Below are 285,774 nucleotides of genomic sequence, written 5' to 3' on the forward strand. Positions count from 1 at the left end.
TTCATCTGAACAATAGACTGGACTGGACTCATAACTCAGACGCCCTCTACAGGAAAGGGCAGAGCAGGCTGTACCTGCTGCGGAGACTCAGGTCGTTTGGAGTGGAGGGCCCACTCCTGAAGAAATTCTATGACTCTGTTGTGGCTTCTGCTATCTTTTATGGCGTGGTCTGCTGGGGCGGCAGCATCTCTGCTGGGGACAGGAAGAGACTGAACAGGGTGATCCGAAGGGCCAGCTCTGTTCTAGGATGCCCTCTGGACCCAGTGGAGGTGGTGAGTGACAGGAGAACGGCGGCTAAGCTGTCATCCCTGATGGACAACATCTCCCACCCCATGCAGCAGACTGTGACAGCACTGAGCAGCTCCTTCAGTGGGAGACTGCGGCACCCACGGTGTGGGACGGAGAGATTTCGCAGGTCTTTCCTCCCCACTGCTGTCAGACTCCATAATAAAGACTTTAACTGATCAAGCACACACATCCATACATATGCAATAATACTAAGTGCAATAATCCTTTCTGTCATCGTTGTATTTTTACTCAGTTGTATATAGTATTTGTATTCTATTTTTATCTTATTGTATATTTATTTTATTTTATTCTACTGTATATAGTATTTTATTTTATTCTATTCTGTACAGTTGTGTACTGTATTTATTCTTATTGTATTCTAATTTTTGCCTCATAACTTTTGCACTGTCCACTTCCTGCTGTGACAAAACAAATTTCCCACGTGTGGGACTAATAAAGGTTATCTTATCTTATCTTATCTTATCTTATCTTATCTTATCTTATCTTATCTTATCTTATCTTATCTTAAGTTATGTTGTAGGAATAACTTGGGGGCCCATGACCCTCTTACGGGACACGCCCATCTGGGACTTTACACCAGTTGCACCTAAGAACTGAAGAAGCTTCTGGGATGAGAGATGAAACGTCTTCAAGAAACTTAAAGAAGTGCAGACGCTTTTCTTTCCAAGCTCCTTAGTCTAATAGTTTACAGATTAAAATGAGAGAGAAGAAAATAACTTACAGATGCTAAATTACAACACAGTTCCTCAAAATTATTGCATGAATCAACGTTTTGATTCTGCAAGGTTTTTTTTGTTTTTTTGTATTTTATTTTATTTTTTTTTTACAAATAAATTAGTTATTCATTGTACTAAAACATTTTGAGATAAAGAAATAACAAATAAGAGCTGTTGAATGTAAAATCCTAAAATAACAGCTTTTTAAATGTACACACATCTAAACGCTGGAAACTATGGTGGAGGGTAGCTCACAGACTCAGCTCTGCTGTCAAAAGGAAGCTTACAGGAAATAACAGCTTAATGTCTGCAGAGTCCACACGTTAGTTTGTTACACTGAGACATTTGAATGTTTTCTGGCATTTGCCTTATTTTAGTAAAACATTTTTATTTAGTTTTATTTAGCTTTAATTCACATGTTGAGCTATTTTTGTACGATTTTTAAAATATTTTGCTCACATTTTCACTTGTTTTATTAATTTTCTTTATTATTTTATTATTTTTATTCTACCCTATGTATATTTTCATTTATGTTTATGCTTATTTAAAACATTGCATGTTAATTAATGTGAGCACTTAAACATAAGCAACATTTTAACTTTTTATTTTATTTTGTCGACATTTTTGTTTACATCCGTTTCCTTCAGTTTTTTGTTGTTGTTTCTTTCTTTTTCAAATTCAGGGTCATATTTTGGCTGCTCTAACGGGAAGCTTGGGACAAATAAAGTGTATTAATAAGCGAACAGACTCTAGTAATTAATGACTACGTATGTACTGACGTCAAACGTATGCTGTAGGAGCTTGTTGCGATGGTAACGGACAACACACCGGACAAGAGCCGCTAAACAGGGTCGAGATGACCATGTCGCAGCTGGATGTCGACGGTTTTCCAATTTCGTGGAAAGATCCACAGGATGCAGACACAGTATCCATGTTTGATGTGATTTACGGCAAAGTGAGAGAGGTTTGTGTTTTTAACGGACACGTGGGTGATGTGTGAGTGAAAATGAAGCTGAAAGACCCCAAAACATAAGCAGCAGTATATATACACGCGTTGTGTTATGAAATGTCATTTAAATGACATCACACAGATGAGTGAAGAGTTAGCTGGACAAGATTTAGGATCGAAAACGAAAACAAAGATTTAAATAAAGACATTTTACTATTTCAGGAAAAATATGATCTAATGGCAGCAACAGGTCTCAAAAAGGGAAGGGGGAAAACAAAAGACTGGATAAGTAAATGGGACTAAAAAGAAACAGCTGGAGGAACATTTTACAAGTAATTAGGTTCATCAGTAACGTTATTGGGTATAAAAAGAGCAACTCCGAGAGGCACAGGCTCTCAGAAGTAAAGGTGGGCAGAAAACTACATCTACAAATTGTGGAACAGTTATAGAATATTCTTCCTCAGTGATGGAGTCAAAATGAAAGAGTAAGTTACAAGGAAAGAGTATGAATATCTCATCATCTACAAATAATACCATCAAAGAAATCTCTGTGCATGAGGGACAAGGCTGAAAATCAACTTTAGCACCAAGGGAAATGGCAGCTTGCACATCTGGAAAAGCAGTGCTGGAATACGTATACAGGTTTTAGTGCAACATTTACACCCATTCAGAATATTGCAGTATGACAATGCATCATCAGCATCATCATAGTATAGACAGTAAGAGTGTGTGTGCAAATCACCATGTAGACACCTGCCATCCCTACATGCACTGTCCTTCTTCCTGTTGGGGTTGAAGCACCCTGATTATGAGGCTGTGGTGCTCTGCGATTGGCTGCTGTGTTAATCGCACCAGTGTGTTTTGCAGCAGGCTTTGTTTAATAGGACCTGCAGAACAATAGGTTTCTAGGATATGCGCTTTTATAAACAGTGAAGGCGGGCAGCTCGCTTAGCCCTCACTCAGTCAGTGCTTCAATCGGACGGCGAAAGAAGTCAGACGGAGATTAAAGCAAAGAGATGGAGAAAAAGGGTTTTGAGGAAAAGGAGGAGGAAGAAACTAGGACTAGTTTATTTCACCACTTAGTGACACGGAGGAAGAATCTGGGGGATGATGTGGTTTGTATTTAGCTTAATATGGAAAGGAGCTCAGGTTGTAAATATTGGCACACGGCCTTAAATTTTAAATGCGCACCTGACAATGATCCTCCTTTTGTGCCTGGATTGCATGTCAGAGCTTATTCTGTTGTCACTCTGCAGGCTTTCTAAGTCCCCCCCACCTTCTCCCCACAGAAGATCATCCTGCAGCGGCTGATAATGATTTCTCGGCTCCCCCACGACCTTGCTGATAGGACAGACCTGGGAGGTCAGCCAGCAATTACCTTAGAGCTACAGAGACTGAGGGACTAATCACCTGATGCCAACTGAACCCAGTTTTTCTTTAGGGGAATGATCCTGTTATACTGGCAGGACAAATTAATACTCCTACTTAATTTGCTGCCCTGAAATACCGAGGCTTCTTGTTGAATCTTAACAAAAGCAGTGAAAGACTGTCTCGCTTCCTGTGTTTGGTGCTTTTATAGCTTTCACACCTCCATGTGTGAGTGAGTCTGCAGGCCTTACCTGTAAAAAAGAAATAAATTCTTTGACTAAAGTTAGAATAGAAAGCCCACAGAAGCCCCCAGGAAAAGCTGTGCCTGTGTGTCGAAAACAGAAGGAAGCCTGAATACAGAGTTTTTAAAAACTGTGATACTTTAAAAAAAATAAGGTCTTCATTTTTTTAATGATTTTCCAGTAATGAAACAAATAAATTATAGCAAATAAGATTCTTTTTGAAAATTATTTTTTTTAAATTAACCTCTTAACCCTCACCAGAAGTGTGTGCTATGAAACAAGATGAATGGGTTTGTTGGATTTGTTATGTTGCGATTAAAGTCAGACTTCTGTGCCGTGAAGGTGGCTCTCTTATTTACCTGGCTAGATCACCATGGCAACTGATTCTGAACACATAATTTGGTTCAGAGCAGGTCGTGTTCAGAGTTTAAAATAATCTGAAAGCGCCATATTTTCTACTACACTTCTGGAATCGCAGCTAAGAGAACACAGATAAGAAGTTTAATTAGTCTGTCTGATGGATATTTATCTGAGAGAATATTAATCAGTAAAATCAATTTCACTTTGATTTGGCCAAAGACTCACCCCAGATCAAAGGGACTTCTTGAATCTCTGTTCAGTGGCCTAAAAACTGAAGAAATATGCCATGTTCGGTCTTATGCTTAGCTAGTAGTTGTGGCTCGTTTGTAAAAGGCTGAATATAATACACAATTCTGCAATTATTAGGTCTTGAAAAGACTTTAAAGGCATTCATTTTGCTTTTTAAAATGATGAACACTAAAACAAGAGGGTTTTGTCTTCTGTTGTTTCCACGCAGCTCATTATGAAAATCTCAACTTTCAGCTGAACAAACAGTACATATGGGATCACATAACAGGCCTGCTGCTGATTTATCCATCCTACCTGCTGCACATCATTGAAGTAAGTTCTCCTGCACAGAAACAACAAATGTATGGCTGAAGTTTGTGAAAGTGTGTGCTCAAAGTTTGCTGTGCCTCTCTCTTCCAGTCGTCCAGGGATATTCTGACTTCTGTTTTGAGAGACGTCAAAGTCATGCAACAACAGCCACACCGGTAATCTTTCTCATACTGCGGGTGACTTCTATATATATATTATACGCTGAGATACGGTGCATCCCATTTCACTCATATTTATTGCTTGTCTGCTGTCTGTTAAGAAATTCATGCCACAGAGCCCACAGAGAGGGCAAATATAATCCCGTGGTTGCCTTGCATCAGTTCAGATTCACAAAAGCTTATGATGATGTCTGAGCAGTCGACTCCTTGCAGTGTGTTTTAGCATAAAGACGCAAAGCTGTTGCATCTCTGCTGCCGTCATCTCGCTCAGAGTGTCTGACCATTCCATACTTTTGTGCTTCCTACTGTTCTAACATGTCAAAACTAAGCTTTTGGTATGAAAAACAGCATTTGAACCTTAACTATCATAAATACATGTCTGGCATCTGTAATAATTCAAGCTGCATGGCAATTAGTAAAAAAAAAATTAGAAAGTTCTGGACTGAAATGATGAGGCGCTGTTGCCTCGCTCCAAAACGGCCACCACATTGACACATCTTTCCAGTCAACAGCAGTGGACCATTGTGGCATTTTTGTGTATATTTCTATGAAGCAGCTCTAGCTGGTCGGCTGTTGCCAGTGTGGCAAACCCCCACAGTGCTTTTGTTGCTTTAGACCAACAGCTGCTCGTTCTGGCTGCAGGCAAATAAATATTTAAGCTTTCACACACAACCTGCTGTTGTGTGTTGTGTGAGCCATAATAATTATTAGCACATCCTTTTTAGCACCTTGCTGGAAGTAAAGATTGTGTTTTTGGATCACAACCCTCAAAGAAGGCTGTTCCAGCAGTGGAGCTACAAGGTTAGCTGTCTTTTATCTTTGCACTTGATTGCTTGAAGTACTTTAATGCATGAGAGGATTATGAGAATACAAACGTTTTAGTACATAAATGAGACATAATAAATACCTTCAGTTGTAGCCAATCTCATGTTTTTAAAGTTCAAGACATTGGATTCTCTGATTGTCTCCTGTGTGTATGTATTGCTGTGTGACTGAAGGTGCTGGGTGCAGATCAGGTGATCAGGGATCCCGCAGTTAAGGTACTGGAGGATGAAGATGTCAGCATAGAGACCCTTGTATGCAGCGTCCTGTCAACGCTGCAAAATCTGAGCAAAAAGCTTGAAAAATCTAAGGTGTGTTTCTTTGCAGATGATCTTTTTCTGTTTTGAAAACCAAAACTTTCTCAGAGTTTTTCTATGACTTCATGATTGCAATCTAAGGCTCTTCCTGGGTCAGTGTTGGATGAGACACCGCAGCTGATCGTCCATCAGAAAATTCTGGAAAGGCTTTTGGGTCGAGAGGAACTCCTGAGCCTGCAGCAGTACCTAGATATGTACAAATCCACCTTAAACATCAGTATTGAGTTTGGTAAGTGACAGCTTCCAGTTGGTGTAAAGATTTATAAGAACATTTCCAATATGAAAATATTGGAACTTAGTAAATACGCACTGATCCTTGTGTTGGATCAGATACATATGAATGGAGATATGATACATACGTAACTCTGTCAATTTTCTGATGGTTTAACAGGACAGCTGAATCCAAGAAACCTTTTCTCCGCTGTTTAACCCCTGAACAAAATGTCAAAGGCCAACTGTTTCCTGACTGACTGTTTCCCTGTAGTGATTTTGGTTCCTACACTGAAAATATTTGCTGCACTTACTGTTCACTTATTCTAGTGATACTTGTGGTCGTCAGACATCCTCTGCCTTTCCTGTCTTTTATGATAAATAGTACGTGTCCAAAAGATCCATTCACTCTTTGCTTCCCCTTTATTGTCTGTGTACCTAGCCATGTATTGCAATCTAATAGTGTGGCATTGTTTTCCCATTCTAAAATAAAGACATATTCAAAAAATACATCACTTATGTCTTCCAACAGGTTTTTGTATTATAACAAGTCACGTGCAAATTGTCATCTGTCACAGTACAGTGGTCCACTACATCCTCAGTTAATAAATGCCAATAAATGAATAAATGCTAGCATTCTGCTACTGCTAACACATACTTGTGCTCAGTTAAAGATTTATAAGGGCACTTCCTTGAATCTGGATTAGTTAAAACAGATTAGAAGCTTTCATGTGTGTATAAGAAGCTGGTGGTTATGCAGGTTAACAAGGACAGTTAAGGCTTGATTATACTTTCCGCCGCTGTGTCTGCCTTGGTTTGAATGACATTGTGAAACTGATCACATGGGTTCGTCTGGACTTCTATGTGCCGCCCATCAGAGAATTTACTTTAAAACACAGCAGCTGCAGGTGGTGGAGTTCATGCTCGGCTGTGGTGTCTGCAGCTGTCCACGTTCCTTAAATCAAAATGACAGATGCTGTAAAGAGGCTCCTGATGCTGTGGTGTCCCGAACACTCACAGGAAGCTGTTTTACTACAGTCAAAGGGGTCTTCATGTTTTGTCTTGAGCTCTTCTAATAAAAACATGAAGAAAAAGTTTACCTACAAAGTTTTCAGTTTTTGTTCTATAGTTCAGTATCTTACAGGCTCCCTAAAACCGAACATCGGTGAGCGGAAGTGATATTAGAAGTTCTCTGAAATACCCCGTGAGGATTTAAATGTCCTTTTTCACTGTTGTACTTGCCGGAAATATTTTTTGCACTCCTGATATTCCAGAAGCCTTTCTGTCATCAGTTACACCGATTTAAATGACATTTATTTGGAACAAAAAGCACAGAACATCCGAGTAATATAAAAAAAAACATTTTTAATAGTTTCAACATTCGGATGAGGATTAATTTAATTTTTTTCTCATTTTATCTTACACTGTGTTCCACTTGGTGACTGAGAGAAAGCAAGTCCAAGAAAAGGCATTTCATCTGTACTCCAAACTTTAAAGAGTCCACAGCATCACTACAGTTTGACACAAAGAACTTTTTAAAAAAAGATTCCTTGATCGATCACGTTTTCCCTTTTTGTTTTGGCCCCCGTTACTTGGAACTTAAAGTTATGCAAAGAAAAGGATGAATGGAGATGGCTGCATGCACCACAGTGTAATCTACAGACTGCGCGGGTCCACGTGACCCTACACGTCACAGTTTTTTTCTCATTTGTAGTTGATTTTAGCAGATGTTCAGTCCTCTGAAAGTGAATTATTCTGTCTTATCCTCCATGTTGTTTCGTTGTTGGTCTGTTTGGAGTCTGATGTGCTTTTCTTGATTTGCTATAGATAAAACCGGTGGAACATATGAGGATACGTGGTGAAAGCAAACAGGAAATCATGAATGATTTAAATAAACTCTTAGCAGAACTGACGGGGGAGCTTGACTCAAAAAGGTCAAAGGGCAGCACTGAATTTTCTTCTTTTCTTGCAAAGGTCGATCTATTCACTTATAAAAAATAAATACAAGCACATTTAAATAGGACCAAAGATGAGACGCATTTCATAGGCATGGTTAAAAAGCATGCTTCCGACTTCCACACAGCACAATGTCGATATTTGATACCCCTGCACACTCTTACTCTTGAAACTATGTCACAACACACACAATCCGCCTTTATCACAACCTATGTGGTGGACATTGTCTATCAGTACATTCCACCGATGTAAAAAAAGGCCTTTGAAGTTTAGTGCTCAAAGGGCATGCTTGCAAAAGCTGCAATACTGAAAACTGTCTCTGGAATCTCTTGCCGGCTGTCTTTGCTCGACTGGGTTATTGTTAATAAAGTCGTGTTTGACGTGTTCTGTATGTACAGGCTTTGATCTGAGACCCTTTAGTACAAAAACGAAGAGCAGCACATTGTAACACAGAAACAAAGACAGGACAGACCATTCACCTCAGCACAGCCTAACTGCAACAGCAAATTTGAAAAAGAAACTTTTTTCTAAATATTAAATTTATATTGTAAAACCATGCTGCATTGATTCAAAATCAGCATTTCTTTTATGGCAAAAAATAAGAAGTTGGTAGATTCAAAGATCATTTGAGTACCAGGAAATAATCTGAAACTGTTTTTATCAGTAATTAAATGGATTTTCCAAACATAACAGAGAAATCTGCTCAGATTTGACAACTTTTCTTGGTGCTAAGTGATAGAAAGCTTTCTTTTTCTACAGTTTTTGGAGGAAGCTTAATTTATAGTCCTGTGCTGAATCTGCCTATGCTAAAAAAAAAAATCAAGGCCCTGAAAATTTAAAATCCGGGCCACACATTTAAACAGGTTCTTAATGTTCGGCCTGGCCAGTGTTCTTTGTGGTCTGCACAGCAACAAGCGTCCCATCAAAATGACATAGACAGGCAGACATCCACAGCACCTGCAAGCTAACAAGCTAGCCAACGAGGAAAGCAAGAAAGGGCTCGGTCTCGTAGTAATAGAGCTGCTTCATTCACTGTTATGTGCATCCAGAAAGGCTCAGCTATGGTACAGGGAAACAACACGATCAAAGATCATGATCAATCTACGTCTCATGACGGCTTTATGTCCACAAAGTGAGGAGGCTATATGAGTGATACATTATTAATTAAAACTACAAATTAAAAATGTCTGGATCCTCGTGTGATTTCTCTTTCCTATCATGGTCCTTTAGTGACTCCCACGCCATAATGAGTGGCGTGGTTTTACAATCATACTTGTGCGCTGTTGTGTCTGCAGTGCTCTGCTGTGTTGGACTTGGAGCTGATAAATGCGGAACAACGGGAAAGAGAGAAAAACACCACACGATTACGGTGGTAAATCAGACCCAGCGTTGCTTAATCTTACTGCTCTCATCAGCGTTGGTTCAGACTAGATCTCAGGACCAGTCATTATGAGATCACAGTGGAGCATTTAGTATCTTGACAGCCAGACATTCCTCTGAGGAGGTGGTGGAAAGCGAAAACACAGGTAAATAGAGAGCAAATAGATAAAAAGGAGCCAGAAACACCTGCCCAGCTGAATGGCAATGTGGCTCCGCAGCTACTGGATGTGTAAAAACCAACTGTTTAAAATGTCCTTGTTGGAATTACAGTCGTAATATAAAAAAAATAAACATGAATGGAGTCATTTCCCCAATATTCAATTCTATTAACTGTCAAAATGAGTTGTTTTTCAGTGTTACATTAACACTGGGTAATGAATTAGCACTGTGAGCACACTAAATGCAACTAGAGCCTATTACACGTTGGTTCACAGAGGCATTATCCTTGTAATAATCAATATACATTTTTGAGCATATTACCGCCACTGTAGGCTGCGTTGCCACAGCAGCAAGGTGGATGCCAGACTATGCCAGAGGATATAGGGTCTCTACAGGTTAATGCAGCACTATAAATTAAGCTTTAGTCAGATAAAAGAAGCATCTTGATGGTTTGGATGACCTCTGATATTTCTTTTTTGTACCAATTTAAAATTTTCTGCTTGTAAAAAAATCTGTTCTATGCAAACTGTTGTTTAACGTCTGTTTTCTCTTAAACATATAACCTCTGTTGCATTGCTGTCTGGTTCTGCTGTCTAAAAGACAGTAATGCAGCAGTTTTCATGCAGAGTCTGTTTAAACCTTTCAAACTGTGATCGATGTGTCACTGCAATTGCAGCACCCCACAGACACTTATTTTTATTTCTAAAGAACACACAATCACATTTCCACGAATCTCAAATATACCAGGAAATGTGTTCAAAGCTGCACGAGATGTCTTGAATTTTCACGTAGCTGCAGTGATGTGTTGTTGTTTTTTTGTTGTCTAAAATCAAATCTAAAAGTTCAAGAGGTTCATTCTGAGGTCAGAAACTGCAAAACAAGCACTAGATTTGACCTTTCAGTCTGCTGTACCATGTTAGGCTTGTGCTAGTTCCAGCAACATTATAATATTATACATATAGTATGGATGTTCATCATCATTTATCCTTTTCAATACAGTATTTGTATATATCTATATATTTATATATATATATGAATTTCTCCCTTCAGTATATACAGAACAAACTGTATAGAGGCTTCGGTATTTACAAGAGTCCTGTGAGTGATATCGCGCTTTAAAGAAAGACACAGGTAGAGCAGCACAGTGACTTTGAGGCCATGTGTAGTGGATGTTTTCAGGACAAAAGGAAAGTCGTATAAATCTGGATAGGTCACAACAAAAACCCACCGCAAGGCAAATAGCAAACTACTGCTGTCGTACACAAACCTTGTTACTCCAGTTTAACTGATTTTCAAGTTTCCTCTTAAACTGAACCTGCGATTCCTGAAAAGGTTTTGATGCGGCAGCAGAGCAATTCTGGTCCCACGTTTGAATACTTGAAAAAAAATTCCTCGGATTCATGTGCAGCGGAAACGACCACAGCTCCTCATACCTAGTAAAAAGTATTCAGAAATATATCTGTATAAATACTCTCATCAAAATAAACACATATACACACATATCTTTGCACTTGCCTCTGGTTCACTAAAATAGACCAAAAATATCAGCATCATCAGGCAGGGTTCCTATAAACTGTAATGTGAATGTGGCTGAAAATGACAGAAAAACTGTGCTTATTTATAAGAGACCAAGCACCTTTTTTCTGAAAGTGTCTCTAGACTGTTTTCTGGCTTTGCTACGATATGATAGGATGTTAAATGTGTCAGGGCTGTTGCTCTTTCCCAAGAATGGTTCAATATGTCAATACAAGTTTGCACTGTATGAATCCTGGAGTGTGATACAGCAGGTTCATAATCTCTAAAATCTTTGTTTTTTAGCATCTTTCCACCTGTTGTTTGCGTTCTGTGTCAGTCTTACTGGTTTCATCAGTGTTGTTTCAAACAACATCTGCTAAGCTAACAGGAAACACAAAGTTAGCAGCTGGCCGGTGCATTTAATGGAGTGTTGGGCACCTAAAGAGCCAGATATGTCTCTCTCATCAAGTGGTGGAGACCAAAAACTGAGCTAAAAAGAGAAAAAGTATAAAGAAAAGCAGATGAATTGAATGATATTGCTTGCTAAGGGTGTACGGCAATCACACATGCCTAAATATGACTGCCTAGCAACCACTGATCGCTAAGGAAAAAGTTATATTGGCCGAATCGTTGGAGGTGAGTGACGGGTGAAATTGGTCACAAAGAGGGTGTTGCACCAAGAACCTCTGATCTAAATTATTATTGCATGGCACAAGCATGCAATTGGGTTTCAGAGTGCAGTGAAGCGCATGCTACTTCCTATGTGGAAAGGAAACTAAGACTGTTCACCATCAAAGTAAAAGTCGTGCCTTACAACTGCATCCAACACCTTTCAAAACATGAAACTTTTTTACTTCAACTGTTTTTAAGGCGAATGATCTCCATTTCCACTTTGCATCCCACTTTCCACAGTTTCATTACTGCTCAGCAACTGTGGCAATCTGCAAGCAACCAAAGCAATCACAAGGTGGTCTTTGGTGCATTACCGTATACCGCTTTCTGACCAATTTCACCTAGAGACTGCCAGCAATTTCTAGCAACCATTTGGCAACCAGTTGGGGAATACAAATTTTCCCTAGTGACCGGTGGGTACCATGGGATCACTGACAGGTCTTTAGGCCTGTGCGACTGGGACCTTAATCTACAGAGTCAGGATGAGGAGGTTAACCATTTAGGAGTTCAGAGTAGATCTGCCAACTCAGGTGGTTTGATTATGATGCCTCCTAAGTGAAGTGTTGTCGGCATGTCTTACTGGGAGGCGACCTTAGCCCAAAGCCAGCAGACGCTATTCAGATTTGAGCTCTCGGCTGGCTGCAGAATTCCCCGGTTTCCCACCAGAAAACCTGGAAATTGGGAGATCTGGGCATCTCTGCCTACCATGGCCTGAACCCAGGTAGGCAGCAGAGAAATAATGGATGGGTGGATAGCAGGTCCAAAAGTGATACAATATAAATTAATTAGGTTTGCCAAATTATTTGGCATAGTGTTTGAGGACAAGCATCGAATCGCTATCGAGCTAATGCGCTGACCAACAGTGGGAACAGCACAGCAATGAGCCCAGCAAAAGTAAAGAGAGGACAACTACCTGCCAGCAAACTGCCAAGTAAACAATGCAAAATGTTTAATATTTAATAGGTTTCTGTCTAATGTCTCGTGACAAAGGAAACACACAAGAAAACCCCACAGGGCACCCCACCCACAGAGCTGGCCATTCAGAGCCTCCGCTACTGCTATGTGGATGAAGTTTATTTTATTTTTAAAAAATAAACGATGTGGTTATGCACTCCAGGCTTCACAGTTACAAACTTGTACATCCTTGAAACTGAAATGACGCCTAACTCGACAAAGAAAAATGAAAGATCTCATTCGGCTTTGCGTCCTGCCAAAAAATATTTCTGAGTAAACACAATTGAGTTTTTCATTTTTCATACTGGTGGACGTTTCATAAACTACAGCATGTATCTCATATACTTTATAGCTCCCTGACAGCATCAACTATATAGCTCTCCCGTGGATACAAAATATGATCTGGGTTAGATTGTTAATCGTATCATACACTCTGAAAATGTACAGTATAAACAATAAATATCCAGTGACTGATATCCTGACTGAATGCCTTGTTATAAAGAGAAAGGAGTGATTGGGCGTTTAACCGCTTCCCAACCTGCTTAGTTAACTTCTAAACATCTAAAACATTCCTTCCTGTTTTTGCTCCACGACACCGACAGTGCAACATCATATAATACAATTACCACTTCACTTAACACGTCACACACACTAGCAAAACACACACGCGCGCGCTTTCCAAAACGACACACTGGCACACTCACAGTGAACGCTCAAGTGGGACTGAAATTCGGGGCCAGAGGCGTTTCAAGCCAAGAGGAGATGAACGGTGAGAGAAGGAAGTTAACAGGACAGATATACAGCACTGTGTTAGTTTGTTCTGAAATTCACTCATGAAAAGCAGCAGCAGCAGCAAAGAGCACTCATCCTCCCAGCAGCCTGTTTCCAGTCTCGTGTGAGTGAGGTTAAAGGCAATATTGCAAGTGAATCAAATAAGGCAGAAAGAAAAAGAAAACATTAAGTTAAATTAAAAAAAACAAACATCCAGCCAATGCAAAATGTCAAATCTTCCCCTGACAACACTGTCGCCAAAACCGTGTGTATGTGTGTTCACCAGATTTTTTTGTTTTACTGTATAGAAGTGCTTTTTTCTTTTGTACGCGCTGGCCCCTCTGGATCGAGCACAGGTGAGGCGTGATGAGGAGGTCCAGAGGTGGCCGCTGAGGCCGAAGTTAATGCAGCTGGAGAGGTGAAAGGTCAATGAATGATCGAGACAGCACAGCAGTAGCTTGACGGAGAGGGTGGGGGAACTCGGTGGCGTCATAGCACTGTGCTCTCAGACTCTTCCTCCGAGTCCTCTTTGCTGTTGGCCGACTCCAGCTGTGCCACTGAGTTCCTGAAGGGGGAGATGTGGGTCAAGTCAAAAATACTGTCCAGTTCCATGTTAATGACGGGGATGTCCAAGTTGCAGAGGGAATCTGGCAGAGCAGAGAGAACAAGCAGAGGATAAGCAGACAGATAAAAACCGTGCAAACAGAGAAAAAGATCCTTCCAGATGTGATTCATCAGCGCTGAATGATGTCACACACAGCAGACGTCCAAACCAAGGTTGGAAGCGTGAAGAAATAAATTAAAAATGCATGACAGGGATTCACAGTGTAAAAAGTGTATGTGTCTGTTGAACATCACCATTCCCTAATGGTGGGCAGGGGTGTCAAACATGAGGCCCAGGGGCCAGAATTGGCCCAGAGAAGACTCCAATCTGGCCCGTTGGATGACTTTGAAAAATGTGAGAGCTTGTGTCTGTGTGGAGCTAGCTCTGTGTAGAGGGGACAATGACACAACAAACACTAACTATCGATAAAGTTAGATCATTTTGACCAAACTAGCATTTTATGCAACACAATTAAGATTTCCTGTCACTGAAGGCTATTTGTCAAAATCAAAATCCTGCTGATGTACCACATGGACTTAATATATGCAGGCAAAACAAAATCCAAACAATATCTGTGCAGTTTACAAGCTCTTTTTATCCACTGCAAGCAAGCAGGCAACAAAGGGTCATGGCTTCTGAGGCAAGGCAAGTTCAGCGTACCCAGGATCTCTTTCTGTTATCTGGATTCACCCTAACGTCAACAATCAGGCTAAACCCCGGCATGCATCAGTCTAACTATGAGAATCTGACCAGACACTTTTATCAGTAAGACTGGAAAACAATTGCTAAAAAAACAAGGTTTAGTCTATATTAACCCACAAAAGAAAACTAAAAACTCAGACTGTAAGGCTGACAGTAAAAATTTGATGGTTTACAATCAAGAGGCTCAAGGAAACATGATGCTATTTTACAGAGAACTGATTGGTCAGTAGGTGGTGACTTCATAACTGTTAATGTCTAATTTTAAACATTTTCTGCTTCGATCCAGGTTAAGTCTACGCCATGTTACCATGGTAATATACCTAGTAAAGGCAAACAACCTACATAATACTGAAAACCCCAGGTTAGACCTGAAGTTACCTGGATAAGCTGAGCTCTCCCTTCATATATTACAGACCTTTGGTGCTTGTGCTTACCTACCTATATAGAAATTTGGCTAGTATGCCATGCAGTACATGTGTACTTATATAATATATTACTATAATATTGACAGTGAAGACATCTAGTGTACAACATGTGATGGAAAACTGGTGCAGACAGGAAGTGCGCTGACTGAGGGGCAGAGGTGGAGTCGGTGGGAAGCGTGAGGGGTGTGTGGGTGGGGTGACAGATGAAGCCAGGGAGAGGAGGGGCAGCTGGAGCAGGGCATTATGGGTGGGAATCCTAAGCGCAGGAGAGGTTGGATCGGTGGACAGTCCGGTATGCACGCCCATGTAAGCCATGCATCAGTCTCAGCCACCATGCAAAGGCCAACAAAATGAGTAAAAGGTGGACTGAACACAGCGCCTGTATGGTCATATGAGTGAGGCTGCCGTAGAGCAGCGGATAATCTTAAACCTGCATCTACTGGCAGCTTCACTGTGTTGTGAGCATGTCAGCGGGCGGCTCCATGTTTGGGGTTTGAGGGTACCGAAGAGGAGGGGAAGGGAGGCTTTAGCACAGAAACTCCTGCTTACCCTAAAAGTCCCTCTCACACACAGAATCACACTGAACCTCTCGCCTCATACCGCTGCAGGTGAGACGATAAGAGGGGAAGAAATTACATGAAAATCATGATTAGAACCTGCAGGTGATGGAGAGGCAAACAAATGCATAATACACGACTCCTCTCCTGATGGAGAAGGACACCAAAGGATAGTCTGCTGTTATCCTACATCTATCATTATTGCCAATAAATGTCATGAATAGACCAAAAACAGTGCATATACATCCAAGTACATGAACTTAAATAATAAGAATTCATAATATTTGTCAAACTATGGCATATTATTTATCAAATCTACATATAGCAAAAAGAATTACGAACACAAAGTGCTTTAAAAAAAACGGTCAAGTTTAGCATTACCAGTGGACATGCTTTCCCCAGGAGAAAGGCCGTCCAGGAGCCCAGATGAGTGCTCCAGAGGCTGGGGACTAGTGCCAGGTGTGGATGGAGGCTGAGGAGGAGGCAGGCTGGGTCTCTGCCGGGGCGGCTTGGGGGTCGGTCTGGCCTTGGTGAGAGTCCCAGCCAACGAGGGCGGAGAGGACAGAGACGGGGTGGTGACCATCTGCAACTGACCCGGGGAGCTGATGGTGGCATATCCCTGCGGGTAGCTGAAGCCATATGGGGAGGGGGTGCTGGGAGGAGTGGGAGACAGGCTGACTGGAGACGGTTGACCTGTGGACTGGTCGGACATGGCTCCCGTTGGGCAGTAAGGGCCTTTAGGCGGGATCGGAGCCAGCTTCTTTGCTGTAGAGAGACCACCAAGAAAGAACACAAGATGATCGGGGTCTGCAATATTTCCAAAATAAAAGGCATTTAGGAGTCTGCTAGCATGTCTGTTTGTCAAATTAAAAGTGTTCAATTTTTATAGAAATCTGCGGTGATGCTTTAAAGTACCAGATTTTCAACATAAAAGAAAAAAAAAAACTTTGACATGCCCATTTTTCCAAAGTAAAAGAAATTTGCTTTAATTTGCCAGATCTTCAATATAAAAGCTGACAGTTATAAAAAAAAAAGTTACCATGATAACAAATGTCTCTATATTTCTGAAATAAAAGCAACCAGTGTTCTTTAAGAATAAACAAATGTTTTGACATGCTATTTCAAAGTAAAAATCACTTTTTAGTCATCAAAGTTTAAGTGTAAAAGAGATGCTTGTCTCGTCTTCAGTCTAATAAACTCTGAAGTTCCCCAGACAAATTTACCCATCAAATTGCTCATTAATTATAATATCTGCCTTAATTAAACCCTTCAATCATACAGCATCAAGTCAAGTTTATTTCTTCAAACTAAACATCGCCCTCTTATCCTTCGAGTCTGAGGATATTTTAGCAGATAAAACTCTACTGCAGCCGTCAGTCAGTTATTATGTGGTTTTCCAAGGACCTTTTCCCCTCTTTTGTGCAGCAACCAGAGTGGAAACAATGAATGAAAACACACTTTTGCAGATTTACATCCTCTCCACACGAGAGGTTCCACTGTAACTTAAAATGACCTCATTCACAGCACTGACTAATAGATTAGACAGATTCTATTAGAGCCTGAGAGACAGCTAAATGAACACAGCGTGCTGCATCTTTTTTTGCTGTCACAGTACTGGGCAAGGTGCAGAGTTTTTAAATCCCCAAAAGTAATTACTTTTACTATTTTTACCATGTTTTTGAGACAAGCTGAGATCCCTGTCATACACGCCCAGTTAGTTGTATTACCTCTCCTCAAGGTGTGCGGACTGTGGTCAGAGAGCTGCGACTGTCCACTAGAGGTCACTGCTCCCTGGAGCCCCTTCTGTCCAATCACTGGAGACAGCTCCTTGTTCTTCAGAGTACTGAGGAGAGAGTGAAGGACAAAACACACAAACACACACATTACGATATACTTTCTTCTGTAATTTACTAACCCTGCCTCCATAAATCTCTTTGTTTTATAAAAAAAAAGGAAAATATATGAGAGCAGCCATAATTCCCGGTGACCACTGTTGCAGATGGACATGTAGCTTATACAGTTGAGCAAAAAAAGAAGGAAAGAAAATTCAAACATATCCTGACAGCTTAATACATTTTCCTTACTCCTACAGCACAGTGTAGCCAGAATGCCAATGGGAAGAAGGTCTTAAGGTCAAAACATAACCAGTTTACTCTCTGATCGACTGACTCTCCTCAGCTACGCCTCAACACACTCTCACTCTTCAGCAAACGAGACATGGAAGGCGACTGAAGCAGCCAGCATTCAAAGGGAAGCTATTATGCTGATACGATATCTGGATTTTCATATTAAACATGGCTGAAGTTTCAAATTAATGAGGTCAGCATATGTAAAAGTAATATCTGTGATACTACTACTACTTACCTTCTGCCCTATTTCAGCCAGTTTTTCCTGCTCTTAGCTCTGAATGATGTCAGAGAGAGTGGACAGACCACCTGCTGTTCAAATCTGTTTATAAGCGGCAGAAGATAGCAATGTTTTCTGATATTTACTAAGATGTATTTGACTGTTCAACACCTCCAAACATCTCTTACAGGACTGTGACCTCATCTTTTTTTAAAGGACGCTTTATGAGACTGTGGTTGTCTTTGGTTTTGTCTGACATGTGGTAGTTAGCAGTGTGTACTTCCTCCCTCTTTTAATGGTTGCTGGTAATCAGCTTGTAGATGGGTAATGCAACCTTACATAAGGGGAAACTATTTATTCTCTATCAGTGCAAATATGTATAAAAAAAGCAAAATAGGTCCCCTTTAAACTCATATGAACATGTTGCTGTAAACCAAAGCAGATGCTTTTTGGGGTTTCCTTAAATATCAAACAGTGCTGTTTTGCTCCTGCATACATCATTGCCTTCGCATTCAAAATCTCACTGACTCATTAACGCTGACTTTTATAATCATTGACTGAAAGCTTTGGATTTCCTTTGTTGCCTGGCAACAGGCTCCTGAATACCCTGCTCACATGGAAAGTTATGGATTGCATACATGGCAGCAAAATTAAAGATGGATGTGATAATGGAATCCTTAAAGCGCTTTGATTTCTATAAGTGACAGCTGCAAACCAAGCGAGTTAATAGGACACAGAGTAGGGTGGCACTGAAGGGAGTTTCTTTTTTTCTTTTTTTTAAAAAATCACCCCTCTCTTGTGCTTCCTTGTCCCTGCGGGGGCCTCTCCTTATTTGTGTGTGATTTGTGTTAGTGGGAGCGGGTTGAGCAGGGCTCTGTATTTACCTCGTCAGCTTGGCTCCTCTCTCCCGGCTACAGGCACAGGCTGCCCATGGAGGTGGAGCAGGGAGAGGGGTGCTGGGGGTTTTCGGGGAGCCAAGGAAGAGATCGTGACGAGTGAGAACGAGCGGGGGTTTGATGTAAAGGGAGGAGCCATTCGTTTCGGACGGGGGCCCATGCGGAGCAATAGACGGGGAGGCCGGTTTGGGCAGATGCAGGGAGTTAGGTTTGGGGTTGGAGTTGACGTCAAGCTGCTGAGGGGACGGGCACAGGGAGTGAGGGAGCGGGGGCGGGCTGTACCCAGTGCGGCGGGGTGGAGGGGACGGGCCAGGGGGCACAGATTCGGGGCTGGGGGCAACGGGACGCATACCCGGAGGTGTTCGGGTGCGGAAATGGTGGTGAGGGAGCGAGTAGGAAGAGCAAGAGGAGGAGGAAGAGGAGGAAGAAGAGGAAGAGGGGTAAGGGGGAGGCGGCCTCTCCTCCTCTGGGGAGGGGTAGGCGTAACAGGAGTCCGACCAATTGGAGGATGCATCGTCTGAACTGCAATGATAGAAATATCAGTGATTCAAGCGGATGAATTCATTAGTTCTAGGACGAGGGATGTGTGGATTTGAAACTTTACGTTTGGTCCATAACGAGGGAAAAATCAGGGGAAAAATCAGGTGAGGAGTAATCGTTGTTGGGACAGTGAAGTGAAGGCTCCAGGAGGGGAAGAGCACAAAGAAAACAAAATAATAAAACAGAAAATCAGCCACCTCATCCATTGCAGGCTCCTGCGACAATGGACCGTTATGCTGCTAATGATGCTCGGACTGATGGCAAAAGAAAAATAGAGATGTGATCCATGCACATGCAGCAATAAATAGTTTTCTACTGAACTGTGGATGAACCTTTCAACACATTTTGGTTAAACCCAGCCCTAAGTAGAAGTGAAATCTTCACATGATATGCAGTATCACCACTCAGGCAGAAAATTAACTCCACGCGTGACTCAGGAAATTCAGGGGGTGAGGAGATGTTGAAATGAAAAGAAGTTCTAAATGACATGCCTCATCAGGGTGGGTTCACACAGAGGTGAGGATGAACGACAGACAAGAAAACAAGGGGTGGAGGTGGGGTGGGTGGGGGTTGGAAGGGGCAGACAGCGCAGTTCGGGTGTCATTTGCAGGGCGCGGCAGCAGACGCGGTGACGAGCGAGCAGCGGCAGCAGGTGTGTGTGCGGGCGTGGAGCAGGAGTAAAGGAGGGGTGGGGAGGTGAAACAGGAGGACGGGTGGGGCCACAACTGCCTTACCTGGCTCGGTCGCTGCTAGTGGGAGGAGGGGTGGGGGAGGGGGAGGCTGAGAATTCCCCAGGCTGCTCGGGGATGAGCGCGTCAATGGGTGGGGTGGGGGGGTGCACACTCGGTGGCGTGGACAAGGATTTACGCGTAGACGACGATCCCCTGCGCGACACCCAAGAAGTGTCCATCACCCTGACACCCATGCTGCAGTGGGACAGAGATGCACAGCCAATCAAGTCAAAGGGCGTGTTTGTCTGTGTGTAGTTCAGGGGTCAGGTTTCCACACCCAAAACACATCATCCGGGGGGTAAAAGGGATCGGCTTTCCTGTCTCTCATTTATATCAGTGCATTTAAAAAAGGCCGACCCCAGACGAGCAGGTAGGGTCGCTCAGCTTCACTCACACGATTCCCAGCATGCAACAACACACATTCTCCTGCAACATGATGGAAAATAACTAATATATATTTTAAATAACTCAACAAACAAAAATTAGTTTGGATGAAACAGGATGTGCGTTTCCGTCCTTTTCATTTTAAGTGCAAATCAGCAGAATTAATTGATGGCTGCATGCAAGTGGAAACATCCAGGACTAAGGAAATGAGGCCAGAGCAGGACTTCGCGAAGCAGTGTGTGACATCACAGTTGCTACATCCATCTTTTCCACTGTCTCCTGATGAGAACGGTATGTTGTTTCAGGGCTTCAACTTATATATAATTCAGACGGCTGGTGCTAATCCAGTGAATTTTGCAGGGTTTTTAATGTATTTATCCCACTGTGGGCTTGATTCTGCTAACTGAAGAAAACAGTCATTGTCAAACTAATTAATTACACATGTACTTTCCTGTGTCATTAAAACAGAATTGATCAATCTCATATAGGTCTCTTGGCTGTCTAGAGTTTGAGGAAGATTGATGCCACACTTAAGGTTTGTCAATTCTTCTTAGGGTTTGAGGTAGTTTAACTTAATATGGCACAAAGTCTGTTGAAACAGCAGGCCCAAGGTAACTAAATCCACCCACCACTCCCTTCTTAGCTGCTCTTCTTCTGTATAAAACCAAATGTGGTTTTATGTATTTTATATCTAAGGTGACCCTTGCCTGGAAACAAATGCCTATAGAAAAAAAAAGAAAAAAATGTAATTGAATTCAAAAAATGAAAGAAATCTACACAAGCCAAGCCAATACAAACAAACAAAATAAATAAATAAAAATAAAAAGATGGATATGAAAAGATATGAAAGTGAAGCCAATGCATCAGACCTGCATTCTTTCAAATGGCCAGCAGGAGGCAACTCTTCTGGATCCAAACAGAAGTCAGATTCTATAAAAGTAAAACCTTTCCTCGCAAGTTTATGCTTTGAATCACTTTGTTTCTTAGCAAATACAGCATTATGTTGTAAATGTTGGCCCTATTTAAAGTAAACTAGAGGAAAACCTTGGTACATTACCTACTGTACTACGTGTGATGTCAAGGTGGCTACTTTAAAGTCAATAACTGTCTCAAGTTGGATACTTTGTCTATACACTTACCATAAGCACACAAGTATACTACTACTAGTGTAGTAGTAGTGTTGTCTTAAATCAAACACAAAAGTAAACTTTTCAGGGCGATGCTGCAGGTCATAAATCACTAAACCTCCTGAGTTTTCCTTTGTTTAAAAGAAGTATCCTCTAATGAGTCTAAAATGCGTTTTGGACAAATGAATATTAGAAAGAAAAATTCCATCACATGTAGACAGCTGACTCCGGCTGATGGAGCAGAGCTGTGCTGGAGGGCTGATCTAATTCGAAAAGCTTTTTATTTAATTACTGAAAGGCTGCACACTGTATAGATGGTTGACCACAAGCAGCAGACATCCCCCTACACAATCTGCACTTAGACAATAACACAGATAATGCAAGGTCAGTAAAAAGTATAGTGTTTTACCCCAGCTAAACTAACTGGCTTCCATTTCAAACAGATTACCACAAAAACCCCTCAATTAGTACGATAAGACAAAAACAGTAACTGTAACTATGCAGTCAGGTGAGATAAGCAACAAGAGACTATTGTATCCACAGGCTGAACGAGTCAGTTCAGTATCAGAAACTGCAAAGATGCCTCTTACTTATGTAAACAGAGAGAAACAGGCCTGTTTATTCATGTCCCCCCACTCTGCTGAGACACTGAACTACAGGAGTCCAAATATATAATTTCACACACACCCCTATGAAGCAATACACACTCAGACACATGACAAATGAGAGACAGCTCCTTTCAACGTGCAGCTGAGACGAACAGATGATGAACAGAGTGACATGAGGATGAGTGGAGGAAAAGGAGCTATACCGTACCTTTGTATCTTCCTAATGCTGCAGTGTTAAAACAGAGACAAGCACAGTGAGGACACGAGCAGAGACCACGAAAGACTCATACGCTTGGACTCGATAATAGCATTGTTATCAAAGAAGTGAAACAGGATAACGCTTTAAGAGAGGAGAACAGTGAAATATTGAGGCCATGTCGAAAACTAAGGAGGAATTTAGCTATAATCAGGTCAATGTTTCCCTGCTGGATACAGTAAAATCCCCCAAAACATGCGAGAGGTTTCCTGCAGCTGCAGTGAGTCTTTAGTAAGTGTGGTTTCTCTGCAGTGGTAGAAACACAAAGTAAAAATGACTGGCACTTTGTCTTGACATTCCTTTTTGTTGGTCTCTGATTGAGCAATAACAAGCATTTCTACTGATATTACCAAGCGTGTACACACAGCCTGGGAAGAAACAGGTTTTATGAAGGATCTTTCAGTGAGTTTTGCACAGACTTTCACTCCCAGTCACAACCAGCAGTGATTTAGTGTAGTTCACGATAAAGGACGTGTTTCAACAGGCAGCATTTCTGAACTCTCAACATCTGTTTTCTATAGAAATCCAGCCTATAGTCAGACCCTTTGGCAAGTCTTTGAATATCAATTCTTTCATCAAAATCAAGAAGTGAACAAGATTTATATTACCAACATTAAATATAAGGGTGGCAGAGAAAACCTTACCAAAGATGGTTTTGTAACCCATAGCAATGATTTGCTATAGGTTACAGAGATTCTAATGAGGCATCAGTCTTTCTTATCGGTTTACACGAAATACAGATGTTATTCTGAGATTTTTGTAACAGTTTTCCTAAAAATGAACAACTTTCCCAAAAGATCCCAACAAGTCATCAAACATCAGTAGGGGTTAAAGTGGGATTTGGCAGGTGGAGGAGTCCTAAGATCTGCTGTAATAGGGCAGCAGGAGACTTAAAAAGGCATAAAATCTCTATGGATTTAACCAGCTTCGTCATACATTATATATAAGCAGATGTTAGAAGAGCCATCATGGCTGCTCTCCAACCCCTGGCCAGTATGAAGCCAGTATAAAGGTGGAATGTGGAAATGTTGCTAAAGAGCATCACCAGCTTAAAGGACTTCAAGTAGTTCTTCTGGGAGCAAATCCTGCAACTTGGCAGATAGCATGAAGTACCTCTATTTAGACCTCAGGAGAGTGAATGAGTCCTAAAACCTGGAATGAGTTAGCATTTTGCACTTCAAGTTCCCTGAACTCGCAGGCAGTGGGTTCTAAAAATGTTCATTTTTTTTAATTCTTTAATACATTCTGTAGTAGTTTTTGTAGCTCTGAACATGTTTTTGTTCTATTGCAAAAGATTACGTAGTAAATACCTGACTCATGAAATTTGAAGCTTTTACTTCAGGAGATAAACGGCTAAACAAGCAAAATTAACATTCAGGATAATTGCGGTGCACATAGAAGCTTAGTGGTGGTGATTTAGCATTAGCGTTGCACTTCTTGTGATTGATTCAGTGATTGAGTGCTATCAATCAGGTTGTGTTGTGTAACAAAACATAAGTATCATAAGTCTAACTAGTCTAATGGAAGCCCCACCCACCTGCTGTTCAGACCTTCTGTTTGTGTGGCTCAGCCAATCAGAAGAAAATGGGTGGAGCTCAAACTGTGAGTTTCAGACAGAGGATGAAGAGAAGGGCTGTAGCAAGGCTGAGGTAAGACATACTAGGATTGTTTTGAACTGTGAATCATGGAAAGCTACTCCAGGAGAATCCAAAAATAAGATTACAGGGCTGGAAATGGCCGTAATAAGTGCCCTTTAAACTTACACTTTTAACATTAAGTGAATATAATGATTGTTGCTTTTTAATCCAAGCTGGGATCTAATCTGTGCTATCAGTGTCAAAGAAGAAGAAGAATGTTGGGCTATTTGTCTAATCATCACCTGCTCTCCCAGAGTTGCAGAGAAGTGCCGCAAGTTTAGTATCTAAATATTAATTAACTTATTAGACTGACATAAATTAAGTAAGAAATTAAAGAGGACTCATGTAAAAGCAGACTTTCTTTTGGTGGAGCAACAGCCTTTGGTTCTAAGGACTGTTTCTACTGAAAGTTGAGCTCTATTGATCCGACCCACACAGTCCAGGTTTAATTAGTCGGGCTACTTGTGGCCCCTGGGCTGCAGAGCTCAGGCTCCCCCCAGGCCCTGATAAGACCATGGGTGTATTAAAGCATTAGAGAAAGACACTCAGATTCAGACAGTGAAAGAGAAAGAAAGCGACTGACTGGTTTTCAGCTAATCCCTCTTCACAGTTTGAGGATTGTCGGATTGCTCATTTCACAGACTAAATGTCAGCTCACCCTCAGTCTTTTTCTTTCTCACTTCCAGATGTCTCAGTGAGCTGCAGAGAAAAGTTATGAGGGCAGGTCCTGTAGATAAAGAGTGAAACTGTATCGTTTTCTGTCCACCTCAGAGTGAAACTGAGCTTCTCACTGAGGTCACTTCTCACGGCAAACTTGTGTAATCGTTGGGGAATTTTCCTTCTCTTACTTCACACGTCCAACCCTGTCAGGAAGCAGTCGTGTGGAAAGTTTATGAGCCTCAATGTGGCCTTGTGTAGAAAAAATGTCTCTAGCTGTCAGTCAGCTGGATGACAGTGTACGCAGAGAAGACTGCTAATTAATTCAGAGACAGGTTTAAACAGGTGGAATCAGTGGAAGTTTTAGATGAGAAAGTTTTATTTAGGGAGTCAGTCTGTGCACATATAAACCGTTTATATTTGCATATTAAATTCATGCTGCAACAGACACCCACCAGCCACTTTATCAGGCACACCTGTTTAACTGCTCATTAATGCAAATTATCTCATCAGCCAATCATATGGCAGTAACTCAATCTATGCAGACATGGTCAAGATAATCTGCTGAAGTTCAAACCAAGTATCAAGAAGAAAGAACAAAATTGTGACTGGCTGACAGAGAAGCTGGTCAGAGTATTTCAGAAACTGATGATCTTCTGGGATTTTTCCACACAACCATCTCTGGGATTTACAGAAAAAGACCAAAGACAAAAAATATCCAGTGAGCGGCAGTTCTCTGGGCAAAAATGCCTCGTTGATGCAAGAGGTCAGAGGAAATCGGCTAAGTTAGCCTGAGCTTATAGAGAGGCAACCATGAGAGACACAGAAGAACATCTCTGAACTCACAAAAGGTCAAAGCAGACTGACTCTAGCAGCAGACCACACCAAGAACAGGAAACTGAGGCTACAATTTACATCAGCTCATCAAAATTGGCCAATAGAAGAGCAGAAAGATGTGGTCTGGTCTGAAAAGTCTTGATTTCTGTTGCAACTTTGCAGTAAACAGCACAAAAGTACGGCTCCATCCTGCAGGTCAGGCTGCTGGTGGTGTAATAGCGTGGGGATATTTTATTGGCACACTTTAATTCCCTTAGGACCAATGGAGTGTCATTTAAACGCCACATCATACCTGAGTATTGTTAATGATCATGTCCATCCCTTAATAATAGATGTCAGGTCACAAAGCTCAAATAATCTCAAACTGGTTTCTTGAACATGACAGTGAGTTGATTGTACTTAAACGGCCTCCACAGTCACCAGATCTCAATCCAGTAGAGGACCTTTGGTGTGCGGTGGAACGGGAGATTCACATATTGGATCAGCAGGAACTGTGTGACTCTATCACGTCAGTATGGACCAAAATCTGAGGAATGGTTCCAGCACTTGGCTAAATCTATGCCTTTAAAAATGAAGACAGTGTTGCAAGAAAAAACAGGGTCCAACCGAGTAGTAGCAAGGTGTACTTAATAATGTGGCTGGTGAGTGTATATTCTGTACTAACCTACACTTTCATAACTTGCCCAAGCCAATCTTTCCAGATCTGCAGTGACTAAAAGTACACTGTAACCCTTCTCTCGCTTGTTTCTAAGATTATGTGCATTCTTACTTTAAAAACAGTATTGGGATTAGGCCTAATGTACTGATACTTGATTTTAAGGCCGATATCAATATTTGGCGATTTAAAAATCTAATATATTTGTTATGTGCAGTTATCTATGAATCTATGACAGTACAGCTTAAAAGTAATCTTGTTCTGTGAATTATTTGTTTACGTTCTGCTTGGATCTGCTGATTGTTGTGTTTCAAACATATATGCTGCCAGTGGGAAGTTGCAGAGAGCTTTCTGAAACAAATCATACAAGATCAACTCTCATAATTTTCAGCCGTCATAAATGCCAGTACCAATATCCGCAAATAGCTAATATCTGCCAACATATCGGTCGGGCTCTGAAATGCATCGCTAAGAGACACAGAAGAGTCATACCCGTCCTTCTTATAAAACTCCAGCATCATGTTGTCTGTGGCGACGCTGAGCGGCCGCCGGCTCTGGTCGTTCTGCTTGCGATCCATCTGATCCATATCTGGAGACGGCATCGAGCTGTAGTTGGCGTTGTGGTTGGTGTGGACGGGGCTGCCGTAGTTTCCTGTGACATTGAACTCGATCTCTAACGAAGACAGAAGAAAACAGGAACAACTCAGTATTTTATTTTCTAAAATGCCATTTTAAGACTTCAAGAACAAACAAAGCAGGGCTGTTTCCTCTTCTTTTTCCCTCCTCACCTCCTGGGAAGAACCAGTCGGCGTGCTGGATGATGGGCTCGATGATGCCGACGATCTGTAGGGAAACTGTCGTCATCATCTCCGTGATGTTCCTGGAGCAAACGGAGAAGACACACTTTTTTTTAATTGGGGGGGGAGAAGTGTCTGTCTGTCTGTAAGAATTTCACACAGAGGGTGATTAGCACATTTTCATGATATTACCAAAGCATTAAAATGAGAAAATTAAAATCATTTCAGAACTGTGGGCTATTAAAGTACTAATTAAAAGTTAAGGGGGATGACGAGTTTGTAAGATTTACACAGAGATATAAAAGGAGACGTCCTTCACCCTTCACCCTATTCAAAACTGCCAAGTCATCATCTTTCTCCTAAATATATACGGTATAATAACAGCAGTCTCCTATGGATGAAGTTGTGTGTCTGCAGGCCTTTTTGTTAGTAGCAGCCCATGTTTTTTGATTAAGGAAAAAGAGGAAGAGAAACTGAGCTGCAATGAGAGAATCCCTTTGAGTCCCTCCATTCGTTGTCTGCCACCTTTAATCATCAAGTTACTGCATGAAAAAGTGATTTTAAGGGCCGAGCAGGAGGCAGTGCATGATAGAACCTGCTGCAATTACAATAAAACTAAAATGACTTCACTCGCTTGCCTCTAATTAAATCTGGCCCTTGCTTTTGTTTGTTTAACTTCATAATTAAATTGTAACTGCAAGTCATGGTATAGAAGGTATCTCAGCACATGCATAATTCATGATGTGAAAATATTAGGATGAGATAGCAGGATGAAATAAGTGCACAATAATAATCAAATCAAACACACGGCACAACTCTTCCTCTCATCATGAGCTGATTTGTTTCCATGGTTCACTGGTACCAAGATCCAGCATTTTGTGTTCAGTTATGATCACACAGAAGAGGATAAGGTAACAAGCCACATGTATATGCATCTGCTATAACTTACCCATCATTCTGAGTCCACAGCAGGTTGGGTCCGAGGACAATAGCAATGTTTCCAGGCGTCATCTTGTTCACATCCTGGTAGTCAGTCAGTTTGGACAGGAATTTGATTAAATACCTGTTAATTAAGGTGCAGAAAACAGATTATTCAATAAAAACAGAATTTAAATGTACATTCAACCTCTCTATCTAAACATTTAGACCATGAAACTGTTACTACTATAAATATTCTGATAGCTGTCATAGGGCGAGAGGCGAGGTAAACCCTGGACAGGTTGCCAGTCTGTTGCAGGGCTAACACACAGAGACAGACAACCATTCACGCTGGCATTCATACATATGGGCAATTTGGATTAATCAATTAACCAATCCCCACAAGCTGCATGTCTTTGGACGGTGGGAGGAAGCCAGAGTACCTGGAGGCAACCCACGCAAACACAGGGAGAACAAACTCCACAGAGAAAGACCCCAGCCTGATGGCGGAATTGAACTCAGGACCTTCTTGCTGTGCGGCAACAGTGCTAACCACCGTGCCGCACGCATTTGGAAAAAATGTAAAACAAAAATTAAACATTACTAAAGCAAAATTATTATTTAATCGTTTAATTTAAAATAAAAACACCATTTATAAATCAACATTTTAAAATGAATTATTAATCCATTAATAAATACTTCAAAAATGAATTTCACAAAAAAGTATTAAACTCTCAATAAAAACCTCATTTCAAATTCCAAATTTAAAAACTGATTTTCACAATCTTTTTCCAAAATCTCAAGCAATCCAAATTAGCCACGAGGTGTGACTTAAGGAGCTCACTGATTGGCTGGCTGTCTCGATTTTTCTACACTGCTGTTTTGGGCTCATAGCCTTGCAGTGCTAAGAAGTGTGTGTGCTTGTATAAAGGCCATTCAGCCTCAGTATTTACACTCTACCCAACACGGATATATGATGAACGAAGGGTGTGCGCCTGTGGACTCACCCTGACCACCTGTTTCAGGTAACGTGCTAACACGGCTAACGCTAGCGTCACCGCATGTTAGTGAAGAGTTAGGGGCGTGGCTGTTTTGACTGATTGGTGCTACTTGGTTGTAGTGATGGGATTTCCGACTCTTTTTAGAGAACCGATTCTTTCGGCTCGACTCACTAAAAAGAGCCGGCCCTTCAGGTTGTTTTGCTGCTTTAATTAATTTATATATGTTTATATATAAATATATACGGTGGCCCCTAGAGACAAAGCACGTACAAACGCCAAAACACATTTCTAGCGTTAACTGAACTTCCAAAACAGAGCTACCTAGAGCACTTAAATTACACAATTGAAAGCATACGTGTATTGTTTGTGTATTTATGCACAAGCATTCATATATACTCAAATAATTAAAAAAAAAAAAATGTTCATTTACCTGTTACTACCAAACACCAAATCCGGTAGTTGGTACTTCCTGGCTTGTGTAGCCACTAGGTAACAAAAGCTCAACACTGCCCCTAGCATCCTGGAGCACTTCTGTTGTGTTTGTACATGTTTTGGAGTTTGTACGTGCTTTGTCTGTAGGGGCCACCGTAAATATTTATTCACTCCACATGAAATGTAAAATGTAATAAATAAATCATATAATACAAAAACCAATTATTTACATTTCAACTTTTAACTATTTAAATTTTCAGCTTTTTCCTTTTAAACAAATTTAAACACTAAACACTGCAAACCACAACACAATTAAATATAAATATGAAAAAATATAAAAACAAAAAGAAGATGCACATTCTCTTTCATATGGGCCTGCATCAATAAACTTTCTGAATCCTTTATCATCTGTAACTGAAAATAGTTGTGGATGATTACTATACCTTTTTAATATGACGTTGTTGTCCCTGGCTCCCTCCCGCTCTGTTCCTGTGCTACTGAGTGTAACTATTGCCCCTCCCCCCTCTTCCCAGCGCAAAGCACAAGGCTCGCGTGCGGAGTGAAGCGGAAAAAAAGTGCGAGAGAGAGGGCGAGAGAAAGAAAGGAAAAAAAACAAAACACGACTCCCAATAAGGAGCCGGCTCGCGTCGTTCACTTCAAAGAGTGGGCTTTAAGAGCCGTTTCATTTGCGACTGACACATCACTACCTGGTTGTGATACAGGCAGCTGGAGCCAACTGAGATGTGCTAACCCCACCTCTCCTTCAACTTTGTAAGCTGGACCTCGTTTTGATGCCTTTTGGAGCACCTTAAAGAGTTTCTGTGCGGGTTTCAGTTTTGGTGTATTAGCATTATATTAGCCTATATACATGTTTCTGCGCATTTATGGATACAGCTGTATCCTGCATGCTGGCATTTGCTGATAAGTTAGCAGTCCACGCTCTCTTCCAAAATATGATCACTTCTGGCTCAAAAAAACATAATGATGGCTACATCCATCCCAATATGTTCCGGTCAGTTTCAAACAGCAGATACTGTAGTGTTACAGCTGCAGTCTGAATGATAACTGCGTGCCTGCTGAATGCACGAACCACACTGAGTCAAAGCTTATTATTGCAGCCAACCATTTCTGTGTCTGATGTTTTCAGAAATGGATGGGCTGGTGGATGTCTGTAGCTGAGCTGAATGACTCATCCAGAGCTGAACATCAGGCCGCTCATCACGGCAAACAGCAATCATCTGGACAGGCCTGACAGGTCTCTTCAGAGGAGCACCGTCTAAAAATACGACGCATTTGTGCGATTCGATGATGATGCTGACAAGTGCCGCTGCACCTCGCTCTCCTCATTTCTGTACCATCACTTCCTCTCTTCCCTTTCTCTGTCAGGCCTTTCCACTTTCTTCTTTTGATCAGGAGACAAGCCTTTCAGCATTCTGCATTTAATCCAGCAGCCAACACCTGGGATGCAACGCCTCTTTCTCCACACTGTTTCATAAAGGTCAGAGTTTCTCTTTTCTGGCAGGTGGTGATAAGTAGCGCACAATGAATCAGCCTCCTGAAAGCTGGAAATCATTTTTCAGCTTTCAGGAAGCAAACAGATACCAAGAAGTGACTGAAAATGAAAGAAGAAAAATCCTCGAGAATCAATAGAGGTAAAGCGATATAGCTACGAGTTATTATCTCCCGACTCCACAGCTACCCTCTGATCTAAAGAATGGTATTATCTGTATTGTTTTTGGTTCACGCTCAAGTTTCTGAGGAACATTATTCCAGTGTCAAAATAAATAAATATTGTTGCCAATAGTGAAGTGATAGAAGGAGGCCTAATCACAGATTGTTGGTTTAATAGTCTGGCTGCCACCATCTCGGCTTTCATTAATCTGAACCTGACCTTATTTGAACCAGTACTAAAGCTGGCTAGTTCAGGTAGACAGTGATATTAAAATAGATGCTAATCACGGCTAAAAAACAGGTGTGAAACAAAAACCTTTGCATCTCCTCTGAACAGTTGACTCCTGTCAGTGTTATTTAGAAGAGAAATAAGCATATTTCACAGCCTGCTACAAAAATATATTTGGTTTTGCCTCTTTTGCCACAAGCGTACTGAGGATGTATGTCATATATCTCTAGTTTAGAAACTACAGTGCCCCCACTTCACACACTCGCGCTACGTTCCCATATCACGTTTTTTCGATTTCTCTGTAATCTAACAATAAAGTTTGTTAAATCTTATCACTGTGTCCACTTGAGTCTGCTTGTGGGTTCACTCCCATTTACTGGCCACTGTGACAGTAAACTAGGTCTGGTCAAAGAAGAGTATAGTCTAGTGTACTCTAGTTTAGTCTAAACAAAATGCTCCCAACCTGTTATCCTCAATAGTGCATAACTTAAAGCCTTAAAACAGCAGTAAAAGAAATGTGTTACTGGCGGCAAAGACACTTATTTCTGCTCTAAATTTGGGCATTTTGAGGGGATTGATCTTAGACTGTACCAAAAAGATGGGCTTAGCCTCTGTGATAAATTGTGGAAGTGTTTGGTCACCATGATGGTGATTTGGAGCCAGATGTGACCATATTTAGACAATAAGTTGCACTTCTAAATTATCAATAACTAGCTTTTTTATGCAAACTGCAATCATACTCATAAAATCTACATAAATATGTGCAACACATAAACACACATACCTGCTAATTAGCCTAAATCACATACTGGAATTTCAGTAACTATATGTGAGTCACAAATGTCTTGGATGGTCTATTCTTCACAACAAGTCAAACAGTTTGTTGGATAATAAAAAAAGGCATAAACCAACTGTAAAAGTCCAGTTCATTGACTAATTAGCAGCCATGAGGCTAAGGAGAAAACAACTGGCAACAACTCCTCACCAATTAAAACCACTGAGCTGCCCTCATACAGTTTTTATAACTGAGGGAAACTGTGCCCTGAGACCACAGCTGATTGTAAACATATTCCTGCTTTAAAGTTGGGCATTTTAACATGAGAGTCTGTGGGGACTGACTGCCTTTTGGCATTTGCCTCAAGTGGCCATTAGAGGAACTGCAGTTGTTGGTGCTGGCTTATTTTGCAAAGCAATTTTGATTTAGGTTTTTCTAAAGATTTCTCTTTGAACTTATTTTACACACTACAGATGCAACAGAAACACTCAGGGACAGTCAGCAAAGATACAGGTGACAGACTGGGGGACTCAATGATATGAACATTTTGGCCCAGCTATTTCTGACCATCAGGTCACTTTGTCATGTCTTTGGTGGTTTCCTTCAGTTAAATGAACTCCTCTTTATAGGCAGAGCCAGCCAGTCTTATATGCAGTTATATAAGGAGGTAAGGCGGAAAATAGACCTGATTCCTTCGATATGCAGTTAAAAAAACCAAAATGAGACTGACTGGGATGTTTCAGCTGGTTAACCAGATTATTTGGCCAATATATGAAAAAAGAGAGAACCAGGAGGGGAGTGAAACATGGAAACGCTGACTCACTTAAAGTTGGTGTTGTTGGCTGAAGGGAGTTTCTCACACGCATTGAACAGAGCCTGCAGGCGCTTGTCTTGATCTTGAATGCTGCAGGACAACATGAAAGATTGGTTGTAAAACAACAGTAGGTCGAAGAAATGTCTTTAACACGAAGATGGCAACATTGGTCTGAGATGATACACACTTTGAGGCTTGGATCCAGTCATTGTAGAGTTCAAAGGTCATTAATGGTTCAGGGAGCTCGCGCAGGTAGGACTTCAAAGCACCTGGAGAGAGCACAGCAAGAACCATGGTAAATACATGTCTGCACCCGTGTATTTCAGCACATAGAAGCAACCGTAGAAGGAAAGAAAGAAAGGGAGAAAGATGGAAACAAAACAAGAAAATAGAGAAGCAAAGAGAAAAAGCGGGAAAGAAAGTAAAAGGAAGCAAGTAAGGAAAGAAGATTGCAAACAGGCAAGGAAGGAAATGAAGAAAGTAAAGACGTTTATCAAGAAATAAACAAACCACCAAACAAAGAAATAGAAACAAAGATGATAAACGTTTTGAAGCAACCATCTGCTCCATGATTAGTGCTTCAGCGTGAACTCTGTCTGATCCAGCCGAGCCCAGATCTGATCGTATGTACTGCATGAGAGTGAGTGTAATTTCCTGCAGCTCACTGCACAATGGCATTAGATTTCAGATTAAATCACTTTATATAGGAGCACATCTTATGTGATGTGTATATATTCAAATTCCAGGCTGAAAGGCCTTCCTTGCCAGCAGTCTCCATTACTCTGGTCCCCATGACAAAAAGCCAGAGGGATTTTCCATAATTACAAACACAAGTATGTTTATTCAGAACAGAAAATCAAAATCAAATGATTGTTTTCATGACTAGAAAAAGTTTATGTGCCTGTGAAAAGTCTGTCTGTGCACGGTTTGTCCCATCAAGTGCTCAGAAATGAGTCCCACTGGTCTACGCAGCTATCCTGTAAAACTACACAAATCCACATCGAGCTTCCGTCTGACCAGAACTGAGTTTTCCTTTACTGATGAGGAAGGACACAGCTGACCGGGTTTCACTGCGACGTGTCGTCTTCTCTCTTTGGCCTGCCGCTTCCATTCCCCAGAGGGATGGACGACAAACAGCTGTGTATACATATGCATATACATATAGGTGGTGCACTGATGGTGCAAAATAAATACCTGCAGTTCCACTGAACCAGGGCTTCCACCTCCTCCTCCACAGTGGGACGAATTAAATTTGCTGGTGGAGCTGACCCAGTTTAATATGGGACCATTAAAGGGGAATAGAGCGCAGAATAGGACATTTTCTCCACATGCTCCGGTGAGCTGTGAGTTAAATTGAGATTTAATGCTGCATTATTCTGCACTGGTTGAAAATGACTCTTTTTTTCTGACTTTCATACTCGGCTGAGAAATTAAAATCTTCACTGTGCATCAGAGAGGTTTTCAGTTTGTTTGTAAAAGCAAAGATTTAATAGTTTGGTCATGAAACAATTAAGACACATTTTTCCAACAGTAGTACGACAGCTAGGCGAACAAACACAGGACTTAAATGATCTGGCTTATATACAAAAAATAAAAAACTGCGTTTTTGCTACAATATTCTGTTGCAAAAAAACAACCCAAAAACACAAGGACATCCGTAAAGTACGGCGGTTTCCTCAGCAAAGAAAACCAAAGAAGCCACTGAACATAAAACAAATGTTTTTGAAAACACACTGACAAATAATTTACTACAAATGCTGCAGATGATTATAACTGAGAGCCTCGTCATTTTAGAAATAAAAGAAAGATTACTAGCGAGACACCTCTCTGTGCTGAAAGGATGCTTACCATTAAGTTTTATTTTTCGATAGAAAAACAGCCGGTGTGATAATTTTAAGAAAAATGCACTTGTTTTTAAGATAAAAATATTTTCCACAGCTTGTAAAAAGCTTTTCATTTGGAGATGTATGGTTTTCATCTGACAACAGCAATATGCTGCTGCAGTAAAAAAAAAAAAGATCAATAACAGCATCATAAAAGCTTGAAAGCTTTTCTTTCTTTTGTAGTTTGTCACAGTGCAGCTTTAAAAGCGAATACGTGACAGAAACAAAAAGACGTTTTTTGTTTCATCCTCTCCAGAAGATGAAGAATCTGTCTGACACTAATCCCAGTTATATTTGGAATTTATCACTGGGCATTTCTTGGATAGTTTATTGAAAGTGGAAGAAAAACACTTTGCTTTGTCTGCAGACACGCGTTCCTCTGTCACACCAGCAAAATAACCTTTAAGAGGAAATTTACTGCAAACAGCAGCAGGAGAAACAAAGACAGGCAGCAGAAGGGATTAAAAATGTTTCTTTGATGCGAGCAGCCTGATTATGATTATATTCATTCATTGACAACAGGAGGGTAGCTCAGCATAAGGAAAATAACAGAAATGTACAGAAACTAGACTCGAACAAGCCAACGGGGGCCAACTCATAAATCTACCCCTGTGAGGCAAATTTCAATGGATTATCAGTTGTCATGGGAACACATGATGTACAACCAGGAGGCAGGGAGGAGGTCTAGGTATGTGGCAGTGTTGTTGATAGCTCACCTGCGATGGCGTGTGGGTCTGCGGAGTATTCTTGCACGTCTAAAACCCCGCAGTCCAGAGACGCCTTCAGCTTTTTGAGTTTGGAGGCCGAGGGAGCGATTCTGAACAAACCCTGAGACATAGAAACGAAGCCAAGGTCACTTAACTCCAACAGCAGGAGAATTACACAGGCTGAATTTATTTTGTGTTACAAATGCCTGATTCTCTTAGTAGCAGAAGAGTGTAAAATGCTACATTAAAAGTCCAGCTTTCAGAATTAAAGGTGTCATTTCCCATTTCATCCATCCATCTATGCTCTACTTCTTATCTGAGTCACAGGGCAGCACTCTGAGCAGTAAAGGCTTCTTCCATTTGATACTGACACCCTCCTAAAACACCCTGGTGTGGGGTGGTTGACCCATAGTTTTGAGTTTTGGGCTTCTAAGTTCTGTTCTGTAGTCACTTCATGTTGTTTCTTAGTTGTCGTGTTTTTCTGTTTTGTTCCAGTTATCTATGTTAGTCCTCCGTTCAGTTTACTCTGCCTCCCTGCTGTTCCTCGTGTATTGTTAAGTATTCGTCTGTTCCTCTGTTTAGTTATTTCCTGTTTTATTTTGGTAGCCTTTGTCTTGTGCATTGGTATTTTGTTGTGCTTTTCCTGTCTAGTTTACCTGATTTGTTGCAGCTGGGCTCCCTGGTATTTCCCATCTCCCTAATTACCTGGTGTGTTTTTAATGTTACCCTCTCTGATGGTTGTGTCTCCTTGCCTTGTGTTCACTGAGTTTTTGCGTGGTTTGAATTTCCTGCTCTGCATGTAATTTGGCTTTCCCTGTATTGTAAAACACCAGGATTAAGGATGCATTTTGAATTCATTTCTGGATTTGTGAGTGCATTTGGGTCCAAATCCTGGCTGCTACACAACCAAACCTTGTGCTGGGGCTGCTGCGAGGTCTTCTGAAGCTTAGACATGTTTGAAAGACCTTGTCGAGAAGGTGTCCAGGAGGCATATTAGGAAGTTACCTGAATCATCTCAGCTGGTTCCTTTCAATGCTCCTGACCCTAATCTCTAAGGCAGGTTTGAAATGTATGTGTACACACAGGCTTTACCCCTAACACCTGATATGTAATTAATGGGTTACCTGTAGAATTTTTGAGTCACGTTTTCACTTTGTTTCTAGTAGTTTTAATGAAAAGTTAAACTTTTCAACCAAATCACGTCATGTCATAGTCAGGAAGTGACGTGGTTGCTTGTGCAGTTTGCCATCAAAACGAAGGAGAAATTGATCGTAGTGATATGTGATCACCTCGCTGTACAGGAACAAATATCGTAACCTGCAGCTAGCATGGCTCAGTTAGTTTGTCTTGTGAGTGAGTGATTGTCTGTATCACTTTATTCTCACTTTACTCTTTTCTTTCACCCTCACCATCCAGCAGGTCACAGCACATATTTAACCCTCCATGAGCCTGGTACTGCTGGAGGTCTCTTCCAGTTAAAAGTGGGTTCTTCCTTCCCACTTTTGCCAAGTGCTGCTCATTAGGGGATAATTTGATCCTTGGGATTCTCTCTGTAATACTCTATTTACCTTACTATAACAAACACCTTGAGGCAGCTATTGTTGTTAGTTAAATAGCCCTAATCATCTGGCATGTGTGAGTACTGCCCAAGTGAGAGCCCAGACATCCTTATCACCCTTACAAAGCCAGCCTCTGCAGTTTCTCTTGTTTTTTTGAGTCACCCACCCACAGTTTATGGTCATAGATGAGAACAGGAATGGATATTGACCGGTAAATCCACAGTTTTGCTTTCATGCTCAGCTCGTTGTTCACAACAGCAGATGGATACAATTTCTGCTGCACCAATCCATCTGTCAGTCTCCTGCTCCACTCTCCCTCACAAGACACTGAGATCCACTTGGTGCAGCAGCACTCGGAGTGGGTGCTACATCCTTTTCCAGCTGAGAGAACCATATACTTGGACTTGGCGGCGTTAAACCTTGTTCCAGCTGCTTCATGTTGGGTTTCATAAAGCCAACAGCAACACAAATTCTGCAAAAAGCCGATCCTGTAACCACTGAATCAGTTGCTTTTCAGACATATGACATTACTCAATTATACCTATGGATGTATTAATGTGTGAGCATTAGTTTAATGTTCCAGCTGATTATTCGTTTCAGGCTTGGCCCCCGATTAGATTTCCCTCTGGTAATTAAGACTGACTTCATCTCTGCGGTGACCTCTGCAACATTTCACACCCATAAATGTGTTTCTTGTGTGTCGTGTGAAAAGCGACCGGTTTGTTTACCTCCTCCTGCATGCCACACTCCAGCAGCATGGTCACACAGGCCTCAATGGGAAAGGCAATATCTCTCCCGCTGAGCGCTAAGTGCTCCTCTAATGGCTTCCCGTAACACGGTTTCTCCACCCAGGTCTCTGTGAAAACACACACACACACACACACACACACTTAGAGTTATTCACACACAAATGCCCAGATCATTCTGCAGCAGCTCTGCTTTTATGATCTTATGACTGCAGCGATTCAGAGTTTATCAAATAATTTTTTTCCAGACTGCAAAGCGATGCCAAAACAAATGCAAGGTTTTCACTATATGCAATAGTTTCCAACCATACCATACAGAGTTATACTGTGAATGCCGTAGTTAACAGAGACAACAGTTATTTGACATATTTTACTGGTAAAATGACAAACTGCGCTAACAAAAACACATTCATGGATAACATGACTCAATCACTCGGTCATCCACTCTATCAATATATAAAGATTTAATATGATGTTGCAGAAAACAACACAGAGTTTCACACACAATTACTGTAATCACATTACATTTTCCTGTTATGTAGTAATCAAGTGCATTACAGTACTAATTTAAGTTATTAAACTACACCTGATAGTCACAATTATGTTGTTGCTTGAGTTTTACAAGTTCTTTTCCCTCCATTGAGTCGTTTAAAACCAGACTTATTTTACCTTTGATTCTCTCTGATTTGCTCATTTCGTCTCCTGTGACTTTTCAGCCACGACTGTATATGTTTAGCACCTACTAACACGTAGTTGACTTATTTCTTATCTGTTCTGTGTTTTGTGGAGCAAATTTAACAACAGAAACTACTCTGCTCAAAATAAGTTAGGGAACACTTCATCATCGCATTACAACACAAAGCCAGTTACACTTCAGGGACACCAATCTGTCCACTTAGGAAGAATAAACCACTGTGGACCCATTTCCGCTGCTTTGGTGCAAATCAAAGTGACAGCAGGAAAATTTTCCCTCTTTATCCCTCCTGGCTGATTTTTGTCTAGTTTTTGCTTTTTGTTAGTTTCTTGTCTCTATGTCTAGGGCTTTTATTGTGAAAGGAAACACATGCATATCATCAAATCAGGTTTCTGCTCCAGATTGGACATTTTGGTTTCTATTAAAGCAAAACACTGTAAAGTGTATCATCAGAAATGTAACAATTAACAATTAAATGTAACAATTTAAAAAAATTTAAATTCTTCATGTTTAGTGGTATATGTGAAGTGAATGGGGCGACACTACAACTTCCATCAGGCATGAAATAACTTCAGTTAATGTTATAAAGAAATTCTCAGCAGCGTCAAACCAGAAAACACAATGTAGGTAAATGGGTGATAAAAGCACTTGAAAGGATAAAGCACCACTTTCATTTGTACAGCCCGACACATTGTGTTTACCCATTGTCGCTGTAATATGGACTACAGCAGAGGCAAATGTAAGCAGTTAGAGAGAAAGAATAACAAAATAAGACTGCAGCATGTTGGTCTGAGACTCACCCTGATGAGCTTTGATCTGAGGCAGAACACTCTGAAGCAGCTCTAATGACTTCCTGTGGTACTCTGCCTGGACTTCTATCAGCTAGACAGAGACAGACAGAAAAAGGCAATCTGTAGAGTGTGTTTCTTTTTCTTTTTTGTCTGTTTTAGAGACGTGAGTGCACTTACTGTCTGGAAGTAGCTTGCATAGTCAATTTCTTTGGCCACAAAACTGTACATGTCTGCTGATAACTGATCCTGAAAACACATTTTGAAACATAGAACGCATGAAAAACAAAAAGAGACACAAGGCATGTAACAGTCTGAAAAATGTGTTTTTGTAGTTCAAACTTTTGTCTATTTAGAGCAGGTGTATTATTATTATTATCATTTGATATACTGTCACATTAAAGAGTCCTTAGAAAGCATGGCAACTCAATTAATGTAGCTGAGAAAGAGCCATTATTAATGCCATTAGATACACTGATACAAATCAAAATATATGCTTCAAAAAGTGTTTAAAATAATTATTAATATAATCAAAGTACTCTCATATTTTTGGGAATACCTAAACCCAGAACTTCACACTAATTTATGGCTACTTGAAGCCAGCTAATAGCTAAAAGTGCTCATATCTGTATGTATAGAAGTTAGGTTAAAAAAAATCTCTCCTCTTTCTTCTATTTGCTCAAAGTTTGAAAAATTTTGTTCTATATTCTTCTGCTGAAAGTGGAAAGTTTGTCTGTTCTCACCTCATATCAGATTCAGTTACACACATTTGTGCAGCGTTAGAATACCAATCAGGTAAAGCGCCAAACTGTGCTGAGCCAAAAAAGCCCAAAAACTCTATTTTGGTTTTGTAATTTCATAAATGACAAATTTCACAAAACTTTTGCCTTTCTTGTCTACGAGAGATAACATATCATGGCTGACTAGGATGCCTATAATGACGCGAGTCATTGCTTATTGTAGTAATTACACATGATTTCCTTGTTTCCTGTATATTGTGCACATAATAGGTCAAACGGTCCGTTAAAAGGATGTATATGCACATGCAGGATGTGGAAGCTTGAACACTCTTGGAAGCAAGAATGGGCTATTTCAGGACATTTATAAATATCCTTGTAGGTTCACTTTACAAAAACATCAACAAAAAAAAGATGACAACAATCTACTTGATACATATAACAACAGCCTAGATAGATAGATAGATAGATAGATAGATAGATAGATAGATAGATAGATAGATAGATAGATAGATAGATAGATAGATAGATAGATAGATAGATAGATAGATAGATAGATAGATAGATAGATAGATAGATAGATAGATAGATAGATAGATAGATAGATAGACTATGACTGGCGCTATGTTAGTTAGTTTATTGGGATAAAAAGTGATCACTGACTCGACAGATCTCCATGCGGTTGGCTGCCTCCTCCATCTCTTCCCTGAGGTGGTCGGCCTTGGCTCCTGTTGGCTGCAGGTTGCTGGACAGTCCAGAAGATTTGGTAGACTGAGTGTACCTGTGAGCAGAAGGTAGGTTTCAGTAAGAAGTGAATTTGAGTCACAAAAGTATTCAGGATTTTTTTAGGGCAGCATGTTAAACTGTTAGAAGGCATTTTTCTTTGCCTTTAGCAGATCTAGACTTTTGTTCCCGAGTGAGAAAAGCGTTGACAGCGAGACCTGACAGCTACTTTAACAAAGTGACTCACATAAACAAATCAAACTGTTGAAGGCAATGGATTAAGTCTGTGGCTGACAAAATACTAACACTTGTCTTTCTATATACCCTCATTTATTCAGCTTAAGCTGTTTTGTCTTTTAAGTATTGCTCTCAGACTCTCCTCTTCCCCCTCCATCCATCTGTCTGTCAGTGTAGATAATGTGTAGAACTGCCAGAGGAGCTCAGCACACGGCAGCATAATGGGAAAAATTGCTTTAGATTTGGGTCACTAAAGAACTGGCTGGCTGGACCGCAGTGAGGAAAACAACATTTCTGCATGTCACTGCTCAAAATGGCAGTGAATCAGCTGAAAGAAACTGTGGCAATTGCACGTTTCAAACAGGATCAGGCACTACTGACTTTATTCTGCATCAGCTAGACACCATTAAAAGTTAAATTTACCTGAAAGTTAACTGAAGTTAAGAAATAGCTGCATAAAAACCCTCAAAGTTACAAAGCCAGTGCAGCTGTGAGACATCAGACCGATCCTCTGCAGAGTAAAACGGATTATGTGGTGAGTTATTAATGCATGTGTATATATTAAAGCTGGATGCAATTGATTGGTTTAAGAGGCCACATTTGCGAAGCCTCGAACAGCTGCCACCTTAGCTTTTTGAAACCAAACATCACGCGCAAGAAACCGCGGGACAGTCCATGCTCATATCGTGGACATACCTTGCTTTACTGCCTTTCTGGACACTAATGGGGACCATAATTTAAAAACTGAAAATGATGTTGTTCTTATTAAGACAGTAGTGTCAAAATGCATCAAGAGCCCAGAAGATCATCGAAGTACATGGAGGACATTTACAACACACGCCGCCTCAGCAAAGCCACCAGTATCTGTGTGAACCCCACACGTGCATCACACATCTGAACCCCTCCTCGCGAACACCCAGAGACATACGAGCGCTTAATGAGCCCATCATGTTTGGACTATCTCACTGCAGCCGATAAAGCTCACAATCACAGCCTCATCTTCAACAATTTACACTAATGAGCTATATTGGCAGATATTTTATATTTTTTTAAAATTTTAATTAGTTTACCAAGTTTCTAAGGAGAAGTTGCTTTTGTATCTCATTGGACTGTAAATAAAGGAATTATTTAAATCCATAAACTAATCAGGAAAACAATTCCTGAGTCACAGATCAAGGGAGTCTATGGTTGCTTTCCCGTAGACTTCTATACAACAAATGTCTTTTTGTGACCAGGGGAGTCGCCCCCTGCTGACTATTAGAAAGACTGCAGGAAGCTACATCCGTTCTCTAATTTTATAATCTGATATAAAGCACTCCTATGTCAACACAGCCATAAAATCAGGCTTAGAAAGCCTCTATCCAATTTTGTCCTCTAGCATTTAGTTCTAGTCAAAAATAATAAACAGCACCCTCAAAATAAAAGTCCGCTTCTACAGCAGCTCAGGAAGTAAAGGTTTCATTTCAGTGTTTGAGCCTATTGCTCTAAACACCTTCACACTGATACACAATCTGTTTAGCAGGAAGTGTGAGGAGGAATCAGCCAGTGGTCTGTGGTATTTGAAGCACGAGTGTAACAGCTACAGACATCAGTATGAAGGTCCACACTGAGTGTGTTCGTTACAGAAAAAAAGGACAGTCTGGTTTAAAGTGAGGTTTTCACACACGGGCAGCAGTCTGCGGTGTGAGACAGACGGCGGCGTCACGGTGTGCAACAAAATCCCAGTGACATTCAGTGGGAAGCTGCACAGCCAGTCCATTCACAGCTGATGGAGTTTCTCCGATAACAGCCAAGCCTCTCTCTCACACACACTCACACACAGAGAAACACACTCACCGTGTGCGTGCAGAATCCATGTCCAGGACCAGCTTCGCTAAATGTTTCCTTTGTTTCTGGATATTTGGGATTTCCACCTGAGAGGACAGAGCAGAGATTTTCCTTCAGTCTGCTGTGTCAGTGTGAAAGAGGACAACAAACAGCCTCAGTATTGTGAGGCTTTGCACCTGTAGCAGCAGAATCAGTCTGGGCAGCACTTTCTCATTCTCATGGAGATTAGCTTACTGGCTAATTTGCAGAGCAATAAGTAGAGTTCATCAGAGAAGTCCCGTGTTTGGGGACTGGAGGCAGGAAGCTCCAATCTTCTTGCTATCAGTTTCTAACTTTTTATCACTTCAAAGTATTTTATTCATAGATACAGGGCACCTTAATGAGCAAAACTACACAACAGTCCTGTCATGCTGAAACAGCTCATACCTCGTGTGAATTACTTGTCGCCCCCTTTCCTTCTTTTCTATTTTTCTATTAAAAAAATAATGAAAAATAAACCATTTTTATAATGTTTTTCTGCCCTGTTGAATTTCAGATGCTCTATAATCATATCACAATTATATTTCCACTTTTTCTTACCAGGACGCATTTTGGACTCCTTTTCTAATCAGATGCTTGCTGTTACTGCTGTTAATGTGACTGGAGCTCATTTATTAAACAGTTAGTTGCACGGCATTGTTTCTGTACCTCTGCGAGCTCGTACAAGGGTTCGGTCACGTCCCTCTCGATGGTGAGCTCGAACAAGATGAGCTCCTGAGCGAGCTTTTCCTGCGTGTCGCCGCAGAGCTTCAGCATCTTTCTGCAACAGGAAATATCACAGCGGATTCACCGAGTGCAACATACGCAGGTCAGTCAGTGTTACAGCTCGCTTCCTGGTTTGTAATATTGAGGTTTCTCTTGAATCACTGTGAAAAACTCATTTCTTTATAGTTTGCTTCTATAATATCTGTAGTTGGACACTGGCTGCTTTTTCACTCATGCTCAGTACAGTTCTTGTACCTAACCATTTTCAAATTGTTGTTTTAAGTCACTTAAAGTGACTCATGACTCAATCAAGCAATAAAAATGCAACTCAGACATTAAACCAGTGTTGTATCTGCACATAATAAACAATTATTAACTAGCAAAGAACCTTGTTTGTTGCAAAAGCACATAATTTCTTCCCATTTCTTTAGTTGAAGCCGTCTGACAGGCATAAAATACTATTTTTGCACCAACGAGGTGACTTCTAAAGAATGTCATTATATATCATTACAGATATTATTATTATACTCGGGATGTGAAAAGCAAATCAGTTCTGGGTCATAAAAATGTTCCTCTCTGCATCAGCCTTTCCAAAGAAAATGTTTCCAATCTCATCGATGATCAACAATAATGTAAATTACTGTCTGTGTGTGTGTGTGTGTGTGTGTGTGTGTGTGTTTACCCTAGCAGAGACTCGTCTCCGAGCACAGCTGCCCCCTCCACCATACATTGTGCTAGCGTTGCGAGCGGAAGCTTTTTCTGCACAGAAACACAAACAGTCGATGAATCAGCTGCAGTTCATAAATAAAACCACAAACACAGAGAAAACATCATAAAAGCATACGAAGATTATAAATTATCTTTAATATAAGTACCAGAAGTTAAAACACGTGCTCATGTCACATCAGTTCATCACTTTTTCAAACTTTTATTTTATTTTTAATTAATGAATTTTAAAAAAGCTTATTTTTCTCTCTTTTTTTCCTTGGCCTTCTCACGAGTTACTGTCTTGGTTCCATCTTAAAACATCTTCATCTCAGGCTCCTCTAAGCTTTAGGATGAAAACATTTTTAATCCAGTGAAGGATTAAAAAGATTAACTTTCCACAACACAAATGGCACATTATTGTGCAGCACTTGAATATTTTGTCACTCAGTCTCTTGGTTTGCAGGAAAATATTTTCTCTGTTTGTTTTTTTAAACATTTACTGGAGGATGAAACATGCTTTCCAATATCGTTGCTAATCACCTGTCAGTGTCCTTCTGTCCTCTCTGAAAGTCTTAAAATTTAATTTGTCATTAGGAAAACTTTTAGTCTGAGTTGTTATGAAATTACTGAGAGCACAATGAAGAAAAACTGGATAGGTAGAAAATGATTCATTTTCATTCTATTCCATTAAAATATAACAATAAATATTAAGTTGTGGCTGCTGCTGATTAGCATGCAATGTTTTTAAAACAAATCAATAAGACAAATGAAGAGCAGCAGCATGCTCTGACTGTAGAAATAAAGCGTAAAACATGCCCAGAGGGCAGATAAGTCTGCTGTTTACACCAATCCTGGAACATTTTACTTTGTATACTAAGATTTAACCGCATAAACTTCACTGCAGTATAACAACTATTGATCGATTTATTCAATTCATTTGAGCGTACACACAGGCCTCGATTTGCTTTTCTTGTGTTACTAACCATCGGTCACTAGTGGACATTCCAGACCCCCGGTTGCCTAGGTAACCCTCTAACGCATTTACCAACTTGTCATATGTCCGTCAACAGTGTTCTTTGCTGTCACTGGTCAGTGATACCCAAATTCTTACCACCTCTCTGCCCTTTCATATACATAAATGTAAAGCCAGAGGCAGAGAGACCAGCAGCAAGACCACGACACAGAACAGAGCAGGCATGAATGACAGCAGATGTGCCACTGAATTAACCAGCATGAAAGGATGAGCTAGGTAGAAGGTGGAAGTGGGTTGCAAAGTGGCCTGCAGATAACCATTAAATGTATGCAGACTAAAGCTGCCTACAGAAGCTGCCCTACGTGAGATTCGTCAGTAGGATATGAAGAAAGGTGTCAAATGAGCAATCAGTTTCTTCTTCACGTTTCTTCTAAGTCCCGTCGTTGTTGGACTTTTGGATGAGTTATAAAAAGATTCACGTCTTCTCTGAGGATTGGACCTCCCAGTGATCGTTTATTGGTTAGGCAAATGTGTAAACCTACCCCATCATATTTATGGCTCCAACCTAACATGGCCAAAATACTAAGGCTGTAAAAAAAAATGTATATGGTTGTAGATCATGTGATTTGTACCTTGATCAGCACACAAGCCCACACTGGTACGGTACAGCTCAGCTAAAATACCAGATGACAGAAAAGGTTTTATCAGATTTGTAGTGTTTATTTTCTCTCACCGAGGGTGACCTGACAGACTTCTTGTCCACGTCCACGCCCTGCTGGCCCTGCAGACAGGCGGTCAGCTTCTTGTGTGTGCTGTGGGAAACCTGCTTCACCAGCTCCAGACGTTTCTCCACCTGAAACACACACAGAAGGGAAGGAAGACAGAAAAGTCAGGGCACAGGCCTCAGCCAGAACCATGCACACACTGTGAGCTCCTTCCACTAATGCACAGCTTGTGTCAGCTTCAGTTACAGACATGCACTCAAACCTCAACCCAGAACAGGGTTAGATTTAAAAATAGAAACTCCATTTTTCCATCAGAGCTTTTCCCCCAATAAAACAACATCATTCTCAGTTGGTGTGAATGACGCCGCACCATTACCTGTTGGGCTTCAATGCGTCTCATTTCATTATTAAACCAGCTGAGTGGAAGCGATGTGTCTGCCACTCAGAGCATCATTAATCTGATCAATTACAATATCGCACCCCAAATCAATCAGCGAGGACGTTTCGCTTTTTGTCTCGCAAAGAGGTTCAATTTCAGCGTTCGTTAATGTTGCCCGAAGGCAGTTCAGAAAGCCATTAAAAATAACAAAATATATAAAAAAAAAATTCATGCATGCTGAATATTTTGCTCCACTAATGATTTTTCTTGTGAGATTTTTCTTGTGAGAAGCAGTGACTATCGAGCCAAAGAGGAAAAGCATTCGCACAAACACACAGATTCGATGAAGACTCATTAGTACCTGCAGCAGATCTTCACTCAGCACTTCTGTTTTTTCAGCCCTGGAAGAAAAGAGAAGAGCGGCTGTTAGGATGACAGAGAGAGGGAAACGTTAAAATTACAGAACTTGTTATTGTGGGAACTTGGCAAGTAGCGCACAAACCACTCAATCACTGTAATTGCATCATTTGCTCGACTTCTGTGCAAGAAATATAAAATGCTGCAGCTGCCTGGAGCTAATCGTGTAAGAGGAATGTTTATTTTCACAGTTGCACAGGACTCACGCTGGTCTGGTTTAATTACAAAGTCTCAAGTTGGCAATGTGACAGAAAACAGAGACTGACTGACACTTACAACATTTTTAAACTCTTTGACTTATCTTCCAATTATTTTATGGGTTGGGAATTTTTCTATCCTAATAACTAAATAAACAAATCTAAAAACTATCAGAATCATCTGAAAACACACAAAAAAGCTTCTTTTAGTTCATGGAAAACATCCAAAAACTCTGCTCCAAAAATGAGTCAGTCTCCATAGACTCTCCCAACTTTACAGCCAAATAAACATGTTTATAGCCCGCTGCAAAGAAACGTTTTGGTCTCTATAGCTAAAGCTCCAGTCAGATAGTTAGCAACCAGTTGGCAACTGCCGGGCAACCACTGGTAGCTGTGAAAACCTCATCCACACGGGCCTAAAGACCAGTCAGTCCCCTGATGATAAGCAGCTGCTAGGAAAAAATGTGTGTCCCCCCAACCAGTTGGTGAGAGCTTGTTTGCTGTCAGTAGGTGAGATTAGTTCCCAAGAGGTTCTGCCCCAAAAGCCTCTTTAGAGTTGCTTTGGTTGCAACTGGTTGCCACCGTCCCCTGTAGTTTGTATGGAAGACACCAACTTATCTCCAACTAAAAAAAAAAAAGTGCAACAAATTCATCCTCAAAGTAAAACTGGCATCTTTTGCAGCACGTTGCTCTCTGAGATAAGACACAGCTTTTATTTTGCAGGTGAGCAGTCTCGCCTTCCGGTCTGTAGCAACCAAAGCAATAACAAGGAGATATTTGATGCAGCAACCTTTTTTGTGACTGATCTCATTTACAGTAGCAACAGCCAGCAACCTCCATCAACCGCTCGCCAGCAGTTTCACTTTCGTGTAACTCCACAGGGTGACATTATTTAACTCACAATTTCAGCGTGTATTTAGTTCCAAAACTATATTTTTTAGCGGGGCTTCTGCTTTGACTGATAAGTGGATGCTGAGTCAGGTAACCAGAGCCTATAGCTGTCTGCTAGGCCTCACCTCTGTCAGTTTAAACCACTGAATGTGACCTTTCAACCACATTTGCGCTGTTTGTTATTATTATTTAATACGTTTCTGTCTTGGTGATGCACCCATACAGCTTTTCGATTCAGCTTGCTTGCGTTAGCTGATAACTTAGCACTCCTCTATCTGGATCAACAAATATGCAATAAAATATTATAAAGACACTACGGTGGTGACTCAACAGAAGAAACTACCGGGAACTTCTAGTGACAACAAGAGAAATAACCCTTTACAGAGGCAAAGTGGGCAGTTCCTGATATTCTCAACCGTAGAGTGCAGGACTGAAGTGACTGATATTTGAAGGGGATCTAGACAACTGCACACCTGGCATGGCCATCAGCCACCAGCCAGCTATGAAGCAACAATTACAGTGTATGTGTGCCAGGGCTTAAGAGTCAAGTCACAAACCGAAATGCCAATGTTACCATAGAAACATGCTCCCAGTGGCAATGCAGTGTTACTGATATTAACTTTGTGTACTGTTGATTATGTTCAGTGAAGATGAAAGGATGTAAGGAGCAGAGGTAGTGAAGGTGGATGAGTTTAAATACCTGGTGTCAACCATTCAAAACAGTTCAAAGAAGAGATGAAGAAGAGAGTGTAGGCTGACAAAGACAGGATACTGGATTAATTTTACATTTCCAGAACTAAGTATGAAAGTATTACCCCAATAAAAATTTATTAAAAAATGTTAATGTTGCCTCTTTCAGAGTCAGACTTTCAGTTAGTGTGCATCAAAGTAGTAAACATATGTATACATATAAGAATGTTTCTTATTTATCTTTTCTTATTGTCAATAAATCCCACATTGACAAGAAGAAAGAATCGCCTCCTCAAGCTGACAATGGTTCATACTGAAGACGCAAGCCTTTAAAAACAACCCACAAATATATCATTTCATTTTCCAGAAAAAAAAGAGCTTAGTAGCCCTAAAACAGCTGCTCTCCGCAGGTTTCAGCAAATGTTTCTCAAACAAGAAGAAATGGAGCTTTTGTTGGAGACTATTATCTGCATCGCATTAATGTACACATGGTACTCTAGTGAGTTTTTCAGGCAGCAGGATGGTGTGTTTGTGAGATTGAACCATTATAAACCAGTGTATGTGTTCATGATAATGAAGAAACATGTCACCCAGTGCAACACTGATGTGTTTTTAATAGTTTCTGCACAACAATGAAGCTCGATAGCACGCAGGAATAAAAACTCTCAAGCTTTAAATGTGCAGACAACACATGGGTGTTGTTGTTATTCATGGGTGTTGTTGATATCAGGCTTTAACTAATGATGAATGATTTTAATCATACCAACGATGTAGCATTTAGAAAAACATATTCTACTCCATTATTTGATCACCAGTTCCTTCAGGAAGCCAAAGCGCCATGCACTGAAATAACACTAACAGACTGCAGCACTGCCTTCAGCAGCAGTTGAACAGCTGATGGAGATCAGTGTGGATATTTCGGATGCTAAGATGACCTGTAGGTTAATAACAAAGACAGCCTCTGGAGGAAAACGTTGCCTGGAGTGTCAGAAAGCCTTTAGACAATAGATCTGATAAGATGCATAACAACAAGCTGCAAATTTAAAATAAGGCAAAACCTGCAATTACTGGTCTTATTTCACCTGGCTAACGTTTGCAGAGATATTTATCTATTGGCATCTTCTTTTAACGCTAATAAGGAAGTTTTATGCATTTTTTAATTGTCCATTTCTTGAAAGTCTCTTAACATTTATGTCTATCTGCTGGTTTAGCATTGCTTACTCCTGCTTTAAAATCACGGGGGTCAGACAAAGACATCTGTGTCCAGTAAAGATGCACAAACCTACCCGTTTGAATTTCAAAATCAATCCAAACACCTGCTAAAACCAAATTTTTGCTCTTTCAAAGTTGACATGAATGCACGACAATTTATAAAGTTTCAAACATCAATCCTGAGATGAAAGACATGAAGGTTACAGTAAGTTTTTTCCCCCCACATAAGTATTTCATTATTTTTTGACAGTTCGAATGCGTTACTGTTAAATTTCCTCTGATGGCTGTTGCAGTATTCCTCTATTGTTGTTCATAAGCAAACACAAAAAGTCCGAGTGTATAAATAGCCAAAATGCTCATTTTTTGTTGCTTGTAAAACTAAACAATGATGAGAAATAGATCCAGCAGTTAAAGATGAACCACAGCATCCTCACCGCCGTACAGGTTCTTTCTTGGGTTACCTTTCCTTCTCTCGCTCTCTCTTGCACATTTCCCCCTGACAACCAGTTAGTTTAACAAAGTTCAGAGAACAGTTAAAACAAATCACAATGCAGATACTCGGAGCTGTAAATAGAACAGATGCAGGCAGACGAGTGGATATAAAAACAGAACCAACAGCATTGAAACTACACACACACAGCTACAGCAGACATTTCTTCTCTCTGTCTGCTGCGATTCAGCCTCACTCACACGTCGATTATACATCAGGCATCAGTTTCCTAAAAGCATCTTAAGACGGTCTTTAGAGCGCCGTAATGCTCAGAGAGAAAATATGTTTGGGAGCTCTGGTTTCAGACTGAACTGCTGCAGACAGAAATGATTGTAACTTGAGGAAAAAATCAGAGTACAGCAATGAACCGAGGAACGACTGAGTGGCTTATCTGTCACTTATGAGTAGCAAAGTGCAATTTGGTGGGACCAGCTTAGCAAGTGGTTTCAGGTATCAGATCACCATGTGTCTTAATGGATATTTTCACGTGTATTTAACACTGTGCACTTGTGATCTGATAACCACGGATGCACTTGAAAACCAACTGTAAACCGGGCCAAGATAAAAAGACTAACTCTGTACCTTGTTAAAGTTTTTGTTCTGCTGAATTTTATCAGCCCTGATGTTACGCTCTGCTCTGAACAGCCTTTAGCAACTGTTTCAGTTTGTATTCAAAATATCAGTAGCAACACTGATAAACAGGTAAGTGTGAATCACCTGCGGTGCACTTCCTTCACCCTCGCAGACAGAGAAACCTGTTATTAAACAGGCAGATTAGGTTTTACAAGGTCACCTCCAGAGCCTGGAGTCTTAACTACAAGACTAATTCATTTATTTTACAAGGTCATTACCTTAATGCCTGATGTATCATATTTGACAAGTTGAGTTTTGTGAATTTGACATCAGTGTCACAAAAATTAAAATTCAATGTACTGAATGTAAATAGTTGGAACGTACTTACAGACCAGATTTGTGTGACTAAGGTCTTAAATAAAAATATTATTTACAGTTTTCCTTCACAGCAGATTAAAACTGTGTCAAAAGCATCCGTGAATAAAATTTTAAATAAAGCCAACTCTGTCTAAATGCTGGATTAGCAGAAATTCTTTGATGAATAGATGAAAATATGTTATTTTCAGTGTAACTAATATAATATATAAGTTAACACATTCAGCAGCCCTTTGCTTTCTGACCGAGAACACGCACCAGACCAGTCACACCTACCTTACCTGCCTTTCTGAGCAGCACAGACACATGTTCCCCTCTAAATGTACCTACTGCCACATACAGCTATACATTTCACTCAAATTTAGCTCAAATTCAAAATAAAAAATAAAACACAGAGTGAGCCTGCTGTGGCCCAGTGGACTTACACAACAATTCTTTTTCTGCTCGACCTCTTAGTCTTGCCAGAAATCTGCAGCTTTCTCCTCCACATCCCCCCTGCTCACAGAAAGGAGATCACCTGTTTTCAAGCAGGAGTTCTGTGACCACAAAGAGCAGAGAGGAGGTGGCGAAAGTGGGAGGAAGAGAGGGAGGGGAAGGGCGGCGTAAAGAATGAGACCTGACTATCTGGTCCTTTTACTCACTCATCGTCACCAGCCTCTGCTTTATGTTCCCCTCTGTGAACAGATTGGACTTTCAAATATGTACACATTATGTGTTTATGACTGAACAGACACACATCTCTTTCTCCCCAAAAGCCAACATTTTACATTTTGTAATATATTTAAATTCCAAGGGTGTCCTAATAGTTTTTCAGCCCTCAGTACTGAGTAAAAAGACCCATGCTCTGCTTGTATAAGCTGCGCTCTCAGATTCGTACCAGTGGAAACAAATTTATTTTTTCAAAGAATGGGCCATGGAATTTTCCATTGCCAATAAAGTCCAGTTTATCTAGCCTTAAGTGTTAGATTTAATCCTAAAATGTGAGTTGTAGCTTTCACTGTGAGGTGTTATCATGTTGCTTTTTTCACTCTAAAACTAAACATTCAGTTTGAGTCCAGATGAAATATTAAATTAAGTACTTCACTTTTCAATTCAGCACATGGAAACTCGTTATTCTTGTGAAAACATGAATAAAGTTTTCTGTTCTGAAGATTATTCAGACCGTGTGGAGTGTTAGAGGAGATCCCAAATGCAGAGATGTGAAAGCAGACTGAGTGGAACTGAAAGTAAACCCTTTATTGACTGGTTTCAAATTCTACAAGAGGCAAAACATAAAGTCCAACAAGGAAATACTGAAAACTACAAACATCTGAAATATAAAGCAAGAAACTACACAGGGGCAAGTCGGAGCAGCCACTCTCACAAAAGACAAGGGGAGGCAGTGACTATATATACACTGAAGGGCAATCAGAGAGACAGCTAGGGAGACTGAGACGGCTGAACTAAATCACAGAAGATGAGACCAGGGAAGAAAAACTTAAAACAAAGCACAAAGAACACTACGTTTCAAAATAAAGCAGGAAGTGTGATAAGTAAACTGGGAAAATACAGACACATGAATGAATTTGACACAAGAGGATGAAACAGTGAGGAAATAATTTAAGAGGAATAAACACCAAGAGTCAAGACTATGACAAGAGCAGTTCTGTGAGGCTGTACTTAAATAAAGTAGCACTATTAAGCCTACCCTTATCATGCTAACATGCTCACAGTGACAGTGCTAATATATCTTATGTTTAGCAGGTATAATATTTATCTTGTTCCATCAATTACTATGTTAGGATGCTAACATTTGAGCCACAAGATGTAATCTCTCCAGCGTGTCCTGGGTGCACCCTGGGACCTCGTCCCAGCAGAACATGCCCAGACACAGGAGGACACAGGATGTCTGAATGTTTCACCTCAGCTGGCTGCTTTTTATGCAGAGGAGTAGCGACTCCACTTTGAGGTGATTGACAGAATTCATCACCCGTCTCTAACGGAAAGCTAATTTCTGCTGCTTATATTGGTGATCTTATTCTTTCAGTCATTACTCAGACTCGTGACCACCGGTGAGAATAAGGGCATAGATCAAACCGGCAAATTGACACCTTTGCTTTTATGCACAGCTCTCTCTTCAACCCATCGCCCTAAACTCCCACTCCCCTAATGCTCCCCTGTGACTCATCACCTCAGTGTGGTGGAAAGGTTTGTGTGTTTCTGTCATTCCATGGGCTTTTATGTTGGTCCCCGTGAAAGCTAAAATAACAAGGGACCAGTTTACCCTGCCAAGGAGAGGATGCCCCCACACTGGAACAAGACCTGGGTAGGAAGCTTGAGGGAGAGTGCTTGGTGGTCTTAGCCCATGGGGCCTGGCTAAGCACAGCCCAAATGTGTATCGGACAGCAGTCAAGACCGGAGGCCCTGATGGTCCAGTCCCCGGCTGCTGATGCTGGCTACTGAGGTTTACAGTTGGGATTTAATGATGTCTCCATGACATTGTGGTGCTGAATGACAGTGTTTCTGTTTGCAGTCACAGTTTCCTGCTTCAGTAACAAAACTGAACTTATTTCTGACACAATATGTACAAACCGCTGCTCTTTCTCTCCCTGAATTCGTCTTCTCTCTGGCACTAAAGAAGTCTAAGCAAGATTCACAGTCTCTGGATTTAACAACGAGATAATGATCCTTATGCAAACACAGAGATACACGCACGCACACTAATGATGAGGTTAGCAATTGCTCACCCGTCCTGGAAAGCCAGTTGCTGCAGAGAGATGGAGATTAATGCACGCGCACACATTGAATCCAAGCATGCTCAAATTCAATGCACATTGTCTCGTTCCCTTTCCTCAGTGACAGTTTTGTAGATTTCACCCAGGTACACACACAAACGTACACATCCACTTTGTCTCTTTCCAGGTGTGACATAATTAATGTGAAGGCTAACACAAGCAAAACAAACTGCTGTCTGCTGTCACGGTGAGTTTTCACACCCAGGAGATAAAAATTCAGACTGTGTGCATTATGTTTGCAAAAGCACCTGCATAACTGAGAATAACAATGTCTAACGGACAGTTGAATAAGTCTTCAGTTTGAACTGTCCTGTCCTCAATTACCAGAAGGAGGCAAGATTCCATAATACTTTGACCACACTTATCCCAGATGGAAAAGGATGTATTATTAACTGTATATTAAAGCTATAATGTGCCTGCAGTACGACTGGACACATGAATTTGAAGGTAGATTTCTATAATGTGGGTTTGGTAACTACAGCAGCAGCAGAGCAAGCATATGGACATACACCAGTCACCTTTCTGCAAATATAGGGGAAAAAGAGACATGTTTGCACACAGTTCATACCACTGTGATCAGAAATGCCCTTTGAAGCATCTCCATCTAAAGGTTTAATTCTCCAGTTAAAATGTTGTAATTCCCAGGAAACGTGTGCTGCTAGCAGTTCCTGATGCTTGGCTGCGACTCTGCATATCTGCACGTGTAAGGAGAAGGTCAGCTGTTTATGTTGTGCTGACGTTTCCACTCGGGGGATTTGGGCCTCGTAACGCAGCATGACTGGGGTCACAGCTGAGGAAGGGAGAGGCTAACAAACACATGGTTCATATTTTGGAAATGCCTGACTCAATGAAATAAGCAGCTACATGTTGTTGACGGCCGTGTTTGCTCCAGGAAAAAAAAAGTGGGCAAACAGGAGAAAGAGAGCCACGTGTGATGAGTCTAAACCGCACTCGTGATTCAGCTTGCTCTTCTACCCTTCTCACTGCAGGTTTTTTTTTGTTAATTGTTTGACACATCAAGGGCACTACAGCATCCTGAATCAAAGCCTCAGCAACAGAGTCGGTGCTTTACTGCGGCATCAGCTTCTGGCGTCACAGCCGGGATTCCCACCGGCACAGAGAGGCAAAGAGGGGGAGGCAGCGAGAGGTGATGAAGAATACAGAAGCAGAAGAAGATAACAGATGTGTAAAAGGGATTTTTCAGTCATAAATCTTGTGAGGGGGAGCTGAAGTGACAGAGGTTGGGAATACAGAGCGTTCTCTAAAATGACTCAATTCTGTTTCCCCCCATCTCGACAAAAAAAGTCTGTCTGAAAACTTTTTGCACAGGTAGTGCAGTAAAAAGAGTTTCTCTGAACAGCACTTGAGTTAAGTTATATCGCTAATAAAGTGCAATAACAGAAAAAGGGGTTTTTGGTATGAAGCAAAATGCTGATTTGTTTGAGGGAGTGAAAATAGAAGCATGTGGAGAATTCTGCACAATCCACATTTTTCGAGTTATAAGCAAAACATTTGCAATGTGACATTTTTTCTCGCTTTCCTGGAGTTGTCTTTAACTGCCTGAAAAATGTGAAAGCCCAATCCATCAGAGTCATTCAGAACATTAAAACTGTAATGAAACAACATAAGCCTTGTTTCTTCCTCGATTTTTCTCCAGTAAATGCTTCCACGGGAGCTTTTTTATTTAAAGCCATTGTTTCTCTTACTGAAATATCTGTCAACACGCCACAGCAGCAGTTATGTGTCAGTGCTGCTCTTAAGTTCTTCAATCAACTTTACACAGCTTAACACTTGATGTGTTTTCACTGGTGCCGATCTAAACCTGCTCAGCAAACCAAAGACCTTTTTATAAACAGCCTCAGTGTTGACATATTAAACAGTAATGCATGTTGAAAGAGAAGAGAAAAAAAGGAATTCAAGGTCACATTCAGTGGCTTTGACTCATAATGCCAAGCCACACCATGTTTTCATCACTGGATTATTAAATTTTATTAAGGTTAATGTTTAAGCTACTCAGATCTTAATTATACCTGTTACAATAAATAAATACATTTAAGATTTAAAAAAGCGATGTAACGGAGTAGAAGTCTTAGGCTACATCCACACTAGCGCGGTTCTGTTATCCATTTGAAAATTTAAGATTGATTATTTTGTGTGATTATTTTCAAGATGCTTTTTAAGGCAAAGTCAATCAGACTTACATTTTTTCGTCAATTAATCAAGTGCATATGATTTCCTTCACTTTAAATTCCTATAGAAGCAGTAAGGCTATACTTAGTTTTTCACAGGACTGCGCAGAGTCCTGTGAGGACTATAGAGTGGAAAACATAAAATTATCAGGATCTAGAGTCTATCCCAGCTACCACTGGGTGAGGAGCAGGGCACACCCTGGACAGATCATCAGTCTGCTGCATTGCGAACACAGAGAGATAGACAACCATTCACACTCATAGGCAATTTATCATTACTAATTAACCTAACCCCACTAATAGCATGTCTTTGTACTGTGAGAGGACACACAACATGATGCTAACGCCACAAGGAAAAGCCAGATGATGAAGTCCACCTTACTGTGAGTCAGCATTGCTGACCACTGCACTGCTTCCTCGTTTGCTGTGGACAAGTGCTCTGCTGCTTGTGTTTAGACCCACAGACCCACAGCTAAAAGTTAGAAGCTGCTTATTTGTGTGGATTAGTTTATAAGTGTAGCTTATAATTATTAAATGTTTTCCCAATAGAAAACAGAAAAATACTACACTAACCTTTGTTGTGTTCTTATTGAAAATCAAGAAACTATTGCTGTGGTGATTTTGTGCTTTCAGATCAGTGATTCAGAATGAGACGATTTTATTCAAAATACATCAGCAGAATTTTCTCTGTAACCACCAGCGAGTGTTAACGAGTAAACAGGTGAACTGAGCTGAGAAATTCAAAGATTAGATTTATAAACTGAGAAAACACATCAGCGATGTTTTGACAGTTTGTGTCCTCAAAGGTGCTTTTTTTGTTTTGCTTCTCGCTCTTCTGCTGCCGGGGAGTTTCCATCAGTGACACAGAGATCCGACACTCAGAAGCTTCAAAGAAGAAACTGAACAAGTCATCAACAGAGATTATTGTCCAAACTTTGCCTGTAAATAATTCACTTTGCGAATGTTATAAGACAAAGGAAGTGCATTTGGTAGGCCTTGAGGATGTACACGGTACTTTGTGAAAAGAAAACTGAACGTGGAAAATATAAATACTTGTAGTTCCTCGACTCTTATTGTAAAGGTGTTTCTAACACAGTGTTCAAATTCAGGCTCTACAATACACACAGTGAATACTATCAGCTAAACTACACTTCATATTCTAGACAACTCTATCAAATAAACCACATTCATCATTGCAATTAGACCTCAAAAGGCTACTAGGCAGAGACAAGCCATGTTTCTCTACTTTTTTGTCTATTATGAATAACAGCCATATATATGGTCATATGCTTTATCAAAAATGAAAGTTTTAAGCCTAATCTTAAAAATAGAGAGAGTGTCTGTCTCTCAAATCCAAACTGGGAGCTGGTTTCACAGAAGAGGGCCATTTTTACCTTGCTCAGTTTTTATATTTGCTTTTATACTTTTATGACTGTTTATGTCTAAATTTTATCTTACTATGTTTGCTATATATACATTTTTCTTATGTTTTTATGGTATGTTTACGTGTTACTGTAAGGTGACCTTGAGGGTCTGAAAGGTGCCTATAAATAAAATGTAATTATTATTATTATTATTATTATTATTATTATTAAAAAAGCTGAAGGCTCTGCCTCCCATTCTACTTTTAAATGGTCTAGGAACCATAAGTAAGCTTGCATGGGGCCAGATTCTTCAAGACCTTTCATGTGAGGCGAAGGATTTTAAATTTGATCCTATATTTAAGAAACATACGATGAAGAGAAGCCAATATTGGAGAACTATGCTCCCAGTCTGCATCGTGGCTCAAGAGTTGGCAGTTTGCCTTGTAATCGGAAGGTTGCCGGTTCGAGCCCCGGCTGCAACAGTCTCGGTCGTTGTGTCCTTGGGCAAGACACTTCACTCGTTGCCTACTGGTGGTGGTCAGAGGGCCCGGTGGCGCCAGTGTCCGGCAGCCTCGTCTCTGTCAATGCGCCCCAGGGCAATGTAGCTTCCTATCCCCAGTGTGTGTGAATGGGTGGATGACTGAATGTGTAAAGTGCTTTGGGGTCCTTAGGAACTAAGTAAAGCGGCATACAAATACAGGCCATTTACCATAATATCTCCTATATGTGTATACAAAGCCCCTTTTATACATAATACCATGAATAGTAACTTTCCAGCTTTTTATTTAATATCACTGCAAATCATAACTGTACAAATATACTTATTCAAAACCGCAGACTGCATATAAAACACGGATGGGGCTTTGAGGTCAGGAATGGAAGTCCTTAAAAGTGCATTCATTCTAATGGCCAGTAGGGGGCGACTCCTCTAATCCGCTGCTTTCTTAATCTTTAATCTTGAATTTTTACCTTAGCTCAAATGGGAGGATAAAGCAAGTTGTGATTTAAAAGGTTTAAATTGAGTCTTCGCCAACTATCTTTTATACACAGTTTAAATTTAAACATATTCTTTAGTCCATTCCCTGAAAGCATCACATAGTAAATATGCACAAATGTCTGAAATTTAACAAACTTTACGTCTGTAGATATGGGATCTTTTAACACGGTCCAAACAGATGAGCTTATATTTGAAAACGTCTTATATGCTAAATACTTAATTCAGTCCACCTCGGGCAGGAAAATTGGTGCATGATGAAGGAAAAATGGTTCAAGGACAGAAAAGTCCCCGAGGAGAAACGTTTTAGGTGAAGTCAAATTACCCAGCATGCTTCTCTCTCACTGCTAACCAGGGTGGGGGTGGTTTTGGGGTTACTATGGAAACGGCAGAAGGATCAAGCGTGGAAGTGAAGAAGGAGGGTGAAGATGAATGAATAGCTGGAGTAAAGCGGAATCATTCCTCCACCGGCAGCCCGAGGTGCAGTGCCGGCGGTCGAGCTGTCGTTTGTCACAATGGCAGAACCAGCCGAGATGAGATCTGTATCTTTATGTCTATCACACACACACGCTCACATCTTCTTTTGGCTTCAAGGTCATTGCCTCTACTCTTTTGGTGACTGTGGAGTGGGGGTGGAATAATAAACCTTTGAACGACGAGTTCCTGGTGAGCTGACGTCTCACGAAGATGCAAATCTGTGAATAAAATGCGGGCACATGTGCCGTACGTGTGTGTGTGTGTGGATGAATAATAAACTTGTCAGAGAGATTCTCTCTCTGCAGATGAAAGCAATAAAAAGATCTTTTTCGACCATATTTTATTTATAGATGGCTCTATTTTCAGCTATTTGATCCACACTCAATATAAAACACTACGCGAGACAGATATTTCAAATTCAGCAGTCTTCAGAGCACAGTCAGTCTCTGAGCATTAAACATGCTGAACGTTATCCTCTGATTATTCACCGCTCCTTACTGCACGTTCATTAAACACAGAACTGCATATGTCAGCCCAGTCAGGCATGAACTGCAACAGTACTGCTGGTAAAAACAAACAGTTTGTTTTTTCATGATGAATTTTAACATTTTAATTTGAAATTTAATCCTCTTGAAAACTCTAATGTCAGCTAAACCCCGTTAGGACTTTGTGAAGTTTGAAAACTGAAAAGTTGTCTTCTCAGACTGTGGATATGACATCCCTTTACATCTAAGAGGCAGAATTACTAAACGGGGTGTGACTGCAATCCCCAAATGAAGCCTGTGTGCAAGTTCACTAAGGAAGATCTGCATTCACTCATCTGTCTTCTTGTCCAGGTGTTTGGCTGCTAGTATGTTAATTACATCACTTCCACTTTCCCACACTGTAAAACTCAACGACGACATCATTTCTGTATCTTCAATCAGTCTCCACGCTATAATCCTGCTCCTCATCTTTCATTCTCCCTTGCAGTGTGCTTTGTGCAACCCACCTGCTCACTCCATCTTATCTTCATCACCACTGGCATCTAGACTACAGGGGGGTCTTGCAATTCCCATCACCGCTGGGATTTCATTCTGCTGCGATGGGCCATCCGAGTCTAATCGCCAAATAGCATAACTGAATTCTGTATATCAATAAATGACAGTCAGCTCCTTCTAATGATCTCTCCGTATTGAGACAGCACTCATAGGTGTGGTTAGTTTTACAGGATTTTACAAAAGTTGTTTAACTGTTGGATGAATCCCTCTGGGTAGCTCATCATGATGAAGATCAGGTAATCCTGATTCACATATACTGGGATCACTGGTTTTGGGGATAATTATTACCAGGGACAAGAGATTTTTTTAGATTAAAATGATGTGACTATAGTGCACAGATACAAAACAAGACAACATGGGTAGTATTGCAATTTATGCTGCAAAATCTTTTAAAACCTAAAACATTTTCGGGCTAACTGAGTAATAAAATTTAATTCTTAGTGGAAAACAAAACAAAACACATGATGATATTCAGCCTTGTGCTGTCTACACAGACCACCTTGATTCAGATGTCCAAGCAGTGTTGCATAGTAATCAGCGGCCACACAGCACAGGATAACAACACATAACCGAAGGGGAGGAAAAGCCTGTTCCTAAGAGCACAACCCATCAAAATGCTGCTCACAGCCAAAAGTTTCGAACGCCCAGGTCCAGCTCTCCGGAGAGCTTTCTATTTTTCTCAAGGAGCACTAAATCCCTCCAGCTTCTCTCCGATGAATACAATGAAATGGCCTGACTCATTCCAGATTCACCCGGAGTACCTCGGCCTTGTTGGCCCTCACAATTGACAAGCCAACAAAACAGAGCAAAGCCTGGAAAAATAAAATCCACCGCAGGAGGTTGTGAACTGCTTTAAAGCTGCCAGAGATTCACTTTTCACCTCCTCTTACTAAATGTTTTTGCTTTTAAGTAGCACAGAGCGTACACACCTCTACTTTTAGGGGTGAAGGAGCCGAAAGCCTCTTATACACAGCACACAAAGATGGATTAATGTGGCCTGGAAAGTGAAGGTAAACAGAAAACGTATTGTGAGTGAACAGGAAGGAGGCTGAAATTAACATAAAAACCTATTATTAAACTAAAGGATGTGTTTGTGAAGGATTTCATTCTTATTTCCTATTTCTTGCATTCTTGTATGTTCAAATTAACTGTGTAAAGAACAAATAATTAAAAATAAATGTTGGCAGAATAACAAAGAACAGAAATATACTGTAAATCACTGCATTGTAATCCTTATTTCATCCTTATTTTGGCATTTGTGATTATACTTTTGCATAGAAGGACCTGGTCCACTGTTTATCACTGATTAATGTTAAATTCAGCCTTATTTTTATGGTAATACAGGACAATTTAAACCTTTTTTTCAGACCAAAGTAATATCTGCACACAGCTCCAGCAATAAGTCTGTATAAGAGGACAAATTCAGGGGCAAAATAAACCGCACTGACTAGAGCTTGTAATAACTTAGATGCTCATTTTTAAATTATAAAAGTTGAGAAGAAGTAGGTTTGTGGAAACTGAAGGGGAATTTTAAACTCTCATCCACCCTTCCTACCTGAGATTTAAAGGTCTTTATAATATGATCTTTTTAAAAATGATTTTTTTAAAGAGCAGGAATCGCTCAGGCAGAGCAGACTGAAACTTTAATGCTCCATACTTTAATGATATCAATATTGCAGTACAGCTAAAAATACAGTCATTTTAACATAGAAGTAAAAGGCTGGGAGCTGTAAGGATAAACCTCTGATAAATTGCTTTCTCATTAACTTACCTATTTATATATAAAATGGCAGAAAAAAAATCTCCAAAGCCCAAAAATAATTCATTAAGGTATAAAATAGAAGCGGGAAGAAGCATAAATATGTTTGCTGATGATTACTGATTACGCTTTTCAGCTCTACACATGAATCACAAGCTTTAATCGCAGATAAGTTTAGGTTACTTTTGTAACCCTGGTTCTCCGAGTTGCATAATTGAGACGTCTCATCAGACAGCTCTTCTTGCTGGAGCAAAGTGATCAAAGGAGTTTATTTTGATTAATAGTAACACAAGTAACACTATGTTACTATTGTGTTAGTAACATAGTTACTAACACTAGTCATGCTTTCCAGCTAAGTCCGTTTCAAAGAAAAGGAGCAGAAAATAAACTCGATGGCTCTGTGGATCTCTGCCAAGGACCAACAGTCCACTCTTCTATGAAAGTCAACAAACAAATCATTGGAAACATCAAAGCTTTTTTTTTCTTACTTAATATTATAGTAAATTCCCCCCAAAATGTGAATGATTGGGTGATCGCATTTCCTGTTTTTTGACTCTTTGCCACTGATCAACTTTTGAAAAGGAAAAATCCACATACTCTAATATTGCTCAGGAAGCTTTGTCTGACGATCATCCGAAGCCAAATTTGGTGACGTCTGGAAAAACCTTTGGTATGAAAAAAATAGATATATGTCGTCCTAAAACGCATTTGTGCCAGAACACTGTGATTGAACTTGTTTTGATGCGAGAAATGCAAAAATAACTTAGTTCAAACATTTTTAGCATAACCCCACCTAAATTAGTCCTACTTGCTCAAGGCAGATAAGCCAAAATTTTAATGAAAAATGAAAAATGTTATGTTGTGTTTACTTGATGTTAATTGGCAGCTCAGTGGTTCACAGCAAGAGAGTGTGAACCTGCCCAGAGCACGTCTGTGTGAAGTTTGTGAGCTTCGGGTTCCTCCTTGGTGGAGGTGACAACAGTAGTAGATAAAAGACAAATAAAATAATTAGTATATTATTAGAAAAAAGTGTTCTTTTTCACATTTCCAGCTGTTCTCAGTAAGATTTCAGCAATTCCTGACACAACAAATCAACCTACAGCCTTGACTGCAGTTGACACACCATCTCCTCACACACGCATGAATGTGATGTGCGAACCTTGCTGTCACTGCGGCCACCCTGCTTGAACTCTCCCACACTCTGCATCTCCTGAGCTGTGAAGAGCTGATGCACACACAGAGACAGCGAGCCCTCCGACCCCATGGTTTTATTTTCATGTCTTTACACAGCTGGTCTGAACAAGACCGGTGGTTCTTCCTGTCACCAGAGACCCTGAAATATGTTGAAATGAACAGGCTGAGGACACTGACTACAGACTGACTGACTGGACATCTGTGTAGTGACGTTCTCAAAGCTTTTTCTAAAACACAGAAATCCTGTCTATTGCTAAGAGTTCCCAATGTGTAGATTTCAGGATGTTTTTTTTTATTTTGGCTGAATGTGTAGCACTGTTTTATCTCTCTATCGCCTTTCTTTGCTAGTAACTTACAAGAAGTTTTTATTATGTATCTACTGACAGTGTTGCAGACTAACAAGAGTGTTTGGTGGCATGCAATGTTGGGGTGTTTAGACACACGTGTGCGAGGTTTAAGCCAATATCATACATGTAGCCCAGGACTTATCTAGACACCAAGTGTATAATAATACTGGTTTATCAAATCTGCCAGGTCAAGGTTGAGTTTTTGAACTCAAACCCACAATCTTTTCATAAACCTCAATCAAGAGATTTTTAATGATTCAACCAAATAAAACCAAATGGGATGTGAACCACTGGCTCTTAGCATATAAACCTACTACAACGGGACCGCTCCAACCAAACGCAGGCCAGTATTGCTTCTGCCAATGCAGCTAATTATGCTTACTGTTATTATTATTAATACTATTAAACTCGTTTTTAAAACGGTAGAACCATTGAGGTCAACTATGTAACAGGCTTATGATCAGCTCAGTTCAAGAAAATTGGGAGATCCAACCAAAGACTTAAGTATCTTCAGCTTTATAACCATGTAGGGTTTGAATATAGACCATGAGTTGGATACTTTTAGGTGACCTTGTGAGAGATTTCTGAAATCTAGTGGAGACTTTACCTGAACTCTTTACACTCTACTGTCTAAGGCCTGCCAAGTAAATATGAAATCAATTAAACAACTGATGATCTGAACTGATTGCTAATGCCGAAAGACAAACTGATTATTTGACAGCCCGAATTGAGAACATGTTTTTCTGTAATTCAGGTGCAAAAAATACGTTTCATTAGAGGCCCTTTGATTCGTTGGCCCCTTGCTGAGAGGTGCTGCTTCAGAGAAGCAAAAGCAAACCTTTAAAATGTAAGACTAAAACACTTTGTATCTGATCAGGTGAAACCCCACTGAGCTATTAGTCTGCAGCTTAATTTGATGTTAACAGATCCTCCAGGGCCTTTCCTGGATAAAACTGAACATCTGGCGAAGTGGCTGTTCTTCAGAGAGCTACAGACATGTTTTGTTTATCCTGCCCCCCTCCAGCCACCAAGTCCAAAAGGAGTTGGGTCACAGCCAGCGATGGGTTCCACAAGAGCCTTGCATATTTTGGCAAGCAGGTCAACGCTCTGCTCTGTTCACTTGTCCTCTTTCGCTCTCATTTTTTTAAATTTTGTTTGTTTAGTTTTTTGTCAGCTCAGTCCCTCCCTCCATAAAATCAAGCCATTTCTCTCTGAGCCTCTCGTCCCTCGTTGTAGCTCAGGAAACACACAGCCGGGTCTGGCAGCCGGGCTGAGGACAGCCCATTGGACTGGTCTCTGCAGGAGTGCTGATTGAGCAGGGGAGGCCTCTCTCCTGCCAAGTTCTCATCATACTCAGCACTTACAGGGAATGACTAATAGCTGTGAGAAGAGGACTGAAGAGGGAGGAGAAAGACAAGACAAGCACCCAAAAAGTTAGAAAATGCACTAAGGGTGAGAAATTCCTTGCTTGCAAACACGCCTTTGTATTAATGCTGCCATTGCCAAAGCTGTGAAATAACTCAAGCAGGTGACAGGCGGGACGAGACAATATGCTGCAGGGGCCTGGAGCAGGAGCAGCATTGTCAAGCTGACGCGAGGTTTACAGTTTTAAATGGAGTGTTTTGTCGTTCATCCCACTGACGGCTAACAATAACGATGATCTGCGAGAGAGCAGGGATGAAAGGAGTCGGACGCTCCCTGAGCTTCCCTCCCTCCCCTCTCATATCTTCAGACTTTCTGTCTCTGTGAGGTTAGGCCGTCGCTGTGGATACCATTGACCTCGCTCATCCTCGGTCAGGCTCAGCCTTTTGCGATTTCACATTTCTCGCAGTGACATTTTATGATGAAAATCACTTCTGAGGACAGCAAGCTCTCGTGCAGGACCACAGTCCTAGTTTTCTGCATGCAAGCTGTGAGATCACTTCCTGTCACTGACAGCTCTGATACTTGTGAGCCAAGCATGAGCATACAAGGGTGTTGCATGGCTGGCAAATGTATCTGAAATGTTGCATCTGAAATGTTGCCAGCACTTGTAATCTGAGCGTGAGCTCACAAAAGGCTTTTGGCAAATTGGCATCTCACAGCATCCAGACTCATGAGTTCAGAAAAATAAGAAAGAGACTGGTGGAAATCTATAAACCTGTGCTGTGATAGGATTCCCCAGCGGCTCTCTCTGATTTTTAAACACATTAAAATCACCACAGAGGATAAATCACAGTCACTGCAGTCAGATACTCTCTGAGTAACAGCTTTTTCTATTTTCACAGTCAGCTTCTGGGACTTTATCATCACTCACACATTTTAGTTTTTAATGTTATCAAAATCGAGCAGTGCAATAAAAAATCTGTACCATGTTATTTGTAACATATTAAAATAAATCTCTCAATCTATTTGTGTCATTTCATCTTTTCATAGTAAAACAATAATTGCTGGCAATGGTTAAGCATCCTTTATCTGTAAGCCTACTAACTCAAGGAGTGGCAACGCTGTGGGGTCTAAAAGTGTGAGAGCACATCAAAAATATGAAATATTTTCATCTAAACTTAGAAATTATCTGAAACTTGTGAGAATTAAGAAACATAAGCTCTGACATGTGGAAAATGGAGGACTGTGGCTCACATCAACGAGGCTCTGGGTTCAAACCCAAGCAGGTTCACCTGTGTGAGGTTTGCATGTTTATCAATGGAAAATGCACTTACTTAAACCATTCCTTGCCCAGGTCCCATCATTGCTCAATTCCAGCTCAATATTTTTGTCCTTGGACTCAAATAGAGCAGATTTTATGATTCATAGCTTAAAATATGTATTTTTGTTTTGTTTTGTCTTTTCTTCGACCTTGGTGCAGCCCTGAGTTCATGCTTTTTCTGAAACATCAGCCCGATCTCATGTGGATGAACAACAAAACACTCCATTTTAAAAAACTCTGTTTCTTTGTGTTCATGAACACAAATCTCTGCAGTGTGTAAGTAACGTATTTAGAAATGAGGCATTTTTTATTATTTTGTCCAGACAAAGTGGGGACGTGTTACCACAGCAACCAATAAACCCATACAATAAACCAAAGAAGTGGCTACCATTGTATTATAACAAAAAACATGAGATTTTTCTAACCTTATCCAGTGATTTTAATGCTTAAACTTAACCGAGCAACAGTTTTTTAAAATAAAATAATGTATTTTAAAAGGTATTATACAAATGAAGTGTTAAAATCTTTGACGTGTATACATGAAATGTGGGTCTCTGGTGTGAGCTTTCAAATGATTTGGCCTGACACCATCCCCTCCAGCCTCCAACCGAACACCTTTGCACCTTTAAGAAGTGGAAAATATAGGGACACACAAGAAAGGTGTAACTTGAGTCCACAATCATGGATCAACAGACCAGAGATCGTGTCTAAACTATGAAGCAGCCAGGCAGGAAGAAAAGAGGAAGACCACAGCAAAGGTTCATGGATGAGGAAGAGATGCGGATGAGAAGCAGGATACAAGGGAGAGATGGAGGCTTTGGTAACCCCTAAAGGGAACAGCTGGAAGAGACGGAGGTGAAAGGTGAAAAAGAAGAAGGATGAAGAAGAACAGTGACAAAGAAGGAAGAAGAAGAATGAAGAAGATTTTTGCCACGAGAAAGAAGATATTTAAACTCCTTCCTCTCAAACAGAAGGGGTGGAAGCAGGTGGGTGGAGCTTCACAGCCAGACCTGTGTGCCTGAGATGCCACATTAGGGAATATTCACTCTCTGACATCACAAAGAGCCAAGAGCAGAAAAAACGATCCGAAAAAAGGAGTACAAAACGATGTGTTTTGTGGTCAAAGGTATGTGGACACTTGAACATCACAGTTAAAACTCTGCTGCTCTAACAGCCTCTGCTCTTCTGCCTGCAGACTTTCGAGCAGATGTTGAACCTGCTGCAGGGATTTCATCCACAGGAGCTTTAGCGAGGTCCAACACTGATGCTGGGTGATAAGCACCGACTGGCTCACAGTTGGCGTTCCACTTCATCCCAGAGCTGTTGGACAGAGTTCAGGTCAGGGCTCAAGTTCATCAGCACTCCAATATTATCAAACTGAAACAGGAAACTACTACACAAAACAGCATCATGAGCACTTGAGCCAAAAGCTCAATGAACTGATTAATCATCAGAGATAAAATCAATGTGCAACCATTTTAATTAATGTTGAAATATGTCAAACTCTTGCAGATTTCAGCTTATTGCACGCCATAATTTTCTGTTTTCTTTGATATTTATGTAGGATGCATATGTCATAAAACATATATGTGGGAAAAAGCTGAAAATCTTTGGGATTTGGGGGAAACAAATGACTTAGAGATGTCAGATTGGACATTTACCACTGAGAAAATAGCTTACATGCATAGCTTACAGTGAAAGCAGCTCCTGGCTGTGACCCTAACTTTGTGCTGCAGCATGTAGATTTCCCTTAAATTCAATTTAGCCTCAGGCAGCCTCAGACTAACAAAAGCTTTTTGTACAATACAACTGTAGCAGGAAATCAGCTCTGGCATATTTTACTCTGGTCTATTTTGAGGACACAATATAAAACATATAGAAATAAAATGTAATTCAATTCAGTATTAAGTGAGAAATGTAACTGCTATCTTCTCATTTTTCCTCCATATATGATGTCAAGCCTGTTACTGAGCAGAAATAGATCTGAAGGCAGGGATCAGGAGACACAGATGCACATTTAGAAAAACTAACACACACACACACACACACACACACACACACACACACACACACACACACATATATAAATTATGTTTAGTATGCAGTCTCTGAAATGTCCTTGTGTGCATCGGACTAATAGCCGCCTTGGGAAATCCTCCACTCTCACAAAACATGAATCTGTGCCAGCAGCTTTGTTAGCACTTAACCAGCCCCTCAGTAACAGCTATGCAGACATCTATACATATGCATGTATACACACAGGCTCAGAGTCACACACACTTCACACTCATGCACACCCAAGCAGCAGAAAGCTGCTGGGGATGAAACTTAATGGATTTACAAGGCTCTTCACAGGAATGAGCAGTTTGGCCAGTTTGTATAAATACAGATCAACGTATGTTAGCAACAAAATAATATTTGTAGAGCACAAAACAAGTCTGCTCTCTCAGCTTTTTCCAGCTGTTTTGGCAGCTTCTGAACACCTGAGACTGCAAGCTTGACTGTTTCTAATAGGACCCGCCCACACCTGGAGGCAGAATCTGTATAAAGGACAGCATGCGATTTACAGGTGACAGGATGTCTCTTAGTTTAGCTTCAGTTGTTATGGATCTGCACTGTCCACCAGCATACATATAAACAATCATCAATAACACTGGTTTCAATCAGCTGTGTAATCCGCTCTTCATCAAATTAAAAACACTCACATTTAAAGCCCACAGAGTCTTTGAATTTGTTTCAAGCGTCCACCGAGAGAAAACTATGTGTTTAATACCAAATCTATGAATATGAGGACAATTTGATTTGAATTTGGCTTTTCTGTTCTGCTGAGTTCTCACTCTGCTCATCTGGATATGACTATTGTCCATTATTATTGATGTGCGCAAATATTCTGTGTTTTTAAATTTATTATTATTGTATTTATTAATTTTGTATTTAATTTTATTTATCTAAATATCTAAAAGCAGTATTCAATTCAGATGTAACTGGGTAAACTGTTTTCACTTTATAAAGACAAAAACTTTGATTTTATTGGATGTCAGACATTCTCCACCATCTTGAAGCGGAGTACCGGCTGTAGTCCTCCTGTCACCAGCTGTAGTCAAACATATGGAGCTGTAGAGCATCCTCAGGCTGAGAGACTCACTGCTCAGTTATTCCTCACAAATTAATTGGTAAATAATGTCATTTGGAGGGGAGAGACTTGTAACTATAAGAAGAATTAACCCACCCCACTATCGTTGCACATGAAAAAAAAACGACACTCAGTGCACACGTAATGATACATGAAGAAGAAGAAATGCCCGTGTATTTGCTGCTTTGGTGCCACATCCCTCCTTAAACTGTCATCTTCCTCAATGCAATAAATTCCACCACGGTGAATCATGAAGCTGCTAATTTTGACTTTTTGAAGTGTTAAACACCTGCGTGTGTAAATAAAAACACCGATATCCAACTGCATTGTATCGATGATTGCTCAATCACAAGAGAAAGTAATAGGAAGTATTGCAATAAGCAGTACTTCAACCAGGATCTTTGAACATGTTTTTAATCTCATGCTATTCATTCCTCTCTTACTGCTCTGTCTAAATTATGTTATTAAGTATTAAAATGTTTCTGTTTGAATTTTGCCAGGTGTCATTATACCTTCCCCTCATCTTCATATTTCAAATAACACAAGTAAACATCCGACTAATTGAAATATTGAGTCCACAGGCTTCTTGAAAACAGCCATTAGTCCTCTCAAATCTTCTCTGCCACAGTAATTACTGTAGAGAGAATTTAATCTCTTTCCATTACTGCCACCCTGACCAATGGAGACACGATCTCACGGCATAACCAAACTGAATTGGTTTGTCCTGAGAAACGGGAGACTTATAACGGTGGTGTGTTTTGTTTGTTTGTGTTATGAAGATAAGGGGGAGGCTTTGCCAGGGCCTCGATTTACTATGTGCAAATCAGAAATGTGCCAGCAGGTGAGCGCGACACATTGTGTGAGATATGGCAACCACGCAGGTAATATTCCTGCAGGAAGCATGCGGTTATACATCCCGCTGATGGAGCCAGAGATGTGTGCGTGCGGGTGTCGCTCGTCCATCCAAAGATTTAAATCAGCCGTCACAACAAACACAAAACAGTGGGTGGAGCTTAACAGCAAGCTCTTTAATAATCGTTTCATCTGTGGCTGTAGTCCTTTAAAAATGTGGAAAATGGGCTTTTTGATTAGTCAGAAGTACAAACCAACGTGGCTATAATATCATTTTGACTGTTATAAATAATAATTACATGTGTCTATATATGTATATAGCCTCTGTAGAAACTATCCACACCCTCACTTATCTTAACTGCACTACTGTATAGCTCTGTGTAAATAATCATTCTGTACATTCGATAATTTTTAATCCTACAACTGTTTACAACTTGCATAGTTCCCATTTCTGTATAGCTGTATATCTCAGATTTCTGTAAAGTTATTTATTTCATATTCTGTGTAGTTTTTCATATTTATATCCTGTTCATAGCCTGTACATAGCTTGTACTCACTACAGCCTGTACATACTTAGTTATAGAATATTCACAACATACTTCATACCGTGTACATTGTAACATACCATAATAGACCCATTTCTGTAATATACTTACATATCTATATTATTGCTAATATATATTGTAATATATCTACCGGTATATCACTAAAGCACTTCTGGATGGATGCAAACTGCATTTCGTTGCCCTGTACCTGTGCATGTGCAATGACAATAAAGTTGAATTCTATTCTATTCTATTCTACGACTTCAGAAATCTAACTGTTGCAGATTTCCCTTCCTGATACAACCCCAAAGGTATTTGCGCCTGGGATCAAACCAGAGATTTTTTTCCTCTTTGAGCTTACATGTAAACCACTACACTATAGAGCCAATTACTCTAGTCTAGTTGAAAAACTGATCCCAAACCTTTAAGTGGGATTTAAAGTTGCACAATTGTGTGTAGAGGCATTTTCACCCAACCTAGACGCACTCCTGTGCAGTCCTTCAAAATCCTAACCGCGCATTGATGTCAGCAGATGATGTAAGCATCTTCCAAATGCTGATTGGTTGACTAGTGTGCCAGAATAGAGCAGTGAGCAACAACGGAGTTCACTGGGAACGAACAAACTGTGAAAAAAAACTTCAAAGATCAAAAAATATAGAATGAAAACAGAGACGTGACTGCAGTGGACGCTTTTCATTGGCTTTCACACTCAGTTTGTAACCCAGACCGCCTTCACCACGTCATTTGTACACTGCCTCCATCTGACATCAGCGCTCACTTCATCCCCGGAGCAGAGCGGACAGCAAACGTACCATCTCCGCTGGACCATAAGTCCCACTTTACTCACTCTGACGGACACAAACAAGAAAATGAAGCTTTTATTTTTTAAAATTTCTTTCCATCTTCTGATGATTCACTCGTTCAATGTGATTCCCCATCAACAGCTTTGCTTTCTAAAATCAAGTTATTTCCAAATAATCATGAGATATAAGTTCAGGATCAAAAATAGCTCAGAAAAGGAAGAACAATAAAAAGAAAATAATTTCTAAAACAACACAGATTTGTTTCATTAGTTCAGTTTCTTAAAGGTGAATAATTGTAAACTTTAATCCAAAAGGATTTTCTCCTATAAAATCTGAAGAAAGCTGTGTCTAAAAAAAGAGACACAGACACACACAAACACACACACAAAAGGACATGAATTAAGATTTAGAGTTAAAAAATAGGCCTGTTAAATGTACATTTAAGAAGATGCAATTCTTTATAATTATAAGCAACACGTACCATCGTATGTGTCGTAGTGCACAAAGCACCAAAGACATTTTCTCGAGGTGCAGAAGTGGATTAATGAGCTCGCCACACACTGGCACAGCTGGGGTCTCCGACTGCGGGTGCGGAATAAATTCGACACATTTGCTTTAAAGTTGGCCTCAAACCTGATGAATGACCTCTTTTTACGTCCATGGAGACACGTGGGGAACTTCCCAAAGTCTGGCTTTCACAACCTTACACGCTCCCAAATCAGCGTTGCCCTGAGTTGTGCTGCAGGTGCACTAACCTGTTGTTACCTGAATAAGTAACGCAAGCTTGGTTGTTACTGCAGTTACTTATCAGCAATGTGGGTGTTCAGCTTTGTCATTACTCATGTATTTACTTATAGTTGTATGTCAATGTATGTCAAACTCAGCTGAGGCCAAACCTTTTTGGATTGGCCTGCATCCCCGGGGCACGCCAATAACACTGACGCCGATTAAACTAGAGGTCATCCATGATATCGATACCAAAGCTGGTATTGTTACTAGCGCAATAGGATTGATACTTTATTTCTATCTTCAAAGTTCAGTATGTAGCTTAGTTGAACTGTGTTTTTTTAAATGTCTGAACCTTTTTGTGTTAAAATAGCACGTCTATTTTATTTATAAATCACACTTAAACATCAGAACTTGATCCAAAGTGCTTCAGAGACAGAAACATTTACATTCCAGGTATCCAAAAAACAAAACAGCTTAAAAATACATGAAAAGCTGAAAGGTGTTTTTTTGTTGTATTAAAGTGAAAAATGTGATTTAGTGGTCATTAAAATGTGTTCAGAATTTGATAATTAATGATTATTCATCCCATGAATCATGGCAGACTGCTCTCAACATAAGCTGCCTTTGTAGCTGAAAATATCAGTGTTGTTATCGGCCCTGTATTAAAATTTACAGTATCGCACAGCACTAGATTAAAACCAGATTGATTAGGATTATAAGTACATCTTATCTGGTATGTTTAGCCTAAAGATTAACCCATATAAAACTTTAAAATATGATATATTTCTAAGTGAAATTAAGAATCGTTTTTTAATAAATTTTTGTAAATAACCTTTTGTAGCCCAAATTCTTGCTGTAACCGAGTTAAAACTAGTTACTACCAAAAATGAGTGACCACCAGAGGTCATTGTGTCTGTTCATGTTCATCTATTCATATTACGATTTATAAATACATATATATGTAAACATATATATAAACATAAAATAAACACATATAAAAATGGACGCAGCTTTCAGGTCTGAGAAATTAAGCTGAAAATGAAAATGTTCATGATGACTAGCAGAGGGCGACTCGTTGCAAATAGAAATTGTATTGAAGTTTGACCTACGACCTCAGTAAACACTTTCCTGATGGGTTTTTGGTCTCAGTTACTAGTTTCATGTTTTATTGAATGAAGCGTAGATTTATTTTTGTGAAATATTGTTACATTTAGACAGAAACAAACAAAAAAGCAGGGCTTGCTTTGAGGCATGGGGTTGCAAATCCCCTCTGTTTCTCTGTCACAGCCTCCCCTCACTTCAACAAACAACTTCACTAATAAATGACACCCATCTTTTCTATGCAGGCTATTGTTTCACCTGGACTCACCTTTATAAAAGAAAGAGACATGACTAAACCACTTTCAGCTCTCCGCAGGCAGCACTATCAAAGGAGTCATGTGTGCCTTTTACACAAGAACAGCACAGCACGAGTCTTCCCCCTTTATATTTTCCTCCCTTTCTCTCTTTGTATTTTTTTGACACAAAGGTTTTTTTTGCTTCTTTCTCATTTTAAGGAACTCCACAATGCCTGGTGAAACAAAAACAAGAGATTCTCTGCAGATGAAGTAACTCCTCGCCTCGGGCTCCTCAGAGCTCCTCTGGGTTTCCTTGGACCTTTTTACTTGTGAGCTGCACAGCCCTAATAAAGCACAACCATTAAAAACCAGAGAGAGGGAGATATTTATGGCGCTCCCCGCAAGGCCTCGCTTCCTCGCTGCGACCCACATTCTGTAACGGTGAAATATTCATCGGCGTTATCGCTGCCGATCAGGATGGAAGCCTTGAACAGCAGCGTATGTTGTGTTTGGCGAAGCCGCATCAGGCAACACTGAATATTTTAACAGATAGCGACCAATGTGTTTGTTCCTCTGGATTACGCTCTCACGTCAACGTGATAAATTTTCAGCACGATCTGCGAGAGACGTGAACGTTGTTAGAAATCCATTTACGAGGCAGAAAAGGTCGCTGAAGAAGTGGAAACAACAGCGTGGAGGAAAGAAAGAGGCAACGATGGAAGGAAAGGGTGAGAAAATTCAGGGCAAACATAATCCTTCAGTTTACTTTATGCTTCCTTTGCAGGGCGTGGGGCTTTTTTTTTTTCTATATGTCAGCTGTGATTAGATCAGACGCCGCGAGGCAGCAGATGCCTTCTGAGGAGAGGCCCTCAGGCCGCACACACAGACTCCATCTTCATTCAACACTGCAACAACATGAGCCAAAAAGGTGAGGCTGCTGCTGTTCTGCAACCCAGTGCCAATGCAGAGCTTATTATGGGTGGAGGCATGAAAAAGAAAAAAAGACAGACTGCATTACAGTCTTGGGAGGAAGACTTTGAAGAGTAACACACCACAGAAAGCCTGCTTCTTTGCATGAACAGAGAAGATCACCTGCTGTGTCATTCGGGAACATATGCTGCCGTTCTCAGCTATAAGTCAGTCAGGGAGCGTCGCTGCAGGATGATTTGACAACAAGTGTTTCAAGCCAGAGGAAGCCTTCAATCACTATAAAAAAGAAAGTTGTATGTTCGAAAGTGCTGCGTGAATACAGACATTTAAGGTGTGCACAACCAAACCATCTGCCTGTTTTTGAAATGCTGAGCAGATTTATAAATTTGAGGACTGTTTGATTCAAAAAAAGAATTGGAGGTCAAATAAAAAGCAGCTTTAAAGAATCCTGTTTGTAGGTCTCACATCACCTTAAACTTGCCCTGTTTTCCTGCTTCCTCTTCTCATCCAATGGCAGTGCAGAGAAATAACCATGAGCCGCTTTTTAATGACTGAAGCGAGGCAACACTTAATATCTGATCAACTGATAAGGACCCAACAAACAAGCCTGCAAGTGTGTCGCTGCTGCAGAACAGCAAAGAGTGCCGGGAAATCCTTTACATCGGAGCTCAGAGTCATGATACTAGATAAGATTCTATGAAGAACCACTAGTACAACGCTTTCTGCTGAAGTTATGTTTGATTGCCTTAGATGCAAAGAATATCCCACAATTTGTTTAGGAGACATTTCTACAGCTCTAATATACATTTACATACATAAACTCAAAGGAAAATAGGTTTGGCCTAAGTGCAAAGGCTTAAATCACATACTGGGATCACAACATTTTAGGTTTCCTCTCTGTCTACACCGACTAATGAAGGCAAAAAGCTGTTAAAACATCAAAAGTAACAAACTTAGACACAGTGTTGAGTATGTGGACAACTTAGAATCACTAATTAACCTAACATGCATGTGTCTGGACTGTGGGAAGCCACAGAACCCACAGAGAACCCAAGCAGGCACAGGGAGAACCGGGACAAAAGGAAAGAGGACCAGTGAAGTTCCTAAGTATCATCCCGAGGAGAAAATGAATGTCTGCACCAAACATTATCCTAAGCTGGGAATCCATCAGCTCATCTCATGGTTTAGCATCGAGGGCAGCAGCCAATATTTTGGGGTTTCAGGACCAGCAAAAACACATGGTTCACACTTCCTATTCTGGTCATTCCTCTGTTCCAGTCACTGGTTACCTCATCCTTTCTTTTTTTTAAAACACCAGTTCCCCACCTGAAATAGGGCGAAAGGCTGAGTAACGCCAAACAGGTCACCCTGCCACCATCACAGGGTGCATTTCAGCCAGACTGCATTTCCTTTTGCTATACATACACACTGTTACCTGGTGCTCAAACATGATTAATCAATACTCCTCAGATTTCTGTGAGCTGAAAGCTGAAAGCTTTTGATACCTGCCTACAGATGCTGCATCTGTAGAGATTACAGCATATGGCATCATTGATGTTTTAGTGTGAAATATGAACAGAAAGGCGAGCTGGTTTAGCTCAGCCGTTAGCCCACACCGAAGCCCTTTTTTCACAGGATCAGTTTTACAAGGAGACCTCAGGTTATTTGAAAATGTCCCCATAACATTCATGTTTCATGCAGAGCATTCACACTGCTTCAGTGAAGTCTGTGTTTTACTGACTTCTGCAGTCAGCAGTTACAAATCAGATCTTATTACTAAGAGGCTGCAACATAAAAACTGTGGAGACAGCAGCATGCTGCTTACCAAATGCTGCCATGCGTGTCATCCATCTCATCTCAGCATCCTTTGAGATTTCACTGTGCTGATACATTTCACTTTATTCTTCCTCAATATAAATTCATGCCCTCCTAAATGTTAGTCAAACCTTCTTTTATGATTTCCAGTAAAAAAGCTGAAATCACCAAGATGCCTTTATCACAAGACCTGTGTTTCTGGCAAAATATGGTGGGTAATGTTTAACTATACATATATTATGATCACAGGTGACCTCTGCAGTTATCGCATGGGTGGATTTCTCTGAGTTTTAAAAGTAACACGGAGGAGAGGATGCAAATGCAGGACACTCAGAGATTAAATAAAACTCCAAAATGCAATTCTTTAATCAGAAATAAGCAGTGAGGCAAACAATCAGCAAGAAGTTAGGTCATTAAAAGGTCATGCACAAGAAGACAATACTGGAAAAACAGTAGTGAGGGTCAGATACACATGGAAGGAGACACAGGTGAAGCTAAAGAAGGTGTGTCAGACAACACAAACTTGTCCCTTGCACACTTAAAATGCAAGCAAGTTTCTCTTTTTGAAAACAGGAAAAAGCTAAATGAGGCAAATAATTGATCATCTAACACGGACATGCGGCGCTTCGAATAATAACTCAATTTCTTCTGCAAGAAATCTCACATTGTTTTAAAAGCCTAGATGCGCACGTAAGCGTGCGACAACAAAAACACACACAAGCCGAAGCCTTTTCTGTCCTTTTAATCAAAGGAATTCCTGATGATTATGAGGAGGCAGATAAAAGGGAAGTGCTCCTCTTATCTGCCAGATAATCAATTTACACTTTCCAAATGTTCGCCTCTGTCACTGGCCACCTCACAGAATGGATGTCATTTAAATCATTTTTAAAAACTGAACCGTGCCAGTATCTGAGAGCAAGCCTCCACCAAATCCCCAGCATTCAGCTCATTTATGTAACTTCGATGCAAACAGGATACTGTCATTTACCTGCATACTGTAAATACCAGCCGTGTGTGTAAGTGATGTGCTCCAACGTGAACTCTAATTTTAGCTTCGATGCAGGAGAGAAACCTGCGGCGAATGTGCAGGAACCTTTCTTCTCCGGAGCGATGGAACTAATTGCTATTTACTGTGTTACATAAATGACATTTTCCATTATGTGTGTACGCCACTGCTTGAGCCAGCTGCGTGGGACGATGCAGCTCGAAACACGCTGCAGAAATCCATCCTGAGATGTTAAACCGAGGCAAGATGTAACGGGAAAGGGGGGGGGGGGAGCGGGGAAGCCTGGCCGGGTGAGTCATCACCTGCATCATTTACCTGCAGGCGGCACCGACACTGAGACAGTCTGAGACTTAAAGACACCGTCCAGGAATCCTTTCAGGTCTGATTACGTGCATAAATAAATGCTAAATGTAAGATATTAGGAGGTAAATGGACATTATATGAATTTAGGTGAAGGCAGTTTAATAATGTATCACTGAAACAACAATCATGGTGTTCAGTGAAAGTGAAATAACAAATGATGATACTCAAGATCATGTGTGATTCAGAGGTTACATTACAGTAAAGTACCAACATACAGCGCGCAAGACAGACGGGTGGAGACGGGTGGAGACGGGTGGAGACGAGTCTCAGGGGATTTGTGGCAGAAAGTGAAAGGGAAGGTTTACGAGACGACTGTGAGACCTGCGATGATGTACGATTTGGAGACGGTGGCTGTGACAAGCGAACGACAGGAAGCTGAGGTTTTCATTGAGAGTAGAGACGATTAGAAATGAGGACATCAGCGAGACAAAGTTGGAGAGGCAAGGTTGAGATGACTTGGACATGTGCAGAGGAGGGACAGAGGACTCCCTGGACAAAGGAAGACGGAGCTGTCAGGCAGGCAGAAAAGAGGAAGACCTCAGAGGTTTGTGGATGTAATGAATATTAATTGCACATAAGCGTGTGTGAGCAGCTCTGTAAAAGCAGGATTTTACCAGTGTGCTGGTCTGGAGCGTTCAGGTGTGTGTTAACACAATGCCACAATCTTCTCAGCAAATTCACCCAGAGGTCAGACCACGCTGTCAAAGCCTAAGTTAGAATGTTAAAGGTTAAAGTTCATCACACTACAGTGGAAAAAGAGTTGCTGGGAGAAAAAAAATCTCTTAAAAAGACAATCAAACACAGGATATCAGCGTGAACACCTCGCACTAACTGTCAGCACAGGGGTGATGATCTGAGCACTTTACAGTCACTGAGTTGACCATGAACTCCTCCTCCTCTACACCAAAGTACAAGTGAAAAGTGAGGCCGATAGATAAAGCTTTCCACAAACTGGATCCTACAACAGGACAATGATCCCAAGAACAGCAGCAAATGTACAACAGCGTTACTGAAAAAGAAGTGACTGATAGGCCGCAATGAGTCCGCAACTCCAGAGAGCAGTATGTAAACAAATGCCTGCAAACTTCAATGAAATGAAGCAACATAATTCAAAAGAGTCATGAAACAATTGCTGCACAACAATGCGAGAGTCCGATAAAGTAAAACAGAAAGACATCACTTTAATGCTGCTAGAGGTGGTTCTGCAAGCTGCTAAATCATGGGGTGACGCCTGTGAGACGTTCTTATAGATTATTTTTAATATTTGCTGATCATTTTTTTTAATTTGCCAAGTTTTTTCAGATGCATACAGGATGTGATCTACATCAGTCACGCAGTAATGGCATAAGCATTTCCCCCCTAAAAAGTGCTTCCCATCTCTGTTGGTGCACTTTAAAGTACTTAATCTGGAGTTCTTCAGGGATCTGTTCGAGTGAAGAGCTGCGAAGGCTGAGTACATGTGTGAAAAGCTGGAAACCAAAAACAGAGAAACCCACTTAGCCGCTCATCAAAGTGGGTCAGAGTTTTGTTGATTGTGACAAAGAAGCTGCCTCGAACCCGCACAGGGACGCTTTGCGTAGACAAGAACAAGGTGAAACAGAAAGTGAGCAAACTTGTGATTAACACCATTTCCAACTTGATGACTTATGCTTCAGAGATGAAGCCGTCACGTATACAGAAAGACCTTGAAGCCAACTTCTGACGACAGACAGAGACAGTAAATCAACAGCTGCTGTCACAGTTACAAAGGGTAGACAAAGAGCAGGATGGAGTGACATGAAACCTCTACGCATGATAAACAGACTAGCCCAGCAGCTACACTGGCATCAATGAACCAGAGATTTGTCACTCCTGAAAGGAAGAGGAGAGCCTTTTACTGCGAATAATGAGGGCTGAGACTCATTACACAGCGGGGTGTCTTTAACAGCCGAAATACACTCTTTGTTTTGTTATCTTCAACTCAAAGCAAAGCCGGCGCTGCAGCACAACCAAGGACAAAACTCACAGCGGCTGTCGGCTGAACGGGCAGGTTTGAAAGTTGGAAGTTTTAAGGTTTAAAAGCACATTAAGAGGCACATTTGGTGTGGACTTTCGTGGTTTATTATCAGGCTAATTATATGATGTTTTAATATTTGCACCATGTGACAAGTGGTGTGTGATTTAAGGTGGCGCGCATAAGCGTTACCATCTGATAAAGAGCAGGTGTGCTTGAGATGTTGTGTTCTTTGTTGTGCCCGGTAAAGGTAAACCTGGTGGCTGCAGTGTGAGAGTCACTGGTCTGTTTCTTTTGTTGTGTTTTGTTTAAGTTTGCCTGGAAAAAACAAGGAAACGTGAACATTTGAGCTACAAGAAGAGGCCTAATGGAGAAGCTTAGGTGCTGGTTTGAGCTTGTTTGAGCAGAGTCCTGCACCACAGAGCAGGATTTAGGTTTATGGCTCACTTTGTCTGAGCATACATCACCATGGTAACCTACCTGCTCTAGAGCAGGTTATGTTCAACATCAGAGATCAGCAGGTATGAAATCAGCACCTGAGCACTGAAGTCTTTCACTGATGAGAAATATGTATTCATAGATTCAGTGTTTTTGTTCTATCAACCTCATTGTATGATCCTAAGACGAGTCAGTTATTCTGTTTTTATAGTCAGTCTGTGCTTGCTCTCACACTGGTTAACACCACCAGGCCTGCAGCTGAAAGAATAAAAACTAAAACTGCCTGACACACATTTAAATATTGAACTTAATTATGTTTAAATAGCTTCAAATAGGCTAAAATTTATCCTTCGGAGCTTTTTTACTGTCTCACTGACCAAAGCACTTAAAGCAAACACACATTCATGCAGCACTTTTAATACTTTAACTCTCACGCTGCTGATGTTTCTGCAGTAGCTGTTGCTTTCCGTTTTTATTATTTCACAACATTAAAGCTTCATCTTTATTTCCTGTAAAATCAGCTGCTCCGCTGCTAGTCAAATACTGCATGTCTGTGATTGGTCAGATAACACTCATAGCTAGAGGGAGAAATCCTGCTTTGACTATGAACTACAATGCTACAGCTCAGGTTTCCTACAAAAATGACCTGCACACACAAAATTGTTGGTCGACTGTCTATGCAAATCAGCTTTATCTCTCTGATTTCCACAGTAATATAACTGAACCAAGCGATGTAGAAGAGCCAAAGAAACACGTTCAGAAACTCTTAAAGTGATAATAGATTACTGTTAATTTGGTGTTTCCAGAGAGAAGTTTGAAGTTTTCCTTTTCCTCTCTTCAGCAGGGCTGGGGTGTTTCCCAGTGATGGCCAAGTATTATAGGAATTCCCTTTTATGACTCATCTACTGAGTCATAGAGTACCTGCCAAACCACCTGCTCGAGGTTTATTTTTATCCTTTCATGGATTTAAATCGCACAGAAGACTATGCATCCATGTAAATGCTCTGTTTATCAACATTCTCTGCATTAGTGATAATGCTAATATAATAGTGTTGAGCACTCTGGGCAAACTGTGGACTAGAGCAGCAGGTAAAGGCTTTTACTCATTTATAGGGAAGTCTTTCAGGGGGTTAAATGCAGTTTTAAGATTCAGGTTCAAGTAAAACTGAAATCATTACTTAAATTGTTTAATAATCTATATTTTTTATTACCAGAAATTCACCGCTGCGTTTTCTTAACATGTTACCTCACGTTCTCCACTCGTGTCTTTTTGCGCTGTATGAATAATCTTGCCTATAAATAATTTTGTAGATACATCAATAATCAATAAATATGACAAAAAAGCTCATTAGAGTCAGTCCCATGTTAAATTGTCTGACTGTACAAACCTACTACAAACAAACAGTGCTGGTCTCTGGACCAGTTTTGCCGATACTGTTAATACAAGTAAAGATTTTAAGATATTTCTGTTGTTTAAATGTGCTGTGGGCTTTAAAAAATAGATGTGACAGTAAACACAGAAAGGTTCAGAAACTGCGTGGGCCAAATACTGAACTGAAAGATAGAAATAAGTATTGGTCCTATTGTCCGAGTATGAGTCTGATACTGATACCAGCATTGGTATCGATACTATGGATATTTGGATTTATCCGCCCGCCTCTACTTTCAACCAGAATATGGTGACTTCTGGGAAAACCAAACTTCAAAATGCAGGATGGGGATTCATCTCGTACTGGCTCCGAACTTTAGGCCAGTATAATTAAAACGTGAAAATGTTAAAAACCCCAGCTCCCATATTAAATTAACTACAGCCCCCCCCACTCCAAACCATTCTTTGTAGCCCCTTATAACCATGTTTAATGTTGCTGTTGGAGATTTTACATGTCCTGTCTTTTGGAGCCAGCCTCAGTTCAGCTGTTAAAGAAACTGCAGCTTTTGGCTTATTTGTCATCTCAGGAGGTTAAACTTACCAGCAGACTAAAAAAAGCTTCTTTATTTTTCTCAAAAAATCATTATTATATTTAATCTACGCCTTAATATATCTGATAATCTTTAGCCTTATTATCTACCATGTATTATAATACAGACATGTTTTTTTTTCTCCATCTGATCTCAGCCGCTGCTAAGAAAAAGCTGGCCACCATGTGAAACTAAATGGCAGCAACATGGAGGCACATTAATTTCTGAGGCTCAAGAAGCGCTAACATGGGGGCTTACCGCACCCCTGTAGTGTGACAGCTTGTTTCAGAGGCATCGCGCTATCAGCAGTGACATCTTCATGCATCTTATCACGGAGCTTCTCTGCTGATTGCTCTCAGATAAAAATTGGTCTTTGAAGAGAGGGCACGCAGAGTGCATCGAGCTAAAATAAGAGGTTAGCTGTCAGCGAGGGGAACGCTCACGCAGAGGGGAGTCCATGATGGGTGTTGCACAGCCTCTAGTGCTATCTAAGGTTCCCCTGTGTGTAAAAACACCCTCCTGTGGGGAGCAGTGTCTCATCAGCTGTGTGATGATACACCTGAATCACTCTTGAAGTGCTCGCGTGTTCTGGTTTGAAACTGTATTTGACTCCCTGCAGCAGTCTGGGTCTGGAACCTGCAAATGTGTGATTCACGTATTTCATAGTTCAGTCACATGGAAACAACCAAAGATGCAATGCATTTAACACACGCAGCAAATTTCGGACAAAAAAACACTCATTTTAGTTATTTATTTACAGCAACACAAGTCTGTGTAAACTAAAATAGGAAAAGTAGTTGGACAAAAGCTAGAAGGTCAAATAATTTTTAATTAAGGTGGTTTCAGCTAAGTCAGGAAAATTAATGTCTTAGTAGTAGAAAGGTGATTTTATTTGTAAGAGACACATTAGAAATTCATTTAATGGGGCTAAATATGGGCAAAGCTTCAAATAAGGGCAGTGTACATGTGTAAGTAAAGTATAAAGTATAAGGATGTCAGTGAGAGGGGAAGTCCTTATATGTTCAGAACAGAAGCCCCACCCACCAGTTGCTCAAACCTGTTGTGTCTGTGAGGGGCAGCCAATCAGAAGAAAGCTGGCTTAAAATAAAGCTAATATTTTAGGGTTAAGGAGCTTTGACAGCTTGTTTCAGATATTCAACATAATGATATAAATAAGGATCATTTTAAACTATGAGTAGATATGGAGCTGGAAATGAGAGTTTAAAGGGGAATGTCAGGAGCATCCTTCCAGGATACACAGATAGGCAACATAATAGTTTCACATTAACATGACAACATTTTTCATCTTTGTTCCTCAAAATCTTAAAATGTCTGGCAGTTTGTGGTTGAAATCAGTCGCAATGAGGTATACAGTATGATGCTGCAGAGGCAAACTTGTCTGCTAACACTCAAACTGCTTGCAGCATATCTGCACCCTAATCCTCATCTGTTCCTAAACAAAACCAGCAGTGTTTGGTGCCTAAACATAACCAACAAGTGAAAATAAAAGTAAAGAATAAAGTGGGTGAAAATAAAGCTAAACAAATCTGTCTCCTGACAGGCAAACCCGTGACTCATGAAGCTGTTTCGCATTGCTTTCATGTCATCAGTGTTCGTATAACAATACGAATAACAGCAAAAATGTGAAGCACATTGTCAACATTGCCATCCTTAAAAAGAAAATCTTAATTGTACTGTGGGTCCGTGCAAGGATGCCAAATCCAGTCCTGCATGAAAGCCTGTTGTGCTGCTTGTGTTTGTCCTCTGGATGTTTATCTGCACAGGTTTGTGCAGCTTGTCAGCTTTATATAAAAACAATGTTCAAGCTTACAACACGGGCCATTAAAGACACATCACTGGGTAAATAGCTTCAAAACAGTTAAGCTGTGATATGAAATTAAGTAATTATATCTTGCACTACAGTAATGGCTTACTCATTACACAGAAATTATTTAACAATGAAAAATGCACTTATTTTTAGACTGAGTGGGGCTAATTTAACAAAAGGGGAATGGCTCAATGATAACTGTGTCCCTCTTGTTTGCTTTAACAGTAATAAAGTTCCATAAAAGCTGCAGAATACATTTGCATTTTGTGTGAGGGAAATCAGCTCCATTCACCTGCCTCTGGCCCATAATCACGGTTACGGACAGCTGCTGTGGTTTGGCGTGAAAAGCTCGGCTAGCACATTAGCAGCTTTGGTGTTTAAGAGGTGAGCAGAGAGGACCCCTGCAGTGTGGAGGGAAAAAAATTGATTAACTGCAGCTGGTGCTCCTGAATAACTGCACAATGAAAGCCTCAGAGCCTTAATAAGCAATCAGCATCGGGTCCAACTGGCGTTATTATTTTATTTCAGGAGCGTGATAACACGAGGAAGGACAAAAGGCAGGAGCTCAGGTGTATGAAAAGCTGTGCCACAGATAAAGCCGAGGGCAGTTTACCCCAGACGCCTCAGCCTCCGTTATCACTACACTCACTGAAGTTGCCTACGCTCTCAGTGTGTTTACATCATCACCCCAGCAGCTCCTCGAGTAAATGACTCAACTGTTGCCATGGGATTCCTGCGTGGAAACGAGGTCGAGTGGGCGGCGGCCTGTTAGAGTGATCTATAGCTGATGAGGCTAATGTGAGGCAGAGGAACAGATGCTGGAAATGAAGGTGAGAAAATGAAGAAAAAGAGAGAGCAGATGCTTCTGTAGATCATCACTCCTCTGTTCCCCTCAGGCAGACACAAACCATGTCACCCTTCATCCACAGTGCTGTGGAGACCATCGTGTGCCATCAGCACAGCTCTAATCCATCATAAAAGTAGACAAAACATAACTTGAGCAAACACAAAACAGTTCATTATAACAGAACATGCAACTTTTTTAGCTCAAAAAAGCTTTAATCCAAAACGTGCCTCTTTAATGTGGAGTATTTCAAAATAAAACACTTCCTGGTGCTGCTGCTGTGCATAGGGAGGAATGTGCATGCTTCCCAGCTGACACACAACATCCTTGTTCCACCTGTAATGAACAAATAACAGGATTACGTCCTGCGACAGCATCCTGCTGCTGTATGTGGATATCAGCAATGTGATATATATGTGGATAAATAGCATCAAATTTGCATTTCAACAGGATTTTTTACATGATAATATTGTTTTATTGAAAAACCAATCAGCAACATCTGTCACAGTCAGCAAAAAACAGGTCACGTGTGTATAATATTACATTTTTTGCAGTTTTTCTTTTAAGTTGGGACTATTTTCAGCTGTGGATTAATACAGCTGTGGTACTCTGCTGTGTACCTGGAGAGAAACTGTGCATCTCTCGGTGTTTTAAACAGTTTTTGCATAAAGCAGAGCCCTCCATCAGCCTTGTAATTGGATTTGCTGAAGGTGAGAAAAGAAACTAAATATAGCCAGACATGAAAACGCACGCAGGTGAAAATTTCCTGCTCTTTGTGTCCTCTTCACCCCTGCCCCTTGTCTCACACCACCGTCAGCGAGGCAGCGACAGTGACACCTGAGCTCCGAGGGTTTGACTTCCCATTAAAGTTTAACAGACATAGATAGGAGTGGTGGTAACAAGGCAACAGGTACAGTGGGAGGAGGCAGCACGGCTGCTTGTCTGACCACACCTTCAAACAGTGTTAATCTGTTGATTCCACGTGGATCAAATGGTCAGGCGGACTTTACTTATGAACGCCGAGGAGCCTTATGGAATCACACAGGAGCCAGTTATCCCACCAGACTGCATGGAGATGATCCTTGCTGACTGGCAGGTGACACAGCAATTTCTCCACCTTTCTACCCACTGATTCAGGGTATTTGTTTCATGTTCCACAAGCACATTTTATCCAGAATAAAGGAAAATCACCAGAACTGTAATTAAAAACAATTTTAACCACTTTAATTAGACTGAAATGGTTTCAGACAACAAGAAAATGTGGAGATTTGTTGGGAATGCAAACTCATTGCTTTCATTATACGATCATACAACTGGAGTCCCTCCTGTTCCTGTTCTTAAGTTCAAGATTAAAGAACTATTCCCAGTACACCAACTTGCAAGACAAACAGTGTGATATTTGTGTAAATATTGCAGGGATTACCATCTCAGTTTGCATTAGGTCAAGCAAGACACAAAGTGCAGCACAGCCATAAGCCCGACAGAGTTGAATGCCAGCCTACATCCACCAATGGCTGCAGATCTTCAAGCCATTCCAGATCCTTCTTTCCATTCTGCATTTCTCTCCACATCTGCAGTTTACATGAACGTGCAGGGAAGGGTGGGGAGGTCGCAGAACACGAGCTGCACGGCCTGAAGCTCAGCCACAGTCCGAGCGGCTCCACTGATCTCAGCGTCAGCACACATCAGCTGATGGCTCAGCTAATACTGTTTTACAAAATTTCATACAAGACGTGTTATTTAAGATACGTCATGTGGACACAAGCATTTAGCCACACTTTAATCTTTGAATTTAGGTGTTTTCATTCTGCCTCTCCAAAGTTCTAACCAGCATCTACTAATTGTCCCACACTGAGGTTAAAACCAGAAGCAATCGTGCTTTTGAGGTTGTGGTGCCCAAACTTCAGGTTGGCTGATTCTGCTTTCCCTTAATCTTTTCCCTTTATTTTGGGCCGCAGTCTTCACCTAAATTATTTGCACACATGGAAGTGTGTATGTTGGGATTAATATCTGACCGTATGGTTGATTATGTGTTGGAACATTTATACTAATCTTTAATGTGTGGCTTTAATTCAAACTGTGAGACGATGTCAACAGCTGTTCATCTGCGGTGACCAGATTCGACCATGATGTCGCAGATAGCTGGGAACGCGCAGATACTCTTTAAATACTGTCGTTTTAACTGAAATCTATTTTGAATGAGTAAATAAAATCATGGCCGCTGTGTCTCTCATATGAGGCCAAAACCCTCTCCCTGCAGGGAGGGGAAAAATCTCTCTGACAGCAGGGCGAGGTGCAAAAACCTCTCCCCATTAGACACAGAAATGAATGAATGAGTCTGGCTCTTTCTGGGAGAGCCGGCTACACAAGATAATGTGTAAATAATGAGGAGGGTTTCTCTACTCCATCAGCCCGACTGGTCTTTTGAGATGGTCGGCTCTGAGGTCCATTGTTTGATGTGAGCACGGCTGAGAGGGAATGTGCTTGACAACAGAGGAGAGCTCAAACAGAGCCGAGGTTCCAGACAGATCCACACAGATTTGTTTACATTTCTGTGCCGAATAAAGCATGTCAAATTAGCTACTGGCAGTTTTTCGGTTTTCTTCTGCAATGCACCCAAATGTATACAGACAGCCTTTGTTGGATTAGGCTGATACTGATGAAATATAAAATAATTTGAATATTCTGAGGCAAATTCTGGGGTTAAACAGCGTGAATGAATACTGTCTGCGTGTTCAGCTCATGGATGTTTGTAGAGAGTTAGTTAGTCAGTTATGTTACCTTCAGCCTTTCTTGAAATGTCCCTGACCCTTCCAACTTCTGAAACATTTCGCCTTTATAAAAGAAACTTGTCATCCCAGAGGGTTTTATCAAAAGCTGCTGAGGGTCTCAAAAGGTGCTGTGATGCTTATAGTACAGCAAAATTGGAGAGCAATAATCTCTCCAGTAAGAAATGATAAGATTACAGAGAAATCAAGACAAAGGAAAAGTTATACAGGCCATATCACAGTCCATCAGGCTCTGATCCTCTTTTACATAGTTACAAACTTCTGAGGTTAACTGAATGTAACATTTTCATAATGTGTGTATGATGTATAGTGCAGGACGTGAGGATTTGTGAGATTATCCTCCCGCACCTACAACACAGGAAAGAAAAACTACTTTTCAGGTGAAAGAAACAAAATTAAAGCTAAAGTTTTAGAGTGACCTGTAGAGGTCCACGAACTTGGAATCAGCTTCAAAGCACTTAAAAATGTTAATCTCTTTTTCTGTCTTCAATCAGACTTAAAGTAACATTTGGAACTAAAATATGTTTGATTTTGAACACTGAATGGTGAGCATCTTGCAAAAGCTCTCTATATGAGATTCATACTATTAGTTTCTCTGCTACTGTCTTATTTATGTGTTAGGATCCTTGGGATAATTTTAACTAGTATGATGATGTGTGTTGGGAATTATATGTGTCTTTGGTGCACATCATCTGATGTTTGGGCAGCTATTCATATGCTTTGAGTATCTTTTCCACAAATAATTATTTTATATATTCACCAGTTGGGGCCAGGCCCTCATTTTAGGGTTGACAGTGTTTTAGTAGGTAAAGGTGAAAAGCTCGGACATGAATTGAGCTGTGGTTTGGGGAAGGCCTCGAAGGGGACTGGGCCTGGCAGATCCCCATGTACTAAACAGAAGTTAAGAAGGGGAGGAAGGGTGGGGCACGTAAACGAGAATAAACAGGTTGTAGAACTGGGGGAACCTATATAGATGAGAATATGAATTTGTATTTTAACTGATTTGTGAATGAACTAAAACCGAAGGAGGGTTTGGAGGCGTGGCACCGGTGTGAATCATTCTTAATGACCACATTATCTTCTGATAGCGGCTTCTAGCAGGATAAACCGCCACGTCACAAAGATGAAATCGTCTCAAACTGGTTTCTTGAACATGACAATGAATTCACTTTGCTCAAACATCACCAGATGTGGTGGAACAGGAGGTGACATGGCAGTCGACAAATCTGCAGCAACTGTGCGATGCTCTCGTGTGAATACGGATAAAAGTCTCAGAGGAATGTTTCCAGCAACGTGTTGAATCTGTGCCACAAAGAATTAAAGCAGGAGGGAAGGAAAAAGGGAGTTCAGCCTGGTACTGGCAAGGTGTCCCATGAAGTGCTTGGTAAGTATCGCTGAGCTGCTAATAAGGGGGAATTAGTGCATATGTTGAGACTATGTCTGTGTTTGTGTAATATTGCATGTTCTGAACTTATTATATCTCTCATTTGATGAATTAAAAAACTAAAAATCTAGATACACACTGGAAAACTTGAGCTCAGAACAATAAAAACTTGTGTAAACTATAATAATGATGTTAATCATGCTGCAGTGTTTGAAGGCCTGTGAATAAAAACTCTAAAGCCTTTTAATCTGTGACTGTGGCCTATTTATAAAACGTTCCCACGGCCTAGAAAAGCGAATTTCATCATCATGATGTCACTTCCATGTAGATTAAATTGGCTCAGTGGGAACTCGTAGCTGGGGCCGGAGGGGAAAGTGCTATTCTGCACTTACAGTGGGCTCCAAAGGGCTGAGGCAAACCTCGAAGCTACAAAACTTTTTAGGCTCGTGCTCGAAGCAAAGTGCTTCTGTCCCGGTCGTTGACTTCGAGTGCAATTTTTGATCTAAATTGCAGAAATCGAGCACCGAGGGGAACCGCTGCAGATGCAACTGACTTCTTGTCCCATTCACCTCATGCTGAGTCAATGCATCACAGGTCGTGGCACAGAGAAAAAGACAACCTATCTTCATGCTGCACTCTATCACAGTTCAGAAATGTTTACTTGTGGGCCCCCTCAGACCGTCCCTGATCCACATGAGCCCTCCTGTTTGCATCAGCGGGTGACAGGATGTTGACGTGATGTATTTTCTCCAGGACGCTGCTTGGCAGCTCGGCTACGCTCAGCTGCAGAGCTGTGAAAGAGACATCAGCGTGCCTCCACCTCCTGCAGCCACTTCAGCGGATTTCATCTCACAATTAGGTTCAATTACAACTGTGAAAATATTTGAGGAGCTCTGGGAGTACCCGCTCCGTGGTGACGTCGTTTCCTGTTGTGTTGAGGCTCCTCTTGGTGTGGATGCCCGTCTCTGGTTTCAGCTGAGAGTGTCTAATAGTCCGCAGAGGCTGCAGGCTGTTTTTAAGAGCGGTGGAAACCGGTGTCAGCTGAGCTAATGTTTCCAGGATGAGTCAGCTGTGCCGGGTGCTCGTCATCACACAGGATAGGTGGAGTATGGTCGGAGCTGGGTGGATAACATCGGTGTCGACAGAGCTGAGGCACCCCAGCTGTTTAGGCAACATGGGTGTGTCACAGAACGCCGTTTGGGCGCTTGCACCCAGGAGTTGTGGGGAATTGGTTTCTGTGCTGCCAACTGAAATTATGTGAAAACCCATCCTGTTGTTTCTGATGCTTTTAGGACCCTTCAGTTCTTTTGAAAACACTTTTCCAACATGACGAGAAAGACAGCCCGCACAGAGCCCCGACATCAACCTCATCAAACCTCTTTGGACTGACTGGAACACCAACTGTGAGCTTTATCAGCCGACATCAGGGTTAGACCTCGCTAATGCCCCGGCGGCTGATAAGGGAGGAAAAATCCCTGCAGCATCTGGTGGAAAGACTGAAACCAGAAGAGCGGAGCGGCAGATTAACACCCGCGGTTTTTCAATAAGATATTGAACACAAATCTCTCTATGGGTTCAGGTGTGTATGCACAGATAGTCCCAGAGCCTGAGATGACGGCTTAAGCTGTCAGGTTTTGTTCAACCAACAGTGCCACCCTGAATATATTCTATCCAGTCTGATAGAAAGCATGAGAAAATCATTTTTACCTTTGCTTTTTCCATGTTTACTGGACGAATTAGGGAAGTAAATATGAAATTAAATATCCACTGAGAACTACTGGACTATTCATCAAAGATCACCCTAACTCTTATAAAAGACTTCTGACTATCTGTCTTGGTGAGGTGGACACCTTTTTCTAAATTCTCACCATCTCCCGTATCCACAGAGCCAAAAGATGTTCAGATTAGTCAAGCATCAGCATTATGGAGGGCCTCAGGGGTCCAGCCCACCCAATAAAGACACCTCAGCTACAAGTTACAGCTATTAATGCAATCTGGTAATGAATCAGAATCAGAATCAGAATGGGTTTATTGCCAGATGTTGAGGTTTACAACATTAGGAAATTGCTGCGGTGCTTCAGTGCAGACAATAAGAATTAAAGTGCTATGTAGAAAGAAAGATATGTGCATGAGATATACATGAGATATATACATGAGAATAAGAATTATGAGTGCTACGTAGAAAGATATATACATGAGTGCAGGTGGTGATCAGTGCCAGACATGAAATGATGCAGTGACACAGCGTAGGGTCATGTGTTAGTGGCGGGGACAATCATGTGGTTATTGTTCATGTGTCCAACAGCAGAGGGGAAGAAACTGTTCTTGTGGCGAGAGGTTCTGGTGCGAATGGACCAGAGCCTCCTGCCTGAGGGGAGCAGGTCAAACAGACTGTGTCCAGGGTGAGAAGGGTCAGCTGAGATCCGGGCTGCACGCCGCAATGTCCTGGAGGTGTACAGGTCCTGCAAAGATGGGAGTCTGCAGCCAATCACCTTCTCAGCAGAGCGCACAACACGCTGCAGTCTCTGTTTGTCCCTGATAGTGGCTCCAGCGTACCACACGGTGATGGAGGAGGTGAGGATGGACTCGATGATTGCAGTGTAGAATTGCATCATCGTCCGTGTTGGCAGGTTGAATTTCTTCAGCTGCCTCAGGAAGTACATCCTCTGCTGGGCTTTCTTGATGACGGAGGTGATGGTGGGCTCCCACTTCAGGTCCTGGGTGATGGTGGTACCCAGGAAGCGGAATGAGTCCACAGAGGTGATGGGGGTGTCAGTCAGGATGATGGGGGGGAGTGGGGCTGTGTGCTTCCTGAAGTCCACAATAATCTCCACTGTCTTCTGGGCATTCAGCACCAGGTTGTTGTGGCTGCACCAGGACACCAGACGTTCAACCTCCCTCCTGTAGGCAGACTCATCCCCGTCAGAGATGAGCCCAATGACGGTGGTGTCATCTGCGAACTTGATTAGCTTGACAGACTGGTGGGTGGAGGTGCAGCAGTTGGTGTACAGGGAGAAGAGCAGAGGAGAAAGAACACAGCCCTGAGGGGAGCCGGTGCTGATGGTCCGGGAGTCCGAGACATTCTTTCCCAGCCTCACGTGCTGCTTCCTGTCCATCAGGAAGTCAGTGATCCACCGGCAGATGGGATCAGGCACATTCATCTGGGAAAGCTTGCCTCGGAGATGGTCTGGAAGGATGGTGTTGAAGGCAGAGCTGAAGTCCACAAACAGGATCCTGGCGTAGGTTCCTGGGGAGTCCAGATGCTGCACACACCCATATTACTGAATTCAGAGCAGCTAATGTTTCTCGCAACTGTTGTCAAAACAAACCGCTGCCATGGTGTGCTGTCATCCTAAGGTGTCAAGTACTGTCACTGTGCCAGAGTCTGACCAAAACACAGAAGGGCCCTTTGGTAGCGTTCACTGACCCACCGACCACGACAATTATTGGACACAAAGAGATACTGGAATATTTTTAAATGCTAAATACTCCACAATGCACCAGCGTTACGGTTTCCACACAAAGATGAATGTGGATGTCTTCATGGCTGTCCATTAGTTATCACCACTGCAGTATTCTCCTTAACGATAAGTATCACCACTCAAAGTCTCCACATCCGCACTGGTACAGGAGAAGAAGAAGTCAAACCCTGAAGCCAGGAAATCGCAGAGTTTTTTTCCAAAGTCAAAAATGTCTCATCTTTTCAAATATGTGAATCTCTGACCTCCTGTTCGTGTCATAAAAGAAACCAACACCATGATTGTACACTCTTGTCTTCAACTAGGGTGCGGCGCCAACGTCAAAACGTGCAGGTAAAGAAATTGAGGGCTGCATAACCCTTTTCCCACACACACATTCATACAAGCACTTTTTTCTAAATCTAAATGTGTGCTCACATTCCAATGACATTTGGTATCATTAACTTTAATTTTAACAAGCGAGGTCATTGTTGTAAAGCAGTGTAAACAGAAATCAGGATCCTCATTCAGTTTTGATGCCTGAACTTAAATTCAGTTTCATTTGTATTGCACGAAATCACAACAAAAGTCACCAAGAGGCACTTTATTTTGAAAGGTAAAGACCCTACAACGATACAGAGAACAGCCCGACAATCGGACCTCCTCCTATGATCAAGCATTTGGCAACAGTGGGAAGGAAAAACTCCCTTTTAAGAGGTAGATCCCTCCTCAAGGAGGTGCAGCCATCTGCTGTAACTGGTTGAGGGATTAATAATGACTAATAATTAAAAGAAATGTATGAACATTTAGAGGGTGAAAAGAAACAGCAAAGAGACAAGACATGTCATCACTGCCTCACCCTGCGTGTCCTTACGCCCTCGCCGCACTCTACTGCTGAAGGACAGCTTGTGCATTTCTGTGAGGCTCCGACAGATGTGACACAACAGCAGTATCCGACGTTCTGGGAATGAGAACTGCTATGAATAAAGAAAACACCACAGCAGCAGTGTCATCTGCAGTCTTCTCCTATCTGTCACCTCTCAGATATCTAATAAATATCCAAATGAAAACAGCAACTGTTCTCAGTCAAACCTCCCTGAAGGTAAAAAAGATGTAAAACCTCCTCCCTGCTAAGCTATTCGAATAACTAAGCTGGCATCTAAGCAGCATGCTGGTTGATTTCCAAACTTTGTAAATAAGAAAAACAATTTTCTAAATGCCAGCTTGTGTTCAGCAGCAGAAGGAGCAGAGCTGAGGAGGTTGGGCATCTGTTTGTCGGCTCCTCGGTGGCTCAGCAACAACCCAGAGCAGCGTCTCCATCAACACACTCCAGTGATTTCAATAACGCTCCACTGGCAATGACATCTCCCCAAGTAACTCCGTCAAATTCACCCAAGTACCTGGCGTCTCAGAGGAGCATTGACAGACAGGACCAGAGAACGTGTCTGTGGTTCTTTTTTTTAACTCATATTTGAACCTAAAATCTTCACTTTTTTTTTAAATCGCAAGTAATTAAAACTGATACACGATCCAGTTCTGTGAGCTGGAGGAGAATATCTAATCAGCCGTCGTGTCAGACGAGGCTATTTTTGTCAACAGTCCCACCATATCATCTTCTCTCTCTCTCTATGCTAATTACCTTCAGGGCAGAACTGTCAAAGCAACATTTCAGAAGGTGCTGCGCTTTCACAAACTAAAGTTTAGGCTAGAGGACTGAGGGGCTGCAAAGGATGTCAAACTAACAAGATGGTGAAGACAGAAAGAGACGGGGCAGGCATGGAAATGAGCATGAGAGGCAAGCAGAGGAAAAATACAGTCAAGGTAAGGAAAACCAGGAGGGCTGGGAATGCTTCTGTATCCTGACGTTAACCACCTCTTTATTAATAAAGGTTTAGTTGTGTTGAAGTCAAAGCAAATTTTTCTAAAACTTTAATAATAAAATAATCCTGAAATAGTAATGTTTCAGTTTGAAGCATTTTTGCATTTCATGTAGAGAAATAAAGCATACTACTTAGAATACTGTCTATAAATGACAGCTGTAGCTTCCAGGTTTGAATGTGAATGCAGTTACTCAGCCCCCCCCCCCCCCCCCCCAATAATTCGAAGGGCTCGATTGGTAGTTTCAGGTCACTTTGAACATGCATGCCTTTTGTAAATTTAGTTCATACGCTGTTCGTACGCTTTTTAGCCAATGAGGATGCAGTCCTCGGTTTCACAGTCAGAACCACCACCTCGCTCGTAAGGTAGTGACGGCGAGGACTTTGGTACATAGACTGTATATAAAGGATAGACTGTCTCAAATAGTTTCACCACGAACGGAGGTGGAGTCATCATGTTAGCCCAGTTAAACAGAACAGATAAAAGAACCATGAGAAAACCGCTAGCCTGGCTCACCTGAGTTTAAAAAATACAGACTCCAGCACTATCACAGTGAGTTACGACCTTACTGACCTAGATAGGCAGCAATAGCGTTAGCTGATAGCTACCCATCTCTACCGTCTTATCTGAAAAAGGTCGCGTTTGGTTTCACAAAACTCAGATGGCCCAATGATGCCAAACTCTTTAAATTGGCAGGCAATTTCAAGGTGGCTACATCCATCTTTTATATAGAGCTGGTATATGGTAGCATCACAGTAAGATAACAGAATCACCCAAACACGCTCCCTGAGCCCCTGAGTATAAAAATATATATATTAGATAACCACTTTTCCTTAACTAGGTTTTCATCCAAATGTAGATCAATTTTAACTGAATTTTCAGAAAGCTGAAAAAAATAAATGTACATTAGGTTAAAGGTGCTGACAAACCCAGCTGTAAGAGTCTCACCTCACTCCCAAAACAAAACAAAACAAAAAAAATCTGTGCATTTCCCAAACTGCTCCTTTAACTGTGTTCTGTTCCCTCTGCAGTGTCACAGCTGCTACTGTGTCTCACAAATTTGTAAGCACTGTGAAGGTAGCAAAACGGGTCAGTTTCCAACTATTTGTAGGAAGCCCTCATTAATAGACTTTCATCATGATCAGTGAGGAAGACTTGGACAGGTACATGAGCCCACACACACAGATTTTTACGTATATGCACACACACACACAAATGAGCCCACACATGAGTGTGCACTGGTAGACAGAAATGCCTCTAATGATGCTCATAACAAACCTCTCCGAGTGCCAACACCTCAGAGGAGCCTGGAGAGATGCAGCGCTTCACGCTGTAAACATAATGCCACCCATGTCCGTTCCTCTTTACGCCTTCAGCTCGTAGCTACCATCAGCGCTAACCTTAATTATTTCATTTTGCTTTCAGGTCAGCATATTTCCACTGTACACACTCTGCAAAGCAGCCTGAAAACTTAATTCTGTTCAAATTAAGGGCGATCAATTATCAAATCCAGAGGATGATACAGCTCCGTGTTTGACAAATGGGCTCATTAACTTTCAACTGGATGATCTGGCATGTGAATGGGATGGGAGGGAGGCATTAGCATAATTTATGTTCAGCTCTATGGAGACATTTGTACAAACCCAACATACACATGCAAGATAGGAACGCTCTATTTGCACAAACAACAAAACACAAACTGTAAAACACGTTTTAGAAAGTGGCCAATAAAACACGGAAGTGTACACAGCTGGATTTAGCAGCCACAAGGAATCCTGCAGCCGCTTACAGACACATGGAAGTCCAAATAGACAAATAATCAATTGTTGGGGCTTCACTGAGCTCCTCGCAAGTTTCCCAGACATTGCAAAATAGATCTGACAAGATTCTGTATATTAAGAAACGCAAAACAAGAAGCAAGCCTTTCACTGGCTGATGGCAAAAACATGAACAGAGCACAAAAATTCCAAAACAACTCACAGAGCAAAGGTTTCAATTAAGAAAATTGCCTTAATGCAGCTGTTTTGCTGATTTCGGTGCTAGATAAAATTCTGGAGAACAGACCAACTGTTTGAGGAGAAATGAAACAAAGATGATGGCGGGATGAAGAAATGATACAAAAGCAACAAAAAATAATTATTGAAAATGAAAAAGGACAGCAACGTAAAGACACAGAAAAAACAAAGGTATTCAAGGACACGTGATCCACCGGTTTATTTGCAGGAACAATGTGCTGTATATCTATATATTTATATCTTATACCTGCATCTACCTGCAACAAGTGCACAGATATACATGAATGGATTTTGAATGGATTTATTTCATAAATGCATTTGTTGTGTGTTGCACTGAATTACTATGCAACTATGAAACAGCCTCGTGTGTGTTAACACCACAGGGTGACAGCAGTATTTGCTGAAGCACACTTCATTACAGTCACAGCATGCTGTCTTTAACAGACTCTGCTCATGTGTTGATCATAATTATTGATAGCTTGGTATAATAAGTTGCCTCGTTTGCAGTTGCAATGTTGTCTGCGTCACTGTTTAGATTTCTCAAGGTGTGACAACAACAAAAGTGGCCAGTAGGTGTCCCTGTGGAGAAAACACCTAGGTCACATGAGCATGGCTAACTGATGTTTAGCAAGTGAAACAATCATGTTAAAACCAGATCAGTTAAAATCAGTTTTGTTTATATAATGCTGAAACAGAACAACATTAAGGTTTGTTTTGCTTGTGCAATACTTGTCCGTAAAATAGCATTATCAAAGTATGATGACAGCAAGAGTGGCCAGTAGGTGTCACTGTGGAGACGACTGTCAGATTGTTTTAAAACCTCGATAAAATTCATTTCAGATTTTCACAAAGCTGCTGAGGCACTAACAAGTGATGTAACAGCATGAGGCGGGAAAAGGGTGTGTTTCTATTTTATATTCTGTTTTATTTTATTGTAACTTCCCCTCATTCAGTTTATAATGGTTTGATCCACTCGTATATCGATTGCTCTGATTTGGTTTGGTCAGTTTTGAAGTATGGAGGCTTGTTTCTCCCACTTGGGAAGAATGTTTTTTTACCATCAACAGGTGGAAATTTCAGGTTAGAGATCTCAAAAAGTTGACCTGGCGATGATTCAATTATGGTTCAAGCTTTACAGTGTTAAATAGAAATTTTGAGATAATAGCCCAAAATTTTTGACTTATGGAAGGCAGAAGATTTTTTTTTGGTTTCGGCTTTTTAAGTAGTATTTTTTGATTTGCAGGCTTATTTGTTTCTTAGAAATATCCCGTTTTTGAATTGCTCTGTACCTGCAGTAACATTACACCTGAACCTGTGTTACAACCTCATAAATATTTTGATTGTGGCTTTGTCTGCAATCGTTAATATAAAAGATCTAGTTTCACACTGATGACAGTGCAGAGATCTAAAACAGACGGGAGTATCAGAGGACAGCACATAGATGAAGGGAGAAGAAAATGACTCGCTTCTTTGATGAATCTCAGCGTCAGGCTGTTCAGCTTCTTGCTCCGACAGATCAAACCGTGTCACGGGCAGCAGCAGAGGTCTGCGAGCCCGTCAGCATCACCACGGGGCGGCACATCGCGCCATCCTCCCTCCTGCCGTCGAATAAAACCTAACAAGCGTGGCCGGGTACTTTCTCAGGTTTCATCAAAGGGAGAACAACAAAGCACAGACATCAACAGCGTGCATGCAGTCCACAGAGAACAACAAGAATCACTGGTCACACAGGTTCACCCATCAATCACAAACTCACTATTGTGTCCTGCAGCTCAGAATATGTCAGGGAAAATAACAATGCATGAAATGAATAACCAAAATAATAAAGGCATTAAGGGCATGCCTGTTTTTTATTTTGGGGTTTTTTTGTGCTGTGAAAGAAACATATAATTTACCTGGGCTGACGGGAGGTGATGGTTTGGGGACAAAAAAATAAATAAAATGGAACAAATACAAACAGCAGTTTCTGAGGTTTGGTGACCTGAAGCCTGAACATTACACAGTGACCAAAGGAAACAATTTCCCTGCCTGTCGATGAAGATTACGAATCCATTTTTCCACAAGTCTTTAATAGATTTTTTGCGGTTTTTAGTCTTATCTCGCCGTGACATTCTTCAGCCTCCTCTGCAACGCCTCAACTGAATACATTTCTTTTTCTGAATACTATAGGGACAAATGTTTTTACAGAGTGACCCCACAAGGCAAATAACCAGTCGGATTCATTTATCACCGACACAAAAATGTGAATGAGTAGATGAGTTAAAAATACTCTGCAGAAGAAGTGACGGCGCCAAAAGAGGATTAAGCCCATCGCCTTCCTGCCATAACCTCGCTGTGCTCACAGAGAGTCACACATTTTCATTCAGGCACACAGTTTACGCAGCATTACGCAGGATTAATGGTGCAGACTGACTGTTTTAGAGATGATTTTAACTGTGTCTGAACCTCTCTTGACCTATATCCTTAACTGGAGCAATGCAGCAATGTCATCCTGGAGGGAGATGCTTCATTAGTTCGAAGATGCCAGTGTGCCTGTTTCCTGTGGTTTTTTTGGAAGCTGCAAATACCACTCTAATGCTGAAGACAAGCAGAAAGGAAAAAGATAAACTACATATTCCATACATAAGCTTAAATTGCACTACAAAGCAGATACATACTTAAATAAAATGCAAAGATATATGAATAATACATACAAAACACATTAGCCAAGCTTGTGAGAGGCTCACTGTATTGTGAAGTAAGTCTATAGACACAAAATTGACAAATAAACATGTTAGAAGTGAATTAATACTAATAAATAATACATGGTATGAGCTTAATCTTTCTCGTGGTTACTTATGTTGCACCTTACTGAACTGTAAAGGATGAAAAATTAAATTCAAATGCTTTACGGGGTAAAATATGCATTCATATCCAGACTGAGTACAAACACAAATGAGCGTGCTATGTGTAAACAAAGTCTGGGATCAGATTTCCAGTAAAATGTTAACATAGAGAGACAACAAGGCACTTTCACTTCTGTTTACATGAGGTGGGAAAGACTGAGTTTAGGATTATAGACTCTGCATAAAAGATGGAAGCAGAGACGTCATTGTGGCAGGGGCTTAAACCTGCATTTTTTTCTGATGGCCAGCAGGGGGAGAAAACAGCTCTCCACTCCCTACTGCCTGAATAAACCCAAAGCAGACACATTGGAGTTTAATCTGGGTTACTGATGGCTTTCTTAGGCAAAAGTTAAGGTCAAATTTGGCCCAAAGAAACCACAAACATGGGCCAAACAATTATTTTGTGGGAAAACCTTCCAGTTGACGTCTCAGTCGCTTCAAGTCCCACTGCGTACAAAATGTTTGCTTTATAAATGATGGTCACTACTGCAGCTAAACGAAGATTAAAGCAGAGAATGCAAGCCTACCGTGTAACTAACAGTACCCCCAGTTTCACAGTGACATCCAGCCCTGCTCATGACACCAAGAAAAGCTTGTAGCCTCAAAGTAGCAGTTTTCACTTACTCAGAACCAAACATCTTTTCTAATTGGAGGTAGCTTATCTGTCATTTGTTGTGTCTGCACTGCAGGAACTGGGGCCTGTTGTAGTTCTTACAAATCTGTATTCGGGGTGTTAAGCAGCTCCTGCTATTGAGTAGGTCATAATAGCGTCTTGGAGTGACGCGGGTAAACTGTGATTGTTCAAACACACTTGACGCAGCACAAGCAAAAAGCCACCTTCAAAAAATATTAGTGTAAGATTAAGCAAGAGCTCTTTACGTTACGTTATTGAGCCTCTATGCAGCAGAGTAAATACACAACACAATGCAAAAATCTTTGCTAGCTATTCTCCTCAACTTGCTAAACATTCACAACGAAGAGAGAATTATAGCGCTGACTGCATTACTCCACCAAGGATGAAAAGTCCCTCCATGCATCCACAAAGACATCTGAATCCAAATCAGCCTGCGATATTTTCATGTCAAGAAAATGTCTCCCAATTTCTACATCATTTCAGTGTAATATTTGTCAAAATGGGATTAGAAATGTCCAGATTTTTTTAGCATTTAAACAAGAAAGCTAAACAAAAAACAAGCAGGAGCGACATGATAAATGTAGATAAATAAATAGATATGTGACAGTTGACCAGAACTGAGCAGCGTAATCTTCATCAACAGACAAAAAACAAACAAACAGATAAATACAACCAATGAAATGAATTACCAACCTCTCGCTGGCTATGATTGCGCTTCAGATTTCTTATGCAGCATTCCATTTGAAGTCGGAATTGGAATTTCCAAAGTTGGAGCTGCCCAACTAACCCTGATTTAACAATCCCATGTGGCGGCAGATAAAACTGAGAAACTAAATAAGCCGTAAGCAGCGCACTGACCAGGCTCTATCCATGAACGTGCTGCAAAAAAACAAGCACTGCTCTGTATTTCTGGCGATGCATTGATGGCTCTACCTTACTAATTAGCAAAAAAAAAAATGCAACTTTACTACTGGAGTGCACTGACCTTGGGAGTGACATCACTCCCAGCTCCATTGGAACGCAGTATTATCAGCAATGCCAATGCAAACAGAAAACAAAGCTTTGAATTATTTATTACCTCTGCAGTTTGTACTCACCCCCAGCTGGTCCCCAGAACTTCTAAAACCAGCGTAACTGCTGTTGTATATTGATTGTTGAATACTGAATTGTTTCAAATGGAGTTAAACTGAATATTAAAGGATCTGGAAAGCAGTATTGGTCATACTTTCCCTTCCTAACTGTCTTTTTACTTTCTCTTAGTTAGTTTCGGAAGCTCATACCTGGTTATGAATGCTAACAAGATGTTATTTAGACCCTCAAGCAGCATGTGAAAAAAGCTGGCCTCAAATCTGCAATTTCACAGCTGAAGAATGTAAAAAAATGACTTGTCAACATTAGTGCACGTTTAGGGGATTTTAGAAGCACTAATTGTGAAATGATAATTATGAAGCGGACAAATTGTCCGTGTAGTTTATGGTCACTGAGGTCAGCAGCAGCTGATGTCTGCAGCCGTCAACACAAACCGGGTGATGCAGGCTGCCAAGGTCAAGGAGAAGATCTCAGCAATTACCTGTGTGGCCAGCCGTCGGGCAGCGTGTTGAGTCTCTACCCTCTAAATATGACTAATTGCCCCTGCTGTTCTGCTTCTTATGATACAGGTTAGAACTCATTACCAGGATGTTCCGCCTCACTGGGCTCTAGAGAAGAAGAAGAAGGGGAAATAAACAAGCAACTAACCTACCACACAGGCCTTTTTGTGTCTGTAATACTTACCAATAATTGTTTGGTTTTATTTGGTGAAGTGCATTAAAGCTTTTGTCCCCTCAGGCCCAAGTAGGGCATAATTCCCGTAATTTTTTCGTAATGGGAAAATGTCCTCCGGGGATTTCTGATACCTCTACCAAGCTCACTTTGCTTGGCATTAGCTGCAGTAATACCTTTTTCATTGATTTGTATCAGCGCCTCTGCCTGCACTCTGCGTGTAGCCGAGTAAGATGCTGCATAAAAACGTTTTAGCCTCCAAAAGTAAATTGAGGATGCTCATAACAATTTGCCTTAAACCGGCTGCAGCTTAGTGCAGTTTTTCAAGGCACGTAGCACTTGGTCCCAGAATCTAGGGGAACTTTTTGTAAGTTTATAGGGATTTAAGTTTTTCTTCATGAAATCATTTATGATCAGGTGGTTTGGGGCAGATTTCAGATCTCTGGTGTCTTCTGTCACTTTAGGGAACCTCAGACTCACTGCATGATGCTAAGCTGGGGATTCTGGTTTTAGACAACTTTCAGGCTCTACTGGTTTTGGACTGAATAAGGAGCTGGGTTGAAGACTGATTTTGAGGTTAATCTCGGTCATCATTGGTGGCTGGTTTGGACCTGTTTTGGCTTTGGTTAATTTTGGACTTGGTTTTAGAAGGTCTCTTCACGTAACCCTGTAATATTCAGATCTGGTTTCTGTGGGGAAAAACTCATCTGCTGGGGGACTGTATATTTTGGTACTCTGCACTGCTAGAGAAGAAATTTAGGATGATGAGACAAATGTATTACTGTATAATCTGAAGTACTAATCTACAGTAAAAGTTTTGCATGCCATGAAACCTTGTCTGCATGCCAGCACTGTCAGTTAGTGCTGTCAGCCAAGCAAAACAAACAGGTTTTACAGTACTTACATCACCTCAGCAGTGCATACCATAATGCTTTATAATAAACCTGGTGGAGCTGCAGTTAACAACAGGCTACAAATCACTCCATGTCCTTATTAGACAGGTCCTGTTTGCATATACGACAGTGTTTCTGTTGTAAGGTTATGTAATAATTTTAATGGGTTAAACAACACGTCAGAACACAAGACAAACTGCCAAGGGTGCAGTATTGACATATGACATTTATTTTCAGTTCAGCTATGGGTGTGGTGGGAAAACAGAAGCAGAGACAAAGTCTTCACAACACCTATTTACAGAAAAGCTTTAGCTACACCTATCTTAACTGGAATTTAAATATGATTCCTTCCTCTCTAGGCTTGGCCCAAAGGCTTAAAGAGGCTACGACACCCGTGTCCTCCTACATGGATCAAATAGCACTTTACACTTGATTGAGGAAGCATATTGAGCATGTTTTCAAACAATGAAAGCTAAAATGAGCTATATACTTTCAACAAGACTCAATCTTGACTGAGAGCTTAACAAACTCCAGAGTTATCTGCAGCATCAGGCCTGGCAGGAAGAAAACAGATGCACTGATAACAAATAAATCACATAAACCTAAACACATTAATCCTAAGTATTTTCACATTTGCGTACTATCTGATGCAAATTTGTGCAGTCAGGATTTACTATGGATTAATCACTTCTGCATTCTTCCACTGGGTTTGAATGGTGAGGCACTTCCAGGATTAAAAAAAAAAAAAAAGCTCTTCCTGAAGCTTGACACCAAAACACTGAAAAGTAATTTAGACAATAGGGACCTACTCTGGGATTTCACCATGAATTGGATATATAGGTGAAAAAGGTGGAGTTACAAGTTATAAGCTTTTGCACAAAAAGGCCAACCTGCCCCACCTCAACAAGGACAAAAAATAGAAATGGAGCAAACACTTGAACTCTGAAAGACTCAAATGTTGTTTGAGATATTAATCAAAGACGAAACAGCAAGAAATTTTCCCAATTTCTAATGATTTCTCCCATTCTTAACTGAAATATGCCATTTAAAAGCAATAATTAGCCAAAAAACATTCCAATACAGTTAGTGAAAATACTGTATTTTACACACCTGTTACAGACACTTGTAAAGTAACATATACAAAAGGTTCTATAATCATGTATTAACTTAGTTACTGAGTTGTATTAGTATTGGAGTTCCTCAGGGCTCAATATTTGGTCCTCTTTTTTATTTTTATTTTTTTTTAGCATCGATATGTTTCATTAGACCAAACTACGTAAAACAGTCCCACATTGACTACAAACCCTCGGGTTCTGTTTCCAATCTTTATGGTAAGCTAAATGACCTGTTTTTGTTTTATCAGCTGTTTTGGAACCATTATATTGTATTCAGGAACTTTTCAAGATGCCAAATCTTTCTTAACTCGTGAAAACACAGATGATGAACTCGATTTCAGGATACTGCAAGACAAAACAACATAATGCAAGACTGAAGAAAATGTAAGGTGAATTCTTGCCTTGTCTGACCAATAAAGACCAATCCAGGCACCAGAGATAAACATCTGATCAAATCATCTGTTGGTCCAGCTATCGCACCACTGGGGCAAATGGGCTGTGTGGGTAGGTAGAGCAACTTGGTGAGATTATGTGAGGCAGCACTGGTTGCCATTGTGATAATATTGTGTAGTCCGAATGACTCACTGGGAATTCCCATCTCGAATTCTTCCTACTCAGCCCATCTATCCTAGAACTTCTTTTGAAGCTCAATAGACACAGCTGCAGTTTTAAAAATATAACTGTAAAATGTTGGGATAAAATACTCAAACGATTAACATCACTGCAAACCCCACCCCAAAACTTCCTGCACTTTTATATAATATTACTACGCCCTAAGCAGGGACTTGGACCCGGTTACATCAGGGTTTTAAGATTGGTCTTTGAATGCCTCGTCAAACATAAAAAAAAACATATTTCACCAGTTTACATCCCACAGATCACCCGCTATGCCACACTAATTTGATTAAAAGGCGCCTTGAGCATCTTCATAGAGGCTGTATGTTGACTCCCCTCCAGCAGCAGGATGCCTTGAAGCTGCCCTCTGCTTTGATTTCATTGGTCAGTGGGCAGTAGCCCAGCTTCTTGGGTACCATGTCAGTTCCCCGCTCGTCTGCGTGCGGGTACGCTCCTTCCTGCTGAGCTCAATCAATCACACCCCGTTCAAGCTGCAACTGTGACCTACACTGACAGTTAATGCTTTGTCCAAATCAAACCAGCTGAGCAGCAAAAGCCCGACGCGTGAATGACTGAATACTGTACACACATACACACACACAACCGACGAATTCCTGCTTTGGCCGCTTGACCCAGAGCCAATTAAAGCGGGACGCATGCAGCTCGGTGTGGCCAATCTAACGCGCCGTTTCACGCTTACCTGCCCACTGTTTGGTTGGCGAGCTGTCTCATTCGGTTGAACTGCTTCTTCATCTTGTGTTTTTCTGCGTTACCACCGAGCGGTAGAGCCACTCTACATATCTCATTGATGGGATAAAGTCAGATGTCCGCGCTGGTCTACAGCAGGCGAGGAGGCTTTAAACATCCACGGCGTGCATCGCGGTGGGAAACACACGGGAGACAGTCGGCGCGTTAATTCCTCCTCATTTTGCTGATGAGGACTGCGCGTCTCTGTATCCGCTCCGCTCCGCCGCTCCGGAGATGCTGGACCAGTTTCTCTCTCCCCCTCTATCTCGGCCGTGTCAGCTCGACGTTTCCAACCAGTGCATCCTGGGAAATGTAGTTTACCTACATTCCTCCTACTGGAGAGCGCCATACTAGTGCTAAACCATCACATTTATAATCCTGATTCAGGAAATGTCCTTGCACTGTGAAAGGGGGACAACAGGGACTTAATTTTTGCCTATAAATAAAATCCTTCATATTAAATGAAAGTGTTCTACCTAAAACTTCTCCTCAACAGCCTTGATTGAAACAATGTTTCCCTTCATGTCATATATACACTGACCTGATACACGTGCTCCTTTTTACAAATATCCAATCAGCCAATCACATGGCAGTAAACTCAGTGCCTTGTTGAGAAGACTCGCTGAAGTTCAAACCGAGATGTTGGTGCCAGGTCTGAGTTTTCCAGAACTGGTGTTCTACTGGGATTTTCCCACGCAACCATCTCTAGGGTTTACAGAGAAACATTCAAAAGAAGGAAAATATCAGGCGAGCTAATACAACAACATGACCATCATAACCACTCATTACAATCGAATCATGTAGAAGAGCATCTCTGAACGCACAACACGTTGAACCTTGAAGCAGACGGGCTACAACAGCAGAAGACGACACCAGGTGCCACTCCTGCCAGCTAAAACCCAGAACATTTCAATTTCGTTTTAACTGTGAGTACTTTTTCATTTTTTTCAGCAGTGGTGGTTTGAGGGGAACATGTGTATAAGTAATCCTCATGAGGAAAAACTTCAGGCTTCAGTCTTTTAATGCTCATTTTTTTCTAGCTTACGCTTTGTATCATGTTAGAGAGAGCAGTTATCACTAACATGACGATCCCAGGGATCCAGCACCAGCTCTGAACTCAGAAGCCCAACCCACCTGCTATTGAAACCTTCTGTTTGTGATGGACAGGTTAGGGGTTATAAACAATATTTAATAGAAGATCTGATAAATATTTACCTGTGTGGTTCTGATTTGGTTCTGATGGGAGGCTTAGGGAAAGGCATGACCTCAGAGATATGTGTGAGTGAAAGAAAGACGATAAGAGAGATAAAACTGTATCAGTTGTAGCAGCTCTGGGGAGCTCATTAATGTTTTAGTTTCAGCATTTGATGTGTTCAAATCAAGATAAGAGTCTTAAATAAGGATGTTGTTGAGAGTCCTGTAAGCATACATTTCCCCACTCTTTATGTGGAAATGATCTCATCTCTGCCTTTGCTGTGTGTCTGTGAACAATAATACAGCAAATGTTTTTATTTCTACAGTCACATTTTCGGTGCAAGTATCAGGAATGGACAACTTTACTAAAATTCAAGGGACAAAGATAATGTTAATGTTGGATAGTTCATTGACTGAGTGTTTTTCAAGCCTGACACACACTGATATGGGATGACAAAAATATGGCTAGGGGGACTTTACAGAGTGCAATGAGTTCCAGAGGACTGATGAATAAGTAATCCCAGAGCCAGATCCCAGGCTGCTCTAAGCACTAGACATATTTTTCTTTTTCTCTTGTGGTTCTCAAACTTTTGTCTGAGTCTGAGAAAAAATAATTTCTTGAAAATAAAAGTCATATTCATTCAGCTTAGCTTCATCTCATGGACCTGTGTCCATGTTCCACCTGTAAGTTTCTCCACACACCAAAATTAGAGATCCACTGGCTTAAAGGAAGGAGGCAAAAGGCTAGTTTTAACTTGCATCGTGCTCTAAAATAAGATCTGTTAATCAAGCAGAGTTACTTTAGCAGAGCAGTCAGAAATAAGCATAATAGGACACCCTTAAAGACATACAATGCTAAATTGGGTTCATTCTAAGGTGTAATATCAGAGCCACTTATTTCTTATCTGAACTGAATTGAACTGAATCTAATTTTTGCATCTAAAGCTGCAGTATATTGATTTCTTTTATATTTAAGGTAATAAGGATCTAGACAGCAGAGCTTTGCAGAGTGCTTTAGCCCTTTTACCAGGAAGGACTGAGTTGCAAGACATCGAGACTGAAACGTGCTGACAGAGGATGTCCAAAGAACCATGACAAGCATCTATAGGTTTCTTGGATTTGCCAAAGATACATATATTTCTAATGATTATTGATCATTGTGGCTACTGTTCTCGCCATTTTTAAGAAAGATAGACCTATCATTATATTTTTTTAAATTAATGAACGGTTCCTTGGGTAGCAGCTGATGTATGTCTGACTTAGATTCAAACGCTGACACTACTTTTCCAAAGTCGTTAATGTCGTCAATACACTATCCAGCACAAGCTTGACAACAATGTTGTACCAGGGGCTGAAGGAACATCTGGAGTAGAAGGAAGGTAAAGTACAAAGTGGTCCCAGCGGTAATCGGAGCATTAGGAGTTGTAACCCCAAAACTGGGAGGGCAGCTCCAGCAGATTTCAGGCACCATATCAGAGGTATTCAGAAGAGTGCAGTCTTACATATACCTCAGATGCTGTGCAGAACCTTCAAACTCCTAGAGGGTCCTACAGTACCTTAGCCCAGTTCTTCTCGATCACCAATGGTGGTGTCTCCTAACGGTACATATGCAGCACAGATGTTCTATCCCAGTCATTCGTTTGTGCCTGTCTGTGTACGCCAGAGGTGGACAACTTCAGGCCTCAAGGGTCAGTGTCCTGCAGGTTTTAGATCTCACCCTGCATCAACACACCTGAATCAAATGATTAGTTCATTACCAGGCCTCTGGAGAACTTCAAGACATGTTGAGGAGGTCATTTAGCCATTTAAATCAGCTGTGTTGGATCAAGGACACATCTAAAATCTGCAGGACACCGGCCCTTGAGACCTGGAGTTGCCCATCCCTGGTGTACGCAGTCCAATAGTCTAGAGGGCACCTTTGGACCTCCTGCAACTTTGGTCCTGTCAGCCACCTCTGGTCTCTTCCATCATTATGTCCATTCTGCTCACCATTGTTCCCAGTGTGCTGTAACCTCTGGATCTCCAGCTTCAACAGTAACCATCTTCTGCTGATGTTATTGCACTGAGCTGCCAGGTCCTTCTAGCTCATTGTGGATGTTGGTTTTCTACTGATCCCACATGTGCTGCACATAACCTTTTTTTGTGTGCAGCTGGCATAGTAGCATTCCACCAATTCCAATTTTTTCAGTCCTTCTCCATGTTTGCATTGTTCCAATAGGCAATGATATTTAAAGGTGGGCTTGAGGCGCTGTACTAAAGCTTTCCTGTATGAGTAACATTTGTGTTTAGGTTAGGAGATTGTGCCACCCTGTGGACAACCAGCAGTCATGCAGCTCAAAGAACCAGCTGCTGCAAGTTATTTTACTCATTCAGCTTATCAACCATATCTTAACAATGCATCTGCATGATAACAGTTGGTTTATTGATATAGCAATGTTTACTTTTATGAGTTGTTTTAAGATTTTATGATAAATTAATGTGAAAGCAGTGCTCTACAATTTGACTTAACATAAACAAGTTTCATTGTTGAGGCGGAGGTCAAGTTAAGGCAATCATTTATGCCCTTTTAAAAATCCAGCAGAATTTTTTTCCTGATTATTTTTTTGATTACTGAGATTTCATTACTCTGTTCATCAAATCACGAGTCAGTCACTCACTTTCTGCTTCAAGGTTCCTACAAATGCCGCCCTCGTCCTGATCAGTGCACAGCTATGAGCCTGTCCTTCTCCCACAGGGATCTTTGTTCTTGAAGGTTTCTTTGGTGTTGGGTGTCGTAGAATTTTGTAACTAAAGTCTGCAACATGGAAAGAGCTGTGATCAAGCTATTTATTACTGTACGCAGGAGAGCCAACACACATCAAACTTCATAGTTCACAGTCATGCCAGCTCTACCCTTGGGATGTCTCTACCCCCCGCACACAACTCTGATTGTCTTTTAGTTACAACAGGTTTCTGTCCCATGGGCTGTGGCTGGACAGAGGACAACTCCCACTATCTTTTCATGGGAAGCTCCTGGCACTGGAGTTTCATCCTTCTGAGCAAAACAGTTAGCAGATAACATAGTGAAACATCGTTAAGCAAAGCTAAGCAGTTTTCACAAGGTCACGCTGACATATACACATACTTCATCTGAGCATGCAAAGGTTATACAAAATCATACAGTGAAGTTCTAACCACCTAACTCTACACATGAGGATAAACTAGAATTTTTCCATAAAATTGGGCCAGCTCTGCCTGGAGTTTGGTAGTTTCCTCTTAGCGCTAAGAAGTTCTCAGTATTATTTTTCTTTTCTCTTTAAATGCTGAGACCTGTTTTTAGTTCATCCAATTTTTGGGAAACATTTGTGTGCAACTTCCCCTTTCTTATAAATTTCTACTTGAAGAAATACCCTTGCTTTTTCTGCCTCATCTCTTTGAGTATTACGCAGTCCTTTTCCACTGCTCTATCTCCAAGATTAAGGCAGCATGCTTTTCCTCTAGGGCTGTTATCTGTTCTGCCTCATTGCCCAATGTCTGACTGAATTCAAAGTTCTCAGAAACATCCTGTAAAATTCACTGCTCGTGTTTAGTCTGTATAGCACCCTGTGGTTCTTTCACTGTGGTGTCACTCAGCTCAGGGTGAAGAGTTGGACCAGTTTGGAGAATGTGTGGTGTTTCTGCAGGCAGTGGGCTTCAGTGTTGGTGCCACAGGCTGTGTAGATATTTCCAGCAGTTAGTTTAAGAACTGCTGCAGACTCTTGGAGGATCACTGTATACTGTGGTCATGGAGCTGCAGCAGACTTCAGTTTTGATGCTCTTGCAGGCTGTTCCATAATTTCAGTTCTTGATTTTCAGCAGATATTAGAGCTGTGACCTAAACTGAAATGTTTGAACTCTTCACTTTCAGCAAGGATCAGGTGTTTCAAACTGTCTTTCGGGATTTGTAAAGCAAACCTTTCTTGTTCTAGTGCAGTTACCTCCACATAATTTGGATCTGAATGAAAGCACTCTTCAGATTCAGAGGCTGCACTTTTCACACCAACTCAGGAGACAGCTGATTTTACAGGGTTTTACTTTCAACTTGTTTGGACTGCACAAGTAAATTCATCACTTATAGCGAAATCTGATTTTTTTTAGGCATTAAAACAAGCAAACCATGGACTGAATTGTTTCTGCCTCTGTGTGTAGTTTCTTTTTTTATAGAAAAAGATTTTGATTCCTGAGGTAACAGCTGTTCTCCAGTCGGTAGAAACTATTAAACAGCAGTTACAGGCCGACTGAAACAAATCAATGTTTTTAAAATTAATTTAGTCACATTGTTTATAATGCTGCCACAATATGACCCACATGTAACTTTTGGTGCCTAGGTGGCACAGAACAATGAAAATAACATTAGATCTTAAGTCGACATATCAACAGCATCTGCAAGTACGAGAGTAAGAGCAATATTACTGACCATATAAAACTGGCATAATTTTAAAATTTGTAATAAGTTCTGAGGTCTGAGGTCTACAATTGCATTTTATTACATTACAACACCCATGACCAAAATATTGTTGTTAGTCTTTGTTTGCTTTTCCTGTTTATTTTTTTCCTCTTTTCCTTTACTTGTCCACTAAATTATCTGTTCTCTTTTTCTGTGCCTCCTTAATCTTAATATCCTAAAGTCACGACCTTTATATCTCCACTGTATCTACACAATATGTGTTTATTTATCTATATAAATATTCGCACATATTTTTTATTTATCTTTATATGCCTAGATTATTCTACGTAGTGAGTATTTGGGAAGAAAGCCTACGATTAGAGCCTTTCAGCAGTTCCTCCTGCTATGACAGGGGCGCCAGTGAGTCGATGAGTTGAGTGGGCCGCAGAAGAAGACGCGCTGCCGCTGGAGTTTACTAGTTGAATGACAGCGGCGGCGTGAACTTTGCGGAGATTACGCTTTGGGAGCGGCTCGCTTTATTTCAGTGCAGCGTTTTTTACTTTTGATTTCTTCTCTTCGCTTTTGGAAAAATGAGGGACCGGACCAAAGAATTAGGAAATGTGAGTTTCAAAGTAAAGTGCTAACATTAGCTCTAGCTCCGCTAGCGTGGCTAAGTTAGCCCAGTTCACTACTTTACCCGAGTTAACCTAAGAGTCTCCAGGGACAACTTAGACGAGCAGAGGGAATCAAAAAGTGGTTAAGTGGGATTTTTTTGCAGATATTTCTCTTTATAAAAGTTGACTTTATTGATGTTTTACTTCCAACTTCCGTTTCAGTCCTTTCTCCTTAAAGGATAGGGCAGGCCGGGACAGGGCAGGGCTCATGATTCACATCCTCGGACAGCGAGAAAGCACTCACTGTTTTTCTTCTGTTTATGTTATTTAAAATCAATGTGACTTCAGACCGCAGAGGCTTCGGATGACGACGAGGAGGGCAAAGCGCTGATCAGATCTGGAGGCTCAGAGAAGGAAAATGAAACCTTTTTCAGAAAGGTGAGGCAGAAACATCACGCACTTCTCTCTGGAAAATCCCCCAAAATCAAATGATCTGCACTGTCCTCCTGTTACTCATTCACTTTGGTAGTTTGCACACACTTCTGAATTTTACATTTGTGCAAAAGAGAGACAAAAATGCACTACAGAGGCTTAAATATCACAGACTGCTGCTGATGCGTTCTTAACCTGTTTTGTCAACAAATCGTAGTCTGCTAACTCCCAGTCTCCTTGTACCCGAACTGTCACGAGTAAGGAACCAGAGTTATTCACCTAATATCACAAAATGTGACTATTCTCTGCGCTGATCTTAGGCCTCTATAGTAATGTGTTTGAATATCTTTTGGTTTTGATTTAAAATGGTTTGAAGAAACTTATCAATTTATGCATATCCACATTTTTGTCCTTGGAGTCTTATTCTTGGTATGGAAAACTCCCTCTAGAAAGTATTTTAAAGGTCCAAAAAGTGTGACTAATATTTCAGGAATGCCTTAGATATTCTCATATTTCAAGATTCAAGACGTTTACAAGCAAAACACAGTTTACAGGTTAATATAAATGCACAAAATTGCAAATGTACAATTATGAATAATTAAAGTTCGACAGTTCATCAGTGATCCAGCCTGATGGCCCGTGGATAGAAATTGGTTTGTTCTTTGTTTTTATTGGTCCAAAGCAAAAACATGGAAAATATGAGGCCTGATCCACTTGACCTTCTTGCCACTATAAATTTTTAGAAAGACGTTTATGTTTGTGACACCATTCACCAACAGGAGGAGAGAAGCTGGAGGATAAGGACCAAGGTTATCTGGGGAGAGGACACAAGGACGTAAGGGCAGGGAGCCATAGAGGCTGGACATCCAGTGTCAGGTTAAATAGATGAGGAGTCAGAGCAGTTTAAACTGTCCTGCATAAATAAGTGGGTTAACGGTGCTGTATGCAAGTGTTTTATTTTTAAAAAATCAGTAGTTGTTCAACCAGCGTGAATAGTCTAGTTATAAGGCAGATTAATTGGTTAGTGAGCCATACTGAGCCTGAAGTCAGTTTCAACTGTCATGAAGGTGGCTTTTTACTTGGCTGGATCACTATGGCAACTTAGACTGAACACATGACCTGGTCTGCAGAAGGTTATGTTCAGTGTTTTGGTTAAAAATCATCTGGAAATGTGCTTTCACTGATTGAGAATATGTTGTAAGTATGCTTATATTTTTCATGCTGAGGAAAGCTGAGCAGCAGTGTAAACAGGGTTTAATCATGGAAGCTCGCTCACTAAAGAACTTTTTTCTTTTTCCATCCATAAGTCAAAATTTGTAGCCGGCATCTTAAAATTTTGACTTTAATTTGGCCACAGACTGAAGTGGTTTCCACACCTTTGTCATCGAGCCATGGTCCATTGAATATTATGATGAATCAAGTTAAACATTTCACAGCTTTAACTTGCAGCTGTCTCATCAAAAACCTTTGTTGCTTCGGCAGGAAATAAGAGGGCAAGTAGCAGCCAGGTGTTCCTAATCAAATGCGTAGGAAAGCTGCGTCATAACTGACAAAACTGGAACCTCCTCTTAACCCTACGCCATAACCTTCCACATGTTGTGTGCTGCATCGACCCAGCATGTAGTTATATTTCTTAGGAGGTGCACGTCAGGTTACGGCGTAGGGTTAAGAGGGGATGTGGTTACGCTGCAGACTTACTACTTCTTACAGAACTGCAGAGAGTCCAGTGGAAACTTTCTTTTTTCATGTGATGGTATATTAATATATGAATTCACAAAACAAACACTTTTCTGCAGCACTGCTTCTCTGAATTATTTGCTGCACCAGTAGTGCCTTGTTTTTGTAAGTGCAGTCAGAGCCTGGAGCAGAAAGCCTGTGTGATACCCGTTATTGTCTCTGATGGGGGACTTTAGGTGTTGTTGAGCCAGCTAACACAAAGAAAGCTTACATATGTTGGCATTGCTTCATAGATATCAGAGGGAGCTGCACCCATTTTAGCTATAAGGACTGATAGAGGGAATAGGATGAGATTTGCTTGATATATGAGATAAATTGAGCTAACAAAATAGTTCTTTTGTTCCCTAAAATTCTTTCCTTGTTATCGTCAGACCCAAGAAATTCACCAGGGGCTCCAGCAGCTCAAAAGGATGGTGTCTGACCTCGAGAACAAACAGAAAACTGTGCTGGGCGAGGCGCTACCGAAGGAAGGTGCGTAATATATCGTCATATATAAGGTGTAGTGGTTCACCGAAAGTTGCAGACAGAAGCATGTTAGTAAACTGTCAGAGGAGAGGGGGCGATCAGGTTGTCCTATTCAAGGGTTTTGTTTGCTAAATTTACTGTTTTTGATCTTTTGCACAGATATGAAGAAAGAGCTCCAAACTCTTCGAGACGAGATCAAAACGCTGGCTGGTCAAATCCAGAGAAAGCTGAAGAGTGAGTATCTTTGAGCTGCAGGGGGAAAAGATTTATTATTTTGTTCAGCATGGCTTGACTTATGGCCATCTTTCCACAGGTATTGAGCCCAAGAAGGGAGAGGATGATGGGAAATACATACCCATAAATACTCGAATGCAGCGCACACAGGTAGCACCCGAGACTTTTTGTAATCAGCTAAAAACATAACGCCCCTCTCTTTCTATTTTCTCTGTAAACAGCATGCCATCGAGGTCATGTGACTGGCGTATGATCAGTTTTAATGCTCTTTATAGCCTTAAAGTGGAAATGAATGGTGTGCTGATAGTTTAGACTGCGGTTATTGATAACCATTTTAAAAGCAGCTAAATCGTAGGTGTTATCTGTAATGGCCACTCATTGTGAAAATGACAGCTGGTTTTGGGGAAATTTTGAGGGAAATTACGACTACATTTGTTTTTTCACTCTGCTTCCTTTTTCTTTCGCTCTCCTTTTGCCAGCACACTATCTTGTCCAAGGAGTTTGTGGAGCTCATGGGCCACTGTAACACCATCCAGGCTCAGTACAGGGATAGAAACGTGGAAAGAATACAGAGGCAGCTGAAAATCAGTGAGTAGCACGCAGCACCGAGGAGATATATCTGTCACCTTGTCAGATTTTTGTGGTCTGTGGTCTCACTTGGGGAAATCAGTTTTACCGATCACTTCCACACTACGGCAGGAGGTTTAAAGTCGGGTGACAACGCCATGCCGTTTTCTTCTTTCTGTCACTTTCTGTTTTAAAATGACACAACATATGTTTAAAGGGGGTGAGATGGATATTTCACACTAATGTGCAGTGTGCCTCTACTAGGGTAGCTTTGCATGATTCACATTTCAAAATAATCCTTTATTTTATTTTTTAATCTTGTACTGTACCAAAAGCAGTTTTAGCTCCTCCCCCTTTTAAAGACAACTTTCTCCTAATTGGCTGCCCCTCAAACACAGAAAGGTTGGGTGGCCAGTGGGTGGGGTTTGTGACCATATTAGAAATATCCCCTCTCTGTAACGTCATACTGAGCCAAGACTAGAAGAACACAGTCTGAAGCCTGAGCTTTTGGCTCACAGGGAGTACGTGTACATAAACTGATCACATTATTTTAAAATTTGATCATCGACCTTTAAAACTGGACATGAATTAAAGGAAAAGCACAAGTTCACTTTAAAAGAATTCCGACACCATGCTGGTGCTTGAAGCTGATTTGACCAAAGATGAGTCAAAGGTGCTCGGCTAGCAGCTCTGCACAGCTTCATGTGTGGTCACGAATGACTAGAAAGCACTGCTGTAATTTCCTGTCATATCCTGCAGTGGTGGTCGTTCCTGTTAAATGAAACCATACAGTCAAATAATGAAGTCAGTTTAGGTACAAACTAAAAAGCTCAGGCCTTGAACTGCTCTAAAATGTTGATGTATGGATTAGAGATGGACCGATCCGATATTACGTATCGGTATCGGTCCGATACTGACCTAAATTACTGGATCGGATATCGGAGAAAAATAAAAAATGTAATCCGATCCATTAAATATCACGAAAGCACCTCACAAAACTTGCAACACGCCGTAACTCACCTCAGAACGTTAGCACGTCGGAGCAGTATGCATCACGTGATAGAGCGGCTGTGGCATGCGGGACCTGTCGGTGGTCTGGATAGCATGTGGAGCTTCGCTAGCAACCTGGCATTTCATCTCCAACAAAATTATCCCGAGAGAAGTAAAGCAAGTGTGTAAGTCCATCTCTGAATGTTTGTAAAGCATTCCTGCGTTAAGCTTAACAAGCGACTGCCTCTCGCTCTCCGGCTGCTACTTCAATCATGAAACTGCTTAATGATCAGCTGATCGGCTTTTCTGTCGCGAGTCCGTCTCTCTTGTTTGTTTTTGGCCCACTTTGCACCAGAAAGAGGAAACCAGCGGCTGAACAACAGCAGCACGTTTAAGCTTGATCAGCTGTTGTTAGAATTTATTTAATATTACTTTCTACTCGAGGATCTTTTTCTACGTAGCTGACGCTGGTAACTGTGCAGGGGCGGATCTAGCAAAGTTTAGCCAGGGGGGCCGATAGGGCATTAACAGGGAAAAGGGGGCACAAAGACATACTTTTCTTTCTTATTCTCATTTAAAATGTCTCGCTTTTAATTATTTAATATTTATCTGAATCTTACACCCAAAGTTTTAATCTGATGTAAAATGAATAGAAGTCAATTACTGTACATAGTGACTATTAAGTCTAATATATATACCCTAGTAAGCTATAGTACTTTTTCCTTTGGGAAGGTACCATCTGTGCAGTCTGCAATTTTGTTGAAGAAAGAAGTTGAATCTATTTAATATTTCTTGAAAAATAATTGATTTCTGTGCATTTTTTTTTCACACTGCATCAAATTAAGGTTGATTACGTTGATTAAGCATCATGAGGTGGAGCGTGAGGGGTGGTTCCCTATTTTTTATTTATTTATTTTTGTTGTTGCTGGGAGTTGGAACCCTATTAGTTAGGTTGCTTAATATTTATGCTAAGTACTCTTTAAAATACCAGAATAGGGAGGATGGTGTAGGTTTAAGTTTATTAGATTGATCAGTATTGCTGAACTATGAAATATTTTTTTTTGCATACAGGTATAACAGAATAGCTTTAGTGTAGTTGTTGTTTTAAACTTGAGTATGAACTTATACAAAATGCAGCAAGATATTTAAAAAAACAGTTTTATTGATTAAAAAACATTATATCGGATTCATATCGGTATCGGCAGATATCCAAATTTATGATATCGGTATCGGACATAAAAAAGTGGTATCGTGCCATCTCTAGTATGGATATTACAGTGACCTAAATGGGACCTCTTATCTCGAAGCTCACCCACCCTGCTCCACCCGTCAGTCAGAAGAGGGTTGGCTAAAAGGGGAATGGCTGAAACGCCTTCAAGTTTAAGATAAAGAGATTATTTTGAACTGCTAATCATGCAAAGCTACTCTAGTATAGTGTGAATAATGCTAATGGGAGCGCTGTAATCAGCTGTAGACGAGGACAGAACATCTTCACCGTTCTGCGCGTTCCTCTAAACGCTCTGATTCGATTTTCTCCTGTCTTCAGCTGGCAGCAACGTGACAGATGAGCAGCTGGATGCGATGCTCGAGAGCGGGCAGACGGATGTTTTCACCCAAAATGTGAGTACGTGCGAAGTTAACAAAAAGCAAAGTGTGTTTCAACATGAGAAACCACAACACAGACTTCCCTGCAGCAGATGCAGGTGTTCTGTGGCTGCAGGTTTAGTAACTTTCACACACCTCTCTAACTGCTCAAACAGGACTACAGATATGGTAAGAATATCCTGTGCAGCCCTTAGCTGTGCTGTAGTCTAACTCAAGTAGCTCGTGCGAAGAATCCTGCAGGTTTTGTGCTGCTGTTCATAGATGACCCCCTGAAAAGTTGTGCCTGGTTCTGCTGTCCACGATTTCCCTAATAAATATGGTGTCCAGATCCTGAGTGATACTAAAGCTACGAGGCAGGCTCTGAATGAGATCGAGTCCCGGCACGATGAGATCCTGAAGCTGGAGAGCAGCATCAGAGAGCTGCACGACATGTTCCAGTACCTCGCCATGGAGGTGGAGGCTCAGGTAACGCAGCGCCAATGAAGTCGGTGGAGCTGGTTCGGGCTGCGGATGGCGTTTGATTGTGATGTTTTTGTTCACCGCAGGGCGAGATGGTGGACAGGATTGAGAACAATATCAACAAGTCTTCAGACTACGTGGAGAAAGCAAAGGGTGAACTGGAGAAAGCGGTCACGTATCAGCATAGATCACGCAAGGTACGCACAGAGAAACCCGAATGACATCATGAAAAGGACAGTTTTTTAATCAGTTGATCTAAGCGTCACTTTTACTTTCATTACACTCACAGCAACGACGAAGCCAAGTTTTCTCGCAGCTCGATTACACACACAATCTAAACAAGGATGCAAATCGATGCGAAGCCTCTTAGCTAAGAGACTGTTTTCCCACATTCACATTAAGGTGCTCGTTTCTGCAGGTTCTCACTTTTCTCTAAAATAACAACACAAAGAGTGAACTTCAGGAGGATTAGTCTGTCCAGTTAGGAAGCAGAAACGTTTATGATTTCAGCTGCTTTGGTGCAAATTAAAGCAACAACTGGTAGAAAGGCAACAACAAGGCAACTGCCAAATGGTTTTACAGTGCGTGCTCTCTCCTTATCCCTCCTCTAGTTTTGTTTCGCTGCTACTGGCATGAGATAGTACCTGTACCCCTTTCAGCTCCTCCAGGGTCTCCACAGTGTGGAGGAGAGAGCAGGAGCTGGTCAGAGCCCTACATGTACACATGTCAGAATCAGACTCAGTGAGGGTGGCATGATGACCTGAAGTCCTTTAGTGGGACTTGTGATCAGAAATGAGAGTGTAGAGAGGCCTAACCAACTGTCATCAAGCATGATTGTTGGTTATTTCCATGCAGACATTACCTGATGTTAATACATTGGGAAAAAAAAAAGGATGAGAAATACTTATTTTCCAATTTAGAGGTCAGAGTTACACAGACTACACTCAGTGAAACTGTAAAATCTATGAAAATACTTCCTTAAGCTTGTTATTAAACAGTAATTAATTTAATGGTTATCATTAAATTTGGAAAACCAGAATGTGTTGATGAAGAGATGGAAACACGACTCGCTGTTTTCCTAATATTCTCTTAGTGCCTTTTTCTATAAATATACCAGCTTTCCTAGTGTAAGCAGTTGTCCTAAAATCTCCTAAATTAAAAACTAAATCAGAAACAGCAGAGATGCATAACAATAAACGGACACTTTGTGCTGCAGAGAGTCCTATCCTCTTTTGGTTTCATGGGTACTTTACAGGGAAAACGAGGAGAGGGCTCCGATCCTCTTTGTTTTTCTTCCTCCTCCGTGCTGTTATGAGAGAATAGCTCTGCCCTGTATTCACATGAGTGACGCAAGGTGAAACTTCCTGAAACGAGTTTCCTCATTATTCTGCTTTGGAAAATGCTGCCTTGCAGAGAAATGCTGTTTGGATCGCCACTAAAACTCGATCACTGTGCTAAACGTGCAGAGGAGCGGCCTCTGTGTGCTTAACGGCAGCACGCTCCAAAGTCGGAGAGTTTGTAAATATTGACACTGGAAACTGCTCTAATGGAGGAGAACAGCAAATAAATTAAGCTTCTCAAATATTGTGGTAATCCCATCTGTCTGGTTCTATCAGACTCTCGTTAAAAAGATTAAAAATCCTAGACTGTGTGATAAGTACAAGTACTTATCAACAAGTACAAGTACCTCGGGCTGTGGGTGGACAATAAACTGGACTGGTCATGCAACACAGAGCACCTGTATAAAAAAGCCCAAAGCCGACTGTACTTCCTCAGGAGGCTGAGGTCTTTTAACATCTGCAGGAAGCTCCTGAGGATGTTTTACCAGTCAGTGGTTGCTGGAGTACTTTTCTATGCTGTGGTGTGCTGGGGGAGCAGCACAGCAAAGAAGGACTCATGCAGGCTGGAGAAACTGATCAGGAAGGCTAGCTCTGTGGTCGGCATGAAGCTGGACACTCTGGTGACAGTGGCAGAGAAAAGGACATTAAAGAAACTGATGGACATTATGAACAATGCTGGGCATCCTCTGCACACGGCCATAAACAATCAGAAGAGTCTGTTCAGTGACAGGTTGCTTCTCCCCAAGACAAGAACTAACAGACTTAAAAACTCCTTTGTCCCACACGCCATCAAACTGTTTAACTCCTCTCTGGAGGGGAGAGGGAGGGGAAACAGGAGGACAAAGGAGGGGGGAACAACTAAGCTGTAGTGCCTCTTCACCTCACTGTGCAATACCTTGTGCAATACTTTTTGTAAATAGTCAACAGTGCAATAGACTCAATACTTGAAATGTGCAATTCACTTGTATTTTTATTTTTTATTCCTATTTATTTATTCATATATATATATATAAAAATAAATAAAAAACAATTCTGTAACTGTAACTTCGGTCGTTGCTGTGCTTTTTGGAAGTCGAATTTCCCAGAGGAACCCACCCGAGGGATTAATAAAGTTCTATCTTATCTTATCTTAAGTGAAGTGCTACTTTCTTGGCCAGCAGGGGGCGACTCCTGTGAAGTGAGGATGTATGGGGAAAAAAAGCCTTTAATATATAACCTGAGCAAACACTTTCCTGATCAGTTTTTGCTCTGTTTGTAATTTTGCACATTAGGGTCTCATGTGTGCATTTTTAAGCCTTCATAGCTCTTAACTACACAATAAGAGATGAGAGCCAAGCACCAGGACCCTTTTTTTCCCCTTATAATTCATTGGACAAAACTTAAATTGCTTTTTCGGTAACTTTGAAGGGTCATATAACCATGTGGGAAAGGTGTCTGGTCGAAACAAGCAACAGCATGTGAACGTCTCCTTTTTGATACCAGGCACATCTTCTAGCTGTATTTCGAATGCTGGGATGCTTTAACACTCCTGAATGTTGCTTATGGTTATGAAATGGAGCGACTTTAGTGTTTACATGACACATCGCACTGATCAAACAGCTTCAGGTCAACTTTAAGCTCAGAAATGAGACCCTCTGGATAAACAAGATCCAGATTTGTCCCACCGGGGCAGATGGCCACCCCTCCCTGAGCCTGGTTCTGCTGCAGGGTTCTTCCTGTTAAAAAGGATTATTTTATTCCCACTGTCGGAAAGTGCTTGCTCAAAGGGGATGGTTTTATTATTAAATACTGATTTTTTTTTTTTTTTAATTTTTAAAGTAAAAAGCACTTTAAGGAAACTGCCGATATGATTTGGCGCTATGTAAATAAAATTAAATAGAAGTGACTAAATCTTGGCTTGAGGTTGAGCGCTTTGCAGGAAAACTGCTTTAATCTTGAACACATCATCCCATATAAAATCAGTGAGCATCTCCCACCTGATCCGATCACGATCAGCTGATTTTTATATACAGCAACTTTAGCTTGTTTATTGAAGCCATTCAAAAGTTGTGCAAGTTACAGGCCCTGAAAACACAATAGCTTGTCTTTGGGTGTTGACTCTTTGAATTAAATCCCCATCTGGTCAGACTTTATGGCACCAGCTAAGCTTCACAGGCTCATGATGATCAGTTGGGAAAGCTCTGGTTTTATGACGTGATTGGAAAAAGACGATGTGTGTTGCTCATGCACAAAAGAAAGAAAAGGAAACAAAAAACAAGGTTAACTTTACAAACCACGCCTTTGTTAGCTAGAAAACAAGCCTGGTATTACATGTTGGGTTAAAATGAGACCTCTCATATGCTGTAACTTATTATAACCAGCGATCTATCCCACAGAAAAAGGGGCCGCTGTACTTGTTTCTGTGTGTCGGAGACTATAAATTGGCCCCACTCTGAAACCATGATGGGGTGGGGGGGATTGATTTTTCTTTCCTGGAATGACTCTAACCTGTGTGCTTATCTCCCGCTGCAGAAAAAACTCTGGATTGGAATCTGTTTGGCCATCCTTCTCCTCATCATCATCATCGCCTTGGTCACCACCTTCTCATCCTAGCAACACCCTGTGGTGCAAGTTAGCAGAAGCACATTATGGATACCCCCAAATCCACACATTCATGCATATACATCAGCTCACAGGATGTACAGCTGAGCGGAGTCAGTGGATTTCAGTTTGATTTTTTTTTTTTTTTTTATTCCTCTAACCCTCCTGTCTGCCTAACGGTCCTACTCTCCACTTTTTCTGTTGTATGGAAGAGATGTGCTCTGTCGTTTAATCTCACAATCTGTGCTGCGCGCTCGATGCCAGCGCCGCACGTTTTCTGTCAGTTTCTGTTCTGCAAAAACAAACAGCGGGACTCACTGTGTTACACCAGTCGATCCTTCCCCTCCTGTGTTTAAAAAAAAAAAACAAAAAAAAAAAAGAGGAATTAAGTGACCTTGAGTGGGGCACAGAGCAGTATTGATCAAACACTGGCACTCGTCATACTGTACTCAGGAAAACTGTGTTGTAACGTTGATGGTTCTGGATGAATTGGAGACCTAAAGAACAATTTTATAATGTAGGCCTTTTATAGTCGGATACAGGAAATAGACTAATATAATTGTACATAACCGATGTTGCTGGTGATAAAAAATTTATGCAGATGATTTTTAAAACTTCAAAGTTTTTGTTTTCATACTGCGTACATGTAACAAGTGTAAATACAGTTTTGTGTTTTTTTTGTGTGTATGTGTGTGTGAAATAACCCCTACCCTCCGCCCTTTCCTCCTCCTCTTCACATTTGCATAAGGTCTCTCAACAGTACAGGTCCAACGCTTCCCCTTTCCTGTGTCCTTCCAGTTTGCATTTTTGACTCAAAACGTTGTGCAAGCGCCTGCTTAAACAACACACACGTCTTCAGAAATGGTGCCTTCTCCTTTGCAAATGTGACGTCGTGCATTAACAAAAAGGGATGGATGTATTTTAGACTTCAACGTGTTTTGTTCTGTTTTTTTTCTCACCCTTTTGTCCCATTATGCAGTTTTTTTGCTAAATTTTGGAGTCAGAATACACCAAGGGGACAAATGAAACCCATTTAAAAAAGAAAAAATTAACCAAAACAGAGGCGGCTTCTCACTGACGCCTCGTTCAGAAGCAGAAAAGTTGCTGTGAAAAAGGCTGGCAGAGGATGGAGGGGAGTGACACTGCTACTGTGTAAAGTTATGGCTGTTTCAATTTTGCATCGCTCATTTATTTTATTATACATTTGTTTTTAAAATAAAATACCGCCATGTTCCATTATCCTCAGTCTGCCTTGTATCTTTTTAAGATTAGCAAGTCTTGAACTATCAGCTGGCCCTCTAAAGGAGCCTGGAAGCACCTCGGGATCCCCAGGAAGAACTAGAAAACGTTGCTGGGGAGGACAAAGTCTGGAATACCTGCCTAACCTGCATTTTTGTGATCCGTTTAATGCACAGGGTGTACAGTGGTTTGAAATAATGAAGAACACTGTACCTCACAGGAAAATGGAAAACATCCCTGAAAGCTTTAAAGTTGGCGAGCTTGCTGAACACTCAGCTGTGGGGTGTTTCCATCCTGATTGGTGGGAGGAAAAAAAGTCAGTGGGCAGTTTTCATTAAAATAAGTCAGGGTCTCCTCCCTTCCTGTTCTGTTAAGAGAGCAGCTGTTGCCTTTGTAGCCACAGGGACAAAAATGCAGGTTAACACAGACCAATTTTGGATTTTACCAAACATTTCATTTTTATGATTGAAAAAAGCTGATTTGAAACCAGACATGAGGTCAGTAATTGTGACACTGAAACTCTTTAGCTGATTTATATTTAAGAGCTGAAACTAGTGATTGAGCCAATAAACTCACCGCAAAAATGTTACCGATGAGGTCATGAATCAGGTGAGCCGAGGGCAGTTCTATTCTCTAGTTAATTTTTATTCTATTTCGACTTTGTTTTAATTCAGTTTAGTTTTCATTGGTCTTAGTGTTAAGTCTATGAAAGTATGGAGGGCAAATATCAGAGGCAAGATTTAGGAAAACAAGTAAAAGTATTACAATAAAAACAGAAGCGCTTCATAAAAGCAGTTGATTCTCTGTTACAAATACAGAAGATGTTTCAGACCTGCCAGTTTTTCATGCTTCAGGATTTAACCTCAGCTAAGTTGGTCTGTTGGCTTCAACTGTTTTTTCTAGCTCCAACTGCATTTTTGGAGCTAGAAGTGATGATATTTGGAAGCGAAGGCATTAAGATTACATCTATAAACAAACTAATAACCTCTTGGATGACTTCTGCTACGCAGCAAACCATATTTGTCAGATACTCCATTAAGAGTTGGAGTTCGGTGAGTCGCACTAATAGAAGGTGAAGCTCAGCAGACGGTTGCAGAGCTCCAGCTCTTCTTTCTTGTGTTGGTCACAGAAATAAATCTTCATTTGGGGTAAAAAAAAAAAAAATTTCAACTAATTTTTGGTCTTTTTATTCAACTGTAATTGCCATAATTTTCAAGTAAAACAATGTGGAATTACAAGGATCAAAGGAATGCAACAAAAAGAGACAGAAATCAAAGTAAGACCATCACCATAAACTACCCCCCCGCCCCCCCACCAGATATCATCTTTGCTCAAAAGTAAATCGACAATTTACAGTCATCTCAAACTGTACCAGTAATTTTATTCACATATTTTTTTTTTATTTTGTCCAAGTATACTTTTTTCTTTTTTTCCTTTTTTTTTTAAACATGAACCAAAATCGATGATGTGAGAGAAAAACAAAGTTCAGGTGAAAAATGAAACATTAATTCAGTAGCACTGATGCTCGGGGTGTTTTTCCTTTCTTGTTTCATGTAAGGGGTGGATTTTTCCCCACATCATTTTTTGGATTAATTTGTTTTTTTAATAACCGAATAAGAGAAATTTAACACCCCTGCTTCAGGTGCTTCACAAGGCAATCTGAGGTTCAAAACCATTTGGCCACAGAGGCACTCTTAAATTCAGTTCTCAACATTTACTTGGCTTTTTGTGACAAGTAATTTTTTAAACTGCCTTTAGGACGTTTTGGGGGGATGAAAGCTGGATTTTGTGGTGTGACTAAAGATAATACATTTTCCAAACTGGAGACAAACATCGTCAGGTACCAGGAACCAATTCATCAACTTCAGTTGATGAACAAACGCATCACAACACCACGGTGTACTGAAAAAAAGCCGAGGGCCACGTTATTAAAGATGTGCAAAAGAGAAATGCAAGGCTGGATTTTCGAATCTGATGAACAGAAAGTGACATGGAGAAAATAAATTTTTTTAAAAATAAACAAAGAGGGGGAGAGGAGGGGCCAAACAAAAAGACGAGCTCCAGCATAGTGCAGCAAAGATCACATTGACAGATCTGTTCTCTTCCTAATAACCTGGAAGAAATAATAAAATATGCATAACTTATCAACTGACTACAGAGAAACAATAGTCAGGACAGAAAATCTCAAAACCAAACTTTCTAAAACCTTCAACTTACAATACAACCGCTCACTCGAGACTTTTAAATGTCACACAAATTACTTTTCATGGGTAACCCCAGCAGAGGGCGCCGTTAACCCGTTAACCCCTGTCTTAACAGAGTGTTCCAGTCTTTTAATGATTACAGTACATTATGTGAACTAACAACTTGCACCTTTTGTCCCACCCACGCCCCACCCCCTCCGAGTCCAAGTGGTGAGTTTTATCCACGGCATGTCCACATATCTGGACGCTCGACAGCGGCGCCACCTGTTTACTGTCAGTCCAGCGTCCCTGAGCCTTCCCCCAGCGCTCAAAAGCAGAGCTGGCGTGCCCCGACTAGAAAGGGAGAGGGCCCGAGAGGCGGTGAGGTCCCTGGCTTGTGCAGCACTCAGTTTGCTCTTGTTTTTCCTCAGAGTGCAGACAAAGCAGCAACCTTGGAGATCACGTCATGCTCTCGTATCACGCTCCGCCACACCCTCGCTTCTGTTTTTTTTTTGTTTTTTTTAATTCTCCCCTTTGGCACTCCAATCATGTCTTATTGTGACGCTGTTGGCTTGAGGAGGAGCGGGTGCTTGCGGCCGGTGAGCGGGCCTGCACTGCAGCGAGTGCAGCAACACTCCGTAGCACCCTGTCTGGCGTTGACCCCTCGGTTCCCGAGCTGCTGGTCACATCCTGCGAGTGCTTCTGGGACCTCCTGCTCTCCTTGCGACTCTCTCGGTGTTGTTTCTCCTTTTTGTCACGGCTCTTTGCCCGCTCAGGGCTGCGGTCCCTCTCCCGCTCGCTGCCGGAGGAAGTGGCACGGGAGCGGGAACCTCGGTGCTCCGTGTTCTGGGAGCTGAGGGTGCGCTGGCTGCTGTTGCTGCTGCTGCGGCTTCTGCTGCTGCGTCCGCCGCAGTCGCCCTCGCCATCACTGCTCATGCTGCTGCAGGCGCTGTGGCCCCTTGACGACGATCGCGTCTCTCCCTCGCCTTCCTTGCCCCTCGAGGACTTCCTGCTCCCTCTCTCTTTCTCCTCTGGTTTAGGCCTCTTGTACTCCACCTCTAAGGGTGGAACCAGAGAGCCAGGGCACTGTCTGGTGGAGCGTGATGTAGATCGGCTCGCCTGATTGGGTGTTGAAGGTTTGCTGCTTTTGTTATTGGTCACAGAGTTGCTCTGAGGAGAGGCTGGCACACTTTTACTTTTAGGCTTTTGGTTTTTGTCCGAAGGGGCAGTGGTGGAAGTCGCAGGAGCTTTAGGGGTGAAGTCTTTCCGAGGTGTGTGGCCTGGGGTGTCCACCCTGCCTTTCATAGCTAAAAGCTTGGCTGCTGCATTGAGTGCTGAGCACCTTTTCCCTAGAACCTCTGGCTCAGGAGGTAGCGAGGGCGTGCTGTTGGTCAGCGTTTTAGTGTCCTGTGGCGGCTGTGATCCCACAGACTTCCTGGTGATCCTAACAGAAGACGTATCGCTGCCCGACTCTCCTCCTGTGGACGCATTGGCGTTGTTTGACGCATTTCTGTCCGAGCTGCGTGCTGGTTTGGCTCCCTTCCTGTCCTTGGTGCACTTTTCCTTCTCCTGATCTTGGAGCCTGCGTTTTGCTGAGCGAGTGAGCCGGTGCTCCTTCCTGCTGTTGCTGCTGTCAGAGTCGGAGGAGGAAGAGGAAGGAGACCTGGAGCGCCTCCTTCGAGAGGCAGTGGGGGGAAGGTCCGTCTCACTACCCTCTTCTATCTTCTCCTCCTCCTCCTCGCCATGTTCCTCCTTGTCCTCCTTCCCTGCCTCTGATGTAGGATCCACTCGCCTCTTCTTGGTAGGATGTCTGTTCTCGTAGGTCCTCTTGTGGTGGGCATGGCGGGTGAGGGTGGAGGTAGAGCACCCAGACGATGGCGAAGAAGAGCAAGCAGACTCCTGGCTACTCTGGCGACTAAGTGACCTTTTCTGGATAGCAGGTTTCTGATCCTCAGTAGTTTTCTCTTCTTCCAGAGGGTTAGCTTCATCTTTCGGAATGGGGGTTGTGGTTTTTGTTTCTCGTCCCACTCCTTGGGGCCTTCCTGACTCTTTGGTCTCAGAGGAACTCTCCACCTTTCTTCTTTTAGGCTGAGACTGGCTAATGTCTGAGTTTTTGTCGTCGTCTTCCTTACTCATCGCAGCTTCAGCCTCCATTTCTGTCACCTCTTCTTGGTCGCTTTTAGAAGCTGACTCTTTCTCTGTTGATGGCTCTAAAGATGGTGCAACGAGGGGAGTGGATGAGGGAGCGGATATGGGAGCAGGTGTGGCTTCCTCGGTCTGAGATGGTGCAGGAACACTTGTGGATGAAGAAGTTTGTAGCTGAGAGGAAGTGACTGCAGAGGTTTGTGTAGTGGACACGGGTGGAGCTGTTTTGGTTGTGGATGCTGTGACTGTAGCTACTGAAGCAGGGGTGATGGTTGTGGTTGTTGACCCTAGGGAAGCAGACTTTTCTGGTGATGATGTAGCTATGGTGACAGACAGTGATGCTGATGTTGTAGCTGTTACCGGAGGTGTCTTGTCAGTCTTTTCTGCAGTTTTGGGAGGAGAAGAAGAAGTGAGGACTTTGGATGGCGCTGCAGTTGAAGGTGTTGTTACTCCTTCTGCTGGGGGTGATGAAGCTGCTGAAGCCTTCTTTGCCTCTGCAGGTGTAACAGCACTTGGGGAAGTTGTAGTTGGAGGAGGCGTGCAGACTGGACTTGATGCTGAAGGCTTTTCGGGCTCTACATGTTCCTGAACCTCTGCAGTTGGTGATGCTTGTTCGGTCGGGCTTTTGTTAGCAGTCTCAATTGTCTTTGCTTTGGCTGGAGGGGAAGGTGGAGCTGTATTACCAGAAGATGGTGCCACTGTTTTGACTGGTGGTGATGTAGAAGTCTTGTCAGACACTGTCTGGATTGAGTCTAACATACTGGTTTGTGCTGTTTTTACTGGAGCTGTCACAGTCGTAGCTGTAGCTGGAGGGGTCTGCTTGGGCGAAGGTGGAGCTGGGGAGGTCTGCTTGGGCGAAGGTGGAGCTGGGGAGGTCTGCTTGGGCGAAGGTGGAGCTGGGGAGGTTTGCTTGGGCGAAGGTGGAGCTGGGGAGGTCTGCTTGGGGGAAGGTGTAGCTACAGGGGCTTGTTTAGGCGAAGCTGTAGCTTGAAGGCTCTGCTTGGGTAAAGATGGAGCTGGGGAGGTCTGTTTGGGGGAAGGTGTAGTTGGAGGGGTCTGCTTGGGTGAAACTGTATCCAGACTCGATACAGGATGACTGGAGGGTGTGGAGGCTAGAGAGGCTTGTGGCAAGTCCTTCACAAGAGAAGCAGTTGGAGGTGATGTCATTGCAGTGGTGACTTGTGGTGTAATACTAACTGTTACAGACGCTGTGGTAGCAGCTGTTGTGAGTGTTGGGGTGGGGTCTTTAACAGCTTTGAAAGATGACGTAGTGGGTGGAGTGGAGTGTGTAATTGGTGTGGTTGTGGTGGTGGTTGCCTCCACAGCTGGTTGAACAGCAGCATCTGAAACTGTGGAAACCACAAGTGTTGGTTTAACACCTGGAGGAGGAGGTGAGACATCGCTGACAGGTGGAGACAGAGCTGTGTTGCTGACGGGGGTGGAGGTATATGTGGAAGAAGAGAGGACTGGTGCTGGTGCTGGACTTGGAGCTGGGGCTGAAGCAACCACTTGGGGAGAGGCAGTCTCAGAGATCAGTGAGGTCACCTGGGGTGCAGGTGAAGTGGGAAGTGAGACAGGTGTGGAAACTTCATCTGACTTTGTTGAGGAGGCTGGATTTGGAGGCGGGGCCAAAGCCTCAATTTTAGTGTCTGTCTGATCAGCTTTGGTCGACTGTGAAGACCGAGTCATTTCAAAAATAGCAGCAGGAGGCGGGGTCTCTGAGATCGTCAGTTCTGTCCTGGAATCACTTTTAGATAGATCAGTGTTCTGACTCTCATTAACGGTCTCTAGCGTGGTCGTTGAGTCCTTGCGGGGACGACCCCTCTTACGTTTAGGGGACAGTGGCGGGTTTCCTTCCTCAATTGCCGAGATGGGATGTGGGCATGTGGTCGATGCTTTGTCAAGTTCAGGTAGTCTTGTGGGAGTCTTAGGGGGCCGGCCCCTTTTTCTTTTCAAAGGTGGCATGAGAGAGTTCACGCTGGACTCCGCAGCAGAGGCGGAAGCAGCGTCTCTGCCTGGTGGGATGTCCGTTTTCTTGGACTGGTTCACTCCCCGTCCTCTCCCTAGATGCTGCTCTCCCATCTGGGCAGCCATACGAGATTCGGTTTCCAATCTGCGCCGCACGGGAAGATTCCTCAGCACTGGCATGTCAGGAGACAGATGAGGAGGGGAATATGGAGGATAGCCTCTGACAGGCTGAGGGTGCACAGGCGGACTTGGGGTAGCGTCTTGGTCCAGAGGGGATTTGGTAACAGTCTCTTTAGTTTTGCCGTCTGGGCTCTGTGATGCGTCCTCTTTGTTCGGCTCGTCAACAAATCCAGCACCGCTGTCCTCCGCCGTTGCCTCTTCTGAAGAGCAACCACCTCCCGTCCCACTTCCTCGCCGCCGCCTCTTTCGTGGCTCTTTCTCTTCCACCACTGTGACTAGCCGGCCCGGGAGCTTCCGCAGAACTTTGGCTGATGGTGAATCTTCAACCAGTCCCCGCAGCACTTCACCGTCAGCTGACTGCCGCTTGCGAGGCGACCGTGAGCTGGTGGAGGGAGGAGACATGGCGCAGTCTTTACTGTCATCATCCTTAGTCTGATGATCCGCCGGACAGCTGGACTCCAGCGATGACTCAGACGCCCTCCTCTCCTTCTCCACCTCCTTCTCCTCCCTCCCCGTTTTGGAGATTTTACTGTCCGTCTCCCCAGCACACTGCTGTTTCCCACCAGGGGGCGAGGCTGTAGGAGGGGAAGGCACTGGGCTGGGATGGGAGCGGTTTGGTTGAGTCCTGGTTTTGGCGTTCTGGTGATCTCTGGCGGGAGATGACGCTTTCGAAGATTTGGAGGAATCTTGAACCCGGGTGGATGATGACGTTTTGTGGTGGTCTGTGCGGGATGGGATCGTAGACGCAGAACCTGTGTCTTTGGCAGCTCCTCGTCCTCTCAGACCTGAGCGGGATCTTTCAGGCACTTCTCTGGGAGTCGTGGGCTCAGGCTCAGTTTCAGGCGAGGCCCCACGGAGTCGGCCGCTAGTCCTTGTAGAGGTGGCAGTCTTGTCCTTGGGTTTACGACCACGACGGGCTGGAGCTGGATGGGCGGGTTCAGCAGAAGTTGGTGTTGACAAAAAGTCGTCCTCGTCATCATCAGATGATGTGTGGAGCTTCAGGCCCTCCTCCTTTGCCTGGTCCAGACCCTTCCTGGCAGCCTCCACCTGTTCCTAAACACACAAGAGGAGAAGATTTTCTTTAAAGTTTTATCAAGTTAAAAATGTTTGACTTAAACCGAAATCAAATATTTTCTAGTTCTCGTTCCTGCTTTTCCCTTTATTGTCTAAATTACTTTCAAGTATTAATCACTAATTATTAAGCTGAAGTTGAAAGTTGTGATTTTACCTCAGCCTGCTTCAACTCCTCTTTGCACACATCTTCTAACGAAGCTTCCAGGAAGTTCATGGCGTAGCGCTCAATGGGAGTGAGCTAAAGACAAGCAGAGGAAAAGGTGCGTTTAAACAAACTGTAATTCAAAGATTCAGCAGAGCATTAATATTTTATTATATTATACATTTTTATAGCCGATGTGTTTTTACTCACCTGCTCCACCAGTGCGGCTATTTCCTGCTCGGCTTTAGAGAGCTCCTCCACTTCCTCCTGCTCCCCGCCGTCATCAAGCGGTATGTTTTCGTTGAACTCCGCCAGTTCGGCCACCTGCTCTGCTTTGGCCTGAGAGGCCGCCACTATGTCCTCCTCATCCTCGGCACGACACAGCGCCTGAAGCAAACAGATGGAGATAATCAGGTAAATGTCCACAAGCATGATAAATGTGGCAGGAGTTAAACTTTTTCCTGACTCTTGGATTATGTCTGCGTACAAGGGGTGAAATAAAGTTCAGGTTTTAAAAATCAAATAACTTAGCCTAGTCAAATTGGTCGAATCTCCGAAGTTATTCTATTGTATTCTTTTCAAACAGTGGTCCAGGTTAGTGAATGGAATTGGAGGAGGGGAGAAATAGCAGCTACAACACCCTGACCAGATGGAGGAGTTATTATAAATTCCGTCTCCTGCAGAGTTGGAAAAGGATGAAACTATCCATAGAGTCCAGAAATGTTTTTGTACTGGTCTATAAATGGGTTTAGTCCTGCTGTAAATTTGGGCATTTTAACACCATCGCCATCCTCATATACATGTTTACATGAATATGGGGATGGCTTGCTTTCAAAGCCAGCCTCAGATGGCTTCATTTTTAAGCCCTGGGTGTCAGCAGAAATTATCTAAACTGTGGTGCGTCCCAGCACACGGCACAGTGCAAGAACATTTTTGAAAATGTGCATTATCAAGGATTTGACACGGTGGAGGAGATCAAGAGTTCAAGTACAGCCAGGGCACAAGTAGAGGAGGAACACGACAGGAGTTCTCGTGTTAGATCAAGCGACAAAACTGGGAGCCATTAGGGATGGGAATCGAGAACCAGTTATTGAAGAAAACCAGTTCAATTACGGTTCTTGCACAATCAGCTGATTTCAGTTTGTGTCAGAGGAGGAAAATAGCGAAGCAGTCTAGAGCATGGATTTGAACATTTACTTTTATTGTACAAAAGGACGAGATGAACGGTAAAGTGGAAACTTGCATACCCAGGACAGAAACAACTGCATTATGGTGCTAACACAAAAAAAACCAACAACGGTTCTTTAAAAGAATCTGCCCAGACAGCATGCTAACGCTAAGCTAGCCAAGAACGCAGAGTGAAAGTAATGTGACAAGTAGTATAACAAAGTACTTTTTCCCAGGAGTAATTAAGTCATGTACTGCATTACTTTTGAGAAAAGTGTTCTGTGTAATAATTACTTTTTTGAGCAAAGTTTGAACACTGATCACAACAAAGACGGGAAATACCTCAACAAACATTTGACCCACAGTATACAATTGATTTGCATGAATGTAATTTCTTTGCTCCTGCTTAGATGTCAAAACAGAGCCAATGAGAACCCAGTGTTGATCAAGCAAGAATTGAATCGATGAGTAATGTCAATAAAGGAATCGCTAAATTCTTGAAAAGTCCTTGAAACAGTCCAGAAGTTCATAAGAAGATCACCTTTAACAGGAGATCTTTTTTTTTTTTAAGCTTTTCATTTCAATAGGCTGAGAGCAAAAACCTGATTCAGTTTATATTGCATCTAAGACTTTCAGTAAACGTACATTTTGTTCCTGGTAATCACCAAAAGGTGGGTGGTAAATATCCAGTACACCAAGTTTCTAACCTGCTCCAGGATGGTGGTGCTCTGCTTGTTGACGGCTTCCTCCTCCTCAGCCTGGGGCACCGACAGCTCCACCGCCGCCTCCCTCTTCTCCCCCTCATTCACATCAAACAGCTCTCTGATGGTTTGCTGAGGAACAAAGTGACAGTCGGACACATTTAGCAAAGGCAGAACGGGTTATGTGTGCTTGATGAGACAGAGAAAACAAGAGGCACTTGAACTGCTTAATGTCATCAACACACTAAACTCAAAAAGACCAATTAGAAGAAACTCCATTATACTTCAAAAAAAAAAAAAAAGAAGAAAAAAAAAAGCACAAGTAGTATTTATATAAAAGACAGTTTGAACAAATTTAATTAAAAGGGGGATGAGGTCTCGGCCTGTCATCCAGCACTGGAAAAACATCCCTTCACATGATACCAGTGACTGTATTCAATTATGCACCAAGCACCCACCCACATGTTTGAGCGCCTTTCAACTATTAATCATGCACAGATGAATCACTGAGCTTATCCAGACACAAAAGAAGAAAGAAGGAAAAAAAAGGCTTGACTGAAGGGCATTTATTTTACAAAGAAGGCCCCGTGTAAACGTGATACCTGTTTAAAGAAGGCCGTGGTGAAGTTTCCTCCTTCGATAGCCATATCTCCCAGCATCCTCTTCTGGTTTGCCTTCTTCAAAATGTTCTCCTCCACCGTGCGCTCACTGATCAACCTGAGGAGGAACATAAAACGATTTAGTCTTTTAAAAATCACATTTCTATTTTTCACTGGGCCAATGATTATCGGGTGTATAAAACCTCCCCCCTACACCCAGATGGGTTGGTGCTGACCAGGTGGTGTGAAGCGTTTAACCAGATTCTGCAGATCTTTTAAATTCAGAGACTACTGAGCTCCAATTTCCATTTTAAACTTTAGATTTTTATTCCTACTTTTTTTTTTTTGTTGCTTTTGCTTCTGAAATTATGCAAAGAAGGTAGGAGATGCTCATCAGTTTAAGTCAAACAAGATGAACACTCGTATGTGTCAAACAGATGTTGACAACATATGTTATGTTCAATGCAGCGGCTCTGTGCTCTCAGCTTTTTGTTTCTCTTTGTGTCTTTTGTCTGTGAGTCCTCTATTGTGTATGCTTATTTATTGTATGTCTGTCTCTGTTTTATAGTATTGTGTCTGACTTTAAGCTGAGAACTACCACACGGAATTTCATTATGTGACTACATAATGACAACAAAGCATCTTAAATCTTAGCTAAGGGAGTGAGCTTTGATTTGGGAAAGTTTTTATGTGAGGATTATTTTTTTTTAGTAAAAGCAGGGAAAAAGAAAGTCACCTATAGATGTGGACGTCGCGGGTCTGGCCGATTCGGTGGCATCGGTCCTGAGCCTGAGCATCCATGGTGGGGTTCCAGTCACTGTCGTAGAACACCACAGTGTCGGCCCCGGTCAGATTGACCCCGACGCCGCCGCTGCGGGTTGACAAAATGAAGCAGAAGATGCGTCGATCTGCATTGAAGCGCTCCATGAGCGCCTGGTGGTGGCGTGCAGAAGACAAACAGAGGAAATGAGCATCACAGACAGACTACAGCTTTCTCGTTCTTGCCTGGAAGCGGAACAGGTGAAGATTACGCTATCAAAACACCATCACTGCTGACCTGTCTCTGCTCCACCCGGGTGCTGCCGTCCAGACGGAGGTAGATGTGTCCGTGGTAGTTGAGGAACTGCTCCAGCACATCCAGCATTCGAGTCATCTGAGTGAAAATCAGCACCCTGTGGCCTCCCGCCTTCAGCTTTCGCAGCAACGTGTGGAGAGTCTGAAGCTTACCTGAAAACAGGAGACAAGACACAAAATGAGCCACCAGCAAGCAAAACAAGCTGCAGGAGCATAAAATTATTTAATAATCGCACATGGAGTAAACTCTTTGAAGCAGCCTTTTATGCATAAAACACAGTGGTGGAAAGAAAAGACTAACCAAATACTATTTCAAGAAAATTTAGTGCCAATTTTGCAGTACAGTCGAGAGTTTTGCTAAAGTTGTTGCCAGTGTGCATCTGGGATCGAGTCAGTGATGAGGGATGAATGGGATCTAAGCTGTGGGTGACCCCCACCTTAGTAAATGACAGTCTTATCAAACATCCTGTCAAAGGCTTATAGGTGAGAATGGATACTTAGACAGTCCTGGATTTTCCTGCTTTGTGTCACCCCTGCAAGTCAACACCGTTTTTATTTAAACCTTAGATTTTGTGATTAGGAGTATCTGATGTAGGTGTGGATTGCCACAAGGTGCTCCATGGTTTTCTGTAAAACAAAACAAAACAAAAAACCACACTGAGAACTCACCACAGTCGTACTGTATGAGCCTCAGGTCAGGGAACTGTGTCCTCATATAGGACTGGACGTGGTGGAGGCTGCGAGTGAGCGGCGTGACTTCAGCTGATAACATGGAGGAGAAGACTGCCTGCTTGTGGTTCAGAGATGGCGGAGGATGGCAGCAGTGCATGGAGATGGGTGGAGCTTCCACTGGAGGAATTGCAAATGTGTACCTAAACAAACAGCAAAGTTAGCTCCTTCTCCTTAGCTGAAGCTTTGTAATATCAAATAACCAAACGACTGTTAAGCTAAGTACCGGTCTATGATGTCACTCAGCAGCTCCAGCCGTCCTTCGATGCTGTGGATGGCCTCTCTTACAGCGTGACTGTGAAACCAGTAGTCGTGCTCGTTTTGCTGCTGTGCATACAGACAGCTGCTCTGGCCAGAGCGGCCCCACTCTCCCTGAGGGTTCAGGGCAGCAGGTGATGGACGACGACCGGGCAGGAAAGTCAGGAAGTCCAGAACCTCCTGACCGTACATGGGCTTTGCTCCACAGTGGAGTTCGTTGACTCGAAAGATGAAGTCCAGCCGGCTGTCGTGCTGCTGTTTCTCGGAGTCTGCAAGCCATGACTGTTGAGGTAAAGAGATACAAGTAAATGGAGGCTACAGAAATCAGGGCAGTGTTGACAGCATATTTAAGAAAAACATGCTCGTATATCAGGCTCAGTCTTGTTTAAATGTACAATGGAGAAAAAATGATTGTAATTGATTTCCTTTACCAGTTGGGGGCAGCGGAAATAAACTGGAAAAAAAAAAATCTACTTTGAAGTTCACATGACAAACTTATTGTTCATTGATAAACTTGACCACCGTCTGCACCACAGGAGAGGAAAAACGCTGACACTTACAGTTTATTTCAACCTGATAAACTGAGCTGATCTGTTTTCTGTTCTGGTGTTTTACTGCACTTTGTCAGCTTTTTTAATCCAGTTTTATTGAGCCTGACATTTTATTCTATAAAACCAGTTTATTGTCTACTAAACAAGGTAGGCTAAATCATTTATTGCTGTATGCCGATGGTGATGAATGAATTTCAATTATTAAAAAAAAAAAAAAAAAAAAAAATTGCCAAACTGGTAAACTGGCATCAGAGATGTATATAATTTATTGACATGCTTCAATTTAACCAATAAAATTTAAAGATCATAGATTATGGTTTTTAATGTTCCCATACCGCCTTAATCTAAACATTGTGATCCACATAAAGACTTCAAAAACACTTTTACAAGTCGGCTACTGAAGTGCAAAAACCTGTTGGAACAGTTTGGGTATGGCAGCTATGAGTATAACAAACTTATCCTGATGTAAAAGCAAAATAATGAACCTTTAATTTTCTTTGTGGAAGCTTTTCTAAAAGTCTCACGGAGCCAGTATCACAAGCCGGAACATGTCAAATCCATACCTGTGCGTAACAGTGAAACCTCTTTGATTATGTAGTTTTATTTTAGTGAGCTGAGCCCTGCTGACTGAATGCTATGATCAAACTTGTCTTTACAACTCCATCGCTCTGAGATTTGGCACACATAAAGTTTGGTTTGTTTGTTGTTGTTTTTTTAAACTGATGTTTCATGCATCTTTTCAGTTTAGAAACGTCCCGGTTCATGTCTACATAGCGCTGATGCATGGTTCCAAAATAACAGGACATTAGATTGTCTCAGTACAGGGGGGCATTTATTTTAACTAGGTGAAGAAGTATTGGGTAACACCTCAAAAAAAATGATTGCAGATGCTTTAAATATCTAAAAGGTGAAGTCCAAGAGGGACAAACTGCTTACCATGTAGAAAGGCGAACGGGAAGCGGGACGAGGCACCTTCCTGGGTGGAGGGAAGGCTTTTGCACCCAGATTGGACTTTGACTTTGTGCTAACTGCTGTCTGACTGCTGCTGCTACTTTCCCGCGGTGTTGCTGAGGTCTTTGGAGCAGAAGAAGAGGCGCTCACCTGAGCTGGAGCTGCAGAAAGACAGAAGAGAAAACAGCCTCCTGTAAAAAACTCAATACGGATTTGCTTTAAAGTCAATTTCACTTTTATTTCTTCTTCTTTTGCATCTCTGTGTTATTCGATTTCAAATCCAATTATTTTCATTACTTAAAAATACCTTTTTGCATGCCTGTATGTTTCATTATACATTAAATTTTATTAACTTGCAGCAGGTTGTTAGGGAAAAGAAGAAATAAAGCTTAAAAACTGGACCCAGCTCGGTTTGTCATGCAATCTTCATTTCATCTGAATTCAATCTGAATTTCAGCTCAGTGAGAATAACAGCTCAAGCCCGTTCTCTCACCTGGCTGTTCTGTGCTCGATGGAGGAGGAGGCTGCACTACTTTGAGGACAGGGCGAGGGGGTTGGGGCTGGTTCGGGGCTGAGCTAGGGTTTCTGGGAGGAGCTATGGTGTAGTGGGCGGTAGCAGGACCAGGGGTGCGCTGGGCAATTTGCAGTGGAGCGGTGTTCCTGACGGGGGTCGTGTTGGCGTGTGGGTGCAGGGAAGGGGATGGCTGGGGAGCGACACGAGGGGAAGGGGCCACAGCCAGGGTGGGCACAGGCCCGCCCTCCTTGCCTGTTGACTGACGCACAACGATCTTCACGACCCCAGGGCTGCTCACCATGGTTGAGGACACTGGAAAACATCAAATATACAAACATGGGTTACATATATCCAGCAGGAAGTCTCATACTTAAAATAAAAGGAGGAGGGAGAAGGATTTAACACCTTGAGAGGTGGTGTTGTGTGGCAGGCGATTAGCAGGGGGGGCAGCAGAGGGATTGTTTGCAGGGTGTGTGCTGACTGTACTCTGGACAGCCACCTGTGCAGGTTGGCTGATGAGGTGATGCTGCACGCCACCGGGGACCAGGTTTATCACATTACCTGTAGAGTGACAGTGAACCAGACTGTTATAAGGACTTTAATTATTCCCTAATTATGGGACGGGATGGGATTTATGTAAATAAGAAATCAATCACAATTATGGGACAATAACAGTCATCAGTTAAATGAAGCAGACCAATGTGGATTATCTTCTGATTGAAGGATTAAAAGACTTTGGCATAACTGAATATAAAGCAGTCCAGCTGCAGTGGGATTCTGCAAAAATCCAAAAACATATAATATCTTTAATCTTTAGTCTGATTTCAAATCAGATAAAAATGAGGTCAAAGGATATCCTGGTCCCATTTAAACTATAACCACAATAGATAAATGCTATCAAACTTCCAGGGCCTGTATGGCTAAATTTAGTATATTTACATGATTGCACCCAAGTTTTCTTGTTAATTAACATGCATAGAATATTTTGACTCAGAAGTAATCCTGGCATCAAAATGTAGGTAAAAATGATAATACAACTTGTTTTGAGCAGCCCCCTATCCCAAACAGCAATATGACACTTTGAAGTTCAAACAAAACGAGGTATTACACCTTTTACTAACCATAAAATCTGATCGGTGAAAACTAGAAAACCCACAGTTAGTGGGAGACACCAACCTTGAACTGGGCGTGAGGAAGCTGCTGGAACTTGGTGGATCTGTGCTCCAGACAGAGTCAACTTGTTGCCCTGAAGCTGGAAGGTGACTGGTTTGCTTCCTTGACACGACGACACAGGCCGACCTGCCAGAGAAGCCAGCTGGGCTATACTTACTACCTCCCCAGCTTAGGAAGAAAAATAAGAGACACGTAGGTAAGAAATAATAATTCATTCACTTTACCACAAATTAATTTAATTATGAATGAATGAATGACAGAGACCTGTACTGCATTTAGTTAATAAAAATCCCCCAAATACCTTTTGTTTTCTTACTGAATGGTCGAAAATAACAGAACACACAGACTCCTGTAACTAAAAGTAGACTAATCTCTTTCTTGTATGTTAATGGTTGATCCATTTTTAGAAGTTGCAAAGTGTGTTTGAGATTTTCTAAGCACTGCCATCTTTATTTTTCACCTGCACCTTAAGAAACAACCTGAGGCAGAGTACACACTGTGTTCCTGTGTGGTTTTTACCCAGCAATGAAAATGAGTAAACAATCATTAAATTGAAATCTAAACCGAGACGCTCAAAATATGCTTCATCTAAAGAGAGAAATGGACGAGACTTACATTTTGAACAGGAGCTCATGAAACTGTCCCCAGGCTCAGAGTTTTAATGAGATAATACTTCAACAACATCACAGCTTATCTGCTTTGAAATAAATGTACTTACAAGGCAACCTAGCTTGCATATCTGGACTAAGCAGGACCCTCTGGGGCATGACATTGCTGGGGTTTGGACTCGGCTGAGCTGGGATAGTGGCTGTGCAGGGAGCAGTGGGAGGCCGTACAGTCAGCATCGCTTTTGGAGCATTGGACCTCACTGCAGTTTGAGCGGTAGGATGAAGAGATGGGCGAGGAGGAGTGGATGCGACTGAACAGACCACTGAAATTTAACAAAAATGCATTAGAAAAAACGTGCAAAATTTATGTTTCACCTTTTTAAGGGTGTTTCATTCCTTGCTTACCCTGCTGAACTACAGGAGCGGGTGCAGGAGCTGAGGTGACTTCAGTGACTGGAGGTGGTTTGGGGGTCTGTGCTGCAGGGGGGACGGAGCAGGTAGGTTTGTTCATCAGGAGAACTGGGCGATTATCACCTTTAGGAGGCGGCTGAAACATTCTGAAAGAGGACACACATAAAATATGGGAACTACTGCACTTAGGACAATAATTATATCATGTAATAAATGTCACAGGTATGGTAACACAGGTAACATAGAAAACCAAAATACATGTAAATTTGCAAGTATCCAAATCTGCATTTTTCTTTTCTTTCTTTTTTTCCCCCTTTACCTGTTGACTTTCATGCGGACTGGTTTGGGCCTTGGAGGAGGTTCGGGGGACTCCATGATCTCCTGGATTAGTTGGCGACTGGCCCTGTAGCGTGGCAGGAAGACATCTGCCTGGTAACGGGACACGCGGCTCTCCAAACCAACAAGGTCAAACATGGAAACGTCGCAGCGCTGAGAATGCAAAAGCAAGTTAGAATAGATTAAAAATCACGCCATCAGGCTCAACTTTCTGAACAAATGAAAGCTTTTTATTTTCAGGCTTACCTTCAAAGGAGATACCTCCAGGGCGTCATGCACCAGAGAGGCTGTGTGGAAAATAATGGGTTGCATGATGAAGGGAGACTGGATGGGTCGAGGGTCAAAAAGGTTGGGATGATTGCACACTTTGCGAAGCTGCATGAGGATGTTAATCACAGACATGAAGTGACCACTGGCCAGCGTTTCCCTGGTCCTGTAAATCAGATGGTTTAGGGTCAAATTCAATTACATTTTTTTTTTTTCCAGTTTCACCTTCTTTTGGTGACTACGTTTCAAAACACAAACTAAATTTACATTAACTTTGAATTCCTCCTGCTGAGTCAGTAACTTACGATGCCTGCGCCATGAAGTCATCGTAGAGGAATCGCTGTCTCTTGGACAGACGGCAGCGCACCACATGCTCATATTTCTTGGGCATCTGCTTCTCCACGTCAGCCTTGATCCTCCTGAGCAGGAACGGCCTCAGCACCTTGTGAAGCCTCTTAACCAGGCCTTCGTTGTACTCCTGACTGCCCTCGATCATTCCCGTCAGCGGGTTGGAGAACCACTCTTTGAACTCGCGGTGGGACTGGAAGACGTGGGGCATGAGGAAATGCATGAGGGACCAGAGCTCCATCAGGCTGTTCTGTAGAGGGGTTCCTGTCAGCAGCAGTCGCCGGTGGCTATGATCAGCACAGACACGAGGAGAGACGTAAATAAAAAAGTCGTATCATTCAAGCTTCAGGTGAGTACGAAGAGGAAAATAAGAGTTTTCAGCTGCTAAAGATATCAAACATGCTTTAACTCATTTTAGCCACATGGGTGCAGCAAGCTGAGAACGCAATCTTCACCCCATAAAGAGTTTATAACATCCATCAAACAAATAACATAACCATTTATTTGGAGTCGTGTTTCTGTCTGCTGGAATAGTCTAAATCATAAAACTCTTTTTAAAACCCAAATATGCCACAGCATTAAAGCCACTGACAGGTGAAGTAAATAACACCACGTCCTGCTGGGAAATCCTGAGGTTCATGTAGAAATATTTTTGCGGTTACACCGTCGGCATGGCTACGCTCATCTCACTGGGGCTGAGTATCAATTTAGATTATAGATTATTTTTAAAAAAGCTTTTAGTGCACAATCCACGCTGAAGTGTGCATCTTGCAGCACATCTTTATTTGCTTTAAAGCTCACAAACCAACATTTTGATGCTGAACATGAGAGGCACTCTCAAACTTCTAACGGATCTTTTTTTTTAATATGCTGTGCAAGTATTTCTCTATTCAGCCGGTACTGTGAAACATCCTCATACTGATGATGTTGTAATCTTGATTTATCATCGGAGCGAATCGCTGCAGCCTGTATAAAGGTGTGCGTTCTCAGAGCGTGCATCTATTCATGTGCACAAGCGCCAGGCTCTTTGGAGCGCCACACAACAGTGAGAAATTACCACCAGCTGGCCCCGGCCACCAGCCAAATGATGACAATCATTTTGAAAAGAACAAACACTTTTAAATTTGAAGATATTTACACACAACTGTGGCCTGTAGATTAACAGTTCAGTGCATTTCAAATACATTCAAAGTCAAATGGTACTGAGTGACACCATGTCTTTGAAAGCATTATAGAGAAAGGAGGATGATTTTCTTCAATAAGAATCAGAAGTTGTACATACAAATATTCATGTTTGCTGTCCATGAGTCTAAATACCCCCAAAATATATCTATAAATCTTTTTTTTTTTCATTAAAATGCAAAAAAAAGATTTTTATTTATTTTTTTTTTTTTTAAACAAAAAACTACTTTGGAATTTAGTGTAAAAAAAATCCAGAGGCCATGCCTCATCCACTGAGCCTCAGGTTTCACTCTCTGATGTGGGCCCATATACACAAACAGTCTCCACTGACCTGTTGAAGTTCAGCAGACTCTGCCAGCGCTGGGACTTGAAGTTCTTGATGTTCTGGGCCTCATCGAGGATCAGATAGCGCCAAGACTTTCGCCTGAAGGCCTGGTGATCCTGCAGCACCAGCTTGTAAGAAGTGATGCAAACGTGGAAAGCATTTGGCTTTGTCCAGCCCTAAGAAGAGAAAGTGTAACAGAGTGGCTTATTATTTTCCAGCACTCAGTTTTTCACTTTATACAGTATCTGTCAAACATGTCAACAGTTGCTGGAAATTAGGAATTCGTCAATGCAAGACAGGAATCATATCGGTGGGAAAAGTTAAACAAATCAATCCATAACTGTATAAAGTTATGGAACTGAAAATACCAGAAGACCCCAGTGTATGATGTCAGGTTTAACACTTGTTGGGAAGCTTTTAGTTCTTTATTTTAAGTTAGCATAACCAGTAGTCGCAAACTTGATTAATACAATCTTTATGTCGCTCTGGCAGGAGGTGCACAGACTCTAAATGACAACAATATGCAGTAACGTCGCTCGTGTTGCAGTTACGGGTGACGTATTGGCATTAACACAGTAACCAGTAAGCATTTTAACTTGTGCCTCGCTGTAGTCTACCCCTAAATATAGGCAAATATAAATAAATACCCCAGTCTTAGTGCTAAAAAGGAAAAGGAAGAAGTGTGAACAAGAAACTAATTGACAAACTGCTGCAGTATCTGCACTCCTGAAATTTAAACAATCACTGAAACATTTGTGTTGTGGCTTGTATCAAAAATGAAGACAAACTGTTGAAGCTGAACTAAAGAATGTAAATAAATTAGGTGGATAAAATAAACAGTCTTAGTTTAGTTCCACGCATCATCTTAACCATTTATCAAACTTGGGGGCCTAAACCTGCTGCAGTAGAGAAAAACCTGAACAGGTCAGCAGTCTATGACAGGACATTTATGCTTACATCCTCATCTACGACCAATTTAGAATCAACAATTAGCATGTCTGTCTTTGGATTTTAGGAGGACCATGTTACTAATGGTCCCACCCTGGATTATTTTACTAATTAAAACCACTCCAGTAAATTTAGATTATTTGACATTTTAATTTATTACATTTTGGTTTTTAAAGTTAGGAATCCCTGAATCTTCTGTTGGATTTCCTCATTAAACTCCTTATTGGATTCTAGTTAGATTTTGGTTGATTTAGAGATTTACTTTATTGTGCTAGGTCAGGGGTAGGCAACTCCAGGCGTCGAGTGCTGGTGTCCTGCAGGTTTTAGATGTGTCCTTGATCCAACACAGCCTATTCAAATGGCTAAATGACCTCCCCAACATATCTTGAAGTTCTCCAGAGGCCTGGTAATGAACTAATCATTTGATTCAGGTCTGTTGACACAGGGTGAAATCTAAAACCTGCAGGACACCAGCACTCGACGCCTGGAGTTGCCTACCCCTGTGCTAGGTTGTTTTTCATGTTTTGGCTGCTCTGAAACCTGACTGAGGCAAGCATAATGTTGTCCTTCACATAAAAGAGCGATTGCCGAATCTCTTTCTCACAAAGAGAAACCCAGCTTATTAATTTAAGACTGGTATCAGATCAGTGCTCGTATCAGCAGAAACCCCAAACCCCAGATATCCAAACTTAAAAAAAAAAAAAATATATATATATATATATATATATATTTTTTTTTTTTTTTTTTTTTTTTTTTGGGGGGGGGGTGCAACGATACTCGTATCGATATTGAACCGTTCGATACAGTGCTTTCGGTTCGGTACGCATATGAATCGAACAATACAAAATTTGTAATTTATTTTATCAACTTTCCTTCTGACGATGCTGTCTGTGTTGAGCGCTCAGTGAATCTGCGTTCGACTACTCCGCCTAGGCTGCACTGTCGAGCGCAGATCCACTGAGCGTTCAACACAGACAGCATCGTCAGAAGGAAGAGCGCAGGGCAAGCTAGCGAGACAGAAGTTAAGCTCTCCTTGCAACATGGCAAATTGAACCTCCCCCACCCTCATTCAGATCTGGCGTTTGGAATTATTTTGGTTTTCATGTGAGGTATGACCCTGAAGGTAAGCGCGTCATGGCCTAAAGTAAAACAGTATGTTGGATGTGCCACGCAATCCTCAATTACATGGGTGGGGACTAGTGTGTTAGCGCAGTTAGCTCGTTAACGTGTTGGCCGTCTAGCCCCATGCACGGGGCGATCAAGGGTAGCTCGTTAACGGAGATTTGCCGTGTTGTGGCGTTAACGACATTTCAACGAGATTAACGCTGACAGCACTAGTGGGAACACAACGAATATGACTGCACATTTACGCTGACATCATCCTAGTGCAAAGACAAGTGGAAGCAGACAAAAAAAAAAAAACAAGCATGCATGCTACAAACTTTACCCGAGTCATTTAGACAGCCGTTAGCACATGATTCTCCTTATGGGGACCTGATATGTTTAATATTGTGGCGAGCTCAGACAAGGAGGAGACGGAGGTGTCGTTTGGTCTTGCTTCCCGTGAGCTAGCCAGGGAGCACAGCCGTTTGACATCTGCAGAAGAACACTGCCGCTAGCTAACTGCTCATCGCGGCAACCGCACAGCAACAACAACAACACACAGGGCGCCCTCTGACCCCGGAAGGACACACCGTCGCAGCGAGAGGGCGTCATCCGTCACTATGGCAACATAAACAAAACATAACTGTACAAACAGAACCCCGAACAGCCCTGACCCAATACATAGCCCCCACCTAAGGGGTCAGTCGTCCCCGACGACCCCATTACCCCACACAAAGTCCTGCAAATGTCCAGGTGCCTTCTTTTGGCGCACCGGCCGGTCACGACCGGCGGGGGAAAAAGTCACTCGGGTCAGAACATGGGGTGCCACCATCATCCCACTTCTGACACCAATGTGGCGAGCTCAGACAAGGAGGAGACGGAGGTGTCGTTTGGTCTTGCTTCCCGTGAGCTAGCCAGGGAGCACAGCCGTTTATTGACATCTGCAGAAGAACACTGCCGCTAGCTAACTGCTCATCGCGGCAACCGCACAGCAACAACAACAACACACAGGGAGCCCTCTGACCCCGGAAGGACACACCGTCGTAGCGAGAGGGCGTCACCCGTCACTATGGCAACATAAACAAAACATAACTGTACAAACAGAACCCCGAACAGCCCTGACCCGCTACAATATGCTGCTGAGAATATAGCCCAGAAGAAGCGGATAGTATAGCTTTTATTTTGGAAAGAGCCATTTCTCTGTAATAAACTCTCTTTTCCAAAGATGAGTGATTCCTCAATCAGATACAGGGCTTGCAAAATCGCCTGCCTGACATCCCGGGGCTAGCGACATTGTAGGAAGGAAAAATATATGTCAATGCTTTTGCATTCTTTCGGAAATGTAGCTGGGTAATTATGTCATTGGCTTCGGTGAGCCACTGTCAATATGTGACATATTGAAATCGCGTTTGAAATTGCGCTTGTTTTTTGCTTTCACTTTGCAATCGCGCGAACTGTGCATAGAGAGCGACAGCACTGATTGGTGAGTGATGATAATTTGCGCACCAATTCCTCTGACATGGTATTATCAATCGTTAGCTTACTATGCAAACATGACAAGTGAAATCTCCCGCAGCAAGCTTAAACATATGAGAGGTTGATCGCACAGAGAATCGCTGACCGTTGTGTGTGTGTGTGTGTGTGTGTGTGTGTGTGTGTGTGTGTCAGGGTGAAGAAGTGACAGCCAAAGAAAAGTTTACCACAAAACGGAAAAGTTATGACAAATCAAACTATAAGGCAAAAAGAAAGTGCAGCTTTATGGTTTCATGGACAAAAGAATTTCTGTGGCTTTAATATGACGAGCTATATAACCGGGGCTGCACATAAGTGGTCCGCAGGTGCGCATTCGCTGTCACAAAAACAACAACAACAACAACAACAAAAAAAAAAACGCGCACAAGATATGAAGTTGCAACGCGTGTTTGCATACATAAGATTTTCTGGAGGAGGACAGACATCTGTTTAGAACTCTTAAAGATGTCGAAGAAGCTCCTTTAAGCAATTACTTTGGTGTTCCTCCACCTCCAAACAAATGTCAGGAGTCCGAACCACAAAAGAAGCACGTATTCTCGGAAAAGTGGTTGCAGGAGGTGAGCTGGCTTCAAACAAATGATGAACGCACAGAGATGTGGTACAGAGATGTGGTGCGGAATGTGCCGTGAAAATCCCACTCTAGCGGACAAAAACAGTGCTTTTTATATGGACGCAAACGCGCGTTGCAACTTCTTATCTGGTGCGCGTCTTTTATTTTGTCAGCGAATGCGCACATGTTCTGCCGGGTGTGTTGTTGGTTTTCTCTCGATTTCTGAGTCGACAAGCGCCTTTGTTACTGGGACCAGTCATTTTAAGAAAGGCCCCCATTAGAACCCATGAGAAATGCATTATTGCTCAGTCTGCAATATCTTTCCCAGAACAAACACCAATTGCAAATAACATACTAAAAATAAACCTAAAAAAATCTGTTTAGAACAACGTACTATGTTGCAAAGAGTGAACTACCACTGGCAAAATTTAGCAGTCTTTGCAAACGTCAAAAAGCAAATGGCCTCAATCTTGGTTCCACTTGTCTCTTACCCGTGACTTCAGTGGAAATTTCAAATTCAGGATCTGACACAGACTGATTCATGTCCTACACAGTTCTTACAAGTTCATAGAAATTTCTGTTCAATTAGAACCAAGTATTTGAGTTGATGATTGTAATTTTTATACAATGTTGTAATTTGTTTTTCAACAATTTTTTGATTAATGTTTTGTTTCCTTTACAATATTATACTTTAATGTATAATATTGTAAAGGAAACAAAACAGGAAACAAAACATCAATCAAAAAATTGCTCTCTTTTTTATTCAGGCTACTTACATTTATTTTGGGCTACCAAAAACTGAAGAGTCCCAGCCCGAAGAGCTACCAGGGATTTTGAAATTTTGAGAGCCCTGAGATTTTTTTTTTTTTTTTTAAATTACTTTTGTTTCAGCAACATTAAATTTAAAAACTGTACTTTTGAGTTAAAAAAAATATATATATATATAAATAAATAAAAGCTGGATCAGTGCCTCTGTTTTTCCTGGGATACACACTAATCTACATCACTGTAAATAAGCCACAGTCAAAATTAAGACAGCAGTATGTAAGGAGAAACAAAATTATTAAGAGTAAGTCAAGCAGCAGGCAAACTAAGAACAAACAATTGATAAACAAGACGACTCAGCAGATAAGTAACACGGGGAGTTAAAGACTGACAAGAACAATCTGCAGTATATCACAGATGACAGCAGTAAAGCCAGGAGGGAGAGACTAAAAGTAAATGAGAGCAGACAAAGCAGCACATCACACTCATCTAACAAAGGAAAATGAGTACCTGTCTCTTTAACTTTCTCTCCTTTTGACTGCCAAAATACGTAAGGATTTTAAACCCTGGACACCAGCGCTTCAGCTCCATCTCCCAGTTTAACATTACGCTGGTGGGGACGATGATGAGGTGAGGGCCCCAGTTACCTGATAACACCAAATGAAACAGGACAGTGTATTAATCACAAATAACACTCCAACAACCAAAGTTTTGTAACTCTGTACATATAAGAAGCCGCAGTCTGTTACCTTTCTCACAGGCGAGGTGAGCCAGCAGAGCAATAGTCTGGATCGTCTTGCCGAGGCCCATCTCATCAGCCAAAATGCCGTTTAGCTTTTTCTCATACATGGTGACCAACCAGTCGAGACCGATGTGCTGATACTCTCGTAATGTGCCATGAAGCAGAAATGGAATGGGGGTCTTGACCTTAAGTTGTAGAGAAAGTTGAAACAACTGTGACTCAGATCTGCAGAAGAGTTTAATCTACACTTTTCCTCCATCTGATAAAATGACTGAAATATACATTTTTAATATTTAAAGACTGACCTTTGTGGTAGCTAAAGTGTAGCCTTTGGGCTGCAGGCTCTCTGCAGTAGCAGCAATGTGACTGATCTCCTTCTTTGGCCGCGAGCCAGAGGAAGACGGGCTGCTGTCTCCCTCCTTCAGCAAAACCTCCATCCCTTCATCTCCACACTCCTCTTCGTCTTCCTCCTCACTCTCTTCCTCATCCTTCTCGCTCTCCTCATCTTCAGCACTGTCGCCTGGTGAATCTGAGAGGAGAACATTTGAAATGATTAATGAATTAATAATAAATTAAAGCAGCAAAACAAACTTGAAACAGACGTAAGAAGGAAAACATTTTCTGAAAGCTTCTGCTCAGAGTGGAGGGAGATAAACAGTTTATTTTGGGTCTTTATGAGCAGTTTAATACCTGAGGAAGAAGTGTTACTTTCCACATCACTCTCATCTTCTTCAGTCTCCACCTCCTCATCCCCAGACACCTCCGAATCAGAGCTCGCTTTAGAGCCAGAAGCAGACGGGACCTCAAAGTCTGAGGCATACGCTCCTTTGTACTTCTCCAGCAACTCCTCCATGCTCATATCGCCTGGAAGGGAAGTAGAGACACGTCAAGGATCCGGTCTGCAGCCTCTTATTTTAGACCAGGGAGCAGCTAGTAATGAATGAAATTTCATTCATATGTACAGAATTTTAAAAAAGGCAGAAAGAGAGCAGCAATGCAGAGGTGTCATCAAGCTTGCTTTCCTCTTTAAAGAGACAGAAAGCTCTTCAAACACTTCATAAAACCTCAGGTCAATGCAATGAATTAGCACCACTTCCAGTAGAAAATAAAGCCCTCACCCTCTTTGGCTAAATCATCGAGTTCCTCTGCATGATCTACATTTCCTTCCACCTTCTCCTGAGCTGCTATCGTGTCCTCCTCATCCTCAGCTGTGAACACAGAAGAAGAAAAACAAATTCTTGACAATTAAAAATGAACTTGGATAAACAAAAAATGAGCAGAAAAAAAAAATCCAGTAAAAGGTCTCATTCTGTTTTTATGGAGGTTATATTGGGAGCAATCTCACCATCCTCTTCGTTGGCAGTGAATTCCCCGTCTTCTTCCTCCCCCGCCTCTGATGAAGACGTTTCATCAGAGCATTCTTCGTCCGAGCCCTGGTCCTGCGTAACACCGTGATTCAGTGATACATGAAATCTGTGGTCAGTATTAAAAACATGTGCTTTTCTTCAGCTTTTGCACATTATCAGCTAACCTCGTTTTAACAGAGGTGTCAGCGTGTTTACTCAGGTATAATCATCCCATAATTAGACTTAGAGTTATAAAAACAAATAATAAAGCTCAATAAGTCCTCAGTGAGATGACAGCATCTGGAATTAATTTGAAGTGAAAATGAAGATGAATAATTATACAACACATTACTGTTAAATCAAATGCACAGCTACAGCTCACCAGCTTGTTTATGTGGGTGATAATGTCAGTGTTTACCAACTGTTTCGAATCTTTCTTAAATGAATTCAATCATTTAATTCACGTTTCCTTTCTGAAAATACTGAACTGGCCAAGCAGTTTGTGACACGTAAGAGAGCAATATGATCAGCTGCTCTCCTACAAATATTCCAAGTCCAAAGTCTCAGACTGCAGCAGGTAACCGTAGTCCTTGAACCTCCTCTCCACCTACTGCGGGTACTCAGCGGAGCAGGAGGAAGACTATTGCTGGCAGCTGTAGTCCAAGAAAGTGGAGTTTAAGGATGTCCGGAAAAACGGGACAGGAACTTTCAAAATAAAACAGAGAAGGCTGTCCACCTGCATTAATCACCCACGTGAGAAACACTGAATCTCAACTGTTACCTTTTTTTTATTTTTTATTTAATGACTCTTTAGATCCAACAATGGGATGCAGCTCAAAATAAAAGTGGCAGGTCTTTAAACAACAGCAGAAACTCAGGTGCTATACTTTGACTCAGCTCACTTTTTACGTGGTCCATAATTTCAGCTGTTTGTGGAGGAAAAGTTTCCAAACTGCCTGAATTTGTACCAACACTGAATCAAATTAACTTACAGTATGTTTAAGATTCAGTGTCATTTTTACATAAAGAGAAGATCATCATAGTAGATCATTATTCTCGGTCCATCATTAGCTACTCACAAGTTTGCTTGGAAACCATGGAAACTTCTTAAAACGTTTGTCTTTTTCAAATCAGTCTAGTTGTTTAGTAGTTGTCTGTATATCCACTAACAGATTAAAAACTGGAACTATTAATAGCTCATTTTTACTCAAATGTGAACAAAACATATACAAAGTAGAGATGGCACGATACCACTTTATGTCCGATATCATACATTTGGATATCTGCCGATACCGATATGAATCCGATATAGCGTATTTTGTAATCAATAAGACAGTTTTTTTTATAAATATCTTGCTACATTTTGTATAAGTTCATACTCAAGTTTTAAAAAACAAAACACTAAAGCTATTCTGTTATACTTGTATGCAAAAAATACACTGCACCCAAAATAATTTATAGTTCAGCAAAACTGATCAATCTAATAAACTTAAACCTCCACCATCATCCCTATTCTGGTATCTTAAAGAGCACTTAGCAGAAATATTAAACAACCTAACAAATAGGGTTGCCAACTCCCAGCAAAAATATTAGGGAACCACCCCCCACCTCACAATGCTTAATCAACTTTAATTTAATGCACGTGTAAAAACAAATGCACAGAAATCAATTATTTTTCTACAATAATTAAATAGATTGAACATCTTTCTTCAACAGAATTGCAGACTGCACAGATGGTACCTTCCCAAAGGAAAAAGTACTATAGCTTACTAGGGTGTACAGTGGGGCAAAAAAGTATTTAGTCAGCCACCGATTGTGCAAGTTCCCCCACCTAAAATGATGACAGAGGTCAGTAATTTGCACCAGAGGTACACTTCAACTGTGAGAGACAGAATGTGAAAAAAAAAAATCCATGAATCCACATGGTAGGATTTGTAAAGAATTTATTCGTAAATTAGGGTGGAAAATAAGTATTTGGTCAATAACAAAAATACAACTCAATACTTTGTAACATAACCTTTGTTGGCAATAACAGAGGTCAAACGTTTACTATAGGTCTTTACCAGGTTTGCACACACAGTAGCTGGTATTTTGGCCCATTCCTCCATGCAGATCTTCTCGAGAGCAGTGATGTTTTGGGGCTGTCGCCGAGCAACACGGACCTTCAACTCCCGCCACAGATTTTCTATGGGGTTGAGGTCTGGAGACTGGCTAGGCCACTCCAGGACTTTCAAATGCTTCTTACGGAGCCACTCCTTTGTTGCCCGGGTGGTGTGTTTTGGATCATTGTCATGTTGGAAGACCCAGCCTCGTTTCATCTTCAAAGTTCTCACTGATGGAAGGAGGTTTTGGCTCAAAATCTCACGATACATGGCCCCATTCATTCTGTCCTTAACACGGATCAGTCGTCCTGTCCCCTTGGCAGAAAAACAGCCCCATAGCATGATGTTTCCACCCCCATGCTTCACAGTAGGTATGGTGTTCTTGGGATGCAACTCAGTATTCTTCTTCCTCCAAACACGACGAGTTGAGTTTATACCAAAAAGTTCTACTTTGGTTTCATCTGACCACATGACATTCTCCCAATCCTCTGCTGTATCATCCATGTGCTCTCTGGCAAACTTCAGACGGGCCTGGACATGCACTGGCTTCAGCAGCGGAACACGTCTGGCACTGCGGGATTTGATTCCCTGCCGTTGTAGTGTGTTACTGATGGTGACCTTTGTTACTTTGGTCCCAGCTCTCTGCAGGTCATTCACCAGGTCCCCCCGTGTGGTTCTGGGATCTTTGCTCACCGTTCTCATGATCATTTTGACCCCACGGGATGAGATCTTGCGTGGAGCCCCAGATCGAGGGAGATTATCAGTGGTCTTGTATGTCTTCCATTTTCTGATGATTGCTCCCACAGTTGATTTTTTCACACCAAGCTGCTTGTCTATTGTAGATTCACTCTTCCCAGTCTGGTGCAGGTCTACAATACTTTTCCTGGTGTCCTTCGAAAGCTCTTTGGTCTTGGCCATGGCGGAGTTTGGAGTTATACAGATACAGATGATACAGATGATGAGTTCGAACAGGTGCCATTCATACAGGTAACGAGTGGGGGACAGAAAAGCTTCTTACAGAAGACGTTACAGGTCTGTGAGAGCCAGAGATTTTCCTTGTTTGAGGTGACCAAATACTTATTTTCCACCCTAATTTACGAATAAATTCTTTACAAATCCTACCATGTGGATTCATGGATTTTTTTTTCACATTCTGTCTCTCACAGTTGAAGTGTACCTCTGGTGCAAATTACTGACCTCTGTCATCATTTTAGGTGGGGGAAACTTGCACAATCGGTGGCTGACTAAATACTTTTTTGCCCCACTGTATATTAGACTTAACAGTTACTATATACAATAATGGATTTCTATACATTTAATCAGATGACCACTTTGGTTGTAAGATTCAGATAATTATTTTTTAAAAGTTAGTCATTTTAAATGAAATAACAAACAAAAGTATTTTTGTGCCCACCCTTTCCCTGTTAATGCCCTACCTGGCCCCCTAGCAAAACTTTGCTAGATCCACCCCTGCAAAGTTACCAGCTGTCAGCTACGTAGAAAAGGATCCTGGTGTTATTTGTCTCTCAGAAACAGTTCATAACTTCCCTTCAACTCATTCACATAAAAGGTAATCCTGTTTGTCCATCACTGTTCAGCTGATGATTCAGTAAGAACATCTCCTGGATTAATTTTTATGTTTCCCTCTCACCACATATCCAAACGGTGGGCGATAAACAAACAAGAGAGACGGGACTTGCGACAGAAAAGCCAACCAGCTGATCATTGATCAGTTTCATGATTGAAGTAGCAACAGGGGAGGGAGGGGGAGAGAATGAGAGAAGAGGCAGCTGTGCAGCAAAGACAGAATAACTCCAGCTTTGTGCCCTTTTTTTTTTCCCCCCATTGTAGCTGAAGTAATGGACAAATTGCTTCCTTTTCGCCTCAATATGGAACTCCGATGGTCAGTCCAGCTATGGCTCAATATATCAGTTGTTAAGCTTAACGTGGAAATACTATGCAAACATTCAGAGATGCACTTACACACTTGCTTTACTTCTCTGGGATAGTTTTCTCTGAGATGAAATGCCGCGGTTTGGAAGCATGTAGCGAGGCTCCACATGCTCCACCAGACCACCGACAGGTCTCGCAGACAACAGCCGCTCTATCACGTGACACATACTGATACGATGCACTGAGCTGGGTTATGCCAAGTAGCGCATTTTGTGAGGTGATTTTGTGATACTTCGGATTGGATCACATGTTTTATTTCTCTCCGATATCCAATCCAGTAATTTAGGTCAGTATCGGACCAATACCGATACGTAATATCGGATCGGTCCATCTCTAATACAAAGTAGCTCAAGTTGTAGGCTGTTCAACTTTTCAGATATAAATATTTAAACCACAAATTTAGATAACCAAGTTAAATTGAGGACATCTGTGAAGTTGGTCTGTTTCTGGATGGTTGCAGTACTTTTGTTCTTTTCAGAAAACAATCACTGCCCTCTGGTTTGTGGACCTACCTGAGGCAGATTGAGGCTGCTGAGCAGCTGGTCCAGTGGCAGCATGCCCTCTTCCTTCAACAGTTCAATCTCCCTCCGGTGGCTCTCAGCATCATTGCCCTCCTGCTGCTCCTCCACCTCTATGGTCTCTTCATCATCCTCCTCTTCACAGGGAGGTTCAAAGTCTCTGTCTGCATGAAAACAAAGGGTTTGGTATTGGAAAAAGACTTTATTCTGAAGAACACAGTTAGACAAACTGCAAAGTCAAAAAGAGAAAAAAAAAACACCATCTCAAACATACACACTGAAAAAGACTGAATTTCCTCTCATATACGCTTAAATATACTTTTTAAAAGAAGTTTTTATGGATTATTTGCATTTTACAGATGGTCTGTGAGGATAGTTGATGAATGGGAACCACGCAGTCCAAGCATTTTGCAAACTGAAACAAGGATTTTACTTTTTTTTTTTTTTTTTTTTTTTTTTTTTATAAACCCTCAAGCAAATATATTTCATACAGGAATACTTGTTTTCAGTGGCTTTATTTGTGTATCATACCCACTTATACAGTTTCCTCTGCTTTGAAGCTTCTGCAGCAGTAAATATTGCTACTCTCAGCCTGTTAGTCATGCAAAACATCACAACAGATGTTTAACTAATCTAAATACAAGTCTGCAGAAAATACTTTCAGTATTATAAATCCAAAAAACAGAAGTTTGATTTAGACTAAATTTGAACAGAGGCATAAATGTGTCAAATGGTTTTTAAAAAAAAATAAAATAAAATAATATGCAGCCATTTGAACTTTTTTTTTTTTAAACATAAAAATGATTGACAGCATTTTATATACATTAGATATCTTTCAGATTATCTGTCACAGATAAAAGAAACAGCAAAAGTATGATAAGCACACACTGTTTGAAATATAACATGTTATTTTAGTTTCTAGAATAGGCTGATGTAAATCCATGTCTTGATTAAGAGCAGCAGTTTGTTGTGTCTGGTGGGGGGGTTTTGTTGTTGCTCTATTCCTACCTACCTACCTACCTACCTACCTTTTTTTTCTCTTTCTTAACTAAAGACTTATTGGTTTGTGTCTCCTATTTTGATTTTAACACACAAAAGCCACAGCTGGAGCTACTGCAAGGCTTCAGCTACAGGCAGAAGGAAAATTTAAGTTTTGGTCTCAGTGCTGTGAGCTTCTTCACAGCTAAGCAGACTGTGTTCGCACTTTAGCACCAACAAACCCGTATTTGGTAATGAAATGAAGGTGGGATCAGAACCACTGCTACGTCTGTTCCTCCTCTGACTGAAACACAGCTTCAGATTAAGCTGCTCACCTCAGTGCTTCAGGAATAAGCTGCCAACGGTAATACTGGCGGCAGACAAGTCTGACAGGTTTGATGGGTCTCAAGTCTGACGGTTGCCAAAGAGCATTAGGTACAGCGCTCTGGATGTGGTCCACCCCCCCAAAAAAAATAAAAATGTGTAACTGCTGTGACAAATGTTTGACTTCTCATCATGTTAAACCAAGCCGAGGTGCATCAGCCAGAGAGGGCTCGCAGAAAATGCGGTTTAATCTTACAAAGATGTAGCGACCTTGACGGTGAAGAACGCCTTTTGTTCCTATGAAACAGTTTACCTCTGAACGCTTGAGAAGATTCGCTCACTGGTGTGTAGCTATGACAACGTCCCAGTCTGAACCAGTGAATCAGCTCTGAAAGCTGTCTGCGACATGGTGGCAGTGAGCACTAACGATAAGAAGGAGGTTTTCTTTAAAGGGAAAACTTCTCACCATCCTCCTCGACAGGATTAGGCAGGGATTTCTGTGGAGACACGACGGTCTCAGCAGGCCTGATGGGTGCCAAGGACTTGCTCAGGAGGTCCGAGTATTTCTCCGTCTGGCCAACAATGAAGTCCAGCTGAAGGTCCAACGCCTTCTTCCGCTTCTCCTCTAGCCTGGACTGCTGCTTGTACTGTACCACCTTCAGGTTCAACAAATAAGACAGCGTGTGAGAACAGCTGGGAATTTCACATGATTTTTAAAAAGTAAACAAGAAAACCCCACATAAGCAGAAAAGTTGCGATGCTGGGTAAAACGGCATAAAATCTCAAATGGGTCTCGTATTTTAATTGAGTTTACAATATAAAAAGTTCAATTCAAGGTTTCAAGCTGCATGTTTTAACATCAAGAAGAGCCGTGTAGTCGGATTACTCTGGGTGAAATTCAACCGAAATTCTTGATGACTTAGATTTACATACTGTATTTAGTTCAAAAATAACAAAAACTTTTTTTTCTTTTTTTTTTTTAAAGGGCAATTATGAGCTCTGTGGGGGTCTTTTTGTTTGTTTGTTGGTTTTTAAAAACCAACAAACAAACAAACAATTAGACCATTAAAATAATGTCAGCAACACACATTAAAGTTTTTTGTGTGTGTGTGTGTGTGTTTTTAAATTAGAAAAACAACACTGAAAAAAAAATTTAATACTAAAGAAAACACGCACTAGATCAGTTCACAACTAACAAGGTTGAACATCCCAGAAAAAGATGGAAGATTCACAAGAGTTTATTCCAAGTGTTTGCAAACTACATCTTACTTTACAAAAAGATGCATCTACTATAAATTAAAGCTTTGCTTATTTTAGCAAAAAATACCAAAACACATTCTGCATTTTTACAACGACAATAGCTCAGCAGGAAAAAGGATCCAGGTGCTGAACTGACCCAAGCGCACCAGTGAAAATATTAAGCTTGTTCTGAACCAAAGAAAATATGACACGGGACGAGCAGAGCGGCTGAAATCATGAGATAGCGAGCATAGATTAGAAAACCCGTTGGTTTTCCCCTACTGAGGTAATTGATATCCTCCAAAGGTTCCCAGAGTGTTGTTAAAAGAAGAGCCCAATAAAAACTAATCACTTCGTGTGCCATTTTCTATCGTATATGTTTGTTCTGAAGTTTTATTTTCAGTTTCAGCCAGCTTTCAGAGCGAGTTTTGCTCATATGAAAGGGTTCACTTTCAGTTTAATTTAAATTATTTTGGGTTTTTTTTTTTTTGGTTTTTTTTTTTAAAATGTGTGTCCAAACTGTCCAGTGTTTTTTTTGTTTTGTTTATTATTTACACTTATTCTTCATTTTATTACTAAGTTAAGTTACTGTGTTGCGTCGTGTTGTATGTAGTGCCAACGTTTTATTGGAGACACAGATGAGCATTTTGCAATTTAGTATAATGTGTGAAAGTTTACATTTCTTCAGTACTGAAAAACAGAAATTAGGCTGTCTTGTCAGGGGCCATTTTTTTGGAGGGGGGCAGCCGACAGCACTGTACACAATGGTAGCTGGGTGTGTAGCAGGCAAACAAAAAAATACCGAAAATAGAGGTGTTTGATGGTAAATTGGCGTCAAAGCACGCTGAGAGATAGAGCTGTGCAAGAGGTGCAATTTTATCGTGGTGGAAGCAAAACAGCAAAACTAAGAGGGAATTTATTCATTACGATGTTTTTCAAAAGTGTAGTTTTGGTCTTTTGCTGCTGGTTCAGTGAATTTTGGTAGGAGAGTGACGAAACCTGCAGTTTCAGAATCTGTGCGCCAAAGCCTCCTGATCCCCACCTCGTTTTAGTTTTTATTCAGCTACAGCCTTGAACATTACACTGCCACGTTTTTGGAAGCAGGACTGCACTTCATGTGAAAAGTGGATGTTATTTCTGTCATAAACCCGAACAAACACGGGCGCTGAACAGAGAAGCAGAATGTTCTGTTTGCTTGGTTTCAGGGAATCATCTGTACCTTCTCTACACTGCTCCAAAAAGCCCGGACTTCCTTTGCGATAGAAGAGGCGACTCGTCTGATTTTAGCATGCTCGTCCCGCTTTGCTTTTTCTTCCTTTTGCCTCAGCTCCTCATGGTGCCGCATCACCATCCGCACCACCTAACAACAAATCAACAGAACACATTTAGAACATATACAACATCCACCATCAAAAATACAGGAGCGCACTTTTCACCCCTGTTCTTAGCATCATGAATGTGTGAAACTTCAAGCAAACCTCTGTGATGATTTGCACGTCCTACCTTTCTGGCCACGCCTCTCTTCCACCGCCTCTCTTGAGCAAAGTCAGCCGAGAGCCACTGCATCTCCTCACACAGGTAATCCCAGTGAACCTTTGGCCGCGGTGGCTCCGTCAGGCGGGTGAGTCGCTTCATAGACCAGAAGCCCTCTCGCTTCAGTGCCTGTGTTCGATGCTCGATGTCAGCTTCCTGCAGCACAAAGTGAAGAACAAAAAGTCAGTAAACTCCTGGCTCTGAAACAGTAAGGTGGGGGTTAGCTGATTCAGAAATGCCAAATACTGATCTCCTGCTACACTGCATCGTCAAAGGTGCTTTCAAACTGGAGGAACCTTTTCCTAGTTCTTCCGACTCTTAGAGGCGGTCCCCACTTTTGATGTAGGCTCACTTGATAGAAATGGGTCTATCAAAGCTTTGAGAACCCCATTTTCAGGTCTTTTTAGATACTAGTGCCATATATTGGCATTATAAGGAAAATAGAAAGATTATATGGAAAGAGAGCTGAACAAAAGGCAGTTTGTTTGTGGCTTTTATCTCATAGGATTTCACTTAATGGCATCAATTTGTGAAGATTATCTTCACAAATTGACCAAAACATTTTTTTAACAAAGTTTTATGCAATAACACCAAAACAACCTTGAAACAAAAACAGAAAAGAAATCCCACTTGGTGTGTGTAGAGGGAACCATGGTGGTGCCAGCCTCCGGGTTGGCATTTAAAAAAATAAAGGTTCTCCTTGCACCTCTCATTTAGGTACACTCTGGATTCATTACTTCATAATTATCCGTCTCAGTAACAAAAAAAAAAAAAAAAAATAGTGGCACTCTGGTGAACGGCTCTCATCGGTCGGAGAAAATATTTGTTTAATTTCAAAAGAGCTGCACCTGTGCAACATTTTCGATAACAATATCCCTCCCTAGCACTCAAACTGCAGCAGAGAAGCTGTTCCACACACCTCACACTTTGTCTCACACAGTCACAAGGCTGCAAGATGTTCCATCTTTCTTCTCCTGCTTTCAAATCCATACACTTTGTTGCCTTGTCCTGTTTGTCATATAGTGACCTTCATCAGCAGAGCTTCACTTGCTTCACAAAAGAGGAGGAGCTGATTGAGACGTTTCTTCTTAAAAACCGTGATGTTCCCAAAAAGTAACGCAAGTAAACAGTACAAAGGACAGAGCTCTTTATATTTAACACTTGAACACAACAGTTTTTAAAGGTTGTTCAGCAGAACGCTCCAGCATAATCATGTAAAGTATACCATCAAAGTCAAAAGGATGTCAGGGGAGTTTTTAAAAAGTGCTGCATTTCTCCTGAGCTTTTCTTAAATTACTCAAAGCAGACATAAAATAACAATTAACTACTTAACTGCCCGACAGCTAAATAGGGAAATGGATCAAAAGCTGCGTCTATTCACAAAACTGAAATGTCTTTTTAGTAAAAAAGGTCCAATTTTCTCTCCTTTAAGAATCCAGAAGGTTAAAAAAATGCATGCTGTGCCATTCAAAGTGATTTGTTTTGATTATTTACATTTCAGACTCCTGGAGCAGCCTGTTAAAAGGCATCGGACATGAGGCAAATAATCTTCGGATGTGCAACTGCTTTCGTCAATTTGAGGATTTAGTGAGAGGCTGAGAAGCAGCGATTCATACACAATTCATAAGATTTCTGCCTGGCACCACTTACTGAGGGACAAGAAACAACCTACAGCAAAATAAAAGTTAAGATTTTACTTGGATTACGTGGAAGAAATATAAAAGCATGATAAACAAAAACAAAAAAAACCTTTCATATGCAGGACGGTTACAAAGATGAAATATTTTATATAAAAATATCAGAGCCCGGTTTGAAAAACAAAAAAACAAAAACTGAATTGGGAAATTTGAAGATAGATGAAAGAGGTAAACAGAAGGACAAGCAGTCAGAGAGATTGATAATAGATCGATAGATATAATTAGATAAAACTGTATCTAGACAAGCAGAAAGACTGCTAAAAAACACAGACGGAGAGACAGACTGGTTGACTGTCCCGCGGACATGTGGACGAAATGCTGAACATCCTGAATGATGCTCACTCACATGTTTAGCCAGCTCTGCCATGTCGGTGTGACGCTCACTGCGGGACCGCTGAGAGGAGCCCTGGTCTGGCGGCGAAGACGACGAACTGTAGGCACCGAAAGAGGAAGGTGAAACAAACTTTCCGTGGGGACCCCGGAGAGGCGAGGACCTCTCCCGCCGTGGTGTGGACCAGTCAGGTGTGGTTGAGGATCCGGGGTAGGAGAAGGTTGAGGGTGATCCAGGAGAAGAATTCCCAGTGACCCTGTCTGCAATCCACTGGCGTACCTGAGAGTGAAGGGGACAAGGATGAAGAGGATTTTTTTTTTTTTTTAATTTTTAGAAAATGAAACAAACTAAGGTGAAAGCCTAAGCTTCACTAAGACAAAAGCATCATGCATGAAATGGATTAGAGCATTTAAGTGTTTAGGAAGCGTGTCAAACTGGCCACGAGCGAGTCTGTGGCAGCCGTCTTCTCATGCAATCATAAAAGAGCTGAAGTCAAAGAAATGCCTGCTTGAGTTAAAATTCTCCTGCCTGGGATATGCTCATGAATGCCCTGTTAAAATGAGCCTGTCTGGGTGTCTGACAACCAGCACTTACCTTAAGAAACAGTGCTTGTCTGTCTGTCCTGCTCTGTCCATGCTGGAAAACACACATGGCTTAGCATGCGGCCAACTTAAAAGAAATGAATCACTGTATACAAGAACACCGCGCACACACGTGTTGCATTAAAGATGGACTACATGCGGAGTGACGTCCTTTTAAAATAAAATAAAAAGCATGCCAGCGTATCTGATTACCATTTGATAACTAAAACTGCTTTTTGTTCTTAGCCAAGATAAAATATTAACGCATCTCTTCAGGACTGAATTACAGCTCAGAAAAATGATTTCAGCAACAGTAACAGTGTTGCACATCACTAAAAAATATATATATATATTCTGTCATACCCAGTTAGGAAGCAAACCTCTCTGAAACTCCTAAGCTCCTCACTCGGATAAAAAGAACAAAAAAGATCCAATAAACAGTTCATCTCATCTTATTCACAGCGACAAGATGTCCGGATGCAGATTTAGCATTTATCAGCTGTTTTGCTTCAGTTGTGCTCGTGTTTTGTGGACGCCTCTTATACCTTGGCATTCAAGCAATAACTCATGACTATGAGTCTTAATGCTATGTCTAAGCTATGGTTTCTTTGGTTTCCTTTTTTTTTTTTTTTTAATGGATCAAATACCTTGTGTGGCGAGCTGGGGGTGGTCATCTCGCTTTTTTCGCCGTCGGCTTCGTCGTCACTGCCTTCTTCTGGGCTGCTAACCTGTCCCGAGTTGCTCTCCTGGACCTCAGTTTCTCCCGCAGGGTCGTCATGCTCAATGTCCTCGCCATCTTCCTCCCCGTAGATGGAATCGGGTTGGCTGGGGAAGTCGCCGGGGCTGGTGGATGCTGAGACTGAAGCTGTGAGCATGTTCGAACTGTGCAGCGTAGCGGCTGCTGTGGAAACATCTTGGGATAAAGTTCTGCTAACGGTTAAGGCCTCAGGTTTGCTTGTGGTAGTCGTTAAGGGGGTGGCAGGTGTAGCCGGGTCGGGTTCAAGAGAAATATTACCACTTTCTAGCTTGACAGAAGCTCCTGCTGCTGCTACCACTGACAATTCATTGACAGCCCGCTGCGTCTGATCGCTGCAGCTGCTAAGAGCGGAGACTGTTTGGGGAAGGCACTCCTCAGACACCGTGCCAGACCAGGAGCAGGAGCCGTGGGCATTGGCCAGCTTGCCGTCTGCATTCTGTTGCTTAGACAATGAAAAGGAGGGTGGGTGTTTCAGGAGAGGAGTTTCTCCCGGTTTGAGAAGGAGCAGCGTTGGATTTATAGCCCCAGGAGCGGCACGCAAAGCCACTGGCTTGCTTACTGAGGGCATAGCGACATTCTGAACAGTCACTGATGCCGTTGTGGTGACAGCGGGGGAATCTTTGGTCCCGTCACAAGCAGAAACACAGACCTCAGGCTTTGTGACACTTACAACAGTGACTCCTGGGGTCTGATTTAGGGAGGGTTGGTTTCCTATATGAGAAAGTGTAACAGCAACAGGGGCCTGCATCCCCAAGTTTCCACTGGTAATAGTAACCACTGGGGATAAGAGAGATAACGAAGCAACTGTTACTTCTGCTTCCTGTTTTGGGCCAACAGTCTGAAGCACAGCAGTACCGCTCACCTCCGTCTGGTCAGCACCGACCTGTGTCCCGATTTGCGCGCTGGTGTCCGCCTGTTCAACAGTGAATGAGTCAGCAGTAACGGCCGCTACTTCAACTAAACAAACCGCACTTGAGTGTGCCACTTCAACAGCTTGGTTAGCATCTAACACCAAATGCTGTTCAACTCCGGCCATGCTTGTGTTTCGTATGGATAAATTACTGCTAGAGCAAGCCTGATTTATATCACTTGTTGAACGCAAGGGCTGCTGGGAGATTATGATGGTGTTGTTTTCACCAACTGTGTGGATAGATGCTTCGAGGTCCTCAGAGTTTTCTAGTAAAGCGTTGAATAAGTTCACCTCATATCCAGGAGAATGAGGCATCTGTGCAGCACTGCTGGCACAGACCGTCTCCTCTGCGACCTCCTCCACCAGACTGCAAAACTCGTACACTTCCACAGGTTGAGAGCCCAGCTCCATCTGCGTCTGAACGCTTCCTGTGTACAGCTTCGGCTCCCCAGCGGAGATCTCCGAAGTCAGCTCGTTGACGATGGCGGCTTCGCAGACGCTGCCATCCTCTCGCTGCAGAAGGTAACTCTGATTCAGGTGCACGGTGGGCCAGGCCCCGGTGATATGAGCCTCCTCCCCGACAACCACAATTTCCTGAGTGTCGGCAGAATGCACAATCTCCGCGATGAGCTCTGTTGAGGCGACTTGGTCAGAGGTGTGAGATGTTTCAGCTTTTATAACCTCCCCCGCCTGAAGTGAGACAACTAGGCCTGTGTCAAACAGAGCAGGTCCGGTGGAAGGTTTTGAGGAAATCTCTTGCAGCACTGTGGGGCCTGACGAGTCAGCTTGCTCTTTGCTCGTGCTACTCTCCACCTGCGCTCCTTCAAGGGGACCGCAGCTGGACGCCGAGCTTCCTTTTCCAGTCGAAGTGTATATTCCAGGGAGCAGCTCTCTTGCCTTTGCGGCTTCGAGTATTTCAGCTGAATGAGGCTGCGTTTCAATGTGTTCAACTGACTCCGAAAAAGCCGTTTTCTGCACGTCTCTAGCATTAGCTGAGATCCCCTTGATAGTTTTGGGTTGAGTTTTTGACAGGTTAGTTTGTTTAATCTCTCTATTTTCGGCTGAGGACAGAAGGAGTGCAGGCGATGCCGAGTCCTGGAGACTCCCTGCTTGCTCTGCAGCACCTGACGGAGGTATATGGCTGCTTTGATTTGTTTGGACAGATGGAGTCCTGTCGGACTGCTCCACAGCCCCACCCTCCGTAGCGTCTTGGACAGAGAGAGATGAGGCTGTGAAACAGATCTGAGATTTGGGTTGTTGTGGGAGAATATTCCCACCTGTGTGCTCTTTTCCACCAAGTTCCATATTTGTTCCAGTCTCTGGTTTATATTCCAAGGTGATGGACCGTTTTTCCTTTGTTCCCGTAATAACCACAAGTCCAGCACCTTCTCTAGGAAGCTGGTTTGTCTGACTGTTTGAGTGGCTTTTCTCTTTATCAGTTTGTGACCCGTATTGCAGCTCTTGCACTGTTTTGTCAATCTGTAAGGGGACAGGAGGACAAAGGGAAGCTGGAAGCCTTTGCATCTCAGCAGAGGAACTGCAGTCCTCAGTGAGGGACGCTGGCAAAGATCTTGCAACTCCGACGGCACTCTCTTCTGAGATGATATTACCACTGATTGGTAGAGTCTCAGGCAAGGTGGTCGGAGGGGCGTTCTCCGTGCTGGCGAATGTTGGGGTGTTGCTCTCCAGCAGGGGCACAGTGGACGGATCGGTGAGCGGAGGGACTGGGTGCGGGGCAGCTGCGACCGGCTGCGGGGCATGCCGAGGGGACTCCCCAGCCACATTTTGTGCAGCCTGGGGGTTGCCACCCAGCACATCCACAGCCGGAGAGGCGTGCTGCCGCGCCGCCTCCTCCCCAGAGCGTCCTTCCTCGGTGCTGCCCCGGCTACACACTGCACCTGCAAGGGAAGAGACACAGGCTGTTAACAGGGGTGTCAGGCATGAACTGGTCCAATCGGCTACTGGATATTTTGTAAAGAGTGAGAGTTGCAGTGAAGTCATAAATTACTCAAATTTTTCGATAAAACTCATTTTTTGTGGTATGATGGTACTAGCTTTACACAGAAGTATACATCTCTCTCTATAAGTGTACTTTAATCGTTTTATTTAAGTTTATACTCACTTAAATTTTGATTTTACTTCAGTTCTTGTATTTACTAATGTAGTTGTTTTACTGTGATGTATTTTATTGAACTATATAGCACTGTACTTATCTTATGTGCTTATAGCTTGTATTTGCAGCAATAAAGGGATTTCCCCACTTTTGAGATAAGTAAAGCAGAACTTTATCTTATATTGTCACTATGATTTATCAATTTTAACAAACACATGATGTAAGGAGACAAAAAAAAAAGAAAAAAGAAAAAATGAAAACAAGATCTGAACACTCCGTGTCTGGCTCATTTTGAATCCAGGGATGTCCAGGTGAATGTTCTTTAGTAGCACTGGTTTTACTAGTCAAACTGGGCTAATGGGCCAAACGTGGCTCATGAACACCTCTGGTATAACTCACTTAACAGGTAAAAATGAAAGTGCGACCACATGTCCCTCTTTAAACAGGACATTTTCATCCCCCATGTTTTTTCTTTTAAGTCTAAATATAATAACAACAACAATATAATTGCAATGCACATTTGTAAAAATCTCAGGAAAAAAATTTCCACAATTGTATGTATATCTTTAAAAAGGTCATTAACATACATACACAAGAAAGGGAAAATAAAACACCTGAAACCAAAAACCAAAATAAACAAATAAAAACGGGGATCTCTGGATGCTCCACAGACTAAATAGCATTTATACCAGCTAAATAACATAGTACCTTAGATTCCATCTAAAAGAAGCAAGGTAAATTTTAATGCAAAAACATTAGCTGCACAGCTCATCCGTGTTTACTTTTTAGACTAAATATATCAAAATAAAAACCAGTCTGTGCACTATATTTTGTTTGATGAGTTTCTTTTCATGGGGACTAAGTACAATAAGTTTTTGCTAACAAAATAATAACATAAAGAAGTCTATTTAAATGTCTAAACACTGCTGACTGCACTAGCAAGTCACAAATAATTACTACACATATTACAGCCACTTCTGAAGCGATGTGTGTGCAAAGCAGGAGCCTCTCACCTGTCTGTCGTGTAAGACACAGATCTTCAGTGCTTTCTACTTCCAGGATGCTGAAATTAGGGTCCCCTCCACATATTCTGAGGAAGTGAGGAACAGAAATCGGGTGGTAACTTTATTTTTAAAATCAAAAAAGCAGTTTAAACTCACTATTAGGAACTCTACTGCTGAAACTGACTGGTCTTACAACTCCAACAGCTATAAAAAAAAAATGAGCTGTGGCAGAAGCTTCAGTTGGTAAACAGAGATATATGAATGTGTGGGATGATGAGTAACATGTCACGTAAGGAGCGGACAGCTAGGCTAGCAAACTCCTGCTAGGACTGTGGTGTGTGTGCAGCGGTAATAAAAAAAAAACACAAAAAAAAAAACAAAAAAAAAAAACAGCCAGCTCCTGGTTGCATTTGCTGCAGTCGCCCACAGGAAGATGTTAGGATTTCTGCAGCACGCGCTCTCTCGCGCTAAAAGCCGGCGACCAAGCGCGCGGGCCTCCGGTCAGTCATTCAATCCGTGCTCTCGTGACTATTTTTTCTTTTTTTTTCCTTTTAAATTGTGAGTACCTGTCGCCACATGGGGTTCAAGACGACCAAGAAATTATGTGTATTCACTAGTGATGTGGCAGCGGTGATACCTTGAAACATGAGCCGTACCCATATGAGAACTGCAGCTCAAGAAGCTTCATAAAACACAATTCAAAGGTTAACGCCTAACGTTGCCGGTTAGCTCTCTGGCAGGCTGGCTAACTAGCTAACGTTAGCTCCAGCAATAACAGTTAAATGGAGGAAGCCTGCTGCTAACTAGCCAGCTAGAAGAGTTAGTTAGTAGGGTGCGTTCATTTGACGCGCAGGCGCCCCTCATCCCACCCGCAGTTATGTAATGCTCAGGCTTCAAAGAAGCCAGTTTATGCCGATACATTTTAATGCGTTACTGTACGCTGAGGACCCAAAAATACCCCCAAAACATCCGAAAAGTCGCATTAAAAGCCGCTTCTGCATGCACTACAGAGGGAGGGGGGGGAGACAATCACTCGTGACGTCATTGCGTGGGGTCAAATCCTCTTTTGCGAAAATAAATGGGTTTAAATTATTCAGTTTTAAAAATAGATAGTGATTACTTTTTAGTTAAATATACGAAATGTCTAAAAAAAACAGTGTTAGAAAGTTCCATATAAATTTTGCAACGATTACACGGGGGACTCAAGGGGGCTAACTACGTCCCCACGGACCGCACTTTAGAAACGACCGCACGGAAGTGACGGTTTATCACTCCTTTTTTCTTTTAGAGTAGTTAACATCCGAAGATATCCCATGTCACTGTCTACTGTTTTGTCATCTTGGTTTAGGTCAGTGTTGTAGGTAGGTACATATTTCATCGCACGCCGCAGAAGCAGCGTGAACAAATGAAACGCAGTCTGATTGTGGCCTTCCAGTTGTCTAAAACCCCCCTTGAATCCCCCTTTACTTCCTCCTTCGCCCCCCTCCCTCTCAAGGCCGCCATCTTAAGTTCCCACCTACCTGAAATTTCCGACCAATTTTCTTTTACTAAATTCTCGTTGAAGGAGTCGTCATCCGCGAAAAATCGCACTCAATCCGTAATGCCAGTAATCCGAACTGTCTCCCGGTACCCAACGAGGTACCCCTAGGTCTGTGGGAAGAAGTTAAATTACGGACCGGGAGAGACTGGGTTTCGGCGCAGAATGTAGCGGTCGCGGGGAGGAGACTTTACGCAGCGAAATGGTGGAGGACCGCTGCTGACAAAGTACAGAACGCACGAAAATCTCGCGAGAAGTCGTCAAGCGCGCCACTTGAAATGCTGACATTTGTGATAGTTTATTTACCGGCGTTGGTGAGCGATTAATATAAAGATGAGTTAATTTAATTGATTTACTGCGGTGCGCTTGGAAGAAATAGTGCATGTTGAATCGTTTTTTTTTCGGGATTATTCATTTTATTAAAGAAAATTATATCAACGTGACAGCAAAACTATTTTAATTTCCCTGTCGGGGTTTGTTTACACTAAGTAAACGCTATTTCGCCATTTTCCTGGTGATTTAAATGTTGGATTATTTATAAAATATAATCGCAGCTATTTTTAATACACATATATTTTTAATGCACTCTAAGTTTAAATGATTATCTGTATGATTGTAAGTGATGTTATGCATAACATGTTATATTTGATGTACCTGAAACTTGTGGAATGGACTAAAATTATTCAATGTTACTATTAAAAGCTTTATGTAAATATTAGGTGGTTTTCTTTGGTTTAAAGAATGCTGCCCTATTATTTGCCAAATTTGAGTTGGAACAACAGTGAGCCATTTTTAAACAAAAGAAATCTGATGGAGCCACAAAACCAATGTAATCCTTATAATAACAATAGCACAGCCTTTTAAGGACAGATTATCCTTTGAATATTATCAACAGGTGTAAATAAATACTATTGTTACATCCACGTGTTTCAGAGAGGAGCATTTATGACTATTTGCATTTTAATTACAATAACACTATATTTTTTGTTACATATGTAAAATTATAGAACAAAAATACAAAAAACTATCATTGCAAATGTACAACAGAATTGTGAAGCAAAGGAGAAAAAAAAGTCTATTAAGCCTGATTTGAAGTGTAATGCTACACTGGTCACTGATGGGTACCAGTGTTTCTGCAAATAACCTAAATTAAAAAGAGCCTGTTTTGATTATAAATATCAAAACCTTTTAATTTAATTTTTTCCTAAGGTCCAGCTACACTTTTAAGTAGTGAAAATAAACAAATCTGTCCTCTGTCTGAAATTCTTAATTTTCCTCCATGACTTCATTTCTGGGCCTTTAAATTCATAGCTCAAGGGATTCAGGACTAAACGTTTTTGCACATATGTCCATGCTCGCCACTCCAACTGAGGTTCAGAGAGATTAAGATAATATGCTGATTGTTTCCACGATTGCTCCATTAATAATGAATTGTTTAGTTCGGGGGGTGTGAACCTGGACCATCTCCAGTGGCTCCCTGTGGTTTTGACAAAAAGTATATAAAGATGAACAGTGGTTATTTTTTTATATAGTCATATTTTAAATGTGATTACTGTAAGTCACTAATTATATTTTCCTATTGAAAAAAGTATGTAGCCTGTATCCTTTTAAATAACAATCACTGGCTATTTTTTTTTCTTTTTTTTGTTACATACACCTGTCCCGACTGCTCGATAATGCAAATATCTAATCAACCAATCACATGGCAGCAGCTCGATGCATTTGGGCATGTAGATATTGTGGAGACAGCCTGCTGAAGTTCAAACCAACCATCAGAATGAAGGATTATTTGACTGTGATGATGGACTGGTCTGAGCATTTCAGAAACCGGTGATCTCCTTGAAGTTTTCCCCCCACACAACCATCCCTTTAGACCATTCACTGTAAACCATAAAGAGCTGCACTGAGCAGCAGTTCTCTGGGTCAAAATGCCTTATTGACAGCAGACTGCTTCAAACTGATAGAAAGGCAACGGTAACATCAACAGGAAACAGGTTACAGTACATTTAGGCTCACCAAAATCTGACAACAGAAAAATATCTCAACTCCTGCTGCAACATTCAGGTGGTAGGATCAGAATTTGGCATAAAAACAAAAACACGGAGCCGTGCTGTCTCGCTGTTCACCTGCTGGTGGGGGTGTAATGGTGAGGGGGATAGTTATCTTGATTAACCTCTGCCACAAAGAAGCAGTTCTGAAGGTAAAAGGGGGCGAGGTGGTTCCTACCTAACGAAGTGTAGAGCAGGTGTATTTAAAGATTCAGGACAAAAGACGCACACAACAGTGTAAACAACAATTCATTTAATAATTATTCTTTGTGGTCTCTAGGGGAGGGGTTCGAAAGGTATAAAACGGTCATATTAAAATAATCGACCCAGTCTTTTCCCTCTCAGGATACCCACTGCTAGTTGTCTTTTGACAGTCCTTATATGTTTTTTTTCCTTTTCAGTTCTTCAGCACATGTCCCACTTATCCGTGTATATAACTTACTTTTGTTGAAGAAACAACTCGACAGTTCAATGTACAAGGCTCCCATACTCCCAAATGGATATAACACACACAACCAGTGAGACGCACAGGCAAACCTCTCTCTCTCTTAGCATTATAGTCACAGATGAGATTCTTGAAGAGGCCAGAGGTTGCGATGGATGCGGCTTTAATGTTCACAAGCACTGAAGAATTTTTTGTGAAGCAGGCCTTTCTGGATGATTTGAAACATTACTACCCGGGGACAGAGTACTGGTTGATACCCAAAACAATGACAAATAACATAACAGTGAATATATTTATTATTATAGAAGATAATTAATGTTAAGAATAATAATTACAAAGGCAATTTCTCTAGACTACTATAATCTGGTCCTGCTCGTATATTCAAGAGGAGACTGGGAAACACTTACAGGAAGCTCTAAAGACACTGTGTTCACAGTGTAGCACAGTTCATTTCGCCATTCATCCTTTGAAAACCAACAAAGAAAAACAAAAAAGTTTTTTCAAAACAATGTCAAAATTGAAGCTGAGGGGTCTGAAGTTGGATTTTGGGGGGTAAAGCAGGAAACTGAGGTACGATGCTGAATGATCTTCGTGAAATGGTCTCATCGGTAATCTGTCTTTGCGCAGTGACACACCAACAAAAACAGAAGAGAGGACCACTTTACCACTGTATTTCCAAAATAAACCCTCACCCACAACACCTAAAAGCAGGGTTGATACATGTAGCGGAGGGCTTTGAAGTATCCCATAAATTAACCAAGCCGTGGACAAACAAACCCCTGGGCATTTATCCCCTCTGGAAGTCGTTTCCAAATCCACGTGGAAAAGGCTTGCTTAAGAAAAAAAAAAAAAAGTATGGAAAATAATTCACCTGACAAATGAAAAAGCTGTCCTCTGCCTCTTCTGAAAACTTTCAGTATAAAATAAAAATACACCAAGGATGCACAGAAACCATGTACCTTTAAATTGCAATGATAGAACCATTGGGCTTAATCCATGCCTTGCTTTTTCCCCTTCCTGCCATCACCTCCTTCCTTTTTTGTTTTTAAACATTGTTTGGAGGGGTGCGGGGGTGGTTTGGTTGTGTAATTGGAAGGTCGGGGTTTAGTAGTCTGCAAGAGGAAAAGGGGCAGGTTGAGAGCAGCACAGTGATCCTGACATTTCCCTTAATCTCCTCCAGTGTTGTCCCTGTACTATCTGGATTCTGCGTCTTTGTGGGCGCTGTACAGTGCCAGCTCACCTGGACCTGCGAGTCTAGAGCTGCGGGGGGGTGTGGCCGACCGATTGGTGACGGACGGAATGAGCGGAGGCGGCGCCCCCACCTGAAGAGGTCCCACCAAGCCCGCCGTGGTCTTTGCCAGGATACCGTTGGCCATGTGGGGTGGGATGAGCGGGGTGAGGCGGGAGTAGAAGCCCGGGTGGTGCTGGTGAGCACCAGAAGCTCCCGGAGGGAGAGAGTGGGCGAGAGGGTGAAGCTGATCCAGGTGAGGGGCAGTAGCAGCATGAGAGGGGCTGGACAGGTGAGAGCCAGGAGGGAGGTGCAGGTGCATTAAATTACGATAGTCTTCCCTAAAGATCTGGATCCGCTGCTCCTCATCCATCAGCCCACCTCCTGGGGGTCCGAGCTGAGGATGGCGATCAAAGGGATGCGCCATGAGGCTGAAGTCGGGGCGAACAGCAGAGGAGGAGGCATTAGAGGTAGAAGGCTGTGGGTGGGGCACCACTGCTGCGGCTACAGCGGCCCTTTCTGCCTCAAAAAGGCGCTGATGCCGGAACAGCTGAGCCAGGTGATGTTCAGGTCGCAGGGCTAGGTGATGGTCTGACCGAAATGCTAAAGCCTCCCTACGATGCTGATGTTGCTGCTCCCTCCACGGGTCCCAAGGGAAGCTATGTGCGCCCTGTGATGGTCCTTGAGGTGGACCGTGGGGAAAACGTTCACCACCAGGACCGACTACCAACCCTCCAGGACCCACTGCGCCCCCCAGATATGCTTCAATGGTTCTTGTGCGTTCCAGCAGGGACATCTGCTGGTGCGAAGGTGGGTTTGGAGTAGGTGGTGGGAGAGGGACACCTGGAGTAGGAGTCAGAGATAAAGAGGAAGAAGGGGTGCCAGAACTGGGGTGGTGAGGATGGCTGTTGGGGCGGTCAAAGCTGTGGCTGGGTGCTAGGGGATGGTGGGAGATGGGGATGTGCTCCGGCTCCTCCTTCCGCTCCTGTTTCACTTGAATTTGCATGGAAGGTTTGGACTGGGGCGTCGAGGTCCGATCAGGCTTCTTGGTCTGAGACAATGAAGAAACAGAAGAGGAAGCAGTGGAGGAAGAGGGAAGGCTACCGTCTCTTTGGGAGTGCGAGGACTCGTTGTGGGAGTTGTGCGGTGTGGAAGCCACTGAGCGGGGGTACAGGTCCAAGGGAGATTGGGCAGAGCGGTTAGAAGGTGGGGGAGGAGTGAGCACAGAAGATGAGGAAGACCGCGGCCTGTCCCTGTCTGCTACTAAAGAAGAAGATCCAAGAGGAGGCCCCCTTGAAGACGTAGACAGCACTGGCCTCTTCTCCACATCTCTGTCTCTATCGCGGTCTCTGTCTCTGTTTAAGCTGCGTGTCAGGTCCTCAATAGGTCCAATGGTCCCCCCCAGGGTGCTGCTGTGGCCATTGATGTGTGAGACTGGGGTGCTGCTGCGGGGCTTATAGGAAGGACCGACTGGAGATATCCTCACAGGTGGGCCGTACAGCATGTCTCTGCAAAACAAAAAGCATACAAAGTTCAGGGGATGCTAGATTTTTAAGCAGCTGGAAGATATTTAAACAACATTCAAGCTCCTGATATTTGTATTTTTAATATTAAAACTGGAGGCCTGAAGCAGTAGAGCTTAATACCTGCCACACCAGTTTTCCCATAGATTACAATTTAATTCAGTTTCCAGTTCTGTGAACGTTACATTGCAGCAAGTTTGCTCACTTTAAAAGAAATGAACTGTCTCTAATATTTTGATTCTTTTATTCTAGTGGAGGGAGACACAAGATTGGAAAAAAAGTCCAGAAAATACGCATTCAACAAAAAGTATAGATTGTTTAATAAGTATTTAATCCTCAAGCAAAATATGACTTAGTACTTGGTGAAGAAACCCTTGTTGACAAGCACAGTGGTGTTTCTTGTAGTTTGTCACCAGGTCTGCACACATCTCAAGAGGAATTCTGGACCACTGCTCTTTACAGAAACTGAATCCAATAGGTGTCTTGGCTGCTGCCTGAAGCTTCTACTCCCTCCACAGGTTTTCTATAAGACTGAGGTCTGGAGACTGGCTAGGCCACTCCATGACCTTAATGTGCTTCTTCTTTGGCTGCCTTGGTGGTACGTTTTGGGCCATTGTCATTCTGGAAAACCCATTTTCAGTCTTCTAGCTGAGGGAAGGAGGTTCTCGTCCAAGAATTTACAGTACATGGCTCCAATCATTGGCCACTAAGTGAGGTGAAATCGTCGCATACCCTTAGCACAAAAAACAGCCCCAAAGCATAATGTTTCCACCTCCGTGCTCAACTGTGGGGATGGTGCTTTTTGGGTCATGGTGTAGTGTGTTACCAATGGTGTTCTTGCTAACTGGTCCCAACTGCTTTCAGATCATTAACAAGCTCCTCCCGTGCAGTTTTGGGCTGCAAACGTATTTTATGTTTCTGCCATTTCTGAATAATCGCACCAACAGTTCCCACCTTCCCACCAAGCTTCTTGCAGGACTACAAGCTTTCCCTGACATCTCTTGACAGCACTATTTTCTCACCAAAATAGCGTAATGGAAGAAAATCAACGTGTGGACACGTGTGCTTTATACATAACAAGAAGAGGGCAGGAGTATCTGTAATTGATTGACTGGGATTACAATCTATGTGAGCCAGTATTCTGCTTGGGTAGTTGGAGATCAAATACTTTTTTCACTCAATGACATGCAAGTCAATTTGTAATTTTTATGTAGTGTGTTTTTTCTGGAGTTTTGGTCAAGTTTCTGTCTCTCTCCGCTAAAATGAAACGACCATAAAAATTAGAAGCTGCTTATTTCTTTATGAGTGAGCAAACTTACAAATTCAGCAGGTGATCTATAATTATTTCCCTCCCCTGCACCTGCTGGTAACGGTTTACACTTTTCTCGAGGTAAATAACTTGTCTAACACAATAAGAGAGACTCCCTTCCCACAACCTCAGCTGTTAAAGGGCGCTGTGTTCACCACTGTTAGAATAAACAGCTGTCTGTCTGTGGTTTTAATGCAAGCTCAAACGTGTTCATTAATTTAGTAAATTCACACACTCAAAAGTTTTTCCTCTCTGTTCCCTTCTCTGCCTGCTGCTGGCTGGTCTGCAACAACTCACGGTCAAGCATACAGATATTTTTTTTAATAAGTAGTTTAAATAAAGGCAGCATTGAAATGTATTAAAACTCTGTGGATCTCCTGGTAAGTCAATATATGCAACTGTAACTTGACTCAAGGTATCGGCTGTACTGTTTCTTGTTTGGTTGGTTGTTAGAAGCGAATATTTGTGGGTTTCCAACATGACTGTATTCATGCATGTAAAATAAAGCGACTGAATGAATCTTTCAGCCATCGTCAAAGACTTAATTGTGCATTTGTATCTCATGTCATAGGCATGTGTTTGGGTTTGTGAGTGAAAGCCAAGCAAAACAAGCAGGACACCATGGAACAGGGAAGTCCAACATATGACCCACCATCCAATCGTGCCCAGTGGATAGCTTTGAAAACGAAGGGGACATAACTTTTTGTACTTGCACTGCATTGATCCCCCTGAGGCATCTTACTGCAAGTCTTACAGCCTCCTTACCATCAAAGGCATTACCTACAGACTACTATACCCAACAGGGGTAACACAGTTAAGCCCAGCAGCTGTCCTATCTTTGTAATGCTTCACTGTGGAATAAAATGCTTTTAGTCTGGCCCAGAGTGATTACTTTTGCATTCGATTTGCAGAGACGAGATTAACACTAAATAATGCCACACAATACAGAAAAAATGTATTGTTTTATTTATAAATTAGCCTTAAAGGCTTAAGTTAAAGACAAATGAACTTTTAGTTTCATGAAGTCGACGAGCCAACCTTGCCATCAAGTAAATGATGTAAGAATAGATCTCAAGACTTGTAGATGGCTGGTAGTTCAAAGTCCAGCTGCCTTAACTCAAGCAGTTAAGATTCCCATGACCTGGATGACTTAGAACCTACACTGACTTAAAACCAGTTTAATTTCATACCTGTCCTTTTCATCCTTGATGTGAGGGATGTCTCTTCTCTCGCCTTCCTTCACTCGTTCCCTCTCGTCCCTCCTATCTGCTCCTTTAGCCCAGCTGGGTCCGGCGGAGAATCCAGGCGGGCCACCATGGAGACGGTTCCACGGATCATGATGGTTTGGGGTAGACAAGCCCCCGACTACACTGGCTGGTGAGTCTTTAGGACCAAAGACGGAGCCGGCTGCAAATGAAACACATTTTTTTTTATGTTAGAAAACACTACAGGCAAATCTTCACCTTTGACTTTCACATTAAATATTTGATAATCTACTGGTTGTAAAAACACATGCTTTACACCAAGTATTATTGTTAGCATCTAATATTATTTTAGAAAGTAGCAGTTCAAACTGAAAGCAGTAAAAACACCTCTCAGTAACAAGTCCAGTTATTTAACGCTTAACTTCCTTCAACACCCTCTTCTGCAGCACATACAAAGGAAATCTTCAAAAGAAATTGACCCCTGCTAAACAATCAAACCTCTTGTAACCCTTTAATTGATATAGTTTAGTACTGGGTACTTTTATTAACTCGCCCAGCTTTGTCTAGTTGATCAAACACAACTAAACAATGGGACAACCTCCCAACAAACCCTGATTGTTTTCCAATTGGACAGAAATCCATACGTTCATGGTGGACTTGACTTTCTCGTTACTCAAATTAATGCATCCAACCTTTTACTTGTATATCAGTGACAAAGCCCAGCACAGCATGTCTCTGTGACAGTGACTGCTGAGCTGTAGCTGTGCTATGAGACAGGAAAGAAAAGCATTAAGAGGGGAGAAAAGCATGATGACAAACACCTCGGCCCGAGCTCGAAGACTAGTTTACCCTACTCACAAGCAAAAGGACGGCTCAGGGTTTAAACTCTAAACTTTTGGCTAACATCCCAAAACCTGTACCAGTAATGAAAGTAAAAACATAGGGCTGGGGATGTAATCTCTAAACCAACCAAATAATATCCAAATAGTCTGGTATCTAAAGCTGATAAGATGGATTTTCAGTTAAATTCTTACTTAAAGCCAGGGTAGGTTTTGTTTCATTGGATAAAATGTCCAGAAATATTTTTTTTAATTACTTTAATTCACATTGTCTGAGAGGGAACAAGGCTCCTGCACCTCCTCTGGACCGTGACAGTACACTTTGGCCAAGCAGGACAGGAAGAATATAAACTAGAGGAAGTTGTGTGAACTTTCCCTCTCCAACCTTGTATGAAGCCAGAAGTCAGCAGTGACTCAGCTGTAGCACATGTAAAGCTTAGTCTTATGCCTAGTCTCAGCAAGCTTGTTTTTCCTTTTACATTTTCTACAGCTTCAATAATAGATGTGGTAATATCTAATAGATATGAGAGTGTTCAGTAATATTATTTGGCCTTCCTGCAGCCAAATCCACACAATATATGGGTTGAGTCAGTCAGCCAGTCACCGTGCGTCTCTCTACAGTCTGTTTGGACGCTTACAATAAAGTTTAATCAAAAACAGATGCTGAAAAACGTTTGTGCATCTCTGAAGCTATAGTCAACTTAATTTAGGGCATTTCTAAATGGATCTTTCTTCAAAGTTTACCTTAATTTATCTGACTTTACAACCCCTCGGGTATACTAACAATCTTTACATTTTGCACAAATAATGAGCCTAAATTTAAGTTAAATACCAAACTGTGACCTTTGAGTGTTAAAAATTCAAACCTGGTCAACACTCAAAGCTGTACAGACAGACAGTAGTAATGAGAGGCTGGGTTACAGGAGCTCAGTTCCCCAAATTATACCGACTGGCTTCAGGGAAGGTAACCAGGTACCATCATAAATCTCTCTTATGAGTGTGTCAGGCTATGCTGAATGTTTATCAGCCACCTCCTCAGTTTCTGTTTTTACTGAAGCTAACGGCTAGCCCAACACCCACACCACAGGAGCAGATAAGACTGTTAAATGTAAATCTAAAAGAAGTAGCAGCTGCAGATCAAATCAATCAGTAAAACTTTAGGCAGGGGAGGCCACCTCAGGTTAGAAAACGCAAGCTTATATGCATGAAAACACAATTATGACATAAAGAGAAGCTCCCAATCAGAGTGAACCAGCAGTCGTGCAAATCAACAAGTCAAAACCATCTCCTCCTCTCTTCATCATCATCATCATCATCATCTCACTAGCACAGTAAATGCCCCAACACACCCAGACAGATGTTTTTACAATTTAAAGATTAATTTAATCTTACGTGTTGCAGTAAGGGGTGGCACGATAACGTCACATTTCAAAATCAAAACTCAAAATGTGACTGAAGTGTCAACACTGCACAGCTGATCTACTGTCAGTTATTGTAGGCTCTACTTTACAATATAAAGCGCCTTGAGGCGACTGGTGTTGTGATTTGGCGCTGTATTAAATAAAACTGAATTGAATTAAAACTGGCCACACATACCAAGCAACCACGACTGTGCCACATGTAGTTAAAGCAAAGAGGTCTTTGTTAAGTTGTCTGGGCATTAACCTGATATTTTTAGATTTTTGATAGACCAAAAGTATTTATGCTTGAGCAAATTAAAGCCCATTACACCAAAAAAAAAAAAAAAAAAAAAAAAAAAAAGTATAAATAAATAATACTTCTGGTTATTTTCCTCAGAGGAAAGATGCCAAGCATCTTGGGTAGTTCTCAGTTTTTTGGAGGGTTTTTTGTTTGTTTTGTTTTTTAAATATACACAGATACAGGAAAAAAAATCCAGTATAATTAAGTTGAATTTGTTGGGATTAAAAAAAAAAAAAAAAAAAAAGGTTTTTTGTTTTTAATTGGAGTTTCACTTATATCAGAATAAAATACATTTGTTTATTAAACAGTCAGAAATAAGGAAATACAGAGACATCTGGTAAGGTTAAAAAAACCCACTCAGTTCTTTAAAGTAAAAGTAATTTTAATATCTTATTTTATACAATAATATTAGTTCATATTTTTGTTTAAATCTGTGCTTGTTTTACTTCATTGTATTTATTTTGATTCCAGATTTGTTTATTATTACCATAATATATAATACAGGTGTTTTATTGTATTCCATTTTATTGATCTTTATATAATTTTAATCCTTATTTAAGCCATTTTGTGCTATTAGCTTGTTAGAATTTCAGTAGAATTTTTTCCCCAAATTCTGATAGCACAAGGTTAGAATAAAAACTTAGACCTAACAGCATTAACAGCATTCAGGCCAGTCGTGCTTTCATTTACAGTCGTCCCTCATCAGGCCAGTTTTCAGCCTGAAAGGCTCTAAGCAACATTACAGATCAGTGTGACTGATAGAATTGCAATGATTTGACTTTTTTTTAAACTACAATTGTCCTATAGTGCTTCACATCCTTCAATGGGAGACCTCCAGACTCCTCGATCCTGTAACTTTACCTCTAGCTGACATCAAGTATCGTGACAGCCCCTCGCTGCACTACATGAGTGAAGACTAGTTTGGTCTGTCCTTAAACTAAACAATTAAGATGTTTCTTTGGCAATTAAATTAAATCATTACAGACTCCAAAAACTCAGTCACCCAGGTGGAAACACTCCACACACCATTAAGAAAGCTCACGCACTGAAGCAGGACTTAAAGGATCAGTTTGGATATTTAAATACCTGTTTTAACACACATGTCACACATATGCTGAATTGCTGCTGACTATAATTATCCCACCTGTCTACATGAGCCATTAAATGTGAGACTACACTAAAACACGAGGGGGCAAAATCCACATGAATTTCCAAGTTTATCTTCAGTAGTTTGAGATAGCCAAACAGATATTTGGCAGTTTCCCCTCCACATGCTTCCCCAAGCAGCATTTCCCTGTCGAGGCACAGAGCTGAAATACTTCCTGATAATTTCATCAGGTTATTAGCACACAGTACCTGTTGTACAACAGCCAGGGAGAAGACATCCAATTCATTATATTCATCTGACTGCTGAAGTGTTGTTCGATGTTTGCACAAACTGTGGATTTTGAACCTTTAGGAAAAGATCACCTACTGGCCTGTGTGGTGAAATGGAACGATTACGGTGACCCAAACGCAGCTCAGAACAGTTTAGCTCAAGAACTTATTTAAGAGGCCAACATGTTGTCAAAGGAATCCAAGAAAAGCAACACCAACATCATCGAGTTAGTGTTTTTGTTTGTTAGGTTTTAGACCATTACTGAGCATCGGTTAAGCCAACACTACCATTAGTGAGGTTGAGCCCAGCTGTATATGTCAATGTTATAAAGGTTCAAGTGGTGTCAACAGTAAGCCACGAGAGGTCAAAGAAATCCAGCAAAACTATTAGTAGTGACGGGAGGAGGGCAGGTCCCAACGATCAACTTTGAGGTGAGTGACTAACGGGACAATGACTAGGAGTGAAGAATATTCCTGATTGACGTGAGGGGTGGTGAACACATTCCAGGTTACCTATGTAGTTGGAGACTAAAATGTCTGCTAGTAGCCAAGCTACAAAGCGGTGTGCGATGAGCTTTGTGTTCGGGGGTTTTAGTTTGCCAAGAGAATTATAAATAAACGCTCCTTTGTTCTAGTTGGGGTTTTAAGGTTGATCTGACTGGATAGACTTCCTTTTTTATTCAATACGATCTGTAACATGACCTGAAAGGACCGTTTTCCCTCATAGACAATGGCAAGGCTTCTATTGGCCCGTGAGAAAATGTTAACTGTTGTTGTAATGTTGTTAGACCAAGCGTGAACCATCCAAAAAACACTTTCTCCACACTACAAGGACACCGAGCTGTGGTTCAGTTTTATCTGGACTGAGCCAAACTGTGGAGCAGAGGCACTTTTACACCTTTAATTTTGATTTGGAAGTAAGAACTAAGAAGCCCGCAGAAACTCTTTCAACATCCGTGTGACATGTGAGGGCTACATTCAGGTAGATTTGAAAGACTCTGAACTGATCCTTTAAGCTTTGCACATCAGGCGTAGAGATGCTGAGAAACTGACCCAGTGTTGGACTCCCAAGTCCTCCAAAGGCACCAGAACCCAGAGCTCCCAGCGGGGTGAAGGACGGCGATCGGCCATACAGATCTAAAACACAACCATTAAAAACAGTTTTACAACAACAAGCTAAAATCCTGGTTTCATCAACTAAACATTTATAAAAAAACGTTACTGTCATGAGTTAAAAATAAAAATCTTTCAAGTTTGAACTGATTTTACCCAAGTGTGGAGTCGGTGCGAGGAAAGAGGAGTGTGGCGCTGATGGAGAGATGAAAGGAGCCGAGGGTGGATTGACTGGACCTGAGGGAAAGAGATAATAAAACAAAACAAAAAAATATGTCAAGAATATTCAAATCAAGCTCAACATGCTACTCACACACCAAACAGCAAAGCTACAGAAGGACACAAAGTCCAAGAGTGATCAGAGACATCAGAAGAAACCGATCACATCTTTGGCCCTGATTCGCTGATAAGTTCGAAAAAGTATTCTTAAACTGACCACAGAATCACCACCATCAGCCTAAAGCTCACTCTTTTGGTCCCAGTTATAACATTTAAAGCAACAACTACTATTAACGCAACTACAAAAAACAAAACCTTAAAAATAATAATAAAAACTAAACTGAAATGAGGAAACTCATCTCAAACTGAATTAAAAAAACAAAAACAAACAACTTTTGGTTGCTGCTCTGGTTGCAAACAGTGACGTCATTCATTTAACATTTCATATGGTATACTTTTAATATAATTGTATTATCAATAAGGAATATAATATTGATATTATCTAGGAAAACTAGTAAATTTTTCTTTATTCATTTTAAATAATTAAATGCACCAAGCTTTGATTGTTGTTTTCACTTTTAAATCTTTTGAGGGGTTTTTCTTGATTTGTTTTATTCCTCTCCAGTGTTCGTTGTCTTGGACTTATCACCGCTGTTTGTGTTTTTTGCCATCTTGTGCAATTCTAGAGCAGTACTTGCAGATGTTGCACATACTTTGTTGACTAGCTTCAAATCCATTAAACACCAATACAGCTGCAATAGCAAACAAGTTGTAGTATTAGCAGTATTTACTTAGGGATGTGACGGCTGGGATTTATAATTTTTGTTTATGTAGTTTTAAATTTCTTGGCAGAATACGAGAAATTCAGTTGTGAGGATACTGAAGAAGCCTGGATTTGTAAATGCAATGTTCACACGCTAGTCTAAAGCACAGATTTGTACTTGTTAACCATTAAATCCACAAAGAATTATGATTTTAAAGACACTGACAGCCTGAATCCTGTTTGTCTTGTTGCACATTATTTACAGCAACAATCTGTGCACAGACATAAATAAATAAATTACATTTTACCAGCTGGGACACCGAAACATTAAAAGGCATGCACCTGCAGCTGAGAACAAACTGGGAGGTCTGGTCAGGTCATGAGCAGGAGGTAAGGGCATTGGACCCAGTCCGCCAGCTCCAGAAAAACGGGCCAACGGGTCACTGCGGAAGTCCAGTTTGTGAGGATCAGCCTGCATGAGCTGAATGAAGGGCAGAAGAGTTAAACATCATACTGTCATCTTTGCATAGTGGCAATTAAATCTCTCCCCACATGATGTCAGTAAGAGACACTCACCTTTACTTTTCTCTGATGGTTGTGGATCATGTAGGCCACCTGAACATGCATAGCACACCATTTTCCTGGTTTCTGCGCAGCACAAAAAAGACACTGTGTTATTCTACAAATCTTGAATCTACAACTTTAAAGCCTTTGTACACAGAGGCAGATCCTGCAGTTCAAGAATATCTTTTCTAACCTCCATACAAGCTTGAGGTTTTGCAGCAGGAGAAAAAGTTAAAATCTGGGGCCCGGCTCAAGTTTGGTTATGTATATATTTTTAAAAAAGGAAAGGCGGTGAAAAGAATAACCGCATACATCATAGCATAATTTCTAGGTCTGAAAAATCTAACCGAGTGTGCAAGAGCAGAAAATAGACCAGTAGTAGTCAAGATTACAAGTGAGATTAGTGCAAAGAGTGCGTGAAGTTGTGAGACAGTGATGCAGACTAAAGAACTGAAAGGAGCAGAGGGATTCAAAAACATCTGTTTCTGCTTACATTTGTGATTTTCAATGTTGATGTCCCAAAGTGTTCAGTAAGCTACAAGAGAAGAGAAGTGTAAAACCACTTTTAATCTGCACATCTTGCTCTTTCTCAGGAGTAGTTTCTGCTGTAGTGACTGTGCTGCAGCACATCCTAGCCTATACTGCAAATTTGCCATCGCGAGAGTAAAGCGCAGTGTCCTTACCCTGGGGTCTTTGGGCTGCAGGTGGGAAGGCACAACCCCAAATCGTTGTATATCAGGACCCGTTCCCTGAGGGACAAAGAGGCTATCACTGACACAGCACAAACACATGAGCCACAGCCTACACCTGGCGTTATTCTTTGCTCTCTTAGCGCTAACATTAATGTATTTTTACTCTAACTAATGCAGCCAGGTCAAACCCAAGAGACACTGCAAGAGCCTTAGGAAGTCAGTTAACTAAAGCACCCATGCTGTTAGATGAGTGCCGCTCATTCGACTAGCCTCTAGTCATACCTGTCAACATTTAGATTTGAAAATCCAGGATTTGATGTGACAGATAAAAACGCACTGATGCAGAATAGGAACGTGCCACTTTAAAGAAATATTTTTTGCACTCTGGTCTGGTCTGCCTTTTCAGCTGCTTAATTTGGTAGAAAAATTGGCTGCAAATGTTATTTTTTTTCTACATCTAGTTTTATTTGAAATATAGTTCAAAACCAAAATTGTTTGAGTGGCTGAGACACAAATTCACAGTGCACTGGATCTACTTCATTAACACCACCTGGACGTCCTTGGTAAGGTTCAAATTAAGTTCAAGTTGTTTCCTTCTCATAAAAGGAAGATTTAGATTTGTCAAGTACCCGATCAACATTTGGCAATGGTTGCAAAAAGCCCGTTAAGCTCAACAGGCAACAAATACACATAATTTACATGTAAACAGAAGAAAATGACCAGAAAACAGGCTTCAGGCATTCCTGATTAAATTAGCAAAATGTCAATCAACATTATTAAAAACAAAGGCACTTAAATTTTATTACTTCATAACAAAAATTTGACATTTCTTGCTTTACAGGAAATCATCTGCCTGCACCTCTACGCTATGACAAAACATCCTTTTGCAATTCATTTTAGCGGTTGTACCACCACCAGCTTCAAATGGGGAGATGAAGTTGCCGTTTCCCTACTGGGACGTGGCACACATCAAACACATCGCACATATGGGTCAACAGTGAACTAGTTTATTCAGCATCTAACTCTTCTGCCTGCGCAGAGGTTAGCTGCACACGTGCCATTTTAATCAGGTTATGGGTTCCCAGGTTACACTGAAAGTGTTGAATTCTATCAAACAAATTCTGTCAAATAAAACACTTAAGGACTCAGTCACACACTAGGGACCTATCTGTGACGCTCTGGCTGCAAAAATGTGCATCTGGCCAGTGGTTGCTGGAGAGGGCGAATCACCAAAAACCTGGCACCTGTAAATTGTACAGCTGACGCCAAATTATTTGCACTTGCTTTCAAGCAACTCTCCAAACAGTAGGGATCACTCACACAGACCTCTAGAACCGGTGTGACTGAGCCCTAAGGCAAACGGATGCATTTATTATAGTTATTCCAACTTGAGTGTGATAGGTTACTGGTCGAAATTACTGGAGTTTCTGGGAGAAACAACAAAACGAGGAACTTAAAATATAAGCTTCCTCGTTTAAACCTGCGAAAAATTGGATTGTTGGCAAATTTGCCTCTAGTGCTTGTGACACTGTGACATTGTCATCGCAGGGAGCTCAAATAAACCGTGACGTGGAAGTTATCGCCTGAAAAAAAACAAAAAAAAAAAACAACATCATGCTAACACACAGACACAAGGAGAGTTTTCCTCACCTTTGGCTGAAATGCCCCTTGCAATGAGCTGAAATGCCCAGGAGGAGGAGGAGGAGGAGGGGGAATCTGAATACCCTGCACTGAGGGCGGCGTGTACGTTGGGTAGATCTGGCACAAACACAAACACACCTTAGTGGCCGGTACACGACTTTCAAAATACGCCTACAGTTTTAGTTCCCGTTTCCATGCACTATTCTCAGATACTCACAGTGTGTCGGTACAGCCCGTCCATTTTGCCTGGGTACTTATCGAACTAAAAAGACAAAAACAGTTGAGATGGGTCAACACATTCCAGCTGCAGTGGAGTTTAAAACAGGAGTAAAACAGCAGAGTCTCTCTCACCATCGGAGACGCCGTAGCTGGGGTCAGGAAGGGCGTGAAGTGTTGATGCGTGTGCGTGTGTTGGTGCTGGTGGTTGTGCTGATGGAACTGGAACGCCATCGCCGGGATGCTCGTCTGGTTCTGAGACGTCCGGCTCGATGAGCCCTGCGTGGAGCTCGGCGCTGCTGGGCCTCCTGGAGTGGAGCGGCCTGCCGGGTTATTTTCAGCCCCGGGGACGCTGCGTCTGCCCTCACGCTCTGCTGGAATAACGAGGCAGTAATTAGTGGAAGGCAACGGGAAAATAAATTAAAGAACATAAAATTCTGTTTACACTGGTGGTCAAGTTCAGAAATTCAAACAATGCTTAAAAGGGATGTGTGGAGGTAAATCTTCTGATCTGTGAATATTTTGTTTATCAAGCACCAAATTATTCATTACCTGCTTCTTCAGGGAGTCTTATCTAGCAGAAGAACTAACTACACCACCACAACTGCATCTGGCACAGGTAGCCCTTATTCTGCTCTGTAGCTGCTTGCAAGTTCAGCATAGACGCACACCAACCAGTCATCCACAAGTTCAAGCTCCAATCAAGCTTATTTAGACTTCTGCCTTGAATCTATGCGGAGCCTACGACGTAGCTGACTCTTAAGGGTCTTTTGCGTGAGCTTGTGCATCAAGATATAAATTAATCAGAATTTAAGACACTAAATTTCTTCAGTTTGAGTGGACTAAAGGTCATAAGCTTATAGTAGACTAAATATAAAGTTTATTCAGTTAATATAAAGTGTAAAAGTTTGCTGTGTTTTTAACAATGAGAATTCCTCCATAGAGTTTCTAAAGTCTTATTTTCCTCAGCATCAAATACAAAATGTGTCCATGTGTCATTTTGTTGCATTTTCGTGAGAAACAGGGAGCATGGGCGCTAGTTGAAAAGATTTCCTGAGGGCAACTCAAATGTACACGTCTAATCTTACCACACAAGCAGATTACTTCTGATTGGATCTCATCTCTCTGCCACATTTCGTGTTGCATTTCGTGTTTTCGTGCCATCATAGTTTTTGTTCTCCTGCCTCAGTTTTTATTTAGATATTTGTCTTGTTGATGTCAGGAAAAAAAAAGGTTGTTGATAAAAACTATAGGTGGAAATAAACACTTGTTACAGCCCAGGTTTTCTCAAGGGTTTGCACTTATATCACAGAGTGGACAAGATCCTCTTTGTGGAAGCAGCTAATAGATATTGATGAAAGCTGCAACAGCAGTTGCCCTTACGAATGGTCGAGCACACAAAGAGTGACAAAAAAAAATTAAAAATATGCAGGCGTGCACCAGGCTTTGGTGTTATATTACTGCTAATTTTTACCAGGCTGAGACAAGTGTGCAAGTGGGTCAGTCTCTACTGTCATTTGAATTCTATATCAAGGCAGGAGTTCGGAGAGATTATAAGAGGGGCAGATACTGAAACAACAGCTTTGGGAAAAGAAAAGAAAACAAAAAAAACCCTCTAATCATTCTGCTTCCTGTTTTGACTTCTTCTATTCCTGTGTCAGTACTGAAGTTGAGGTTTTCTCTGAGTTGTGACACCCATCGTTTAGGAAAAGACTGCCAGGTCTGTATAAATGGTTACAGATCTGTGAGAACAATGATAATTGGTGTGCACCACAACCAACACAGTGGCCATAAACAAAGCTGAAAACATGAGAACCAAAGGATGGCTCAACTTTCAAAATAAGAGCTGGTTGCTCATGATTTCCTTTTGCCAGATGAAAAGAAAAACAAATCCTAAAATTGTTGCCAAATACTCATAAAGGTTAATAAACCAGGTATGTGTGTGGGAAACATAAACTAAAGTTAATCTCACAGATACATGAACAAAAGAGTTACAACTACTGAAGTGATACTTACATGCAACTTCTACTTTATGCAACACATGCTGTGCTTATGAGACCCGATCTCAGTTCATCAATACACAACTTCCTCAACACCCCAGACAAACCCAGACAACCGCCTGGGGAAGTCTGGGTTTGGTTTATTTTTGCAACACATTAGTCATCACATTCCCATAAACAACTGAAACGGTGAAATGAAGCATTTCTGTTTTGCTGTACCCGCTTCTGTCGGGTGAGCTGTACCTTGCAGCAGAGGTGGAGGCGGAGGAAGGCCAGGTGAGGATGTGAACAATGCTCCAGAGCTGGTTCGGGATGGGGGTCGGAGAGGCCCTGAGGATCCTGAGCCCCTTGAGAAGGGCAGAGAAACACTGGCGGAAGGAGGTGGGGGAAGAATGGAAGATGAGGAAGTCCCGACAGATGAAGCAGACGGTTGAGGCTTGACTGGGGTGCTGCTGCCGCCGAGAAAACACAAACACAAAACACAACAGTTGAGCCAAAGAGATGTAGAAGACAACATCAGAGGGATGAAAGAAGAAATTGAGCTTCAGTTTTCAGTATGTTTCATACCTGTTGTAGATGGATTGAGTTCGAGGGGGCAAAGAGGGCTTGGGTTTGGAGAGCGGGGGGCTGCTGTTGTGGCGGCTGCCGCCGTTGACTGGGCTGGACCGGGGCACCGTGACCGGGGAGTGGGAAGGCAGGCCGGGGAAGAAGGGGGAAGAGGTAGAAGAAGAAACCGGCTCAGGGAAGTGTGGCTCCAGGTTTTTCTCCTGACTTCGCTCCAGCCCAGACACCCGTGGAGTCACCATTAACCGTGAGACGCCACCAAAGCGCACCGGCAGAGACGGGCAGCTTTTGCCCACAGATGAGCCCATGTTTGAAGGGGCGGGATCGACAACTGAGAGAAGAGAAAACCAGTCAGCAATTTCTCAACTCCTGCAGGAAGGACAAAGGTCTTCCAAAGCAAAACACCCTCAGAACAGCCAAAACTGGCTTGACCACTTGAGTGTGATTAAACCCAAAGTTAAAAAATTTGGACGCAACAATCCGATGTTCCAACCTGATTAAATACTTTTTTGCCCCCACCTCCACTGTCAGCATGAATTCCTGCAAACTAACTGCCATCTCAGTGTTTTAGCCTCATGTTCCTTAGAAGTCAAAGACAGAGTGGTACACAGTTTTTAATAACCTAATCAATTAACCATAAAAACATGGACCTGGATCTGAGTATGCAGCAGAAAAAAAGATGATCAGCCGTCTGCCACAGGCGGGTAAATGTTTGAAACTAAACAGTCATATATTAAAAATCTTTGCTGCGTCTCTAACAACATTTCAGTGCCATTTACGGGAACATCTTTAGGAGATGGCGTTTGTCCTGCTTGCTGTTATGTCCATGTTTAGTCAAGTTAATTTAACAAAACTGGTTAAAAACATAACCGTTTTCTTGGCTTTTCTTTAATTCCTGTCCAGAACAAGAATTAGCATGGTGTCTCTGCCGAAATAAGTCATGTCATGAAACTAAACACCAAGTATAAGTTATGACAAAATGATTTTTTAAAATCATATTTTACTAGTGGTTGCAGAAATGCAGTTTATTATATCCGAATGACCATTTAAATTAAAGTTAATTTAAATAAGGCATCTAAATAAATGTACAGAAGGGCTGTCAGGGTGGCTGAACTTGTTTCTAGAAGGACTTTGGATGCACCCCTTTCTACCTGTGACTGTGATACTGGGAGTGAAGGAGTCTGATCTGGACCACTAAGCTTCTGAAAGGTTTACAAAGCATACACATTTATGTTTATAATTGTTTTCATAATTGTTCCTTTGATGAATACATCCAACAAAACTGAATAACCACTGATGGGTTTATCCATCCATCCATTTTATATCACTTTTCCAGGTCCGGATCAGAGTCTCAGTCTAACAGTCTAAGACAGGCCCAGACCTCCTCACCCAGCCAGCTCCCCCACTTCTTCTGGTGGGGGATAAGAAGGCGTTTTCTGGGTCTCCTCCACAGCAGGCATGCGTAAAACGCCTCATTTAGGAGGTGTTGTCTGAGTCAGATACCCAAACCACCTTAAGCAGCTCCTTTTAATGCAGAGTAGCAGTGGCTCTTTGTCTTCTTTAGTTTGTATTTAAGATGGTATTTTCTTATCTTAATAAAATAAACTGAGGTAAATGAAACAAAAAGCAAGTGGGTTCTATTTTAAATCTAACAATACTTTTGCTGGAGATTAAAAGAAGTCTCAGACAGTGACGATACCATCTTCTGTACCCTCTCCAGGTCTCCAAAATATTTTTCTAACGTTTCCTTCCACCTCATGTTTCCGTATGCAGCACATGTCTGTATTCTCTCATTTCATTATCTGCAGATTTTAATCAGCTCCACTTTGTGTAATAACTAAAAGAACGAAAACAATTGAGCCTGTTTAACTCGTTTTCTGTTAAGATCTAAGTTTAGCCCTGTGGGAGCCCACTGACTGACACATCAGTTCAGCGTTTCCTGAATGTAAAGCAGCAGGAAAGAAATGCCAATAGTAAATTTCTCAAACCTTTCCTAGTGCTGACTGTGAACACTGGATCCATGTCATTGTCGGAGGCCTACACGGGAAAACAAGAGGAGGATTTTATTAGAACGAGTCTCCATTTTAATCAACACATTTTTTAAGATTACAACTGAAGAGAACATGACTGTGGTAGGATCCCTCTAATAATAATAATAATAATTTTATCTACACAAACATAACCAAACATGGAAACTCTTGATAAGAATATTGGTAAACAACACACACCTTGTCTCCTGTGTCACTCTCTGTGTCACACTGAAAGAGGAAAATAAGGCAGAAGAAAACATTTATGTTTATTACAATATGTCAGCCAACGAATGTAAACCAACTTCATCACAACAGTGTTTCCCCACAGAATTATATTTTAAAATATTAACCTAGTGGGGTTTATTCTATTCTTTTTCTTATTAATATTTTGCCTTGATTCCTCATATTTTAGATTCATTTGTTTTATTTCCCACCATGTTCCCGGTTTTACATTTTCCAATTCATTTACCATGTTTTCAGATTAACTTTTTAAATCACAGTGACATGACTCGCAAAGTAAACTATCTGTGGGGCACACATTTTCTTAAATAAATTAGATTATGTACACGTTATGATAATAAATAGCAGAGTGATAATAAACTGCCTCTCGTCCCAGCTTCACTTTCAAGCCAAACTCCAAAGTCTTGTTATCTCAGGATAAAGACATTAATCATTCTAAATGACAATTCTTCTTATTTTGGCTGCTGCTTTTAAGGGTTGCCACAGCAGATTATCTGCCTCCATCCACCCCTTGAATCCTCCTGTCACACCAACCCTGTGTGTGTGTGTGTGTCCCCTCCTTTACATGAACTTCCTCTGAGCTCTTCCTCTTTTCCTCCTGCCTAGTATATCCACTATCCCTCCTCTGCACATGTCCAAACCACCTCAGCTTCACCTCTCTAACTTTGGTTTCCAAACTGCTCAACCTGAGCTGTCCCTCGGAAATACTCGTTTCTAATCCTGTCCATCCTGGTCACTCTTAGCATCTTCAGCTCTGCCTGTTGTATTTCTGTTATAGTGTCACATCATAACAGGTGTCCAAAGAAAACAAACATGTAAAGTCCTTTCTGCCTTTCTTGTAATACAGGGACAGGAGCTAGAGTTGGGGCTGTCACAGATGATGATTTAGACATCAGAGGGATTAAAATGAGAGCAAGCAGGATTGTCCTCATGTAAATCAATCATCCCATTCTCTCAGCGCAAGTCTATTTTTGGCTGCTCCCCTATTCACAAGGGACCCCCCCCGAGCAGGTAGCTCTGCATGTTTTTAACACTGTGGCCTTCCCAATGCAACCCAGAAGGGATTTATATCTACTTTAGTAGATCAATAAATCTAAACCCTTTTTTTTCCAGGGGAAATGCCTCCAGTTATATCTCAAGTTTGAGACAAGCTCAACTATTTAGACTGATCTTAACAGGAAGAGATTAGATCAATCTAATGGAAACTAAAACCTGCTGGGCATGCTTTGCAACACATCAGCGGACACAGTCTGCACATCCACGTATGCCTGTGTGCATGCAAGCAGAAATACATGGATTCCAACTTTTCTTTGCTTTTTCCATTTATATTTTTTACTTCACTATTTGTTCCATCAAGTATTATTGTAATAGTTTCAGAAATTTTAAATTATTTTGTCTCCTTGTTACCATGTGGACCACATGATTTTTAAGTCTATGACATACAGATAATGTTTGTCACGAATGATAAAATTGGATATTTTCATAACATTTAATATGTTCTGTGTTCTAAACAAAGCGCAGCCTTTTCCTTTACAGCAGTGCACTCATGGACAGAGTAGAGAAAGATTGTTATGTCGGATTAGTTAAACAAATGTTATAATTATGACACTGTTAATACGCTAAGAAATAAAAGTGTGCAATTTAAGTAATGGCAGGCTATACTGTGTAGAGCTTCATGTCTAGTAAATGAGGCATGCCCAAATAAAGTCTGTGTGGGAAACACTGGACATTAGCAGAAAAGAAACTTACAATATAGCCAGTCTCCAGAGGTTGCCCCTAAGGGGGGAAAAAAGGAATAAAATAAGCTTCAGTGAGTTTCAGTTAGCTCTAAACCTTTCATGGATGTGATTAATCACTCTGGACTGCCTGGACGATGGGTGTTGTCAAAATTCGTGCAAGAGCGTGAATGTGAACCTGTTTTACAAGGTCATTTTCTCAATAGCAGGATATACAGGTGATTACCGCTACAGAAGTATAAACATTGTGTGTTTGATTAGGAATTATCTCAGTGACATCTAACATGGTAGTAAAGTCAGTTTCACCTCTATCTTTCTTCTCTTATTTCTACTATTATTCCAATAGCTGCTGGGCGGGGCTCCTTCCTCCGGCTCTGACAGCGGTCCTCCGCCGTTCTCCTCCGGCCCTCTCTTCCCCTTGTTCCTCCTTCCCAGCATATCAGTTCGCTGACTGGGCTTCAAAGAACAGTCCATCTGATAAGGAGGAGAAAAAATATGTGGATTTAAATGTGGATAAATAAGCATTAATGTGTAAGCCTGAGGCCAAAGACCCAAAGGCAAGCTACAGGCTTATTAGTCCTAATTTTTGCTGTTCATAAAAATAGAAGAAAAAAAAAAAAAGATGAGCCAGCATGAGGATATTACTGGAGCTGTTTGTGTGTGGACTCAATTATATTGCTTGTTTTGACAATATATTTAACTGAAGCATTGTACATGACCTCCCTTTCAAAGGGCGTCTTTTACCTGTGGTGTCCAGAGTTTTTACCAAAGAATATAAGGTAATACTTTTTCCCTCTTTATTACATGCGACCCAATCATATTTAGGTATGCAGTCACCCCCCAACAGCACATTTTAAGCAAATAAAAACTTTGATATGCAATAAATAAATATGTATGAGATTTTTCTTGGCTCACAATAAGTCTTTGAGGAATAACTTCAGGTAACAACCTTATTTGACTGAAATATTTGGACCATTTAATGAAGAAAAATGTCCAAATTGCTTGAGAAAAAGAAACTGATTGTTAAACTGGTTAAAAGAACTTAACATGTGTCTTTAAGAGCAACCAAAATTTCTCTATAGAGGATAAATAAAATTGATATAACAACTTACAGTCTAAACAATTACTCAAGAGTTTAATCAATACCTTTCTGAGAAAAATCTACAGTAAGGAGTGTACATGGTTTCTCATTTTTCTGGCCATTTATCTTCCCTACTTATATACCCCCAGCAGTGAGAAGAAAAATCAGCGGAGCGGTGAGACGAGTAACGCATCTCCGCTACAAACAATCATTATTCAGCCTTGTCGCCTTTCTTTGACGAACTGCTGGAAAGTATCAGCCCTCAAGGCAACGACAAATTACAACAACAAAATTATTTAAACAGGGGGGGGGAAAAAAATCACTTTCAGAAAACTGCTGATAAATTTAACCAGTTGCTGGAATGTCACAAACAATATAAAGGTCAAAGAGAGTAATGGTGAAAAGGTTCAATGGAGCAAATCAATCAAATTACATTGAAAGTTGATGTTGATTTTGCTTTAAGTTGACAATTTTTTTTAATCTTATTTGACAGAAATAACCATTTACAGTGAGTCCTAAAATACAGGAAAATCTGCAGACTTCTGTTAAGTATGGTCCCACAGACTCTTTGCCTTAACTACATCCGGACTGATCACTGTTAGTCACCACCAAAGGCACGTTTTTCAGACGGCACAACTCTGATATGACACGCATATGCAGGATATTTCTCGTCTTTCAGGAGTGACTGCAAAAAAAAATAAGCATGACTGGTTCACCTACGCTTACCGCAAAAGCTATGCAGTATGTGATTTTCAGCTATTTGAAAAATAAAAATGCATTTTAAACTGGAGTAAATTGAACCCACTTATAAAAGTTTAGTTTATGCTGATTTTCCTTCACCAAAAAGAGCCACATTAAATATACATTTCCTTATACCTGAGATCTAAAAATTGCTAGTTTTTTGTTGTTGTTTTTTAAACATTTGACTGGCATACAGCACTGTATGTCCCACATTTAAAACATTAACGAGTTTTATTTTATATTAGGCCCAACTTTTATTCAAGTTTAAATATATTTGTGTTTTCAATGGCCAAAATTAAAAAGAAAACTAACATATTAGTTAGTTGATTAGTAAAGTTACACAAACTGTGTGCCTTAACTACAGACCAATCGTTATTAGTCACTTCCATGGGGTCATTTTGAGCAAAACTACTTAGATTACACTTAAAAAGGCAAATAAACTCAGCATGACTTGCAGGTAAATTCATGCAAACTAACACAGTCTGTTTGTCTAATTTGGAAAAGTCCCTTTTTAAAAATGTTTTACAGAAAAACTACAGACAGGATATGGTTTCTTTTTTTTTTTTTTTTTAACAAAAAGGGACTTACGACGTTTCATTGGTATAGAGCAGTAAATTTTTTGGCAGGTCTCTTTCCTTTTTCTCTGTTAGCAGTTTCTAATACTTCATGGGTCCATTTGACTGTAAAATGAAGTTACCTAGAAGAACAGCGCAGCTGTATGTGTGTGAATGGGCAGTTTTACTGTGGGACCTATTGGCAAATAATTTGCTTCCTCAAACTGATGCAGATGTAAGACGCACGCAAATGACATCAGCACAAAGGCAGATTAAACTACTATCAAAGATTATCCACAAATTACCACATGCCAACATCTTGTAAATAATTAAACGTAAAATGTACTTTTTTTGCTACGTACATACAAAAAAATTGGTCTTCCACCAAAGGGCCAAAGCAGTACAGTTTTTTTTGAAGTTGGGTTTAACTTGATCTACCTTTGGCACATGCTTTTTATCACATAGGGAAAAATCAGGAAACACATACACTTTTTATGACTATATGGGAATCAGTCATGCTTATGCGTGTAGTCACCCATCAAAGGCCTAATTTTGAGCCAGAAAACCCATCAAATACATATCAGGGACTGTTCTTCTCCAAATGGGCATTTTGGGGTGACTTGGGGGCATAGAGTCAGTATTATCTGCATTTACTGGTTTATTTAACACCTTTAGAATCAAAACTGGATTCAATATGAGGTACTGACATCGATATGCGTCCTGACTTTAAATCTTGAGAGTCTGAAGAAAAGCTTTGTGACAGCGCAAACTCAGAAAATAGTTAAACGATCTTTTCTTAATGTTTTTCTTGTTCTTGCTTTATCTACAAAGGCCACTTCACAGCTCATCAACACCTCTAAAAATTAGATCATGAATAATTGAGGCCTCTCCAGGAGCCATCAGAGGATTGGGGAGTGGATTGTTGTCACGCTTTAGGGGCTCAATCTGCATCCCTTCACACCCTTGGATGATTTAATTTACAAAGATGAGTATTAAAGCAACCACCTACGAGGATGGTGATTATTTAATAAATTAGAGGAAAGGAGGGTGCCAAATCCCCACCGAACACTAACGCTGAAAGTACACATGAATAACAGCTGATTAGTGGGGTGTAAAAAACACCAAATTATGACAATCACCTCCAGAGCCTCCAAGCTGATGAAGCTCGCAATAGCGAAGCCATCAATGATTTCTTCCTCGCAGGACACAGACTCCCTCTTCCTCCGGCGTGGAGGCCTGTGTCTGCCAAACCCTGGTCGGCACTCTCTCCCACCGGGACCCAGCACGCTGTTGGTCCCACATGCCTCCCGATCGGAACCCGAGGACAGGGATGTGGCCCGCTCCTCGGCCAGATCCACTCGCCTCCTCCGCCGCTCCCTGTCGCGCTGGGAACGGGATCGCCGGCTCTGCCTGAATCCGGTGTTTCGGCTCGGGCCCTCCATGTTCAAATGCCACCTCCTTTTCGCAACTTAGGTGAGATTCCCAAAGGCACTTTTTTACGCAAGTCCCGGCCCGGTTGAAGGTACCGAACCGCGAATAAAAACACCACCACACAGGCCCTCTCCGAGAACCTCTGTTAAAATGGCGTTAATGGAAACCAGTGGCTATTATTTACCGTCCTCTGACAGCAGTATGCTGCTGGCATCAGTGCCGTTCTCTCGGCGAAATGTTAGTGTCATTTCTGAAATCTGAAAACAAACTTACATCCACATGGGAATTCAAAACATCGGCGACATTAACGCGAATGTCAGGACATCGCTGATTGTGTGTCGTTGACGGCTAACGTTAGCTAGCGTGCTAGCTAGCAGGAAATCCAAGCGATAACCACACAAGTTGTAAACATGTAAACAATAAAACACAAGTCTGGCTGTGTTACACCCAAAGCAGGGCGAGATTGCCTCCGCAGGAGTAACAGATTGAAAATAATGCTGTTTTCGGCACAGATTAAATCAACAAACTGTTTGTGATTTCCTTAATTTCTGCACACGCTGACAAAATTAGTAGCAAATTGATTAGCTAGTTAGCCAGGCCTGATAACGACTATTACGAGACGTTGCATATTACTGTGAAACTGAACGTTTAATACTGACAGTTACTCTAATTTACGCCTTACGAGGAATAAAAAGAGCTGTCTGCTTTACTTTAAATAGTAAATGGCTGCTGTTAGCGAACGTCAGTTAGCCTATACGCGGCTAATTCAATTTATAATAATATAAGCCCGACAAACTAAGAATACAACTTTATTCTTAAAACGTTTCTGTAAACACTGATAAGCCGGGCTGTGGAGTGTGAATATAACTAATAATCAGCAGCCAAGAGGGCAAAATCTTCTCCTGTCGGGTTGTTCATGGCCGATAGTGGTAGCTGAGTCGCATCAAAAGAAAGACGTAACATTAGCATGGATGCTAGTCAGCGTTAGCCAATCCAGCTGTTAGCAACAACCAACTATCTCTAATTTTTTAAGAGGAAGCAGGAAGAATACGGAAGCGGGTTTTTATTCTACGAATTATCCACGAAATAATATCCCTCTCCTTCACATAAAACTGTTGAGTCGTTCCACCTCCATCATAAAGGAAAAAAACCGAGGCCCAAGCATCAAAGCCTCGGGGTCGATTTCCATAAACGAGGGTGTCGGCCGAGCCCCGTTGGGCTGGGCAGCTCCTTCATGCAGCCTCTGTAATCCAATGTTTAGGAGAAGCTTGACCAATCGCCGTCGTTTCCGGTCACCGAATTCTTTTTTTCCCTCGATAAATCCAGTGTGTAGGTTATAAAGAAAGAAACAGGTCGGTTCCACTGCTGCCTCTTCGAGAGTTTGTACTGAACTGGAGATTTATCGCGAAAACCAGGGAGACACAACCCTTGTCAACCGTGCAGTGCATTGTGTGCTCCGCTCTTCTTCCTCAGTCATCAGGCAGGCTGATTGGTACCTCCGCTGCTACTGCTACTCCGCTACTGCCACCCTATGGAGACCGAGATGTCCTGTCAGGTTTTTAGTTTTCATAAAGAAGCTCCACACCCAGAAGATTTTTAAAGAGCCAAATTATAATATATAATATTTCTTTCAATGTCTACAACATAACATTTTTGCACATAAAGAGAAAAAAAGCGTCTTCTAAGGACAGCGCGAAAACAGTAAATAAGGAAAAATAGCCACCTCTTTCCTATTGGTGGAAACGGCAACACGTGGGTTTCGTATGATTAGGAAGAAGGGGAGGTTTTGGGTGTGATGGTGTCGCCTATGAATTTGGACACCCTCATAGTGATTTATTTTTATTTTTTGGTGGGGGGGGGGTTAAGATTTTTTTTTTTTAGATCTTAGAGTTAGGGTATACTTAGTGTGCAATGTAAACTGTCTCCAGGTGGAAAACCAGAGAAGTGAAAGACCTATTTAGAGGCCTGCAGGGTTTATCCCTGTGGTTTTCTCCTCTGTTTTTGTACTGGCAAAAATAATTTCTGGGACATTTTATCGTAACACCAAATTTTTTTTTCGTTTTAGTTATAGTAGTATTTTTAAATGGCTGTACAATTTTTTTAAAAAAAAAACAAACACCATATGTGTTGGCTGCATTTTTAGATAAATAGTTGTATATAACTTTATTGTTTACAAACTGTATGCATAAGTTTTCAAAATGTACAATTTATATTTGCATTTGAAGTTGTGAAAATAATTTACTAAACATGTTTGTGGTTTTTACAGTTAAAAAAAAAACTACTACTAGGATTTTATGTTTTTTGTGTGATTTCAGATCAGTTGTGTTAATACAGTATGTCAATGAAAAAATAACTGTAAATTCAGACACGTGAGGTTGTGCTGAAAAGAATGATGCCAAGCAAGGCAAGGTAAAAAATAAAATAAAACAATTTGAAGGTGAAATACAAATTTAAAATCTTGTTCCTGACAGTGTAATTTTTTTCCAAAAGCGAAACTTAAGTTAGACCTTTCCTTGTAAATGAACCGCCCCATGTTGTGTTGCTTTCTGGATTTTATACGTATTGGGCTACATATTTATTTATTATACAGGCTGTACAGTGCATAAACTCAAAATTCACATGTTTTATGTAACTGAATGTTTAACTATGTGGTCTACATAACATGTGTATACTTACTGCATTTGAATCATTTTAACCATATGTAAAACCTGCGTTTTGTTTTTTTTTTTAAAAAGCTTTGATTTTGCCACCCAATCTGATTTCCATGCCACCCTCATGCCACCCTGAGACAATTTCTCTAGATCCGCCCCTGACGCTTATTTAAAAGGAGCTACAACAGCAGGTCATTCCATGTGGCGGTTATGACAGATTTTTTACACTAGACACACTTCCTGACACAACCCGAAAGGGACTTGTGCCAACTCCTGTGATGAAACTGGGAATCTTTCGCTTATTTGCAAATGTGTTAAACCACTATTTTATTATGCGACAGTTTTAAACATTTCATCTGTCCCTGACAAATGCCACCCATTACATAATAAAGACAAGCTAAAACTACCACTGAAATAACAAAAAACACAATTAAAAAAATTTGAAGCACTTAAACTAAAATGAGGAAACCCACACTGGTGACTAACCTGTGTTTAAGTGAATTGGAAGACAAAAATTCTAATAATAGAAATTAAAACTGATAAACTGTGAAGAAAGAAAAGCAGAAAGTATAAGGGTGAATGTTAAAATCCTAAATAAGATTTACCAAACTAAGTTTGACCTCTTAAGAGTGAGGATTGGTTTGGATGTAAATAGCTGTTATAGTGAAAGCTTGGAAAGCTTTTAGCTTTCTGGAAAAAATGTGGATCTTGGTGCAGTCCAAAAGGACTTAATTACCACCTGATGAAAAGTATCATTTAGGCACAGGTCGAACCTCCTGAGTAAATCACTGATGTGTGTAACTGATATGAAAGCCATTATATGAAAATAATAATAAAAAAATACTTTATTTATATAAAAATCTAGGAAATGACTGTGTCAGAGATGTCTGACAGCAGTCAGAATATGAAAAATTAACTTTTATGTATCTGTTTTGTTCTAGCTTTCATTATATTCTCTTCAAATGCTATTTTCTTTGCTAGATAATGAAAGTTGGTTTGTATTTGCAGTTTTAGTTGTAAAGGTTTAAACAAAAAAAATTAGTATATTTCCACAAACTTTTTATTTTTTCATTAATTTGTAAATGTCACTTTAAGTTTTCAGTTTCTACAAAAAAACGAAAAGTGTTTTTTAAATGGAGATCTTATCTCAGTAACATGACCAAAAGTATGTAGACATCTCCTACTGTCTTTCCTTTATTCTTAGGATTCTTGTTAATAGAAGTGTAAGAACTGCTTGTTTTTCCTGATAGTAAAGAAGAAGACAACACTCATGGGAACACACCTGTCACAGGAGATGAGCAAAACTATGAGCTTACAATCTGACAACCAATAAAAATTGTGCATTTGCCCTGGGCTTCAGTAAATAGTTTTACAGTTTGGTGAGGAAGAACCTGACAAGCTTGCATGGAGCCCTGACGTCACCCTTATTCATGCCTCCAAGATAAACTAAAGCAGCAGATGTGATCGACACCTTATCAGCCAGTATCAGTGCTGCACGTCACTGATGGTCTTGTGACTGATAAATTCCCCGCTGCTGTGATCATATGTTCACAAACCTTTGGACACGTAGTGTTTGATGTGAAGCGTAACCGCAGTCTTCTTTCCTCAGCGGACAGTCGGCATGTCTCAGCAGGAAAAGCACTGGTTTATTAATCAGGGCTGCATTCCACTTAGGGGAGGTCCTCCTACTGTGCTGTGCATGTCTACTCATTGTCATGGTGTACTGGGGCAGTAAATGCATATGAGTCATTATGGTGTCACTTATTCCACAGGTGTTTCTTTTCTTTGGTCAAGGGTCAACATGTGTACAATAAATAATGTGTAAGGCGAAGACAAAAGACAGCAGATAAACAGAAAATTGAAATCAGTTGACTTAAAATGTAAGTTATATGCTGAAACATATATATATATATACATACATATATACATATGCACATTTTTGGAGGAATAGTCCGAAAAGTTATCTGCCATTCCCTACCCGCCACTTATCCAACCTAAAGTAGCGGGTAGGGGTTGGAACCTATCTGTTGTGATGGGAGACACCTCTGAGGTGGATGAGAATCTTGTGGGATACACAAGCAGCTGCTGGCCAACCAATCAGAGATAGCGGTGATTGCAAAAGAGCAGAAGACAGCAGCTGTGATAGATTGGGCAATAGCAGCTGACAGTAGCATTAGATAGAAGGGATATGAGATAATCAAGAATTCCCAGTGGCTCAAGGAACAACTGGAAGGTAAAATCAAAGCGTCCCACTGGTAACAGGAGCTGGAATCATGGCTCCAACAGTCTCTGGGAACAACATCAGAGGTCTCTGTTCAGGAAGGTGCAGCCGAACCATCAAATCCTCAAACATCCAGGCCTCTGGAGGAGGACCAAAACTTAAACAAGAAACACTGTGTTACCAAATATTTTTTTGCAAATGCAGAAAAATCATAATTAGATTTACTGTATCATCACACAACCAAGGGTCTGTGAGGAGGACAGCAACATTTGTGAGGGGGATAAAAGAAACCTTGTGTGGAGCAAAACACAGTAAAAGTGTAGCTGTCACGCTTGGTCCTCATGCTTCAATTGTGCAATCAAAAGTTCCTCAAACTGACATTTGGAGGACATTTTGCACCTTGAAACTTTGGCGTACCCAAATCCATGTTTGATTATACAGAAACCTACCTTAAAATGTGAGCAAAAGACATAAAAATAATAGACACTACACAGTCCTGATGCTGGGCGACCAGGACGTACTCCGGTACTGAATCAAAACACACATGGATAAGGTTTGAAAATGTGGACGTTTACCTATGTTTAGTTTATTTATATAGCACATTTAATTGCAACAGTAGCGTTGACTAAAGTGCTGTACAAAGATACAAATTACACAGTAAGATGACTTAAAACATTGATATCAAGTAACAAGTATCAAATAACATCAATGCCAAATAACAGATAGCAGAGAAAATATAGTCAACAAATCCCAGGAAACAATCACGCAGAGACTTGGCTCAGAGCCTGTTGGTTTCCACTGACAACATCAATCTTGAAAATAGGCAATAAATAAATAATGTGTATTTATTTTAAAGGCTACGTAACTTCTTGAAACAGGTGGGTTGTGTTTTTTGTTTCCAGCAAATGCTACTCAGTCCTGTTTTCAGGAATAGTCGTTTTTAGACACAACAGCAGAGAAGAGTATGAGGGCTCTGGTTTGGTCTTCTATGAATTTGTACTCAAGATTACACTGAACTATTTATTCCTGTGGTTGGTTGTGTTGTCAGTGACCTTGCATCTTCATTTGGGAGGCTATTTGAGGTGGCTGTCATGTGGTCGAGCTCCTGGAGGACAGCAAAGAGTGCAGCAGGATGCCTGTGGCTACAGAAACGTTGAGAGACTCGATGCCAGGCACCAGCTCCCTGCCCGCTGGGATGGTGAGAAGTGTCTGACACGTGGAGAGCAGCTCCTTGGAGAGTCCTTCTCCTTCTCCTCCCATCAGCAGCAACGTGGGTTTGGTCATTTTAAAGTCTGAACACTTGGTGATGGGCATCTGCGACACTTCTGCTTCCTGTCCCACTGTGCCAACCACCTGCCAGCCCTGCTCCATCTTCAGCTTCAACATCTCTGCAAGGTTTTCATATCCATACACCCCCATCACCTCCATAATGCCCGAGCTCGCCTTGCTGACCACTGGAGACAGCGGGCAGGTGTAGCGAAGACTGCTGGCGACTCTGTCCACCCCGAGGAAATAAGCAGAGCGCAGGATGGCGCCGAGGTTCATGGGGTCGTGGATTCTCTCCAGAACGAGCCACAGTGGAGCATCTTTCCTGCTGGGTGCAGAGTCCTCGGTGAGGTAGCTCAGGGGACTGGCAAGCAGGCACACTCCCTGATGGACTCCCCCATTGGACATCTTGTCCAGCTCCTTCCTGCTGACCCGATGGACTCGAACTCCTCGCAGATGAGCCTCCTCGCACACCTTCAACACAGACGCCCTGTGAGAGGCCTCGCCATCTTTTACAAACAGCTTACGGACCCTCCTCCTTCCCTGAGTGAGAGCCAAGAAGCAGGGAGCAACGCCAAAAACAACCTCGCAGTCCTTAGATTTGGCTTCAGGTGCAGGTTTCTGCTTCACCTGCCTCTCCCTCTCTGCAGGGAAATCTTCCAAGCACAGTTTCCTGAGTTCAGGTGACACTCTGAAGTCATCTCCCCTCATCTGCTTCTGCAGCAGTGAGATCTCACTTTTAAACACTTTTCTTTGAGTTGACCCCTCATGCTCCTGCCCTTCTGCAGGCTTGTGCTGGACCCTGGAGCGCCCCCTCGCTACAGGGCTGACCTTGCTGTCCTTTGGGTTCAGGTGTGAAGCTGTTACGTAGTAAAAGGCAACCTGGGAGGCTGATAAAGGTGCGTGAAATCTTCTGTTCAATACAAGCAGCAACCTGTGCTGATTTGCAATAAATCCAGCCATATTTATACAAGGGGCAGCCTCTGCACTGGAGAAACTCGAATCAGCTTCCCGAGAAGTCCATCAATCCACAGATGTGTCAGAGACCTTCACTGATAATCTGTCACGATGAGTTAAAGAACCAACTTCCTATCTCAGCAGACATGCTTGTAGCCTTTACGCACATGTGCAATCCAGTCTCAGCAAGCAGCGGATATCATGACCTGACGTGGAGTCATTTACCCTACAAAATAAAAGCCTGAGACTGCTAGTCTGATGACAGGCGTCACCCAAAGCTGGAAATGTATGGAATTAAAATAATACATTTCGCATAAATAACATTTTTCTTACGGGGTCAAGTCTGACATGTACTTTTGTTGCTGTTGTAATATTTAGTTTCATTTTCGTACTGGTCATTAAACGTCTATTTCTATGGATAAACTGTTATTTAATTACTTTTCTGTTGTATTATCTATTTGGTTTTATTTGTATAATTTTATCGTTATTGCATGTTTTGCTTTGCTTTAATTTTAATCAGTATATTTTTCTATATGTTTTATTTCCCAACTTCCCAACTGTGACAAATATTTTTAAAAAGACAAAAATCAAAAAGAAAGAATTAGGGTGGGGCCAATAGCTTTATCACAGCACTGTATGGCTGTAAGATTCCTTTGTTACAGCTTGTTACAGCTTCCTTTGTTAAGAATTAAGTTAAACGCAAAAAATAAATAAATTAAATAAATAACAATAGCTTGTAGCTATCTTTTTAGCTAGCTTTACTGTATAAGAGTTCTCTAGCTTTTATTTTGAAATGTATGTCTGTCTTTCTCGGTGTCGACTGTAGGCACGTGACAAATGTGACGCCATGGTAAAACTGACGTCTGCCTGGGTGTGCGCGATGGCGTAATTTCCGGGAAGTAAAAGTCTAGCAACACGGAAGCGTAGGAAAGAAAACAAATAACCGTTTAAATTTGTTTCGAGCAGAAGTCTTAGCTGACGCCTCTTCGCGCCGTGTTCGCCGTCTGGACCCCCGTCTCCACCGCACACGGTGAGATTTAACCGCCGGCCTCACGCTGTGGTGGGGTTACCTGTTGGTTTTTGTTGCCCTGCCAGAGGGGGAGAACAACCGAGCTAAACAAGGCTGGATTTAGACTTCAGGCCTTTGGTCACATAACTGACTGCTGAGTAACCGTCCAGTAAACAGGGGCTCGTGACAGCCTGAGACGGCCTTAGTTTATATGTGTAGAAAATGTCGCTGTAAATTTGTTTAGAGTGGGGGTTTTATTTGTACGGAAGGCAGAGAAGTTCAAATACAAACCCCCCTCCTCGTATTCTCACATCCACCAAATGACCAAATGTCAGGCATTTATTTATCAATTTATTGACACAGTAATGATGAAAAGCGATTTTAATAATTAATAATGTGTTTGTAAGCCAATGGAGTGAGCTCAGGTTTGAGTTAGGATTATGATGTCTGATATTTCAGGCTTAAAATAACCATTAATGTCCACTGTTATCGGTGTAAGTTTTAGTATTTTTAATTTTAATTATTTATATATTTACTTGGGGGTGGGGTGGGGGGGGACTGGTGATCAGAATACACACCACAATATAAACACAGGAGTTTTTGAAGGGAGCTGATTCATAGTCATGTGGTCATCTCAGGTCTCAGGAAATGTGGAACAAAGCCTCACCAGGCTCACCGAGACTAAAACTGCAGACTCCATTGTCCATATTTTCATGTAATTTCAGTCTGCGTTTATCAAAATTTCAGTTACTTTTATTTTTCTCCATTCTAATTTTAAATTTTTATTAATCTTTTGTTTTTGTTACCTGTTTTTGTTATCTTGACCCACATGGATTTATTTTAACTCCATGTGTGACAGAGAAGCTCATCAGAGAAGAAGGGAAATCCTTGACATTTTTTGTTTTGTGGAAGACTGTTACCTGTTGACCAACTGATTGATTAATCGAATAATGAACCAGATAAAAACGATTTAAAGGCACTGGCGTATTCGATAACCTATAGATAGATAGATAGATAGATAGATAGATAGATAGATAGATAGATTAATCTCACTTTATAACTGAAGGTAGAGGGTACTTTCAATGGTTCCTGTTGTTTCTTACTCAATCACCACATCATATGGCTACTGATCCCAGAGGACTGCAGGAATATAAAAAAGGAGCCATAACTGATATTTGTTTGATCAAATTTGATCCTCTGCTTATATCCACATCCAGATGGATTTCCTGTTTGGAAGGAGGAAGACTCCGGAGGAGATGCTGAGGCAGAATCAGCGGGCACTCAACCGAGCCATGCGAGAACTGGACCGGGAGCGAATGAAGCTGGAGCAGCAGGAGAAGAAGATTATCGCTGACATCAAGAAAATGGCCAAACAGGGGCAAATGGTGAGGCCGTGGGGCTTGTGAGCAGAGTTTCGTTTGTACCGGAAGAATGTTCACAGTGATTTTATCGTTTCGGTCTTTGCAGGACGCCGTCAAGATCATGGCCAAAGATTTAGTGCGCACTAGGCGCTACGTTAAGAAGTTCATCATGATGAAAGCCAACATTCAGGCGGTCAGCCTGAAGATACAGACACTGAAGTCCAACAACAGTATGGCGCAGGCGATGAAAGGCGTCACCAAAGCCATGGCCACCATGAACAGACAGGTCCGATAACCAGCAAACATTCTGTGATCCAGCTTTTAAAAAATAGTAATGCACCGTGCTCAACGTGCTGACAGACTCTCATTTATTCATCCCATCCCCACAGCTGAAACTGCCTCAGATCCAAAAGATCATGATGGAGTTTGAGCGACAGAGTGAAATCATGGACATGAAGGAAGAGATGATGAACGACGCCATCGACGACGCCATGGGAGACGAGGATGATGAGGAGGAGAGGTGAGGGATTCTCAGAGCATCGGAACATGACCAGACCAAAGTACTGAGCTGTTCAGTCTCTTAATCTTGGATCTCAGGTGTTTTCAGTCTCAATGCTACAGGTGTATAAATCAATCACCCAGGCCTGTGATTTATTTTTACAAATATTTGTGAAACAAAGAGCTCAATGATTTCCAGCGTGGTACTGTAATAGGATGCCAGCATGGCACCAAGTCATGTGTTTAGGAACCAGAGAAACTCAACTAAAAAATGAAGCTACAGAGCGGGTCTAGAAGTTGCCAACGTTCTGCTGAGTTCATAACTGTAGAGCTCCAAACTTCCTCTAGCATTAACATCAGCACATAAACTGTGGACGTGGAGCTTCCTGACAATGGATTTCCAAGGCCAGGAAGCTCCTGTAGTTGTGATCTTTCTTAAATTTTTAAAACATTAAAAACAAAACTAATAAAATATGAGAAAGGTGTAATATTGGACAACTATCGTTTGGAATAAACAGTTTAAAAGAAGGGTGCTGGTATATCAACAGCAGTATAGTACAGCATTTAAATCAAAGTATAAGATAAATTATGTGGAAGTAGAACCTTTGCATCTTTTAATTTCATCATATTTCCCATCATCTTTCGCAGCTGTGTAAAAATGAAGCTACAATAAGCAATTTAGCTGCTAATTTACATCCGTAGTGCCCGCCCCGACAGGTAGCATGAAACGAAGCTGACAGATATACAACAGAACACACTTACGGACAAAAGACAAATATGAGCTAAAAGTGATCACAGATCTGGTGTGTTTGAGATCTAGAACACTCTTTTATTCTATTACTTTTTCTTTTTTTTTTAAGTTGTTTTTTTTTTTTTTTTGACAGTAGTGAGATACCCTCTCTGGTGGCCCTGCTGTCCTTTGATTTGATTAGATGATTTATTAAACAGTCTTCTTTAAAATCATTTAAAGAAGAAGTTTATCTGGCACCCAATATCAATACGACTGGCAGACTTCTGATTTACTCTCCATGTCTGTGCTTCCTACACAGCGACGCCATTGTGTCCCAAGTGCTGGATGAGCTGGGTCTGAACCTGTCCGATGAACTGTCAAGTAAGAAAAAAAAAACCCTTTTACGTTTTTTTCTTTGACTCTCTGGATATTTTCTTTTAACGCCCCGTGTTTATTTCAGGCTTGCCGAGCACTGGCGGAAGCCTGTCGGTGGCAGGAGCGAAGAAGGCGGAGCCTCAGGCGACCCTGGCCGACGCAGACGCAGACCTGGAGGAGCGTCTGAATAACCTTCGGAGAGATTGAGCGCTGTGGCGAAGCCTTTAATACAAACATACTCGAATCTCTGTGTCTAGATTCTATTGGAAGTAGAGCCAGCGGTACGCTGGTTTGTTGCAGCAGAACTGGGGTGTATGACAAAGGTGTATGGCTTTCTGTTTGAGGTGTTTTCTCATTATGTGTAATATGTATTTTATCCAAAAAAAAAAGAAGCAAAAGGGTCATTATCCTTCATAGGTTTGGCAAATTGTTGCCTCATTTACGACTTTGCCAAATGACACAAGCTGACTTTATGTCACAGTCTGTAAATACTAACTCCTCCAGGCATGACGTTTTCACAAATTAAATTAACACTAATTATAAAACTGTTTAAGGAAATCCAAACGAAAGCTGGTAATATCACAAAAAATGACATTTTATATGGGTGACGTGAAGTTTTTCTTTTTTTTTTTTTGTACATGAGGCTGTTTTGGTGTTTGTATCACCATAATCATAATAATAATAATACACTTGTAGCCTTTTTTGTTTAGTAGATGGAATCTGCGGTTTGTCAGGGTTTACCTGAAGATGCTGTGCAGGAAGTTGAAATATCTGCATCTTTTGCAGCTGCATTCACAGATTTTACAGATTATATTTGGAAAGAAAGGTGAGGTCAGCTGACTTGGCACTCTTAAGATTTATTTCACCAAAATGTTAATAAAGAGTCAGTGGTGTTTATTTTTGACAAACTGTCCTGTTTTTTTTTTCTCTATTCAATAAACATTTTTTCCAGATTTAAATAACTGGCTGTGTGATCAGAGTGTTATTTTTAGCAGATTCTACCTGAACATCTCAGACAAAATTCCAGGGGAAAGATAAACTTCTTAATGTGAATTAAATCACAGCTGTTATTCGTTTATTTCAATTATTCAGTTTTCTGAAAAACTGCTTGAGATAGGTTTTCAATATCTGCTACTAAGGTTCTATGAACATGTGTAGTTAGTTTAGAGAACTGAGAAGAAGTCTGAAGTCTTGAGTCACGCATCATTTCTTTATATTTTCCTCAGCCATAAAAGGCTGATGGGGTATGTGCGTCACCCCACTGGGACACATTAATTTGTGAAGGCGATAACTCAAGAAGGAAGTCACTTAGGATTTTCAAATTGATACCACAGGTGCATCTACTACAAATCTTGGACAAGTTCGAATCTCACTGAGCTTGATGGCAAGGACAGAAAAGGCTTTCTGAAAATTACGTGAATGTGATAACTTGAGAACAAGGCAATGTAGGATTTTGAAACTGATACTATAAGTGTGTCTGCTGTGACATTGAGAGGCAGCACTGGTGGTTGCCAGTATTTTTTAAGGTGTTCTTCAGCACCAGTTCTCCAGGCCTTTCTCGATGTCTTTTAAAGTTTTTCTTTGGACATTGGCTGCTTTTTCACTCATTTCCCATCCAGTCCTTGTACCTGATCAATTGCAGAGGAATGTTTCTTCCTATGTTCACCCACTTAACACTGACCTATGAACCATGCAAGCATAAAAAAAGTCTCCTGATTCAGTGTTTACACAAAACACACAACAAAGAACCGGTTTTAAGTTGTATATTTAGGTACTTTGTTACTAGCAGTCATAAGATCAAAGACTTTGGTCCCATTTCTTTAGCTGAATCTACAAAGTACCAGAAACAACAGTTTGAGTGATATAAAATTTTATACCAACAAGGTGATTCCCAAAGAGCTACCAGCTGAAAACCTGGCATATCTGGGCATGGTGTGCAGCGTGTCTGTAAGAACAATGAGGAAAGTGGACAAGCGGTGCACAAAAGATGAAGTGGAAGGCCTAAAAATATCTGGCAGATAAAGGGAAAAGTCCACCTGATGCCAGACCTGAGAAATGACTCTGACCCTTCAGTTGATCCATCTACTCCAAGGGAGAAAAGGCAGATTACACAAGAACTGGGCTCAAAATCAGCAGGTCGTCTTACAGAGCGATTTTAAATATCTGAAGTTTTAGTCCAGACTGAGGTACAACTGTGAGTCTACAGTCATCTCTGAAACATGGTGGAGGCTCTGTGGTGGTTTGGGGATGAATTTCAGACAGTGGCGTTATAGATCTTGTGAAAATTGATGGAATTAAAAAAAGTACGGTCATTTTTTGATCCATGCAATATCATCTAGAACAGCTTCATTTGTAAGCATGACAATCATCCCAAACACACTGCTGGTGCAGTAAAAGGACCAGCCAGGGGTGGGATGATCATGAGAACGAACAGCCCAAAACTACATGGGAGGAGCTTGTTAATGACCTGTTAACACCTGGAAATTTTCAGTTATACTTCCTCTCTACTCCAGTCATCAGGATCACAGGCACAGATAAAGGAGATGAGGCTGAAGTTGTACACAGTTAAATCTAAACAGTTTTTGTGCTATGTATGGAAAAAATAGCTTTATGTATTTTTCATAAACAACCTCCTAGTGTACATTTGTACCCACTTCATCCCTATCAAATAACCACATCCACATATGATAGACATATTCATTTTATTCCAAAAAAAGTTTTACTTTCAAAACTGTCAATTTGTCAACTTACAATCATAGAACGATATTGATGTACTCAACACTTCCAACATTAAATAATAAAAAAATAACAGCAATGTTTTATGTACATTTGTTTCTGAAAGCTATGTACAGAAAAACAACAGGAAAAAACAAAAAACAAAAACTGACTTTGTATTTCCAGAATGTGCCGCATATGCAGGTGCACACTGAGCAGCTGAAAAAAATTGAAGCTGCAGAAAGCTGTTGCATCAAATGTAGAAGAGGCTGAGAGAACACAGCGAAGAGGAAAACCTGCAGAAACCAAACACTGCGACTGTGACTGAGATGAACTCGCAGAGGGAGAGATTAACTGGCAGCGTGTTAAAGAGCGTGCACAGACTACAGCTAGAAAGCTTCATTTTCTAAAACGGCTCCCGTGAATGTCAGGAGTCTGATGCGTACACCTAAATCGTATATTTACTGGACACAAGCTTTTTTTTTTTTTTTTTATTGGAAACAAAAGAGAAAAATCAAGATCAAAAATCAAACTTTGTTATTATCAGATCGGCCGAACTGAGCGGCCAAAGGTCATGCTTTCAAGACAGTATTTTTGTAGCCCAATGAGCAGAGATTATTCTCCATTTTGGGGCAAAGCCATGCTAATACCTTTTTAATTTTTATCATTTGGAAACAGCTAAAGAGAGTCCATGCATCTCACATAAAAAAAAGGAACTAACAGAAACAAAACCAAAAAAACAAAAAAAACAAAACAACAACAACAAAAAAAGGGGACAGGTTACTGAATTCGACGCCAAGTTTACCACCCGAATAATTTCCTGTACCTTTGTTCTCAAACCCAATCATCTGATTGTTTACATTTTTCACCTTACACTGGATTGGCTCGATTATTTTATATATATATGCATATATATGAAATCATGCTGGCTCAAAACTCCCAATAATCACACCTAACATCGATAAAATCTTAATGCAGTCGTGTGCAATCGATATAGGCAATACACAGCACGACATTGATGCGGGGAGAACAGGCGCGGTGACACGACCCAAGCGAAAAGGATGCAGCTGCATTGCTCGCGAAGCTCTATTTTCAGTCAAAGTGGCTTTAAATCGTTCCCTCTACACGTATGCACAAAGATTAGAGCTCCTCAGCTTGTCCCTTAATACTACCGACCCCATATAACACGACAGAAACACCACATCTGTTTGATTAAGTCTACGGGTCTTTTTTACGTCTGTGGTGCAGATCCACCAAAAAAGTATCAGGACATGCATGTAACTCTTGGTAAATGTGTAATTATGAACAGCTGCTGACTTGAGGGCTGTAATCTTCTGGCATGGAGGGCTCAGCCTCTCTTTTAAGAGACCGAAAACATCAAGGACACCCTGCCCTGCAGATATCGTCCATCCTTTACCAAAACTCAGGAGAGCAAAAGCAACAGTGACAGTTAAACAAAGCGACTAGTGATGCGACTCCCTGCCACACCAGCAAATTTTTTTGTTTTGTTTTTTTTAATCTGGGTGTGGAGCATCATCATAATCATCTTCTTCTCCCACCACTGCTGCTGTTTTTTAAGGGCTTCACTTCCTGCAGGTCCGGTGAGGCGTGTGTTTCTTGGGAACCTCAATGCGGCACCGGCTGCGGTCATCCAGCCAAGGCAGCTCAAAGTTCCTGGAGAGAAAACAACGGACAGTCGACCCTCAGTTCAAGAGTAAAGACGAGTGAAAATAACTGGAATGCTCCTGCTGCTTTTTCTCATTTTATATCATATATATGCTACACACACAGAGTTACAATGACAGATGCTGATATTAAAAACAGCTTCAGGTTCTTATAAAAGCATCGGCGTATACCAAAACTTCAAACCTTTTGTTTACGAAGGCCAGACAATATAGTGGTAAAACTACAATATTTATTAGAGACTAAATGTTGAAAAGATGAGATATGTGAGTGAATTGCACATAAAACAGATGCTTAATGGCCTTATCAACATACCATCACTGAATAATAATATTAAACCCTCTGGTGTCTGTTCATTTTTCACTGGAGTGGGGTGAGTGGTGTCCTTTAGCAGCTTTATTAAAATATAATTTATTTATTTAAAGTTTGTTTGTTTTGTTTATAATAATTATTTAACTCCTGGCTCAAAGGGAGCTTGTTTCAAACTGATGGGCTGCACCAAAGCACCGTATAAGATAAGGATATGTAACTGTTAATCATCAAAGCTACTGTGATAGTCCAAGGACAAAAAAAAAATATGGACTGCATTAGGTTCCATTTAAATCATTTTATCCCAGCTTTAAATGAATACAGGCCTGCAATAAATTACAGAAGAAATACAGCAGGGGAAGAGGTGGACTGTGAAAATGGCCTTCACTTCATTTGATGTTTTGTCTTAAATGAAACTCAGACTACACAAAGATTTTAGCTATGATGTTTGTTCAGTTAGAGGCAAATTTCTGTTACCATGTGAGCCAAACAGGCAGGTTGAACAGCAGGTGAGTGGGGCTGCTGTGCTCACTCAACCATATTAAGGATATATGGCCCTACTGACACAGAAGCAAAGTAGTGCCTGAGCTTTAACCTCACAGAGAGCACTTGTACATATGCTGAGCTTATTATTGGAAGCTTTGGCCATATTTAAAGATAATCCACCAATATTATTAACAGTTTGTATATTAATAAAGGAAAAGCCCAAAACAAAAAACTTTTAACTTACTGTTGTGAGAGTTTAGGCAGAGGCCGACCAAATGCAACCACAGGCAAGAAGGGAGTGATCACTATACTTTCAACTGGAAGAGAATTAAGAATTAAAATTAAGAATGAAAATCTCCTGGTTTGATTTAAGAATTACACTGCTCTAATACTGAAGATGTACCATCTTCGGTGTCGGGATAGAAGGACGACAACTCCGGCTCGGTCTCCTGGACAACTTTCTTCCTGTTCATGCGCTGCTGCAGACGCTGGAACATGCGCTGCTCTCTGATTCGCTGGATATCCCATCTAGAAACACGCAGGATTCGTTTATATGACAGGAAAAGTAAAGAGTGAGAGACAGGTGGTAGTGGGGCTGCTCAATTATGGCAAAAAATAAATAAATACATAAAAAAAAAAAAAATCACTATTTTGGTATGCAGATTGACATTATTTAATTTGATTTATATAAGCATTAAAAGCTCAACATCGCTGATAATATCACACCTTCAGCTTTCATTCATTAAAATGGGGTGGGGGATACTTTGGCATTCTTCAACAATGAGAGCAGAACAGACCTTGATGTTTATTCATACTCTGGTCTTTAATATTTAAATCCAGGGCTCAGTTTAGACCAAGTCTCCGAAAATGCTCATCAAAACTATTTAATAATCAAAATTTAGATAAAATTTATCCAATACAGGTTGTTGCAGTTTACTCCAGCACCCATACCGCTCAACACTCAAGAAATGCATTTGTTAAAATGTTAAACCAAGTTTAAGTCAGCGACCGGTACCTTTTCCTCCTCTTCTCATCCAACTCGAGCTTTGAGTGACGTTTCAAAAACACGCCGTCGTCTAGCGGCTTGAGGGGAAACAGAAGTGAATTGTGAGTTAAAAATTCATTTGGATCTGATGTGAGTTCATTTTAGGAGGTACAAGTTTCTTTTCAGATGCGTCTCTCACCTCAGGGGGATTAAAGGAGGAGTCTTCATTCAGCGGCTCTATTATATTTTCCCTCCAAGATGGGACTAGGAGGTGAACAGAAGCAGGGAGAAGAGTTTATTCATAGATATTTTGTTCAGGACACTTTGAAGGATAAAGTGATTGAAGGTGGGATATAGGTTAGGCTTACAAACAATCAGCATATCATGTACTACATGAGGAGTCCACTCACTGGCCACCTCTTCCTCCTTTTTCGGGGAAGTCTCACGCAGGGGGGACAGAGGAGGTTGGTTCCAGCAACACAGATACATCTCTGTCGTTGACATGAAGGGGAGATCCTCCATCTGGCAGCTCAGTTCAGCCTCCTCTTTGCAAAGGAGCAAACCGTCCCTTTCTGCCCTCGTGGGAACAGTCTTCTCTGGGGTTTCCTTGCTGCGTAGCTCTCTCTGATTAGGAGAGCCAGGCTCAATTTCGGGCTTCTGCGGGCTCAACTTGGCACTTTTACCTCGAGATTTTTGCACTTTTGTATCACCAAAGCAAGATTTCCTAAAAATGAAAGACATAAAATGGAAATTGGCCTTTGGAAATGCAAGTGGTCTACATACAGTGCAGGCAACAAGTCTGCGGCATCTTATCTAACAGTATCAATTCCCCATTATTTCTGGATATTTAGGAAATAAATAATGGCAGTTTCCCTTTGGAGGACGGTTAAAATCTTTTTGGTCTTTCGTATGCAGAAAAATGTCACCTCATTTTCCTTTAATAACGTGGACAAAGTCTGAATAGACCAAATTATACAGAACATTTTTTCACTTTATTATGTGGAACAGGAACAAACACTTGTGCTGCCTCTGCTGGCGTTTATTGTACCTTTTATGACCTTTGCCACCCCGACTGAAGATGAGTGGCGTGGCTGGGTCAGGCTGTGGACTCTCGAGCTCCAGATCCCACATGTCCTCTTTGTCAGGGGTCCATGGCTCCAAGGGCTGGAAAAGGCGCTTATCACGGGGTGGGTCCTTCCTTGTGAGCTGAAGGCGGCGCTCCATTCGCTCAATACGTGCAAGCAGCTGCAAAAGAAGGAAGACATGAGTGTGGAAAAAAGCAACATTTCTGGGATAAAGAAGGAAAAAGTGACAGAAAACACATTAAGACGGGCCAAGACTTTAACGTACCGTCTCTTTGTCTGCTTTGAGCTCATCTATCTCCTTGTCCTTGGACTGGAGCTGTTGTTGCTGTTGTTCAATGAGGTCCAGCTGGAGGAGGAGAATCTGACGGAGGCAGTTGGCCTGTGTGTGAGGGTTGGCAGGGGTCTTCCTGATGTTCCTCCACTTACCCTCAGATGAGAGTTCGATGGATGCGGTGCCAAGCACTCCAGGTACAACCCCTTTCGCACTTTCATCAGCACCGGCATCCTTTGAGTTATTGTTCACAGCCATCTGAGGGTTTTCCATATTGTCAACAGAGAGGGGTTTACCTTTCACCGGGGTTCCCTCACCCCCCATTGGTCTGACAGGGGACAGTACCCCCACAGGTTTAGTGTCTCCTTGAACTACCTCTGCAACAGTGGCAGCGAGGGCAACCTTGCTTGTCATGTAATTCTGGTCTAAGTCCTTTGATTTGATTGGGATCTCGCCCCTCTGCACGTCTTGAACATCTATAACAAAGTCGCAGGACTCCCTCTTGAGGCTCACGGGGCTAACGGTGACGACCCCGGCATCAGCGTGCTGCCTGAATCGCGTGTTTGGATACAGCGTGGACCTCAGAGTCATGGCGAACACAACGACGACTTTTCATCCTGAGATTCAACCAGCAGCAACTTCACATGTGAACTCGAAGCTACTGTCCTGCAAAAACAAAGGACAAATTCATCCGTCTGGCTCCTCCTGTGTGTTTATTTCATAGAGTACACAGTCTTTGCGCTTGGGGTAAAAAACATACACGGGCTTGTAACGGTTGGACAAATCAAAGAGGACTACACGGTTAAACTGTATGATTTGGGGGCACATTTTACAAAAAAAAATGCTCGCCGGGTTTGAAAACTGAAGCTAAGCTATACTAGCACAGCAGTGCAAACACAGACACGCTGATTTGGTAACAAACTCGGGCGTTTGATGGGAATTTGACCCATTAATAATGCACCTGGGTCGACATTTCAGTGTGGAGGCTTCAAACAAGGACTCGGGAGTGGCTGTGTAGGACACTGGCATCAGCCATCTCCTCCATTTTGGTTCTCGCGGAATCACGAAAAAACAATAACAGCTAGCTAGGTGGCTAACGCTAACCGGTTAGTTAAACGGACAAACCGCGCGCCCGCAGAGGGCCGGCTGTAACGTACGCATTGTGATATTCATAATTCACACGTACCTGCTTTTTACCAACACGCTTTTATACGTTTTCAGCTTACATCGACTATTATTCAAGTCCACCTGCAACTGTCTTCACGTTCCCTCCTCAAGACTTGTTTTAAAGCGCTGACTACTGCGCATGCGTAATTTGTTGGATGGCCATTTCTTATGTTTTGGAGGTTTCCATCGGAAGGGCACCAGTAGAGGGCGCGAGAAAGCACAACGACGCTTTATACATGCATTAAACCAACATTAGATAATGAAATGGCGACATTTCGAGACCATTGTTAAACATTTTTCAAGTAAGTCGTTATAGACGCCGAGTATGTATTATTTGGAAGTGCATTTAGTCAAAGAGTAACTACTCCCTTTAGAGCTGCCTGAAAAGTCCCCCTGGATATTTAAAAAATGCAACCGAGTGAAGCAACCGGAAACAACGACTGAAGGGGCGTGTTCTAGTGTTACGTTGTTGTCACGTAAGAGGTCAACGTGTTACCTCCGTGGTTGGACGTCAATTTTTCAACTTTGAGCTGATAGAAACACTATGGACTTACATGAGAACTGTCTTTTGTTAAAAACTATAAATAAATAATTCATTTTAAATGTAAATTACAAAATAAATATAGATTACAGTTGAACACCATTTTAACCATTGTTTCTAACAGACAAAGGCTATTACTTCGAGGTTCAAATATGTAAAATACATAAGAAATTCCTGTCAGCAGATAGGCTGCTTTTTGCAACCGGACATCATACAGAGCAAAGAGTAGAAAAAATGTCTAAAACAGAGCTTTCAGAGTACTCTGAAGCCGGAGTTTTTGACCCACATGATTACCTACACAATTCAGCTTTTACACCACTCTGCATTAGTTATTATTAATCTCTGGCTCTCTTCCACAGCATTTCTTTGTCCTGTCTTCCTCCTCTCACCCCTAACTGGTCGCACTAGTTGGCTGCCCCTTTCCTGAGCCTTGTTCTGCTGGAGGTTTCTTCCTGTTAAAGAGGAGTTTTTCCTTCCCACTGCTGCCAAAGCGCTTGCTCACAGGAAATTGTCTGATTTTTGTGTTTTTTTTTTCTGTTTTCTCTGTATTATTGTAGCATCTGTACCTTACAATATAAAGTGCCTCGAGGCAACTGTTCTTGTGATTTGGCATTATAGAAACAAAATTTAAATGAAACTGAATTAACTATCTTAATATTTGAAAGCATCCACCCTATATATGATAGTAATGGGTCTTCTTTAAGCTATAATTTCAGTGTCACTGTGTGAGGGTTGCAATAGCTGAGGCTAAGGTGTTTTGTGAGAGGAGCAGTAGGTGTCATTACTTTGGAGAAAGTGTCATAGAGCAGAGGTTTCTCATTTTACGATAAGCATCAGTCAAACATCTTCACCGTATTTTCAACATGCTTTAATTTTCACATTGCCACTTTTTCATTAGTTTAATGGCCCACGCATTTTCCCATTTAAAGTTTATTATGTCCCTCTTTATCAGTAGTCACCTGTGTGTGTATGTGTTTCATTAATGACTTAATGTGTTGGAACTAAACTGTTTTTGTAGCTTTGGCTCATATTATCTCAGTGAAAACTATATAAAAGCCCATTTTCTGAAAGCAACACATCGTAGTAAGCAGTCTACAAATTTCTCTGGAAATTTTTCCCCTCTGCCTGCTTTAAAGACGTTTTATTCAAAGGTGAGAAAATATACTTGAATGGATTTCATGTAACTGCTCACACACTTGGTTTGAGCTGCAGAATATGCTCACCTTTCCTCCAGGTTGCTTAAAGTTGTTGAACTAAGTGTGGACCTTTCTCCAACAATCTCTGTTTTTGCTTTCAGGTCATCATGAAGGCTTTGTTGTTCAAACTTCTGATCATCTGCCTGCTGGTAGCCCTGCATGCAAAAACAGAAGAGATGGCGTAAGTCTCATTGTATGCTTTACATGCTTGTTTCCCCTGAATATACTGAGTGATAATTGGATTTAACGGCAATATTTATAAGACAAGGTGGCTCAAAATTCCAATGATTTTAAAACTTTTTTACTTGCATTTACTTTATATATTTAATTTTAGAGAATTTTATAACATTGAATGCTTATAAATTAAACTTTGGAGTGAACTGTAGACTGTGTACAGTCTACTGTTTTGCTGTATTTGAACCTCACTGTTCTATAGGACAGTGAGGTTCAGATACAGCAAAACTCATATTTAGCTTGACTTAAAATGTAAAAGTTGGGATTAATAAAAGCAAAAAAGATATGATTATAAAATTGTAAAAATATTCATATATGTTTGTGTTTGCAGAGGAAAATAAATGTAAAGGCTTATAGTGGGGATTATTTATCACAATATAGTGCATGGCAGGTCACAGCTGTGAAGACAAATCTTAAATGTTAGAAAATATTCTGAAAAAAAAACATCTTAAATTGGAATTTATACTTTTAATTGACTTGTGGGTTAAACATTTTAATGAATACAGTCTGAACGTGACAGTATGGGGTAGAAATGCGTTACTGTGGGGGGTACTTCAATCACAAAAGATTGGAAACCTTGCCTCAGTGCAGCAGGAAGTCCTTTTATCTGCATAATGAGCTTGAATTTAATATAATTATTTAAATGGCTTCCAAACTTTTCTCCGTGTGCTTAGCTGACTATTTTTCCCCCAGTATGTCAACACAATTTATAATAGCGTGACTCCTTAAATACATAATAATAAGTACTTTATACCACATTTTATTATATCTTTGATAATTCAGTTAAAATCAGTTCAGATTTATTTATATAGTGCGAAACCACACGAACAGTTTCCTCAAGGTGCTTTGAATTGTAAGGTAAAAACCTCACAATAATACAAGAAAAATGGAGAAAACCTAACAATCATATGACAAGGAAGCTGTCAGGGTCCATATTCTGCTGCTATAATACAGTACACTGTAATAATGTGGCTGATGTGGACAAGTTAAATGGCTAATTGGTTAAAACTACAATTTTTATGATTAGTTGAGCTGCTTATTAATCAAATCTACAAAAAGGAAAATCCTCTGCTTCTTGGATGTGAGGATTTGACTCTTGGTCAGATAGAATTACACGTCTGGAAATCTTTTCATCATTTTCTTTAATTTTAGCAATCAAAAGGTTGAACAAATAACCAAAAAAATATAACAATAACAAAAGTCACCTTGAGAGGCCAAATAGTGTGAGACAAAGATCCTGCAATATTAGAGAAAAAGCAGGCGATCCCCTGTGAGCAGAGCTTGGTGACAGCGAGGAAGAAGAATGTGTATCCCAAACTGGGGAAATTCACTTGTTTGAGCAGCAGAAGGATCAGGAAGTGAATTGCAGATATATTAGAAAAATAAATATGTTTCTACTAAGCACAAATGGTTGTATGTGTGTGTATATATATATATATATATATATATATATATAGGGAAGAGCTCTGTTTGGATTATAAGTAGAGGTGGGCAGATCGATCCAAATATCGATCATACCAGTGCTAGTACTGGTATTGGACTGATACTAGCACGAGAGGATCGACACTGTCGCGTCTATTTTATTTATAGCCTACAGCACAGTTAAACAACAGAAGTTGACCCAAAGGGATTTAGAGACAGGCAGATTTACAGGTCTCTAAAAACAAAAACAGCTTCAAAGTACATGACAAGCTGAAAGGTGTTACTGGTATCAGCAACACTGACTATGTATTTACTCGCTATCGGTTCGATACCAAAATTTCCAGTATCACAAAGCACTAATAATAAGATACTATTAAGTCTTTAAGATATGACAGGATCTGACCACTATTGAGTGTGAGGAGAGGGAATAAGAGGGTCAAAGAAATAATCTGATTTTTATATTTGTGTCTTTGTTGCCTCTCAGTGAAGACGAGCAGAACCCGAGGAAGAGGTACGCTGAGTCTACCATCGCCAGCGAATTCAGCAAAATCATGGATTCAATGGTGCAGAAAAACTTTATCAAGTTCTTGCTCAGCCAAAGGCAGAAGGAAACCAAGTGAGTCAGTGAATGAAGCACCAGATTAAAAGCAGAACAAAAGAACAGATTTATTTGATTGAAAGGTATTTTCTGTTCTCTCAGGTCTGCTGATGCTGGGAAGGATTTAGAGGAACATCAGTACAACGACTTGCTGAAGCTCAGCCTGCAGGAGAAGCAGGGGAGAAACATTTAGGTGTGCTTAAACTTATTCACGTGCAGAGGCACTACCTGTATTCTTTTCAAATGATGATGTGGCACAGACAATTTGAATATCTGGTTAGAAATAAGCATAATTCTATAATAAACATAACAAGGCTCAATGTCCCAGAGCCTCGTGTCTTCATGAGGACACAGGGCTCTGGGACATTTGAAGCAGCGTTTTCTCTCTATTTTGTGATAGACCAATGAATTAATTAAAAATCAAATCCAAAATCAATTTACTTTGCTGTGTTTAATATAAATAATCTGTCACACTGTTCTCAGGTTGTGAGGATCCAGAAGGATGCAGTGGCACTGTGGAGACCTCATCTCAACTCTTCTTCATCTTTAACTCTGTGATGGACAATCTGTAGGTCTACTAGTGTAAAACTGTGAATATTTGTCCCGTGCAAAAGCTCTATTTGTGTAATGCAGTCTTCACATAAATGAATAAAATTATTATCTAAAAATCACTGAATCACTGAATTGTACTTCTCAGAGTCTTTGAACCTGAAATGCTGGAGATACTATAACTATAACCATAACTATAACACCTATATAACAACTATAACTGTTTCAACTACGTTTCAAAATAATTGTAGTCCTAAATCAATCAACGCACTACTAATATCACGCTGTAACTCTTTACACTGCAAAACCTGTCACCTAACACCTGCTGATTGTTTTTTCCCCCCACGTTATTCAATAAATTTAATTTTTTCTGTTTTATTAAATGTCATATATTTTATTTTCTATGTTCATTAAAACATCATTAAAAATAAATATGTGTGTGTGAACTTGAAATAAAGCTGGTAATCTGTACGGTGTATTCTTTCTACATATCATTATTGCTTTTAGAGTTTTACTTATTTAGGCTCCTTATTTTTTTATTATTATTATTTTGTTATTTAATTAAGCTTATTTTTAATTTTGTGTTTTATGTTGTTCAGATATATGTCTATATAGCTGCTTCTTTAATTTTTCTAATGCTATTTTTAAGGTTTTGTCTGCTGTAACAGCCAGAAATTCTTAATTTCTAAGAATTTCTAATAAATAAAGTTAATTCTTCAAACATATAATATAAAGGGATCTCATGATGCAAAAAAGCAATTATTATTTGCTGATGAGGATAATTTTGATAATATATTCATAATAACTTTAAACGGATTAACGGCAACAAGCTGCTATATCCTCCCCAACACCAGGGGGCAGTGTTCAGTACACTGTTCAGCTGTTTACTTCCTTGTAAACAAAATGGAAGCAGTTGCAATCATTTAGCGTGAAACATCCCAGAAAAAACCCAGAAAACTTCACTTTTCAGCCGTTAAAATCGACAGGAGTTACAGATCGGTGATGTAAGAGCTAAATTTGTTCTTTGAGGTGAAATCAGGAAGAATTTATGAGCGACAATGCGTTAAATTAGGATTCGTTTAGCTTAGGTTAAGATTTTTACCTTAAATTGTGCAGAGGAGTCATTTTTGTGCCATAACCTCGTAGTTTCGAGTTTTAACCTTCCTCTTACAGTTTGGGACAAACATCACCAAAATGCGGAGAGGTGTCGGCGCCGGGGCGATCGCCAAAAAGAAGCTGGCTGAGGTAACGCTGTAACTCAAAGCGGTGATTCAAGAGGAGTTATTGCCTCACATTAGCCATATGTGTATTATCTTTATTCCAGCTGGCAGGAGGTATTTAAAAGCCAACGTGAGCCGCAGATATTTTTTATTGCCGTGGTTTAATTTTAGCAGAATACATCTGCAAAAGCCATTTACTGCTGCTTCATCATTTAGTAATGATGATACCAGGAATTAGTTTGTAATATGCAGGTTAATGTGGGCAAAAGTATCATAAATATCTCTAAATAATGTCAGCCTTTATTTAAATGCACTTGGTAAGCAGTTAACCCGTATTTACACACATTAAAACCGCCTGCCAATGATGAGTGTAGAAACTGGAGCAACATTTTTCTTATCTCACTTGTACTTTTTTTGTTTGTTAAGGCCAAATACAAAGAAAGAGGAAATGTTCTGGCTGAGGATCAAATAGTGCAGGTGAGTTTCTGTGAGTTTTGTCTGCGAAGTGAAACCATTGTCCGTAAATTAAACCATGAATTGTGTGATTATTTGTTTTCACCCTTGTGTTAAATTTAGTATAATTATTTATCTTACTGGCTTACTGACACACTCCTTTAATGCAAATTGGTGGCCTCAAATAGCAATAAATGCACTTAATTTATTCTAGATTGTCGCCTTTTGCTTACTGATTAATCAAAACATATATAATAATAATACTAAATAGTTTCTATTCTTTCCATTGAAAAGTTTTGCTTTGTCTTTTTTAATTTAATATTTTTGTTTTGGAGTTTTTGTTTCATTAAAATCAGATGGTATTGTAATTGGTTCAGATTCTGTGACCTTGTGGTGAGCTATTTTTTAATGTTTCAAAAATAAAATATTTTGAATAGGAAATTTGCTATCAGTACCAATAAATTATGAAAATAAGTCCCAATTGAAGCCCCAGTTTTACAACTGAACATTTTTTCCCTTTTTTGCTAGATGTCCAAGCAGCTAGAAACTTTCAAGACCCACCTGGAAGAATTTGCCAGCAAACATAAACAAGAGATCCGCAAGAACCCACAGTTCAGGGTCCAGTTTCAGGAAATGTGTGCCACCATCGGTGTTGACCCGCTTGCATGTGAGAATGATTTGGGATATAATCAGCATATGTTTTGGCATATTAGTGGCATTAGAAATAAATAAATAAATAAATAAATAAAGGGACTGGATGGGGATCCATTCAGAGAATATGGTCAGAACTTTAGAGATCAAAGTTGTAAATCTGAATGAAAAAAAAGTGAAGTTCACAATACAAAACTTGGAAAATTGTGTTCTTTTTCTACATAGACCCAAATTAATTCACTTTACAAGTTAAATTTGGAAAAAAAATCATGCTGTATGAGAGCAAAATTTTCAGGCTGTTTCAGGTCTGTTTTCTTCTGCTTATCCAAGTGACGTAACCTTTTCTGTGCTGTTTTTATTTTTTGTTTTCCACAGCTGGTAAAGGGTTTTGGTCTGAGATGCTCGGAGTTGGTGACTTCTACTATGAACTCGGTGTGCAGATCATTGAAGTGTGCCTTGCCCTGAAACATAGAAACGGAGGTTTGTATGCAGAGTAGCTGTGAATAGTCCCCCCAAAAAACGTTTTTCTCAGCCTCAGTAGAAAACATAAGGTCAAGGAAATATCTGAAAGAGAACTTTTAAGGACTGAGAGAATCAGACTGCACTTACACAAGACTCCTTAATTATGTTGGGCCTGCTTTCATAAAGGCTAGTTCAGTGTATCCTCTGCTAAATGCGGTAAATAAGAAACACAGAAGCACCTTTTCCTAGTATTTAGAGGATTCTTATTACAGCTGCAGATACTCCTGGGTCACTCAGTTAGGACCCTTCCTATTCAACAGTAACCTGCATCTTTATTTACCTGCAGCAGTCTGCTGGCATTAATATCTTAGACAGAGGTAACAGTGAATTGCAGAAAATCGAATCATGAACTGAATCCGGTAAGTATAACCCAGCTCTGAAATCACTAAATAAAGTCCCAATGTGTGTGTTTTCTTTCAGGGCTGATTACTCTGGATGAGCTCCATCAGAGAGTACTGAAAGGACGCGGTAAATACGCTCAGGAGGTTAGCCAGTAAGTATAACCAACCGAACATGTTGTATAGTATAGAAACATGTGCTACTGATCGACATAAAATGCCTTAAAGATGTTTATTTTTGGATTATTTAATGCCTGGACATCAACTTTAAATCACGTGGCTGAATATGTGCTTCCCAGGGATGACTTGGTCAGAGCCATAAAGAAACTGAAGGTGATGGGGAATGGGTTTGGGATGATTCCCGTTGGTGGTTCTTACTTGGTTCAGTCAGTCCCGGCTGAGCTCAACATGGACCACACTGTGGTTCTTCAGCTGGCCGAGGTAAGACGAAGCCAGAGTTCAGCATAAAGCAATCAGCAGCCTTGAAAAATAATCAATTGCTTGTTTTTACACCATCCTAAGGACTTCTTGTACTTTATCCTCCATCCTGAGGCCTTTATTACATTTTGGTTGTGTAACTTTCATGCCATTACATAATTCTTTTGGACAAACTCTACTTTGTTGCATAGTCCCATTTTTTTATTTCCATGAAGGCAGTCCGCGAATGTGATGCAGTAAAATAAACTTCGAGCCTTTATTTTATTGCCACCATGTATTGAAGGATCACAGTAGGGAGAGGTAAAAGGACAATGTTGAGGATTTTGTGTCTGAGATAAGGGCTTTTATTCTGAAAGGTGAGATCCCAGCTGTTTCTGGTGCTCTAATGTCAGTCTTCTTTTTGTTTGCAGAAAAAGGGATACGTCACAGTGAGTGAGATCAAGGACAGTCTAAAATGGGAGAAGGAGCGAGCGTGTCACGTGCTGGTGAGTACACAGGTCACTTTAACTGTGTGAGATTATATATCAAGGTCTGTGAGGAGCAGGGTACAGCCTGGCCATTGGCTGTTTCTTAATCATCCTTTAATCCTGCGCTACTTCAAACCGATCCGCTGTTTTCTTTTATTTGGGTTCTAAAATAACTGTTTCACTCTCCTTTGTCCTTTTCCCAGGATCACCTGCTGAAGGAAGGCCTGGCTTGGCTGGACTCTCAGGCAGCTGGAGAGGCACAGTACTGGCTGCCAGCGCTCTTCTCTGAGCTGACTTCCCGTGACGTCACACCGGAGGAGGCCAATCAGATGACACCTTAAGCTGTGGGAGGCCCCGGACCTGCAGCTTGAGGCTTGTTGGTAAACAAAATGTGCCCTGTGGGAGGAAGGTGGCTCATGTGACGGAGTTGGCTGAGGCTCTGGAGCTGGCGTGCAGCATGGACTCCCTCTGAGATCAGATTTTGGACATGTGGAGGGGAAACTTTCCAAAGAGTGCACTAATATTACCGCAGAGTCAGTGAAAGGGAGCTCCAGCCCACGGCAGAAGAATTCGGCTTATACTATCAAGGTTTTTGGGTGATTAGAAGAAAGTTCTTCCAAATGTATAAACGAGATAATTCTGTTTTGTTGCACATTTTTTATTATTCTGCAATAAAATGCACTTACATTTATTACTTGATATGACTTTTGACTCAAACTTGTTACATGTTCAAATCATCAGAAACCTGGTTAAATAAATGACTTTGTTATAACTGATCATAATTTCCTCTAAGTGCAAAGACAAATGAATAACTCCGGATAATATATTTAATATTTCATCAAGTTTCGATATTAACCTAAAATGCTATATTCATCAACTTCAAGGATCATTTAATAAAATCACACATTTTTCTGATGGCTATATTCAAAAGTAAAAACTTTAAAACTGACTTTCAATGTGAGAAACTAAAGACTACTAAGATTGAGACAAAGATGGGATCTTAAACTGCTAGTGGGGTCATTTTTTTTAAGATTATATCACATCCTGCTTGTGCTGGAAAGAAAAACAGCTTTTTTTTTTTTTTTTTTTTTAAATCCTCCCCGATGATGTTCAGGTCAGGTAAACTAAGGTTTTATCATCTCTTCAGCAAATATGACAGAGTGGAGTCTTTATCTTAACTATACTTCTTCCGTTATACATGACTGATAATCTTTCCTGATTTCAGAAACTTAGGAGAACAAAAACGACATACTCTGATAGCACAATGTTAGGGTGACCACCAATGAGACCACTATCTGCCTCGAGGCTTCTGCAGCAGTGAAGCATCACATTATGATTACTGATTAGAGGACCGTTACAATACAGTTAAAGCCTATAATATTAAGAAACTTGAATTTCCACACAACTTTCCAATTTCTTCACCAAACCAGTGCCTGTGGAAAAACTTAAAAGTGGGGGGAGAAGTAGACTCAAATTTGTGGTGCGAAACATTACATGTTTTGCATGTGGCAGGGGTTCAACATCAGTGTTTGTGTCCCTAAATATCTCCCATATTCATAATGTTTAGGATTTATTCACTAACCAGCCTTTAAATTCATGTGAAACCACCACGGGTGTGTCTTTATAACGCGTGTGTGTGTGTGTGTGTGTGTGTGAATTTTTCAGCGTGCATTCAGAAGTTTGCATGTCCTAAGTAGGTTTTAATGAGGCGTTTGACTGTAGTCTAGTTTAACTGACTTGTTTGACACTTCGTGTGTTAATACCAGCAGCAGAGCCAAATATCTGTGTGTGTGCGCATGTGCCAAAATGCAAGCAGAGAAGTTGTGCCGTCTACTTTTACGTTTTTATATTTAAATGCAATAACATAGGCCGCGAAGGATTATGTAACACAGGCAGGTTTCCAGTGTCTGCAGGCCAACATGTTGAAGCCAAGAAGTTACTTTTAAATGTATAACCACCCATCTCTTAAGACTTATTCAAACCACGCTGCTGCCGCTCTCTCTCCTAATGGCTGTAGACGTGATCTTCAAACGTGGCCTGGTCCATGTCGTCACAGATCATCGTGCAGAAGGGGCAGACGCGGTGACACTGCTCGTGCTGATCCAGTTCGTCCTGGGTGATGCCGGGGAAGCTCTCGCGGCAGTGACGACACACCAGCGACTGAAATGGAGACTGCAGCACATCAGGGGTCGTAATGGAATAGCGAGCGGATTAAGTTTTAAATCCGCTTCAAAAATAAACCCTAAACAGCCGAGTCACTCGAGGGAGGGGCGCTTTTCTCATTAATGTGTTTTGGAGGGGAGAGATGCCATGGGAGTCACTCTGTGGCAGCTTTAGTCAAGATATCTGCACCAAGGCTATCAGGAAAAAATAAATCCTAAACCAAAACCACTGTAGGTGTGAAGCTGGACTGAATTAAATATAAAAACTTAAATAAAAAGGAAAGTATTTGACTCACCTCCTCGTCCTCTGGTCCTGCAATGAGACAGAAGAAAAGCAGTGAGCACCATATAAGGGGAATTTTTCACCTACACAGTGATACGAATCTTTAAATGAAAGCACGTTACAGGCATGAAATAAGTGCAGTTTTGCAAGATTGTTAAGAACTGCAACCAAAACAGAGTTTCATGATTTCATGCACACATGTCCTGTACACATGAAATTTTGAGTGCTTGGAAATGCTCGACAATTAACGGGAAGAACCACACTCCAAGTCGCCCCTCAGTACTTAGAGGGGCTGTAACATCAAGGTAAAAGTTTGTGTAAATAGCTAAATATACTAAATTTAGTATTTTCTTCAGATTTGGTAGGTTTTAGACAGTACATGTGTGAGACAGTTTCCCACCTATGGTTTCATAAACGTGGGTTGAAGCAGGTGGTGCGTCGTCATCTGGCTGCAAGTACAAAGGTTCTGCAGGAGTCGTAGGGGGTTCTGTGTAAAGTCTGCGCAGGTCCTGAATAGTTTCTTTGAGAGTCTGGCAAAATAAACACAGTTGAGGTGTCAACATTTTTTTTAAAGTGATTCTGAGTCTGAACATCTACCGAGTAGAGCCAGCGTTATTGTGTGTACCTGGTTTTCTCGAGCAAGCTCCTCCTTCTCTTGTGTCAGGAGTGTGAGCTGATTGTCTTTCCGATTTATGGTCGACTCCCTTTCATCTATGGCGATGTTCTTATCTGCCAACACTTCATTAACTTCAAGGATTTGCAGCTGAAAAATCAAAGAAAACCAAGTTCAATTTTCAGAAACGTCCAACAGACAAACTGCAGGTCAAAAATTCCAAAATGATAATAAACCACAGAATTAAAACACCTTAAGTCTAAAGAATTTCCAGCCTGTGTCGAACCCGCTGAGAACTTTAATGAGGTCCAATCCAAAGGTGTCATATAGAGTCAAGTTCAGGGGCTCTTGGGGTTTGATATTTGCACATTTCTCACAAAGTATCAGATCAGCTAAATATTAAAAAAATAATAAGCTGAATTTTTAGTCTGTACCTTTATATTATATCATGAGTTTAGGCACTTAATTTCATGCACTCTGGACAGTAGCTCAGAGTTCAATATGCACATGATAAATATAGCATCATTTAATTTTCTCAGCTTTTCTTCTGTTTTTATTTAGTTATATTTATTTTAATGATTATCAGCTGATTTTTCTTGCTTGTTCTGATTTAGGTGGAGCTTGAGCAGGAAAAAAGAAAACCCAAAACAGATAAGAATTAAATCTTAAAATTTCACATCGATTCACCTCAAATTTGCCGCTCTTCCGTTTTTCGCCATCCAATGCTTTGCACACGCTCTCCAGCTGATCCCGGATTTGTTGCATCTCCGCCTCCAAATACTCATTACGTCTCTTGGCATTTCTGGTCTCCTCCTTTTCAGCTGCCAGCTTGGCCTGAGTCTCCTGTAGCTGTCTGGTAAGAGTCTGACACTGAAACTAAGAAGGAGACGCATCTTTAAGACATGAAATTAGGTACTTTTTAGGAGGTTACGATCCCCCCTTTTTTTTTTTTTTTTTTTTCTTTTTTTTTTGAAACCTGTTCGCACCTTTAGGTCATCCGAAGGGCTCTGCTGAGTCTCCTGCACTGAAAGCCTCCTCTGTAAGTCCTGGTTCTCTCTCTGCATTTTGTCCACGTTGTAGGTGAGGCTCTGCAGTCTTTGCAGCTCTGCAGCGAGCCTCTCTTTCTCTTTCCTGCTGCTCTGAAGGTCCACCTGCCAGCATGCAATATATATTTTTGTATTTTTCTGGTTCCAAATAAATGACAACTGAATGAATGAACTCTCAGGCCAGCCCATTTAAAATGATCACAGCAGTACATAAAGTTAACTAAATGGTAAATGGCCTGTATTTACATAGCGCTTTACTAGTCCCTAAGGACCCCAAAGCGCTTTACATATCCAGTCATCCACCCATTCACACACACATTCACACACTGGTGATAGCAAGCTACATTGTAGCCACAGCCACCCTGGGGCGCACTGACAGAGGTAAAGATTTACCTCGATGAGCTGGATGCCGTCCTTTGCTTTAAACAGCTCCCGTTCACCTTCTCTGACCTTTGTATTCAGCCTAAAACGCACAGATTTGAGCATCAGTAAGCAGATGCGTTCTAAAAGTTTTGGTTTGAAGTAGAAAATGACTCACTTGGAGATCTCCTCACTCTGGGCCTCAATCGCCTCCTTCAGCTTCTCACGCTCGTCTTTCAGCTGGTTGATCTTCTGCACAGCTCGATCGTATTTCTCCTGTAAAACAAGGAAGAGGTTTGTGGTGTGGGTGTGGTCTCTGGCCAGCTGCAGAGGAGGGGTGACGCAGTGAGCTCCCGGGGCGGCGCAGGGGCGGGGTGAACAGGTGTGCTGGGATCTGACAGTTATTGTGTCTCTTTATATGTTGGCAATGACAGTCGGAGGAGGGAAGCGGACGTGACAGCAGAGAGAGAGCGGGAGTGTCTATGTCCCAGTAAAAACCACAGTATTAAATAAAAGTTCTGCTGTCATCATATTCGCTCCAGCTTATGTTTCTTGGATCCAACGTTACAAGGTTACTGTAAGATTCAGATCAGCAGTCATAGGAGAAGGGTTCACTTGACATGTGAAACAGATTGAAAATGATGAAAATGGGAAAAAAGGAAAGAAAAACAACAATTTTACAAAACTATGACTGTGGTATCAAGATTTTTTATATCTGCCATTAGAGTGAAGTGTGGCAGTTTAAAAAAAAAAAAAAAAAAGTTTGCACACATAATTTGCACAAACACGGCTTGCATTGAGCAAACTGGCTCTACAGACTTCTTTATTTACTTTAAATTTAACCAGGAAATCACACTGAGACCTTTACAACTCAAAGCATATTAAAAATGCAACATAAACATCAAATATTACAGCTTATCACTTCAAACCCAGCATAACGCGATTTTCCTTTCAGCACTTTGGGAGCTGGACAGTGGATTAGTCCACATACAGCCCAGAACCAAACATCGGTGGTGTTCAAAGCTCCCACTTAACAAAGCTCACTTACTTTAGACCGTCTAACAGTGAGACAGAATCCATCTTACCTCGCTCGTTCTCGATGAACTCCGCTCCCTCCTCTCAGTGACGCTGTCCTGCTGTATCTCCATCTGCTTCGTCATCTGGATCACCATCTCCTCCTAACGTCAAACATAAGTTTTTACACAGATGTCAAAGTGCTGAATTTAGATGTAAAATGTCAAGCGAGGGCAAACCTTCAAGCTGTCATTTTCTTTCAGCTGCTGCTGCAAAGAGCTTCTCAGGTTTTTAATCTGTTGCTTGGTTTGATCCAGTTCAGTGGCCAGTTCGGCGTTTTCTTTCTCTTTTTGCTCATTCTGCCCCTGTGAGAGAATCAATAACACTGAGTCAGCTTACCAAAGTTCAGCTTACACTTTACCATTTTCTCTGTTGCACAAGACAAATGGCAGAGTGGAAAATAAGATAAGTGGACCTTTAAGCCGGCAGCTTGCTGCTGCTCCCTCAGCAGAGCACTCTTCAAGGTTTCATTTTCAGCTCTTATCTGATCCAGCTCTTTCTGCATTTCAGCTTTTTCGCGTAAGCTCTGCTCAACTTGGTCCTGGAAAAAGGAAAAACCAAATATGTCAATAAAAAGCTCTGTTTACTTTTCAGACACTGCGACCTGCTCTCATGTGTTATTGAAGAGACAAAAGTCAGAAGCAAGCACTGCATTTAACCCCTCTGAAGTATTAGAAGTATAATGGCGAGCAAAGACCTCTCAGGGATCACAGATACTTTTTTTTGGCTAAAAACAAACATCTTCAGAAGCTCTTCAATAGCCCAGATGCTCACTGACACGTGACTGTGAACAGTGTTTGTGATCTATTACGCTCACTGCAGAACTAAGCACTAAAGACCTAACCCTCTACGGACACTGAAAACAGTGGAATAAAATATTACAGAATCTGACAAAGTATAAAGACTGAATGTACACAGGGTTGAAAGGGGTGCAGGTGGAGATAAGGTGGGGAAGACGCTCACACAGGCAAGAATTCAGACAGGCAAAGATGAGACTTGGGGTAGGGGAAAACAAACAAACAAAAAAACCACAACATCAAGGAATTAGGGGAAAAGACAAGTCAATTCACAGGAGGAAAGCAAGGCAAAACAATCATCAAAATAGACCGGAAGTGGAGTGAAGACAGGGGATACAGAGACAAAACAGAGGTGGACAAAGTCAAGAAAACCCTTCAAACAGCAGGAAAATGTGAACACATGAAAATATGAACACATGAAAAGGTCTAGGGGATGAGGGGAAGTAACAAAAAGGTTGAAAAAGGAGAGAAAGAGGTAAAACGGTTAAATTAAAAGGTTTTATTAACATTCCAACAAAACTCAGAGACGGTCAAGCTGCTGTCACCATTAAAAAAAAGAAAAAAAGAAAAAGTAAACACAACTCAGTAGTTGGTCAAAACCCTGAAAAAATTAAGCAAAACAGAAGGTTAATCACCAAACCCACTCCTCTTCACTGAGCAGGAGTCAAGCCACACACACACACACACACCCACACACACACACACACACACACACACACACACACACACCAAAAACTTAAATCAAAGCCTGATAACTTTTATTCTCCGACTCCTTTTGCAATAACTTAATAAGATCCAATTTCATTTTCGGACCAGTTGTCTCCTCTCTACCTTATACTTCCAACACTGCAAAACAACATGTGCTAAAGTTTCCTCCTCTCCACAATAACCACATTTCCCTGAATTATGTTTCCCTATCAACAATAGTGTAGAATTCAATCCTGTATGTCCAAATCTCATTCTTGACACCACCTCCTCCTCCTCCTCCTCCTCCTCCTCCTCTCGCCTACTCCGTCCTGTGGCTCTCCTTTCTCCTACCCCCCTTGGAATTTTATAGAACCACCTTCCCCTCTTTTCTTCTTTGTTTTTGCCATCTAGCCCTCATTTCTAACTTTAAAATACTCTTAATCCGCTTGAACAAAACTCACCGCCAGATGATCTATCCTATGATAAGTGGCTTCCTTTGCCAACCTATCTGCTTCTTCATTCCCCCTCGCCCCATAGTGAGCCGGGACCCATACAAACACTACTAACAGACCCATCATATGTATTCTGAAAAGACTTTGCCGAATCTCTATTAAAATATCTGATCGACCTTCTGAATGACCGCTCTATGGACTGACCAAGGATGCTCTTGAATCTGAACAAATAATTGCTTTCAGTGGCCTCATCTCTTCCGCCCACTGAACCGCTAATAGAATTGCTATCATTTCTCCTGTAAACACAGACAAGCCATCATTTATTCTCTTCCCAATTTCTACCATAAAATCCAGAATCACCACTTCTACCCCCACTTGACTAGCTGGATTCGCATCTGTATATACTTGCACATACCCATAATACTGTTCAATGTAACCCTGAACTGAATGGGAGTACAGACCACCTGCCTATCCTTACTCTTCTTGTCCAATAATACAAAATCTACTACTGCTTCAGGAAGTATCCATGGAGGGATTGCAGGCCACGGCACTCGTTGACATGACTAACTGATCCAAATTAAATTCTCTAGCTCTCTCCCCCCCCCCACCCATCCAAAGCTCTTTAATTCCCTCCTTTCTCCCAGCAAGGTTTAAATACTTCTAGTGTAGGGTGATCCTGCCCCTGTAAATTTGCCCAATAATTCAATCCAAGATGTTCTCTCCTCAATCCTAGTGGCATCTCCGAATTACATGCCACACAACCACAATCTAACATTGACCTCACCAACCCAGTGTATATGGCCCCCAAGGATTCGCTATTCGCTTCCCAATCCCTCCAAACTAAACACCTCAAAATATTTAAAACTTTTACACTTACCCACCAATTCCTGAATGTGTGCACCCCAAGTTACCCTCCCAGCCAACCACAAACTTAAACTTCCTCACTCTTTCTAATTCCACGCCATATAGCTTCACCCAACTTCCTCACTAACCCCTTTGAAGCCCCACTTATACGACCACTCTTCAACTTTACCAACTGCTTCCTGCAGCTTCTTTACAATAAATTCTACATTCCTCTCTCTCCTCCATAAGGCTCCATCAAAAAGTGAACATCCCACCCCACGCTCTATATCATTAAACACATCATGAATCATTAGAGAAAATAACAAGGGACTCACTATGCTCCCTGAGGAGTCCCATTCTCTACAGAAAACCTCTCCTGAATAACTCTGTCATGTGAAGGCTGTGTGCAGGCAGGAAAAAGACCCAAAATCCAGAATCACGGAAACAAAAGGTGAACTTAAATACAGATTTAATGCTGGACGGCAAAACAAAAAACTGGCTGAACTAGAATACAAAATAAACTAATGCGGCAGCCTGGGAAACAGACCATACAGTACAATATGATGGTAGATTGCGACACTGACACAGAAACACAGGGCTTAAATACACAGAGGAGGCAATCAAAAGATGAGAGACAGGAGGGAAACACAGCTGGGACAAAACAGGGCTGATGAGACAAAGGAAGCAAAACTAGACGCATTAACATGAGATACGGACTTTCAAAGTAAAACAGGAAACACAGACTGAACTTATAGACACAGACTCACAAGCAGGCACTGTAACAGAGACGTGGGGCAGGCACAGACACTGACTGGACACAGAACAGATGGAGTATGGAACCAAACTTAAGAACTACAAAATCACACACCAAGAAGAACTGGGGGAAAAAATAGAAATGTAAAACAGAAACCAAATCCTTCACAAAAATAAACTAAGAAGAGAACACAAATAAAGGGTACAAAACAGAAACCACTGGGTCAAAGACCCAGGAACCCTAACACTTTCCAATTCTCACTTGTATTTGCGTACCCTTTAAAAAAATCCAAAATCCACCTATACATTCCACCCCCTAACACCCAATTTATGGATTTTAATTAACAAACCTTCTCTCCACATCATATCATTAGCTTTCTCCATATTGAAAAACACTGCCACCGCACACACTTTATTTATCTGAGCCCTCCTAATTTCATGCTCCAAACACAATACTGGATCCATAGTACTTCTCCCTCTTCTAAATCCACTTTGATAGTTAGATAAATCCTCTACTTTCTACATAATATATTAATCTTACATTTATCATTCTCTCTATAACTTTACATATATGTGATGGTAAAGCTATCGGTCTATAGTTACCTGGCTTGGTTCTGGCCTAGAGCTCACCTATCCCTGGCCTTAAGTACCTCTAACTGCTGATGGGAGTCAGCTGTACCAAACGGACGGCACCTAGGCAGGGGGGCGAGAGACCACACCCACTCCAGGACAATGTCAGGAAGAGACCCTGCTAGGGCCGTAAGTCTTTTTAAAGGCTTTGTTATTAGAATGTATAACTTGTTTTTACCAGCTTAGACAGCAAAGCTTGTAATGCTTTCACTTTGAGTCTGTGTATGCATCATCATAACAAAGCACCTACTGCAGCAGAAAATGCCACAGAACTGGTTTAAATACTTCTGACGCGTTCATACTGCACGTTGGGCGTCTGTGGCTGGATTTTGTCAGTGTGACGGCGTTCCAGATGAGTCTTTTACATTTGTGAGGCTATGAAGGCGCTTTGAAGCTTGAAGAAGTAATTTGAAAGGTGGCGAGTGTATGTGGGCAAAAGGCTTTCTTTTTTTCATGCCGTTTTAAATTTTTGATTCATTAACGTGGCATATGAGGCGTCTTTATTTGCTGTACAGTCACAAAACTGAGCTCCATATTAAGATGGTTTTAAGGTGGTCCTGTTTTTGTGTCTTGCAGCTTCATTTCTGGATGTCAGAAAACTTCCTACAGCTTAGTTACTCCAAATATAGGTACTTTTAGCTTTGTTATTTCCCACAGCAGATGGATTCACAAAGATTTGGAATAGCACTTGTGAACCTCTGAGGCTGTAAACCTCTTTTATTTGGCCTTACATACCTGACCTGCAGCTAGGAAATTAAAACAGGCCCTTCAACATCAAGCTCCGCCCACCATCTGGGTGTGATCTGTAACTCTGAGCTTTGCTTTGACATACATATCAACAAGGTGACGTTGCCATGCTTTCACCAAGTGAAAAATATTGCACAATTTATGCATCTTTTTCCTTGTCGTCATCTGCTGTAATACCCTCTAATCAGAGTCTCGAAACCTATCTCCAGCTTGTTCAACACCACATCACTCCTCACTACATTATCCTGGCTACCCTGCCGTTTCCTTTATGTCAGGTTTAAATCACTTACCTGTGTTGTGATAACCAGCAGGTCGTCGTCTGGGCTGATCTCCAGGCTTTGCTCCGCAGGGCTTCTGAAACAGAAAGGAGTGCTGGCTCCTCGCACCTGACCGGTGCTGTCGACGTAGCAGAACTGGTAGAACTCGATCTCATCTTTGGGAAGGTAGTAATCTGAAGGAAACGGATAACGAGATCTTGATGTCATGATGACTCAAAAACTCTCACTGCTCTTTGAAACGTTTATTATTTTGTTTCTCAATCAATAAAATGCTAAAAAATGTAAACAGATCCATATTACATTTTAAACTCCCCCAATAAACTGAACACACAAAAACCCTGAAGATGCCAGAATGATAGATTTGTTTTTACATGTTCTTGTAAAATTGGCTAAAAATGGTTTCTGATTGACAAGTTCAAAAAAAAAATCTAATATCAAGAAAAGTTTCATTATTATGAAAATAAGGCTCTCTAAAAGCTTAGATTTTGGTTATATAACATATTGACTTTCTTGTGTGCAAAACATGGGGTACTTTCACCTCTTTGAGTCATAAAATATGTGGATACTTTATTGTAAATCTGAAAAACCAGTGATGGATTGTTTGAGCTTCTGCCATTTTAACTGGACAAAAAACAAAAAGAAAAATAGGATTCTGTGGGTGAAACCTGGATATAATCATATCTGTCTGTGCAGATCATTGACACAGCAGCTCAGGAAAAACAGATTTAATCCTAAACTGTTTGCATTTAAGACACAACTAGGGTGTACACTACAAACACAGCCAAACACATTCACCTGGAAACAGAAGTGAAAGCATTTCTTACCCTTAAAGAAAGCTTGCCTTGTCACTGTCTGTTCCCCAACTACATCTATACATGGTTCCACCCACACAAAGGTATGATAATCCTTTGTTGTGGTCCACCCCACCTGGAAAAGGGTAGAAAAGCTTAAGAAGGACATTCTTTGATTTAACATTTATAAAAAAAAGTTGAGGATTTAATTGATCCAACCCACCTTAAAGATGCCCACCCAGTCCCTAGGGTTGGGCTGGAAGGCCGCAGTGAGGGTGTAGCTGCAGGTGACGTGGGTGGACGGTGGGTATGACTGAGGGATGTCGATGAACACCACCTGGGAGAAGGTGCGCGCCAAGTGGTCTGCTACCTCTGTAGCAGTGTTGCTCTCCATGCTGAGATGCACTCTGCCAGAAAACATATAAAGGTCGATGATGAAACATTTCAGGACGCTGACAGATGAGAACAGGTACAGCAAGCTCTCGGTGTCAGGACAGAAAGCAGCAGCGGTGTTACAGGCCTCCTCCTGATGTTGTTGCTTATTTGCTTTTGCGCACTTACCATTGTTCTATTCTTTGACTGCTTACGCTCCAAAAACGATCTGAAAATCAACTTTCCTACAACTAAAATGACTTAAATGCTATTTTTAAGACATCCCCCTTGTCAGCCGATGACCTCAAATGTGTTTTATAAACTTTTGAAGGCCGTAAACTCACGATAGATCATTAAAAAAAAAAAAAAGAAAGAAGAAGAAATCGAAAGCAAAACAGCCTAAAAGACCGCACCCTGGACTTAACCGACGTCTTCCACGCATACAAGATAAAAACTACAACAGAAACTCTTCTAATAATCCTAAAATCGCAGTCAGATGTTCGGCTAAACACATGAAACTCACATATTTTCTGTCAGTACCTCGCTCCGACGTCTGCTGCTCAGGGAACTACCAGCTGAGTGCTGCCTTCACATGCTCGTCGGATATTTGTTTTGCATGCACGTAAACGTTACAAACCTCAGTGACGCAGAAGGGGCTTTTTTCGGGCATGTCACGTAAGAGCTGAAAACAATCTTTTAAAACCTCATGCCTGGGGGGGAAACTCAGAAAAACTTTTAAAGCTCTTTGCAGATGTCAGATATGAATGATTATGTTATATTTGTGTAGTCCTGAGAACCTGAATAGTGCTTTAAAAAAAACAACATTTATTTAAACAATACATTTTAAACATTGTTTTAACCCTTCCCTTCAGTTTTTCATATTTTGTAATTTGTACCTCCTCCAGGCTTTCTGAAGGTCGTTCAAATTGGATGCTTTTGCCCCGATTTTAGTCCAGTCCTCGTACTTGATCATTCCTCATTTAGAGGAATGTTTTGTTTATTAACCCACTTAACACTGATCTATAACTCATTCAAGCTTGAAAGAAGCATGTAGCTGAAGTGATGAAACCATGTTGTCTACACATAACAGAAAACTGAGCAAAGAACCAATTTTAAACTGTATCTTTAGGCACTTTGTTACCATCGCAGAAACACATAATTTCTTGATATTTCTTTAGTGTGAGCTATGAAAAATACCAAAGATAACACAGTTTAACAGGTGTAAAATAGTACTTATGCATCTTGTCGATGCACATCTTATTGTAGTTTTCTCTATGTCCCTTAATTTGAGGAACGTGGAAAAGTGGAGGGTAAAGGAGACATAGCAGGTCTACACAAAAAAAGATCTTTCTGACCTTTCAGTTGATTCATCTACTATTTACCGAATCCTCATCAGAAATGGTCTCAGTGTAAGGATGGCTGTCAAGAAGTCGTGCTTAATAAAGGGAAAGTGGGAGGAAGGGCAGAGGCATGCCAAATTACACCAGAGCTGGACTGAAATTCAGTGTTGACAGGTCTGATGAATCTGAACTTGAAATTAATGGACACAACCATTTGTAATACACAGTGGATGCTCTGTCATGGTTTGGCGGTGGTGTTGGGATTTTGTCATCATTGTTGGAATTATGAATGCAAAGAAACAAGGTCAGATTTTGACTCACCATACAATACCATCTGGAAAGTGTCTGATTGGCAATAGTTTTATTTTTCAGCATGTCAATGGTCCCAAACACACAGCCAATGCAGTAAGACCATACAAGGAATGAAAAAAATCACAGAGTGGAACACCATCACTCATGGACTGGCCTCCATGATTCATGGCGCCCGGACCTCAGCATTATTGAAGCAGTGTGTGATCATTTCAACAGAGAACAGAGCTAAAGGCAGCCAACATCCAAAGAAGAGCGTTGAATGTCCTTCAAGACATCTCGAAAAATATTCCTGAAGACTCCTTAAAGAAATTACAAGAAAGCTGCATAAGTGTGTCAAACTGTGTGTGTATGTATGTATGTATAAATATAAATAAGTTATTCTTTTATAAGGTTGCAAGTTAAGATGAATAAAAACTACGGGCAGAATGCAATAAAATTCAAAATACAAAACTACCGAAACAGTAAGACATATAACTTATAGTCAGTATGCACAAAGGCTTGGACCTCTTGTTTCAGATTATCTGTGAAGGCATTCTAATGATGGCTGCATCTTGGGAAATGTAGTCCAATTTTAACACTTTGCTTACAACTAGAGATGGAAACACAAGAGGGAGCCAGGCTCTTTTTCTGTAGTTATGACTTTAAAACCTGCAAGACTCCCAACATTTTTTACTAGCTCTTGTCATACTTTTTTTTTAAGAATTCAGTGGGTTTTCTTTTTAGCTTTTGCCACACTGAAATGTCTGTCTTTTACAAAATAACATCTCCTTCAAAATCCTTTTTTGCACATCTCTTTTTAAAAAACAATTTATTCGCTTTGAATACCTAAAACGATTAGGAATATACCGAAAATCTTCTATTATGTATTGTGACTGAAAACTTTTCTCTGAGTTCTGCAATAAAAACAACAACAAAAGAAAGCAAAACAAAGATTCCCAGTATTTCACGCATGGGATACGTGGTGCACCTGTTGATGCAGTTTTCCTCATCGGTGAAACAAACAACCAATCAGAGACGAGAACTCTCACACCCCGACTTGTGATTGGCTAAAAGTCTTAACAGGGTTTTCGTCTTCTTCTCGACTTCATTCATGTTTACATTTGTAGGTTATAGGGCTCCTCGGTCCTCCCAGCCAAGACCAAGAGCACGACACGCCAGCAACATTAACAATACGGAAGGCTGCTCGTTTAGTGTTACTCACCGATAACAAGAGGATACCACATCCATCGGTAAATTCACATTTTGTTTCCTTTTTAAAGCTTTTTAAAGCTGACCGAGCTGGGGAGAAGTCGGCGTTCTGTTGCCATAGAAACAACACGTCTAGCGTCAAGCTGTGCGGTCAGTTTTCTTTGCTAGACGTTTGCTTGATTTTAAAAGCACAGATAAACTTCTTTTGTTTTTGTTTTTTACTGCACTGGGAGAAACACTCGCAACCTATCACTGAAATTTAAATTTAGAGACGTTTTTGCTTAAAAATGGCTTGAGGATGGCTCCGAAAAGAGAAGCTCTGTAAGTCTGTGCCTCCTTTCTGCGTGAGCTTATCTTCACATTTCAAGTTAGCACCTCAACACCGTGGGTAGCTTAAATTAGAGAATAAACTTGATAACATACAATACTGTACCTTAAAGAAAATGTCCACCAATGCATTTTCTTTTGAATACTTTTTACTTTTGAAAAAAAAATAATAATAATTTGCGCCCTTTGTTTCATGCTAACCTTCAAAAAATACTTTCTAAACGTTACTGTGCCCGATCCACGCTTCTTTGCTACAAGTATAATCTAGGTGACATTTGCCAGTGGCAGTGCAGCATTTAAATGGTAATTGAAGGAATCAAAATAGTTACATTTGATGTAATGAAGCAAAACAAAAATATCTGTATCTGCAAAAAGAAGCTAAAGAAGATGCAAAATTAACACAAACGACTAAAATTTAATTATAACTAAAAAAGAAACCACAACAAGATTAGACAGCCTAAAAGGAAGTGCAAAATAAACATAAATAGCTTCAAAGAGAACAGGAACTGACTAAAAGTTACAATAAAGAGTTTGGCGTGTACTTGGTCAAAATATATATAGTCCTTATCAAAGCCACATTACAAAAGTGCTTTACAGGAGCAGCATACTACAGCAAGCATTGTGGGGAAACAGTTTGAGGACTAATCAGCTGTATGAAAAATGTACAGAAATTGTTTAGGGAATAAAAGATGGAACTTAGAAAGAAGTGACTGGCTTTTTTGATTTGATTTTCAGATTGTTCCAGAGACTCTTACTCTCATTTAATACATACGTCAAATCCAGCCCAGTGGATGGACATTGGTTTTTACTGAACATTGTGTGGGTTATTGCTAGTTTTGCAGGCCCTTTTACTGACAAACTGAAGTAATATGTTTCTGATAAGGAATCGCCCTAAAGCTTTTCATTGTGATAACAGCAGGCTGACTGAATATGGAAAAACTCTTTATCCTTTTTGTATTGTAAATGTATGGGCCATAATTTATGTATATGTATTTCTTTGGTTTTATTGATCCACTAAAATTGGTTCCATGTGGCAAACAAACAAACAAGCAGCTCGTCACCCCTGCATTAAACTATAATTTCCCATGAGGCTCACACACACACACATATCAGTTAAATACCTTGAACAGCATGTGCAGTCACGACTCGTCAGTTCAGTCGCTTGAAGCTTAGCAGTAGATCTTTAAAGCATCATAACAAAGATAAGTGAGTGTGGAAGGGAGTAAGATGTCAGCTGATTATTAATTAATGTTGATTGACTGATTAATCAAGGCGTCTGATCAGTGCCAGCTTGTAGCCTCACCAGATTTTGTGCTACTCTGTCACCTCATCATTATTGTCCAGGCCCGTTATGTCTAATTAAGACATGTTCAGTAGCAAGGTACAGTGTCGCGTTTCTACTTTTTATTCTTCTTTGCCAAATGTTTGGCCTACATCTTCTCTTCTGTCTTCATGCTCTGGCTGAAGGTGCTTCGTTTCAGCTTGGCCAGGAAGATCGATGTCCAGCCTGTTCACTTACACCACACACTGCTGCAGCTCTTTTCAGCACAGATTTAAATTTAACAAGTCGAGGCGTTGAAAAGCACTTCTCCTATTTCACCTAACAAATGTCAGGGATTATACCTCTCCACTTGCTCCCCACTAAGATCTCTCAATCTTTTCAGGAGGGATTGGGTTTTTTATTTTTTGTCCCCACTGTTTCTAATTGGTCACCAGATCCACTGCTTGAGTCAAACTAAGTAAGTCAATCTGAGCTGATGATACAAATCTGCTTTTTTTTAAGGCTCCAGAGGTACAGAGATGTGGCTCACCTGTTTGCTTGTTGAGGAGTGTGGCAGTGTCTTACGAAGCTCTTGAAGCTGAGATCCGTGATTCAAAGAGGTGTGGACAAAGGGGGAGCAACACCCTCTAATATCGATGACTTCACCAGTGCAGGTAAGTAAGAACTTTATCAAAGGATGATGAGACACTATTGAGCTGTCAGTTTATCAGATACACTAGCATAGAACTGAAAACGGTCAAATGCAACAGGTTTTGAGTGCTAAAAGCCCAAATATTAGTTGTCATTCAACAGAACCACAAACTTCACCTTAGAAATGACAAAAACTCAGCAGATTGTGTCAAGATATGTCCAATCATAATCAGGAAAGGCAAACTGGGGCGGTAGATTGCCACTCTCAAGGCTTCAGGTCTATGTCAGGGTGACGGACAGAATCATATGTCCCTTGGACAATCCTTGGATTCACGATTGCAGTTTTGTCCCAGCCCTATCTCCTCTCAGGGCTGTCTGAGGGCACATAAGAGTTTGCCCAACCCATCTATGTGAGTTTTGTAGGAAAAGACATTCGACCACATGCCTCTTTGTGGGTTGTAGTTTTCATGAGGTATTCAAACCCTTTTCCACCACAGTAAGAGCTTGGTTTGGATTAAATAAATCAGACTCATTACTGTAGATGTTGGACTTCACCAGGGCTTCCCTTTTTCAACAATTCTGTTCATAATTTTAGGATAGAATAGGTGCAGCCAAAGGTTGGAGGGTCTTGGGGTTTTATACAACGATGTTCTGTTGGTTTCATAGAGCAACAACCTGCAGCTTGTGCTGGGGTGGTTTATGAATTGGCTGGGATGAGAATTAACACCTCCATGTGCTAACAGGATGGAGTGTCCACTACAGGGCTAGAAGGAGTTTATGCTTCCAGTAGAGGAGTTTAAGTATCTCAGGGTTTCATTCACAAGCGAGAGGAGATGAAAGCAGGAAGCTGACAGATGGAATGACACATTTGCAGTAATACAGATAATGTACTGATCTTATGTGATAGAGAAAAGTCAGAACGTGAAAGCAAAGCTGTCGACTTACTGGTCAGTCAAGGTCTGGGTCGACACACGACATAGTGGAGAGATTATGTCTCTCAGCTGGCCAGGGGATTACTTGGTATCCCCTCAGGAGAGCTGGAGGAGGTGGCTAAGGAGAGGCAGGTCTGGGTCTTTGTTCAGTCTGCTGCCCTCATGACCTGGATAAGTGTCAAAGTGTCTGAAAATGGATGGATGGCTGGATGGATGCACACGTGAATTATCCCAATACTGCTGAATTAAACTGGGTTAGTTTGAGTTACCATTCACCACCGAAATCAGTCAAGTGACAGAGTTCCTCTTTGAATCTTTTTGAACTGTTAGCAGTTTGTAGACTTGGATTTATTAGCTTGTGCAAATGATATAGACTTAATTTTGCATTTTTAATTAATTGAACTGAATTGAATTTACTTTATTTAAACAACTTGATACAATTGAGAAAGGGTTTTGCAGCCTGGTGCATGTGTATATGTGAAAAAATCCATATGAAGTTGTATGTATGTTTTTTTTTCTATGTATACTTTTTCTCATTTGCATTGCAGTACCTGCTTTTGTTGAACACTGAAGGAGAGCCTTGGAGAAATCCTTCACGGGGCTGTAACTGAATCTGGGCTGAGGTCAGTGGGGTGTTTCAAGCCAGTGTAAAGCTCACAGTTCAGGGTCAGGATTATCCAGATCATTGGATCCGAGTGCTGTTACCTGGCACCGTAACCTCCCACTGTGTGTACCTGTGGTGTCCCTTTTTAATGCCACCAACCTGCAGTATTCTGTCACGATCATTACCAGGAGTTCACTTGAACTCACCTTGACCCTGTAAGACACCAGACAAGAGTCAGAGGCGAACGGCTGAGACGCTGCTGTGACAGTGACTCAGTTTAGGTCAGAATGCAGAAAGATGTTTACAGAAGAACACGTAAATAACCCGAGTTAAGACCTGTATATTGTCTTTGTGTATTTCACACAAAGCCACACTAATAGGATAGAATTATCCACGCTAAATGAATCGTATATTGTATACTGAGGACTAATTATAGACAACAGAGGTGTGTACTATGAACCAAGTTCAACATAGTAAGGCTTTCTTTTCATTGGCTTTCTTGACAAAAACAAGTCAGAGATAAGAGGTTATCAACAGTGTGTACTCCTCCTGACTGTTTCAAAATTGTGATTAAAGTCATAAAAACGACAATCCTTTTGCTATCAGGATGCGTCAGAACACTCTTCCTTGAAGAGATAAGCTTTTCAGAGTCAGTAAGTTTAAATCACCTCTGATTGTCTGATTTTAGTCTTATATTTTTAATCTTTATGTTTTGTAGTTTGTTTGTTTTTTTTAATATATGTGAATTGACATTTGGCTGTCTGGTTAAGTCTAAACTATCCTGCTTTCCGCTTCCTTCAAAGCAAGTTGTAAACCCCTTTAAATGTACTGCAGGAATAAAGTAAATTATTATTATTATCATTATTATTATTATTATTATTATTATTATCTTTTTTATTGTTATTTTAGATATAATGAAAAAACATTCAAAATGTTTGCTGATTGCTTTTAATTAGTAGTAGTAGTAGTAAATAATTTTCCTCTAAAAGTTATGTTTCTATGCAGCCTCTTTGCTTTTATTAAATTTCCCCCATATATCTCAGTTCAGGATTCTCTGAGTGCCATGTCTCTCTGCTTATACTTGCAGTGATACCTGCTACTTATATAAAATTACAAATAACTTGTGTGATGTTTATCTGGAAGAGTGTATTGGTGATCATTTCAGTGTGGTCATTTAGTAAAAGTGCTTTTAGGCTCGACAGTTTCCTGTCAAAAAACTTGATGATCAGGGTGATCGAGACAGCGAATGGTGCTTTGTGCTGCCTTTCTACTCCCAGTCGAAGGCAGGATGTTGTTGAGGAGATAAACTGTATAATATAAAAAGATAAATCTGTCACTTCAACAGGGAAAATGGGGAAGGGATACTACTAAAAGACAACATCTGAAGAATGAATAGACTGAGATATTTTCACTGGTGTCCATGTATTGCTTCCTTACACCACTTATGTGTATTTTTAATTTACGTTATAAAAAGCAGTAAAAGTAAAAAAGTGTCACACTTTAGCACTTCTGCTTGGTATTAGGATCATTTCCCCTCACTGTGGCTGTAGTATTACCCACTCCCTGTATCTGTACTGCCACAATAACCCTTGAATGCCAGCCTGTGACAGCACGCTGACAGCCAGAGCACTCACCTGATGAGAGAGATGGAAACAGAAACATGATTCCACGCGTGCACTTACAGCATGTAGTTTGTTCTATTTGATTGAATTTCATTGTGTGGCTGTATGGCACATACCATTCAGAATGAGAGATATGAGTGTTGGAAAATTGATCATTTTTCTGTTTGTGTCACAATTTCATGAAGTTTTTGGCATGCCTTGCAGGTCAGCTGAGCACATGTTTCTCATTCAGGATGGGTCTACCTCTGGACAGCCCAGAAAGAAACACCGACACACATAAATGTGAGCAGCGGGGTGAGGGAGAGGAGAGCGAAAGCCAAACTGAATCTTACAAATGCATGCCGCAACCCGTCAACAAGCAGAGAAGGAAAAGCAAGAAGAGGTACTTTACTGCAAGAGCTCGTCCATACGATGGCAATTCTGAAAAAGTTTGAACGCTGTATAAAATGTGAATGCAAGCAAAATGCAATGTTTTGCAAAGATCATAAACCTGTATTTTATTCACAAAAGAACATGAACTGAGAAAATGTGCCATTTTTTTTATAAAAATATTAGCGCTTTCTGAATTTGATGGCAGCAACATGTCTCAAAAAAGTTGGTAAGGGGCAACAAAAGGCTCAAATATATTCTTAAATTGGTAATCTTTCCAGAATTAAAATATTTATTGAATTTATTGACTATAATTAAAACAAAAGAGAGAAACTATAAATTAAAAATTAATCTAATATGTATACAGATCATAAAATGATACCTTTGAAATGTTGGGTTAATTCTTTTCAAAGTTTTGTTAAGTGGGTGTAACTCACTATTCTGTAAAATTGGCTGCTTTGGCTCCTCCAACCAGACAAAATTCTTTCAAAAGAGTGTGTCCATTATTCAAATTGCACTTCCAACCTTACATGGGTTGATCGTGAACCTATGAGTTTTTAAGATGAGAAAAGTAATAATTAAGAAATGTCAACTTGGTAACTGAAGTTAAATGTTAATTTCCTTATTTTTGTCATGTGTTAATGTGTAGCTGCAGGGTGCAGACTCAGAGGCAGGACTGCACTCAAAACAGCTTTTAATACAAAAATACCAAAACTCAGACTAAACAGGAATTAATTATATGGACAATATATGCACAGGAAGGAATCAGGGCAGAGAGGAAACACCTGGGCAACACGGGTGAAGAGAATCTAACTGATGAGAGACACATGAGAAAAGGGACTATCAAAAATAAGACATGAGGCCCAGACAAGACGCACAAACTTGACACAGGAACAGAGTAACAGAACACAGAGACATGACTGAAAGAGGACACAAGACTAATCTGAGAGAACAGACAACCACAGAGCACAGAGAGAGATCACAGATGAGGATAACCCAATATTACAAACTAAACAAAGAAGATAAACAGATACAAGGACCGGAAATATAAATAGCAAAACTTGGAAGTACAAGGAAAGCAACATTAAACTATAAAGACAACATGCCATGGAACAAGAAAAAATCCAAAAATAAACCAAAAAACATAAAACACATCACCTAAAAACCTAGGATGCTAACAGTTTTGAGTGTGGAGTAATTTAGAAGGATGTCACGTGAACTCAATATAAGTATTTGATGCCAAAAAGAAACATTTTACAAGTAATTAGCTTAATTAGCAACAAGTTGTTAACATGATGGGGCTGTAGAGAGAGGCTCACCTCAAAAAAGCGTGATTATAAATTGTGATACAGATATCAGGATATTGTTACGGTCAAAATCAACATTAGATGCCTGTGTGATCTTTGAGCCCTCAGGTGGCACGGCCTTAAAAACAGGCATGGTTTTGTCATTGAAATACACAGACTACACAGGCTCAGGGACACTTCCAGAAAACACTGTCTGTGAACACAGTTCACCGTATCATCCATGAATGGGATTAATCCATATGCTACCTATGTCCATTTAATTCTGGATCCCTTTTTGTAATCACCCAGCTGTGCTTGAATTAGAATATCCCCAGAAATGTGCTCTTAGATTTCCTTCCATCTTACTTTGTAATTTGAGTTGCAACAGCAAAATAGAGCCCCTAATTGTGCCAGAGTATAATAATCTTTTAATCACAGTAATGTAAGCTCTCCCTTTCTCTTTGCCAGTATAAGAGTTTGAAATCTTATTCTGGGTTTTTCCCTTGCCAACTGTAGCACAATAATAATTTCTCCCATTTACTGAACTGTTTGTCATTTATTTCTGTTGAGAGTGTTTGAAATAGATATAACACGTTTGATATGTTTTCAGTGTTCTATTGTGAATAAAATATGTATTTATGAGATTTGCATATCATTGCACTCTGTTTTCATTTACATTTTACACAGCATCAATTACTTCTGGGGTTGTACTTTTGCTGTTATCTCCCTTTGCAGGTATATTAACTGCCAAGCACCCTGTCAGTTATGATTCTATAACTCGTCCTGGAGGCTCTTAAGGTCTCTTTTCTCACTTATCCTCATCGTTCAGGAGAGCAAAACGAGGCACTGTGCAGCACAGCAGATGTCTGTCCCTCTTTCTGTCTCTCTTGTCTTTCAGATGACTGTGGATCAACCTCACCAACTGCAAATATGAAAGTGGTACGTCTGCTAGAGATCACTAAATCATATATGTCCAATTTTAAGTTGTTTCTAGCTAGACAAGACTGAATACAAATACTACAGATGTCAAATAGATAAAAGCATGTGGACAGTGCTTTTTCCATTTGGATCTCTGCTGTAAATCCTTATTTTCATCATATATACAGTATTATAGAGATGTATGATCATATTGAGCGTGGGCAAGTTTCAAATAATGAAGTCACAATGCACTAAAAGCTCACCCTGATTTCATCATTGAGTGTTTAGTGTTTAATGTTTCAGACAGCTCTAAACACTCAGTTTCATATTTTATATTCCTCCTCTCAGCGTGAGCAGGGAAACTTCAAATCTGCTATTTACGAGGGGCAGCCAATCAGAACAATCATGGCTGAAAGGTTTCAGGAAGTTGATTAACTGAGGGGTCACACAAGGCTCGATATAAAATAAATATATAAAATCCCAAATGTGAAATGTGAAATATTCACATGATTACTTAACAGACTTTGTAAAACACATCAAATTCACACAATACAAAACAAAAAGGTTCAGTAACAGATAAAGCATCTAATAACTGCACAGTAAAATACCACCAATAATCCAGTCCTACTTTTAAAACTGCCAGGAATAAAAAAAACAAAACAAAACAACAACATCTAAATAATAACGGTAATTTTTATAAAGTTTGTCTCACTCTATGTATTTCATTAAAAAAAAACAGCTTCTTTTTTTTTTACAATACACTTTAAAACACTGTACAAGCAGAGAGGGGCCTCTGGTTGCCTGTGGGAAACAGATGGAGCGCTGTTAAGATGCTAAATGCTTGATTTGTCACAGTGTGGCGAGCTGCTCGTAGATACGGCCTCAGAGAGGCGATGGACGGTGAAGATTGGACGCTGTTCTGGACCGACTGCTCAGTGTCTCTAGACCGTGTTAAGGACATGAAGCGTTACCAGGTAATCAATGCACCTAACTAACCTAACACCTCCATCACTGCCATCATCAGAAAAGATTATTGATGCTTCATTTGATTATTTATTGATTAAATGTGTGATTGTATTTGTGAAGCGGAAAATTCATCAGTTTCTTCAAACTATGACATTTTTCTAAATATCTTTACCAATGAAATGATGATGTACATGTCCTTTTTCAGTCCATGCTTTCAATTTGCCATCATACTGGGTAATTCGATGCAGTCAGCCTGACTCTCTTTGACCATGAGTAATTTATTAAAGTAGATTTGTTCGAGATCCTATCTATCTATCATACATTAGCTAGCCTACATTAATATTATTTAGGTTTCTCTTGTGTTGTCAAAACACTTCTGGCCTGTTGCAGCATGGATATTACACCACTGGAGTTGTGCGCTGGTGTCTAGCACTGGGACTTTGGTAGCGGTTGTGGGGTGGGAGCTCTGTGTATCAGACTTGTTTAAAAGATGTAACTAACTACTGTGATATCACCCAGTGTTTAGTGAAGTCTTGAGCTGAGTGTTTTTACCATCAACAGCGTGGTGTTTTTAAACCAGATGTTACAAAAAGCCATGGACATCTACGAGCTACTTTGGGTTGTTCCTCTATTTACAGGGGGTCACCGCAGTAGGTCACTCTGCATGTTTGATTTTCTAGATTTTTTTTATTTATTTATTTTTTCTTCCTGGTTGGGTTTTGCGTCTCCGTTTGGGAAACCTTTCACTTGTTTAAACCCATCCCAAAAAGAGCGATGAGGCCAAGGACTGTCTTCTCATAGACTTCTGTTCATCTTGAGCTGTTTGCAGTGCGAGTCATCACTCCCTGCTGGCTGTTAGAAATAATGCAGGTTTAAGGCACTTCTGCACAGGGTTCACTATTCAGGCTCTGGAGCTACATCTACTGCATCTGCTACACTGTTAGGTGTGTTCTTCTGTTGCTCAGTTGGGATCGGGGGAATTTGAAGTCTAGATCACAGATGTGGGCTCTTTGCCATGTTCCTCTTGATATTTCTGAGCAATATGTCTGAAAGCAACAGCAACATAAATGCCAGGACCTGAAATTCCAAGCAGAACACTCCATGATCAGTGCTTGTGATTTTAAATTGGTGACTGATTGTTTAATATATATTGTAGGCGACTGTCCTGTAATGCCGTGTAAACCTGTCTTTGCAGAAAATAAACCATTTCCCGGGGATGAGCGAGATCTGCCGCAAGGATTCTCTGGCCAGAAACATGAACCGCATGCTGAAGCTCTTTCCCAAAGATTACAACATCTTCCCCAGAACATGGTGCCTTCCTGCAGAGTCAGTCTGCACTTTCCACTCTGTTTTATTTCCTCCCAAAATCTATCTACCACATTTTTGAAAACTACAAAATAAAAATAAGAAAGACAAAAAACCCTCTAGTGCACAAATTCAACAAAACAAACAAAAACAGAAACAGGAGTTTTGTTTTTTTAATTATTATTCTGGCTCTAAATCTTCCACGTATTTTAAAAAGGATCACTAAACCTTTTCAAACACCTCTTATGTAACCTTCAGTATTAATATAATTCTTTCTCATCCAGTGCGTGACGTTAGATCTGTGAGGTTTCCCCCCCCCCCCCTAAAACAATGTTGTTAATATTTAGGAATTAAAAAGATAATAGGTTCACTCATCTGTGTTCATCCTCTCTATCTCACTGCAGTTACAGCGACTTCCATGCTTACACCAGGGCCAAAAAACACAAGACGTATATCTGTAAGCCTGACACCGGTTGTCAAGGCAAAGGCATCTTCATCACCAAATCCAGTAAAGACATCAAACCTGGAGAACATATGATCTGCCAGGTTTACATCTCCAGGGTGAGCAAACGGGTGCAACGCATAAAACACCTGCAACAAAATGCACAGTGTATGATGCTTTTTCTGTTCTTTATAAATGACCTCTTCAGCCTTTCATCATTGATGGGTACAAGTTTGACCTGCGTGTCTACGTGCTCGTGACGTCATGTGACCCATTCAGCATTTTCATGTTCAAGGAGGGCCTGGCTCGCTTCTGCACCACAAAGTACAGCGAACCAATGCTCAGCAATGTGGTAAGAACTGTTAAAGATGGACTGACCGGTGCCTGGGCTGACTTATAGAGACACACTTATTTAGGTCCAGTTAACTCTGCATATATCTCTGGAAGTAAATCTATGGAGAATTTTCAGAATAAAAGCCCCAAGTTAGTGATAGGAATTTGGCAGAATAGTTAAAATGGTCAGTTTATGTGTTTGTTTTTGTTTTTTTTATATTTTGTATCATATTTTATTTGATTTTGATTTTATTGATTGTTGTATACGTGTTCCTGTGAGTTTAATTACTTAAATAAATAGTAACTAGTCTCTCTAACATTAGGATGACGTGTGTATGCATCTCACCAACTATTCCATCAACAAGCACAGCGAGAATTTTGTCCGTGATGAGGATTCTGGGAGCAAACGGTGAATACTGCTCACACTGAAGATGGTGCATGATGCGGTACATCGCCAACGCTCTTTAAAGAATCCGTGTTCATTGTTGTTCCGTTCAGAAAGCTGTCCGCCCTGAACAAGCTCCTGGAGTCCATGAACTACAGCACAGAGAAGATGTGGAGCGACATCGAGGACGTGATCATAAAGACTCTGATCTCGGCCCATCCCATACTCAAGCATAACTACCAAACGTGTTTCCCCAACCACACCACCGGCAGCGCATGCTTTGAGATCCTAGGCTTCGATGTACTGTTGGATCACCGGCTCAAACCCTGGGTGTTGGAGGTGACAGACCAGTTACACAATACTGTAAAACAAGCATATATGTGATTGTTACTCATTCAGCCTCACTTTCTCATGTTCTGGAAAGCCGTATGATTCTTGACTGAAAGGTTAGAAAAACATTATGGTCTATTTTCTCTGTCAGCTATCTCCAGGTCTTTACTGAAGCTTTATTCCATTAACTAAAATATAAGCCTAATGGAAATATTCTGCATGTGTTGTACCAAATATACCATTAATTTGTTGTCTTTGGGTCTTTGGTAGCCTGATTCATGGACATGTTTTAATCCACAGATCAATACAGTCTCTCAAGTAGTCTATTGGGATGCTTTTGGGTTTTTTACTACTCATATTATTTTCTTTAAAAGTCTGTCTTTTGACAAAATAGCCTTTATTTATTTTTAAATAAAGGCTATTAATCCCAGCTTTAATCCCAGCCCATTCTTCAATGGTCTCTCTCCCAAGCTTCTTGAGATTTGTTTGTCTTCTGGGGACAGACCTTGGTCTTAAGTTCACTTCACAGATTTTCAATGTGATTCAAGGCTTTTTTCCAGGCCAGTCAATAACATTCCCTTTGGTCTTCTGAAGGTAGTTCTTTACCAAGATAAGAGCCAGATGAATGCCGGGACACGTATAAATGACACAAACACATCTGATCCCAAACAAATAATAACAGTCAAATTCTGTAATTAAAGAAAAAATAAAAGTTAGGGTATGTTTGTATTTTTGAAACAACAACTGGGTGTGAGGTCGACATTTGCATTGTGCCCTTTATAAATCTTATAGATCTTGAATTACAAAAAAGTTGGGTAAACATGAATTGGTGAATGGATTAAGTTAGCTTGAATTCAGCCAAATTTGTTCAGACCTGTGTGTGTGTGTGTGTGTGTGTGTGTGTGTGTCTGAATATATTTATGTCCAGGTGAATCACTCCCCAAGTTTTACCACTGACTCCCAGCTGGACCGCGAGGTGAAGGATGCTTTGCTGTACGACACTCTGGTTCTCATCAACCTGAGCGCTTGCGATCGTCGTAAGATTACTAAAGAGGAGAGACGCAAGGTGAAGGAAAGGCTGCAGCAGCACCGCTCCAGAGAGGCCAGGTATGGTGAACAGATATGGTGTGAAGTTTTCCCAAGGTCACACACACCACACATCTGTAGTGAAGGTTAGTGTTTCCGTGTGTGTATTTTATCGGCAGGTCAGAGGAGCTGCGTCAGTGCCAGGCAGCCACGGTGAAGCAGATGGAGAGGTACGAGGCCAAACACCTGGGAGGCTTCAAGAGGATTTATCCCAGAGAGGGAGGGGAGAAATACGACAAGTACTTTAAACACAGCAGCTCGCTCTTCCACGAGACGGCGGCATCAAAGGCCAGAGAGGAGTGTGCCAGGTACCTCCAGCGTGCTGTCAGTACACTCAGTACAGTTCAGCAAAGAGCAGGTGCTGCGAGTTACGCACAGACCGTTTCTGAAGTCATCCACACAGACACAAAGAAATAAGTAAAATAAAAAAGAAAGCAGAGGGAACACTCCAGTGCAGGGAGAACTGAATTATTCTGCCTAGTTTCCATATAAATACAGACACTTGGGTAATAATAATAATTTTTATTCATACAGCACTTCTAACATTTATGCAGGAGAACTAAATTAACATCTCTGCTGTTATTTAAAGGGATAGTACAGTGAGAAGACTTTATAAAATAATATTTATCATAAAAAGACCACAAAGATCGCAAAAAACTTAAATTTCTAGCTTAACCTGTGCGAGGTAATAATTTCTCATCTTGTGACAAGTGGTAGAAAAACTTAGCTGATTAGCAAGATGGATGATAAAATGAACATAATAAATAGGAAAATATAAATAATTGGGATTTATCATAAATCTTTTTAATCACTGTATGTGTGACGATGTCCGTGCAAAGTTTTTGTTCAGACTGGCTCGCTCAGTAACGAGGTATTAGGTTACATACAGGCATAGATGCATATAGGCTACAATCATTATAACAAGATATTTACTCCTTACAACTGATACATTTTTATTAATAATTTACATTAAAAAATGCAAAAAGAATCTGGATCAAGTTTTTGTAATGTGAAGATCCAAATCATAATAAGTTTAATATTTTGTGATTTTGAATTCTTTGCTGGTAGATTTTTATGAGCTCTGTGAATTTTAATTTACATTTCAAGATGTAATCTTACAAATTGCTTGACTGATAAATAAAAACACTTACATTAAATACAAATATTAAATATTTTTGCAAATGTGTTTGCTGATTGGTAATAAAACACTGGACAAATATTCAAATATGCAGTGTGCTTACTTACTAAAATCTAAATTAAAGATAAATTGTGATTTTTATTTTTTTTTTTTCCAATGAAGGAAAAGGAATAGACGACATTTTAAATATTTTATTTGGAATGTTGCCTAAAAAATGCATAGCAATTCATTTATCTATTTTCCGCACTATAAGGCACACTTAAAATCCTTGAATTTTCTCAAAAATCGGCAGTGCACCTTATAATCTGGTGGCCTTCTCTATGAATTCTGGCTGTGTTTACTGACCTCGAAACGATTTTATGTGGTACACGGCGCTCAAAAATCTGTCAAAAAATGTTTTAAGACTTTGCTAAGCTATGAAGCCTGATGGATTGTCTGAGCGTTATGGGTACTGTAGTCAGGAGCCTTGCGACTCATAGTAATCTGGGTCCAAAACTCAGTCGCGTCAGGCCCCAAACGAACACTGTGTAAATTATTTTATCTTTAATAAAAATGATCAGTGTCGCTGCTTTACCAGGTGTAACAATTAAGTTTAACATCCAGGCATCCATGAAAACAGAATTTATTAAATTTAACGGAGTTAGAAGTTAGCAGGAAGGTAGCAGAAAGTTAGCTCGCTAGTTACCTAAACATGTTACCAAGCATGTTCTGACTGAGAGATTTCTGGGCAAAAATAAAACGTACAGCTCTGCTATCACTTCCAACATGAATGAAAACAGAAAACTAAACAGCAGTGACGTTTGTAGGGTTACTGAAGTTGGACTAGCTGGTATATAATGCTGTGCTAGTGATCGCTAGCGACACAGCTATGTTAGCATATCAAAGCATAACACAGTGAACCTGGAGAATGAATGCTAACTTTTTTCCACTTGCTATAAGTTCCCGGTGTTTGTTTGTTTTGACAAATGCAATCACTTGGAAAATTGCTGTATACCAAATTTCAGTAGGGGAGAACAACTGAGATAATCCAGCCACAATATGAGGTTAGTCATTAATGTAAAATAAGATAACCTTTATTAGTCCCACACATGGGAAAATTTGTTTTGTTACAGCAGAAAGTGGACAGTGCAAAATTACATAGCAAAAATTAGAAAAACACTGGAACAACATATACTGTTGTTCCAGTGTTTATAGAGCAGCTACCAGAGAATTCAACATTAATGAATCAATGGTATGGAAGTGGAAGAAGCAAGAGGAATTAGTTGAGTAATGTTTGACTTATCTGACTGTTTTGTTTTGTTTAATGCGCTTTATAATCCGGCTTGCCTTATGTATGAAAACGGACCCGTTTGTCGACAGTGCACAGATCCCGTGCGCCTTATGGTCCGAAAAATACGGTACTATGATTGCAGTTCATTTAAAGAATTTTTAAATAATCAAATGAAAATCTTATAACATGAGACTAAAATGTGCCCCTAAGTGGTTCTCTGGTGACCTTTTTAAGAAAAATGTGACTGCATTTACATAAACATAACCTTTTAAGAATGTAGCTTCATATATTTTTGTAGCTTGCATCAAAGTATTTAAACCCAAGTTTTCAGAGTTCAGTGTGAGTAATGAGATACAGCTATTGTTAGAAAGTCGTGTATTTAAATGCAAGTAGAACTAAAGAACAAGACATCAGTGATTTAAAAAAAAATAAAAATAAAAACAGCAGACTGTGATAGGTGGATGAAAAAACATGCACATAAGTAGTATCACTAATAATTAAGCACAGACTAAACTGTACTACAGTACAAAAATACAGTACAGTACGAAGACTAGTAAAAGAAAAATGCGATTATTGTTTTCAGTTTTCTTAGTAGATGTTTCACATAGGTCTTAAAATATTCCAGATTCCAGGATCTTTGGAAGCCAGTTCAGGTGGTTGTGATCCTCAAATCATGACCTTGTTCTAAATCCAATCATTTTTATTGATGATGATGATGATAATAATAATAATAATAATAATAATAATAATAATAATAATAATAATAATAATAACAACAATATATGAATCAATAATGCAAATATGTTCTTCCAAATGTGGATTAATTTTGCCTTTTTAAAAGTGGAAAATATTCGTGTTCTGTATATAGACACAAATCAGTCAATCTATTACATACAGGTTGTCATGGCACCAAAATTGAAAGACAGCTAGAGAAAGTAATGACAAAGTGCTCAAAGTTTTTTCTGAGACCATTAATGCAATTGGGTCCTAGTTTCTATTAATTTTGGTTCCCTATTGTATTACTTGTTTTTTTTTGTTTACTTATAAATTAGTTTAGTTGTATAAGTTCCCTTCTTGTTCCCCAAGTCTCTTCTCTGTGTTTTTTTTTTTCTCCTTTTGTGTCTGCTTTGTGAAGTCAGTTGTGTCTTTGTGTTTATCTTTTTGTGTGTTTGTCTCAGTTTTAGGTTTCCTCTTTTATTTTTCTAGTCCCTTGTCTTACGTGCATTGTGTGAAGTTTTGTTTCCCTTTGTTGCATTATTAGATTCTGTTCACCTGTGTCTTTTTTACCCCAGATGTTTCCTCTCTCTTTACCTCATCTGTGTTTGTCTGTAAGTCCTCAGTTTTACTCAGTTCTTTGCCATGTCCTCCTTATCCCATGTGTTCCCCCTGGCGACTCCGTTGTGAATCCCTCGCCGCTGCTCTACATTAGTGTGTATTCTGTATTTTTGTCCTCAGCACTTCCTTCCTTAGGTCACATCTCTGTCTTAGGAGCGTTTGGGTCTGTCTCTTACCTCCCGTACAGATAATCCATGAAAGGCTGATGCAGAAAAAAGTTGAGGCCATCTCAGTTTTGATTTGTCGCTCCTGGAAATGATACGTAGCCAGTCGCTTCTTTGCCGGTAGTGTGATCACACTCAGCTGTACATGCAGACATGCCTCGGGGTGATTTAATATGTGCAAACATTATGGAATAATTGAACAAATTGAAGGATTTAAACCTGTCCTAATAAAACAGAATTTAATAGTGCGTAATCCTGCCACCAAATTATGTGCAGTCATGGAATAAATTTCCCTTTAAGACGCTGATGACACTCCGCTGCATGTGCCTGTAATTCTCACGTTATTAAATTAAAAGGCCCCTGTGTCTGCCATGAAAAACTGGGTGTCACATCGTTTCCTGCTACTAACTATGATTAGCCAACAGTTTAGATAGCAGTTTGATCAAATAGTAGAGATTCTGGACAACTATGATTTCTCAAAGGGCAAGTGTTTGTCGTCGTGTTCGATCCTGCTCTCTGCTGTGATCGTCACATCGAAGACCACCTGTTTCCACCTACACGCTTAAATCTGCTCTGCTGTGTGCTCACTTTCATGCAGACTTCTCAGATATTTCCTAAAACAGTCTTCACTTGTCTTCATGACAGTTTAGTTGTTTTTGTACAGCAATGCCATGGTCTTTTTAGTGCAGTTTTCTGGTTTCTGTTTTTGTTAATACGCTCAGTCCCATATTTATCTCTCTACGATAGATACACCTTCAGCTTTCTTTGTATTTTGGGTTACTATTCCAGCCGTGTCTCCATGTGAGTTTTTCACCTCTGTGTGTGGTTTGGTTCTTTTGTTATTTGGTGTTTTATTTTGGTAGTCATCATTTGTCATCTGTGCTTTGTATTTTTATTCCTCCCTTGTGATTGTGTTAATTAAGTTCCTGTTTCCTGCATTTCATGATAAAAAGGAACCAAATGCACGATATATATAAATATAAATAAAGCAAAACATTAATGGCTGATTCCACCTAAAAACTAATTTAAAAGTTGAAAACAAACATTCTGTCTTTTTATTTATTTATTTTTTAACAAAATAAAAATGGAAGATGAGGAAACTAAAATGTAGAGACAACAGAGTGCATCATGGAGACAGCAGGAAAATGTGAACAGGCAAAAATCTGTTTCAAAATAAAATACAAGACGGGAAACCAAAATAAGTTGTTCTCTGCATTAAAAAAAGAAAACAAACTAATAATAATACAATTATAAGTAAATGTGGATGAGATTTATCAGATTTAACTGGTTATTTTACAGAAGTGATCACTGGAGTTTAAGTTTTTATTTATTTATTCAAATTAAGATTAATGGACTTGCAGAAGGATCCGAGTTTCTTTTTCTACACTCAATATTTGTCCTCTGTGGGTTTTTAAAAAAAACAAACATCTAAAACAAGAGTACCATAATAAAGCTAAAAAAGTGATTTAATTTGTTTAAATACTTTAAATTATTCTCAAAGTGGTTCTGAAATGTGTGCTTTTATTCTTTTAGGCAACAGCTGCAGGAGCTGCGTCTGAAGCAGGAGCAGAATGAGCACTACCAAAGGAGAGGCCGGAGGAGAGACTCGCAGGGGGAGACTGCAGGGGAAGGAGTCAAACCACGAAGGGCCCCATCAGCCCCGACCCCCATTTCTAACTGCGACCCAGCATTGGTGAGGCTGTGTTTGAAGATGCAGTACCCAAATGTAACCACAAGAGGGAGACACAGCTTCAGTCCGTGATGAATGGCTTTGACTCTGGCTGGTCTTTCTGTCAGAGTATTCTTTAGATTATCTAAATAATATTCTTGATCATTTTATTCAGTTTTAAATAAACAGATTTTATTTTCAGTACAGCAAACCAATGATATTCTCATATATTTTAAAAACCTGCATATACATCTTAGCAATAAAAACTATTTGATTTAAATGTTCTTTCCCCTCCAGCCTCCTGTGTCCGGCCTGTCAGCAGCTCCGGAGTCTGCAGAGGTCCAAGAAGAGGAGCAGGAGCATCTGGATAAGGAGGAGGAGGAGGAGAAGGTGGTGGAAGAGAGGGAGGAGGAGAAAAAAGTGGTATTAATAGGCGACCACGAGCAGCTCGGCGTGCTGTACCAGAGGCAAAAACTATTGCAGGACCTCGGGGTGGTGAGCCAGATCCAGCAGCTGCTGCAGGGCCACAGAGAGGGAGGGGGAGCAAACGACTTCTGCTCCCAGCAGCAGAGAAATCATCAAAGGCAACACAGGAAGGTAAGGCCTGACCACCAGTCCATGCAAAATAAACCATTTCTCATTTATTGTGAGTATTATTAACTGACAGTTGCCATCATCCTTTTTTATTTCAGTTGGATTCACTGACACATTTTTGTCAAAGGACTAAAGAGCAGGACATACCTGTGCAGGTACTCTCCAGCCAAATGAATCCACTGCTCTTCTTTCTTTATTTTAAATCAGTGCTCATAATCTTAAGAAATTAATCATGTCAGCTGCCCTGTCTCTTTAACTTTCAACTTTAATAGGTGGTCAGCCTTTCTTCCTCAGTCTTAATAGAGAATTAAAGGAAAAAGAACATTTTCTATGATTGTTTTGTAGCTTCTCATTCCTCACCAGGACTGCAACAGCACTTATTTTCACTGCTTATTTTCAGTTTTTATTTTAAAGATTAATTTATTTGTCAGTGTATTAAAATATTAAAAAGAACACTTTTAGTTTATTATTATTATATATGATTAAAACCCCCAGCAAATTATCATTTATGAACAGCCTGAACCAGTGAAAACGTTTTATTTTTACTCTTATAATAATTAATAGTTGATTAAAATCCATGATAATTAATGTTGTTTTGAGCAACAAGTTGATTTAATCCGTTATTCTTTGCATGTCTGTTTGTAACACATAGTGTTATTCAGGCTTTGCTCTGGATTTTGAGTTGAAGAAACATTTTCCTCGGCATGCAAAGCTCAGGTTGTTTGTAAATTTGATGGTTTTTACCTCTGAAAGTGATGAAATCCAAAACACATCAGCGTCAGCGGTTCAGCAGCGGTTTGAATATATAAACAGCCAAAAATAATCATCAGAGGAGAATGAATGAAGTGGGTTAACAGTTCATAACCCTGACTGATAATTCACTGTGCTGAATAATCATTATGGCACAGAATCTAAACGGCATCGTTTTATCGCTGTGTTCGCAGCAGCTCGGGTCCGTCATGACTCAGCAGCGTTTCCTCCGGCCCACTGTGCACCGCAGCTGCCCGAACGGCGAGTCCAAGAGCCACGGCAGAGCGGGAGAAATACGCCGGATCGTCAGCCCCCAGCAGGCGTCCTGGCCAGGTAACCATACTGAGATCTCAGGTCAGCCACAGAGAGGTAACGCTGGTTCATTTTCAGCCTAACAGCCAGCTTCTGCAGGCTTTTCTCTCCAGCTCCTGCTTCCTGTTTACTAAGGAGGCTTTGGTACGACTGTAACACTGGAGATGTATAAATAATACTGAATTTAATGTCTTTTCCCCTCCTGCTGTTTTCTGTTTTCCGAAACATGAACATCACTTGAAGAAAATGTAGAAATACATTTTTTTTTAATCACCAAAAATGCATAAAAAATTAAAATACACGGGAGAAGTGTTTAAATCTACATAAAATTACCATCTACCATTAAAATTACCATGAAAATATTAAAACATTTATTTACTGTGTCCCATTTTGGGTTTTTTTTTAAAACATTTTTATAAATAAATAATCAGGCTGTGCTATTAGTTTAGGAAAAAATCTGTTGATATTATTTCATTTGCAATAATTTCCACACACACATAATTAAAACATCAGAAAACACAATGGGCTCTTGTGGAAATGGTAATAGCATTTATACAGAGATTTCTTTCTTTTTTTTTTATATATTAACTATTCAGAGTGGGGGTTGTGTGTGTGTGTGTGTGTGTGTGTGTGTGTGTGTGTGTGTGTGTGTGTGTGTGTGTGTGTGTGTGTGTGTGTGTGTGTGTGTGTGTGTGTGTGTGTGTGTGTGTGTGTGTGTGTGTGTGTGTGTGTGTGTGTGTGTGTGTGTTTGTCTCAGACTTCTTCTTTCTTCTGTTTTCAGTCAGCGACTCTCTGAGCAGCTTCTACACCGACGCCCGGTCCCGTCCTGGCATCCCGACCATAAACTGCATCTCCAAAGGAGGCCCTCGATGCACCAACGACGTGTCCCACGACCCCGACGCCCTGCGCAGCCTGCTCGTCATCTCCACGTGCGTCCCGCTGCTCCGGAGGCCTGGCTTCCCTCACAGAGCGACCCAGCACGGTAAAGGGCAGTGAGGGCAGCGGGACCGCCGACCTCACGAAGCCCCTCCGAGTCCAGACCTGCAGCTCTCACCTCACACTGAAGCTGCTCCACAGAGAAATACAAAGAGCCTTGAAGAGAGAAAATTCAGAAATACACAATGCCTTTGATGAACATGGATGTTTGTATATAGCTTTTATACCTGCAAACCAGCTGCCTGCCACTGAATGAGCTCCAGCTCAGTATTTTTTTTAAATACTGACTCTTTGTACTCAGATTTATCCATTAAATCTAACCTGATGCATAAATCTGAGATAGATGTTTAATATTTTTGCTCTGAGGATGAATTATTTCAAACAGAGTGCCAAAATAAAAGCATGCTGGGTTAACATGATATTGAAATCTTTTACTCTGGAAGAAAAAAATGTGATTCTAATAAACTCACTGATTTATATGAACATAAACTGGCTCAGCTAAACTGAAACTATTAAAGGTTCATTATTTAATATTAAATTTAGTTTGAAAAGCTTCACACTGGGGGACATTAAGGATAAAAGCCAGCTGCTCTCATGTTTGTGCAGTCAAGTATTGAAAATAACTTTATTTGCGCTGATGATCAATAAAATGTCTTTTTTTTCAAGTGATTTAGTTTAATCGTCTTTATTGTCACTTTCTGCAAAAAATAAGATTAAAAAAATCTACTTTTTAAAAGTAATAAATATTCTTTCTGTGATTACATTTTAACACATTTTTTTCTAAATAGTTTTAAATTTCTTTTTGATGGTGATTGCCTCCTTTCGTCTCGACGGCTTTCAGATAAGAGGCCATAAAGTTTTACAGCTTCTCTGGATCTGGTTTCTTTGTAGCTGGCTGAGAGCAAGGTACCAATAAACTAAAAAAAAGAAAAAGATCAAATGCGTTGAGAAATTATTCGATATTATTTTAAAATGTGAGGAAGTGTTTTCATTACTGATAAATATAAATATTTAGTATCGAGTCCACTTGCATTATAAAGCGCCTGAGCTGTTTTCTGCAAGCTCCTGTGAAACTCGGGGGTTTACAGACGAATTTAATTAATTATAATTATATTTATCTTTTTTAAAAAATTAAAATCTGGGGGGTAAATTTAGGAGTCAATAAAGGATTAAACTATGGCCTAAATAAGACGGTACCTGTGGAAGTGTTGGGTTTTTTTGTTTTTTTTGTTTTTTATTTTAGACTTTAATGAAATGAAAACGTTAATTCATATGTTTTAACATTTTGTGTTTAAATCTTAGCCTAAATTTTAATGAAAAGGCGCTATTATATTGGACTTTGCGTCTCTTTGAGGGAGAAAAATGAAAGCGATGGGGAGAATGTTTTGTATTTCAGGAATTTATGGTTTTATTGCGTCTATAAATGTCGGAAATCCTCTCTGTCAGTGTAAAACACCAGAATACCGACTGAAAGAATACTTTAAAAAAAATAACAACAAATCAAATCGGAAATGACTCATTAGAAACAACAAGAAAAAAAGATGAATACGTTTTTAAGGCCCAAACGAGGGAAAGTTTCATTCTGAAGTTGGGCTGTTTCAAGTTTTTCTGACCTTAAAATCCGCCTCAGGATGGCAGTTAAGCTCATTCCCATCTTTGGCCAATTTGATCTGGAGGAATTTCTCCACATTTGGAGAGATTATAATAGTCTTAATGCAAATAATCTTCACGCCTGGAGCCTTTTTATTTTAGAAAAATAAGAAGACTCAATCACCCGCGTCTGCGGTTTGGAGATTACATGATTATTTTTTCCTGAAAGTGACACATTTGACAAAATGCAGGAGGAAGGACTGGAGCCAGATTCACTTCCTGTTATTCGATTTGAATTTTTGGGTACGCGAATAAGACCACTGCCGTGGTTAGAGATCAATAAGAAGCTACAAACCTTTCTCCAACCAGATGGATCAGAACCGAGAGCGCATCCTTCCCCGCAGACCACCCTCACACCTCCACATCTTGACCCGTTTCTACCATATTGACGCAAAATTTAAACATTTCATTCTTTGGGAGAAAATAAAGATGGCGGTGAGGAAAGCGCGTCCAAAGCACAAAAACGGCCGCTGTTTATGAAAATTTACAACTTTGCCTTGGAAGTTTACGACTCGCCTGGCTCGGGGATTGGTTGCTGAGGGGTCATGTGGACAGCAGGAATGGGAACTTATTTCCCATGAGGTTATATTGCAGCTGCTGTTTTCCAACCGCTCGTTCACTTAACACTTACTAACACAAGCTTTTTCTGGGCTCTTTGCATGTGCAGTGAGCGTTTGGAGTGTTGGTAAGAACAGCCGCTCGCGGTTTCGTGCGTAATTCCCCCCCTCTCCCTAAAAAAAAAAACAAAAAGTAGGCGATGGAGGCTCTGCGCAATTCCTGCGCCGTGCGCGCCTCGTTAATGTGGCTGTACTTGTGTGGCTTTATGTTCGTGAAAATGAGGGATCACCACACTCCTGGAATAGTGGGATTACTTTCATGAAATCACTTAAGCAAAGTGGGGATTTTTTTTTCTTTGTGGGGCTGACAGGAAGCGAAGAGGAGCTGCTGCGGAGTGGCACCCACACTGGAAATGACGGATTATCAACAAAGGTAAGGGCACCATGTTTCTGATATTCCTGCTGGTGCTGCTGCTGCTGCTGCTTCACTGTCACTGCAGGCCTGATGTTTACAAAGCTGGAAACGGGGAGATCTGTCTTTAAGAAAGGGAAATTACCCTCTCCAAAGCATTTTATTATTCCGCTTGCGCTGTTTGTGCTATTCACAACCAGTTGCTGCACTCTCTGTTTAACCCCTGAGGTGCTGCAATTCCTTCACACGCCAAATATTTTCCCTAAAATGGTGAAAAAAGACTCTTTTGCCGAGTCTGAGGCCTGCTGGCGACTGGTGTTGTATAACCAGGTGGCTTCAGGCCAGGCAAGCTTGACTTTGATGATGATGATGGTGATGGTAAAGGGCCTGTGCTACAGCTGAGTCATGTTTTTCTTGGGGGTAAAAAACAAAAAGATCTCCGGCTACACGTTTTTCACTCTGCTGATTGATTTATTCGGATTATTGTAATTCATTTTTGTGCTTTTATTCTGAAGAAATCGATTTATGCTGATATTGCGCACCGTGTCCTAGTTGTATCTTTTCGCCTTTCTGCTTTTCCCCCCCTCACATTTTTGATGTAGCTTTAAACAAATATTCGCTCTGATGCATCCTCGTCCTGATTTTGCACAAAACGCGGAGTCAATAATCACCGCTCTTCTCTTTTATCGATTTATTTTCTATTTCCGGCGCCTCTGCAGGGTGTTCTGCGTCCTTTTTGATGCTGGGAGTTTATGGCTGAGGCCATAACGTGACGGGAAAACACGGGATTGCCTCTTTGTTAGTCAGTGTTTCTCCAAATGTCCAGCAGCTGTCCAGCACCGGGCTGCAGGGACTGCGGCCTGGCGGAGAGGCGCCAATCCAGCTAAAGATTAAGATTTGATTTCATCTCAATTCTGATCGAAATATTAAAATATAAAATGTTTTCAAAGCAGACATGACGCAAACAGAAAATCTGTGGGCCAAGGGCGCAAAATCAAAGACAAGAGGCGGATTATTCATTCCTGATTATTATTATTTTCCCTCCGTCTATGAAGCTCTTATAGAATTTATGTGTTTTATACTCACGTTAGAATACTTTTAAAACTGCTTTTTTTCTGGGTTTTATTCAGAGTTATTGGCTTTTTTTTTTAAAGGGAAACTAACTGAACAGAAGGAAATAGAATAATTTATTATAAATGCATTTCCTTCCTTTTTGAACGAAATTCTGCAAACTTTACATTTCGAAAAGCGACTTAGCTTCAGAATGGAAGCAAAATTTGTATTTTATTAATTATAACAATCAATCAATACGAGTTAAATGATGGACAGAGAAGAAAAACACAGAAGACTAATAACAGTCGCCTTAATTTCCCTCCTCGTTTGCTCTTAAATACAAATTAGTTCATGGGTGAAAACAAAGAAACGAAAAGCAGGCTCCAGGCACCTGAGACGTCTTTCAACCCTTCATACTTACCAGTTTTTTTTTCTAAGTGTGAAATTGTTGTCCACTTCATCATGGTGTGTTAACGTGATGATGATGATGATGATGATGATTATGATGATCCTGAGTGCCGGCGCGTGTCCTCCCCGCTGCTCTCTGCACGTCTTCGTGGACTTCAGTCAGTCAGGGTTGAATCAGGATGAGGTCTCACCTTCGAAGAGTGAAATATATGCATCACTGACGCAGGTTTCTTGCGTCCATGTGGATCAGTTGGTGCTCGTTTTAAAGGGTTTACTGGCAGAAGAGTTTTATTCCAGACTTTGTTGGCTTTAGTGAATTATTAAAGGAGATGGAAGTGAAGGTTAGAGGCTGAGCGAGACTCAGGCTGTGCGTAAATGTTTTGCTTTTTTGCACCGTGTGTTTGTGTGTGACAGAGTGTGGGAGAGAGGGGGCTGGATTGCATGAAACAGGGGTTATATTTAGGCTTTAAAAAAAGTATAAATATATTTCTATGAGTCTTCGCGTCTGTGTGAGCGTGTGCGCGAGCGACAAGCTCGAGCGCTTCATTTCGATTCACCGGGGACTCCTGCTCGCAACAAGAGCCCCCCATGGGTGCAATAGTGCAAGCACAGACGGCGGTGATTGGCCAGAGGTTGATCAGATGGTACACTTCCCCTCTGTATTCAGTGGCACCTCACAACCCCCCCTTTCAGCAAAAACCAAATCTCCGATAAAGTAATGGCAAAACCACTTGGACTATAAAAGACAACAAATCATATTCCTCCGGAGTATATACACCCCGTTGTCCACCCAATGAGTTCCTATTTTGTTAACTCAACTTTTCCCGTGTCTCTGCCGGGAGGACAGGACTCTCTCCTGGGTCAGATACCGCTTTATTCCTCGGGATACACCGATCCGTTAAGACACTACTCCAACGCGGCCACATATGGAGCAGCCAACATGCAGGAGAAGGTTTACCCGGCGTCTTACTACCAGCAGACGGGCGCAGCGGCCGCGGCCATCTACGGCCGGGCCGGCGGCGGAGCGCCCTGCGACTACAATCCGGTCGGGACTTTCTACAAGGACGCGGAGGGCTCGTGCGCTTTCTCGAGCCGCGAGGACCAGCCGCTGTTTGTCACTCAGGAGCATCAGCAGCGCAAAGCGGAGTGCCCGGAGCAAGCTGTCAGCATGAGCAGCAGCATCGACGACAAGTCGTCCACGCTGATCTACCCGTGGATGCAGAGGATGAACGCCTGCTCCGCCGGTGAGTACTCACGGCCGTTAGAAGAGGCTACCTGCCAGGTGTGGAAAGCCTTTCAGATCATTGCGAGCAGCACAGCGCGCGGAGACAGAGCCGAGCGGGAAGTTTGTGTTTTTGGCGATTGCACACGGAGATTCGTGCGCCTTCGGGGCTTTTGGCTACTACTACATCATCAGCACAACACAGGCACGGGCTGCATACTCGCGCGCACACACACACATTCACTACATTGCGCGCACGCGCACGCACGAACTCAGTGGGCCTACACCACCCGAGCTTCAACCCAAGAGCTCCCAGCTCGCGTCACATGGCCCCTTTTTGGATTTTTTAACGCGCCTTTTGGCTAAAAAACTTAATTTAACGTCCCAAACACGAACAAAAAAATATGAATTTCACTGCAAATTAAAGGAGAAAACAAGCCTGCCTCTGACTGCACGTGCACAATGCGTGCTTTAGATGACACAAGAGAGCCAGTGCATCATTTATTATACAGAGACTGCGCTGTACTAATGACACTTTTCTGAAAGGCTTACTGTAACAGGCGCCATGTGGGAAGTTTAAGAGATATAATGGGACTACTATCGTAATATCACATATATATGTGAACATTTTTTTTAAACAAGATAAATCTGCACCTACAGAAAGGAGAAAATATAAAATAAAAACATACATTTTGATTTTTTTCGGACTTTTGCGCAGAACGGTTTTATTTTGTTTATTTGTATTTACTTAATTATTTAATTTGGATGCATCACTGCACACAGTGAGTGCGTTTTCCTCCCACACTTAACATTTAATTATTAACACATGACTTCATTTTCATTGCAGGCCCGTTTGGCAGCAGCGGCCGCAGGGGCCGACAGACCTACACCCGCTACCAGACTCTGGAGCTGGAGAAGGAGTTCCACTTTAACCGCTACCTGACCAGGAGGCGCCGGATAGAGATCTCCCACGCCCTGTGCCTGACGGAGAGACAGATCAAAATCTGGTTTCAGAACCGCAGGATGAAGTGGAAAAAGGAGAACAAACTCCTCAACCCCTCAAAGACGCCCGAGGAGGAGGAACAGGCGGAGAAAAAGAGCTAAAAGGACACTTAAAATAAAATAAAATAAAAGGCATGTGTGTGTGTATGTGCACACTCCTGACATAAAAAAACAATGTATTATTCCTTTGTAGATACAAAGTGCTGCCAAATCACATGTTAGAGACGTGTAGAGTTTATTCCAGTATCTGCACAGTGACTGTGTCCGCATTAGGTTAAAAATCAGAAACCAGGTCCTCCTCTGTTTGTCCTGTGTGTGCTCGTGGGTTTATTTAGGGGACTATGCAAAAAAAAAAAAAAAAAAAAAAAAAACCCCAAAAACAAATAAAATCAAATAATAATAAAAAAAATCCGCCAAAATGTAAATAATTTTTAGTGTTTGGTTCATGTTGTTACCTCATGATCGTGTAGGCCTACTGAGTTCCTTTCTTTGTTTTAATGTTGATTTTATTTTGACATTAAAAGAGGAGTTTTCGTCCTTTTAACTGTACATCCTGTGGCTGTGGTCGCTCTGTGATAGTCTGTAGGCTTGTTTTGTGCCATTAAAAAAGAAGAAAAGAAAGAAATTTGTACAGATGTTACATGTTATTTATTGTTGTCTTCGATGCACATCTGGATATTGTGTGCAATATTTTGTTTAGGAAATTGTACATAGAAATAAAGGCTTTTTGATGTATATTGGAAATTCTGGTTGTCTATTATTATTATTTGTACGAATATTATCAGCAGTAGCGGTGCCATTAGTAGTTTTAGTAGTAATGGTAGTGGCTCAGCGTCTGCTCAGCTTCTTAAGCCACAATAAAATCATATAATATGGCGTAAAAGTGAAAATTTCCCCCTTTTTTTGGATACTTTTGGGTAAAGTGCGCGAGTTTGGCTGAGAGCTCGCTGTTTTGTGCTACCTGAGCCTTTTGTGGCCTGCGTTATGAGTGTTACATAAATGATGGATGACTCCGGGGGCCCTGACAGCGAGTCCCGGCGGGGTGCTACCGCAGCTGTCCGGAAGATGGCGCTCTCTGCCTGCGCGGCTCTCGGGGCGCAGCGGGGAGGCACCATTGACTGGAGCCCTAACGACCATTATTTCGTCATCATTTGTAACCATGGAGCATGAATTACCTCTTGAAGTCATCAGTGAGGATTTACGACTGGTCAACAAAGGCACGTGATTCCCGAACGCTCTCCCATATTTGGCCGCATACCTGGCAAAGTACAGTAGGGCTTCATTGCTTATAATTCATGATTGCATCCATAAATCGTGCAAGCACACAGGATTATAGCGACAAAGATCTACAAATCGAGGCTTTAAAAATCCAAGCAAATGAGCTCTTACTTTGTAAACTCGTTCTCAGGGCGCTATCCAAATGGCTCCGACTATCAGTTACTAAATTATGGGACTAACGGCGCTGTGAGCGGCTCCTTCAGAGACCCTGGCACCATGCACTCCGGGTCTTTCGGCTACAACTACAATGGCATGGACCTAACCGTGAACCGCACCAACACCGGCGGCCACTTCGGGGCTGTGAGGGAGGATGCCCGGGGATTTGGGGCGGACGCCCGCTACAGACAGACGCCCAACTGCTCGCTGTCGTCTCCAGACCCGGTGCAGCCGCCGCCGCCGTCGTGCGCCACAGCCAGCCGGGAGCAGCTGGAACTAAAAAGCCCCTCTCCTCCCTCTGACCGGAGCGCGACCTCGGGCGGCAGCAGCCTCAACAAAAGCAACAGCGCTCATTTCACGGAGATAGAGGACGCCACGGTCGCATCCGAGAGCGAGGAGGGCGCGCATAGCAGCGGCGGCGGAGGCGGCGGAGGCTCCTCCGGCACGGCACCGCGGGCGCAGCAGCAGCAGCAGCAGCAGCAGCACCAGGAGCCCAACGCCACCTCCTCCACTCCCACAGCAAACGACTGCCAAACGCCACAAATATTCCCGTGGATGCGGAAGCTGCACATAAGCCATGGTAGATTTCCACCTCTCTTAATATTTAGTTTTGAAGGCTGTCACGCTGACGGTGTGCCATAAATCTGTCAGGTGTTGCATGAGTGCGCAGGCTGGCGTGGAAGGAAGAATTTAGAGGCAGAATCAGTAAGAGAAAAAAAAAATCTTTGTGGGGTTGTTTGCTTTAAATGCCGCTGGAGCCCGGAGGAGGTGTGGGGTGTAGTGAGCTGTGCTGGCCCAGAGCTGCAGAGGGAAGGCTGATTGTTGTGTTGTGTTATGTGTCGTGTTGGTTGCATGCTTCCACCCATTTCATGCTGTGTGACCCCCCCTCTCCGTCCATTAAATCACAGTGAAAAGCCCCCCCACATTAAAAAAAAGGGAGAAAAGACAGAAAAGAAAGTGTAGTTGTTGGTGTGCAGTGCGGTTGCTAATTTTCTGGATTTTCTGTAAAATTGTAGATATGACTGGACCTGATGGGAAAAGGGCCCGAACTGCGTACACCCGCTACCAGACGCTAGAGCTGGAGAAAGAGTTTCACTTCAATAGGTACCTAACCAGACGGCGGAGGATAGAGATAGCCCACGCCCTGTGTCTTTCCGAAAGACAGATCAAAATCTGGTTTCAGAACCGCAGGATGAAGTGGAAGAAGGACAATAAACTGAAAAGCATGAGCCTCGTAACGGGAGGGAGCGCCTTCCACAACTGAATAACTTTTGGTGGAGTTAAAAAAAACACAGAAAGAAAGAAAAAAAGAAAAACATAATAAGTTAAAAAAAAAAAAAAAAGAGAACCCATGAGTACTGTAAAGCTATTTAAAGCGCAGCACCTTCCAGCATGCCATTGTGATAGAAAAAGAAGTATTCTGTGGTCTTAAAATGCCATTTTTAGTTCACTGTTGTTGTAGCTTAGATGTGGAAAATAAGATGTAAATATCGCAGGGCTGGGGAGTTATCTGTCCATCTCTCCTCTCTCTTTCTGTCTCTTTCTGTCTTTCTCTTGAAGGTGTTTCAACTTGAGCTCTTTATTGTAACTTCTCCGCGGTCTAACAGGAGTAAATTCATTGTACAGTAAAAACAAAACAAAACACACGTTTAAAAAAAGGAAAAGAAAAGAAGAAGTTTCCAAACCACATGCTGCTCTTCATTGAATGTAATGTATTCCGGGGGCCATTCAAAGCGCTTTAGTGTAACTTTTACTGCTATTTTTGATGGTTAACTTGTGGCCAAGATCCATAAACTTTCAAGCCAATGTGTAGCTCTAGGATATTTTGTGCATCTGTTATTATTATTATTATTATTATTATAATTATTATTATTATTACCATTGTTTAGGACTAATTATGAGCAATGCAAATGTATTCAACCTGTCAATGTGATAAATTTTTAGTGCAAAGGGTTATTCTGTGGATAGGCAGTGATGTAAGCTTTTTTCTCCAATAAGCTTTTTGTATTTGTAAGTGAACTCATAGCGCTTGAAAATAAAGTTTCTCTCAATTGCTTTGAACGTGTCTCGACTGTCTCATCGATTAGAATAAAAACAGATTAGGTTTTTCTTTTTAAAAAAAAGGCAGGCCATATTTAAGTGGAGATGCGCAACTTTTTCTGTGTGCGTGCGTGTGTATGTGAGTGTGTGTGTGGCTGCTTTTCACCCGCATTTAACTTATTAATGATTAACCTGAAGTATTTGTTAAAATGTCCCACACACAAACAAGATTTCGGGTCAATTTTTTGACGCATTGTTTTTGGCGCAGACACAGTGAAAAATAAGACTTTTTAAACACTTACCTCTCTGCAGCGAGATGTTTGCCATGTGGGAAAATATGTTGCTGATAAAATCCACCTTTAAAAAAAAAGAGGGGGTAAAGCTTTGGCTTTACAGGTATATAGGCAAGGCTGAAGTTGGTAAAAATCCCCCTTACCAAAGATTGTATAGGCCTATATTACTTACAGACTGTGAAAAGTCACGTGAGGTCCATAAAGTTGGTTTTATGGTTTTGGGGAGTAGACAATGTACTATATAATTCACAACCTTGAATGAAAGTGACGGCTTAACTGCGTGGATGGGACTGCAAAGGCTGGACTGGGGAAGGAAGTGGTGTCCACTCATGTTTAGTTAGTTTAAGCTGCTGCGCGAAAACTTCCAATAACTGTTACGCATTAAAAGAGTGTGGCTGCTAAAATGTTATTTTAAAAACAGTCTAAATATTAAGATTTAATTGCGCAAATTTTAGTTCTGATTTTGAGCCACAGAGCCACATTATTTGTCACTTTTATCATGAAAATCCTAAACGTTTTGCTGTTTGAACATCCTCATTTAGAGGCCCCTGTTTCTGCTCAGCGTGGACACATACTGGCCGATTTTCATACTTAAAAGAAAGTAATCCAAAGTTTCTTTTTCAAACACAAGCTGATTTTTTAGGAGGGAAAATAAAATCTCTTGAAGGCTAATGAGAAGCTTTATAGAGCTGCCATGCAAAAACGAACTTGAGCGAGGTCCTGGAGTGATTTATCCGAATCTGTCAAGTCACCGAGCGGCCAAAGGTGAAGTCTCGGACAACTCTGAGCTGGACACAGGCTTCACTGACTTTACATAAAGAAAAGCCAGGCTATGTGGGTCCTGGAGTGCATTGTCTAGCGGCCACTAATAAAACATAATGATATTATGTGCAGGAAAGCAAAAGACTGCAAGAGACTTCTGCAATATTTCCAAAAGTATTTCCAAACTAATTTCAGGTTTAAGAAAAAAAAAGAGTAAAAAAGTAGTGGTGGGCTATATGGGTCCCAGACATTTTCCACATATTCATAACTATTAAGTGGCAATTTAGCCAGCGTAATGAGTATTGCATATTGATAGGGGTAATCTGTACCCGGATCTCATGCATAATTCATGGCGGCGGGGATCATCGCTGGGTCAGGAGACGGTAGAGACTGCAGCACGCAGATGCGTCAGGAGGAAGACTTTGCACTGTCACCACCGAGGCTCAGGAGCGCAATAACACGGTGCTTTTGCACAGGAGAGAAGAGGCTTCAATGCTTATATTTCTCATATTTTTCACAGTTTATAATCAGGGTTTCAATCACTCCAAAGCAGCTGCGTAAAATTAACAGAATTCAGCTCCACTTTGCGCTTTTGTTTGCGAGAAAACTGAGTTTAAAAAATGTGGCGATGCACGCTGAGTTATATATCTCCTGTATACATTTACAGAATTTAGAATTTAGCACAAATATTGAAGTCTTAGTTTCAAAATCAGCGAATAGAAATATATATATACATATAATGTTGTATACCTAATAATAGAGAGCGTAAACATAAGGAGTTTGTATTTATTTGCACATAAATGTTAAAATCAGCCAGTCACTGTGAACGACTTTAATCAAAATCATAAAATGCATGAAACCACCTTGAACATTTTTGTTTGTATGGGTGCTCAACATCTGGAAGGCTGTGTGTGACTTCACAGCTGCTGCGGTTTGTTTGTTTGTGTCCGTGAGGTCTCTGTAATGAGGCGGCTGTGCCAGCAGAGGGCGCCTCAGACCGAGCAGGCTGATGATGGATGAGGTTTCTTTCTGGGGTTTTTGCCTCCAGCTCGAGCTCTTATCATCGGGGGCATGTAAGTTACAGAGAAGAACAGAGAAAAAGACGAGCTTTGTTGATCTGTTATTTCTTTCGGTTTGATCAGGTCGAGTGGAGGGAAACACATTTAATCCTGCGCGCTCTGGGAGTGAAGCTGCTTTTTGATTTAAAAATAATAATAATAATAATAAAAGGTTGGGTTCATTTTTCTTTACGTTAGCTGGAGAGGCAATAATCAGACTGACTTCATGTACTTTGTACTAGAGTATTTCTACTTTGTGTTATGCTCTAATCTGTATTCCATGTTATTCCAAAGGTATTGAGGCCTTTTTTACTGCACCATTTTTATCTGTATTTAAGATCCCAAACATTTTATAAAGTTTTATAAGGTGTTTTAAAAATTACTTTCTTAATGTGAAACTTCTCCTTTGTTTTTAGTTTAAATAACTTTTTAAAGCTCAAACCTGTTAAATTATTTTACATTTTACAGCAAAATAAGAAAAAAAAGCTTCTTTTTCTTTCTTTTTCTGCCGTTAATAACCCCATGGCCTCTCATGCTTATCTTATGACCCCTCTGAGGTCACACAATAACCTTCAATTAGGAAACACTGCCCTAAGCCAGCTGTGTGTCATGTAGTTACACATTTTAAGATGCTTTAATGCCAGCTGATGACCTTGCAGGATTTCTAGTGGTGAGTTCAAACTTCTAATGGAGGACTTTTTGTAATCTTTTGGTATTTACTCTGATTTGAGTGTCTGAGTTTCTCAAAGAGGAATCTGTAGCCTCTGACGGTGAAGTGCATTCAGTCATATCACTGTTATAAATGCTCACAATATTTAAGTCTTACTTCTTATTAGAGAAAGACAGCCATGAGGTCACTGCAGCTGTAAAACATTTGCCCAAACTCAAACCTCTGTGGGCATATTTTACAAAAATGTTTAGAGTTGGTGGCTTTCTAGCTAATAGTTAATAAATCATTAAGTTACTCTTATAGATTTATTATAAACCATAAATAATAACGTTTGGGTGTTAGGGCTGTAGAAGCTTCTTCGGGCTGGTTATAAGAACTGAGTGGATATTTTTTAGAAACTCCCTGCAGATGGTACGGACACAACATCCATTTAGTAACAACTTGTTAGCGTGTATAACTGTAGACCTACCATCAGAACCCATTTAATAATAACTCATTAACATTTATATCTCCAGACCTGATTCATCAAATCCTTTATTATTTGCACATTTCCATCTATAGTTTTTGGCAGTTAAACACATTTATTAATGAGTAAAGAAACCCTTATAACTCCAGGTGCTGTAGTCAATACTCCTTATTAACTTATATAATCACAAATACATTTAAAAATTACTTTTTTTTAGTGATTTACCTCCTTTTTTAATGACTTATTACTTAGTACTGTTACTTTGAAACATCAATAAGTGCAGATTTGGTCACTTGGTGATCTGAGCAGGTTATCAAAACACCATAACAATGACTTATTCACATCCATGACTGCATGTGTTTGCTTTCAATGAATCTTAATAACCTTTTTATGTTTATAACTGGATACCTGATGTAATAAACCCCTAAGTGTTTGCATATTTCCATTTATAATCACATTCTTTGTGGTTTAACACCTTTATTAATGACACATAAACACTTATAACTGCAGGTATTGTGGTTAATGCTCCTTACTAATGACATTGTTGTTACTTTACTCCTTTAAAAAACGTATTAAGGTGTATACCTGCAGATTTTTTAACTAAAAGTATTTTAATAATGTAGTAACATAAAGTGTTGTTATGTCCAACCTTCTTCTAACGATAGCGTTCATCATTTAAAAGCTCAAACTTCTGTCTAATTTATATATATCCTCAGAACGGGTTATTATGAGCCCATATTAATGACTTATTAACTTTTATATCTGTTTTTAATGACTCGTTGAGTGTGTAACGTGTTGTATCATACCACTTGTCTCAATATTCTTATTATTGCAATTTTTATTATTTTAAAAAAATTGAAAACATCTTATTCATGTCTTAATAACAGCTGCTGGTTTTGCATTCAGCAAATTCTAATAACCTTTTTTAAAACTGGAAAGCTGAGACATTAAACCCCTTATTAATTTCTCATTTGCATTTATAATTCAATTCTTGGAAATTAACCTACCCCATCAACGAGATATAAACAGTTACAACTTCAGATTTTCATACAGTAATAACTTATTGGCATTAATAGCAATAAACTTTATTTTCAAACTTTATATTAAAACTAATCTCATCTATAAATGAATTTATAAGTTCTGAACTAAAGACTTATTTTTGTGCATAAATTCCAGCAACATGCGTTGACCTTTATAAATCTACAAACATGCTGATGTTGTTGTTGTTGTTGTTGTTTTTAAAAATAAATAAATAATAATAATGACATATCTGGCTGTCAGCTGAATGACTTGTTGATAATTAAATCTTTATCAGTAAGTCAGTAACATTAATAATTGCAGACTGCATGTATTACATTTCCTGTAATTGAAGACTTTGTGGTTTAAACACTTCCAGTATTACATATAACTAAATATTTTATAAATGAAGCCTTTTATCAATAGCTTGTTAACCAAATTTTCATCTTTATCTAATTAACCTGCAATTAATTGTACAGTAGTTTTTTTTATTGCAACCTTTTATTAATAAGTTACTAGTATTAAAAACTGCAGACTGCATGTATTAATCCTCTTTATTTGTGACTTATTAACATTTAACATGCTGCTCCATGTCTGAAACATTTGATAAATTACTTGTTAATGACTTATTAAAATCTATGAAGTATTTAATGTGGCTTTAATAGCCTGTTACATACATGACATACATAGATTTCCAGCATGCGATAGGGATAAACATCATAGACCCAGGGGTTTTTTCACAATCTGGCTTTTTTTTTTCTTATTGATGACTTAAACAGGTCAATAATATTTATTAATCACTAATGAAGCCTTTAGTATAACTTATGAAGGGTTTTTTTAAATTAAAAATTGCTGAATGTCCAGAAATATCCAGTGTCACGGTTCACAAAGTGAAAAGATCATGTTTAGATCTGATTTTTAAATTAGCTGACTTCATTCTTCCAGGCTTTTGTCCAAACGCCCGCAGAGACGGAGGATCTGTCACCTATATCCACCCTGTAGATCCGAATTTGTGTAAATACAGCAGCAGCCACAAATTCGCATCTTGGGGAGTATGTAGATGATGACACATCACCTAGAAGGGAAGAAAAACATTCGTCTAGAAGACAAGAAAATTCCTTTCTGTTTGTGTATCAGTGCAACATGAGCGCTACATTTGATATTTCGTGCTGGTGTGTGTGATTTTTTTTTTCTTTAGAGCTGCAGGCCTTCTGCTCAGTTTGGCTGGCTGTTTTCTCTCCTCTTTCCTCCCTTTTAGCGCCTCATTGTTGGGGAGGGTGGAGGGTAAAGAATATGACATCTGGGAAAGTTGCCGGACGAGCCTTGAATGTGGGCATTGTTCCGCACATCATTTGTCACGTCTCCTTTTCACTGCCACTGTCCGTATAGTCAAGGAGGAGTTGTAGTTTGCAGCCAGGGGGAAATGTGAGGAGGAGGACCTCAAACAAACATTTCCAACGGACCTGACTGGATGGAGAAGCCGGCCTGGTGAGGAAAAGCATGAGGCACCGGAGAAGGAAAAAAGTAAGTTCACCAAAGTTGGATTTTACGCACTCGCAGTGTGAGTTTGATTAAAGTTTTCGGGAGTAACGCGGTTATATTTAGCATTTCTAAGCAGCAAAGGCGACAAATGAATCAAAGGCGAAGACAGGAGGAGCTTTATTAATGCACATTATTTTTAAAAATCCTCCCGTAAAGACACATTATATATTGCGTAACATCTGTTCAGCCTGCGCTGTGCAGCTGTTGACAATTACCCAAACAAACACTTATACATATATATCTGCTGTTTGTTTACTGCTTATAGATGCCAAACAACATTTTTAAATCACGGTTATTTATGAGTATTTGTTTGGTTATCGACTCGCTCGTGTTGCCTGCGTGGGGAATCAAGCCTCTGCCACCGCCGATTCAAGAGAATTAATTCGGGGCAATAAATCCCCTCCTCTGCGCACACGTGGTTCCTGCAGCTAATTGACAGGAGCGGTTGCAGTGCGCTGCATTTGTCAGCAGGCCTGCAGACTGAGTGGAGGGCGGCTGGAGGTGGAGGTGGTGGGGGTATGTGGAGGGTGTGTGTTTGTGTGTGTCCATCAAACACCAGACAGAAGAAGAAGAAGAGAGAGAAGACGATGAGGAAGATCGCGAGTGATGGGCGTAAAGTGCAGCTCGGGGATGTTGTCATACATGAGTGATAACGACATTCCACGAGGATCAAACCTATTTGTATTTATATTTATTGTGCATGCGTTATTCAGTGGAAACTGACTTATCAGGTCAGTCCATCTGCACCTCCACCCCCATCACACACACACACACACACACACACACACACACACACACACACACACACACACACACACACACACACACACACACACACACAGCCTCCACGTCTCATATATCAGAGGGCAGTTTTTGTCTAAACAGCGCACTTATTGCTGATTTTTCTTTGTGTGTTTATGGCGCTTTTTATAGGCTCTCAGGAGGATTTATGTTTATATGTGCACCTGTGTGCACCTGCAGTGCTTTACTCAAGTATTTCTGTCTACTTTCACTACATTTCAAAGGCAAATATTTGCTATTGTTTCTCTGATAACTTTGCAGAATAACAATAATTGTGTTAATGCATCCTATTAACAGAATAAAAAACTTTTTTATTGTGCTATAACCATATGTGTAACATTAAACTAATGCTTACACGTTAATGCACCATCAGTTATAATCCGGTATTTTTTCTTCCTATGCCATCAGAATGATTTTTGTCTTTGAAATTCTGTTTGATAATGAGACGATAGTTCTAACAGACATAATCTTTTCTTTCTCAAAGGCACACATTAGGGTTAGACCTTACTTTGGGCACCTTTGAGGGTAATACTTTGCACTTTAGCACAAGCAGTTATGGCTGAGGACTAAATCTCAGAAATTCAGTGCCACACAAATTGCAGCTTCGACTGATGGGAATGTCTTAGCACAAAGGCAGCTTGTAGTTGAACCTTCCAGGGCTATAAGCTACATCTGGTCGGATCCATCAGCATACATGGAGAGCTGTACAGCTGTTCAAGCAGACGGCACTCGGCAGACTTTCAGCGCTGACCAAAGCCACAAAAAACAAAAACAAAAGAAAAAACCTACATGTGGGGCACAGAGAATGTTTTGCAAGACTGAAATTTTGATAACTAACTTATTATCAAAATTTCAGCCGGGATAGGCTCAAGACCCTGAATTGGAGAAGCAGGCGAAAATTCAACTTAAACAAAATAAACCAAAACTAATCAGGTTAAAGATATGGAGCTGATAGTGTGAAGGGCAAGTGTGATATTTCATTCAAGTGCATTTAATCATCTGTGACTCTCAGCATGCATGGATCAACACATTTCCTGGTAAACTAGAGCCAATCAAAATGTGGAAAATGGTGGTGGTGGTGGTGAGGGTGGTGGTGGTGGGTCATCTCTTCTGCAGGTCTGCATGTTTTTTAACATTTTGGAGCAAACACAACACGTCACGCTTTTTTCTCCGTCTGCTAAATTCCACTTTTAACGTTTATTTTAATTCAGTCTTTGTTTAATCAGTAAAATGCGACTCGTGGAGCATAAATCTGGTTTCTCAGAGCGCTCTGGCCAAATATAGGAAGCCGTTTAATCAACGGTGATTGCACAAAATAACTGCACCAGTGTGCGTGAGGTAAATCAGACCTTTTGGACAGAAGGCCCACGGCTGCCATGAGACATTTTTGTGGCACGCATCAAAGATCAAAGACGTCCATTTGCATTAATTAACGCCACTGAGTTAAATATTACCCTCAAGAGCCAATCAAAGAGATCGAGCAAAACGTGAAGACGAGAAATCAAAGCACCGCCAATCGATCCGCTGCAGCGGTCACCAAAAACCAAAGCCAGCACAAGCCAGGCCTCGTTACACGATTTTCTTTTCTTTTTCTAATGGATGCTGCTGTGCTGACCGCGGTCTGTCTCCACTTTGGTGCTTTGAAATGAACCTCTCTGATCTCTCTTTTAAATTAAGGAAGAAAGGATCCATTACGCAAAGAATGCATTTGGTATAAAGACTAAACACTGATAGCTTTCTTTGGCTGAGTAATTTACGGCATCTCTGGCATCGGTCCTGAACTGGATGTCTGAATTTATTGTTACAGCAGCTGGACGACTTCCCAGGATTGTTTAAACAAGACGTGGCTGCCTGTGTGTTCATAGAAGTGTGATTTCTCTGCGCCCCGAAAGCTTCGCGGTGGAATTAAAAACTGGTAGCCTTTGGGTGTTTTTAATGCATGACAGCAGTGGTGGTGGAAGAGGTGGGAAGCATCTCCTTAACAGGCCATTTTCTTTATCTAAATCTACTTCAAATCGACTTCAGTGCCAAAAATATTTCAGCTCCCCCTGCCCTCTGCTGAGCCAACTTAATGTTTCTGGGTTTTCATTCTGCTCTAACTGCCGCAGAAACGTAGAGGAAGTCAATTTGCCATATAGAAAGACGTAAAAATCCCCTTTCTTATCTTTATCGCAGGCCTATTACCATACATGAAACTGAGCCTGCACGATCAGCAGAAAGGCTTCCTTTTTACGCGCACACACAGACACACACACATCCACACACACACACACGCCGATCCTGTGTGCAGAAATGCAACGCAGGGCGGTCTGCAGCTGCAGAAACACTGTCCACTCCTTCACCACTCAAAGCCACGTCGCGTGCACCTTAACGCACGAGAGCCGCGTGCTTCTGCTGGGATTATTCACTAATCCGGGAGGTTTTCCAAAGGTGAGAGGAGCCGGTGTGTTTTGTTTGCGTGCAGGATTGTTTCAGCAGCGGAATGAATGTAGGTTGTGAAGGTAAGGCAGCCGAGCTGTTGTGCCGCGGACTGGGTTATGTGTCTTTATGATTTACGAGCCCGACTCCAGCCGCGGTTCAACCAGAGTTCATAAAGCTGCATGCCTCCAGTCTTATTCTCCCTCTCTCCCTTGCTCACTCCCTCTCCTCGTCCTTAAAACTGCGCCTTTAATAATTTCATTCTCTTTAATTTTGGAAGAAAAGTGAATTAAATTTAATTGCCCGAGAAGATGCGCACAAAACAGCCGCGGCGCACAAAGCACTTTTCTTTTATTTTGCGTTTAACTGATGGATTTTTCTTAGCAAACTGTGATGTAACGTTTAATTTTTTCCCCCTTAAAAAATGCCCAACGCAGGGCTATCCATTAACTGAACAAAGGCTGCTATTTATTAGCAGTCATACAGGCCTAATTTAATTTCCCGCAGCACCACTGAAAGCATGAATAAAAACACTGTTATTTGCTATATTTGTATTTAATGTATGGTTTTATATTTTAGCTATTTATATCTGTCAATTAGTATTATTTTTTTTCTCTTGCCCTGAATCTGAATCAAACAAAAGACTGCCTCCAATAAAGCTGCCCCTTTAATACTCTGCAATCCTTATATATTGGTTATGCTACTTACATAATTAAATGACAATAAAAGGAATTTGTAGGCCACTGAGGTCCATATTAATTGCAAAGGGTGAACAAGAGGATAATAATTGAATTTCTGCAGAGATTTTACAGGATTATCCTCCTCTTGGTGTGTTTTTTTTTTCTTTCTTTCTCCAGCACACTCTTCATTCTGCGTCGCCTCTCTGGCTTGGAGAGGCTTGCTATTCATGTCAGCATACTATTGAGTTGATAAGATGGATCATTTAGTCTCCTCCCTGATTCTGTCTCCGTCTTTTTTCTTTTTTTGCTGGATCGTCTCAGGCCAAGAAGCCCTCTGTGGAAACCTGCCATGTGACATTTGGCTGCCAGCGCTTCGCCACAAGGTCAAAAAGGGAGGGGAGGAGAGGAGGGGGAGGAGGAGACCCTGTGCACGTTTAATGGAAATGCAGAAAACCAGCAGCGCTTCACACAGCATCCACCATCATCACCATCACCACCGTGACCTCTTCAGCGAGTCTCCGGATGGTGTGAGCGGCTTTGAGTGTGCTCCTCAGCAGCAAGTGGAGGCGTCTGAGCATGGCACGTTTCCCCGGAGGTCAAAGCAGCAAAACCCAAAGTTTGCAATGAGCAGAAAGATTTTCCCCTGGATGAAAGAGTCCAGACACTCAAATCAGAAACCCGGGAGGAGAGTCGCAGGTCTGTATGACATAAACCAGCAGCAGCAGAGGATTTTAAATGAAGCCGTTTCCAATCATTTTCCCTTCAACGTAGCTCCTAATGTAGCGTATATTCCCTGCAGTTCAGCATTAAAGCTGCAATCAGGCATGCGAGGGGAAGGCCCTGGCTCAGGATTTAGGATGACATTTGTTTTAAGAATAAAACAGACCAAGCAATATAATTTAATTTCACATGTCATGTTTATTACATAGAAAAATATTCAGATTTAATCGATTTTGGGGGGACAGACGAAGCCGAGAGTAACAGGACACAGACAGAATGACTCATCAGCGCAGAAATGCTGCTTATTAAAACAGGAAACACACAGATATAGATGGCCCTCCTTCATTTAAACTCACGTTTTTATTCTTTGCAATTATCTTCCACTTTAAATACAGTTTCTCTGAACCTAAATCAGAGACTTTCATGATTTATGACAGGAAAAATATTTAAATAAAAGGCATAAGACAGTCAAATGTCCAGTATCAAGTGACTTACCGAATTTCCCAGAGGAACCCACCCGAGGGATTAATAAAGTTTTATCTTATCTTATCTTATCTTACTTATTTGACATCAGACACACATAAACCAAACGAGAACGAGCCTGGACAGCACTTCTTCTTGTATATAAAAATGTATTTTTATATTTGGGTTTCATTTAGTAAATCATTAAACGCATAGAAATTGCCCCTCCCCCGCCACACACACACAAATAGTTAAAATCAACATCCTTGAAATGCGTAGACTTCTAACACAAACTCATCACCTGCATTTTAGCCTTGGAGCTTGCTGACTTTGCCCTTTAGCACATGCGTACTAACTTGCTCACAGAGCACCAGAGGCACCGCGAAGCTGTGGTAACGTTATGTGTCCTCTGCGCTGCTCCTTTATTCTGTTCTGCTGTTGATTTTATTTACTGATTAAACTTTAATTTGCTGTTTTTACTTTTGATCTTTTACTTTTTGCTTTTTTTTTATAATGGGGGGTGGGGGGTGGGGGGTCATAGCAGGAAGAGCAGGAATGAGACATAAGACTAAAACTAAAAGATGTGCAAACTTAAAGAGTTATTGAAGGGGAAGCTTCTAATTTGATCACGTTCCCGTGCACATTATTGTCTCTACAGACTGCCCCGTGAACGAGAAGAGTCCAAGCAGCGCGACCCCGGCCTCCAAGCGAACGCGCACCGCGTACACGAGCGCGCAACTGGTGGAGCTGGAGAAGGAGTTCCACTTCAGCCGCTACCTCTGCAGGCCGAGGCGCGTGGAGATGGCCGGCCTGCTCAACCTTCACGAGAGGCAGATCAAGATCTGGTTCCAGAACCGGAGGATGAAGCAGAAAAAGGACCAGCGAGGTCAGGGCCTCCCTCCAGCCATCACCACCTCCTCTTGCTCGCCCTCGTCCTCCCCCTCCGCCCCGGAAAGCCCCACTCTGTCGAGCCTGGGTTATGTCCATCTGGGAGGGGATTACCAACCGGCCTCCCCTCCGCTCAGGCCCCAGCTGCAGCAGGAGCAGCAGCCTGCGTACCCGGCAAACTACTCTAAATATCCAGTTTCAGGCTTCACGCATGGCCCGCAGTTTGATGTGCAGTACAGCACCCACACAAGCTCACACACACCAAACCCCAACCTGCGAGGAAACGACCTGAGCGGCTCGTATTTCTCACAGAGCTGCAGTCCTCAGGAAAGAATCATGCAAGCTCCCAAACTGACCCACCTGTAGCGCACGGTGTGGATTTATAAAGAAGCGCAATACTGATATATTTCCATGCATGCGTTATTTATTTATTTATTTGACTAATTAATCAGAATATTAGTCTCAAATGTTGTTGTTTTTTATCTGTATTTATAAATCATTTGCTGTGTGTTTTAAGTGCAAAGTTTCGGTTATTTTCTTTTCGACTTTAACTTTCGTTTAATAATTAAGACCTTAAATTAAAAAGGTTCACTGCTGTAATTTACCCAACATAATAATAATAATAATAATAATAATAATAATAATAATAATAATAATAATAATAATAATAATAATAATAATAATAATAATAATAATAATAATAATAATTTATTCCACCAGATTTGATCTCCAAAATAAAAGAGCCAAGCGCAAATTTCTCTCTTTTAATTAGAGCTTAGTTAGCGCCTGAGGTTTATAACCTTACATTAACTCTTATAAGAGGAGAGTGGAGCTTGTAGGCTTTGGAGGATTTTACCCTGTAAGTGTGAACAACTTTTAAGCAGAAAAAGAAAGACGCGGTGGAGAAAAAAAAGACTGTATATGGTTCTTAAACGTGTCTTTGTTCTTTTATGGGGGAAATGGGCCAAACAAGCTGTCAATCTTTTAAAAGGAGCCATGATGGATCACTGGAGTCACTGCAATGCCTTTCCCCCCTTGCCTGATTCGGTGTCTGTCTGCAGGGTTCACTCAGTCCGAACGTGTTTTAATAATAAGCCAGTTATTTAAGCAGCTACAAAAAGTTTATTTTCAGTATAGAAATTAGCTTCATTCATGTCATTTAGAACAGAGAATTAAACAAAGTGCATGAAAAACAAATGATATCACAATTAAAACAGCTGCAGGCCATAAATTAATAGAAAAGGTTATTTTATATTATTTGTTCAAGAGTAAAATAACTCGAAAAAAGTAACTTTTTTGTTATTATCATTTTTATTATCATTTTTTTCTCATATTCATTTATCATTTTTTCTTCCTGTAACACTGTGGCCTGAAAATGTGTCCTCCTGTTTGCCTTCCTATCAGATGGATGAGCGAGTTTGATTGAAGCATTTGTCATGTAAATGCGAGGCCGTTTGATGGACGAGTCTGCAGACTTGACAGAGTGCTGTAGGTCCCTTGCCATTGGCGTTTGGCGGGTCACATGGTGTGTCAGGAAGGTGATATGAGGGTGGAAGGCAGTTTTACAGCTTTGACATACTACCTAGAAGGTTAGGGCAAAGGGAGCACCGATTAATGACTGCACGGTCTTGATCAGTTCTGAACAAACGGCAGGCCCAGGTTCAGGATGAACTCATACTTAGATTACCCCGTATGCAACCGGGGAGCAAATATTTTCAGCGCAAAGGCCGGATACCACAACTTAAACCATGGATATACATCCTCCAACTCTTGCGCAACAAGTGATAGTTACGCACCGGACGGACGTGTAATGGTCGCAACTTCGGCGCCCCACCAGACTCCGAGCCTCCCTCTGCACCACCAGAACCACGTAGGCTTGGACATGCCGTTCGCGGGACCGGGCAACTCCGTGTATGGCTCACCTCTGGAGTACGGACATCACCAGTACGGCCTCGCCCCCGAGCAGGACCGGAGCTTTATCCATGCACAAGTCTCACCCCTCGCCACAAACATGGCTCCCTATACCGGGGACAGTTGTGGGCCTGGGGTTGCACCGGGAGGCCAGTATCTGCATTTTGGCAGCGGGGATCAGAGGCAGCAAGAATATTCAGAAAGTGTTTACGCAAGGTTACCGCCTCCATGTAAGGAAAGGGATTTGGAGCATGTAGAGGAAACTTCGAAAACTTTCGACTGGATGAAAGTGAAGAGGAATCCTCCCAAAACAGGTCTGTTATGAGGAAATCAGAGCTAAGAAATGCAGTTTAGAAACCAAACGGGATCTGTTCCCCGTGCGTAAAACCCCCATCCAGCTGATATAATTAGACCAAATTGTTTTAGATTGTCCTCAAATGATTTGGCAGCTAATATTTCACGCATTTCTTCTGTTCACGCTGACATTTTCATCGTCATTAAAGCCCACTCTTTAGCCCCACGACTTTCATTTTCCTCTATCATCCCATTCATCCATTTCTCTCCACAGCAGTCGTGTCGGAGTTCGGTGTTCCCGGCCAGCACAACGTGATCCGCACTAACTTCACCACCAAGCAGCTGACCGAGCTGGAGAAGGAATTCCACTTCAACAAATACCTATCGCGGGCAAGGCGGGTGGAGGTGGCGGCCAGCCTGGAGCTCAATGAGACGCAGGTGAAAATCTGGTTTCAGAACCGGAGGATGAAGCAGAAGAAACGGGAGAAACTGGGCTGTGTTTTAGTCAACACCCCGGCACCAACGGAGAAACTTTCCACCTCTGAAGCCTCCCCAAAGACACAAGAGAAAAACTAAACCGTGACTACAAATATAACTGGAGGCCCGAGCAGAGTTTTTCACATTTTCCCCAAAGTTGCACCATTCCAGAAAAAACTGAAAATTGCTTGTGGACTTGTGAACTATACAGGGTAGGCAGTGTCTGCTTGTAGTCATTTAATCTTTCTATTACACACCTCCATGCTGTTTTTTCTTTGTTTGTTGCCGCACTGATGTACTCAGTGTTACCGTTTGCACTATTTATTTACAGGGTATTTTCCAACAGTTGTTGAAACAATTTAGCTTAATAAAGTCTATAAAATGCAATAAGAGTTGTATTTGTTGCGTGTGTGAGTGTGCAATAAAATAAAAACAAAAAAAGAGTATCCAGATAATTCTGATTCAGTCCAATCAAACTTTAAATTCTGATAAAGAATTTGTTCTGTTTCACTGTGTAAAATAAAGTTATGTGTGGTTTTAAAAACTTATTCCCCCCCTGTATGTTTACCTCTATTATTAGTCCCCTTGCATAATGTGACAAGAGGAATCTTTCACAACACATGGGGTGGTTCTCAGTGACCTTTTCACCTCGAAATACCTCCAGGGGCTCTAAACATGACAACAAACTCCAGGGAGGCAGGTCTCAGGCTCGATTTGTTACCCAAATTCTGCCGGGACACAGGTTGTCACAGGTTGTCACTGAAGTCCATTTGTATCTTATAAAATTTAACAATCTTTCTTTTAAAATGATGAAATCAATTAACCTCTCAGCGCTTACTCTGATTTCACCTTGAGTCAAAGGCTCGCCGGACCTGACCGCCTACTTTCTTGTGATGTTGAAGGGGCAGTAGTTTCAATATTTGCACTGGGTGTTAGGTTTGCACACAGTTTCTGCCCCAACAGCACTGGCCTGTTGCTGCCCCTTTCCCCAAAGCTAAGGTTCACACAGAGTTCAGGCACAAATGAATGCAGAGTCAATCTGTCAAGACACCAGAGAGGCTCAGAGAAGTGCACTCTAAGTCTCTCAGATCTTTGCAGGTATTGCTTTTAATATTGAGACTAATAAGGTTGTAGGTCATTTAGGTTGTGCTCCAGATTGTGCAAACTTTAATCTCTCCGAGGCTGCTCAAAAACAAGTTTTAAGGAAATGGAAATCATTTGAAATATATCTGCATGAGTATGCAGTCCTCTGACAACTATATTAAAAATTGATACAGTCCTACGAATAGAAGTTACAGTTGAAATACCATACGGCCCATTACTGTAAATTAGAAAAGGAGCAGAGAGGTTTGGTGACATGCATTTCTTTACAAACCAACAGCCTGCTCTTCAGATGAGTCGCAAGGCCAAGGACTGGGAAGGCGATAATCTATAAGGTGAATAGTGACAGATTCAACAACAAAAAAGGGGGACGGTGTGGAAAACAAGTGTGGGACTTCATTCCAGAGGTGCGATCTCTGCCATCTCTGTAGGTAATACCTCAGCGCTCCCAGTGGGCTCTCCATCTGGAGGTGTCAGAGTCGGTGCTGCAGCCAACACCACGGAGACAGATGTTCAGCTGGGGGAGAGGAGAAAGGAGGAGGATGTTTTTCACCTTCGGATCAGTTCAGCCCTCTTCGCCTTCGCCCGGGGAATGTAGGACAGCGAGAGGAGAGGAGCACAGAATGGTTAATGAACACAAAAGGAACACAAAGAAGAAACTGTTACAGGCGCAAATATAGTCGAAACTATTAATAGCTCCAGCAAAAACAGCCTCCTTTTCTTTCCTCAGATGTCTTTAGCCGGCACGTCCGCCCCCCTCCCTGCACTTTGCTTGAGGTCAACCCAGTGCTGTTTGTACCCCATGCTGCTTGCAGTTGTTGCAGGCTCTTTTACAAGTCTATTGCCAGGCTCACTTCCTTGGTTTTCTACCAGTTCCTCTGTCGCATGTCACTCTGCAGGGTCCCCGGGCTTCAAAGGAAAACTAGATACAGTATTCATGGCATAACCGGGGGTTGGTCATCCAAAAGATACCACAGAGGGAAGATATCAAACACAGCTTTGAGGGATAACACCATTTTATCTTGTACTGTAAGACACAGACATCAAAATAAATGGATGAAAGAAATTTGGTTCTGTTCAGTTTCTTGAAAACTTCTTAGAATATTTATCAAACCTAACAAATTACAGTTCAAACAAGGACTCATTTTCCATCTTTGTCCTGTTTTTTTTTTTTTTTTTAAATGCTATTGACCTTTATTAAGATCGAGACCATAAATTAATGTCTAACCAAAGAAATGGAAGAACTAAAAATAGGTGTATGGAATCAGAAACTTAAGGGGAAACAGCTCTGTGCACTGAATCTTCTTTTATTTATTATTTGAAATAAATATAAACATCTTCAGTTTTAACATTTCTTAACTTTCTCTGTCAGTCTGGCACTACAATGAATTTGTTCGGCTTTTGTGCTGCTGGCTACACAAAATAAGACATTTGATGTCATCTCTGTGGGATATGTGAAATTAGAAAAAGCATTTTTCTCCATATAAAACGTCTGTTTGGTTTCCCATTGGCTCTGAGAGGGGTCTCTCCTCCTCCTTAGTTTATGAGGACTGTTTGGGGGCAGTTTCTCTCTTAAGCTCATCCATCCTTGAAACTTATTAATTTACCGATTCAAAAAAAAATCTACAGCTTAATAGATTGTTTGCATATGTAAGTTTCACTTCATGATTGTATCAGTTAATGGTGTTGTCACAGTATCTTTAGCATCAATGCAATAAGACAGATTTGTTGCGTTTTGTATTTTCTGGCAAACAATTAAGAATGAAAGCATTACAGAGGTGGAACTATAACTGTAGAAAGAGCAGATAAAAATAATAATTACACAGTTATTAGCAGTGTTATATGTGCATTATTAACACAGTGTTTCACCCCTAATATGAAGCACGACTCTTGGACGCTGAGGTGAAATGCTTTGATGACATCACTCCGTGTGCAGACATAACTGGGTTTAAATGTAACACGCATATTTTTATAATTAGCAATGATGAGAAAAACAGACTTTTAAACACTTCTTAAAAAGGTGTTTAAAGAAATTAAAACCAAACTTGCATATGCATTTTTTTTTATTGTTATCAAAATTCATTTGAGGTGTTTGGTCTGTGAAATTCAGTAGTTTTTTTCCCTTTTTAAAAAAATTATGTTGGTGTTGATACCCTCATTGTTGTAGGAGGGAAACAAAATTATGATAAACAATTACATTTGAAAGTCTTATAATCTGAGTAGATATGGGTTGGTACCAGTGTACTGCCGTACCCCTAATTCTTTTTATTTTCATGATTTCTTTCACAGTTTTTGAGGTTTGTGGAGAGGGGCTGCCTGGGTATGAGTGGCACGCTCTTTGTTTTGGCACTGAGGCTCTTTATAGCCAAGCCTGAGACATTCTTGACAACCATCCCCCATCCGAGTCAGGCTCGATTGGATCTGGAGGCGCTGGCCGACCTGAAGCTCCCGTCTCCCGGGTCCCACTGCGACTGCATCCTTTCCCCACTCCATCAGCATGGTAACTGAGAGAGACAAGTGACTTGGCCAGGGTTAACGTCTTAATACTCCCCGGGATTGCCTCCAGGATCCAAATGGCTACCCCTAATAGTTTTCCTCCTCTGTGTGCCTGTCAGACCGCCATGACTATATGCCGTAAGAAAAACAAGACTAGCTGAGAGGCAGCGTAACGAGGCAGCACGATGAAATAATGAGGGGTGGTGAGGAAGAAGAGAAAGCTTTGGTGTAAAGACGCAGGTACGAAGCGCTGCCTGATACTTTGCATGGAAAGCTTGCACACTTGAAATTAAACCAGCTCTTTTCCTTAAAGCCCAGGAGGGGGGAAACCAGAACTCAATCAGTGTCACGTCACATGGTTCAAAGCGGCCAATTCGATGCTGCCAGGAGGCTG

General features: G+C 41.1%; 16 protein-coding genes across 36 annotated transcripts; 10 read left to right on the forward strand and 6 right to left on the reverse strand.

The window, feature by feature from the left end:
* The first annotated feature begins 1,709 nt into the window (after positions 1–1,709).
* Positions 1,710–6,425, forward strand: tex47 (testis expressed 47). Its single transcript, XM_082544963.1, has 8 exons — positions 1,710–1,989; positions 3,264–3,336; positions 4,402–4,505; positions 4,593–4,657; positions 5,386–5,461; positions 5,659–5,793; positions 5,881–6,028; positions 6,191–6,425. Exons 1-8 carry the CDS (start codon positions 1,882–1,884, stop codon positions 6,226–6,228), a joined length of 747 nt encoding a protein of 248 aa, XP_082401089.1. The 5' UTR covers positions 1,710–1,881; the 3' UTR covers positions 6,229–6,425.
* Positions 6,426–7,354: 929 nt separating this feature from the next.
* LOC309713357 (rho GTPase-activating protein 44-like) lies at positions 7,355–105,783 on the reverse strand. Its single transcript, XM_082544921.1, has 25 exons — positions 105,653–105,783; positions 105,405–105,568; positions 104,817–105,264; positions 46,807–46,846; positions 46,075–46,194; positions 44,343–44,419; positions 43,604–43,715; positions 42,926–43,002; positions 40,793–40,910; positions 39,573–39,641; positions 39,405–39,486; positions 37,893–38,020; positions 35,615–35,726; positions 33,203–33,284; positions 33,025–33,105; positions 28,125–28,238; positions 27,167–27,258; positions 26,871–27,051; positions 22,545–22,562; positions 20,221–20,412; positions 19,684–19,740; positions 18,935–19,468; positions 17,432–17,547; positions 16,086–16,469; positions 7,355–14,063 (listed from the first exon to the last, which is right to left on the reverse strand). Exons 3-25 carry the CDS (start codon positions 104,867–104,869, stop codon positions 13,906–13,908), a joined length of 2,997 nt encoding a protein of 998 aa, XP_082401047.1. The 5' UTR covers positions 104,870–105,264; positions 105,405–105,568; positions 105,653–105,783; the 3' UTR covers positions 7,355–13,905.
* Positions 105,784–110,875: 5,092 nt separating this feature from the next.
* stx4 (syntaxin 4) lies at positions 110,876–122,724 on the forward strand. Of its 2 annotated transcripts, XM_082544952.1 has the most exons (10): positions 110,876–111,082; positions 111,425–111,514; positions 113,617–113,716; positions 113,870–113,944; positions 114,024–114,094; positions 114,424–114,532; positions 117,048–117,121; positions 117,434–117,571; positions 117,652–117,762; positions 121,417–122,724. In XM_082544952.1, the coding sequence occupies exons 1-10, from the start codon at positions 111,053–111,055 to the stop codon at positions 121,495–121,497; spliced, it is 879 nt and encodes a 292-aa protein (XP_082401078.1). In that variant the 5' UTR covers positions 110,876–111,052; the 3' UTR covers positions 121,498–122,724. The 2 variants fall into 2 exon arrangements, with proteins under 2 accessions (XP_082401078.1, XP_082401079.1); XM_082544953.1 differs by lacking the exons at positions 110,876–111,082; positions 111,425–111,514 and adding an exon at positions 112,295–112,384.
* Positions 122,725–123,895: 1,171 nt separating this feature from the next.
* srcap (Snf2-related CREBBP activator protein) lies at positions 123,896–166,452 on the reverse strand. 3 transcript variants are annotated; one of them, XM_082544914.1, is made up of 34 exons: positions 166,159–166,451; positions 164,648–164,724; positions 160,502–163,419; positions 159,868–159,909; positions 159,289–159,552; positions 157,216–157,401; positions 156,932–157,072; positions 154,940–155,129; positions 153,166–153,335; positions 148,598–148,691; positions 148,371–148,460; positions 147,943–148,116; positions 147,558–147,781; positions 147,260–147,437; positions 147,021–147,157; positions 141,617–141,786; positions 140,061–140,390; positions 139,735–139,921; positions 139,472–139,641; positions 139,147–139,298; positions 138,852–139,064; positions 138,137–138,301; positions 137,366–137,521; positions 136,940–137,272; positions 136,432–136,607; positions 134,913–135,226; positions 134,627–134,829; positions 133,941–134,110; positions 133,620–133,816; positions 132,887–133,001; positions 132,291–132,416; positions 130,627–130,803; positions 130,429–130,512; positions 123,896–130,253 (listed from the first exon to the last, which is right to left on the reverse strand). In XM_082544914.1, exons 3-34 carry the CDS (start codon positions 163,043–163,045, stop codon positions 125,454–125,456), a joined length of 12,672 nt encoding a protein of 4,223 aa, XP_082401040.1. In that variant the 5' UTR covers positions 163,046–163,419; positions 164,648–164,724; positions 166,159–166,451; the 3' UTR covers positions 123,896–125,453. The 3 variants fall into 3 exon arrangements, with proteins under 3 accessions (XP_082401040.1, XP_082401042.1, XP_082401041.1); XM_082544916.1 differs by lacking the exon at positions 137,366–137,521 and having other exon boundaries at positions 166,159–166,452; XM_082544915.1 differs by lacking the exon at positions 159,868–159,909 and having other exon boundaries at positions 166,159–166,450.
* A 2,009-nt stretch (positions 166,453–168,461) lies between these two features.
* fbrs (fibrosin) lies at positions 168,462–195,190 on the reverse strand. 4 transcript variants are annotated; one of them, XM_082544919.1, is made up of 18 exons: positions 193,144–195,171; positions 189,935–190,102; positions 189,642–189,668; positions 187,851–187,880; positions 187,611–187,659; positions 185,626–185,953; positions 185,302–185,510; positions 183,194–183,429; positions 183,060–183,104; positions 182,852–182,959; positions 181,193–181,258; positions 181,003–181,044; positions 180,522–180,593; positions 180,288–180,426; positions 179,120–179,200; positions 178,904–178,987; positions 173,919–174,135; positions 168,462–171,404 (listed from the first exon to the last, which is right to left on the reverse strand). In XM_082544919.1, the coding sequence occupies exons 1-18, from the start codon at positions 193,444–193,446 to the stop codon at positions 169,862–169,864; spliced, it is 3,747 nt and encodes a 1,248-aa protein (XP_082401045.1). In that variant the 5' UTR covers positions 193,447–195,171; the 3' UTR covers positions 168,462–169,861. The 4 variants fall into 4 exon arrangements, with proteins under 4 accessions (XP_082401045.1, XP_082401043.1, XP_082401044.1 ...); XM_082544917.1 differs by having other exon boundaries at positions 183,194–183,432; XM_082544918.1 differs by having other exon boundaries at positions 183,194–183,432; positions 185,302–185,507; positions 193,144–195,168.
* Positions 195,191–198,856: 3,666 nt separating this feature from the next.
* Positions 198,857–200,879, reverse strand: mrm1 (mitochondrial rRNA methyltransferase 1 homolog). Its single transcript, XM_082544946.1, has one exon. The coding sequence runs from the start codon at positions 200,534–200,536 to the stop codon at positions 199,397–199,399; it is 1,140 nt and encodes a 379-aa protein (XP_082401072.1). The 5' UTR covers positions 200,537–200,879; the 3' UTR covers positions 198,857–199,396.
* Positions 200,880–201,373: 494 nt separating this feature from the next.
* chmp2a (charged multivesicular body protein 2A) lies at positions 201,374–205,465 on the forward strand. Its single transcript, XM_082544960.1, has 6 exons — positions 201,374–201,560; positions 202,757–202,924; positions 203,007–203,186; positions 203,290–203,420; positions 204,448–204,509; positions 204,589–205,465. Exons 2-6 carry the CDS (start codon positions 202,757–202,759, stop codon positions 204,708–204,710), a joined length of 663 nt encoding a protein of 220 aa, XP_082401086.1. The 5' UTR covers positions 201,374–201,560; the 3' UTR covers positions 204,711–205,465.
* Positions 205,466–207,188: 1,723 nt separating this feature from the next.
* On the reverse strand, positions 207,189–213,652 carry msl1b (MSL complex subunit 1b). 2 transcript variants are annotated; one of them, XM_082544945.1, is made up of 9 exons: positions 213,224–213,652; positions 212,032–212,703; positions 211,730–211,926; positions 211,092–211,405; positions 210,881–210,945; positions 210,712–210,779; positions 210,100–210,224; positions 209,941–210,013; positions 207,189–208,892 (listed from the first exon to the last, which is right to left on the reverse strand). In XM_082544945.1, exons 2-9 carry the CDS (start codon positions 212,626–212,628, stop codon positions 208,802–208,804), a joined length of 1,530 nt encoding a protein of 509 aa, XP_082401071.1. In that variant the 5' UTR covers positions 212,629–212,703; positions 213,224–213,652; the 3' UTR covers positions 207,189–208,801. The 2 variants fall into 2 exon arrangements, with proteins under 2 accessions (XP_082401071.1, XP_082401070.1); XM_082544944.1 differs by having other exon boundaries at positions 211,050–211,405.
* A 175-nt stretch (positions 213,653–213,827) lies between these two features.
* gip (gastric inhibitory polypeptide) lies at positions 213,828–218,165 on the forward strand. Its single transcript, XM_082544962.1, has 5 exons — positions 213,828–214,896; positions 215,043–215,122; positions 217,082–217,213; positions 217,298–217,388; positions 217,679–218,165. Exons 2-4 carry the CDS (start codon positions 215,049–215,051, stop codon positions 217,386–217,388), a joined length of 297 nt encoding a protein of 98 aa, XP_082401088.1. The 5' UTR covers positions 213,828–214,896; positions 215,043–215,048; the 3' UTR covers positions 217,679–218,165.
* Positions 218,166–218,617: 452 nt separating this feature from the next.
* snf8 (SNF8 subunit of ESCRT-II) lies at positions 218,618–222,532 on the forward strand. Its single transcript, XM_082544959.1, has 9 exons — positions 218,618–218,748; positions 218,918–218,989; positions 219,391–219,441; positions 219,946–220,084; positions 220,444–220,548; positions 221,011–221,083; positions 221,228–221,369; positions 221,777–221,851; positions 222,037–222,532. The coding sequence occupies exons 2-9, from the start codon at positions 218,939–218,941 to the stop codon at positions 222,172–222,174; spliced, it is 774 nt and encodes a 257-aa protein (XP_082401085.1). The 5' UTR covers positions 218,618–218,748; positions 218,918–218,938; the 3' UTR covers positions 222,175–222,532.
* Positions 222,533–222,566: 34 nt separating this feature from the next.
* Positions 222,567–234,384, reverse strand: calcoco2 (calcium binding and coiled-coil domain 2). 3 transcript variants are annotated; one of them, XM_082544940.1, is made up of 15 exons: positions 234,262–234,384; positions 233,573–233,756; positions 233,383–233,485; positions 232,571–232,731; positions 227,787–227,912; positions 227,551–227,676; positions 227,383–227,475; positions 226,476–226,573; positions 226,331–226,400; positions 225,878–226,042; positions 225,579–225,767; positions 224,904–225,041; positions 224,679–224,808; positions 224,292–224,308; positions 222,567–223,993 (listed from the first exon to the last, which is right to left on the reverse strand). In XM_082544940.1, the coding sequence occupies exons 2-15, from the start codon at positions 233,741–233,743 to the stop codon at positions 223,838–223,840; spliced, it is 1,743 nt and encodes a 580-aa protein (XP_082401066.1). In that variant the 5' UTR covers positions 233,744–233,756; positions 234,262–234,384; the 3' UTR covers positions 222,567–223,837. The 3 variants fall into 3 exon arrangements, with proteins under 3 accessions (XP_082401066.1, XP_082401065.1, XP_082401067.1); XM_082544939.1 differs by having other exon boundaries at positions 234,245–234,367; XM_082544941.1 differs by lacking the exon at positions 234,262–234,384 and adding an exon at positions 233,911–234,220.
* Positions 231,516–258,211, forward strand: ttll6 (tubulin tyrosine ligase-like family, member 6). Of its 9 annotated transcripts, none has more exons than XM_082544927.1 (18): positions 231,516–231,662; positions 238,672–238,823; positions 240,281–240,355; positions 242,163–242,339; positions 244,514–244,552; positions 245,387–245,505; positions 246,693–246,823; positions 247,207–247,363; positions 247,453–247,596; positions 247,901–247,986; positions 248,076–248,301; positions 249,221–249,399; positions 249,498–249,686; positions 254,819–254,978; positions 255,252–255,551; positions 255,647–255,703; positions 256,493–256,631; positions 257,368–258,211. In XM_082544927.1, exons 4-18 carry the CDS (start codon positions 242,192–242,194, stop codon positions 257,604–257,606), a joined length of 2,313 nt encoding a protein of 770 aa, XP_082401053.1. In that variant the 5' UTR covers positions 231,516–231,662; positions 238,672–238,823; positions 240,281–240,355; positions 242,163–242,191; the 3' UTR covers positions 257,607–258,211. The 9 variants fall into 9 exon arrangements, with proteins under 9 accessions (XP_082401053.1, XP_082401048.1, XP_082401056.1 ...); XM_082544922.1 differs by lacking the exon at positions 231,516–231,662 and adding an exon at positions 236,482–236,602; XM_082544930.1 differs by lacking the exon at positions 231,516–231,662 and adding an exon at positions 236,482–236,602 and having other exon boundaries at positions 257,392–258,211.
* Positions 258,212–259,855: 1,644 nt separating this feature from the next.
* Positions 259,856–264,585, forward strand: hoxb6b (homeobox B6b). 3 transcript variants are annotated; one of them, XM_082544957.1, is made up of 3 exons: positions 259,856–260,186; positions 262,474–262,870; positions 263,696–264,585. In XM_082544957.1, the coding sequence occupies exons 1-3, from the start codon at positions 260,073–260,075 to the stop codon at positions 263,950–263,952; spliced, it is 768 nt and encodes a 255-aa protein (XP_082401083.1). In that variant the 5' UTR covers positions 259,856–260,072; the 3' UTR covers positions 263,953–264,585. The 3 variants fall into 3 exon arrangements, with proteins under 3 accessions (XP_082401083.1, XP_082401082.1, XP_082401084.1); XM_082544956.1 differs by lacking the exon at positions 263,696–264,585 and having other exon boundaries at positions 262,474–263,664; XM_082544958.1 differs by lacking the exon at positions 259,856–260,186 and having other exon boundaries at positions 261,640–262,870.
* A 226-nt stretch (positions 264,586–264,811) lies between these two features.
* On the forward strand, positions 264,812–267,345 carry hoxb5b (homeobox B5b). Its single transcript, XM_082544951.1, has 2 exons — positions 264,812–265,864; positions 266,301–267,345. Exons 1-2 carry the CDS (start codon positions 265,228–265,230, stop codon positions 266,546–266,548), a joined length of 885 nt encoding a protein of 294 aa, XP_082401077.1. The 5' UTR covers positions 264,812–265,227; the 3' UTR covers positions 266,549–267,345.
* A 5,538-nt stretch (positions 267,346–272,883) lies between these two features.
* On the forward strand, positions 272,884–279,719 carry LOC309713061 (homeobox protein Hox-D3-like; the record flags this gene model as incomplete). Its single annotated transcript, XM_082544399.1, has 4 exons — positions 272,884–272,919; positions 272,997–273,114; positions 277,353–277,727; positions 278,872–279,719. The coding sequence occupies 4 exons, from the start codon at positions 272,884–272,886 to the stop codon at positions 279,465–279,467; spliced, it is 1,125 nt and encodes a 374-aa protein (XP_082400525.1). The 3' UTR covers positions 279,468–279,719.
* A 91-nt stretch (positions 279,720–279,810) lies between these two features.
* On the forward strand, positions 279,811–282,311 carry hoxb1b (homeobox B1b). Of its 2 annotated transcripts, none has more exons than XM_082544955.1 (2): positions 279,811–281,326; positions 281,584–282,311. In XM_082544955.1, the coding sequence occupies exons 1-2, from the start codon at positions 280,768–280,770 to the stop codon at positions 281,880–281,882; spliced, it is 858 nt and encodes a 285-aa protein (XP_082401081.1). In that variant the 5' UTR covers positions 279,811–280,767; the 3' UTR covers positions 281,883–282,311. The 2 variants fall into 2 exon arrangements, with proteins under 2 accessions (XP_082401081.1, XP_082401080.1); XM_082544954.1 differs by having other exon boundaries at positions 279,812–281,326; positions 281,581–282,311.
* The last annotated feature ends 3,463 nt before the right edge of the window (positions 282,312–285,774 follow it).

This window comes from Aulonocara stuartgranti, assembly GCF_965226115.1.
Source record: "Aulonocara stuartgranti genome assembly, chromosome: 8".
Classification (NCBI taxonomy): domain Eukaryota; kingdom Metazoa; phylum Chordata; class Actinopteri; order Cichliformes; family Cichlidae; genus Aulonocara; species Aulonocara stuartgranti.

Coding starts and splice junctions, on each gene's coding strand:
- tex47 (XM_082544963.1), top strand. CDS start 1,882: ATGACCATGTCGCAGCTGGATGTCGACGGTTTTCCAATTTCGTGGAAA. Junction 4,658..5,385: donor ATGCAACAACAGCCACACCG/GTAATCTTTCTC, acceptor CATCCTTTTTAG/CACCTTGCTGGAAGTAAAGA. Junction 6,029..6,190: donor AAACATCAGTATTGAGTTTG/GTAAGTGACAGC, acceptor ATGGTTTAACAG/GACAGCTGAATCCAAGAAAC.
- LOC309713357 (XM_082544921.1), bottom strand. CDS start 104,869: ATGAAGAAGCAGTTCAACCGAATGAGACAGCTCGCCAACCAAACAGTG. Junction 44,420..46,074: donor AGTCTGTCAGGTCACCCTCG/GTGAGAGAAAAT, acceptor GTTTCTGTGCAG/AAAAAGCTTCCGCTCGCAAC. Junction 33,285..35,614: donor AGACCCACACGCCATCGCAG/GTGAGCTATCAA, acceptor TGCTCTCTCCAG/GTGCTTTGAAGTCCTACCTG.
- stx4 (XM_082544952.1), top strand. CDS start 111,053: ATGAGGGACCGGACCAAAGAATTAGGAAAT. Junction 113,717..113,869: donor CGAGGCGCTACCGAAGGAAG/GTGCGTAATATA, acceptor TCTTTTGCACAG/ATATGAAGAAAGAGCTCCAA. Junction 114,095..114,423: donor CTCGAATGCAGCGCACACAG/GTAGCACCCGAG, acceptor TCCTTTTGCCAG/CACACTATCTTGTCCAAGGA.
- srcap (XM_082544914.1), bottom strand. CDS start 163,045: ATGCAAAGGCTTCCAGCTTCCCTTTGTCCTCCTGTCCCCTTACAGATT. Junction 148,461..148,597: donor CACTGCCAACGAAGAGGATG/GTGAGATTGCTC, acceptor CTGTGTTCACAG/CTGAGGATGAGGAGGACACG. Junction 148,117..148,370: donor CGATGATTTAGCCAAAGAGG/GTGAGGGCTTTA, acceptor CTTCCCTTCCAG/GCGATATGAGCATGGAGGAG.
- fbrs (XM_082544917.1), bottom strand. CDS start 193,446: ATGGAGGGCCCGAGCCGAAACACCGGATTCAGGCAGAGCCGGCGATCC. Junction 181,045..181,192: donor TGCAGCCCAAAGACCCCAGG/GTAAGGACACTG, acceptor CTTCTCTTGTAG/CTTACTGAACACTTTGGGAC. Junction 180,594..181,002: donor CAACATTGAAAATCACAAAT/GTAAGCAGAAAC, acceptor TGTGCTGCGCAG/AAACCAGGAAAATGGTGTGC.
- mrm1 (XM_082544946.1), bottom strand. CDS start 200,536: ATGGCTGGATTTATTGCAAATCAGCACAGGTTGCTGCTTGTATTGAAC.
- chmp2a (XM_082544960.1), top strand. CDS start 202,757: ATGGATTTCCTGTTTGGAAGGAGGAAGACTCCGGAGGAGATGCTGAGG. Junction 202,925..203,006: donor TGGCCAAACAGGGGCAAATG/GTGAGGCCGTGG, acceptor CGGTCTTTGCAG/GACGCCGTCAAGATCATGGC. Junction 203,421..204,447: donor GAGGATGATGAGGAGGAGAG/GTGAGGGATTCT, acceptor CTTCCTACACAG/CGACGCCATTGTGTCCCAAG.
- msl1b (XM_082544944.1), bottom strand. CDS start 212,628: ATGACTCTGAGGTCCACGCTGTATCCAAACACGCGATTCAGGCAGCAC. Junction 210,225..210,711: donor GATGAGAAGAGGAGGAAAAG/GTACCGGTCGCT, acceptor GCGTGTTTCTAG/ATGGGATATCCAGCGAATCA. Junction 208,893..209,940: donor CTGCCTAAACTCTCACAACA/GTAAGTTAAAAG, acceptor TTTTCTCTCCAG/GAACTTTGAGCTGCCTTGGC.
- gip (XM_082544962.1), top strand. CDS start 215,049: ATGAAGGCTTTGTTGTTCAAACTTCTGATCATCTGCCTGCTGGTAGCC. Junction 215,123..217,081: donor GCAAAAACAGAAGAGATGGC/GTAAGTCTCATT, acceptor GTTGCCTCTCAG/TGAAGACGAGCAGAACCCGA. Junction 217,214..217,297: donor CAAAGGCAGAAGGAAACCAA/GTGAGTCAGTGA, acceptor CTGTTCTCTCAG/GTCTGCTGATGCTGGGAAGG.
- snf8 (XM_082544959.1), top strand. CDS start 218,939: ATGCGGAGAGGTGTCGGCGCCGGGGCGATCGCCAAAAAGAAGCTGGCT. Junction 219,442..219,945: donor CTGAGGATCAAATAGTGCAG/GTGAGTTTCTGT, acceptor CTTTTTTGCTAG/ATGTCCAAGCAGCTAGAAAC. Junction 220,549..221,010: donor CCTGAAACATAGAAACGGAG/GTTTGTATGCAG, acceptor GTTTTCTTTCAG/GGCTGATTACTCTGGATGAG.
- calcoco2 (XM_082544940.1), bottom strand. CDS start 233,743: ATGGAGAGCAACACTGCTACAGAGGTAGCAGACCACTTGGCGCGCACC. Junction 227,677..227,786: donor AGCAAGCTGCCGGCTTAAAG/GTCCACTTATCT, acceptor ATTCTCTCACAG/GGGCAGAATGAGCAAAAAGA. Junction 225,768..225,877: donor GCCCTTCGGATGACCTAAAG/GTGCGAACAGGT, acceptor TCTCCTTCTTAG/TTTCAGTGTCAGACTCTTAC.
- ttll6 (XM_082544927.1), top strand. CDS start 242,192: ATGGGTCTACCTCTGGACAGCCCAGAAAGAAACACCGACACACATAAA. Junction 244,553..245,386: donor CAACTGCAAATATGAAAGTG/GTACGTCTGCTA, acceptor GATTTGTCACAG/TGTGGCGAGCTGCTCGTAGA. Junction 246,824..247,206: donor ACATGGTGCCTTCCTGCAGA/GTCAGTCTGCAC, acceptor ATCTCACTGCAG/TTACAGCGACTTCCATGCTT.
- hoxb6b (XM_082544956.1), top strand. CDS start 260,073: ATGAAATCACTTAAGCAAAGTGGGGATTTTTTTTTCTTTGTGGGGCTG. Junction 260,187..262,473: donor ATGACGGATTATCAACAAAG/GTAAGGGCACCA, acceptor CCGGGAGGACAG/GACTCTCTCCTGGGTCAGAT.
- hoxb5b (XM_082544951.1), top strand. CDS start 265,228: ATGAGCTCTTACTTTGTAAACTCGTTCTCAGGGCGCTATCCAAATGGC. Junction 265,865..266,300: donor GAAGCTGCACATAAGCCATG/GTAGATTTCCAC, acceptor GTAAAATTGTAG/ATATGACTGGACCTGATGGG.
- hoxb1b (XM_082544954.1), top strand. CDS start 280,768: ATGAACTCATACTTAGATTACCCCGTATGCAACCGGGGAGCAAATATT. Junction 281,327..281,580: donor GAGGAATCCTCCCAAAACAG/GTCTGTTATGAG, acceptor TTCTCTCCACAG/CAGTCGTGTCGGAGTTCGGT.